A 246,211-nucleotide genomic window follows, 5' to 3' on the forward strand; every position below is an offset into this window, starting at 1 on the left:
AAGAGATGTGCCCGGAGCCGGAGGTTCTTCGTCCTCTTAGCTATTTCTTCGACGTTCTTGAAGGCGTTCCAAGCCGCTCTCTTCCTCCTGCGCAGCTCGGGTGCCAGGTCATTTGTCATGTTGACCTCTCGACCTAGGTACACATAGCTGTTGCATTCGGAGATGGTCGTTCCATTGAGAGCGAATGGGGCGTCAGGAACAAGGCTGTTTCTCATAAACATTGTCTTCGTAAGATTCAGCTGTAGTCCTACCTTTCCACACTCACGGTCAAAGTCGGCCAGCATTTGTGCCGCTTGGCTGATGTTTGGTGTTATTAAAACAATGTCATCAGCAAAGCGGAGGTGGTGTAGTTGCCGACCATCTATCTTCACTCCCATTCCTTCCCATTCCAGTCGTCGCATGATGTTCTCGAGGGTGGCACTGAAGAGTTTTGGTGAAATGGTATCACCCTGCCGCACCCCTCTCTTGACATCAACGATCACTTCTTTGTAGAATGGTGAGATCCTGGTAGTGAATCCGCAATACAGCTCACGGAGGATCCTGATGTATTGGGCTTGAATGCCCTGATTGGCTAGGGCTTCAATGACCGCTTCCGTCTCAACAGAATCAAAGGCCTTCTTTAAATCAATGAACGTTAAGCAGAGCGGCATCTTGAACTCCCGAGAAACCTCAATGAGTTTGGTTATCGTGTGGATATGGTCGATGGTGCTGAATCCTTTGCGGAACCCTGCTTGCTCACATGGTTGTCCTTCATCTAGTGTTCTGCCAATCCTATTCAGGATGACTCGAGTGAACAACTTGTAGATGACAGACAATAGGCAGATCGGGCGATAGTTGCCAATGTCATGGATGTCTCCCTTCTTGAACAGTAGTACGGTCCTGCTGGTTTTCCATTGAGATGGAACCTTGCATTCAGACAGGTAGCGAGTGAAGAGCCGAGCCAGTGTATTGATGAGTACTGACGGCAGGTTCTTCAGGTGTTCAGGTCTGACCTTGTCTGGGCCGGGTGCTGTTTGCTTCAAGCAAACATAATGCCCAAAACTAGAGAGAATTTGGGAAATTATCTGCCATAGAGGCAGGGTGAGGACTGGGATGTGGGGGGGGGGGGTGCAGGATACAGGGAACATCGGTTGTGGGAAATGTGCACTGGTGGAGGGATGGGTGTTCCATCATTATATGGCTAAAGATGAAAGCTTTGTAACTCTAACTCTCAATGATACGATAAAATAAAAAAGTAATGTGGAGTTCATGCCCAATTCAATCAGCGTAATCAATGGCTGAACAAATAGCAGTACTACACTATTAAAAAAAAATAGGATTCCAGTATCTCCTCACCTTCATCAATACTCACTGCTTCTCAGGTTTGGAGTCGGCACTACTGTCAGGTATATGCAATACCAATATATGCTGGCATCTCTGGTCTCTGATTGGTCAGGCCAAGATCCCAGGGCTAGTTCCCATTGGCCCAGCTCATAGCCCCGCCCTTCCCCGAACCAATCATGAAGGGCTTTGATTAGTAGACTGCCGGTGCTCTCAAGGCTGTTTCTCATTGGTCTAGTTTAGGTTCACCCTCCCCCCTCCTCCTTTAACCAATCACTGACGGATACCAAATGGAGGGCTTTGATTGGCCTGTGAGGGCTGGCTGGGCATCGAGAGGTCGGAATGGAAGCCAGCCTACTCCTATGCCCTGACCAGGATTCCAGGCCTCCATCCCCTGCCTCCATTGTTGAAACGCTGCATCCTAGGCTGCCCTTCTGCCTGGGGCGGGTTGGCAGTCCTGCCCCAGCTCAGGCTTCCTTGGAAGGCGGCCGCTGGGGGTGGCGAAGAGCCAGCAGAAGCCTTCCCGACTCCGCTGGCCTCCTGACCTCCCCTGGGTACCAGGCAACATCATAAGGAAACAGGCTCTGTTTGGAACAGCCGCCGCCTGGCCTCACTGTTATTTCCGAATGTCTGGCGGAGCAGCCCCTGGGAGGGTGTCTCCACACCCACTGGCCCCCAGCCCTACTTCCAAGTGTTGAAACGGGGAAAGACAGAAACACGGGGATTTATCCAGCCGCCCCAGAGCCTGGGAAGGGGAGGGAGCACAGAGGCGCCTGGAGACGGCAAGTTGTCTGCTGGGGCCGCAGTCAACAAAAGGCTGTGTGGACTCAGCGGCCACCTTGACCTTTTGAAAAAAAAATTATGTAGGGCCATTGCGATAGTCTAGCAGGTAGGGGGCTTGCCTTGAATGCAGCCCACCCACCCAGGTTCAATTCCCAGATGGTCCCCTGATTACTACCAGGAGTAATTCCTGAGTGCAGAGCCAAGAGTAACTCCTGAGAATCACTAGGTGTGCTCCCACCCAAACAATATGCTTGCGGGCGGGAAAGATAGGTAAGGAGACTGCCTCGCACGTAGGCAGCTGATTCTGATTTGATCCCTAGCGCTACACAGGGTCCCCTGAGCATTGCCAGAAGTGAGCCCTGAGCACCGAGGTGTGTGGCCCCAATGCTCCGGCCCCAGATTATGTGCGGGCTGGGGAGAGTGCTCTGCAGGTTGCAGTGCAAACTGCATTCAGGAACCTGGCTGTGCTGGAACCTTCGAGCACTATTCAGTGGCCCCCCAAACACTGGGCAAGAAATAGCCTCCGGGCACCCAGCCCGTGTGCCCCCCGCAAAGCCAAAAGTCAACAAATAAGTCAGTTTTCACCCTTAGTGCAGATTCTGCACGTAGAAGCCCGAGGTTTGACCCTGGTACTGTATGTCCCCTGACGGATGTGGCTCTGAGTTCAGCCTCTCAGAAGCACCACAGCAGCTCCACCTCCACGCCAGCATGGTGCACCTTCCCGAGCTGCGCAAACACCCGCACGTCCCACTCTAGAACTTTCCATCTGCCCAGAATGAAAAACTCTGCCCTCAGGGAACTCTCACCCTTCCCTTCGCCTAGAACCTGCCTTTCCTGCGCCATCATTTGGGTGGCTCCCAAGAAGTGCTCAGGGAGTTGGAGCCAGCCTCGAGGTTCTGTTCTCAGGCCTGGCGAAGGGGGGCTGCTCGGGCCCAGAACCACCAGCAGCTTGTCTCTGCCAAGCTTGGGGGCGCAGGCGGTGTCTGGCTCTCCAATACTGCCCAGTGCCCTGCTCCCATCACTGGCACAGTCACTGTTGGCATGCCTGCCCCAACCCAGAAGACTCGGGGACTTGGGGCTTCACAGCCACCACCAAATGACCCTCCTGACAAAGGGCTTGGCCCGGGAATCTTGGTGCACCCCAGGTAAGTCCATGTGCTTGGCGCTGGCCATGGGCACAGAGCACCCTGGCCACTGAACTCTGAGGCTCACTGTTAGCCTGGCTTCTCCCCATGTGGGTCCCCAGCCCAGTGGGGGCAGGGGACGCATAGTAGGTCCCCACCATGATCACCTTGATCTGCTCCCAAGGGATCCTCACCTTTGCAGAAGGGAAACGGGTTCACCAACCCTGGTGGCCAGCATGGTGCACAGAACAGCCTGTAGCCCTCACCCCCCTCCGGGGCTGGGTTTTGGGGGCCGGGGGAGGGCTGGGGCTCAGGGGGCTCAGGGGAGTTGGGCACTGGGGTTGGCGTGCTGTGGGGGCAAAGCCCGGGACCGTGAGACATTTTCAGGACAGTACCCGGCTTCCAGCAGTAACCAGCCCAGCATCCCACCCCCATCACTAGGCCCCAGAGGGGACACTCAGAAGCCTGACCAGCCACACCCCCAAGCAGGGCCTCCCAAACCCACAGTCCTAGGGTTGCTTCCAACCTCACAGCTGGACTTTTTAACTCAGTCCTGATTTCCAGCTGCGAGAACAGGACCTAGGAGCGTCCAGCGATGGACACGAACACCCGCCAGGCTCGTCAGCCTGCCCGCATGCCCGGGCACTTGGAATTCCAGGCTGAGGGTACAGCCAGGGAACCCGCTCAGGCGGAGCCCAGGCCCATTGGGACTGGCCCCACCAGGCCCGACCCTCAAGCACAGCGCCAGGACTCGCCTTGACCCCCCCCCTCCCCCCAGCACTGCTGGGTGTGGCCCGAGAACCAAGGAAAAAAGATAATTAAAATAACAGGAAATGGTGTCCTGGTTTGTTTTGCTCCAAGCACAGGCCAGACATTACCAGACCCCCCCAGACACCACCCCCTCTCCCCCACTTTGTCCCATCTGCCACGTGGTGGGGGGAGGGGAGCACGTTGTTTTTTTCTGGACAGCAACAAAATCTGACAATGTTGATGACCTAGAGGGATTGGAGAGAGACTGTCTGGAAGGCAGCAGGGATCAGCCTGCAAGACGTGTGTGCCCTCTGTAGGTTGGACATGGGGGAGCCCTGGAGCCCCCCAGACACAGCTGGGCAGTGGTTGCAGCCCCCCAGCACCTCTGGGTGTGGCCTCATAAGGGAAAAGGCAGGAAAGCAGCTCTGAGGCTTCAAAGGCCAGAGTGCGTTGGGGGTCGGGGGTGGGTGTGGGAAGGGAACTAGGGGGCATTCCGAGAAGCTGAGTGGGGCCCAACTGCAAGCAGGGAGGGGCCCCCTGAGGAACATCAGACCTGTGCCCGGCGGGGCACCCCCTACCAGGGCCCAGCCCAGGGCTCTGTGCTGTGGGGGAGGTGACAGCCAGGCTGTGCGGCCACCCGCACCCTGGGCGCTGGGCTGTCTGGCCTGCTGCGTGTGGCTGCTGACAGCCGCTTGGCCTCAGCTTGGCCCGAGTCCGAGCCACTGGCTCCCTCCTACGTCCCCTTCGTCCCTGGAATTCTGGAATTTTCCTCGTGGGGCCCTGCCCATTGGGGAGCGGGTCGACGGCTGTGCAGGGCGGGTGTCCTGGAAAGAGCTGCTCACTCAGCGGCAGCAGACGTCTCCCCACAGGGGGCCAAAGAGAGAGGGCAGCGCGGCCAGGCTGGACCTCAGAACCCCAGAGGGACCCCTGAGCACTGCCAGGGTGGCCTGGTGGAGAGACCACCTCTAGGGAGACAGCCACTGTGGGGTCCCCGCCACACCCTTCTCCCTGCCTGGGAAGCCACAGAGCTCCCCACCCCAATTGCACCCTGAATAGCCTGGCTGCCCCTCCCATCTCACCCCTTCAATAGGGCCTTGAGTCTTAAGGGAGTCCCAGCTTTAAAGCCAGCCCCCACCCACCTCCTCAGGCCTCTGCGTCCCCAAAAAAAGCAACCAGCAGTCAGATCAGAGTCCAGGTGGCCAACCCACCACCCCTCCCCACAGAGACCTTCAAAGCAGCCGGCGGGGTCCCTCACCGCAGCCCATGAGCCGGGACTCCTTTGAAGCAAGAGTGCTTGGGGGGGCCCAGAAGCCTACAAGCACCCAGTGTCCCCCGGACTCCCCCAGGTGAGTGGGAGCACACCCAGTGGGCGGGGGAAGGGGCTCCCTGGTTCCCGCGGGCCCCATGTGGTCGGAGAGAGGCGTCCACTGACCTGTACTCAGGCCTGGGACTGAGCTCAGAATCGGGGGCAGACTCAGGTGCCTTGCCTCTCTGGGTGACATCCCTAAGAGGGTGGGGCGCAGCAGGGCTGGGGGACAGAGACGGGGACCCTGTCCTCACCAGCGGCGTCAAAGGGTGGGAGAGCTGGGGGGGGCATCTGTGCTTGGGGTGTGGGGCCCTGGGTTCAGCCGTGGCACTGTTGGTGTGACCCCAGCCAGGGAAGACTCCATGCCCATTCACAAAGGCTCACTGTTACTCATGGGCTGCATTGGGGGAGGAATTTCCTTTTCAGGGATGATGGAATGTTCTGGAACTCGGTAGGGCAGTGGCTACATCGTGAATGTGTTCACTCCTTGTGAACGGAGCATTTGAGAATGAATAACTGTGAATTCGCCACCATGATTATAAAGCTGCAGGTGGGAGGGGGGCGGGACCGAGCGACAGGACAGAGGGGAGGCACCGGCCTTGCACACATGTCACCCGGGTTTAATCCCCAGGATCCCATATGGTGCCCCTGAGCACCACCAGGAGTAATTCCTGAGTGCAGAGTCAGAAGTAACCTCTGAGCAACACAGGGTGTGGCCCCAAAGCCAAAAAAAAAAAAAAAGATTTTAAAAGGAACAGTAATCCTTCCAAACAAAATTACATGAGGGACGGGAGCGGTAGTACAGCTGGTAGGGTGTTTGCCTGGTTCCATTCCTGGCACCCCACATAGTCCTCTGAGCACCACAGGGCATGATCCCAAAATCAAAACAAGCAAACAAAATTACAGCAGTTTGGCCTCGTGTGTGTGGGTCTGCGGCCTGGTTGCAATCAGGAACCAGAGGGACAAAGGGTTTGTGAACTCAAGCGTGGCGCGCAGGCCAGCAGCACCTCATAGCGCGGGGCCTGCTTCCCCCCCCCCACTTCGTGCCCTTGACCTGGAGCCCAGAGTCCACTGGGCTGACAGGAATCCACAGGCATGCAGACGATGTGGGTGGGGCGGCAGGATGCAGCCACCCACTGTGTAAGTCACCCTTGGGACTCTGTCCTCAGCAGCCAGGACTGGCAAGGACTGGAGGGGGGTTCTGTGCCCAGTACCTTGCTTCTACCTGGGAGGAAGGGAGGGGAAAGAGAAAGATACGAATCTTGGGGGTAACATAGGCTGGCAATCTGGAAGGCGGGTGGCACACGAGGAAGCTAGGGAGGTGGCCCGGGGGTACCAGGTGCCTTAAGTACAGAGGCCCCCCACCCCCCAGCTTGGAGCCTTGAAACTGCTGAGCCTTCCCTGATGCCAGAGCCTTGTTAGGCCAGGTCCACCCTGCTGACAGCCCCAAGTTCTCACTATCAGGTCCATTGATCTGAAGCGAGAGGGGAAGCCCCAGCCCTGCTCAAGGGGTACAGCTGGAGCCCCAGATCTGAGCCTTCTCCCTGGGCTTTGCGCAGGCCACAGGGGCGCTTTGGCAGCCCTCGAGCTTGTCTCGTCAGACAGTTCCAGAAGCAAGGAAGGAGTAGTAGCCCAGGCTAGGATAGGTCCACAGGTGACCTGGCTCCCAGCTCCCTCGACACACAGGCTGCAAGGGGGTCACTGGCTGAGGGTCCAAGCCAGCTCACACCACCCAGTGTCTGTTGAGGCCCACAACACAGGGCCCTGCCATCAGTAACCCTTGGGCTATCCGTAAGGGGGTCCTCTTTCTAGGAGGGAACTGGGATCAACCCTGCCCACAGGAATTCTCCCCTTAAGAGTAAGTTAATAGTAAGGCCCTGAGCAATAGGACAGCGTGGAGGGCTTTTGCCTTGCATGTGGCCAACCTGAGTTCTATCCCCAGCATCCCATACAGTCCCTGAGCACCGCCAGGAGCAGTTCTTTTTTTGGGTCACACCTGGTGATGCATAGGGGTTACTCCTGGCTTTGCACTCAGGAGTACTCCAGGCGGTGCTCAGGGGACCATATGGGATGCTGGGAATAGACCCTGGGTCAGCCGCATGCAAGGCAAACGCCCCACCCGCTGTGCTATCTCTCCAGCCCCAGGAGTAATTCTTTTTTTGGGTCACACCTGGCGATACACAGGGGTTACTCCTGGCTCATACACTCAGAAGTTACTCCTGGCGGTGCTCAGGGGACCATATGGGATGCTGAGAATTGACCCCGGGTCAGCCGCATGCAACGCCCTACCTGCTGTGCTATCACTCCAGCCCCAACCCAGGAGTAATTCTTGAATGCAGAGCCAGGAATAACTCCTGAGCATCCCCAAGTGTGACCAAAAAGCCAAAAAAAAAAAGTAAAGTTAATAACACAAGCAAGCAGTAGCTCAGCTATTTCTGGACCACACCTGGTAGCGCTCAGGAGTTTACTCTTGGCTCTGTGCTCAAGGAACCCTACCGGGTACCAGATATCAGACCCCAGGTCGGCCATGCGCCAGGCAAGTGCCCTCCCCATCCCGCTGAGCCCCTGGCCAGGCAGTGACTCATTCCTTCCTCCTCTCATCTTCATGGTTCTTCTTTCCCTGTCCCAGTCATTTGTGTTAGGGCAGGGCTCACGTCTGCGCGAGTCACCGAGAATGTTCCCGGAGAGCCCGGGGGTCCGCGGGGGGCCATGCGTCTCCCCAGCACCAGGGCTTCACTTTGTTTCTCCGGGCGTCGCGTCTTCAGACCCATAGCAGTTGGAGCGGCTTCTGGGTTCACGGCCCCCCGGGAAACCGTGGGGACGTGCCGGTCATTGCCAACACGTGCTCTACTGCTGGTTTCATCTCGGTGGTCTGGGGGTGCACCTGCAAAACGGGGGTCTCGAGCTGCCTCGGGGAGTCACCTTACAGGCCGGTCTGCTTGGAGCTACGGAAAAGGCCCAGGCAACCAGTCCAGCCCCAGAGCGCCGGGCACCCCGTTGCAGTGGCGGGGAAAACGAGGTGCGGGGCCTTCTCGAGGGCGCTTCAGGCGGTCCGAGCTGGGCACGGCTGCCCTCGCCCCGCCGCACGCACCCACCGGGCTCCCGGGCGCATCCCCGCGACGCGCGAATCCTTCGCCGCCCGCCCGGCAGCCCGGGACCCCGGCCCGCGCCCCGCCGCCCGCGAGCAGCGGTTGGGCGGACCCAGGTCCTCGCGCAGCCGCGCCGGCCGCGGCGGTTGGCAGCCCCGCCCCCACGCGCATGCGCGCCGCGCTCCCTGCCGGCCCGCGCAGCTCGGGGCCGCCGGGCACAGTGGGCGGTGTCGGCGGGGCGCGCGCGCGCCTGCGTCGCGGCGGCCCCGGCGCACGCGCGCCTGCGCCGGCGTCGCTCGCGCACGCGCACGGCGGCGGCGGTGGCGGCGGTTCCTGGCGGGGCCGCGAGCGGCGGGCTCGGGGCGTGCGGCGGCGGCGGCGGCGGCGGCGGCGCGGGGCCGGGTCGGAGCGCGGGGCCGGGGCGGGCGCGGGCCGGGCCGGGCGGGCGCGGGGGCCGGGCCGGGCGGGCGCGGGGCCGGCGCGCGCGGCGGGCGTTTCGGGCGGCGCGGGGCCGCGGCCTAGGCCTCGGCGGCGAGTGCGGGCCTGCGTGCCCGGCGGCGGCGGCGGCATGAGCGTGGAGGCGTACGGGCCCAGCTCGCAGACGCTCACCTTCCTGGACACGGAGGAGGCCGAGCTGCTGGGCGCCGACACGCAGGGCTCCGAGTTCGAGTTCACCGACTTCACCCTCCCCAGCCAGACGCAGACGCCCCCCGGCGGCCCCGGCGCGGGCGGAGCGGGCGCGGCGGGCGCGGCGGGCGCGGCCGGACAGCTGGACGCGCAGGTGAGCGCACATGGCGGCGCCGGACACCCCCGCGCGGGGACCCCCGCCGGCCCCGCGGTTCCGGCCGGCCGGGCCGGGCCTCGGCTGGCCGTTTCCCGGGCTCTGTTGGGTTCATGGGGGGAGGGGCCTCTGCTCCGCGCCCCACGTTGTGACTTTGGTTCGGGCCGATGCGCTCCGGTGCCTGGGTCGGACCGGCCGCGGGAGTCCCGGCCCGGCCCAGGCCGCTTCCGGGTGACCGGCCCGCCCCCCCACTTCCTCCTCCTCCTCCTCCTCCTCCCAGGTGTGTGCACGCTGGCCCGGCCCGCGGCTGCGCCCCGCCGTGGGGGCGGCCCCCGGGCCGCGCGGCCTGGGGGCCCGTGTGCCCCCTGGGACCCCCGGGCGGGAGCGGGGAGGCCCCGCGCGCGCCCGGCCTCGGCGCCCGGGTCTGTTTGCCTTTTCGGACTCGCCTGTTGCTGAAACCCGCCTGTTATGTAACCGCTGCCCCGCCTGGCCCAGCCGGGTTTAAAGTTGGTTCCTCCCGTGGGCGCCCGGCGTGGGAGGTGCCACGGCGCCCCTCCTGGGCCCCGCGGCGTGGACATCCAGCCTGGGTTACCCGGATGAGGCTGTGAGAGGTGTCGGGCCGCCCGGGTCGTCGGTTGGTCTGGGGTGTAGGGGACACCCGCGCCCTCGACCCTGTCGCTGTCACTCACTGCCCTTATCTCCGGGCACCTGCAGCTTTTACTCGGGGCGGTGCAGGTGTGCCCTGCGTGGGCACCCATGTCCCCTCTCTCTGGGGGGCGGGAGGGGGGAGAATCCTTGTTGGCGGCTTGAGTCATGCCCGTGGGCAGACCACCCACTCAGCCTCACTCTCAGCCCCAGGGAGCGGGAGTATTTGACTCATCTGATCCCTGCTCGTTGGAAATAGCAGCCGTGGGGCGGGGGCCAGGTGTGCCAGCTCTTTGGGTTGTGTTTACCTGAAGGGGGGGTTGGCCCGAGCCGAGATCCGTGATCGAGCACAGGGCCTTGCCTGCCCTCTCTCACAGCCGCTTCCGCTTCCCTGACCCCAGCCTCGGCGGCCTTTAAAGCTCCTAGTGCAAACGCCCTTTCTGTGTGGCTTTTTCTCGCGTCTTGCGGGTCCAGCTGTCTGTGGGGAGCCCAGGTTCTGAGCAGGAAGTGCACGTTGGCGGAGCCAGGCCCAGCCCTGCTCAGCAGCCCTGGGCAGGAAGGTGCTCGTGGCCAGCAGGGGGCGGGCTCCCGGCCAGGGGCCTGGTCAGTGCTTTCCTGGGGTGGGCTGCCCCGCACAGAGGAACCTTCTTGGTATCCTGTTGATGGAGAAGCCCCGTGTCCTCTGCTGACTGTGCTGCGAGCGGGCGGGTGCTGAGGGCAGGTCTCCTCCTGGGGATCCCCACATCCTCTGCTGCTCCCGAAACCTGCTTCTAGATTGTTCTCAGGGCTGACCCCTTTGGAAGCACAGACCCTCGCCGTCTGCGCTGGCCTGCCTCCTACCCAGGAGCGCGGGGTGGGGGCCCCGGGCTCGGCCCAGTGCCCCTGTCCCCGTGGCTGTGGGACTGTGGCCACCCCTTCCCCCCAGCCCCTGACATGCTCCCCTGACTCTCGAGTTGGGTCCACCCGGCTGGGCTCTGCGTTTGGCTAACTTCGCGGGATGGACCCTTGGACCGTGCAGGGGCCCAGGGACACTTGGTGATAGTCAGCCACTAGGCCTCTGCTGGCCTCTGTTTTCTGGGGGGGCACACCTGGTGGTGTTGGATGTATCCAGCCCTGTGCTCCCTCTCACCCTGCCTTACTGTCCTAGAAAGGTTTGGTGGGGGGGCCACCAGGCCACACCAGAGCTGGGAGTATGTCTGCAAAGCTTGGATAGGTGCGGGCCGAGTCCAGGCCCTGGGTGTGCCCACCTGTTTCCTCCCCCCGTCCGACTGTAGAACTTAGATTTGGGGGTTCCTAGTACCCAGAACCTCTCTTACTGGGAGTTCTGGTGGAGTTTCTCGGTTATAGAATGGAGACTCTCCTGTATTTGATCGCCCCCTCCCCATTTCAGGAAAGTCTGCTGTACTCTGGTGTCTCCATTCTTTGGGGGCGCCCACACCCAGTAGTGCTCAGAAGTGACTCCTGGCTCTGCCCTCAGGGATTGAACCCTATTGTCTGTGTCACAGCTTAGTGTCCCCCCTGCCGTCCTGTCTTGGCCCTGGACATCTGTGTTTTTTAAGTGAACAAAGTGCCCTGGTTGCCCCCCAGCTGCTGCCACCCCTGGGTCATTGTGGGGTGATGTTGCCTCACGGGCAGGAGGTCCTGAGTTGGTTGGACAGACGCAGCAGCTTGCCGGGCAGGGCCTTGGAAGCTACCACCTTGGACCTGTTTCTCGGATGTTCTTGGGCATCAACGAGAGGGTGGTTCACCTACAGATAGGCCCAGGGAGTGGCTTTGTGGGTCCCTAGAGCCTGGCTGATTCTCCAGCGTTGAGCCCGGCTCGAGGTCAGCCAGCATGTCCGGGCTGGGTACAGGGACAGTGTGGTTTGTCCGTAGCGCCCGCGTCCCTGTTTCTCTGCTCCAGGATGCGACTCCAAGAGGAGGGTCTAATTCAGTGGGGCAGGTTGAAGGTTCTGGAATAGGGTGGGGCTGGGCAGGAGTAGGGTCTCCAGAGCTGGGTCATGTGAGGTGCCCCTCCCTCCTCGCCTGCAAGTTGGGACCAACCCGGCCCAGGTGCTGTCTCTCAGAAGGGGTTTTTTGGGGGCCGTGTCTCCACTGGGATGCTGGGGTCAGCGGGCAGCTGGGGCTCCTGTGACGCCCCTTTCCACACAGGTGGGCGGGCCCGAGGGCATTCTGCAGAATGGGGCTGTGGACGAGAGTGTGGCCAAGACCAGCCAGCTGTTGGCCGAGCTCAACTTTGAGGAAGATGAGGAGGACACGTACTACACGAAGGACCTCCCTGTGCACGCCTGCAGGTGAGCTGTGGCGTTCCTGAGGGCAGGGCGCCCTCTGCTGGGACAGGAGCGCAGTGTGCTCTGGGACGCCCCCGCCCTGGTTCTCCCGCGCCCCCCCCCCCCCCCCCATCCCAGGCTCTGGCAGGAAGCCTCTGCTGGCCACTGATTGGATTCAGTTGTGGAGATGGTTGCGTTTGAGTATGTGTCTAATGAAAACTTAGAAATGTTGTAAATGGAAAGAATTTTACATGCTGCCAAATTAGAACCAGAGCGTGTGTTCCCCCCATCCAGGGCTCGTGCTCCCCCCATCCAGGGCTTGTGCTCCCTCTGATCACTGCTCTTGACTTCTGCAGCTACTGTGGCATCCATGACCCGGCGTGCGTGGTATACTGCAACACCAGCAAGAAATGGTTCTGCAATGGCCGCGGAAACACTTCCGGCAGGTAGGGAGGGATCCGGGGACACTCGGGCAGGTAGGGATCCCGGGGACACTCGGGCAGGTAGGGGCCTGGCTGCTCAGGTTCTTCCATCGGCTCTGGCTTGCTCGGCAGGCGGCCTGCCCTGCGCTAACAGGAACCAGATGTGGGGAGCTGCCTGGTGTTTATCTGAGCATCGTTCTCTGCGGTTCTCTTTGTTATGCATGTCGGGCTGGACGCGCGCGCTCCCTCTGGGTTTTATTTATGTATTTTTGCAAGTTGTTTGTCTTTATTAGGGGGTGTTTGGTGGGGGTTCCCAGGACTGGGGCGCGGGGGGTGGTGCTTCGTGAGGTCCTGGCTGGTCGTGCCCCCTCTCTGAGTAAGCGCAGCTGTGCTGGCACCTCGTCGTACCTTAGGGCACGGGGGCCGGGTGCGTGCAGGGGCTTCCTGCTGGCCTCGTTGCGGGCCGCTGTCTCGGCCCTCCCCGAGGCAGTTCACTCTCATATGTAGTGTTCTGGCAGCCCTGGAGGAGGCGAGGTGTCCATGGGCACAGGGCATGTGGGCCTGAGCCCTGGAGAAGAGTGTTTGGGGCCTCAGCATCTGGGTGGGCCTGCCTGGGCCTCAGCTGGGGGCTGCACCCGCGAAGGCAGAAACTGCAGCCAGGCAGGAAAGGGGGCGGCCTGGCCACCCCTGGGACACCAGATGCAGGAGGTGTGGGGCCGCCCTTAATGGGCCGTGACCGGGCTGGAGCCAGCACCGGAACTCGGCCCGGGTGTGACCCGTCTTCCCGGCCACAGCCACATCGTGAATCACCTGGTGCGAGCCAAGTGCAAGGAGGTGACACTGCACAAGGACGGGCCCCTGGGCGAGACGGTGCTTGAATGCTACAACTGCGGCTGCCGCAACGTCTTCCTGCTCGGCTTCATCCCCGCCAAGGCCGACTCGGTGGTGGTGCTGCTGTGCCGCCAGCCCTGTGCCAGCCAGAGCAGCCTCAAGGACATCAACTGGGACAGCTCGCAGTGGCAGCCCCTCATCCAGGACCGCTGTTTCTTGTCATGGCTGGTGAAGATCCCGTCGGAGCAGGAGCAGCTGCGGGCCCGGCAGATCACAGCCCAGCAGATCAACAAGCTGGAGGAGCTGTGGAAGGTGCGGGGGGCGTGGGGCACTGGGACTGAGGCCGGGGGGCGGCGGGGCCGGGGCTGAGCCGCTGCTCGTGCAGGAGAACCCGTGCGCCACGCTGGAGGACCTGGAGAAGCCGGGCGTGGACGAGGAGCCACAGCACGTGCTGCTGCGCTACGAGGACGCCTACCAGTACCAGAACATCTTCGGGCCGCTCGTCAAGCTGGAGGCCGACTACGACAAGAAGCTCAAGGAGTCCCAGGTGCGCGCACGGGGCCGCGGCCGGGCCGGCCAGGACGAGCCCGCGGCGGCCCGGATGCCGCCTCCCGGCCAGGTGCTCCCAGGGCCCCAGCTGACGGCTTTTGTTTCCCGTGTGCCCAGACTCAAGATAACATCACGGTCAGGTGGGACCTGGGCCTTAACAAGAAGAGAATCGCCTACTTCACTTTGCCCAAGACTGACTCTGGTAATGAGGATTTAGTCATAATTTGGTTAAGAGGTGATTTTAAGTTTTGAAATACTCGTGACCACAGTAGCGTAACTCCCTAGTCTCCCCGCAACGCGCCTTCGTGTGTCGGGCCGGGGGCGCCCCGCCTCCGCCCACGCCTGGCCCCGCTCTCTCCACAGACATGCGGCTCATGCAGGGGGATGAGATCTGCCTGCGCTACAAGGGGGACCTGGCGCCCCTGTGGAAGGGCATCGGCCACGTCATCAAGGTCCCGGACAGTATCCTTAGGGGCAGCCGCTGCGGTGGGGGTGGGTGGGCTGGGCCGCGGAGGAGGGCTTGGCATGGGGACAGTGCTCCCGGGGGCCCACCACGGGCTCCCGGCAGGAGGCGGTGGGGCCAGCTGACAGACCAGGACAGGACTTAACTCGCGTCGCAGATTATGGCGACGAGATTGCCATTGAGCTGCGCAGCGGGGTGGGCGCGCCCGTGGAGGTGACCCACAACTTCCAGGTGGACTTCGTGTGGAAGTCCACGTCCTTCGACAGGTCGGTGGCCGCGGGCGCAGGGCCGCGGGCTGGCCACGCTGCTCCCCCCCGCCGCCCACTCAGCCCGGCCACGCCCTCGCTGCCCACAGGATGCAGAGTGCCCTGAAGACGTTTGCGGTGGACGAGACATCGGTGTCCGGGTACATCTACCACAAGCTGCTGGGCCACGAGGTGGAGGACGTGATCGTGAAGTGCCAGCTGCCCAAGCGCTTCACGGCCCAGGGGCTCCCGGACCTCAACCACTCACAGGTGTACGCCGTGAAGACCGTGCTGCAGAGGCCGCTGAGTCTGATCCAGGGCCCGCCCGGCACGGGCAAGACCGTCACCTCGGCCACCATCGTCTACCACCTGGCGCGGCAGGGCAATGGGTAGGCGACCTCGGGTCCGGGGAGGGGGCAGGGGCAGGACTGGCGCACCACCGCCTCCCTGATGGCCCTCGTTCGCAGGCCCGTGCTCGTGTGCGCGCCCAGCAACATTGCGGTGGACCAACTGACCGAGAAGATCCACCAGACTGGGCTGAAGGTGGTTCGGCTCTGCGCCAAGAGCCGCGAGGCCATTGACTCACCTGTGTCCTTCCTGGCCCTGCACAATCAGATCCGGAACATGGACAGGTGGGTGCCGGCCAGGGTGAGCGAGGATGGGGGTTTTGGAGGGGTGCCTGCCTGCCCACTGACTGTGCCCGCTGCTCTCTCAGCATGCCGGAGTTGCAGAAGCTGCAGCAGCTCAAGGACGAGACGGGGGAGCTGTCGTCAGCAGATGAGAAGCGGTACCGCGCCCTGAAGCGCACAGCCGAGCGGGAGCTGCTCATGGTGAGGGCGAGGGCCAGGAGGGCCAGGGCGGGTGTGGCCAGGCCAGGCCGATGTTGACTCTGCGTTCCACAGAATGCCGATGTCATCTGCTGCACGTGTGTGGGGGCTGGCGACCCCCGGCTGGCCAAGATGCAGTTCCGCTCCATCCTCATCGACGAGAGCACGCAGGCGACTGAGCCCGAGTGCATGGTCCCTGTAGTCCTGGGGGCCAAGCAGGTGGGCACCAAGGGCCCTGCGGGGAGCTGGCGGGTCGGGGCAGACACGGGGGCTACAGCCTGAGCGCTCTACCCATCCTGTCCCCACAGCTCATCCTCGTGGGCGACCACTGCCAGCTGGGCCCCGTGGTGATGTGCAAGAAGGCGGCCAAGGCCGGGCTCTCTCAGTCACTGTTTGAGCGCCTGGTGGTGCTGGGCATCCGGCCCATCCGCCTGCAGGTGCAGTACCGCATGCATCCTGCGCTCAGCGCCTTCCCTTCCAACATTTTCTATGAGGGCTCCCTGCAGAACGGCGTCACCGCGGGTGAGTCGCCCTCATTGCCCCTGCTCAAGGCAGGCCATGGTCCCCAGCTGGCCTGGAGCCTGGCCCAGGGCACCGGGGAGAGCCGGCTGCCAAGGGCGTGGACCCCGTCTGGGAGGCCTGGATGATAACTGACCGGCGTGCTGCGGGGACGCGGGGCTGGGCTCCTCTGCCCAGCCCCACCCCCTTGACGCCCACCATCCTTCCCCGACAGCGGACCGAGTGAAGAAAGGCTTTGACTTCCAGTGGCCACAGCCTGACAAGCCGATGTTCTTCTACGTGACACAGGGCCAGGAGGAGATTGCCAGCTCGGGCACCTCCTACCTCAACCGGTGAGGTGCCCGCTGGGCTGCGCGGCCACTGGGCCCTGGAACCTGCTGGGCCTGACCCCATCTGTGTCATAGGACGGAGGCGGCCAACGTGGAGAAGATCACCACGAAGCTGCTCAAGGCGGGGGCCAAGCCCGACCAGATCGGCATCATCACGCCCTACGAGGGCCAGCGCTCCTACTTGGTGCAGTACATGCAGTTCAGCGGCTCCCTGCACACCAAGCTCTACCAGGTGGGCGCCAGCCGGGGGTGGGGGGGCCCTCAGGGTAGGGTCCAGGCACACAGCAGCCACACAGACCAGACAGTCAGGTCCTGCCCCACCTGCCAGCACTTGCCCCCTCAGGCTCTGGGCAGCCCAATTCCTGATAGTCCCATCAGGCCACTCTCCCTCCTTTGGGCCCTCGTCCAGAGTGGCCCCTGCCCTCCCCCACAGCGGCCAGCTTCCTACCAAGGTCCAGGATCATGCTCACCTCGGGTGGGGATCGGCCATCCCCTCCCTTGTCTGTCCCGCGTCCGTCCCCGTCTGACCCAGCCCAGGGCACTCGGGGCCTCTCTGAGGAGGCGTGTTTGCCCATTGCACAGGAGGTGGAGATCGCCAGCGTGGACGCCTTCCAGGGCCGTGAGAAGGACTTCATCATCCTGTCGTGCGTGCGTGCCAACGAGCACCAGGGCATCGGCTTCCTCAATGACCCTCGGCGGCTGAATGTGGCGCTGACGCGTGCGCGGTGAGACCCCAGTCCCCAGCTTGGGGCCCACCCTGGCGACTTCGCTGGGCACTGAGTGCAGCTCCCCTTGCCCCCAGGTACGGGGTGATCATCGTGGGCAACCCCAAGGCCCTGTCGAAGCAGCCGCTGTGGAACCACCTACTGAACTACTACAAGGAGCAGAAGGTGCTGGTCGAGGGGCCCCTCAACAACCTGCGCGAGAGCCTCATGCAGTTCAGCAAGCCCCGGAAGTTGGTCAACACCATCAACCCGGTGAGGGGCCGTTGGGGCGGCCGGGAGGGGCGGACCTGGGCCTGGGGCAGGGCGCCTCCCTCACTGCCCTCTTCCTGCAGGGCGCCCGCTTCATGACCACGGCCATGTATGACGCCCGCGAGGCCATCATCCCGGGCTCCGTGTACGACCGCAGCAGCCAGGGTGAGCTGCCCCGGGCCTGTGCTTGGCATTTGTCTGTCTGTTGAAGTCCTCGGTGTTCGCGGGTCACTGTCTGGGTCTGTGCTGGGCCAAGCATCCCTCCACCTTTCCTGGGAAACAGCCCACGGGCTACTCCTGGTGGTGCCCTCATAGAATCTCGGGTACCCCTGCCAGACGTGTGCCCGCTCAGCTCCGGCTGGGATCCCTTTTCCCTTTTTGGGGGTTTTTGAGCAACACTTGAGGACTGGCCCAAGGCGTGACCAGGTGGTGGGAGGGGCATTGTCAGCTCTGGTCTGGGCCCTGTTTATGGGGGGGGCTGGGAGAGGTGTTCCAGTTTGATTTGGGGACACACTTAACTGCTCAGGGTTGACCACTGGTGGGCCGGCTCGGGGGAGCCTGGGGAGGGCCGCCTGCGGTGCTGACCTCCCCCACCCCACAGGCCGGCCCTCCAGCATGTACTTCCAGACCCACGACCAGATCGGCATGATTGGTGCGGGCCCGAGCCACGTGGCCGCCATGAACATCCCCATCCCCTTCAACCTGGTCATGCCGCCCATGCCGCCGCCCGGCTACTTCGGACAGGCCAACGGGCCGGCTGCAGGTGTGTGCCCGCCGCGCCCCAGGGCTGCACCCGCGCCCGCGCTCGCTCCTTCACGGCTCCCCCGCTGTCTTTCAGGCCGGGGAACTCCCAAAGGCAAGACGGGGCGCGGGGGCCGCCAGAAGCACCGCTTCGGCCTGCCGGGACCGGGCCCCGCTGCCCTGCCCAGCAGCCAGGCCAGCCAGGATGCCGTGTCGCAGGCCTTCTCGCAGGGCGCGCTCACGCAGGCCTACATCTCCATGAGCCAGCCCTCGCAGATGAGCCAGCCCGGCCTCTCGCAGCCCGAGCTCTCCCAGGACAGCTACCTCGGCGACGAGTTCAAGTCCCAGATTGACGTGGCCCTGTCCCAGGACTCCACATACCAGGGCGAGCGGGCCTACCAGCACGGGGGCGTGACGGGGCTGTCCCAGTACTAGCAGGTGCGACCCCGCGGGGCCAGGGGGCTGCGGGCCACGGGCCAGGCCCCCTCCGGCCTCCTGACGCTCCCACCCCCACAGGTGGCGGCGGAAGAGCTAAGCTACGTGGCTTAGTCCAGCAGCATCTTATTCTGGGTAATAAAAAATAAAACTCAATGGATACCTGTTTTCCACTGCTAAAACCGAAGCCCCGCTGGGAGCCGCAGGAGGGAGGAGCCCGAGAGGAGAGGAGAGGAGAGAGGAGCAGCGCCATGGCCGCCGCGCAGCGCGGGCAGGAGACAGCGGGAGCAGGGCCGCGTGGAGCCGCGCAGGAGGCCCCGCCGCGGGCGCCCAGGCCTGCAGGGTGGCGGGAGGCGACCTGGCCGAGAGCAGCCCTTTCCTCCTTCTGTTTCTGTTTCTCTTGATGGAAGGGGGCTACGTTTTAGCAGGGAACGGCCACCCCTCCATGCTGGGCAGGCTCCTGCGGGCGGGCGGTGCCCCAGGAGGTGGGACTGTGGGGCCGGCGCCGCCCCGCTGCCTGTGTTCTAAGAGGGTTTCATTTAAAGAAAATAAGGTGTTTTGGGTTTTTGGTTTTTGTTTTGTTTTTGTTTTTTTTTTTAAGATACTTTCAAAGGAGTACTGAAATGCCTTCCTGAGTTTGTCTCTTAGTGGTGGACCTGGGAGATTTCGAGAAGCTTCCAGCAGCGAGTGTAAACAGGCCAGCAAGGCTCCACTTAGGACCACCTGGTGAGGCGTCAAGAATGCGATGGTCGCCACGCCGGCCCCACGCAGCCGGCCCCACGCAGCCTCGCAGGACTGGCGTGGGCGGTGCCTCCCAGCCCCTCCCAGGAGTTGGAAGCCTGTGCCGGGAGGGCCATGCTGCCGGACACCCGAGCGCCCCAGCCCTGCTCGCCCACCCCAGCGTTGGGAGCCTCTGCCAGCACCGTCTCCCCTAGGGAGGAGAGCGCGCCAGGAAGCAGCACCCTAGCTGGGCCGCCGCCTGCAGCTCCCTTCCTCGCACCTGACGCTGGTGCCGTCCCCACGCCTTGAGTCCAGCTACATGCAGCAGAGGGGACATGACCTGGGGGGCTCCGGGCCGGCGCTCCGAGTGTGGGGCTCCGTGCCGCACCCCCTCCGTTGCTCCAACGCTTTGCCTCGCCTGTGTGGTCAGCACCTGCCCATCTCTGCAGCGGGCCGCAGTTCCCGTCGGGTGGGGGGGCGTCTGGACCAGGCAATGGAACTTCCGATTCTGGTCACTTTGTTTTTAAGCTCCTTTGTCACCAATAAAATCTTAAACAGCTCTGGGATTCGCACTGGGCTGGCTGCGTGGGGGCAGGTGGGGGTGGCCCAGGGGTAGGGGTAGGTGGCTCTGGGACCCCTGCCTCCCGACCTGCCACAGCTGACCCCCTCTAAGGTAAACAGACTCGGGATTCCCAACAGTAGACCACGTCACGTTTATTGATGCCAGGACTGTGGGCAGCTCAGCGGCAGCTGCACTCATCCACCACCATGTCCTCATAGTGCCGGAGCACGACGTTGTCGCTGTTGTCGAAGAAGAGCACGGAGATGGGCGAGAGGCGCCCGGGCACGCAGCACGGCAGGTCATGGGAGCCCGGCGCGGCAGCGTGCAGGAGCGCGCGCAGCACAGCGTGGTTGAGCGCGGGCGGCCCAGCGGGCCCGGGCAGCGCCACCGGCAGTGCACACTGGCCCTGGCAGTAGTTGGCCAGGAACCCGCGGGGCGCGATGACCCAGCGGTGCCAGCCCACCTCGCGGAAGCTCACGTAGAGGCGCCGCGCCCGGCACGCGTCCCCGGGGCCACCGCCCACCGCGGGCTCGGTGTGGCGCCTGGGCCGCGCCAGAGGGTGGCACAGGCGCGGGTCGAGGGTCACCAGCAGCAGCGAGGCCTCGGCCAGGTGGGCACAGGCGCCGGGGAGCCGCGGGCGCAGCGCCACCGTCAGGCGGACACTGCGCGGGATCGAGGCGTTGCGGGCCCAGGCGGCGTCCAGCAGCTCGGCACGCACGGACGAGCCGGGCGCGGCCACGGCCTGGCGGAGCAGCAGCGGCCCAGCGCCCGCCGGCCCGGCCGCCCGCGCCACGCTCAGCTCCCAGCCGCCCGCCCCGGCCGCCTCGGCGAAGCGCAGCTCCAGGCGCGCCCGGGTCGCGCGCTCCGCGGCGTCCACGGCCGAGAGGTCGAATTCGACGGTCCACTCGGGGCACTGGCCCGCGGCCGCGGCGGGGGGCCGGGCGGCAGCGCCTGCGGGGAGGTGGGAGAGGGCTCGCTCGCGAGGGGTCGTGGAACCGAACGGTTACGCGCGGGGCCGGCCTGGGCGCGCCCTCCGTTCCAGACGTCCAGCCGTGCCAAGTGGGGGTGCTGCGGGGCGGCGCCTGGCAAGCCGAGCGGGGCGCTGAGCCCGGCGCCCTGGGAAAGAGGCACCCTTGACCCCAGCCAGCCCCCCCACACCCCGTGACCACAGGTGCCCACATTCCGAACCGAGCGGCCCTGCGACCCCCGCCCTCACCCCGCCCGCCCACCCAGCTCGCAGGCTCCGCTCCACTCACCGCGGTCCTGGACGTGGCGCACGATGTTTCCGGGGACCCCCAGCTCCTCCACGTGGCAAGGTCGCAGGGGGGCTCCTGGGTGTGTGCGCCGCGGGCTCGCCCTGGCCTCCGGGGGTTCCCGGCGGCGGAAGAGGCGCCACATGAGTGGGGGGACGGGTCGGGGTGTGGGCGCGCCCCGGAGCGCGTCGGGCAGCCCCAGAGCCTGCAGCAGGGCGGCGGTGGGGCCCGGGGGCGCGGGGGTGCGGCCCGAGGTGCGCGCGGGCAGCAGCGAGGCCCAGAGGACAACGAGGAGGAGGAGGGCGCGGAGGGGCGGGTGCATCCTCGCAGGCGGCGGTGGCCGGCGGAGTGTTCGGCCCGCGGGGACCCCCGACTTAGGGGCTGGGGGCGGGGCCGGGGCGGGCTCAGCGCCCGGGGCGCGGGGGAGGTGACCGAGGGGGACCCTGGCCAGCGAAGGGCGGAGCTGGCCGCGGCGAGGGTCCCGGGACCCGGGTCCCGGGGGGATGGGGGCTGCGTGCTTGAGTTTGGGGGGCCGTGGGGGGGTCGGGCTCGGGTTTAGAAGAGTTTGTCCTTCAACAGGCCGTTCCTCAGCGGAGTCCTGCAGACCAGGAGCGAGCCCAGGTGAGCCCCGCCCCCCGTCTCTCCTCCTCCCCCTCGCCCATCATCCCCAGCCGGGCACCAGCTCCCCACCCCATCTGCCCCTCCCCCCTCTGGCGCCCGCCTAGCGACCTTACTGTCACCGCGGGGGCCGATCGCCCCTGCCCCTCCCCCTCCTTGGCTCCTCCTGGCTACCGGCACAGTCAGATGGCAGAGGAGGGGGGTGCATCCGGCTGAGTCCCCGCCTTCACCCCTGACCCCCCTCCCCTGGCCACACTTTTTCCCTCCAGCCTATGTTTGAGGCCTTCCACCATACCATGATGGGGGGTGTTCATAAAGACCCTTCACAGGGACTCGCCCTGCTTCCCACACTCCACCTTTCTGGAAGAGCCCCATGGATGTCATCTGGGGGACTGGCTAGGTCCACCTTACCCGGCGCCCACAGTTTTCCAGCTCCTGCCACATCTACTTCCATGTCAGAGGTGCTGGCTGCAGCCAGAAAGCTGGGGGGTATCCCTGCACCCCAGGGGATCCCGGCCAGAGCACCCCCAGCTCCAGGCCAAACAGTCTGCCCACCGTCCAGCCACACTTTGGTGGGCAAGTTGGCGTGTGATCTGATCCTGCCTGACCCCCGAAACACACAAGGGGCCGTTTGGGCAAGGAGGAGTCTGGAGTTGCTCTGGTCCTGCCACCCCGCGGGTTCCAGCAGGGTGACCCCCCACAGATGGGCGTGGCAGCACCCTCCCCCCTCCCCCATGAGCCCACTTCCCACGGACCTGCCCCTCGACCCCCTTGCATGAGGCCCTGAGAACAGGGCCAGCCCACCACTTGCTCTCCGCCCCCCTCTGTCTCCTGAGCAGAGGCTCTTTCTAGTTATTTACTTTTTGGCAGTGCTACAAGCACTCACCCGCTGGGCCCCAGGGAATGTGTTGGTTTGTTTTGAGGGTCACACGAAGGCGATGCTGCAGGGACCGTAGAACCTGGGGATCCCCCACGCAAGACCTGTGCTCCAGCCCTTGGAACCACCTCCCTGGAACCTCTCAGAGGGACCTTCTGAATCTTTTGTTTATTTATTTATTTTTGCTTTTTGGGTCACACCCGGCGATGCACAGGGGTTACTCCTGGCTCTGCACTCAGGAATTACTCCTGGTGGTGCTCGGGGGGACCATATGGGATGCTGGGAATCGAACCCGGGTCAGCCGCGTGCAAGGCAAATGCCCTACCCACTATGCTATCGCTCCAGCCCCCTTTCTGAGTCTTTTGAACCCTTCATGGCAGCGTCATCCCTCACTGCTCTGCTCCACTCAGGCCTCACACTTCCCACAAAACAAAGACACCCCTCTCCCCCCGCCACAAGGTCAAATCAGAGGCACCCACCCACCCTGTCTCCAGTGCACAAACACCCTCAGCGTGGCCAAAACCACACTTTACCTGCCACCTGGCTGACGTCCTGGGACCAGAGGGACCCAGGAGGTCCATGAAGCTTCCATCCCCCCCAGGTACCCAAGCCCACAGACTCATATCCTGCATGGCTCAGGGTGGTGGGAGGTTCCTGCCTGGAGAGAAGAATGCTGTGGATCCCCAGCAGCACCACGGCACCTTCTCAGCCCTCATAGCTCTACCCAGCCCAGACCCCTGTCCTGAAAGTGGCCACAGCACCCGGGGACAGCAGAGTCAAGCAGGGCCCGCCCACTATCCACGCCCAGACGCACAGGCTGGGCGCGCCAGAAGGGGCAGGGACAGGCGCTGGGGGTGCGCTGCACTCACTCTGCTTTGCTGGGCTTAGGACCCGGAACATCAGCCGTGTCGTACTCCCGCACGTCCTTCAGTTCGCTCATCTGACCCGTCAGCACCTTGGTGGCAAAGGCCACGATGTACTGTGGGGGGGACGGGGGTGCACACAGGTGAGGCGGAGGCTGCAGCCACGCCCTGGCCTCCTGGGCCCAGGAGGCGGGCACCCACTCACCAGGAACCAGTAGAGATTCATGAGCGTGAGCAGCAGCAGCAGCGCATTGAAGAAGAAATAGAAGGGGATGTCGGGGACCGAGCGCAGGCTGCAGTGGCACGTGGCGTACAGGACCTTGAGTGGGAACCAGTAGAGGCGGAACCAAAACCTGCAAGAGCAAAGTAGGGGCGGGAGCTGGAGAGGACGCCATGTCCACGCTCCCGTCCTGTCCCATGAGGGCTCCTCCCTCATGCCCCCAAAATGCAGCCTCTTCCCAAAGGCGGTTCCCTGTAGTTCCCCGCCACGCCCACTTCCAAACCCCGCCTCCTTTATTAGCTCCTCCCACATTCAACTCTGACCACGCCCCTCCCCGCTTAGCTCCTCCCACGTGGCCCCACTCCTGCGCTTTGCCCATCCTACCTCACCAGGTCCCCCTTCCCTGCCTGGCTGGGCCCTCTTACACAAGCCCCACATCCTTCCATGCCTGGGTTCCGGTTCAGCTCCTCTCCACAAGCCCCACCTGCCGAGCCTTTCCTCTTTATCTGTGAACCAGTTTCATCCCCTCCGCCCCAGACCCGCCTCTCTCGGCCCCGCCCGCGCGCACCTAGCCCACCCTCCCCGCGCCCCGCACCAGCTGACGCTGAAGCTCACGCAGCCCAGGTCGGCCAAGAGCGCGTGAGCCCGCTGGGCAGCGCCGCCCCTGGACTTGAAGTAGACGTTGAGCTTGGTGAACTCCAGCTGCACGTCGCTGACGTCATGCAGGAAGAGCACGAGGATGCCCACGTTGTGGTACCTGGGGAGGGCACACAGGTCTTTCCTGCACCGCTGGGGCCGCCCTCACCCTGTCCCACTCCGGTTTCGCGGGTGCCCAGCCCCTTGGTCCCTCAAGGGCCACCGTCACGGGACCTGTCTGATGCCCCTTCCCTGTCCTTCCGCAGTCTGCCCCTAGCCCGCCCACCCCTGGGTTTCCTCTCCTGTGCCCTCCCCTTCCCCACCCCTCACACCTCCTCTTCACCCCCTAAAGCCTTACAATACCGCCCACAAACCTTCTAATCATTTCCTTGTCTGCTGATTTCTTTCCCTTGTTCTCACTTTTGAAATGCTATTTCTTGGCTTTCCTTGGTTTTATTTATTGGGGCGGGGCGCACGCAGGAAGACAATATTTGGTGCTGGGATTTGGTTCGGGTGGCCTGTTATTACCCCTATACCTGTATTTCTCGTTAGGGCTACAGCCGGCAGTTCTCAGGGAATGGTGCAGGGTGCCCAGAATTCAGTCTGGGTTAGCCTCGGGCAAGGCCTTACCCACTGCGCTATTTCTCCAGTCCCGTGTTTGTTTTGACCATCTGAGTCTACCCTGCAGAGGGATGGTGCTGTCCCATAGAGCTTTCTAGAATGATATAAGAATATTCCAGGGGGCTGAAGAGATAGCACAGTGGGTAGGGCGTTTGCCTTGCGCGCACCGACCTGGGTTCGATCCCCAGCATCTCATATGGTCCCCTGAGCAACGCCAGGTGTGAACCAAAAAAAAAAAAAATATTCCATGCCCACATCATTGTCCACTGTGGGGGGCCCCGGCCACACGTGGCCACTGGGCAGGCAGCATCACCTTGTGACAGAGGGCAGACTACACCGTTTCACGAAAGTGCTCCGTGACACCACCCCCCCACGCTCGCTCGGGCTCACCTTTGCCAGAGCAAAGAGATGACCCACGGGAGATTCCGTGACAGAGCCTCTCCCTGAGCAGCGTGAGGACCGGCACCCACAGGTACGAGGTCCACGTTTCGAGGCCTCTGCTCTGGATGTGTCTGCACCGGCACCCGGCCGGCACTGCACATGGGGGGCGGGGAGGGAGGGTAGGGGGGACAGGGCTGGAGAGACAGAGATGCATCTGCGCTTCCACGGCAGGGCCTCAGGAGAGCCTGAGCGGGAGGCCTTGCTGTACAGTGCCAAAGGGGCCACCCAGATGGAGGTAGAGGCTCTGCCACCATTTGCTCTGGGCGCTACCTGCAAGTGTGTTCGTGCATGTGTCGCTGCTCACCCTGGAACGCCCCGTGCATGCGCGGTGCTCACCGGAAGGCGTAGGAGGAGACGATGAGCAGCAGCGTGACCACGTGGTGCAGCAGCATGACCGCCGAGTCCCGGCGCCACGTGTCCATGTAGAGCGTGGCGTAGATGGAGTGGCCGTAGAAGCTGCCCTGCAGCAGGTAGGCGGCTGCAATGTCCCGGGGCACGGCCATGCCCGACGCCCAGTCTGGGGGAGAGAACCCCACACCCGTCAGGCACGCGGGCGGAGCACGCATCTCTGGGTCCCAGGCCTCTTCTTAACCCCGCTCCAGGGGGCCTAGTCAGAACTGCTTCAGATTGGGGGGGAAAGAGGCTCCGCTCCCCCTGCAGAATCCCCGAAGCTTCCCCTGGCCAGCTCTACACATGCCACTCCTCACGACCCCCATCTGCCCTCGCAGCCCCCCCTGCTGTGCTCCAGCCTCCCGCTGCCTCTGCCCCAACACCTCAGCCCAGAGTTCTCGGCTGAGGGCTTAGTTCTGGCCTTGCCTGTGAGGTCCTGGGTCCTACCCCACACCCCTGCAGCAGGGAAAAATACCAAAGTGGCTTCTGGGGGCTCCGGCACGCACCCCTGCAGCTCGTCCCAGCCTTCTCTGCGCTGTCCTCTCCTCTCGGAACCTGCTGAGCCCTCACCCAGCCCCAGCCCCGCCCACCACCCGCGGCAGTACCACCACACAGGCAGAAGATGAGCTTCAACGCGGTGAGTTCCAGGATGGTGAATTGGCCACCTGGTCTTACGTTTTTGGATTTTGGGGCCACATGACCTTGGTGTACCCACACTCCCCAAGGTTCTCACCTACTGGTGGGACAGGTCAGTGCCGAGATGTCATGCAGTGCCCCTAAACCTCAGCCCCCCCTCCCACCCCGGGAATTGTTCACTTCTAATCTGTTAATTTTAGGTTTTGGGGGAAGCCAAAGCCAGAAGTGCTCAGGGATCACTCCCGGCAGGCTTGGCAGGCCATAGGGGTAACCAGGATCCAACTTGACCAGCCGCGTGCAAGGCAAGCGCCCATCCTGCTATACCCCACAAAGATCAGGTCTCACCCACATGAGCTGGAGTGTCCCTAGAGCTTGACAGTAACCCCCACTCCTGTCCCAGCCACTTGGGGAGGTGAGAACTGCAGTTTTGGGGCTCAGTGCTCTCCCAGAACCAGCTCTGTGCTGTTCCCCAGACTGGAAGGGACACAGAGACCCCAACTTGTACCACTAGAATGGGGCAGGCACACCTCCCACCTCAGACCCAGATCTGGGGGTGCTGGGGAAGGGCCAGACTGCTCTTTCTCAGTGGGGCGCTCCCCCCACCCAGGCCCTCATTCCAGCAGCTTCACCTCTGGCCATCTGCTCCAGCCCGCCCCACAGCCCGGGTGACACTCAGCACTCGGAGGCTCCGCTCCCCCAAAGCACACAGCCTGTGTGAGGAGACAGCCGTTCAGGGTCTCGTGAGAACACAGCTTCCACTTTCTGCTGTCCTGGGGCCCCCAGGAGCCACTTTGCACAAACAGAGTGGGTATCTGCCCTCTGGTAACACACATCTCCACAGCACCCCCCTGGCACCGCCCCCCCAGCAGTCCCAGTGCAGGACAGCAAACTCGATCACGGGGAGCTCCACTGTTCCCGTTTCCCACAGAACCCTGCAGCCCAGCCCCATGCCCCCCTGAAGCAGGGAGCTGGGGAGCCCCAGGTTGGGCTACCGTAGAAGGCGGAGGGCGGATCGTGGAAGAAGGTGTAGTTGGTGCCGAAGAGCAGGTAGGCGCTGTAGCTCCAGGCGCCCAGGTAGAAGAGGAACTTCCACGCACTCTCGGGCAGCTTCGCGGCATCCTTGGGCGCCAGGCGGCAACGCAGTGCCAGGGGCTGCGGGCGACACAGACGCTGGCCATCAGTGCCAGGACCCCCCTGCAGGACCTGGGGGACGGGCCCCAGTCACCCCCATCTAACCAGCACGTCACTACGTGCTGGAGAGTAACCAGAGCTCAGGGTCGCTGCCAAGGCTAAACTTAGTGCCCAGCTGTCCTGTCCGGAGGCGCCCGGGAGTGGCGGGGGCCTGCGCCTGTCGCTGGGGCCTGGGGGGGGCATCCAAGGGGATCCAAGGCCCGCAACCATGGAGACCGCGGGTATCACCACCATTGGACAATAGGAGGATTCACAGAGGGCGCTGGGGAGAAAGAGATGAGGGGGGGACTCTTGAAAAGGGACTGGGGGGAGGGGCCTGGGACCCCAAGAGCTCTCCATGGTGGGGAGGTGCTAGGGAGGGAGAAGAAATCTGAGAAGCCCGGAGATGTGGAGGGGAGAAATGGGGTGCAGGACGAGGGGAGCAGGGAAAGGAGGTCATCAGGGAGGCCCGGGGAATTGGGGGGGCCGTGCCGGGGGCGGGGCTGTAGGGCTGCAGGCCCCGCCCCTGCCCGGGCCGAGGGGGCCGGCTCCTGGAGTTGCCTTGGAGACAGCCAGAGCCGGTAACCCCTGGCAACCGGGCGGCTGCCAAGGAGATGAGCAGGGGAGGCCTGCACCCCTCCGCCCAGTTCCGGGGAGCCCAGGCCGGGGCCGCCGGCTGACCCCCGCGGCCACGTGACCTCGTTGCACCCTGCATCCCCAAGCGCCCACATCCCCCTCTCGCTCGGGCCGGAAGCGCCCGGGTCCCGCGGCCCGCACTCCAGCGGGGGCCGCCAAGTTCCTCCCCCCTTGTGCGAGAGGTGGGGATGGGGGAGGGGACAGTGGTGGCCGGACAACACCTCAGCGCCGACAGACCAGGCCGGCCTCCCCCGCCGCCGCAGAAAGGCCCCTTTGTTGCCCGGGCGCTGTCCTTGTACCCCCCTGGCCACCTCCCCCGGGGCGGGGTGAGCTCCGCCGCACAGGAACGACGGGGGCGCGCGGCCAGCGGGGGAGGAGGGCCCGGGCGCCTTCTCAGCAGCGACCCCTCCCCAAGGCGGGCGGGAGGGCGGCCAGGCGTCAATGTCACCCCCGCAGCCAACCTCCACCCGGGGCAATGCTCCCACCCGCCTCCCCTCCCGGCGCGCCAAAGCCTCGGCTTGGCCTCGGGCCCCAGCGGGCAGCGCCCGGCGGCTCCGGAGCCCCAGATCGGTGCGTGGCCTCCGCGTTGGCCCCCAGGACAGCTCTGCGTCCGGATGGACCTCGGAGCAGCGGCCAGGCTCGGCCCTGCCCCAGCCGGGGAGCGGGGGTTCCCCGGACGACCGGCCCCGCCCCGGCCGCTCGTGCCCCGTTTCCCCCGCGTTCCCAGCCCCGCCCCGGGGCGCGGTGGCCAGGTGGGGGGCGCTGCCCCCGAGAGGGCCACACCTCCGCAGGTGCCTGCCGCCCCCCGCCCGGCTGGGCCCCGCGCACTGACCCGAAAGAGGCGCGCGGTGGCCGCGGAGCGCAGCGCCGTCCAGCCCAGCGCGCCCAGCGCCCCCAGGAGCAGCTCGGGGGGGGCCAGGTGCGCGTGCTCGGCCAGGCCGCGGCGCGCCAGCCCCCAGCCGCAGTCGCTGCAGCCCCGCGCCGCCGCCACGGCGCTGCCCCAGCCGCGCTGCACCAGCTGGGCATAGCTGGGCATGGGCTCGGGGCCCGCCGCCGCCGCCATGCCGCCCGCTCGCCCGCGTCACGCGCCGCAGCGGGGCCGGGGGCGCGCGGGCCGGAGCGCGGGGGCCGGGGGCGGGGCCGGCGCAGGCTCCGCCCCTGGGGTGCGGGGGGCCGCGGAAACGCCCGAGCGGGCCCGAGGCCACCCGGCGGCTCCGGCTCCGGCTCCGGCGCCCGGCGCTGTCCTGGGCGCGGGTTCTGCGGGATCCGCGGCGTGAGGCCGAGCCCCTCCTTCCCCTCCGCTGGCCGCTCGGAGGACCCGGGGTCCACCTGCCGGGCCCGACGGCGGCCGGGGACGCCGAGTTCACCAAGAGCACGGGCTTGTCGGGGTGCGGACACGGAGGCGCCAGTGCCTGGTCTGGCAGCACAGGGGGTGCGCTGCGCACCTCAGGTCCGCACACTGGGCCTCCTTGGGTGCCATCCTTGGCGTGCCCCCGCTCAGGGCCCGAGGTCGACTGCCACTCTGTGCGCTGGCCTCCCGGCGCCCGGGTGCACCCACGCTTGGCACTGTCAGCGGCACCCTAACTCAGTTCTTGAAAGCGGACAACGATTCCAGCCTCAGGGCTCGCTCCTGGCGAGGTGCGGGACGATATAGGGTGCTGGAGATAGAACCCGGGGATCTGCGCCCTCCCCTCTGTCTCCAGCCCCACCCCACTTCCTCCTCTACCCCCCTTTTTTTCACGTTTTGGGTCACATTGGGCGATGCTCAGGAGTTATTCTTGGCTGCACAGTCAGGAGTTACTCGTGGCGGTGTTGGCAGGGACGCTGGTGGTGGAACCCGGGTCGGTTGGGTGCTCGGCAAATGCTCTCCCCAAGGTCCTATCGCTCCGGCCTGACCTCACTTCTGAAAGCTCCCCCCACCCACCCACCGCACTGCCCAAGGGTATTTTACCCCTGGCTGGTCTCGCTCCTTGTTGCTTTTCTATGCTGGAGAAGCTCGTGTTCTCTCTTTAATGAATCCTTCCTTTCTTTCCTCCCATCTCTCTCTAAGAAAGTTCCATTGAATAAAAACGACTTTGTTTCAGTTTAAAAAATGAATAAAAATTGGGGCTGGAGAGATAGCACAGCGGGTAGGGCATTTGCCTTGTATGCGGCTGACCCGGGTTCGATTCCCAGCATCCCATATAGTCCCCTGAGCACCACCAGGAGTAACTTCTGAGTGCAGAGCCAGGAGTAACCCCTGTGCAACACCAGGTGTGACCCAAAAAAAGCAAAAAAAAAAAAAAGAATAAAAATGAATTCTGGTCGTGCCCTCCCTCCAGAACCTGCTCTCGGGCCCTCAGATCTCTGCAGAGGGAGCCCATCCTCGCCCACCGCCACAGCCCCCCCACGCTGACGTCCAGCAAGTGACTCTGGCTTCTGAATGTTTCAGGGGGACTGGGTCACCCCCAGTGGAGCGCGGGGTCTGCTCACGATTCTGGCGGGATTTAGGAGGCCCACTGCAATTGGTGCGGGGGGAGGGCACAGTAAGTTTCTAACCCACTGCACTATATCTATGAAGCAAACCCCTTTGTAAAGGTTTCCTGGCATGGTTGTCCCCACACCCATCACCCCACATTTCTGAGGGCACCGCTCTCCTCTCTGCTGAAGTTTTGGAGGTTCCCCTACATATGACTGTCCCAAAGCCTGTGACCCCTTGTTATCTGTTGAAGCGAAAGGGGGTAAGGCAAGACTCATCTCGGTACCCACACAGGTTGAGGTGAGGAACTGCTGTCCAAAGAAGCGGGGTGCTTGGGAGGGAATGTCTAGGACAGGGCAACTTTTCCTGCAAGCACACCACTTCCGCCAAGTCGCCACCAGATGGAGCTGTGATGCGTTTCTGTCATTCCCCAGGCCCGTTTCTCTAAGAAATGTCCACCCATGATCTTCTGTATTATGTGCAAGAGAGGGTGGAAATACCATTCAGCTCGGCACACCTCAAGTTTGGGGTGAAGGGACCTGATGTCAAAGGAAATGAAGCCGTGCCAGAGTGATAGGACAGTGGGTGGAGCGTTTCCTTGAACAGGGTGGACCTGGGTTCAGATTCAGCACCCCATAGGATCCCCTGAACTCCTGCAGCAGTGATTCCTGAGCATATAGAGCCAGGAGGAAGCCTTGACCACTGCCGGATATGGCCCCAAAACAAAACAAACCAAAAGAAATACACAAATACTCTTTTTTTTTTTTTTTAAAAAGGGCAGGGGCTGGAGCAATAGCACAGCGGGTAGGCGTTTGCCTCGCACGCGGCTGGCCCGGGTCCGATTCCCAGCATCCCATATGGTCCCCTGAGCACTGCCAAGGGTAATTCCTGAGTGCAGAGCCAGGAGTAACCCCTGTGCATCGTTGGGTGTGACCCCCCCCAAAAAAGGGCATAGGGGCTGGAGCAATAGCACAGGGGGTAGGGCGTTTGCCTTGCAAGCAGCCGACCCGGGTTCGATTCCCAGCATCCCATATGGTCCCCTGAGCACCGCCAGGAGTGATTCCTGAGTGCAAAAGCCAGGAGCAACCCCTTAGCATCGCCGGGTGTGTCCCAAGAAGCAAAAAAAAAAGGGCATAAAGGCTGCCTTTCTGTTTTTAGTTTTGGGGCCACAATCAGTGATGCTGGGGGAATTCGCTGTTCCTAGCTCTGCACTCAAAATCAGTGCTCAGGGGACCATATGGAGTTCCAGAGACTGAGCATGGGTCGGTCCAACGCTACGGGAGTGACCTAACCTCCCTGGATAGCCCCATCATTCTCCAAGGCTCCCGCTTCTCCCTTAATTAAAGTGTACATAATCAATGGCCTGGAAATCGTTCCCTAAACACGGGAAACGTCACTTCCACCATGTAGCCACAAGATGGCGCTGTGGGGCATTTCCCGCACGGCTCAGGGACTTTTTTTGTTTGTTTGTTTGCTTTTGCTTTTTGGGTCACACCTGGCGATGCACAGGGGTTACTCCTGGCTCACGCAGTCAGGAATTACTCCTGGCAGTGCTCCGGGGACTGTATGGGATGCTGGGAATCGAAACCGGATCAGCTGCGTGCAAGGCAAATGCCCTACCTACCCACTGTGAGATCGCTCCAGCCCCTCAGGGACTTTTTTTTTAAAGAAATGTGCAGCCTGACCTCCCTCCAGAACCTGCTACAGCTCCCCAGGACCCTCATTATTTCTCAGAGGGAGCCCTACTCTCTCCCTGATGTGGCAGCACGTGGCTCCAGCTTCTTTGTTTTGGCATGTCGAGTGTTGGCCGCCACAGCAGCTTCTGGGCATGCGGGAGACCCTCGTGCTGGAGTTAGGAGCCAGGCGGCAACGGCAAGGCTGGTGCTTCCCCACAGTTCCACCCCCTCCATCATGGCCATCCCCAAACTCTTCGCCTCAAGTTTCTAGGTGTACCCCTTTCCTCCTTCTGGCCAGGGCTTTGGGGAGTACTCAAGTCCTCTGTTCTCCAGAAGGGTGGTCAGAGCAAGATTCAGCTCTGGCGCCTCCACAAATTTGAGTTGAATGTATCTGTCATCAAAGGAACAGTGTTGCCTTGTGAAGAAAACACAGCAATCTTTGAACTGAACGATCACTGAACCTAGGACAGGGCAGTCTCCTTCCCTGGAAATACACCATACACCACTTCTGCTGCAGAATTTTAATTTTATTTAGATGTTCAGGGTAGGCTGGCAGGGTTCTGGGGACCATTAGGAATGCCTGGGATTGAGTCTCATCTGCCACAAGAAGGCAAGTTTTTTTTCTCTTTTGTATTTTTTATTTTGGGGGTTACTCCTGGCTTTGCACTGAGGATTACTCCTGGCAGTGCTCAGGAGACCATATGGGATGCTGGGAATCGAACCGGGTCGGCCGCATGCAAGGGAAACACTGTGCTATTGCTCCGACCTTGTGCTTGATCCTTAATGACCGTCAGGAGTGATTCTTGAGTGCAGAGCCAGGAGAACACCCAAACCATAAACAAACAAACAAAACAGCCTTAGTCCCTTGATGTTGAATCCTTTCACCCCAACTGGAGGGTTCTGAGTTCCACTTGCCCCCCTCCACCTTGTAGCACAGGATTGGGGCATCCTCAGAATGTGGGGTGATGGAGTGTAGGGTTGACCATAACAATAAACCTTTCCAAAGGGAGATAACAAAGTGGGTTCAGAACTTTCTTGCTCAAAGGGCAGAAAACACAACAACAACAAAATAACATTGTCTTGTTCATAGCAGACCAGGTTCAATCCTCAACCCCTCATGATCCCTAGAACTACACTGGGGTGACCACCCCAACCTCCAAGAGGAGAGTCAGCTATGTACCCCTCCAAGTTGGGATGGCAGGCATCGAACCTGTGCCCGCCTAGTGCAAGACAAGTGCCCTCCCGGCTCTGTATTGGATCCATGGCCTGAGGCTGCGAGCTTGATCCTTAATGACCCCACACCTAACACTGAAGCAAAGAAAAGGGCTGGAAATCTTAAGCGTCGCAAAGTCGGGCCGAGGCAGTTCCACCAAAACGCCACAAGATGGCGGTATGGGTGTTTCCATCCCTCCCCAGTCCCCGTTCTCTAAGAAATTTCCACCCTTGGGTTTGCTTCAGTGTTAGGTAGGGGGTAATTAAGGATCAAGCATGCTCCTATGCTCCTTCAGGCGGTGCTGCAGTAGTAGAGCCGGGAAGGCACTTGATTTGCTCTCAGCAGAACCAAGTTTGATTTCCGCCACCCCAACTCCATCCCAACTTTTGCGGGAATCTCCTTTGGGGTTTTGGTTAGGTCATCCGGTGTAGTTCTAGGGATCATGAGGGGTGCTGAGGATCGAACCTGATCTGGCACAAGCAAGGCAAGGTGCTTTGGTGTTTTTTGTTGTTGTTCTCTTTGTTTTGAACAAGAAAAGTTCTGAACCCACTTTGTTCTGAACCCACTCTCTGACTGATCCCTTTGGAAAGGTTTATTCTTATGGTCAACCCCACACCCAATCACCCCACATTCTGAGGGTGTCCCAACCCTGTTCTACAAGGAGGTGGGGGCATGGAAGCAAGATACAGCCCAGACCCCTTCCCCCCCAGTAGGGGTTAGGGGAGCCTCCATCAGGGGATTGAGACTGCTTTGTTCTTATTTCCTTGTGTGTTTGTTTATGGTTTGTGGGCCACACCCAGTGATGCTCAGGGTGACTCCTGGCTCCACTTTCAGGAATCACTCCTGGCATGACTTGGGGACAGTATGAGGAGCCTGTGAATAAACCAGCGTCCTCTAATATTGGTTTGTCCTTGCAGGGAGCTTGTTTATTTATTTACTTCCATCACAGTGGCCCTGAGGCACACCCAATGCCATCAGGCACTAATAATCCTATATTGCTTTTCTCTTTTATGTCCTTTGCATGATTTAGCAATATCCTTTCGTATAAACACAGGAAGACTGATGCTATGCTTTTGTAACATGGGAGTTGATTGACTCTGAATAACATTTACTCGTGGGCATCCATCATATTTACCTGCCTTAAGCCTCAGCTGCCCTTACTTTGTAACTCCCCCACAAGGAGGGTCCCACTGAGGGACAAGGATGGACCCAGGGCAAGTAAAAGGGACAAGCTAAGAATAATGTTAAGAGCATGGTCACAGAACAAATTGTAATGACCCAAAAAGAGGTAACTGAATAGGAACCGTGCTGGGGTTGGGAAAGACTAGCCTGGCCTGAGGACTGTGGTCTGGGATATCTAGTGAGATGTCCCCAGGAAGAGCCATATATCTCTTATGGCTCTTATAATATATCTCTCATATATTATATCTCATATATCTCTTACTGTGTTCATACAAAGTGACCAGAAATATTAGAAGTACATTCAGTATGATTGTTCAGTATGATTGTACTAAGAGCAGATCTCCTAGTAATCTACTGAACCCCCGGATGAGATTTTGTCTGAGTGTATCTCCTAGGAGAACTTCCCCTGAAGGAGGGGCTTTACGTGTTGGTTGTTAAGATAATGTTCAACCCCACCTATGCGTACCTCCATGACTTCTATATAGCTGTAAGGAGGGGGAGCGGGAAGAACCACACTGTGAGGGAGGTAAGAGAAAGAGGGGGAGAAAAGAGCTACGCTGTAGGAGAGGAGAACAAAGCTGGAAGGGGGAGGAGGAGAAACAAGCTGACCAACAACCAGCCTGTCTCCCCATCTGCCCCACTGACCGGTCCGGGGAGGCAACTTGGCCACTGACCGCTTGTGTCCCGTGCCCATGTTTTCTGAACTCAACGCTGCGTGCTCGATCCTTAATGAGCCCACAGCTAACACTGAAGCAAACCCAAGGACTGGAAATCTTAGCGTGGGAGTCGGCCGGCAGCTCCGCTGGAACGCCACGAGGTGGCGCTGTGGGGCGTTTCCTGCCCTCCCCAGGGATGTTCCTCTAAGAAACTTTCACCCTTGGGTTTGCCTCACTGTTAACCAGGGAGTAATTAAGGGTCAAGCCGGCAGCCTGAGGCGACGCAGTGTAGCGCAACAGGCGCTGGCCTTGCACGAGGGTGACCTGGGGTTGATCTCCAGCACCCCATACGGTCCCCACTCACCACCAGGAGTGATTCCTGAGCTCAGAGCCAGAAACAAACCCTGAGCATCACTGGGTGTGACCCCAAATAAAACCAACTAAAGAACAAGTGGCCACCTCAGTTCCTTTGATGGCAGATTTTCATCTCAAACGTGGGGGTCCTGAGCTCTTACTTCAATCCCCCCTCCTCGGAAACTGGGCAGGGGCACCCTCAGACATGTGGGGTGTGACAGGAAACCTTTCCAAGGCTGTTGGCCTTCAGAGAGGTAGCACGTTTGCCTTCACACTGGCACATCTGGCACATCTGTTTGTTATTTGCTTTGCGCAGAAAAAAGGGGGGAAAAAAAAAGAGAAAAGAAACTTGCCTTACTCGTGGCCGACTGAATTCAATCCTCAGCACCCCAGAGCCCTGCAGGGGTGAAAACCCCAAACCCCTAAGTAATCTCATGGGAAGTTGCAGAGTTTTTCCCCTGGGAAGGAAATTGCGCCGTACTATGCTCATTCTCCATGTGTTCATCCAAAACGCATCCAAAAACTTTATCCAAATAATATCCGTCCAAATGCAGGCTCACCGCAAACTTAGGAGTTTACGGAGCAAAACCTGCGTCTACACCTTTCTTCCACAGAGAGCAAAAATTAGCTGTGTGACCCCTGAAGTAGCGGCAGTGGGGATCGAATGTGGGCCTCTGCCCTGGGAGCTGAGTGCCCTAACTGCTATGCCGCGGGCTGGTCCTTAATACCCCGGTGGTTAAAGTCGGGCCACAGCAGTTTGCTGAAGCCTCAAGACATTTTGTGGGGCCTGGGGAGTCGGCTTGTGACGTGCAGAAGGAAGAGACACACAGGACACGACTTTGGCGGAGGTGTTTATTGGGGGACCCGGCAGGAAGGCGGCTGGGGTGCGGCTCAGGCGCTGGGCGTGTACTGCAGTGCCATCCGGTCAAAGTCGCTCTCCTACGGGGGAGGGAGGAGGTGGTGTGAGCTGGGGGGAGGGGGGAGGGGAGGGCACTCTCCCCTGGCGCCTGCCTTACCTTGGCATGGTACTCCTGGATGAACGGGTGGGTCCTGTGTGCATCCTTCAGCTGGGACAGGTACCGGCTCGTCACCTGTGGGGGGGCATGGGCTGTGCTGAGTGGGGCTGGGGTCCCCGACCACCCCCGAATCCGTGCGAGGCCTCAGGGAGGGGGCGCAACGTGGGCCCGGACTCAGGACACCCCAACTTGATGAGCACATCTGGGAGGGAGTAGGGGCACCCATCAGGACGGCTCCCCCGGGCCCCGAAACCCACCTCAGGGGGCTTGCCCAGGTGCTGCGAGAGGACGATGAGGTTGACAAGTGTCTCAGGGTGGCCGCTGTCCTGCAGGTACGAGGGGGCGTGGTCAGTGCCCATCCCTGTCCCATGCCCCTCTGGTGGTCCTTCTGCTCCTGAGCCAGCACCCCCACGTAGACTGAAGGAGGGGTGGGATCCAGGACAACCCCGAAGCCTCTGCTCAGAGTCCACTCGGTCCCAGGCAATGGCAAGAACACCGGGGTGAGCGTCCCTGCCAGTCCCCCGTCCCCTCCAGCTGGGGGTCACCGCAGCTGGGTCTTGGGGAGGCCAGCAAGAAGGCCTCGGGGTGAAACCTCTGCCATTGGGCCAGTGAGGAGACGCCCAAGTCCACGGCCAGCAGCTCCGAAGGCAGAACATGAGGGCGGTGCCAGGGTCCCCCTCTGCCCATGGACAGGGGCTGCGGTCACCTTGTCCAGTGCCTCCTGCAGTGCGCCCTCGGCAGCCTCCCAGCGGCCCTGAGCCATGTGGCAGGCGGCCTGGCCCGTGAGCAGCAGCAGGGTGGCCGAGCACTTGTCGGCTAGCTCCTGGAAGATGTAGTAGGCGTCCTGCAGCTTGTCACCACCCTGCGGGACAGCGCCTGTCAGGTCAGCACTACGAGGCACAGACCCCAGGAGGCGCCTTGGGACAGTCGCCCTGGGGCCAACTGGACCACAGGTCTGCTGAGCACCGGGCACACGCCGCCCCGCACTCACCATGGCCAGGTTCACCCAGGCAGTGGCCAACTGCGTGAGTGTCGCATCCTCGTCCTGGTCCTGCATCTTCTTCAACTCCTTCCTGGGTGGGGACAGGGGGACTCAGCGGGGCACCCCTGCTCAGGGACCCGCGTCCCCACACCCTGGGACCCACCGGATCCTCATAACAGCCAGGCGCCTGCCCCAGAGGGAAACTGAGGCCAGGACAGCGGTGCCGAGAGGGGTGTGGGCGGCGGGCAGGCTCACCGGGCCAGGTCCAGGCGGTCCAGCTTCAGCAGGATCTGCACCGTCATGGCCATGCTGGGGGACATGAGCCATTCAGAGCGGTCACTTCCAGCAGGGGGCTGGGGGCCCGTTTCCGGACAGTCCACGCCCCCAGGAGACCCAGCTCTGCCTTGCAAGGGACCCCGAGAACAGAAGGGCCGCCTGGGCTGAGCAGCATCACTGGCCCTGAGGTCTAGGGGACCCTCGGGGGAAGCGTGTGGGTTTCTTCTTTTGGCCAGAACCAAGGAGCAGGCGTGACCCCGTGCTGGGGGGCGGGGCTGGCAGCCACACCCTGCTGGGGTCCTGGACCGGGGCTCTGGGGCGCCAGAAGAGATGAAGGAGCGTGTGCAGGGAGCACTGCCGGAACCCCCGAGGCATCCGAGTTTCAGGGGGCACCCGCCCTGCCTCCCCCCCCCCAGTGCCTCACCCCTCCAGGCTGTCCCCCTGGTGCAGAGCGCGGAGGGCTGCGTCTGGGTTGTGCTCGTGGAAGTAGATGGAGGCAGCCATGAGCAGGAAGGTGCTATTGCTCACGTCCACGCTTTTACTCATCTCCCGGTCCAGCTCGGCCACGATGGCATCCCTGCAGGGCGACGGCGGCTCAGGGCCCCGATCAACAGGCAGACCGCCCCCCCCCTCGCACCCTGCGCCCGCCCCTCCCACGGCTAGGGCCTGGGGTTCCGCCCGCCCGCGGGGCGTTGCCCTCACCTCTGGCTCCCGTTGGCCAGGTACTGGGCGAACATGCGCACGGCCTGCAGCTCTGGGGCGGACGAGGGCTTGATATCGTCCAGGACGACGCCGAACTTCCTCTGGGGGAAAAGGCGTCAGCCCGCGGCCAGGCGCAGAGGCACTCTCCCCATGACTCGTGGGGGTGGCTAGTCCCTGGGGGCCTGGGACATGCTGGGACAATTCAGGCCCTCCAGCTGCTCCCTGGTCTCGCAGCCTGGTGCGTGTCTGCACGCGGACACACTCACGTGGGGCTTTCGGACTACCCCTGAAGGTCCGAGCAAGGTGGACTGTGGCCCGTCACAGCCGCTGTGAGGGGGCACTCCCAGCCGATGGCTGGAGCGCCCGGTCCAGCCCCCCACATCTCCCTCCAGGAGGCGGGCGGGACTCACCTGGGCCAGGTAGGCGCGGTACAGGAACACATCCCGCTCGATGTCTCTTTCCGGGCTGGACGGCTGCGGAGACGCGGCATGGGAGACTCACCCGGCTGGCGGCAGTCTCCCCACAAGGAGTCCAAACTCCACCGGGAAGCTGTCCTAGCAACAGCCCACCCCGCTGCGCCCCGCGCCCACCCCCAGCCCTCCCTGTGGTGTCTCTCGGGTGGGAAGGGCTCCCGCCTGGCCTCCGCCGGCCAGGACAGTCCGCTGCCCCGGCCACTCCCACCTCGCCGAGCGCTGTCAGGCGTCGGACGCCTCCCTCCAATCGCACGCCCCCGGTACGCGCAGGCGGTCATGCAATGAGGGGCTGTGGACACTGGGCACTGAGCCAATGCCACATATGGGGGCTCCAGAGGAACAAACGCCCGCCGAGGTGGGGCGTTCCGAACGCTTACGGCGTCCAGCAGGCGACGAGAAGGGGGCGTCTCCGAAACCGGAGCGCCCCGCCCCGCCCCCGGGCACCCGCACCTTCACCCGCTGCGCCTCATTGATGCACTGCTGGTAGCTGCCGATGTAGAAGGCGTTCTTCACGTCGAACAGCTCGTCCACATCCCCGGAGCCGCCGGCGGCCGGGCCTGGGGCCGGGGGCGCCATGTCGCAGCCGTCTGCTTCCTGCTTCCGGAGGGACACGTAGGACGGAAGCGGGTGCCACCGCGGGGCATGTCGGGAGATGTAGTTTACTTGGTCTCCGGTTGTAGCGGTGAGCCAATGAGAGGCCCTGACCGGTGACGCACGTGAGTCTCGCAGGCCGTCTCGGGAGTTGTAGTTGGACGATGCAGTGAGCCAATGAGATTCAGGGAAAAGCGGCGAGAGGTGGGCGGGACCTCTTAGGAAGCCCAATAAACGCGAGGCTTTCCGTGTCGTCATCGGCACGCGCCGGAAGCGTGGCTCCACGCCTCCTTTCCCTCAGCTGGCGGCGAGCATGGCCGGCTTCGAGGAGCTCGGGCTGTCATCGTGGCTGGTGAAACAGTGTCACCAGCTAGGTTTGAAGCAGCCCACGCCCGTGCAGCTCGGCTGCATCCCCGCCATTCTGGAGGGTGAGTGGACTCAGGACACGTCGCCTTCGCTACCCACCCCCAGCTTTCCTCCTCTCTTTCCTCGTCCCAGCCGACCCTGCGAGGCGGTAGGGGCAAGCCCAATTCTCAGTGGCGACATTCATGGTGAACGACTGACTCGCCGTGTGTCCCTGCAGAATGTCTGAATCTTGATCTGGGAGCACTGGGTGGGCTTGAGGAACGGTTAGATGTGGCAGGTCTCGCCGTGCTGATCGCAGGGATTGCGGACCGCGTCTGCGTCCTGTCGACGATGTTTTGCTTCGTGCCCAGGTCGGGACTGCCTGGGATGTGCCAAAACGGGCAGTGGCAAGACGGCAGCCTTTGTCCTGCCCATCTTGCAGAAGCTGTCGGAGGACCCCTATGGCATCTTCTGCCTCGTCCTGACGCCTACCAGGTGAGACAACCCCCTCCCACGCCGTCCGTTCTTGCTGTGTTCTCTTGGGCAAACATCTTCAGCTGTCAGAACCACAGGGACGGGTGTGTGAAATGGGGAGAGAAGCTGCTTTTTTTGTGAAAGTCACAGTCACATCTCGCTCCGAAGTTGCCCGGTGTGGAGGCTGGCGCAACAAAGGTAGTGGGGATAGGAGGGGCCGGTACCGGCTGCTTGGAGGGTGTGTGGGGGAAGGGCGTCTGATGAAGCGTCAGTGAAGGTCTGGCAAAGGCTTGAGCGGGAGTGGGGGAAAGCTGGGAGCAGGAGGGAAATTGACGGTGGGGGCTCAGGCTCTGAGGATGAGTGTGGTGGCATGAATGGAGAGGCCAGATTGGGGGCAGTGGCCCCCCTGCACACAATGACAGCTCTTGTCCATAAATGGGGGCTGGGAACAGGAGAGGGCAAGTTAGGAGAATTGGTGTAGAAGGGAGTAGGGCCATCTTAATCCCTGTCTGACCCAAGCCGGCCCCTCGCCTCCACAGGGAACTGGCTTATCAGATTGCTGAGCAGTTCCGCGTCCTGGGGAAGCCTCTGGGCCTGAAAGATTGCATCATCGTCGGCGGCATGGGTATGGGGGTGCCGGTGGCCCTGGGCTGGGGACCCTGCAGACTGGTCCCTCGCCACCCTGTCTCTCACTTGTCCTCCTTTTGCCTGCAGACATGGTGGCACAGGCCTTGGAGCTGTCCCGCAAGCCCCACGTGGTCATCGCCACGCCAGGGCGCCTGGCTGACCACCTCCGCAGCTCCAACACCTTCAGCATTAAGAAGATCCAGTTCCTGGTGTGTAGCCTGGACTGTAGGTCCATCTAGGCTGGCATGAGCCCAGAGACTACTCAAGAAGGCGTGAGGGGTGGGAGGCTAGCACAGAATTGGGGGCAGGGGAGGGGTGGGCTGGCCGCACTCACCCGCCTCCCCCCACTGCGCTGTTAGGTGATGGATGAGGCCGACCGGCTTCTGGAGCAAGGCTGTACCGACTTCACGGCAGACCTGGAGGTCATCCTGGCGGCGGTGCCGGCGCGCAGGCAGACGCTGCTGTTCAGCGCCACGCTCACCGACACACTCAGGGAACTGCAAGGTCTGGCCACCAACCAGCCCTTCTTCTGGGAGGCTCAGGCTCCGTGAGTGCGGGCTGGGGGCCAGGGCGGGGGGTGGGGATGGGAACGGGCCACGGAAGGGACAGTTGGCCATGCCATCCCCCAGGGTGTCCACAGTGGAGCAGCTGGACCAGCGCTACCTGCTGGTACCCGAGAGGGTCAAGGACGCGTACCTGGTGCACCTCATCCAGCGCTTCCAGGATGCGCATGAGGACTGGGCCATCATCATTTTCACCAGCACGTGCAAGTGAGTCTGGCTCCTCCCCCACGGGCCCAGCCGCCCCCTTTGGAGGGGCTGCTCACAGGGACTTAGGCTGAGACCTCTGCTTCCACCCCTGCCTCCTGCCCCCAGGACCTGCCAGATCCTGTGCATGATGCTCCGGAAGTTCGGCTTCCCCACAGTGGCCCTGCACTCCATGATGAAGCAGGTGGGGGCGGGGGGCCCTGCCCAGTGTCCCTCTGAGCTGCTACCCCTTTGCCATTTGTCTGGGTGACCCCCTAGCCTCTGCCAAAATGACCCCTCCTGGCCTGAGTGGGTGATGGGAGCCCTCGCCGCCGGGCTGACCAGCCGCCTTTCTGCTGCAGAAGGAGCGCTTTGCTGCCCTGGCCAAGTTCAAGTCCAGCATCTACCGGATTCTGATCGCCACTGATGTGGCCTCCCGGTGAGCAACCTGGGCAGATCCTACCTCAGTTTCCCTGCATAGTCTGTGGCACTGATCAACCTCTCCTCCAGGGGCCTGGACATCCCCACGGTGCAGGTGGTCATCAACCACAACACCCCCGGGCTCCCCAAGATATATATCCATCGCGTTGGCCGCACGGCCCGTGCAGGTCAGTGGCGGGTGGGCCTGTGGGCGGGAACCTCATTTGAAAAGCCAGGTGGGGTGTCCCCAGCTTCTCCACGGGAGTCGGGTGCCCGCTGCATGACATGGTGCCCCTGGAGTGTGGAGTCTGTGGATGCACCTGCCACCATAAGGTTTGGCAGGGGGATGGGGACTGAGGGCAACCCCTAGGGATTGTCCCCTCCTGGGTGGGGACAGACAGGTACGCTGAGATGGACTGGCCCTGCCTGTCTCTACTGCTCTGGGCCTGTGTAGTGGGACAGGGGTGCCCCAGAGCTGAGGAACCCTCAGCCTGAGTCACCTGGTGAGGCCGGAAGCTGAGGCTGCCTGCCGAGTGGGAGACCCTGTGGTGGGGCGGGGCACCCGGTCCCTGGACGCACAGCTGCTTAGGACCTGCCCTCATTGTGTGCTTCCCGCAGGTCGACAGGGCCAGGCCATCACGCTGGTGACCCAGTATGACATCCACTTGGTGCATGCCATCGAGGAGCAGATCAGTGAGTTGGGGGGAGGTGCTGAGGTCCCCTGGGCTCAGGATCAGCACAGGCAGCCCCTCGTGGGTGGGGAGGGGGTTTGACCCTGCAGCCAGACGCATCCCCAAACCTCCCCCGCCTGACCCCGTGACCTTGAGTGACCTGGCTTGACACCCCTCCACCCCTGCCCCAGAAAAGAAGCTGGAGGAGCTGGAGGTGGAGGAGGCCGAAGTGCTGCAGATCCTCACTCAGGTCAATGTGACGCGGCGCGAGTGTGAGATTGTGAGTGGGGGGCGCTGGACTGCACGCGGGTGCCCTCCATCCCGGGGCTCCCCTCACGGCCTCTGCCTTCCCTCTCTGCCAGAAACTGGAGGCGGCCAACTTTGACCAGAAGAAGGAGATCAACAAGCGGAAGCAGCTGATCCTGGAGGGGAAGGTGAGTGACCTGGGTGCCAGAGGGGGTCGGGGGACCGTCTCTGCACAGTGCCCTTGCGGCCGCTCTTCCCCACCAGGACCCCGACCTGGAGGCCAAGCGCAAAGCTGAGCTTGCCAAGATCAAGCAGAAGAATCGGCGCTTCAAGGAGAAGGTGGAGAAGACGCTGCAGAAGAAGGGGGGCCGCGGGCGCCCTCCCTCGGCCCCAGCCCCTGACCCCACCCAAGCTCCGCCCTGACCCCACAGCCCCCATCCCCCCCTGAGATCCCTGAGGCTGTGCGCAGGCACCACTGTGTCCTTCCTGCGTCCCCCACAACACCCCCAAGCCAGCCGGGCAGGTGACACAGCCCGGGTCCGTTTGGGGATAGCGGCACCCGGGAGGATCGCAATAAACCACAGGTGTTTGTACGTGGGTGGTCTCTGACTCTGGGAGAGCCCAGCCGCGCTTCAGACATGCTGCCAGGAGCCAGGACTCAGTTTCCATAAAGGTGGAGCTAGGGACCAGCGTGTTGTGCTTGGTCCCCACACCACCACCGCTGGAAGCCCTGCACTGGGATAAACGGCCGAGCGTGGGGGAGCCTGACCAGATGCCACTTGGTGCAGTTTCCTGAGCCTCAGCCCGCCGCAAACAGTCAAGATGAGGGGTGAGGGCAACCCCCAAACACAAACACACACACACACACAGCCGCTCTTAGAAATGTAATCTGGGTGCCCCTTGGGCCCCGGGGTTTAGACATTGCACGTTGGAAGCAAGCGCAGAACCAGCCCCCGCAGCCTCCTGGGTGCGGTGCAGGCGCGGGCAGCTTCCGCCCGTCACGGGGCGCCCTCGGCCAGGCGGGCCAGGCCCTCCCGCAGCTCGCTGAGCTCGAAGAGCCGCACGTCCAGCAGCTGCGCCGCCCGGCCCACCTCGGCGCGCGCGCGCTCCCGCTCGGCCCGCGTCTCCTCCAGCCGCCGCTCCATGGCCCGCAGCTGGTGCTCCAGCTCCAGGCTGCGCGCCTGCAGGTCCTGGAGGGAGAACAGGCGCGGTTGGGGCTTACACGTGCTGGGTGGACCCGCCGAACGCCACAGAAGGTGCTGACGGAAGGTTCTCGAAAGGCCAGTGTGAGCCAGGCCAGTGGAACGACTCGGGCAGGCTCCTACCCCCACACTGACGTGTAGGCCGTGACAAGGTACTGCTGGAAAACACCCGGAGGGCGGGAGACAGCCTCCACCACCCCCCACGACCCCATCCACAGGTGGGGAAACTGAGGCACACCTGCATTTTCTGCTGCATCTCCTCCCGCTCGGTGGCGTCTGGGGTCTCACGCGAGCCTCCGGTTTGGCTCTTCAACGTCTGGATCTCCTAGAGAAGAGTTTCCGGGTCTGTTCTGGGGAGTCCAGGCTCCTCCCTGTCAATGGGGGGTGGGGAGCGCTCACACGCCAGCGCTTACCTGGTCCTTGGTCTGCACCAGCACTTCCAGTTGCTCCAGCGACTGGCCTGGCCCTTCTTTCTCGCTCGCAGGCGGCTCCGCAGGCACCTGGGCCTCCAGCTCGGCCACCTGCGGAGGAGGAAGCCCAGCTGAGCGATACAGAAAGCCAGGGGCAGGGTCCCAAGGCAGGGGCTCCCCAGCCGCTCATCACTCGGGTTCGAGAGCTGGGGTGGGGGGTGGGGAAGGGCCCCTCACCCGCTGCCGCAGCCGCTCGGCCTCTGCGCGCTGGGCCTCCAGCTGCTGCCTCCACTGGGCAGCGGCCGCGTTGGCCTCTCGTAGGGCGCCCGCCAACTTGTTGTTGCTGTCCTGCAGCGCGAAGAATTCGGCCTCCCACTGCATCTCGCCCACCGAGCTGCGGGCCCCAAGCACCCACTGGGCATCAGTGACCACAAGGGGAAGAGGTGCCGGGCAGGGGCAGGGGAGAGGGTACCCAGAAGGACTTGGCTAACCAGGACTGGGCGGTGTTGGGCATGGTCGGTTGGGGGCGGGGCACTGACGGGTGGCTATATGTAGGGGGCGTGGTCTCTCAGTACATGGGCGGGGTCGGTCTAAGGGTGGACTGAGGTGCAATAAGGGGCGTGGCCTGATTAGGCGGGGAAACCGATGGGCGGTGACATGCTGAAAGAGGCGTGGCCTCCTATATACGGTTAGGACAGGCTAGTGGTGGGAGGGGCCATACGGAAGGGCGTGGTCAGACGGGTGGGGGCGTGGCGGGGCGGAGCCAGGATCCCTCAGCCTCCACTGGGGGGCGGTGTGTCCGGAGGCCAGGCTCAGCCCCGCGAGCACAGTGGGAATGCTGGGTGGTGGTCGGCCCCAGATGGGGGCAGTCCGGAGGAGTGAGGGGGGTCGCGGTCCACCACCCGCGCCTCCCCCGCAACCTGGCGCTGGCCCTCGCCGCGACCCTCACCCCTCAGACAGCATCTTCTTGAGGCGCTCGCGCTCCGCAGGGCCCGGGGCATCTGCGCTCTGGCTGCGGAACAGCTTCTCGTCGCCGGGGCCATTGGCACTGACTAAGGGACTCGGGGGCACCTAAGGGCGGGGGCAGAAGCGAGGTCACGCAGGGAGTGACTTGAGGGCTGATCAGGAGCCCCGGAGCCCGAACTTGAGGAGCAGCCCCTGAGCAACCCCGAGTGTGGTTCAGAACCAAAAGGAAAGAAACTGTGGAGTCAAAGCTGAGGGTCGGACGGAGGGCGCAGGGGCCTTTTCCCCTCACTTGGCTGCCCGGCGCGGCCCGCAGGAGGGAGCTCTGTGATGCTTTAACCCCACTGACCAATCCAGGGTCACTATAGCCTGGCCCTTCAGTGGGGCCCACTTCCTCCTCAGCCATTTCCGGTCAGCGGGGTCCACCCGGAAGACTGCATTTCTGCCCTCCTGGTCCCCTCCCTAGGAGCCCCGCCAGAGGCCTGAGTCCTCTGTGAGCGGAGGACCCTGACACCAGCCCCCCAGTTTCATCCACATGCCTGCAGGCACTCACCTGGTGGGCCGGGAGCCCCAGGGCGGGACTCGTGAGCTCCCCACCATCCTGAGACTTCTCGCGGGCTAGCTTGGCGGCCTCCTTCACCTCCTGGAATTTCTCAGCAAACTGAGGGCAAATACGCACTGAGCAGCAGGTCACCCCATGACCCCCTCTACCCCAGCACAGGCCCTGGAGTTCTGGAAGGCACCCTTGGAAGGACTATGGAAATGAGGAAGGAGGCGGGGTAGCAGGGGTGGGTATTCCCAGAGGGCCCAGCATCATGTCTCTGCAGAAACGTGTCCCCCATCCTGTCCTTGTTAAAGGGCATCCTTTAACAAGGAGCAGCGAGGTGTGCTCCCCCCCCCCCACAGTAACTGAAGCCTCTACAAGCCCCTCCCCACAGAGCACAGGGGCTGCCACCCCCCTCAGTTCCAGAGCCGTAGCACAGCAAGGAGGGCATTTGCCCTGCATGCAGCTGACCCAGATTGGATCCCCGACACCTCACATAGTCCCTAGAGCCTGCTTGAACTAAGCCCTGAGCACCCTTGGCGTGGCCCAAAATTAATAAAAAGAAAAATCTGCTTTTTCAGTGTCTGAGTAACTGGGGTGGACTTCGCTCTTCCAACACTTTGGAGGTTTGGAGTGGGGTGGGCCATTCTTGGTGGCACTCAGGAATGACTCCTGGCTCTGTGCTCAGGGGACCCTAGGAGGGGTTAGGGATTGAACACGGGTCGGCCATGTGCAAGGCAAGCGCTTTACCTGCCATCCTATCTCTCCAGCCCAGCTTTGCCTTTTCTTTTTCCTTTTTTTTTTTTTGCTTTTTGGGTCACACCCGGCAATGCACAGGGGTTACTCCTAGCTCATGCACTACTCAGGAATTACTCCTGGCGGTGCTTGGGAGATCATAATGGATGCTGGGATTCGAACCCGGGTCAGCTGCGTGCAAGACAAACGCCCTACCTACCCACTGTACTATCGCTCCAGCACCCCCCCTTTTTTTTTTGGCTTTTTGGGTCACACTCGGCGAGATGCACAGGGGTTACTCCTGGCTCTGCACTCAGGAATTACTCCTGGCGGTGCTGGGGAGACCATATGGGATGCTGGGGATCGAACCCGGGTTGGCCACATGTAAGGCAAGCGCCCTACCTACCATCCTATCTCTCCGGCCCAGCTTTGCTTTTTGTTCTTGCTTTTTTCTTCTGGGCCACACCTGTGGTGGTATTGGAGGGTTTCTCCCAGCTCTGTGCTCAGAAGCCATTCCTGATAGTTCCCAGCCTGCTGAGCTTTCCTTTGCAATGTAAAATAAATTTCTTGCACTGGGCCAAAGAGAAAGCACGTGGAAAGGGGGCTTGCCTTGCACACGACCAACCTAGAGTTGATTCCTAAGTGCAGCGCCAGAAGTAAGCCCTGAGCACTGCCAGGTGTGGCCCCAAAAGGAAATAAATAATTTTCTGTATTGAGAAATCACTGTTTTGATTTGGGGCCCCACCTGGCAATCCTTGGGAGCTTCAGGCTCTGTGCTTGGAGATTCCTCCCTGCAGTGCTCTGGAGACCATGCAGGTGCCAGGGAGTAAAGCCAGGTTGCCTGCATGCAAAGCCTGCACCAAAAACATTGAACTTTAGGGACTAGAGTGATAGCACAGCGGGTAGGGCGTTTGCCTTGCACGTGGCTGACCCGGGTTTGAGTCTCAGCATCCCATATGGTCCCCTGAGCACGGCCAGGAGTAATTCCTGAGTTCTGAACCAGGAGTAACCCCTGTGCATCGCTGGGTTTGACCCAAAAAGCAAAAACAAAACAAAACAAAAACATTGAACTTTCTCTACATCCCTGGATATATTTGGGGCCTGAAGTAGCGACCCTGGGTCTCATGCATGCACCGCTGAGCCTAATCCTAGCCTCTGGAATATAGTTTTTTGTTTTGCAGCCACACTTAGCAATAGTCAGATGCTATTTCTGGTTCTGTGCTCAGGGCAGGGGGGCTGGGGTGGTGGTGGTGGGCACCACTTCTGGTGGCACTCCGGGGCTGTGTATGAATGGGGATAGAGACTGTCAGCACAAGCAAGGCAAATGACATAACCTCCGTGCTATTTCTCTGGCTGTAGAAAAATTTTTGTTTGTTCACTCTTGGGCCATACCAAGTGATGTTTGGGGGTTATTCCTGGCTCTGCACTTAGGAATTACTCCTGGCAGTGCTCGGAGATCCATATGAGGTAAAACCTGGGTTGGCTACATGCAAGGCAAATGCCCTGTCTGACATACTATCACTCTGTCCCTCCTAGAAAATAATTTTTAAAAAAATATTTAGGGGCTAGAGCCCGGAGAGATAGTACCATGGGTAGGGCCTTGCCTTGCATGCATTTGAACAGAGTTTGATCCCTGGAACCCCATATGGTCCTCCAAGCCCTACCAGGAGCGATCTGTAAACTCAGAGTCAGGAGTCAGCCCTGAGCATAGCTAGGTGTGGCCTGTGAAATACTTAGGGGACAAAGAAACTTCAGGGGCTGGAGCAATAGCACAGCGGGCAGGGCGTTTGCCCTGCACGTGGCTAACCCAGGTTCAATTCCCAGCATCCCACATGGTCCCCTGAGCACCGCTAGGAGTAATTCCTGAGTGCATGAGTCAGGAGTAACCCCTGTGCTTGGCTGAGTGTGACCCAAAAAGCAAAATAAATAAATAAAAATGTACACTTTGTTTCTTTTGATTTGGGGGGTATCACCTCCAGGGTGCTCAGGGTTCACTGCTGGTGGTACCCAGGAGACCATATATGGTGCCAGGGACCAAACTGGAGTTAGCACATGCAAGCACCTTCATCCCTACGCTACCTCCTGGCCTTTTCCAACTGTGGACAGGACAGTATCGGCATGCAGACCGGGTCCTGGGGAAGGCTCCAGGGAGGGTTTCCTCTGGTCCCTCAGCCCCACGGCAGCTGGGAGGACGGAGGCCTGACACTGCCCCAGGAAACGCAGGTGCGATCCTGTGCTCCCTAGTCTCCCCCCAAGCCCACCTGTGTCAGATGCTGCTCGGAAGCGAAGCCGAGGCCATAGACTGTGTTGGCGCGGCTGTCCGCCCACTGCCCAAACTTCTGCGAGGTTTTGGTGAAGGTCATGTTGGGGGTGATGGTGCTGTTGATGATGGCCTGGGAAAGGGTAACAGAGAGGGCTGGTCAGTGAGCACAGAACCCTGCCCGTCCCCGGCACTCTCCATGTGAGCACCGCTGAGGTGCTGAGTCATTCCAGGAGGGTGCCTAGAGCAGAAAGGTCAGCACTGCCCCCCCCAGGCCTCCCCACGCCCCCCAGCAGTCCCCCCCGGCACCTTGGCGCCTCCGATGCTAATGATGCGGTAGACACTGCGCGCTGCATCGTAGAAGTAGGAGACGGTGACGGGGTGCTTGCATGCGGGGACCCAGTTCCGCTTGGTGGCCGGGTCGATCTGGAACACATGTGCCCGCGTGCTGAAGATGGGCTGTTCCCTGCGGGGAGGGGGGGAACAGGAGCTCAGCAGTGGGCAGAGCTCCCCACAGGGGACTCAGGCCCAGGCGGGTTACCGGGCACTCACCTGGCTGTGGACATTGGTCAGGCTGGGTCGGGCGGAGGGAAGGCCAGGCTGCCGCTACGTCCTGCAAGGAGCCGGGGCGTGAATGTCCAGCGCAGACACGTCGGACGTTACCAAGCACAGACTCGTGGGGGTGGCACCAGCTTGGCCATCCACACACCCCTATAAAAGGAGGGAGGGAGTCAGGGCACCCCAGGAAAAAGACTGCACACCCGCACACCTGCAAGAAAGCCCAAAATGACTCAGGAGGGGCGTCAGCTGACCCTGGCGTCCAAGCACAGACATTCCCCCAGGGGCATCTGAGCTCCCACACACCCTCCTCACTCCCCGAGCCACGACTCCCTCTGAAAGTAGGGTACTGGGTGGAAAGCTGGCTCAGAGCTGGGGTGCAGGCTTTGTATGTCAGAGCCCCGGGTTCAAGCCCTGGCCCTGTGGGATCCCCCAAGCACTGGGCCTGGAGTGGCCCCAAATCAAGAGAGGGAGAGAAAATAAAGTGGGGTACAAACAGGTGCCTGTCGGGCTCACAGCAGGTTCACAGGCTCCCTCCTGGGAGTCACAGAGAGACCCCAATGTCTACTTCAGGGCACAGGCCTTCGTGGGGTCAAGGCCAGGGAGCTGCCAGCGCCCTGCAAAGACCATACGGGGTTGGGCTGGGGTGACAGTGAGGCGGAAGGGGCTAGCTCGCACCCAGGACCCCCCAAAGAGTTCCCCAAGCCCTGCCAGGGGTGACCTCTGAGCACGCTGGGTGTGTCCCCCCCAACCAAAAAACAAACTAAAGGAGGCCAAAAGGGTAGTGGGGGCGCCCTCCTCACCCAGATCCTGCTGACACCCACCCCAGTCCGGGAGGCCAGGAGGCCCTTCGGTCTCTCTCTCCCACAGACCAAAGAACCCCAAACACACATCAGGGATCTAAGAAGACCAGGAAGAATGTGGGGCGAGAAGGCAGAGCGAGAAAGGAGCGGCCGCTGGCCAGGGGGTGCGGGGTGCCCACCCCTTCCTCCTGACGGGCAGCTCCGGCGCAGCCCCGGGGTCTGAGCCCGAGCCTGGGCGCGGGGTCCCCGGAACTCCGGCCCTCCAGCCCGAGGCGCCTGCCGGGACTTGCAGGAGCGCGGCCGGGAAAGTTACTCACCGGCTCGTCATGCGCTTCCGAGGCGCGGGGCTCCGGCTGGGGGGGCCGAGCCGCCGGGGCCGCTCCCGAGAGCCCCCACAACAGCCCCGGCTCCGGATGCAGAAGCTCGGGGACGCCCTCCTGCCGGCCGCCGGCCGCCCCAGACGCTGAACTTCGGGATTCTCCGCGCGGTCCCCAACTCCTGAACTTCGGGTTCCCCTGCCACCTTCCCGGCGCCGGGAAAGGAATTTCGGGGCCGCCCTGCTCCCGGACCCCAAATCCGGACCTCCGGGGACACCGTCGCCACCTCCTCCAAGGAAGGGTGCGGGACTTCGGGGACCCCTTGCCCCCGTGGCGCCCTCCGGGACTCCGGAACTTCTGGGCTCCCGCGCAGCCTCGGCCAATCCTGCAACTTCGGGGCTCGGCGCGCCGCACCCTCCCCGCCGCCTCCGCGCCCAGAACTTCGGGGCACCCCACTCCTTTCCCCCTCCGGCCCCTGGAACTTCGGGGTCCCCCGCGCACGCCCGGCTGCCGTCGGCGCGCTGGGCTCACCCTGAGGGCTCGGCGCCCCGCGAGTGTCCGCGCGCGCCCGGGGTGCGGCCCCCGGCGCCGGCTCCGCGCAGCCCCGCGCCCGCTGCTGGCTCCGGGGCCAGCGCCCTCCGCGCCGCCCGCGCCTTTGTCTGCGCCGCCGCCGCCGCCCGCGCCGCCTCCGGTCCCATCGCGGCCGCCGCCGCCCCTCCCCCGCGCCGGCCGCAGCGCCCCCTGCCGGCCGCGGCGCCCACCGCCCACCAGCCCCTCCGCCCCGTGGTGGGGGGCGCGGGGTGCGGCCGGGGCTGGCACGCAGCCGCGGCGCGCAAACGGTGGGCGCTGAGCGGAACCGACGGCCGGCGCGAGTCGCAGCCCTGCCCCAGGCTTAGGACTGGTCCGTAGGTGGAAAGTGGGGGACTGACTGCCATCCCACCGAGCGGGTGGAGCCCGGGGGTGCTGGGGGCCCTGGGCGAACGCCTTGCACGCCCCGCAGGGTTGGATCCCCGGAGCCCCGTATGATCGCCCAGTTCCCCAGGAACCAAGCGTGAGCTCTGAGCACTACTGGGTGTGGCCCCAAAACCCCCCTCAAAGAAACACAAAACTTTGGACTCCTGGGGCTCCCCGCTGCTCCTGCGGCTGGCCTTGAGCCGTAGAGGCCCGGGTTCCCTGGAGCTGGTGCACCGCAGCTCCCCTCCTCATTCCAGCCCTCCAGTCTCCCCTCTGATTTCCCACCCCCTCGTTCGTTTTCCCTCCCCTTTCCCTGCCTTTATTTCTGTTCCCATGGGGACAAGCCGGGGCCCTGCATGGAGGGTCTAGACCCAGGCAACCGGAACCCCACCTCTTTTTTTCAATGAAATCACTGGGAATCACAGAGTTTCAAAGATGTTCGTGACTGGTTTCAGGTGTCTTGGTCCAGGCACCAAGCCGTTCCTGGGGCCACTGCCCTCCACTGATGGTCCCCAAAGCCCTACCGGCCATACCTCTTGACCATCAGAACCCTCCTCTCCTTCCAGCTCCCTCTCCTTCCTCTTGGCCCCCATCTCTTACCTGTCCATTACTTGGGTGGTCTGGAGCCCTAGTCTGTCACCACACACCTCTCAGCATGACAGGGGAAACTGAGGCTACTAATTTCTCTAGACATCTGTCCCAGCCTAGGACTTGGCTGGGAGCTCAGGCCCGAAGCCACAGAACACCGAGCACTGCGGGAACAAAGCAAATACCGTCTGTTCTGTGTGAAGTGACTTTTCCTTTTTACCAAAAAAAAAAAAAAAAAAAAATCATTAAAAAAAAAAAGTAACTGGAAAGGTGCCAGCAAGGTCGAAGCTTCTGGAAGCCACGTGGAGAAAAGATCATAGGCTGACCACAGGGCTCTGAGGCCCTTCCAGGTGGGCAGGGACAGACCTGGTGGGCAGATCTCCCTGAGGCTACAGCAGGAGGGAGGCAGCATGGTCCGGGGCTGTTGCAGCCCCAACTACCCCCGAGGCAGAGGCTTTCAGCTGGACAGTGGTCAAAGGTGGAGGGAAGAGGTGAGGGGGACCACGGGACTACAGCAAGGCATCCTTGGGTGTAGACAGGGATGGGTCTCTATTCTCTTCCAAGGCACTGGGGATACAGGGATGTATACAGACCACCCTCACCGGGCCAGGGGCCCTGGGTTTGCCTGAGGGCTGAGCACTCCCATCACATGTGTGCTAAGGATCAATCCCCAGGTGCTCCCATGCAAGGTGCTTCTCCGCTGTCTCATGCTCCAACCCACTCAGTGGTAAGACTCTTAAGAGCAGAAATGGGGCCGGAGACATAGCACGGGGCTTATGACACCTGCCTTATATCCCAAAGACCCCAGTTTTTAGCATATGGTCCCCTGAGCCAGGAATAGCCTTTGAGTACAGCTGGGTGTGTCCCAACCCCCATGTTCTCTCAAAAGAAGGACAGAAATGGGTCTGACCTCCTATAAGTCTGTGCATCTTCAACGCTGGGTCCTTTGGCTGCTTCTTCAGCCTTTCAGCCATACTTGTTCCCATACACCCAGTCATATCAGTTGAGTCAGTCACCAGAATTTAACCTCATAGAGGCAAACTCTTATTCACCCTGCAAAGCCCCATCAGCAATGCCCTCTTCACTGAGAAGGCTACTAACTTCCCAAGACTGTCCCAGCCTAGGATCTGGGTAGGCGAGACACCCTCTTTCCTCTTCCTTCAGACCAGAGAGATGAATAACCCCATCTGGGTGGGTTCCTCATCTCTTGAAATTCACCCAATTTAGATGCTACACAACTTTCACCCAAAGCCAAGAGCTAGTTAACAAATGAATGAGCCCCTGGGCCACCTGGATGCGTCAGGCTTGAAGGGGCTGTGGCGAGGGCTGGACACATCTGCGGTGTCAGGACCTGGACAGGTTGGAAGGTAGGAAAGTGGGGTGGGGGGTGGGGACCCTAGAGGCATCCCCCCAATCTGGATGCTCAGTTTGCTGCACAGACCTAATTACCCTGGTGGGCCCCCACACTAATTATCCTCACCATGGGGGCTAGGTGGCTGGGCGGGGCTGCCCCACTTCGGAGCTAGGTCGCCCGATTATTTTTGGCTGCGGTGTCCTTGAAGGCTCTGTTACGTGGCGTGTGAAGGGCAGAAAATGGGGCGAGAAATTGCGGCCACAGCCAGAGGGACGCTGACCACTTGGGCTTGGTCTGGGTGTCCCCTGGAGCAGGGCCCCATGGGGCTGGGCAGCCTGGTCTGACCCAGGGTACATGGTGGCACAGATTGGGGTGTGGGAACGTGACTCCACCTACCAGCTGGGATGCTGAGGGATCCTGCTGCCAGGCGGGCGTGGAGGTGGGGGGGGCGGCTCAGTTCTGAGGGGACCACTCAGACGTATGCAGCAGGCCAGAGGGCTGCAGACCCTCCCCTCCTTGAGCCTCAGTTTCCCCCCTGGCACGGACAAGCCCCACGCCACTCCGGCCTGCTGCCAGCTCCAGATTTCTGGCCGAGCAGCCTGCACGGCCCCCTCGGCACCCGCCCCTCCTACTCTCCTTCTGCGGCCTCCAAGGAGCAGCTGCCAACCGGGAGCGGGAGCCAGGGGGAGGCGGCACTGGGGGGCTCCGGGGGCCGGTGCTTGTGGGCGGCCGGAGCAGGGACAAGGGTGACTCATGCGGGAGCTTATACCCTAGGTCATCTGGCAGGGGCCCCTCAGATGGCCCTTGCTGGGCCCTCCTTATACCTCCTCAAGGTTGTGCTGTTCACTTTCTACTCTGGCAGGCCCTGGGGCTCCCAGGAGGCTCCCCAGAGAATTGAGCTGCTGGTGGTTGCTGGAAGTGGGCAGCACCCAGCCCTGATTTTTGCGCCCGGCCCCCCAGAGCTCTGCACCCAGCCTTGAGCTCTGCACCCGCCCCCCTGAGCTCTGCATCTGGCCTTGAACTCTGCACCCAATCTTGAGCTCTGCATCTGGTGCCCCTGAGCTGTGTGTGCACCTGCGCATGAGCTCTGCACCTGGACCAGACCTCTCTCTGAGCTTTTTTTTTTTTTTGCCACATCAGCAGTGCTCAGGGCTTACTCCTGGCTCTGTGCTCAGGGATCATTTCTGAGGAGTTTAGAGGACCATAGGGAACGCCAGGAATCAACCCAAGGTTGGCCGTGTGCAAGGCAAGTGCCCTGACCTCTGTTTTATTTCTCCAGTATCTCTCTCTGAGGTTTGTACCTGACTCCACAGATGACTTGAAATTACATTCCCTCCTCCAGGAAGCCTTCCCAGAGTTCTTCAACACCTCCCCCTACACACACACACACACACATACACTTGATCTCAAGACAGCGTATGTCTGTCTGCCTCTGCTCCTACCCCAAACTGGGGCCCCATATTCACCCAGCTCGAAAGCACAGGGAGTGGGGGGACAGTGTGCTGGACCCCTCCTTGGCCTGATATCAGATCCTATTTGGTTTTGGGGCCACATCCAGCAGTGATCAGGGATCACTCCTGATGGTGCTTGGGGACCCTGTGTGGTGACATGGAGGAACCCCAAGCCAACTGCATGCAAGGCCAGTGCCTCCCTGCTGTCCTATGGCCCGCCCTGGGCACACGGCCCGGGTGCAGCACTGTCCTGATTCCTTGGCGCAGGGCCCTGAGAGGCCCATCTCCGCCCTCCGCTCTCCTCCTTCCTCCAGCCCCCAGCAGAACGGAAACAGTTACTTCCTGAGTCTGCATCCTGCGGCCCTATAGGAGACCTGGGAGGCGACTACGCTGCCACCGCGCGCACGGAGAGACTCGCATGCTGGCACCGACTGTGCTTGTGGGGGAGGAACATGTCCGGTGCCCAGGCTGTGGCAGTGTCTGCGGGTGCACGTGGCAGGGACCTATTGTCCGGCGCTGGATGCAGACTAGTGGGTGGACCACAGGAGGACACCCTCATCCGTCCGTCCATCCATCCGCACTCAAATGCTGGCATCGCCCACAATCCAGGCATCTGCCATCAGTTCTTCCACTTCTCAGCCTGGCATGCTTCTGTTCATTCCTGTCTCTCTCTTCCCTCCTCCAGGCAGCCCTCCATATAGGGTAGCAGCCTCAGGGCAGCCTCACAGAACTGAGACTGAACGAGATTGACTTGGTGTTCCGACTAAGGACTCATCGAGGGTCTGGGCAGGGGGTTCCGGGGGCCAGTGGGTACTGATGAATCAGACAGGTCCCCCCGGGCCATGTGGGTTGGGTGTAGTTCTCTCTCGTACAAACACTACAAATGCAGCAGCCCAAGAAGTGGAGCACAGGCCGGAGATACTGAGTTTGAACCCCAGGGGCTTTTTTTCCTTGGCTTTTGGGGTCACACCCAGTGATGTCACACCCAGGGGTTACTCCTGGAGGTGCTCAGGGGATCAACCCAGGTGACCTGCGTGTAAGGTAAACCCACTGTACTCCAGCCCCAGGTCCGAGATTCTGAGTTTGATCCCCAGCACCACACAGGGGTCCCCATCCCCTCCAGGAGTCATCCTGAGCACAAAACCAGGAAGGTGCCCTGACCACTGCCAGGTGTGGCCCCACACAATCCTTCAAATAAAATTGATTCTGTGGCCAGAGCGCTGGCCTTGCACCTGGCCAACCTGGGTTCAATCCCCAGTACCCCATATGGTCACCCCGGGCACCAACAGGAACAATTCCTGAGTTCAGAGCCAAGGAGTAAGCCCTGAGCATGGTTGGGTGTGGGACAAAAACAAAACAACAAAAAAAGATTCTGCAGTCCCAGGTCCAAGATCTGACCTGGCTGCCTGAGGGAACGATGGAAAACACTAAAAGCTGAGAGCAGCTGTGAGTCTGGGGAGCCTCCCTTGGATTTGGGGAGCACTGAGCAGGTCTGAGGGAGCCTCTCACTACAGCTCCCAGTGCACAAGAACTGCATGCAAGGGAGCTGCTGATCCTCCTGGGGGGAGCGTAGGGACCCCTGGAGGCAGGCAGAGGGCGGAAGCCTGGTGTCTACATCTCTGCAGGAAGGAAGTGAGCTGAGCTGGCCTTCCCTGGGCAAAGGCCGACAGGACGAGGGAATTGCTGACAGGGCAGAGCTGGCTGGGAGGAGATGCGCCCCGCCCTGTCCTGGTCCTGCCTGTGTGTGAGCTTAGACATGACCTGCTTTTAAGGGCTCCTTCTGGGAGGCCCACACAGCCAAGAGGGGCAGTGCGTGCTGACCCCTGCCTCACACCATCTACAGACTTTTCCTGACCCCCAGGACCTGACTCTACAGATCTTACAGGGGAGGGTCCCCTCCTCCTAGAACTGAGGCAACGGTCCTTGTGGGATCTATCGGACCCTTGGGGGAAGCCCCCACCCTGCCAACATTTGCAGGGGCTGCTCCCAGCAGGCCTGATTGCAGCTGGCACTAACAGCCACGGCTTGTCTCTGTCTGTCTGTCTCTCTATGAGGGGGGCCAGGGAGGGAACCTCAGAGGTGCTTGGGGCTCTAAGGGCCATTCCCAGAGATACTCAGTGTGGTTTGAGCCTGGTAATGTAGTTACCTGGGCCACCCAGTAGTGCCTGGGGGAATACAAGGAGCTGGGGTCAAACTCGGGGCCTCACATATATAAGGATGGAAGTGGGGACCAGGGCTGTTGCCTGGGACAATAACGGGAAGGCCAGGTGTCCTGGGAAACTGGTCTCAGGTCCCACTGCTCCCCATGGGCTAGGCTGTCTCTGGCCACACTTCTCAGGGCACAGAAGGACTGCGATGTTGCTCTGAATTTGAATCATGGCTGTGAATGGAGAAGCTAAAAATCAGAGCAGAGGAGGGCTTCCGGGAGGAGGCAGGAAGAACAGGGGAGGGGGAGGGCCAAGAGGGGGAGCAGGGAAAGGGAAGGGGGAGGAGGGAAGGATGAAAGGGGAAGGAGGGGAAGGTCAGAGGGGGAGGGAGGAAGGAAGGGAGAGGAGGGGGAAGGGGAAGGTTCTGGTAAGTTATGTGATAAGTCAATGGGTGGATGAATAGAATAGAGTAAAAAACAAATGGGTGAATTAATAAACAGATGATCTGGTGAAGAAGTGAATGAATAAGTAAACGAACAAGTCGGTGAATGGTGAAGCTATGGTCAGACAGGCGCCTCATCAGGGAGGCAGGGAGGCTGCTGGGGCTGCGGGTAGGGCATGTCCCGGGCTCCATCCCACGGTCCTCTGAACCCACAGCTGCCTGGAAACAAAGGCAGACAGGGCGCCAGCCAGGGCTTTGTCATTTTTTTCCTTCCTCAGCATGTTCTTCAATGGTTTTCCTTTCAAACTGTGTGGCAGGCAGCGTGGGGGTGGGAGTCGAGGGGGGGCAGGAAGAGCCCCCCCCATCCGTACCTAGCCCCCCTGTCAGCTGAGCACTCAGTATGTGAGAGTGGGTCTGAGGGAGCCGAGAGCATGCGGGGGGGGGGGGGGGGGGGGGCGCTGGCACACACTGGCCTGTAGGGGAAGCCAGGTCCACCAGTCTGCACTAGCTCTGCAACCCTGAAGGCGCGGCAGGGGGCTGGTCCTGTCACCTGCTCTCTGGCACGGATGAGCCTTCCTGGTGACAGAATCCCCATGTCCCCTGCCCAAGGCAGGGGCTGCCACCACGCCTGTCATGCACGATGGAGGCCCCGAGACTGGTTTCCTCTAGGTTTATTGCAACTGCGGCACGGTGAGCAACATTCACAACATCCACAATCCTTAGAGCCGGAAACAAACAGAAACACCTGAAACTCTCATTTCAGAACAGCACGAAGTGTCTTCTAGGTTTGCCCGAGGCCCCCGAACGCTTCAGTTCCCAGATGATGCCTGGGCTGGAAACAAGCCAGAAATGTGAGCACTCGAAGAGGCGAGCTGTGCTCCCGAAGCCGCTGTCCTTGCAGGAGAGTCTGGAGCTAGAAGAACAAGAGAGACAGTGACCGGGCCCAGGCCCCGAGCTGCCGTGCGCTCGCACAGGCCTCGCCGCACCGTCAGGCTCCCACAGGCAGCCTTCTGGGGGCTACCCGCCACGGGCAGAGCCACACCCAGGGGTTCCTAGAGCAGCTGAGAAGAGTGGAGAAAGGCAGGAGGAGCCCCAAGGCTCAGAGCTCGCAGTGTGCCGAGAGCACTGCCCAGGCTCTGGAGGGCAGCCGCTGGAAGGCTCAGCCAGAGCGGATGATCCCACATCTGGGTTCCTCATGGCCCCACAGGCCAGACCAGCCCCGGGCCGCGAAGACCTGCAGGTTGCCAAGATAACGAAGTGAAAGGAAGCACGCAGAGCCCTGGGCTGCCCTGAGCCACAGGACACAGACCAGACAGATGCTCCGGGCCGGAGCGCTGGCTCCGAGAACAGGACTCCTGAACAGCTGGTAAGATTGTCCGAGACAGCGACTCCCTCTGGGTCCCCAAGCAAGGATCGGCAGGATACACATTTCCTGGATTTTAGAACCAAGAAACTGAGGCCACTGCTGTCGGGGGAGCTGAGAGCGGCAGGCAGCAGCAGCTGCCGGCCACCCTGAGGTTGCTCCTAGGAAAACATCTCTGCAAGGAGGCGCCCCAGGCGCACACCCACCCTGCAGCACAATCTGTGGGAATGACTTCCCAGGGGATTTGTGACATGCACAGATTGGGGTGCTTTCAATCCTGCCACTGATGTGTGGCTGTCCTCTGGGCACAGTGAGATGTCTCTCTACATGACCCTGGGCGCCTTCATCAAGGACACCCTCAGGGAGCACCCCTGCATACACCCTGGTCAGAAGCCAGAGAGAGACACCGCCCCCTGCGGTGAGAGCTGCAAACCAAACCCTTGTGGCATCCTGAGCACTGAGCGCTCTGAGCCGCCGCCAGCAGGGAAGAGGGGAAAGGCAGAAGCAGATCGGAGATGGCGCACTTTGGTAAGAAAGAGAAAAGCCAGTGGCAGCTGCACAGAGGCTGCGGGCGTTTGGGTACACACCAAACCGTAAGTGGGCACTGGCTCCAGGGCGGCTGCAGGCGGAGGTGGCGTTTTAAAGTAATTGCTGCTTCGAGCCTGCTCTCTCTCACCAATGGCTCTGATCTAAGTGGGAGAGAAGGAGTCAGTTCAACGGGGGGGCTGGAGAGAAGCAGGAGGGTAAGCAGAAAGAGAGATGAGGCCGCAGAGTCTGAGGGCCTTCCCGAGGAAAAGGGGGGTGGTGCAGGGCCACTAAGCCGCAGCCTGGTGCCCTCGCTCCCCTGCAGGGCGCAGCACACGCACCTATTTGTTGGCTCGCTTGTGTCTGTACATCTGCATCATCCGCTGGCGGAACTCATCGAACGTGTCTTCCCGGTGCTCCTGCCCGGCGGTGCCCAAGCCTGTTCCTTCCGAGGCGGTTGCCCTGAGGAGCGAAACAGAGTCGGGGAGGAGCTCAGAGTCAGGCCCAGGCAGACAGTGCAAGGGACAGATGACATTGTGACAGTCAGGGAAAGAGAGAAAGGTCCCTGCAGGGGTGAGGCTCAGTAAGGAAAGGAGCAGCATCTGGGGCCGGCACTGGAATGACTAAGTGCTCACGAGGTCCAGAAATGGGAGTGAGGTTCTGGGTGTAGCCGCCACCCAACCCCAGTGGCACAATGGGGATGTAGCTGCCGCCAGCACTCCCAGACCCACTTGGCCCCTTTCTGGAATAAAGTTCTGCACTGCCGCTCTCGAGAACTCCCTTCTTAAGCAAATCACCAGAAAGACCCCAGCTAACCTCACGCAGGGCTCTGGCAGCCCCAATGAGCACATGGAAAAGACCTGGACCCCCAGAACCAGCCACAGCTGCTCCCCAGCCCCCTCATCCAGGGTGCAGAGCAGCATCGTGCCCCCGTGCCTGCGTACATGCTGACGGGGTCCCTGATGCCCTCGCTGCAGGAGCCCAGGCCGTGGCCCTCCTTCCAGCCCATCTTCTGCAGCATCTGGAAGCCCAAGTTCTTGCCTGTCAGCTTCTGCTGAGCAAACTCCAGGTCCTTGGGTTTCTAGGAGAGAAGGCAAACCGGCTGCAGAGAAGGGCTGGGGACTGTCCCCACCTCCCAGAGATCTGGGATATACCCAGGCCTGGGACTGTCCTGTCCTTCCAGAGATCTGGGATGTACACGGGCCTGGGACTGTCCCCTCCTCTCAGAGATCCGGGATGCACATGCACCCTCTCCAGCAGGTGTTAAGGGAAGGGGGAATTGATGACAGGGGTGGTAGCGGCTGACTGCAGGCACACATGGGCACACGGCAGGCAGCAGTGGGGCCAGCAGCTGCTAGCACAGGGCACACAGGGACTGAGGAAATGCACCTGAGCCCATTTTGCTCTCCTGCTCAACTCTGCACCAATGCCCCATTCATTTTTTTTTTGGTTTTTGGGCCACTTCAGGAGATGCTCAGAAATTACTCCTGGTGGTGTTGGGAGACCATATGGAGTGCCAGGGATTGAACCTAGGGTGGCTCTGTGTAAGGCGAGTGCCCTACCTGCTGTTCTATCTCTTTGGCCCCCATTCCCCCATGCCTATTGCTTTGGACCCTGCTCACAGCTGATGAGGCCCGGACACATGCTGCCAGCAGAGCTTGTGTGCTGGGACCACACCATGGCCATGACGTAGTCCTTGGCCAGGCCACCACCCTCGGGTGCTAGGTGCTGGGTTCAACACTCTGGATGCCATTTGGCTGACTTGGTTCAATGTCCTTTGGAGTAGATACTCAAGGACTTCAGAATCCAGTTGGCTCACCTCAGTGGACATGGGTTGTCCCTGTGGCCTGTCGTAAGCGATGCGAACCGGTTCATGGACTAGAAGATAAGAGTGACATACACATAAACACATGAACCAGATGAACCAGAGAATGTAGGCGGCCGTGTTTCCTGGGGGACATGTGGTGCCTCTGAGGCAGAGCATGTGGAACTTCCCCAGGCCTGCAGGAGCTGCGTCACTTGTGGATGGAACTACAAGAGCTCTAACAGCTGGAACTATTCCTCCACAACTAAAGCCCATGGAGAACTTTCTGCTTAGAACACATGCCTCACGTGAGAGCCTGGGTTCCATTCCGCTCCCCTCCTACCTCCCTGCCAAAGGAAATACTAAACCATGTTTTAGGCCTGGAGTCATTATGGGGCTTAGAATCCCTATGTCCATCTGAACAAGTACCCCTGTGTCCGAGCAAGCATCCCTGTGTCCTAACAGGCATCCTGGTGTCTGTCTCAGCAAGCATCCCTGCGTCCTGCATGGGCTGGGCAGGGTCCTGGAAACTCTGCTCTCTGGGGTGCCTGATGCTGCAAATGAGTTCCAGCCACCCCACTGCCACGTGTGTGTGTGTGTGTGTGTGTGTGTGTGTGTATGTGTGCTCCACAACAAAGGGGTGTGGTCTCCACAAGGCAAGCACTACTGAAGAGACAAGTACGCGCTGCACCCAGGAAGCACAGCCTCTGGGAAGCAAGGGTGAGGTGCAGGGCAGTGGGGAGCCCGGGCCAGCACCTCCACCCTGTACATGTCTGGCTGAGAGTGATCCTGCAGCTCCGGGGCAAACCTTGGCAGCAGCACAGTTGGTCTGGTGTGCCAATTCCTGACCAGGCAGGGGCTTGACCCAGTCACTGTAGCAACAGCAACATGGATAGAGCATGAACCAAAGAGGGCCAGAGGAGGGCTCCGAGGCTGAAACACAGGCTCTGTAGGCAGGGGGCCAGGGTTCAGTCCCTGGGACTGGCAGGAGTGACCCCCACGCGCTGAGATTAATATAGTCCCTGCACCACTGGGTGTGGCTCTCCCATCAAACAAACATCAATCTAAGAGGTAAGACAACCCAAACAGCCTCGCCCCCTACAACCCCATCCCCCAGGGGCACCGCTGCCACCCAGGATAAAGCCAAGAGGGTCCCAGATTGAAGCCATTTATGGCACAGGGACACTCCACCAAGGTGTGAGGATGCAGGACACAGGTTTTGGGAGACCAGCACCACCACAAGTCCCTTAGAGCCATCAGCCCCCTGAGAGCATGTCCCAGGCTGGCTGGAAGGTGACATCTGGGTGGGCGAGGGCAGAAGAAAGCAATAAAAGGCCAGGCAGCAGCCCCCCCGACAGTGTGGGGAAGCAGAGCTTCCTCCCAGGCAGGGGAGCCGGCAGTGGGGGCGGTGGGGGTTCTGCAACCAGCTGAGCACTCACCTTTGGGCTCTTGGACAAGACACAATCTCTTGGGGGCTGGAATCATGCCCACCTTCAGGGACTTGCTGCTGACCCTCTTCCGGGGAAAGCAGGCCCCTGGTGTAGCCTGGGACGGCATTGCTGAGCCCGCTGGGCCCTCGTCAGCTGCCTCGCTCAGGATGCAATCAGTAGGGGGGCTGCCCTCGGAGCCCTCCGACTTGGCAAGGACTCCTGCCGGCCTGGGGACGCCCCCCTCCTCCTCTCTCTCTTCCTCTTCTTCAGGCATAGGCTCTGGGATGTCCAGCTTGGCCTCCTGCTGTGCAGGCTCCTCCTCAGGCTTGGGATCCAGGGCATGCCCCTGCCCATCCTCCTGCTCGTCGGTGTGAGGGCTCCGGGGAGCCAAGGGGAAACAAATCGAGGGGCACAGCTCCAAGACTTTCTGACGGTAGAATTTGAAAGCTGAGCTGTTCTGGTCATGGAGAAACCTGGGAAAAGGAGGAATGAAACAAGTTAGCCCGGGGCCGCTGAGTCATCTCATCCGCTGGAATGTCAGGCAGGCTGGCCTGACTGCAGTGGGCGACAGTGACCGGGCCACTGACTCCTGCCAACTCATGGATGTCTGAGGCGGGTTACTCATGTCATGGGGAAGCCAGGACTGAAGAGGCTGAAGAGCTTTAGGGGAGGGGTGGAGAAACAAGCCCTCAGGCCCCTGGGGCCGGCTGTCTGTTGCGACATTAGAGATCCTTAGAGCATGACAGACAGTCTGACTCCCAGACAGGAACGCTTGGCCCACAGCACCAGCTCCTGAGCAGCACCAGGCTGTCCAGGGCTGCAATGCTCTCAGGGAACACCAGGGTAATTGCACACGCTCAAGGTAGGGCCAAGATAGCACAGGTGGGAACGCCTCCCTGGAAGGGGCAGCAAGGGAAGGGATGCAGGTGGCTTCGCTGAAGAGCCTGTTAAGGGACAGGGCTGGGAGCACTGGCCAGGGTAGAGACTGCGCCTCAGTCACTTAAGGCTCTCAGAATGCCTGCAGAGACCAGATACCGGTTGTGAACACCCACCGCGCGCGCGCACACACACACACACACACACACACACACACACACGGTCGAGAAGAAAGTGGATGTCTGTGACCGAGAGTGAGGGTCTCCCAAGTCCCAAGGGAGACGTGAGAATGTGCCGCGCAGAGTGAAATATGAGGGACGGAGAGAGGAAACAGATGACAGTGCTGACAGGTCGGGAGAAAGGGTTGGAGCACATGTCAGGTGTTTGAGCCCTGGTGCCCCAACACCACCGGGGAGACAAACCCAAACAAGCAACCAACCACACAGAAGGGCTTGTAGACACGGAGGAAACCAAAAAAGATCTAGTCCCAAAGGCCCGGCGGCACTGTAAAAGGGGAGGAGAAAGTGCTCTGGCCTCTGGGAGTCACATCCAATGGGAAGCAAGTCAGGACCAGGATGAGAAGCTCGGGATGGAGGCACAGCTCGGGGGTGGGGGGAAGGGGGTGGGCACAGGCTCCGGTCCTGAGCCTAGCACTCCTGCCCACTGGGAGGAGCCCCTGCACACCTCTGGATGCAACCTAAGAACAAAACCGAGTGTGTCTGGCTTCAGAGGGAAAACTCATATCTCACATGTGAGGCCTTATATCAAGAACAAAGACAGGCCCGGGAGATAGGATAGCTTTTGGGGGTGGGGGACAAGACATAGTGGGGGAACCTTTCCTGTGCATGCAGTCAACCCGGGTTCAATCTCGGACAACCCAAAGAGTCCCCAGAGACCCACCAGGAGTGATCCCTGAGTGAAGTGCTAAGAATAGGTAAGCCCTGAGCACCGCTGGGTGTGGCCCCCAAACAAAACTGCAGACAGGCTGGCAGGGAGCAGGAGGCAGGAAGGGGACGGGGACACTGGCTGGACCCTCAGCACACACAAACACCAACACTCTCTCTGCTTTTCTGTAGTTTATAGAGGTTCCTCTCCCCACCCCAGGACTTCTCTAGCAGGGCCCATGCGTAGCACATGTGCAGCTGTGCCTTAGGCCTGGGTGACCATGTCTGGGGATGACACACTTGAATCACTTGAGTCTCCAGAGGTGGCGCATACCTACCAGAGGTCAGGGTTGTCAGTGCTATTTTCTATGCTGAATTGTTCAATCTCTGGCCCCACCTGAGCGACAAACTTGGCCAGTTTCTCTGCGGTCTCCATTGTCTTCACGTCAACTGTAAGACAGAGGAAGAATCAGATATTGGGTCCCGCCCACCACTTCCCGAGATTGTGACACTACACCCTGGCTGAGGCCATGTGGCTCTGCAGCTCTGTTTCTACGTGGCTGGGGTACCAGATCCTCATAAGTCTACATGGGAACAAAATCCAGCAAGCTGCACAATGTCCTGTGACTGTCCTGTGAGTCTGGGGCCTGGGAACACCACGGAAACCACCTGTTGCAATGGGGTGGGCATGGAGGCCATGTGCACCCCCCCACTGTCCCCTCACTGCTGAGTGGGATACTGATGAGGCCAGCCTTATTCCCACAGGAGAAGAGAGGCCAAGAGAAAAGAGGGGACGGGGGTCTCTTACCCTGGCACAGAGACAGAGCCGGGTAGAGGTAGCCTGCAGGACCAGACAAGGCAAGAATGGGACATGGATTTAAGCATTCACGACCCCAAACATGGAACAGCACAGCCTTGAGGAATGAATAAATGCCTGGGCAGGGGCATGAGGCAGTGCCAACCCAGGATGAGGAAGAGTATGATAGAAATATAGGCCACCCATTGCCTCTCCCTAAATTGTCCCCCTGGAAACACGAGGGGAAAGGGCCTCTATGTGTGCGCCAAGAAGGCCAGCTCGCCTGCAGTGGTCGCTCCCATTAGGGCTGCACACAAAAGGAGAGAGGACGGACTCACCATCAGCAGACCTGGGAGAGGAGGGCTGAGGGGCATCGGAGATGGCTGGTCCTGCTGAGGCTCCTGGGCTGGGCTTCAGGGGAGGGGGCCTAGCTGGGTCAGGGCAGGCCTTGGCAGGACTGCTTCTGTCCAGGGGGAGCAGCTGCTTCCCTTGCAGGGTGCCCGGGCCCTGTCGGCCATGGTGCTTCAGTCTGGTGCCTGAGGAGAGGAGGGTCTGGGTGCCAGTGGTCACTCTCCGTGCCTTCCAGCCCCGCAGCCCCTGGGCACGCAGCAGCCCGCGCCGCCTCCCTGGGAGGAGCCTTTTCTTGAGGCCGCGGACAGCCCGTGCATACAGCATGGCTCGGACCGCACACTCTGCGGCCAGGGGGTTCCCATCTGCTTCTGCCGAGGTCTGGCTCTTCCGCTGCACTTCAGCCAGCTTCAGCTTATAGTACTTATACTCCAGGCTGCGGTCATCAGACAGAAACCTAGACGACACAAAGGGCAGCAGGACGTGACTGAAATACCACCGGTTCCCTGCATCAGTTTTTGTAAACCCTGGCTGTGTAGCAACCTCTCTGCTGCACCAGTGGCTGTGCCTGACAACCCTGAACCCCAGGGCCTCAGAGGCGGGGGTAAGGGGTGGCTCCACATTTCTGCCGAGCAGGCCTGCATGACAGGATGTTGACAGCACAAAGCAGGTATCACTCCTGGATGCTGCTGGGGTAAACGTACCCGACAAGTAGTCAGGAGGCTGGGCTCCACGGATCCCCATGTCCTCCATGAAACCAGGTGCCAACGTCTCCATGAGGACAGAGAAGAGGAGACCTGGGTGGCACAGCAGGGCAGGGTTGCATGGAAAGCAGCTCTGTGCCTATCCCACTGTGCCGCAAGGCATCTCGGGCCCTCCGGAATCAGGGAGCCCTGTTTGGCTAGGCCTGGCCACTGGTTGGGCTGAGAGCAGACAGCAGAGGGTGCTACGTGCTTCCCTCCTGATGTGCCACCATGCTTGCCAGAGCAGAAGGGAGCCAATACCGAGGCGAGGATCTCAGGGCTGCCCTGGCTCTGAGAATGAGGATGCCAGTCACGTGTCCTTCTGTCCCTTTTCGCCAGTTCCCAGAAGCCTGCCAGCAGGAGCAGTGACCATGGCTGAAGGAGCAGGTAAGGCACTTACTCTGCACGTGGCCAACCCAGGTTCAACCCCCAGCATCCCATATGGTCTCCTGAGCACTGCCAGGAGTGATTCCTAAGTGCAGAGCCAGGAGTAACCCCTGAGCATTGCTGAATGTGGCCCCCAAACCAAACCAAACCAAAAACAACCAAACAAACAGAACAATCCAAACCAAACGGAGGGATGAGGATCTGACTCAGCAGTACAGCACTTGCCTCGTATATGTGAAACCTGGGTTCACCCCCAACACTAGCTAGAAAACCCTGAAATGTGTTCCACCTCCAGTAAGGAAAGAACGGCTGAATAACCTGAGCCCCTGCTCCAGCCAGTGGTCAGGTCCACTCATGATGATGGCAGACAGAAGCACAATTGCCTTCCGGCCTCGCCTCAGAGTAACAGGCCACATCATCAGACTGCCACACGACAGGACAAAAGCAAACTCACAGGGGATGCAGTGAGCAGGAGCAGAAGCCGATCCCTTTCAGTGGACGGTGGGGGCGTGTCCCAGGCTGCTCTCCCCAACTGTTCTTCACTTTCCCTTTTTTTTTTTGAAGAAAGTCTTTGGGCCATACCTGCAGTGCTCAGGGCTCCTAGCTCTGCACTGAGGGGTCACTCCTGGTGGTGCTTGGGGACCAAAGGAGGATAGGGATCAGTCCCAGGTCAGTCATGTGCCAGGCAAGTGCCTTACCTGCTGCACTCTCTCTTCAGACCCTGTTCTTCACTTCCCCTGATAATAAGCGAGTACTGGCTAGATTCATGAGAAAAATGTTTTCTGAAGTTGCTCGATTCATGTAAAAAGGCTCCAATGCAAAAGGGGACAGAACAGTTGCATAAAAGGCAGCAGCAGATCATGAACAGATGTCAGCAGATCAAGGTTCTTTGCACATGCCTCTCACATCCCTGTGACAAGTAAGGGCTCTGCTGTACACAGTGTGCAAGCTCTGGAGAGCTGCGGTCAGGTGAGTGTGACCGCTGGCCAGCATGTGTGCAACACTGGGGCTGGAGAGACAGTAGAGTGGGGTAGGGTGCCTGATCCCACCATCCCACATAGTCCCCCCAAAGCACCGCCAGGAGTGATCCCTGAGCGTGATCTATGCTCAGGATTAAACTCTGAGCATCACTGGGTGTGGCCCCAAAACAAAACTAAAAATGTACAATGCCCAGCAAGTCCAGCAATGCCAGCAAGCACAGCATGAGTGACCTCCTGCATCCTCCGCAGTCGAGTACAGATATGTAACCCCATCATTGTGACAACAAAAGGGAAGGGGGAGACAAGCAGTGAACGCTTCTGGACAATGGAAAGCTAAAGGAAGGCAGCGCTACCGAGGCCACACCAGGTCTGCAGCTGGGCAGGGCTGGCAACCAGGAGCACTGATGCTCCCTCGAGTTCCCTGCACAGGCTCACCCTCTGCCAAATGCTCTCCCAAAGCCCCTGAAAAGTTGCATGGACTCAGGGGTAACATGTGCAGACCTACCAATAAGCAGGGTCCTCCCTGAGGAGGGCTCTCTCTCTGGGGGACAGGCTGCCTCCGATGATGCGCGAGACTAGCTGGTCAATGGCGTCCACCACCTTGTGATCTGCTCGCTGGGGTACCACTGTAACAAAGAGGGCTTTTCTGAGAAAAGTTCAGGGCCACACAGGGTCTTGGAAAGACCAGCAGAGTCAGGGTTTAGGATGAGTCAGGGGTCAGCACTCACCAGGGACCAGCAGTGAAGAAGAGAGGAGAGCCCCCTACTGACCAACATGCAAATGTCTTTCCAAACTCTAAGCACAGCCATGAGGGGACAGTCACAGCTGAGTGGCCATACAGACCTATAAATGCAACTTTGCTATGAAGCTCCAAGTCATGTGAGAAACCAGCACCACATATGGTGGTAATCCCTGGGTACAGAGTCAGAAGTAGGCCCTGAGCCCACTGGGTGTGCCCCCCAACCAAAATTAAAGCCAAAAAGTAGCCCCCAGGTTTGTCCCAGCAAAAACCTCTACTAGAAGCCAAAAAGTGGCCCCCAGATTTGGTCTAGCAATTCTCCTGAGAACAGCTCCTTTACAAAGAGATTTTAAAATAAATACACCATTGGGACTAGAGAGATAGTTCAGCAGGGAGGGCACTGGCCTTGTACACTGTCAACCCGGGATTGGTCCTGGCATCCTATATGGTCCCCGGAGCCCTACCAATAATGATCTCTGAGCACAGAACCAGGAGTAAACCCTGAGCACCGCTGGTGTGGCCCCAAAACCTAAAATGAAGAAAAATATGCAACCACTAATAAATACAACCATAGACACCATCCAAGGGTTTTGTTTTGTTTTACAGTGCCAGGGATCAGAGCCAAGGACTAACACAAGCAAAGCAAATGCTCTATACAGCTCAGCCCCAGCCCCAGCCCCAGCCCCAGCCCCAGCCCCAGCCCCAGCCCAGCCAGCATTTCTCACAGAAGTCAGTGGCAGGAGGCAGGACACGAGATGCTGGCGCCATCTACTGGCCACCCAGACACAAACCCAAGCTTTGCAGCTGCTAATACTCAGGGTGTAGCGCTGAGGCTTAGAGGCCTCCAAGACAGCAGCACAAAAGTCCCCAGATTGTGGTGGAGGTGACCTCAGGATCACCAGCCATAAAGCACAGAAAAGAGCCTGGGACAAGGGCCAGAGTGATAGCACAGTGGGAAGGGCATTTTCCTTGCATGCAACTGACCCAGGTTTGATCCCCAGCATCCCCTAGGGTGCGCCCATCCCTACCAAGAGTGATCCCTGAGTGCAGAGGTATGACCCAAAACCAAACAAACAAAATGGAATCACAATGACTAGAAAGGTCTGCTGATTTCCTTACCATCACTCAGACCACATGGAGCATTGGCCTGAGTTTCCTCACTCGTTGGAGGAATGGTTTTCTCTTCCTCTTGATGCGGCTCAGGTTCAGTCTTCTTGATCTGCAGTGGAAACCCACTGCTGACCAGCCAGGCCTTCAGGTGGTCGATGTACTCCCTCCCGAACAGAGTGGAGTCCTCAAAGTTTGGGAATGCGGCTGGAGAGGGAGCAATGTCCTGGAGGCCAACAGCCTCTAAGATCTTCTCTTGTCGAAAAGACGAGGCCAAGGAGAAGGTCTGCCCCAAAAGGGCCAGAGATTTCCGGCAGAGAGAATTGGTGGTCTCCAGGGCCACAGCCAAGTCCAGGGGGTTGCTGAGGGTCTTCATCTTGACGCTCAGTTCATAGGCATTGCAGGCCATGAGCAAGGGCGTGACACTCTTCAGCAGCCGGTCCTGAAGCCTCATGATGTACTTGTCAAAAGGCTTGATAATTTCGAAAAAGCAATTTTTGGTCTTCACAGCACCTTTATCTAAAAGCATGTTTAAAAACTCGTTATCAACTCTAGGTGTTTTCAAAGCAGCGTGCTTTAAAAATTTGATAGTAAAAAAGCAAAAATCTCGGTGCTCAGGTTTTAAAGAGCATTTGAACGAGGCGAGCATTTTGGCACAGGTTTCGGTTTCAAGTTCAAAGAGAGTCTGGAAAAGCTGAGAAAATTTAACATCATCTTTTATGGTGTGGAATCCTGCCCACTTGATTATTTCTATTCCAAATCTTGAAAAAACATCAGACTTATCTATGAGGTCGAAGCTCATCTTCCTTCTGGGAAGTCGAATATCCTTCAGGTGGAGGCCCAAAGGGATCTTCGGAGTGGGAAACTGGATGTCTTCTGTCCCTGGGTTTGTCCCCAGGGTCACATCAGAACCTGGTGTAGGTTTCTGGATTTGGTTCGTGCCCTGAGTTTTAGGGGTCACTCGATTTACAGCAGGTATTTTTTTGGGGCTCACATTCCTCAGCGTGACAAGTTTCCCAGCCCCCACTTTAGGGGTGAGCAGGCCCTGAGTCTCCCCCTTTCCTAGGTGGGTGCCCTCCTGGTCAATAATCTTGAGACTCCGGCCAGCAGCCCTGAGCACAGAATCAGCCTCCCCCTGACGGTCCACATCATAATCTCGACCCTCCTTCTCCAGACACTCTTTCTCAACTAGCCTGGAAGAGCCGAAGTCCCCCAGTAGGGCCGAAGAAGCAAGACCACACTCCTGTGCCCAAGAGGATTCTTGAGAAACGGTGTGGCCAAAGCCCTGTTTCCAGGAGCCACGGAGTGCAAATTTCCAATCCGGAGAGCGGAAATGTCCTGATTTCCGGTGGCCAAAGATCTGATCTCGGGAGTCAGGGTGGGAGAATTCCAGATCCCGGCCACCTTCTTTGCGGAAGTAATTGTTGTCACTTACAGAAGGGTTGCTTGATCTGAAGGAAGGTCCTGGAAATACACCACCTCTCCCAGAGCCTCGTGAGTGAGCTCCAGAGCCACTGCGAGAATATCTGCTGTCACCGGGAACATCCTCATACACATCTGCTCTGGCTCTCGGGGCTGTCCTTAGAAGGTCTGAAATAAATGATCCAAAAGAAACACAAAGGGGGCCGGAGCAATAGTACAGTGGGTAGGGCATTTGCCTTGCAGAACTGGGTTCAATCCCCGGCATCCCATATGGTCCCCTGAGCACTACCAAGTGTAATTCCTGTGTGCTGAGCCAGGAGTAACCCCTGAGTATCTCCAGGTGTGACCCAAAAAGCAAAAAAACAAAAAACAAAAACAAAAAAATCCAAAACCCGCAGAAGTAATACTTTAGATCAGAAGCTGTAAACAGTCTTTGGACCCCAGCAGGAGTTTAATCTGCTTGAATGCGTTTCACAAATTCATCTGTGTTACCAACATGTGAAATTCATGTGGTTTTACTTAAATATTGTAAAAGCCACAGGCCTACATGCTTTGGCCAGCATCAGCCAGATAGGCGCAGTGAGAGCAGGCGCAGCCCACTCCCACGTGGCTCTGAGTCGCCTACACACAGCACACCAAGCAACTGCCCCTTGGAAAGGCTTCTGGGCCAAGCAATGTTCAAGAAAACAGATGGAGAGGAAGGGGCCAGAGCACATGGTCTGCATAGTGGAGACCTGGGTTCGACATGCTCTCGGCCAGCATGTTCCCCCAGCACTGTTGGGTCTTTCTGAGCACCAAATGAGGAGCCGCCCTTACACCACTGGGGGTGGCCCAAAAGCCAAACCAATAAAACAAGTGAGTTGGAGGCAGAGAAGAGGGAAAGGAGCAGATAAACTAAGCACAGGGATGGGCCCTGAGGAGAGAAAGGGTGAATGTCTGTACTTTTCGGTGGGAAGGAGTCAACAGGTCCCTGAACTGGTGTCTCCCTGGGGAGACCCATCAGCGGCCAGCAACATGAGCGCAGCACAGGCACAAGTGGACAGTGGGCCTCAGGGAGACTTCAAAGGAGGTCTCCAAATCTATCACCTCCTCACAAACGGTAAGAAAATAAGAAAAAGTGAGGTTCACAGGGAGGTATCTGCCCAGAGGACACAGGAATCTAGAGTTGTTGCCAATCTAGCTCCAATCAATCACTGTATGTGAGCATAGGGAAAGGAGGCAGCAAAGTGCCTGAACTTCCTGGCCCTGAGCAGCACCACATTCTCAGGTTCTTGCATTGCATTGGGCCACCAGTTAGGTTGGCAGCTCACTGCTCACAATGAGCTCAATCTCCTGAGTAAAAGAAGTGCCAACACCAAGCAGGAAGTGGGGAAAGCTGTCCAGGCCAGGTGGCTCTGAATGGCAGAGGCCTGCAGTGAGTGGGGAGCCCTCAAATGGGATCAGCAAGGGACTGATGTGGGAGTGAAAGCAAGGGGACAAAGTAAGAGGAAGGTGGCTTCTAAGTTCTACTAACACTGAAGTCCCCCCAGATCCCAGCAAACTTAATGAACTAGAAAATGTGGCCTGGACAGCAGATTTCCAAGAGGTGATCAAGTGTGGGGCCAGGTCAGGCAGGTCGTACAGGGTTGCAGGAGTATGCCTTGCATGCAGCTGACCCTGGTTCAATCCCTGACACTATGTGGTCACCCAAACACTGTGTGGATGTTCAGGGGCCCTACAGGCCTCAGAGCATTGCTGGGAGAGCCTGGTAATTGCCAGCCCTGCAGGGCCTGTGCAGCACTACATTCCCTGGCTCTTGCATTGGGGCACCAGATAGGTTGTCAGAGAACTACCCGAGGGAACCCCAGACCTCCTGCGCACTTCCTGGAAAGCTCACCATCCCCTAAAAAGTAAAATACCCATCCCCCAATAAAGTTTCCATATGAATCTAAAAAGTTAGTGAGCCACACTGATAGAAGACATGGGACAGAAACAGACGAAGTCAGAGGGTAACCTGCAGGACACAGGCCTCAGGAGTGGAGGTGGCTCTAGGGCTCATCCATGTGCTGGGGAAAATTAGTGTACAGCATTGGGGGCTGGAATCTACAATCTACGCCTCAGAATTTCCCAATGATTCCCAAGGCACTGCAAGCCCAGAAGTGCGCAGGGAAACAGAGAAAGCAAGGCCAGCCAGCGGTGCAGGCGGCTATGTGGCAGAAGCCGGAGCTCCTGGGTGGTCTCAGAACCACCATGATTTCCTGCTTCCTTTACCCTCCACACCCACAATCTCTCGGCAGGTACTAAAACATGTATTGACACCTGTCTCCAGTTAAAAGACACAGCTCTCTGTCTCTCAGATTAGAGGGAAAAGAAGCAGGAGCTGACTGCTCAGGAGGAGAGTGTGGCAAGAACTGACTGACACTCAAACCAGGGCAGTGTCCAGAAGTGCAGCAGGGAGGAGGAACTCTGGATGACACAGTCTCCTTTTTCACGGGTAAAGGTAAAGGCCCTCCCGTTGTTCATCGATTTGCTCGAGCGGGCCTAGTAACGTCTCCATTGGAGATTTTGTTGTTAGTGTGTTTGGCATATCGAATACATCACGGGGAGCTTGCCAGGCTCTGCCGTGCGGGCGAGATACTCTCGGTAGCTTGCTGGGCTCTCCGAGAGGGGCGGAGGAATCAAACTCGGGTTGGCCATGTTGGCTGCGTGCAAGGCAAACGCCCTACCGCTGTGCTATCGCTCCTGGATGACACAGTCTCCTTTTTCACGGGTAAAGGTAAAAGGTAAAGGTAAAGGCAATAGCACAGCGGTAGGGCATTTTCACGGGTAGCCCCTGAAAAACTTTATCTCCCCTTAAGAAATAGAAGTGCAGAAGGGGTGGGCAGTTTGCCCAAAACATAGAAATCCTCCTGTGCTAGCTCTAAATATAGCCCTGTGCCACACTCATCTTCCAGCCCCCAAAGCCAAGCCCCTTTATTTACCTTGAGTTTTAAATGGGAGAGTGTCACCCCCAGCCTCGCCAGTGGAATCCATGTGGTACCGGTCAGATTTCTCCTGAAGCACAGCATCCAAGGTCTCCTGTGCAATTCGTCTTGTCATGTTTCTCCAACCTGTGGTGAGAGAAAAAGGCCACTGAGAGGACAGTGGTTGCCCCCAGAGCCTACAGTGTCACCGGATACTCCAAGCAGTAAGGCAGTGACCCAGAGTCCAGCCTGAAACTGCACAGGCAGCCAGACTGCTTTAAAGGGGCCTCTCCCCACAAGAAGTTCCCAGGTGGGGTGGGAGCGAGAGTATAGAAGGTAGAGCACTTCCCTAGCACGCAGCTGACCCAAATCCAATTCCTGGCACCTCACATGGTTCCTCAAGTCCTGCTGGGGTGATCCCTGAATGCACAGCAAGGTGTAAGCCCTGAGCACTGCTGGGTGTGGCCCCCAAGCCAAAACAGAACAGTTACCAGGCAGGGGCTGGAGAATTTGCATAACTGGCTGGAAGACAAGTTTTGCATGCAGGAGACAGGGGATCAGTGCCCAGAACTGCATGGTCCCCACATTCCTGGGACAATCAGAACACCACTAGTGTGCCTTTCATCAAAAAGTTCACTAATTAAAAAAAAGCTCACTAATTCCCAGCATGGTCAGTTATAGCTATGGCAGCCAATGAGCACTGCTAGGCTTATGCAATGAGTTGCATGGCTGGACCCCCTTAAAAACTGCTTAAGAGAACTCACCCAAAAGAAGTTCACAGGGGCTGGAGCAATAGCACAGCAGGTAGGGCATTTGCCTTTCACGCGTCCGACCCAGGTTCGATTCCCAGCATCCCATATGGTCCCCTGAGCACTGCTAGGAGTAATTCCTGAGTGCACGAGCCAGGAGTAACCCCTGTGCACTGCTGGGTGTGACCCAGAAAGAAAAAAAAAAGTTCACAGGTAGGCTGTACACCTGAGTTTTGGGGGTGTTGGGGCCACATCTGGCAGTGCTTAGGGCTGACTCCAACTCTGTGCTCCTGGCAGTGCTCAGGGGCCATAAAGGATGTGGGAGATGGAGCCTGGGTCAGTCCTGTGCAAGGCAAGGTTGCCCTACCCACTGCACTTTCTCTCTAGCCCCAACCCCTGAAATTATGTAAACTTTCTGTTTGATTTTGTTTGGTTTACATCCTGTTATGCTCAGGGATTACTCCTGGTGGTGAACTGGGATCAGCCACATGCAAGGAAAGAACCTTCTGGCTCTTTCCTCTCTCCAACCCAATCTCTGTGAACTGAAGTAAAGGCAAGAAGCTCAGAGGTCTGTGCTGGCTGGGAAGGAGCAATAGGACCTTGAACAATTAACTTTGTTTCTCTGTGCCCATTTGATTGCAATCCCTTAAAACAGATTCCTCAATTTAACCTACCACCCTTCTTTTCAGGAAAAGAAAATGCAACTCAGTACCCTGAAATCTTCCTTTATGCTACCAGATGGCAGGGTAGCCACACAATTGCACTGGAGGTTACTACTGCATCCCAGAGAGGAATATAGCCCACTTTTTTTTAAGGGGAGGGGCCCTGAAGAGCAGTGCTCAGCACCTACTCCTGGCTCTACACTCAGGGATCACTCCTAGTGGGCTTGGGGTATCATATGAGGTGCTGGGGATTGAACCCAGGTCAACTGCATACAGTGCAAATACCCTCCCTGCTATACTCAGGCCGGTATCAACCACTTTGGGAAACAATGGTTCAAAGCCTGTGCCCCAGACCCAGAGAGATAGCTCAGGGGTCTACCCTGGGCCCAGGAGAGGCTGGGCCCTACTGCAGGGTCCAGAGAACACACTACCGTTTCCAGCCCAGGTACCCCAAGAAAAACCAACACCACTCCAGAAACGCATTAGTATGGGTGTAGCTGTGTAGCAGCACCCCTAACTGGACTTGACAGCACAGTGCCAGGGTGCCAACAACCTCTGCTATGAAGCAGAGGGGGACACGTGACCATTCCTCCTCCGTGGCTTGGTGGGAGGGAGCACTAGCTTTAGAGGGGGCAGGAGAGGGACCCCGCGGCACCGGTGACATCGGTGACGGCAGGGGTGGGGGAGCGTGCAGGGTTCCCCATGTTCCCCATGTCACCGTCAGCTGCGACTCGCGACCCACCAGCTAGTCAAGTCCCCAACCACACAACATTAAAGAGTAAAAAGGTTGACTCGGCTCCGTGGTGACTCCTCCAAGGTCAGACCCTCACTCAATCTGGCAGGCGGGACTGCAGGGCGGGGAGCCACGCCCAGAACCTGAGGAGCAGCCGCAGAGCAGAGCCCGGGGAGGCTACTCAGGGGTGGGGGTCCCTCCCACCTCGGAACGCGAACCCCACCTTCCACCATCATCGCTCCCAACCATCACGCTCGGGGAGGGGAGTGGCTGTGCCTTGGGTTCCCCGGAGGAAAAGCGGGGTTCTGGGTTTCCCCTTCCCCCATCCCTGCAATGGGCAACTCCGATGGGGGCGTGGGGGGTGAAACCAGCTGACACCGTTAGGGGGATCTCGCCAGGGGGACCCTGAGTGACCGAGCGCTCCCCCCACCTCCAGAGCCGCACCTCCTCCCCGCCCCCACCCACTCTGGCACCCGGGCACCGGAAAGGGGGCGTCAGGCCCTGGAGGACACACCGCCCCACGGCCCTCCAAGGCCAAGCCCCCCCTCACGCCGTCCCCACTCGGCTCCCCTCCTCCCTTCCATCCCCCTTCCCCGACCCCCTCAGCCCGTTGCCGGGCCCGAACCCCACCCTGCTGTGGCCCCAGGCCCCCCGCCCCCCGCGCGGCTCCCCTCAGCCCAACCCCCCACCACAGCCCGGGCCCCTCGGCCCTCAGCCCGGCCTCTCACCCTGAGCCCAGGCCGGCCCCTCACCCCGGACCCCGCCCCTCCGCCGCGCCCCGCCCGGCCCCTCACCCCGAGCCCACCGCGCGCGGAGCCGCCCCCGCCGCCGCCTCAGGCTCCTCAAGCTCGGCCGCCGCCGCGCGGGGCGGGGACATGCAAATGAGCCAACCGTCTCCGCAGCGCCCCGCCGCGCAGGCGCAAGCCGCCTCCGGGTCAGGGAGCGCAGGCGCAGGTCGCCGCCGCCGCCGCGCCCGAGTGCGCAGGCGCACTGCCCCACCCCCGCCGCTTCTGGGCGGGCGCCCCTGAGGCGATCAGTTCCCCCGTTTTGGGTGGCGGTGGCGGCGGCGGCGGGGAAGACACCGCGGCGCCGCGCCCCTACAGGCCCGTGGACTCGAGTGCGCTCGCGGGAAGCCCGGGTTCCTCCCGAACCCGGACCTGGGAGCGGTTCGCAGAGCCGAGGCAGCTGTGGAGGCGGCGCCACTGCGCCTGCGCAGCCCGCGCCCCACGTGGCCGGCGGGACCCGGGGCCTAGGTGGGCGTGGGGGGCGACCCTCCCGGCAGCGCCGCCCCCTCAAGCGCCGGGTGGCTGCGCCGTTTTCATTCATTCTTTGGTTGGTTCCTCCCGGTTCCGCGGCGGGGCGCGCCGGCAGGGTCCAGGTAGTGGGGCGTGCGGATAGGCAACGCGGGAGATGCCGCACCCCGGCGGGCTGGACACTGTTGGAACCCGGTTGGGAGATCCAGGCCGGGCGAGGGTGTGAGCTGCGGGGCTGCGGGGGCCTGGAGACCCTTCCTGGGGCCGGGGCGGCTGTGTTCTGTCTCTCCTGGGCCCCGGCTGTCTCCCAAGGGGTGTCCCCATCCCCAGACACATGTGAGCTGCCAGCCCTGGCCAGGCGGAGAGACCCCGAAGAACGCATTCCTGGTGGTCCCAGAGACAGACATTAGCCCCCTTCTTGCGGAAGGCTCAAGACCTCTGACTGAGGGTCGTCCCTCTGGAAAACCCATGGTCCGCCTGGCCTTTCCCAGGAAACTGAAAACAACCATACCGTTAAGCGGCCCCCGGTCGGAATCTGTCCTTCTGGGGGAGAAATGGGACCCTGTGAAACAGGGAGGCCGTGGCGCAGGCAGCTGGCCTCTGGGTGCAGGTTCTGGGTCCTGCTGCCTCTTGGTTTTGTTGGGATTGTGTCTGGGCGGGCCACAGTCTGCAGTGCTCTCCTGGGCGACTATGGTGCCAGTGAGGAAACCCAGCTTGGTCATTTATCTCTTCTCGGGCCCTCTAGTCTCTGGGGGGGTTGAGGGGCGTGCCCCTCCGTTGTGCTCGCCAGTGCTTGGCTGCTGGAAAGCGTGGGTGGAGCTGGGCGTGGGGGGTCAGACTGCTGAGCTACCAGGATAGTGCCTGGCGTGTGAGGCTGTACTACCCCGTGCCAGTGCCCCTCCAACCCCTGGCCGGTGTCTTGTTCCTGGGCGTGTCCCGGGGCATCCAGGCTGTGCCCATCTTGCCTCCTTTCCCTCCCAGCTCAACATGGCTTCCCGGCGCATCACCCAGGAAACCTTTGATGCGGCCGTGCAGGAGAACCTGAAGGAGTTCGACATGGGGCCCGAAGAGGCGCTACAGGAGGCTGTGGAGCAGTTTGAGTCTCAGGGTAGGCATGGGTGTAGACGTGGGGATTTACTTGACACATTCACATGATGTTTTGTGCTCAGGACCGAGCCATAGCAGAGCTGGAACCCTTGCACAGAGACTATGTGCCCCATGGGCTCTCCCCGCTGGTCTGGTGCTCTTCCCTCAGGACTTGTCCCTCCCCTGCTCCCCAACTCACTTGTGTCCCTCCTGTGCCTAGGTTGCCCTCTGGCTCTCATTTATTGTTTTTTTTTTTTTTTGCTTTTTGGGTCACACCCGGCAATGCACAGGGGTTCCTCCTGGCTCTGCGCTCAGGAATTACCCCTGCTGGTGCTCAGGGGACCATATGGGATGCTGGGAATCGAACCCGCGTCTGTCGCGTGCAAGGCAAACGCCCTACCTGCTGTGCTATTGCTCCAGCCCCTGGCTCTCATTTATTGTTACGAATTTATTTTATTTTTTTCTGGCGCCACACCCGTCAGTGCTCAGGGCTGACTCCTGGCTCTGTGCTCAGGGATCACTCCTAGTGGGGCTCCGGGGACCATATGGGGCACCACCAATCAAACCCTGGTTGGCCATGTGCATGCATGGCCAGCACACTCCTCACTGTGCTTTGGCTCCAGCCCAAGTGGGTGTCATTCTGTCACTTCCTTGAGACTCTTGGGGACAGCTCCCCGGCCACAGGGCCTCTTGCCTCCCTTCACTCTCTGCACCCCAGCATGAGCCCAGATAGGCGGGCAGAGGTGTGGACAGCTTGCTGGGGAGGAAGGTACCTGGAGGCCCCTCCCAGGAGCTCAACCTGGGTAGGCTCACCCGGTAGACAGTGCAGGGAACCCCCCTGCCTCTCTGCTCACCCATCATGTCCAGCTCCCCATAGTACAGCTCCGTGAGAGCCAGAGGAAAGAGGGGCTGGCTTCCTTACGGATTGTGGGGTATAAATATGTAGGGGTGCCCGCAAGTGGCTACATGGGGGAGGCTGCTCTGCTCTCATTGGCTGCACAGGAGGGAAGGCCCACGATCCTAGCCCCCATGCAGACGGGGTGGGTGGGCCTGGCCTGGGGATGAGGGGTGCTGGCTGGATCTGGGGAAGACCCCTCTCCCAGAGACCGTGGGCGATGGGAGAAAGGAGGCGTGAAGGGTTGCCTGGGCACCCACTAGGTCTACAGACCTTCCTATTCTCTCCTCTGCACAGGCGTGGACCTGAGCAACATTGTCAAGAAGGCACCCACGGTGTCGGGGACTGGGCCCCAGGAGCCACAGCACGAGATCCTGCAGGTATGGAGATCCTGCAGGTACCGAGCAGCCCCGGCGCTGGGCGGCTCCGCAGGGGGCTGCTCCTCCCTCCTCCCTCCTTCCTGGCCTCAGAACGCTGAGCTGAGACCTAACAGTTTGGGGGATGGAGGCTGCCAGTTGGGGCGCCCAGCATGTGGCAACTTCTGCGTTTCTCAGGGTATGCCAGGGTGGCCGGTCTTGCTGTGAGGTCTCCCTGGGTGCCCAAGCTGTGGGCAAGTCTGTGCTCTGACGGGGCTTCAGGTGGCACTCTGGCCTCCAGCACGGAGGAGCCTCGGAGTCCCCGCCTGGCACTGACCAAGGCCTTGCTGCCCCTCCAGATACTGACTGCCCTGCAGGAGTCGGTGGCACACGCACGGCCTGAGGAGGTGGCGGTGCAGCTCTCAGCCTTCGGGGAGCAGTGCCAGCGGGACCGGGCCTGCCGCTTCCTGGCTGCACAGAAGGGCGCCTACCCGGCCCTGCTGGCTGCCTGGAAGCTGGCCACCAGCACCCCAGACCTCCTGCTGCCGGCCCTACACGCCCTGTCAGTCCTGATCGACGGGCAGCCTGACCTACTGGACGCACAGGGCCTGCAGCTGCTGGTGTGCACTCTGGCACGCCTGGCTGAGGCTGACACTGAGGCTCCCAAGGTGACCAGCGCTGCTCTGCGCTGCGTGCGCTTTGCCTGCGTGAAGCACGAGCATAACCGGCGTGACCTGGTGCAGGCGGGCGTGCTGCCACTGCTCACAGGCGCCATGGCCCGCCACAGTGGCGGTGCGGGTGCTTGCGTGGTCCGTGAGGCCTGCGGGGCCCTGCACAGCATCACCTGTGACGACGATGTGCGCACGCTCTATGGCCTGGCTGGGGACCACACCAGGAAGATCGTGGAGGAGCACGCGGGCCTGAAGGTGCTGGTCCACGCCCTGCAAGGTGGGCAAGGAAGGGGGGTGCAGGGGCCATCAACGCTGGGTGGTCCCACAGCTGCTGTACAGGCCCAGAGCCCAGAGTCCCTGACCCACCTGCAGGGTGCATAGAAGGTACTAGAACTGAGGTTTCCAAACTTGTTTGACCTACTGTCCCCCTTTCACGGGGAAAAATGAAAGCAACTGCCCGCCACCAAGTGACCCCTGAGTGCAGGGCCAGGAGTAAGCCCCAAGCACCTCCGGATTTGCCCCAAACCAAGTGTATATATGAAATGAAGGGGCCCCACCATTGCTGTGAGGTTACAGATCCTGCTGGCATCCAGCACTCTTGCAAGGGGAGTGGATAGCTCTGGCCACTTCAGGAAACAGGGTGCCAGAAGAATGAGTCCCTCCCTGGCACTGGTGCCACCAGGGGGCACTGCAGCCCCAGAGGAGGGATGGGTCCTGCGGGTTTGGAGACAGGCTCCTTCCCCCAGCGCCTCCTTCTCCCTCCAGCCTTCCCCAACAACCTGGACCTCCTGAGCAAGCTCTGTGGCACCCTGGCGCACCTGACCGTTCGCAACAATTACTGCCAGGAGGTGGTAGATCTGGGGGGTCTCAATCTGCTGGAGACCCTGCTGGCTACCTGTGGTGATCACCAGGTAAGTGTCCAGGCAGAGCCCCACGCCTCCTTTTCGGGTACTCCAGTTAGGAAAAGTATCAGATGCCAGCCGGGGGTTTCAGCTGGAAACACCCCCCCCCCACCCCACCATGTTCTTGATGGCTAGCCTCGGCCACTATCCTGTGTCTGGAATGAACTCATTTGCCCGGCCTGGGTTCCGATGGCTGAAGCCTGGCACCCTCTTGGTGGTGGTGCTCAGCCAGCTGTCCCCCAGACCTCCAGGCCATGCTTCGTGGTCTTGCAGTACCCGGGAACTGGCCTTTGGTGGCTCCAGCCCTCACCTGCCCCCCTTCAGTGCAGCCCAACTTGGTTTTCCAGAGTGGAACCCGCAGTGGTTATCCAGCCCCACAACAGCTCTCTTTGTGAACAGACATGCCCACATCTGGCCCCAACAAGGGCTACCTGGTAACCCCCATCTGCGCAGGACCTGGTGCGGCAGGTGTTGAATGTGCTGCGTGCCATGGCATGCAACGATGCCGTGAAGGACACCATCGTGCGCGCTGGGGGGATTGAGTCCATCGTGGCCGCCATGACACGCCACCTCGCCTCCCCCCAGGTACCCATAGGAACACACCCCTGCTGGGGGAGGGGAAGGTGGGGTTGGCGTGGCCCAGTCTCAGTCCCCGGTGCTCCCCAGGTATGTGAGCGGAGCTGTGCTGCTCTGAGCGTGCTGGCCCTGCGCAGGCCAGAGCACTGCCAGGTCATCATGGAGTGTGGCGGCATCCAGGCGGCCGTGCAGGCCATGAAGGCCCATCCACAGGACGCTGGTGTACAGGTGAGGCCTCTGCCTCATCAAAGCCTCACCCACCGCACCCCAGGAGGAAGGGGGTGGGCGGGAGGAGGTTCTCTACTCCTCCCACGAGGAGAGGTGGAGCTGGAGGAGTTTCCCGACCCCGCCCACGGGGAGGGGAGGGGTGGGGCTGGAGGAGGTTCCGAACCCCGCCCACTAGCCCTTGCGGGGGGGGGGGGGGGGGGGGGGGGGGAAGCGCCCCTCCACAGCCCTGGGCCTGTCTCCGCAGAAACAGGCCTGCGTGCTGATCCGCAACGTGATGTCCCGCAGCCCAACCCTGGCGAAGCCGATCCTGGAGCTGGGCGTGGAGGAGCTCATCACGCAGGCCAGCGCCGCGCACCCGGACTGCGAGGATGCGGCCAAGGCCGCCCTGCGGGACCTGGGCTGCCACGTAGAGCTGCTTGAGCTGTGGACTGGGGAGAAGGGTCAGTTGGAGCTGTGACTCCTGCCCACGTGGTTCCAGGGGGCGCTCTGTGACTCCTGGTGGGCTGGCAGGAGTGTGAGGGGTGCAGCCCCTGGGCCCCACTGCCTCTGCACTGCACCCAGAGGCTCGGGGTGGCCTGGTGGGGGTGGAAATAAAAGCTAAAAGCAAATGAATGCTGGAGGGGTGTCTTCCCTGTACTTGGGGGGGGGGGTCAGCTGGGATGCCAGTGGGCTGTGCCCTGGGGGTCTGGGCAATTCCTGCTTCCCAGAGCCTGTGGCTACCTGGCACTCCCTCTACCCCATAGGCCCTTGCTCCTAGTGTCTCTGGGGTTCCAGTTTCACTCTGTAGGTTAGGGTTGGTTCAGGCACAGCCACGGTGGCCTATGAGGTCAGCACACTGATCCTCCTCCCCAGGGAGATGGTGTTGCCATCCAACCAGCCTCTGACCCAGTCACCCAACCTTAATTCCCACTCCTAGCACCCAACCTGGACAACGGGCTCCATGTCTGTGACCTTGGAGGGCTTCTCACTTCAGCTCCTCCATTCTACCATCAGACCCAGTCTGGCTGCCAGAGAGTTGCCATCCCATCACTATGGGGTGTGTGTGTGGGGGGGTGACTGCCCCAACATGGGCCCCCCCCCAAAAGGCTTTGTGCTTGTCTGGGGGCCAAGATGGTGGTGCCTGGGAGAGCATGTGGTGCCGAAGAGCAAACGGGGGGCCCTCCTGCTTGCAGATCCTGCACTGGGCATGCCCCAGGGGGCTCGGAACACCCCCAGAAACAAAGCAGTTGGGGTACAGGGTGGCTCTGGAATGGAGTCCTGGCCCGCTGCCAGCCTTCCTGCAGCTGCACCTCAGGGCTGACGCTCCAGCTTATCAGCACTCCCCACCTGAGCCTGAGCAAGTGGCCTCCTCGGTGACTGGGGCCCTCTGAAGACCCTTTCCCCAAGGCTGCCAGTGCCCCCACCTTTCCTGTTACAGACAGGGGGAGGGGGCTCTGCTGAGGTGGGCCCACTGACCAAGGAGCAGTCTCTGAGCCTCCAGCATCCTGTTTGGGTGGCGGTGTGCCCTCCAGCCAGGAAGGGCCGGCATCCAGGCTGCCCATGAGTCCCACTGTTCAGGTGTGAGCCAGTCCTCTAGGCACCGAGAGCCCACCATGAGGGTTAGGACCCGGCTTGTCCACTTCAAGGCCCCTCTGCCGCCACCAGTACTAGCACGACCTCGGGCAGGAGAGGGTGTGCCAACGGTTTGTGGACACAGTGCCCGGGTTGGCTGCTGGCCATCGGATGGGATCCCCAAGAGGCTGAGGAAATGGAGGGTCAGACAGGCAGTGTCCTAGTACAGACAGGTGGCTCAGGAAAGCCGGGGAACGGGGTCCCATGGTGCTGCAGAGTTGGGGTATCTCCGCTGACACCAAGGAGCACCTCCTGCCTCTGCCAGCGCCTCTAGCCCCGCCAAGGCCTGCAGAGCTGGGCGATTGCCTGACCCTTGCCTCAGTTGGCAGTGACGCTTGTGGTACCCTGGGACCTTCCGGGAGCACGCAGCCCCCTCCGGAGCCTGGCAGGTGGTGCTGTGGGTGGGGACTCTGGCAGGATAAATATCTCCCTCTCGGGTGGCCTGGCCACACCCACAGCTGGTCTGGAGCCACATTCCATGAAGCCCTGTTTGCAGAGGGGACCAGAGGCCTGCAGTGGTTGAGCCGGAGGGTGCCTGCTGCGGACCAACACGGCTGTAAGTGTGTCACCTGCGCTCATTCCCCGAGTGCGTCCACCACCCCGGCAGAGAGCACAGGGACACACCTGAACCCCAACACTCGCGCCGGCAGGAGACCCGGCAGGCTTGGCAGCAGCCCAACAGAATCCCACAGACTGAGCAGAGGGATGTGTGGGGCCCGAAATCTGAGCCTCCTCGGCCTGGTTCTGAACTTGAGAGCTGGTTGGTTCTAGAATCAGGTGCCCCGGTCAGTCCTCACCCAGCTGGAGCCTGAGGCAGTGAGTCAGATGGGAGTGGGAGAAAGTCGGCACTGTCCCAGGCCGGGAGAAGACTCCACCTTCTCCGACAGGTGTGGACAGGGCTGGGATGTGGACCCCGGAGAAGAAGGTGACGGAACCCTGGAACCCTGACCTGAGCGGGGGTGGGGTGGGGGAGGGCAGGAATACCAGCTCCTTGCCCTAAGTGGTGTGTAGGGACAATGGGGCACGGGACATGCACTGGGACTCCGGTTACTCTGGTCCCCCGTGGCTGTTCTCTGATACCGCTTTACTCGTCTACCAAAGAACAGCTCCTTTAAGTCACGCCCCCACTGGACTTCGGAGGTGCTGTGTGATATTAGGCAAGGAGCCTGGCCTCTCTATGCTCTAGATTCTGTTGAACGGACCGCCATGACCTGGTAGAACTGTGGTTGGGATGCAGTTCACTTGCGAAAGTCTCCGCGGGGAGGGGCAACGTCACTGGGTCCCTAGGAGCAGAGGGCAAACTTGGAGGAGTATGGGTCAAACTTGTAGAAGCAGGGGGCAGTCCGGGTGACCGCCAGCCAGTCTGCCCGCCCACACACCCTCCTCGCTTCGTCCGAAATGGGTGGCCGGAGGGACGGACGCTTGGCATCAGGTTCGCAGCGCAGTGGGGACGCAGCGCGGGGCATCCCAGGCCACCTCCGGCAGTAGCCAGACAGCACCTTGCACTCTCCGCTCACACCGCCCCCGACCCTGCAAGTGGCCGCAGCGCCTGCTCGTCTTCAGCTTCGTGACCAATCTCCGCCGGCCTCCGGGCTACGCCCTCCGCTCCCCCTCCACGCGCCTGTCGCGCCAGTTCCTTGGAGCCCCACCCCCGCTCCTCAGCGATTGGTCGGTGGGGCTGCCCCTCTACCTTCAAGGCTCCAATCTCCGCCTCCCTCCCGGTTGTCCCCTCCCAGCGCCTCACACCCAGCGAGTTCGACTCCTGCACCGAGGGCTTCTCCCGAGCCCCGCCCATGCCCTCGGCGATTGGCTGTAAGAGATGCCCGTCAGCTCCCAGCAGGCGAATCCCTAGCGGCTCCCGCAATGAATGGCTGGCGCGCAGCGAATCGCAGCGCGGCGAGGCCCCTCCCGTGGAGCGAGCTGGGGGTGCGCGAGGCGGGGCTTGGTGGTGGCGGCGGCGGCGGCGGCGGTAGCGGCAGCGGCGGCGCGTCCTGGCCGGTGAGAGGTCGGGGGTCACGGGGCGCTAGGGAGCCGTGGTCACAGGGCGCCGGAGTTGCGGGCCGGTCAAGATCCCCGGAGGGAGGTGGGAGAGACGGGCATGACAGCGGCCTCGCAGGGGCCGAGAGAGGGCAAAGCCCCACCTCACGCGTCAGGGGACCCCCCCAGGCCGGATCCGAGGTCCTCGCCTCGCTCCTCACGCCCGGACCTGCCCCGCGAGCTGATGGCCCCCGCCCGTCGCCGCAGCACTTCCAGAGATGCCCCCACCCCCCGACGTCACCCGGACCACTTCCATGCACACCCCCGTATGAGCAGAGCCGTCGCCTGCCCGTACACACCCGCACAGTACAGACACCGGTCCCCCTCCCCCGTGCACATCACGCCTGACACCCAACACAGCCCTGACACGGCCCCTATCCACGCACACTCACTCCTGGGCCCCCGTCGTCATTCTAGACACCCCCGTATCACCCCCGACCCCTGCTCCTGCCCTCTCACTGGTCCCTGCCCTTGGACGACGGGGTCACAGCCCACCCCACCTTCTTCCTATGTACCTGCATTTATTCCCGCCCTGCCAGCGCCCCCATCTCAGGATCGCTGCACGCTAAGCGCCCCCTTTAGTTTCTGACCCCAAAAGGCTCAGCCCTATAGGGGGAGTTCAGACCCTCGCCCGTCTTGGTCTGTGCTGGGGTCAGGGGAAGGGGGTGGGGGCCCTGCGGAATCAAGAGTGGCTCCCAGGAGGCAAGGCTGGAAGGGACGATCGATGGTCCCGAGGCTCTGGCAGACCCGCGCGCCCCTGCTGACCCCGGGCTCCGGCTGGTGCGTGGCTTCTGGGCGCTTCTCAAGTTCCCTGGCGTGTGCTCCGAGGCCGTCGGGGTCGCTGCGAGCAGCTCCGCGGGCGCCTTTCTGCAGCGGCGCGTCCGTCCCGCCGCCCAGCCCGGACGGGAACGGTCCAGAGGCTCCTGTCGCCTCCAGCTCCGTCCGGGTAGCCGGTGCTCGGTGCTCGGTGCTCAGTGCGGTCGGCGCTGCGTGCACGCGCACGGCAGGAGCCACGTGCGTGCGGCAGACACCAAACGGCAGACACCAAACGCTGCAAACCCGCACGGTCCCTCCAGCCCCCGCTCCTGTGACTGGACCTATTCCTCCTTGGCGGTGGTCTCCCCGCCTTGAACCCCTGGCGCCACGCCCTCCCCAGGAGGTGACATTGAACTGGGCCCTGTCGTGTCACTCCCAGGAAGGCAGAGCTGTGTGCAGAATGGGGCACACTGTCCCCTCCCGGAGGGAGCAGGCGGCCACTCCCGGCTCCCTCCCCTGTGGCTGTGTCGTGACTAACCCTTAGACTTTGCTTCTTGCCCGTGTGTCAGCCTGAGCAAGTTCAGTCCAGGAAACACTCCGGCTCTGAGCCAGACCTGGGGGGCAGGGGCGGGGGTGGGGGTGCTGGATTTGTGAGAGTAGGCGGTACCCACACCCCAAAACCCGCGCCCTGCTCCAGAGATTGGTGGTGCGCCGCCCCCTCCCAAGAGCCATTTGTTTTGTTTTTCATTTGGATCCAGCAAAAGATGGGATGGTAGGTGGGTGCAGAGGGTCCACCGGGATGCAGCTGCAGCTGTGCAGTTGGGGTATCCTCTGTAGATCAGACCTTGGGGAGACTGACATGACCAAAACTGTGTATTTTTTATTTGGGGGGGTTCTGGATTTAGGGCTACAACTGGCAGTGCTCAAGGATCACTCCTGGCAGAACTCAATAGATCCTTTGGGGTGCTGAGAATGGAATCCAGATGGGCCGTGTGCAAGGGAAATGCCTTAACGCCCGTACTGGGGCCAAAGCAATAATAGCACAGTGGGTAGGGCGCTTGCCTTGCACCCAGCTGGCCCAGGTTCCAGCCTCAGCATCCCATTTGGCCTCTCGACCACCACCAAGAGTAATTCTTAAGTGCAGAGCCAAGAGTAACCTCTTAGCACTGCCAAGTGTGAAAGATAAACAAAACAAAACACACAAACAACTGTACTGTCTCTCTGGTCTCGTGACAGGTATTATTGGGGGAGGGGGCGGGAATTGGAGCCCTGCAGCGCTCCTGTCAGGGCTCTGGGGTCTATGCAGGGCCTTCCCCTGTGCTGTCTTTCCGGCCACTGCTCTTTTAAAATGTGCCCCTCAGGTTCCTTCCCCGGGAGCACACACCCCTGCGTGACCCCCATGCCTAACTTACTGTTGCTGGACAGGCCAGTGGGGAGAGGGCTGGGGGCTGGTGCCTGAAACTTGTCCCCCAATGGGATGGTGTCAGGATGGCCCCATGAATGAAGGAGACCCCATCTTGAGGACAGGGGGCCAGGGTCCATCCGTGGACAGGCTGTGGGCGCTATCTGCTGACCCTCTGACCTTGGACTCCCCTCTAGAAGCTCTGGGCATGTGTCCCAGTCGCCCTGCACTCAGCCTGGGTCCCCGAGTTTCTCTTCTCAGGACAGCTGTTCCTACACCAGGGCACAAGTGCCTGCCAGGCCATAGGGGAGGGCACAGGACTTTGGGGGATGTGTGCACCCCCTCTCCGGCACCTCTGCGGCGATGGGGCGCTGGCAGACAAGAGGCGGATCTGGCCCTACAGACTGCTGCCCAAGGCCGGGCCCACATGGCCCCGCGCCCAGATCACCCGGTGGGTTAACGGACTGGCTGCCCCTGGGGGGGGGCAGAGTGAATTCCCATGAGCGGGGAAACAGCCAATACCAGTGGGCAGACGGGCCAGCCCGCTTCCGCTTCCCTACTGATCGCGGGAACCTCCATCCATCCACGCCCCCCTCCTGCCAACGCAAGCACTGAATGGGGACAGTGCTGCCCACCTTTGCCCAGAGGGTTGCCCCCTCAGTGCTGGGCCCTGGTTCTCCACCCATCGGAGATGCTGCCCCCTGGCCAAGTCCTGGGTGAAGGGGGCCCTCTGCCACCCATGGTGGGGGCTGAGTACAGGACAGAGGGTCTAGGAAGGCAAACAGGGCTGACCCTGAGGCCTGGGTATAGAACCGCCCCCCCCACAACAGTCTCAGAGGCTCCCGTCTAGTGGGGCCACGAACGGTCAGTAAGATGGGGCTGGAAGTGGGAAGGGGGTGCGGGCCCCCGTCCCCGTGGCCGAAGTTTCCCAGGGCATCCTGACCGCCCTCTCTGGGGACCACCTGTGAAGTTATTCCCGCAATTGTGGCTTCCCCCTCCCCTTTTCAGTGGCTTAGAGGTCCCTCTCAGTGATGTTGGGGGGTTAGGAAGCTCTTCTTAGTCCTGCTGAGGGACAAGGTGACCCTACAGTGCCAGGGGTGAAACCTCAAAGCCAGAGCTTAAGCCCTCTGGGTTCGTCCCAAAGCTTGGGGACGGCGGGGTGACACCTCATCACCCAGCCCTGGTTATTTCTCTTCCTGCTCCCCATCACCACTACAGTGTGCTGGGCTGGAGGGAGACTGTGGCTTCTCAGGGGATGACCCGCGGCAAGGGATTCCTTTTCTAGAAGCTTCTTCCTGGGAAGAGGCTGGGGCAGACATATGGCCTGTGAGCAGTGAGCACCCACCTTCTGCTGTGTGATCTCCCGGGGCTGCTTCCCCTCTCTGAACCGCTCTGCCTCCAGACCGGGATGCAGGGAGGAGCAGCGGCGCTGGGGCTTGGAGGCTGCTGGTCAATGATTAACCCACTGTCGCTCACTAGCGTCCAGGCCCCGTGTGGGGGCCCCCGCGGCTGAGTCACAGGCCCGCTGACAGTGGCGCTGGCCAGGGGCCCTTCTGCTCACTGCCCTCTCCCCTAGGACGGAGCCCCGCACCATCCCGCGCCTGGGATGGGTAGTGGAGCAGAGGATGTGGGCGCAGCTGCACAGGCAAGTACGGGGGTGGGGGGGGGCTCGGCCGGGGCCCCTCACTCACGGGGGAAGGGAGATCGGGGGAGCCATGGGGAAGATCCAACTCCCCACCCACACCTCCCCACCCCACCACGCCCACTGCAGCCTAAATCCTACACCTGACCCCCCCCCAGCAGGCTGTCAAGGATTTCTGAGCCCAGCGGTGTGGGGCGCTGGGGGCGCTCTGGTCCCTACCTCCGCCCCATCCATCGCCATCAACCCCAGCAGCTCCTGGGGCCCACACTGAGCCACTTCTTGGGACCACTCAGGCACCCCCAGATGGTTCACCAGTCCGGGGTCAAAGGGCGCGGCCTGCTCATCCTCCATGCCACCCCGACCTTTCCCTGAATTCCACGCCGGGTGGCAGCCAGGCTGGATGACTGGTCCCGGCGAGCTGCCAGAGCTGGGGCCATTGTCCCCAGGATCTCTGAGGTTGCAGCCTCCTGCCCCCCATTTCCTTCCAGAGGGACCATCGGCAGGTCCTCAGCTCCCTGCTGTCTGGCGCACTGGCCGGGGCTCTGGCCAAGACCGCAGTAGCCCCCCTGGACCGAACCAAAATCATCTTCCAAGGTACCTCCCCTCGCCCACCTGCCAACCTCATGCCCACTGTGCCCGGAGCCACTGCCAAGAGGCTTTGAGCGCAGACACTCAGACCAGGTGACTCCAGGCTGGGTTCCTTCTGGGGCCCCCTGCCCACCGGCAGTCTCCCAAGCTTGAGAGGATGCTCCTGGCTGGCTGTGGGCCCCCCGTCTGCACCCACGGTATGGGAACCATCTGCTCCCGCCTTTCTCTGTACCCTTACCCCAGCTGTCTGGGGCCCGAGACTGCAAAGTAAGCAGGCTTCCCGTCACCCCAACAGGCCCCTCACACCTCTCTGCCTCAGTTTCCCTGGAAAGCCATCCTCACTGATGCAGGCCTCACAGCATCCTGGGAAATCAACAGAGGGGTGACTTCAAGGGACTCTGGGACCCCTGACCTGGGCTCAGAGGGTGCACCTGGGAACAAGTCAGGGCCACGGGAGGGGTGCAGACATGCCTGGTCTGCGGGAGTGCAGCCCCCTTGCTGAATCCCCGGTGAACTGGAATGAGCCGGGGTCCTGCCTGGAGGGAGTGCTGAGTGGTTCCCTGAGTCCCAGGTATTCTGAGCCCCACACTCAGAGATGCCCTCACTGGGAGTGTGGTGCCTGCCCTGACTCGGGCTGTGTTTGTTTTGCAGTGTCTTCAAAAAGATTTTCTGCCAGGGTAAGAACCCCTCTGCAGGGGGCGCGGGGAGGGCCTTTCCAGATGGTCTTACAGGCCGGGTTCCCCTCCGCAGAGCACCCCGGCTCTGCCAGGGCACGCCCCGCCCCCAGTGGACCTGAGCCTCAGTTCCTGGGACAAGCACTAGCTGTCCTTTACCTATTTACCTTGTTGGAGACGGGGCGGAGCTCGCTCCACCACTGGAATGCGGAGGCGGGCCAGGGTGGGCGCCCGCAGGGGAGGCCGTGTGGGCCCGTAGCACCCCTCCAGGCAGCCTTGCCCTTGCCCTCACAGGAAGCTCTCCGGCTCCTGTACCTCACCTACCTCAACGAGGGCTTCCTTAGTCTGTGGCGCGGGAACTCCGCCACCATGGTGCGCGTGGTGCCCTATGCCGCCATCCAGTTCAGCGCGCACGAGGAGTACAAGCGCATCCTGGGCCACTACTACGGCTTCCGCGGAGAGTGAGCCCCGCCCCCGGTCCTCCCTGGGAACGCCCCGCCCCCTCCGCCTCCAAGCCCTGCCCCGACCCAACCCTGGGAACGCCCAGTCCTGCCCCTCCCCCCTGCCCGCAAAGCCCCGCCCCTGGGAACGCCCTGCCTCGCGGAAAGCCCCGCCCCAGACCTAGGAATACCTGTCCTGGGCCCTCCCTGGGAACGTCCCGCCCCAGACTCTGGGAACACCCCTGCTGGTTGCAAAGCCCTGGCTCTCGGACTCCGGACCCTGGGGACAACCCGCCCGCTGCAGCAAAGCCCCGCCCACGGGTCCTCCTGGGTCTGGACCCTGGGAAGCCCCATCCCAGACCCACTTAGCACCACTCCTCCATCCAGCTCAGCTCCCCTCCCAGGACAGCTCTGCCTTCAGACCCCGCCCCCAGGCCCTCCTCTCCACCCACTCACTGCCCACCCCTAACCTGCCTCCCAGACTGTGCCGGAGTCCACTGGGCAGGCGCACGTCTCTCAAGAATTCGCACCAGGCGGGGGATCCCGAAACTCATCAGCGTGGAAAGTCCCTTCCTAGCTGCCCCGGCCCACAGTCTCTGCTGAGGGATGCCCCGCACCCCGCCAGTCTCCCTCCTCCCTCCTTGGAGCAGGGATCTCACCTCTCCCTCTTCCCAGAGCCCTGCCCCCGTGGCCGCGTCTCCTGGCGGGCGCCCTGGCTGGGACCACAGCCACCTCACTCACCTACCCGCTGGACCTGGTCAGAGCGCGGATGGCCGTCACCCCCAAGGAGATGTGAGTCTTGCAGGGGGCTGGGGCGCCAGGGCGGCAGGCCCACTTGGGCCTCGAGGGTCTGCTGGCAAGAGGGAGGGCAGCGGCAGCCCCTCCAGGGAGCCCCCCTATCTGCCACAGGTACAGCAACATCTTCCACGTGTTCATCCGCATCTCGCGAGAAGAGGGGCTGCGGACGCTCTACCATGGCTTCACGCCCACCGTGCTGGGCGTCATCCCCTACGCCGGCCTGAGCTTCTTCACCTATGAAACCCTCAAGAGTCTGCACCGAGGTGAGAGCGCCTTGTGGGATTCGTGGATCCTGGCGCCAAGACCACCGCCACCGTGGGTGTGTGTCATGTCCCCACAAGTTGGAGCCATGAGGAAAGTAGAATTATGCCGGGGTGCAATCTGTCCTTCCTGCCGCAGGGTATGCGGGGATGCGGGCTGGGTGCCTGGGTCCTATGGGTAAGGTGCACTTGGGGTATGTTTTGGGAGCGGGGTGGACTGTGTAGCGTGGGGGCACGTTTTGGGGCTGGAATGTGGTTGGCGGGGTGCAGGGTGCACTGCTGGACCCCTCATGGCCGGTCCCCGCCACCCTACAGAGTACAGTGGTCACCGGCAGCCCTACCCGTTTGAGCGCATGATCTTCGGCGCATGCGCGGGAATCATCGGCCAGTCGGCCTCGTACCCACTGGACGTGGTGCGGCGGCGCATGCAGACAGCTGGTGTGACGGGACACCCACGCATGTCCATCGTGGGAACGCTGCTCAGCATCGTGCGGGAGGAAGGATTGGTGCGTGGCCTGTACAAGGGCCTCAGCATGAACTGGCTCAAGGGCCCCATCGCCGTGGGCATCAGCTTCACCACCTTCGACCTCATGCAGATTTTGCTGCGGCATCTGCAGAGCTAGGGTACTGCCCCCCAGTTTTTGCAGAGTCACCTCTGGGCTAGGCGCTCCTGCTTCTGCCCCTAGCAGTCTCACAGCAGGGGAACCTAGACTAGCCCCCCCAAGTCTCCAGGGGATAGCCAGACCCCAAAGTGCAATGTTGAAACTGGGGGCTCAGGTCCCGCAGGCACTCTGCTCATCCTCCCAGAGGAAGTGATGGTCTAAAAGTCCCGAGGGGTGCCATGGTGGTGCAGGGACCTGGTTTTTGGGGCCTGGCCGTGAGAGTGGTCTCTAGCCCCACTTGGCAGAGAAGATGGGCCCCTGCCTACACATCTGTGGCCCCGCAAGCAACTTCTCACCCAGTGCCCTGTCCTACTTGTCCTGACCCCAGGTCAGCCCCTGCCTCCACACCTGGACCTGCACGTCCCCACAGTGCTGTCCAGGATGAGTGCCCCCACACACACACACACACAGAGCCCTCCTGCTGTCGATGCCCCGTTGCTTTCTGCCCCCCTGCACGCAGCTGGGCCTCTGTGGTGGGGGGAATTGATCTGGGAGACCCTGAATGTGCCCCCCAGGGTCCTTCAGACCTGCAGGCTGGTTTGATTTCCGTGGACGGGGCCTCATCCGGCAGAGGTTCAGACCCTCCCACACTGGGGGTCCCTAAAACAGGGTCTGTGGCAAGGCAGGGAGCCTGGAAGTCACGGTATTCTAGAGTGTCCCCCGGGAGCCAGCCACATAAACAACTTAGAAGTTGCCCTCCCCTCCCGTTACCCCATGTCGGCCAGTCAGTGGTACCCAAATCACCTTTCTGCCAGCCTGTGTTCCTAGGTCCGGCCAGCCCTGTCCCAGCACTCCCCAACTTCTGCCCGTCCTTTCCCACTGGCCAGCCCCTCTCAGGCCCAGAAGTCCTAGGCAGCAGGTGGGGTCTAATCTGTGGGGATCCCATTCCTGTCCCTCCCCAGCCTTGCCCAGTACCAAGCCCACCAGAAGACATGGGATGGGCACACAAGTGCCGTGGCAAGAGATGACAGAGGGGTCCTGGTGCCCCCCCAAGCGGTCAGACCAAATGGACACTGGGCTGAAGGGTCCCATCCTGCTGTCCCCATGTGCCTCCCAGCAGCTGCCAGCTGGGGGCCCTGGGTAGCCCCCTCCATGCTTTGCAGGCCCTGACCTGCCCCCTCTTTCCCACCTGCTGCTCTCCTGGTCTGGAGTTACATTTTGATGCCATGAAGACACTTTGTTTATATATAATGTTTATATATTTTAAAGATTTGTGCCAAGAGAATATATTTAATAAAAAGTAAAATGACTTCTCATGTTCATGTCCCTTCAGGGCTGACCCCAGTCCCACCTGCCTCACTGTGACTTCCAAACCAGGTTAAAGTTTCTTGACAGGTTTCTGGATACATTTGTGAAGTTAGATGGGCACTGTTGCAGGAACCAGTCCCAGGGACAAGCTTGGTAGAGCAGAGGTAAGGCCAAAGGCAGGAGTCTTGGTAACACTGGCTGGGCTTGCTGGATCAAGCTTTACCTGAAGCCCAACATAAATCACTTAATGGTCTCTGAGACAGACTTGAGTTTCCTGCCCTTTCTAAAACAATTTTGTTTGTGCCTCGCTGGGTCATGTGCCACTAAGCTTGTGGTATGATTTCCAGAATGGAAATTGCTGGTAAAGGTTAAGGGATATATTGGGAGGTGTAGCTGACGCTGCAGGTGGGGGGAGGGCGGGAGGCAGTATCCATACAGGAATCCCACCAGCATGGGGGTGGCAGTGTCCATATAGGAATCCCACTGGCATCCTGGGATGCCCTCCAGCCCAGGGAGAGAACATGGCTCAACTCTGGAAATGGCTCAGTCCCCTCTGTAAAAAGCACCAGCCGTGCCTTTATTGATCAGAAGAGCAACCTCACCTCTACTGGCACAGCAGCCCTGAGAGCATGCCCTGGAGGCCCTGAACCCAGAGGAGCTTGTCCAGACCTTTCTGGGGCCCCTGACTGTGGCTCAGGCACTGCTGGGTAGAGCACTCCATCCCTCCTGCCCTGGGGACACCAAGGCACATGCGACCTCTCTGAGAGGTCCCTGACAGAGTCTGCTAGCAGCTAGCCAGGTGCTGCTGCAGGTACAGGCCGGAGAGGCTGCAGAGCAACTGGCAGGCAGCGGTCCACCAGACCACAAAAGCCAGCACACTGCGCAGCAAGAGCGGCGTGAAGAGCCCGCCCAGGGCCCCGGCGATGCGGTCCGCTGTCTGCTGGATCTCGTCCCCCACGGGGTCCAGCTGTTCATTGCCCAATGAGGACAAGACTGGGGATGCCGAGGAGGCGGGCCCCAGGCCCCAGGAGTAGCCACCTATGAGGAGAGGGAGGAGGGAGAACTCGGTTCACACCAGGACCCAGAGTCCAACCCTGAGGGATACATCCACTTGGTCTCTGGCATCCCCACCTTTTCCCCAATTTCCTACCTCTCATTTTGGTCTAGGAGGCCTCACCACCTGGCCCCTGCATCCACCCAATGTCCCTGCTTCATAGCCTATCACCTCTCGGCACTCTATCAGGCCCCGCCCGCCCGCCCAAGCCCCACCCCCACCCCTCTCAGCACCCTATCAGGACCCGTCTGTGAAACTAGCCCCGCCCACCTAGCCAACCCCACCCCATATCAGGCCCCGCCTTCCGGTGGCGCCTTGTGCTCACCCAGTGTCTTCAGCAGCAGTGTGCAGTTGAGAGTGAGGATGAGCGGCGTCAGGTACTGCAGACTTACCACCGTCACGTAGCAGTAGACACGCACCACCTGGTGGGCATGTAGCGGTAGCTAAAGCGGAGACCCTCAGGCGGGCACCCCGCCCCGCCCCGCCCCGGTGGCCCCCTCGTGTCGTGCCCATACCCGCCGCTGCACCTCCCGCGCCTCAATGCGGCCAGCCTCCCGCCGCAGCTGCTCCACGCGGGCCTTAGCCAGGCAGAGGTAGGCCTGCAGGTGCGGCCGGGTCACCATCAGCCGCAGCAGGCACAGCGTCACCAGCACCCAGAGGCGCAGCGAGTCGAAGGCCGAGTCTGACAGTCTGTGCCCAGGGGACAGGAGGACTAGCGACGCGTCTCCCTGAGAGCTTCCCCCCATCCCCGCCCCAGGCTCCTCCCTGCACCACCCAAGACCTGGGGCCCACCGCCCATCCCAGACGCACAGGGAGATGGTGGCTCCGCCTAGAGGCGCCTGGTACAGGAGGTCCCGCGCGATGGGCTTGGTCCAGAGCCACAGGATGAACAGGGGGGACAGAAAGCTCAGATGCAAGAACAGCCTGGGGGGGGGACCGAAGGAGAACTGTGAGGGGTCACCCACGCCAGCGCCCCCACGCCCCATACTCTCCCGCACGACCCGCACGCCCACGTAACTGCAGCAGCGGCCGGTCCTCTGCCCTAGCCAGCGCATCCCGGTGGGTCTGGGCCAGCCGCAGCCCGGGGAAGGTGAGGAAAGCGCCCAGCATGGAACCCAACACGGCCAGCCCCACGTGGATGGCCAGCTTGGCCACCGGCAACCTGGGGAGGAGAGGGAGGTCAGAGTTGCCTGGCGCTGCTGGGCAATCTGCAGGATGAACCCCGCCCCCTACCCCCAAGGCGCCCTGGACTCACGCCCAGTCCCAGCCCTGGGGTTTCAGGAGCGGCTCCAAGTTCCTGGTCATGCTGGCCATGCCTGAGGAGGACCAGGAGGGGGTGGTGTGGAGCACCCCTGGCCAGTGGGCATCCCCCCCACCCGCAACCTGGGGCTATTCGGCTCAGCCCGGAATTCCTGGCCACCCTCCACTGGACCAAGGCTAAGGGAGAGTTTGCTGAGCCTGGGCTTCCCATTTATACCAGAAATCTGGAGGGAGAGCAGCGAACCAGCCCTACAGACCCCAAGCAAAGACCTGCGGGGGGAGGGTGGGGGAGAGGGGAGAGCAGATAGTGTGGGGGCGGGCGGACTCAGGTTCCATCCTGGTACCCCATATGGTCCCCGGGGCATGTAGGGGCAGCTCCCCGGCCTACCTGGCTCCAGGCCCAGCTCCAGGGTGGTGTTGGGCACCACCTGGACCAGCATGGCCAGCAGCAGGAAGACAAAGGCAAAGGTGAGGCACACAGAGCGCTCGCCACCCTCCTCGGCGCTGAAGTACAGCCGGGTCACGGTCAGGAACACCCTGCTGGGCCAGGCTAAGGCCAAGGCCGGCACATGCAGCCACCCCCCCAGCACAGAACAGCCACCGGGTGTGCATAGTGTGTGACAGGGTGGCCGTCCTGGCATTGAGCCCACCATGCAGCTCTGCGGAAGGATGGGGGCCCTAGGGCCCTACATCCCACCCTCAGCCTCCACCCCCAGTCCTGAACGCCAAGGATACAGGGAGAAGGCGACGCTGAGCAGACACCAGAGCACCGCGATGTTGGGCTCACTGGTCGGGCCCCCGCACGCAGTAGTAGGCCTCGGTGAACAGGTACACACCAGCCGAGTACACGGCGAAGTCCACGAACCACTGGTACTCCAGGAAGAAGCGCAGCACTGTGGTCCCACGCACAAACTCTCAGCCCCTGGAGCCTTAGTCCCGGGCACACCCGGGAGCCGCCCACCCGCCAGGAAGAGGGCTCCCTGGGTTACCGAGTGCGTCCACCGCCGTGAGCGGGCAGGTTTCCAGCTGGAAAGGAGTATCTCGGGGCACCGATAGGGGCTTCTCCTCACTGACGCCATTGGCCCACCTGGCGGGGGCGGGGGTGCAAGGGGGATAGCAGTGTTCCCGCCAACCGCAGCCAGCCGGCAGTCATTTCCCACCCTGAAAGCACAAGCGGGCGGGGGCATCTGCACCCCGTACGGAGCAAACCTCCAACAAACACTGGCTGGACAGACAGCGACAGAGTGAGGCGGCCACTGCTCCGTCTGGGATAACCCCCCCCCCTCCTCAGCGACCGTCCACCTGAGGCTGGGATCACTCACCGCTCCCGCCGGCCCCTGGGTCTCTGCTTCCCGGCCAACGCCCGCAGCTCTTCCTCGGACGGGTGCTTATATCTGAAGAGGCTGGGAGGCCGAGTAGGTGGTCAGAGCACCCGGCGGGAAAGGATGCCGGGGTAGATTGGGGCTGCCCTGGGGTCCCGCACAGCCTCCTAGAGAGAATTCTCAGACTCTCAGAAAGGGCTCAGGCCGCGCAGGGAGAGGCAGAGTTGGGGAAGTTGGGCTGGAAGTAGTGGGGGGGTGGCGTGTAAGCCGGGGACGGCCTCACGGGAGCGCGCATCTGTGCATCAGGTCCTGCAAAACGCCAAGGATGGCTTCAGGGATGCGCGGGAAGGGGCGTGGCGCGGCGTACGGAGACCCTCCCACGGGGCGGGGCGCGGATAAGCTCCTCTCACCGCGGAGGGCGCGGCCCACCTGCCGTTGCAGAGCAGCCAGCGCGCGAAGGAGCAGTGCGGGGCCAGCCGGTGCATGAGGGTGGCAGTGAGCAGGGTCACCACCAGCTGCACGCCGAGTACGGCCTACGAGAGGGAACACGTCGGGCAGTGCCTGCCAGCGGACCGCGAGCTCCCTCCCTCGCCCCCGGCTATTTATATGCTCTCAGAGACAGGTGCATGCCAGGGAAACGTCCTGGGTGTGCACAAACCCGACCGGCCCCCAGAGACCCGCGCCCGCTTCCAGCCTCTGCCCAAATAGGGGCGTCCTATTTTGGTAGCCCCACTCTGCGCCAACCGTGTTTTCCCATTTCCAAGTTCACCCTGGCTCCCGCTCTGGATCTTTCCGGTTTAAATTACCTGGTAGTGACTCACTCCCTGCCCCCTCCCAGAGTAAACACCTCCTCCCCCTTCCCCCCCTATTTCTGTCCACTCCTGTTCCAGGGAGATTCTGGGCTCCAGGAGCCTCCTTGCCAACACATTCTAACCCTTCAAAGCCAAACTCATAGCTCATGTCTTCGTGTTGTTTTGGGGCCACACTCAGGGTGCTCAGGGCTTATTTCTGGCTCTGAGCTCAGGGATCACTCCTGGGGGTACTCGAGGAACCATATGAAATACTGGGGTTCAAACTCGGTCAGATGTGTGAGAGGCAAGCATGCTCCCCGCTGTCCTATCACCCTGGCCCCTATTTTACATGTAAGTGTCTGGGAAGAACTATCTTTGAGCAGCTGAAGCCTGGGGGGATGGGGGGTCCCCGCCTGGACTCAGTTCTGGGGTTTGGCTCCCAGGGATCATATCATTGGGGACAATCAGATGCTAGGGGTGGGGGCTGTGTGCCCGCTTCAACAGACAAGTGCTATGGAAGCAGCCTGGCATTCCTGCTGAAGCCGGGGGAGCCCAGGAATCCCGGCTGGTCCTGTCACTCAGAATTAGGAGTGACATCTGGGCTGGGCGCTCACACACGAAGCACCCCACGGGGACAGCTGGGCCAGTTGGGCACTTGCAAATGGAGACCAGAAAGATTCTTTGCAGTAATGAGCTTGGGGTGCCCATCCCCAGAGCATCCCCCGCCCCCAGTACAGCCAGGAGTGCCCTGCCCTTCTCTGCCCTTGTGGACTCTCCTGGATCCCAGCCTGCCACCCTCTAATCAGGGGCACAGCTGCCCCCAGCACGGCAACACCTCCAGCCTGGGCTCCCCATCCTGCCTGCAGATTCTTTTCTCCCTCTTTTTTTTTTTTCCTCTTTTGGTCACACCCAGCGATGCTCAGGGCTTCCTCCTGGCTCTGCACCCAGGAATTACCCCTGGCAGTGCTTGGGGGACCATATGCGATGCCGGGGATTGAACCCGGGTCGGCTGCGTGCAAGGTAAACGCCCTACCTGCTGTACTATCACTCTGGCCCCTACCTGCAGATTCTTCCCCAAAGTCCCCAAATGCCAGCCTGGCCGCCATCTTCACAGAAACTGCTGCAGCCCCTTTGGTATCAGGCAGCTTGGCCGTCCCTCTCCCCCATTGCAACCAGCCACGTGGGTCTCAGGCACCCCCACAAACAACTGCGCTTTACCCCATCACCCCAGCCTCCTCCCGGGGGCTGGGCTGACCATGGGGTCCCAGCAGTTAGAATCGGGGAGAGGGAGCATTCACATTCTCCCACCAAGCCTCGGTCTGTGAGCTGTATCTCGGGCTGCGCGCTACAAAACTCCCAATCTTGGGGTTGCCGCCCTGCAGACCTTTCCAGGGTCTTCCAGCACCCGGAGCCTTGGGGGGAGACTCCTGCTAACTAGCATCAGTAAATCTGACCCCACCCCGCCCCGCCCCATTCCCCACCCCACCCCACCCCCCATGATCCGCGGGCCCTGCTGGGTACACACACTTTTTTGGGAGGTGGAGGTGAATTTTGGGTCACACCTGGTGGTGCTCTGGGATTACTTCTTGGCTCTGCACGCGGGGCTCATTTCTGGCCAAGCTCGGGGGACCATGGGGGTGCCCGGGATGGAACCCTAGTAGCACTGCCCACAAGGCAAGAGCCCTCCCCTCTGTGCTATCTCTCCCGCTCCTGCACCAATGCAGTTCCTGCAGACCCAATCCCAACCCCCTTCCTAAGGGTCCCCGAGGCTAGGCCTCTTCCCACAAGACACACCGGAGACTGGGAGTCTTGCTAGCGCCTGGCACCAGCCCGACCCCGGCTAAGTTCGGAGAATAAACTCCGTAGCTGGGCTCCATGATGGGATGGTGAGTACAGAGGAGGCCACGTGCGGGGATCAGTTTTGTGAATCGGATCCCTCCGTACATCCGGATTCAGCGAGGACCCCCGAAGGACCCCGGTGGCATGACCCGCGAGCTTCCGAAGAATCCCATCCCCAGAGCGGTGTCTGCAGGGACCCCGGTCTCCCATGCGGGGACTCCAGCCCCCTCCACGGAACCACGACCCCTGACCCCTCCTGAGTCCCGCCGGGAGACTGTGACCCCAGAGACGAGTACGCGACCAGCGGCACAACCCCACGAGCTCAGCGCGCCCGGCGCCCACAAAGGAGCCTTACTGCACTGGACCTCCACCCCGGGCGGGACTCTAGTCCCGCCGGACCCTCCAAAATGCAGGGGTCCCGCGCTCACCATGTCGCCAGGACGCGGACCCGCGGGCCTGAGGCGCGGGGCAATTTGTCGGGCTCTTGACCAATCAGAGCCAGACTCTAGTCTGACGAGCAGCAGAGATGACCAATCATCAGCCTGGGAAAATCACGAGGGAAGGCGCTCTATTGCATTGTATGCTGGATGTTGTAGTTCGGAGTCGCGGGACGTGCCCAAGCTTGGTCACTAACTGTGCCAGGGACCTTGTGTGGCCGCCACTCAGGGGCTCAGCAGTCTCACATGCACCTGCCTTCCACGCCTGTGGCGATTGTCTTTGTCCATGCTCTACATCCTGCTGGAGAGTACTGAGCATGCAACTCCCTTTCAAAAACATTCTACTCAAGACCAGACTCCCAGTGTCGGATGGCACTCAGACCTCATTGTGTCAGCCTGGACTTTAATTGCGGGCCACAAAACATACGACTTTTGTAGTCATGTCTGACATGTTATGGAGGTATGTCAACTTCAGGCATGGTTGGATCAAGAACCAACCGTCACACTCAGGAATTTGACGTTTCTGTTTCCAAGCTTCGAGGGAAAGCCTCTGTGCTTGCCCTTTAAGTCATCTGCGTTTTGATGGGCAAGTGTGTCCATGTAGTGTGACAGTGTTTGAGGCTCTTCAGGGAGGGGGTACCTTGTGTGGGTTGCCTCCTCTGTCTGTGTGAGCACATATGGAGGGGATTGCAGAAGGGTCCCTTTGAAAGGTATGAGTACACAGAGGTGAGGGTCCCTGGGGCTTCCTGCAGCTCACCCAGGGGCCCAGAGATGCCTCTGGGACTAGGGGAGTCAGATATAAGGAAGTTCGGGCAGGAGGGCTAAGGAAAAGGGAACCCAGAAAAAGCAGGGGCCTGACTCAGAGGGCCCCAGAGCAACAGCTGGGCCAGGGGTCACTCCTCTATGCCCCTCACCAGACCCGGCTGATTGGACATGAGTCTGGAGTTCTTGGATGGAGTCACTGAAGCCAGAGACACTCGAGTCCCTCCCCTCCTCCCCTTCTTCCCTCTCACCCTCCTCCTTCCCCCTCCCCAGCTTCTTCCAGGAGCGTGGGGGCTTACAGCAGTTCATTTCTTGGTTGTGGGTCAAACCTGGCAGTGCTCAAGGTTGACACCTGCCTCTGTGCTCGAGACCACTTCTGGTGTGTCCCGGAGTAGCGGCATGCAGACCAAGTGTCCTGCCCACTGTCTATTGCACCGGGGTTCTCCCCTAATATAGGGTTTTATTTTGGTTTATTGGTTACACCCAGTGGTGCTCACTGTTGACTCCTGGCTCTGTGTTCAAGGATCATGCCTGGTGGGATCAGGAGACCATAGGGAGTACCAGGGATCAAATCAGGGTCTGCAGCACACAAGGCCAGCACTTTCTGGGTTGTGCTACCCTTCCAGGGTGCCCCATCCCCTACAAGGAGGTTTATAATCCAGGCTTCACAGTGCCCCCATGCAGTGAGTACCGGACACGTCCCCCCATTGGCCACCTGTGTTGCGGCCTTTGCTCCGTCCCATCCCGTTTGCAGTTTCTCAGTCTATGGGCCCCACCTTTTTCTGTATGTGACCCCCATGGTCACCCCTTGGATGAACATGGGCGATGACCAGCAGTCCAGTCCTCCAGCGATTGCCACCCCATCGGGGAGGAGTTGCAGGATGGCAGACCCCCAAAGTGGAGCTGGTCCAAGTGCTCACCTAGATTGAGGACCCCCCAGACCCTATGGACCCCCATCCTCCACCTCCTCCAAGAGTCCCAGAGATGATGCAGGGGCCACCCCAAGACAGGCAGCTGGGGAGGTGGGGGTCAGGCTGGGGAGGGACCTGGAGGGGGGCAATGAGCTGCGTCCCGGGTGCCACGCGAGTTTTATTGGGGGCGACACACACGGGGGGGGGGGAGGGACATGGGCACCCACGTTCTGCCTGGCCACTACCGCGGCCAGCTGTCTGCCGTGGGCATCCGGCGCATGGGGGGCCCGGGCCGGAGGGGCTCTGCGGGAGGTCGGGCCAGGAGCAGCGGATAGGGGAATGTCTTGGGGAAGTCTCTGAGGCCCCCGGGGGTGGGCGACAGGCGCTCCGACTTGATGCTGATCCGCGGACTGAGGGGTGACGCGCCGCGGGCAGGGGGTCCCTCCTCGGCCAGGCCGCGGCCTCCGCTGCGGGGTGGGACAGAAGTAGGAGAATGGGGCGTGAGTTCAGCGAGGAAGCAGTAGAGAGGACAGCCTAGGGAAAGCGGGGGCGGCTTTCCTCCTGCTGTCCCCAAATAGAGCCTCCGGCGACCAGAAAGGAACCGGCACGGCGGCGGGGTGCAGTTTCCAGTATGGACGGCAGGGGGCAGCAGAGATCTGGGCCTGGGTCGGCCTCAACTGCCCACCTTGTACCCCATCCCAAAGGGCCGGGATTGGGGCACAAACTGGGCAGTGCCCCCACTACACTGGCCTGAGCTCAGGGACGGTGCGTTAAACCAGCGCCGGCACTCACCTGGGCAGGGTGGGGACAGCAGGGTGCCCATCTCCTCGGGAGGGTTGCCAGGAGGTCAGGGTGTGGGGCTGCAGCAAACCAGGGGGTGGAGGCGGGTCATCCAGGCCATATTCTGGGGGGCAGGAGGAGGCAGCTGAGGGCTCACCCTCAGGGATCCCTGAACCCAGGGAGGTGTCCAGGTGGGAGTGGGGGTGCATACCTGGGGGGCCTGCAGGCAGGAAGGGGAAGGTGGCGAGGGTGGGTCCAGGGACTGCTGCTGGGCCTGGACTCTGCAGACCCCCGTAGAGGCCTCTCTGCAGAGAGAGAGGGCAGAGGGGAAACTGAGGCCAGCCCCAGGCCACCCGGTGGCCCCCATCAACACTGTTTGGCTGTCCCTCACTCACCGGGGTGCCCAGTGCTCCCCTGGCCCCAGTCAGGCCTCCAGGCAGGTCCTGTCTCCGCCCGTCAGCCGCGAGGTACAGAGGTGGGGGTGTCTTGCTGGCGAGGTGGCCCGGGGAGAAGAGAGGATGGGGGATGACGCCTGAGAGAGGGGGAGATGCCCTTTGTCGACTGCAGCTTAGTCCAAGGGGTCCCCTCCGTGTCCCACCATGGCCTGTGTTCTCGCTTACCTGCAGGCCCTGCTTTGGGGATGGTGGGCCGGAAGGGGGACGGGCGGCCATGGGCTGGCAGGGCTTCACCAAGCCCACAGGGGTCACAGCTGGGGGGTGGCAGGGCCCCATAAGCCATATCTGGGCTGGGCATAGTGGGAGCTGCTGGCTGTAGGTCAGGAACAAAGAGGGGCACCAGGTCCAAGAGAAAATCCATTGAGTTTAGGTATGGGGATCCATCTTCCAGAAGGTTCCACACACCTCCCAGGGACCTGATTCTGCCCTGCCGGGACACCTGTCTGGGCCTTGTCCTGCAGAGTACTGCTGCTCAACACTGCTGTATGTTTGAGAAATCAAAAGAAATGGCGAGGGGACAAGCAGCTGTTGAACTCTTATGCATCCCTCAAAGCCCTGGCCACAGGGCACCTGGACACTCTTCATCTTGGTGGAAACCAATCCCCATGCTCCAGGCCCTGTGACCTCAGCTTCCTCTCTTAGATCCTGTGCCGAGGGCAGAAGTGGGGAGGGGGTGACACTCATGGTCGGGGGGGACACTCACATAGAGCCGGGGCCGGGGCAAGGCTGGGTCCCCGCCGTCCACTGCTAACCTCCGCAGCTTCTCACCAGGGCCCTCAGGACCCTCGTCAGGCTCCAGGTCCGGCCCCTCAAGGCCAACACCCCTCCGCTTCAGGGTCTGCAGGGTGAGACAGGGACCATGTTCTGGGGGAGATGGAAGCCATGCCTGCTCAGGGCTTGGTGCTTGGGGCTCACTTCTGGTGGGTTCAGAGTTTGCACAGAGATTGACCGTGCACGAGGCCAGCGCCCAACTTCTCTGTGCACTGTTGTTTCAGGGAGCCCAAACCAGCAGTGCTCAGGACTGACTCCCGGCTCTGTGCTCAGGGCTGACTCCTGGTTCTGTGCTCAGGGCTCATTCCCAGTTCTGTGCTCAGGGCTGATTCCCAGCTCTGTGCACAGGGCTGATTTCCGGCTCTGTACTCAGGGCTGATTCCCGGCTCTGTGCTCAGGGCTGATTCCTGGCTCTGTGCTCAGGGCTGATTCCCAGCTCTGGGCTCAGGGCTAATTCCTGACCCACCCACCTGCAGGATGTCGCTGTTGGTGCGGCTCTCGTGGGGCTCGCTGTACTCCGTGTACTTGAGCAGCACGCGGTCCATGTCGGTGCTGGCATACTGGAACAGGCGGTTGGCGCTGTTGAAGATGATGAGCGCAATCTCACAGTCGCACAGCACACTCAGCTCGTATGCCTTCTTCATCAGCCCAAACTTGCGCTTGGTGAAGGTCACCTGGGAGGGACCAGTGCCCAAAGGGTGGGCTGAAGAAGGCAGCAAGGGGTCGGGGGCGGGGGACCGTGGGAGGGGGCCTCTACCGGAGCCCCCTGGAGATGCTCGACTTTCTGCCCTGGCCATTCTTTAGTGCCTCCTCCGGAGGAAACTCCTAAGGATGCTTCAAAGCCCAGACCCAGTGTCCTCTCCTTGAGGTGGGGGGAGGTAGGAAAGGGCATGCCCAGCGGGCTCTTGCCCACTCCTGGTTGCGCTTGGGCATTGCCCAGTGGTGCTTGGTGGATCCAGGAGGGGCTGGATAGAACCCAGACCCGCCCACCCCGCGCTTGCAAAGCCTGCATTGTCTGTGCTCAGCCCCAACTTCAGGGAGTGTCCGCGCTTCCTGCCTGAGCCTCCCCGCTGGGTCTAGCCTCCGAAGGCCCCTCAAAGTCGGGTGGAGTGGCGGAGGGGGGGCTCTATTCCCCAAGGAGTGAGAATGAACAAGCACGTCACGGAAAAGGCACAGGTTCCTGCTCGCCCTAGCGCCCCGGCTGCTCGCCCCTCCGGCCCCGCCCCGCTGCCCGCCCCTCCAGGCCCCGCCCCATGCCGACGAGCGTTCCAAGGCCCCGCCCCTTATGCCACGCCCCTATGGCCACGCCCCTCCACCTGCCCCTCCAGATCCGCTCCTCTAGGCCCCGCCCGGTGCCCGCTCCCTCCAGCCCCAGCTGCCCAGGACAGAGGCCACTTCCAGACCTCATCATCGTCCCATCCCCCACCCCCACGAACACTCCTCCCCCTCCCCGCCCCCACCCGCCACACTCACCTGCCGGTTCCGCTGGTCCAGGATGCGCGAGATCTGGATTTTTTTCCTCCCCATCGTCCCAGGTTGGGCGGTGAGCAGGGTCTAGCGGAGGACGAGAGGACAGGATGGGTACAGTGCCCTGCCAAGACTGAGGGGGAGAGGGGGCACATGGAGGGCAGATAACGCACATGGGGCCCCTGGGAGCCCCGCATGTGCGTGATGGTTGATGGCATCGGGCACTGAGCAAGCACAGCAGCCAGAGCCCAGGGACAGGGCCCTAATGCCCAAGGCCAGCAGGGTCCACACAGGCCCCAGCGTCCCCAGCCGCGCCGAGGTCTGTGCTGTCCACTGGCCGGAGCCTTCCCCTGCCACACAGTCGGGACTCAAGTCATGTAAGGAAAGTGGATGCTCCTCTGCTGTGCCACAAGGCTTGGGCCTAGACACCATCTCCCTCTGGTTCCAGAACATTTCATTTCCCTGGGCAGACTTCCTCTCCCTCCACTTCCTGTTTGGGGAGGGACTGTTCTGGACGTTTCTGTGGCACCCACACTGGGGCAGATGAGGTCTTTGGATGATCTGTTTTCTATCCCCTCACTTTAGTGATTCCACATTATTTCCACTTAAACCACAGGGATGGAAACTGGGATGGGCACCCGCAAGGCCTCACCCTTTCTTATCTCCTACCCCTTGACAGGCTCTTGCCCCAACTTTTTTTTTTGATACGCCAAACACAGTAACAAGTCTCACAATGGAGATGTTACTGGGCCTGCTCGAGCAACTCGATGAACAACAGGAGAACAGTGCTACAGTGCTTTTTTTTTGGCTTTTTTGGTCATACCTGGTGATGCACAGGGGTACTCCTGTCTCTGCACTCAGGAATTACCCCTGGTGGTGCTCAGGGGACCATATGGGATGCTGGGAATCAAACCCAGGTCGGCCACGTGCCTGACAAATGCCCTACCCGCTATGCTATTGCTCCAGTCCCTCTTGCCCCAGTTCAAAAGAAAAGTTTCGTGTCTTAGGAGGGGTCACACCTGGCAGTGCTCAGGGCTGACTCCTGGCTCTGAGCTCAGGGATCACTCTTTACTGAGGGTCAGCCACGTGTATGTCCAGTGCCCTGCTAGCCCGATGATCACTCCAGATCCAAAACACTCCTCTCTCTCTCTCTCTCTCTCTCTCTCTCTCTCTCTCTTATGAATTATTTTGGTGGGAGGGGGCCACAGGAGGTCATGAACAGGTGCTATATTCCTGGCTGCACTCAGGAATCACTCTTGGCAGGGCTTGGGGGACCCTATGGAATGCTGGGAATCGACCCATGTTGGCCGTGTGCAGGTTGAACCCCTCCCACTGTGCCAGCCCCACAACTCTTTACTTTAAAGGAGAGTCGGCCCTGGTGTATCCTGAACAGTCTCAGGCTAGGAGCTGGGGTGACGGGGAGCAAGTCCCACACCTCCTTGTGGGACCTCCACTCTCCGGGGTTCCCACCCACAGCACCCACCCCGTCCCACCCATGGTGTCTTCCAGCTATTGACCCAGAGGCTGAGGAGCTGGCCAGCCCTTCTGACCACAAGGACCTTCAGCCACCCCAGGCACAGGAGACCATGCTCAGGACCCCTGCCCGGGGCTCTGGACAAATGGCTGGTCTCCTGGGTGGGCCTCTGGGTGCTGGTCTGAGGACGTGGTCAGGGGGCCCCCTAAGATGACAAGAAAGCAGCTCTAAGGGCTAGAGACGGGACCGGCAGGGCGCTATCCTTGCACATGGCCAACTTGGATTTGATCCCTGGCACCCCGCAGGATCCCCCAACCTCCACTAGGAGTGATCCCTGAGCATCACCAAATATGGCCCCAACCCTCCCCAGTCCCCAGAAAGGCAGCCCTGCCCTGGGAGGGACCCTTCCTGCACCCTATCTCCTCTGTTGTTGGGTGACCCACACGCTGCTGCCCTCCCTGGGCCCCCGCACCCACTGGGCAGCAGAAACCTCCTCTCTGCCCCCCAGGAACTGCCAACCTGCTAAATTTAACCTCAGGGCTAATTTTAACCCCCGACACTGGGATGGGAGCGTTCCCACGTCTGGGATGTTCGTGCCTGCCTGCACACCATCCGGGACATGGATGGGGCACTCCCTCCAGATGCCCAGATGAGTCTGGAAATGCCTCCAACACCCCCATCCCTCCAGGAACCTGGGCTCAGTCTGAGTCTGGGCTGGGGGTCCCCGCTGCTTCTCACCAGTCCCTGTTCTAGACGGGATGGTCGGGCTTCCTTGGGGCTGTCCGCAGGGAGGCTAGGAGCAGGGACAGACAGTGAGTTCAGGTGACGGGGGACAGAGCAGGAGGAGTGGGGGTGCGGGGGGAAGAAGAGCACGAGAAGAAGGAGAAGATGAAGGAGCAGGAGAAAGAATGAGCAGGAGAGAAGGAAGAGCGGGAGGAGGAAGAGCAGGAGAAGAAGGAGCAGGAGGAGCGAGAGGAGGAGGAAGAGGGAGAAAAGCAGGATCGGGAGGGGCAGGATAGGAGGAGGAGCGGGAGGAGGGGGGAACAGGAGGAGGGGGAGCAGGAGGAGGAGTGGGGGTGGGAAGGGGCTGTGCAGGGGCACAGGGTGGCGGTGCCGGGTGGTTTCTCCCCTCCTGCCACGGGGTCAGTCTGCTGGGGACCACAGAGGCCAGGGCGAGTCTGCTCTGGTCCACCCTGGGAGTCGCCTGCCCCGGCGGCCTCAGATGACCCAGGAACCCCCAGTCTCCTCCCTCTGCCCACACACTCCAAGGCTCCCGCTGCCCCTGGAGGGTCCCTGCCCCCCACCTGGCCCACCTGACCCGCCTCTGCACTTTCACACACGCCGGAAGTGTTTCTACCCCGGCTGCACTGGGCCAGCTCTTGTTCCCGCTGCAAAGCCCAGATCAAATAAGAACATTTCTTTTCGGTTTTTGGGCCACACCTGGTGGTGTTCAGGGGTGACTCCTGGCTCTGGCTTGGGGATCACTCCTGGTGGGCTCAGGGCACCATACGGGGTGCCAAGGGATCACACCTGGTGGGTCTTATGCAGGGCCAGCCCCTTCCCACTGTTCTGTGGCTCCAGCCCCTCCAAAGCCCTGTTTCTCCATGTGTTCCCACAGCTCCCCTGGCCTTTCTGCCCTACTTGCCCCGTTCAGCTCTGCTCCCCCAGGTTGGACTCCAGGGGTGACCAGGAGGAGCAGGTGCGTGAGTGGAACAGGATGAGGGGGATGCGGCAGCGGCGCCTCCAGTGTCCCTCAACAACTTCCTCTTGGACCCGGCCTGCTGCTTGCGGCTCAGAAATACATGCATGCAAATGCAGCCCGCACTGCGCCCTCGGGGCCAGGTGTGAGCAGCTGGAGTGAGCACGGGAGGCGAGCGCCCACCCGGCCGCGCAGAAAAGTGTCCCACATGCAAATGCCCAGGCTGGGCCGCAGACAGCCTGGCCCAGTCCAGGTGTCCACACACTGGGAACCAGGCACCCGGCGGAAGTGGTGGCACGAGCCGTGTCTGGGCACGAGGCGGGGGCGGAGAGCTGGGGGCTGGGGAAAGTCTCGGGGAGGCACTCATCCCTGTCTCCCCTCCCCCCAACACACACACAAGCACCCAGCCAGGGAGCAATGGCTGTGGCGGCACCTGCCAGGCACCAAGACCCCAGGCCCCAGGCCCACAGCAGAGCTGAGGAGAAGTCTAGGAGGGCTTCTGGGAAGAAGAAGTCCCTCAGTGGATCTTGCCGGAGCCACTAGATAGGGAGGCCTGCCTGTGTTGGGGGCGGCCACCCCTCATCGTCAGTGTTTCCAAAGCACCGATCATAGGCAAGAACTGCCCCCAAAGAACACAAAGCTTATCCAGACATGCCCCCCACCCCCAATGAGCTTCACCTGCCCGTGCACCTTCCTGGGGTTCCCAACTGGCTTTCAGTGGGCAGCCAGGAAAGGCCACCCTGGATGGAGTTTGCGGCCACAGCAAGTGTGAGACCCCAGCGGGCTCAAGGCTGAGTGATGGAGCTCCTCGGCCAGTGGCTACTGATCACCCCAGCCTGACCCCCTCGGCCAGGCAGCCCCCGACTGCCCTGACCCTGTACCACTGTGGCCACAAGAGAAGACGCTGCATTGTGGGGGTGGGGAAGCGGCAGCTGTGGGGTGCGGGGGACCTGCATGGCCCCTTCTCCCAGAGCTGCACACCCAGACAGGCCAAGATGGGGATCTCACGAGCCCCGGGACAGGGACCCCCACATGAGCCTGCAGGACTCCACCCCAGAAGGTTCTAGAACAGGTGAGATGGCCCTCAGAAGGGGGGACACAATGACAAGTCAGCAAGCGCAAGCAGGGGGTTGGGGCGCGGCCCCGATGGGGTTTGAGTGCTCCAGCCGGACCCCCTCCATGGGGTGTGGTGACCAGGAGGCTGCGGGGGCAGGGGAGGGGCAGCACTGGTGACTGAGAGGGACAGGCTGCTGGGGGGTGCAGGGGAAGATTTCAGGGGCCCCTGGTGGGAAGTGGGGTGCTCAGATCAGACAGGCTCCTTGGGGCCCCAAAGGGGAACCCCAGCTGGCCGCTGTGAATGGGGGCCCCCTGTCCCCCACAGCAGAGCACATGGAGCCCAAGCCCAGGAGCCCAGAGAAGACAGATGAGAGGCAGCAGCATCCCAGCCGCCAGCGGGGGTCCAGGCGCCCCAAAAGGTCAGGGGGTCTGGGGGAGCAATGTCAGCCCCTGGAGGCACGGGGGGTATTGGGGGGGTGGGAAGGGGAAGTGAGAGGGGGGCGCGGGGAGGGGGTATGCAGGGGATGGGCGGCCCCGCCTCCCTTATGCAACCCAGGCTGCGGTTTCATCACCTGCTCCCTGAGTACCTCATTAGGGAGACAGGAAGTGCCCCTTGCAGCGACGGACCCCCCCCCTCCAGGGCTCCTGGGGCCTGACCCCAGCTGTTGGGACCCTTCCCGTTGGGGACCCAGCCCCCGAGCCCTGGGAGAGCCGTGGGCTTGTGCCTCAGTTTCCTCCTGGCAGGGCAGGGGGAGTGGGGAGCGTCTGCATTGGGAGTGCTTTCCAGGGCACTGCACCCCACCCTCGATGGCGCTCGCTGGGGGGACACTGGCGGCTACAGGAGGTTCATTCCTCCAAAGGCCATCTGGGGTGAGGAGACCCCAAAGCACAGACAAAGCCCCCAGACCCACAGATGTCTGAAACTCACCCCCAAACACAGGGGCCTGGAACACACATGTGTCCAAATGCACGCTGTCCACAAGGCACGTAGCCCCCACATTTGCTCCATACACTCAGATCCCCACACACACACAGGACCCCAGAGGCTCCAAATATGCTGATGCCAGAATCACTGACCCCCCCCAAACACAGACACCCCTACAACATGCAGGAGCCCTCGAGCCTCAAACATGCGCAAACTCCTCGGTCACGCAGGTGCCCTTCCTGACTCTGGAGGCAGGGAGGCCGGCACCCCCAAGGAGAGGCAGGGAGTCCCACCCAGACGGGGGCGGGCTGTGGCCAGTGTTGGGGTCAGCCGCACAGAGGTGCACAGGGCCACGTGCTATGCCAATGCAGTGACAGGGCGGCTCTGAATGTGGGAAACCCCAGTGGACCTCTGGGTGGAGGAGGCCCCCAGGCCATAGAACCCTTTGACAACCACGGGGAAACTGAGGCACAGCAGGCCCCTCCCTGATTCCATAGGCCAGTGCCTGGGAGTACCCACCATGTCCCCACATCAAGAGACCAGAATTCAAACCTCCACCAGCACTTCCTGCCAGACATACTCCAAGCCTCGGTTTACCCGTCTGCATAATGGTCCCCCTCTCAGAAAGGCTATGTTGACCCACAGGTGCCCATTGCCATCAGCACCCCACACACCGGCGGCCTCTCTCCCAGGTCTGTGCCCATGGGGTCCCACTTTCTGGAGATGCCAGCCCCCAGGATAGGGACTGCTGGGTCCTGGGTTCTGATCAAACTGAGTCTGTCAGCCACAGGACCACCAGCTGGAGACCCCCTTATGCAGCATGAGTGCTCACGGGTCCCCAGCCAAGGACAGACCCTCTCAAGAATCACCCGGGAAATAGCCAGAGCTCTGGACACATGGGCCTGGCCTCAGCCCCCCACTGCCCTGGGCTGCCCCCACAAACCACCCATCCCTGCAGTGGAAAGAGACCGTTTCCTGATTCCACCCGCTGTCCAGGGCAGGCTGAGCAGGGGGGCCAAGCCCTGGGGGCCCCAGAGCCCAAGAAGCAGCCGAGGCCTGTCAAGATTTCCCTCTCTTTGTTCCAGAGAAAGAGCTCCCAGGGGCCCCCAGAAATTCATCCCTGGGGACTCCAGCCTCCCTGCTTGGGAAATTAACACATCTGTCAGCGCTGGGCGGAAGGGACTTGAGGGGCAGCCAGTAGGGACAGGATGGCCCTAGGGAGGGGTCCTGGTCCTCACTCAGGTCCCCCAGAAATGCCTGGGAGCTCACCAGGTACCAGGGGACACAGGGCATGAACATCCCCAGCATGGTGTTGACCCAAGGTGCGTCACTGACAGTGATAGGGGGACAGACAGGGGGATGGTCAGGGGGACGGACAGCAGCAGTGGCTGGACCAGAGACAGCTCTGGGCGCTGGAGCCTAGCCTGGCGGGCACTGCAGCTGTGAGTTTGGTGATCCCCAGTACTGCTCTCCAACCCCCAAAGGGCCGAGAGGATGCGAATACGGAGGGGCTGGTGCGAAGGTCCTGGGGGGGAAGAGGGAGGTGAGTAGGCGATCTGGGCACCACAGAGGGAGCCCCCCCAAGTCAGTCCACTGTCACCCCCATCCTGGCTGTGGGAGCCCAGAGCCCCACAGGGTCAGTCTGGGCAGCCCCTCGGTGAGGAGGAAGCTCAGGGAACACAGAGAGATGACTTCCTGTTCCCACCCGGAAAGGGTCCCATTTCTGAGGCGGGGGTTACTGGGCTGGGGCTGAGGGAAGCCCACTCACACCAGGTCCTGGTAGAAGATAAACCCTCTGGGGAAAACGTCACATCCCAGGGCTCAGAAATCCCCACATTGTCTGCACAGTTGGGGTACAGGGTGGGACCCACACACTTCCTGTCTAGGACAGGACCACCATTATATGAAGAATTGGGGCTTGGGGTGGGACCCCGCACTGCTTTCGAGTTGGGGTCTAGAGCCAGACCCCTACACTTCCTGCAGTGTTGGGGCCTAGGGCGGGACTCCCACTATATGTAGACTTGGGGCAGAGGGAAACCCCAACTGCATGCAGAGCTGGAGGGCAGGGCGGGATCCTCACTGCCTGCAAACCTACTGCACAGGATGGGACACCACTCCCTGCAGAATTGGGGTGCACCCCACTACATAGAGTTTGGGATACAGGGTGGGACATCACTCCCTGTGAAATTGGGGTGACAGGGGAGTTGAGGTGACAAAGGATTTCAATTCCTTTCCTCCTCCTCATTGTCACCCCCGGACGTCCTCCTAGAGCCCGGGTGGGGTTTGGGGAACCACATTCCATGAAGAAAGGAAAGAAGACAGCGCAAATGCGTGGCTCATGGCATCAGGGGCAACAGGATGTCAGGGTGTTGGAACTCCTTATCCTGGCTCTCTGTGGGCCCGAGGGTTTTTGGCCTTGCACCCTCATGTCTCTGATGGACCTGGGTCGCACTGACCTCCCTCCTGCCAAGTGGGGTCTTCAGGCTGGAGAAGCAAGTCCGGCCCTCCATGTCCAGGGAATCAGCTGCTAACTTTTCCCAAAACCCCTTCCACCCTCGAGCTTAACCCTCGCAGCTTCCCGCAGCAAATGCTTCTGTGTTTGCACAAACCAATGAGCTTCATCCCTAGAGTCTAAACATCCCACCAAGGGGTGACACCGAGACCGTCACCGTCTGCCCACAGTGTCCAGACGCCCAAGATCCTCAGCCCTGGGCGCTGACAGGAGTGGCTCTCATGCTAATACACAGCAGCACTGGCTTGTCATGTGCTGACAGCCCAAGGGGAAACTGAGTCACGGGTAAGCAGGTGGCCCAGGGCAGCTCCGAGGCTCCATTCTGCCTTGCCTGCCTCCGCAAAGGTACACGTGGGCAATCAGGGAGACCTGGGCCTGGTGGCCGTGAAGAAGTGTCCTGGAAGGGGTAGTGCTGGACAGCCCACCCCAGGCAACCTCAGGGTCATACGCAACTTCTGAAACACACCAGCGCGCAGGCCCACACCCCTGGACACGCACCCACACACCTTGGCACACCTCCAGCCCCGAGCCCCCACGCCCCGCGGCGCCCCGCGGCCACGCACCTGCAGCTGCTGGTCTGGCCTCCCGGACCCCGACGTGCTGCACAACCCGCGGCCCGGAGTCACAGGTGCCCGCGGCGGCCCCGCCCGCGGCGCGGATTGGACGGAACGCGGCTCATTTGCATGGAGGGCGGGGCCCGCCCGGAGCCCGGCGTGGGCCGATGCGGGCTGCTGGGAGCACCTGACCCCCCGCGACCCTGACCACGCCAGCTCCAAGCCTGGATCAAATGCACCTGACTGTGAAGCGCAGCCCCAGCCCCGAAGGTCAGGGCGCCGGCCCTGAGAGCTAACCCAGAGCCCCGCTCTCACCCAGATGGGGGGCTCTGGTATGTGTCCAGCTGTCCGTCTGGCTGCGCTGGCTGGGTGCCCTTCTGGTCGCTCAGCAGTGGGCGAGGGCGCTGACCTCAGCACAGACCTCCGCAGTCTGCTTTCCCTGAATGAGCAGACACCACCCAGCCCCCACCACAAGCAGGCCGAGAGAAAACAGGGTGCGGGGTGGGGGGACTGAATGCGGCTCTAGACAGTGACGTGGGCTCAGGTGATCCTGGAGGTGCCTCTGGGTTTCAGAGTGAGCGGCCGCAGGTGAGGGCCCTGACATGTGAGCAGGAGTTTGCCCCTTTGAGAGGCCACACCACCAGCACAAGTGTAGAGGGAAGGGTATGGAGGGTTTGATGTTAGGGATAGAAAGGGAATGGGGCGAGGTCACTGTGGGTAAGCACCCTGAGGGACGTGCACAGATGGGGGTGTGTGTAACACTGGGGCAAAATGAATGGGTTCCCCAAATGGCCTGGTGCTCACTTCCTGGGAGACCAAAGAGGAAATGCCGAACCCCTTGAACTCAGGGCAGAAGAGGGGGTGGCAGGAGATCAGGGAACAGTGCAGGGGCCCAGTTACCTGACACCCTGGGCCGTGTGGCTCAGCAGTCTGGCCAGCTTTCTCTCTGGGACTGCATGTTGGAGTTCATCTAGTGCCATAATGTGGGAGTAAGCCTCCACCCCCCACCTCCAGTGCCCACCCCACAGGGCCCTATGCCAGGCCAGGCCGAGGGGTGACGGGGTCAGACTGGGGGCTTCTGCCTTGGCTCTGAGCCATAGGAGGCTTGGGGAGCCCTGAGGTGGCTGGGGAGCCCCGGGCCCCCCGAGGGCGCTCTGTTTACCGTGGCCGCCTCTGATGCAACAGGCAGGCTCTGGTTACGTGAGGGATGCAGCTGGGGCGGCTCTGGGAGCAGAGTGGCGGGAGAGGGGGCACAGACAACGCCTTGTCCCCGGCTGTTACTCAGGGGCACCGGGAACCCCCATGAGGGTGGCTGGAAGGAGAGTGGGGGGCGGAGCCTGAAGAATCGGGCGGGTGGGCCGGCAGCAGGCCTGGAAGATTGAGGGGGCGGGGCGTCCCTCCCACTCCCTCTGAGTCTACAGAACCTTCCAGTCCAGGAGGGCAATGCAGGGGACTGGCCCCGGGTCACTCCAATGGCTGTTGGACCCAGCCCATGCCCCTGCAGCTGGTTCACTGGTGATGGATGAGCCGGGACGGTACATGTGACCCCCTTCTCCAAGGACTCTGCCCCCAAAAAGCTCCCCTCTCCTGGCCCTCCCGGTAACCAGTGCTGAGGTTGGGAGCCCGGATCTGGCTGGGGCTGGTCCTTGGGGCTGGGCTGCAGTGTGGCACTGCACTCCGAGGGTCCCTTCCTCAGAAGATGCTGCAGGGCAGGGAGGGGCCCAGTGGGAGGGGTGTGGCACCCCACAGGGTCCCCCAGCACCACCAGGATCCAGGGCACCAATGCGTGTTGCCAAATGCAGCAAGAGTTTCTCAGACAGAACATGGTTCAAAGGAGCTAAGTGACAGCAATGGGGGGCCAGGGGGACTGGGGTGACGCAGTGAGCAGGAGCTGAGGCTGCAGACCCATCTCAGTCACGACCGTACATCTTGCTGGGATCAGCACAGGCCATGTGGGGTCACTCTAGGGCCTCATGTCTTCAAAGCGAGTGAGACATGCCTGGGGGTTTCTCTGGGGGTTTCCTGAAGAACCGGGGCGCCCTGGAGGGCTATAGTGGAGCATGGGGGCACCCCCACTCTGAGGCCGTGTTGAGGGTGCAGAAAAGTGTGGGGGGGACACTCTGGCCAGAGATGAAAGCTGGGCTGGGCCCAGGGCTAAAGACATGTAGTAGATCCAGAATCCGCTTCTGATTCCGGCAACTGAGGGTCAGTTGGATGTGCATCAGTATCGCAGGGGCGTCCTCCGAAGCCCACTCACAGACCTGAAAGCCCTGGAGGCCCACACCTCACCAATGACCGGATCCTCCAGTTTCACCCTCTTACAGGGTCACCTGTGTCCGAGGAACAAGCTGTTCATAAGGCCCGGGGAACGAGGAAGCGCCTCACACCCCCTGGTGGCCAGTCAGGGAGAAGCAGCCTCAGGGAGGAGACACGCAAATATCTTATGCAGATGAGCCACCCCAGGGGGTGCTGGGAGATGGGGCCCGCAGCCTCCTGTTTAGAACCAGACTTGCTGCACTCAAGGGCTGGGGGGGCTGAGTGCCCCGGACCCACCAACTGACACTGCTCCAGCAGCTAAGGCAACCTACTAGGTGCCTGTGTGGGGTCACAGGGCAACTTCCCAGCACACGCTAACCACACAGGCGTGTGGCCAGTCAGATAAAAGGCGGGTGTCTCTGAGAGTAGACGAGGTGTGATCACCCAGACCTATACTCAGCAAACCCCTGAATGCCCTGTTCTATGAAGTTGCAAAGTTACCACCAAGGGCCCAGGGGCTGCTGGGAGGAAAGGCTGGGTGACTGGGAGCCAGGCTAGGGGTGAAGGAGAGGAGGTGAGAGCCACAGGTGTGTGCAACTCTGTTTCACATTGGAGCTGCCGCTACAAGTATCCCCACAGCATCCCACCCCAATGTTGGAGAGCTGAGCCACGGTCATGTCGCCCATCGTGGAGCCAGGATCCGGTTGGGAGGGCGACTGAGGACTCAGAGCAGGCGGGGTCCCTCTGTCCTGTTGATCCTGGGGAGCAGGGACTGAGGTCAGAGGCAGGACGCTGACGGGGAGTCAGCAGTGGAGCGACAGGGGCACCAAGCAGGCGTTAGATGGGGCAGGTTAGTCCAGAGCTCAGCGCAGGAAGCCCCGTCCCTGAGCACTGACCTGGCCCCAAGGGAACACCTCCAAGTCCTTCCTAGATCAGGCCGAGGAGGGCGGGGGCGGATCCTCCGGGCTGGAAGGAAATGAGCAGCGGAGGTGAGACACAGGTCAGTGTGGGCTGGGGTGAAACCAGGGCCCTCCGAGTGTCCTGCAGACGCAGGGCAGGCCTCCCATCTCCCTGCAGGCTGTTCTCCGACAGTGGCACAAGAGTGGCCATGGTAAGGCCTGTCTGTGGTCACTAGTGCTGGGGATCCAACCCAAGTCTTTTTTTTTTTTTGGCCCTTTTTGGGTCACACCTGGCAATGCACAAGGGTTACTCCTGGCTCTACACTCAGGAATTACCCCTGGCAGTGCCCAGGGGACCACATGGGATGCTGGGAATCAAACCTGGGTCGGCCAGGTGCAAGGCAAATGCCCAACCCGCTGTGCTATCACTCCAGCCCCCTAACCCAAGTCTTGCGCAGGTCCAGCAGGAAGCTGCCCGAAAGCAGCAAGGCAAAGCTGGGGCTTCCAGAGGTCCCTCTCCTGTGCCCCAAGCATCAGGGACACAGTCACATGGGGAGCTGCTTCTTCTGAAGCCCCTCCCCCTCTCAACTCCCCCCTCCCCCGTAGCCAGATACACCCAGGTGGAGCCACAGGCCTGCACGGCTTCGTGTTTATTAGTCATGAGGTGGGAACACAGCCCCCGGCTCTTGGGCACACAGGCAGTCAGCTGCACGCTCCCTTCAAGCTCCCACCAGAGCAAGCTCCTAGCAGGCCGCCAGGAACACCCCTCACTTTCGGCTGCAATGCTTCTGTGCTCGGGTACCTGGTGCTGGCACAGGCACAGGCCACGCGCTGGGGCCGAGATGGGGCCACTGGACCCGTGAGCAGTGGCGGCGCGGGCGGCTACCTGTGGCCGTGGGTGCCGGCGTTCATGTGCTCACGGATGCTGATGGCCTGCTTCAGGAGCCCCTCCACGCTGCGGAAGTGCACGCTGCTGTCCACCAGGTTCTTCACGGCGCTGCGGGAGGAGACTGGGTCGGCCCTGCGTGGGCGCACACACACGCATGCGCACGCATGCACACACACACACATGCACACGTGCAGACACACAGAGGAAGGCGCCCTGGGGCTCTCTACCGCCCACCTGCACGCGTACTCCACGGTGTACACAGCGCCCTGGCTCTGCTCCTCCCAGCGCTGCATGTCAGCCTGCGGGGCGGGGTGGGGCAGGGCAAGGCGCTGTCAGCTGGAAAGGGCCGGGTGGGAGGTGGGGGGCTTGCCGCCAGCACCCGGGACCTCCTGCCCACCTTGTGCTGCGCCAGCTCTGGCAGCGAGCGGCGGACATGCTCCTGCAGCCGGTACAGAGCCACCGACGGCTCGTTGGCCAATACGTAGACGCTCTCGGTGAACTTGTCCGTGACTGGGGGGGGGACAGAAGGACACGGCCTCAGACTCTTGCTCCAGCCCCGTCCGGTGCCCCGCGCACCTGTGCTGGGCCACAGGCCGGGAAGGGTCACGGCGGGACACCCTGGTTGGGGGGGGGGGGCACACAAGACTTTCTACCCCATAGTCCAAACACGACACAGCCACCAGCCAGGGCAGCCAAAGCGCCAGGGATTCTGCTTCCTGGATGGCCGCAGCCAAGACGAAGCTAGGGAGCCGGGACGTGCGTGTCCTCTAGAACACCCCAGGGTCATGGGGAACCCCCGCCCGCATCCATCGCCTGTCCCTTAGGTTGCCCTGGGAGGCCGATTATACCCAACTCTGCAGCACAAACTTGGTCACTTCGGAGCCCGGGGACAACTGTCCCCGCCTTCGGCGAAAAGGGACAGGTGCGTGGGGCTGGGTGGCTGACCCCGCCACTTGTTTGTTCGGGGGTCACACCCGGCAGGGCTCGAGGCTCACTCATGGCTCTGCACTCAGGGATCACTTGTGGGGGTGTTCGGGGGACCCTACGGGGTGCCGGAGATCGAACCCGGGCCAGCCACGTGCAAGGCCAGCGCCCTCGCCGCTGTCACTTCTCCCGACCCCGGTTAAGAGGACACACACACAGCGCGAGCCGCGGACAGTGTCCTCGCCTCGCCACGCCGGTCAGGCTGCGAGTCCTCCCGGCGCGCGGGGACCACGCCGACAGAGCTGGCCCGACGCGCCCCACGTCCGAAGGCCAAGCCCAGGTGGGGGCTTGCCCGCGGCGGGACGAGCGCCCCTGGAGCCTGCCCCCGCGCGCCCCCACCGCCCCGCGCCACCTTTCTTCCCCTTGAGCTGCATCTCGGGCTCGTCCATGGCACCCGCGGCCCGGCGCGCCCGGCGGCCGGAAGCGGAAGTGCGCGCGGGGACAGCCGCCAGAGTCTTCCCCCGCGGAGCCGGGCGCCGCGCCGCGCCGGTTCCGAGGCCCGGCAGCGGAGGCGGTGAGGAGTCAGCAGCCGAGAGAGGCGCTCCGGGGGCGGCCATCCCGAAGCTGCCGAGGGCAGGCCACGCGGGGGCGGGGCAGGGGCGCTCTCCGTCCTCCAAGACCCCTTTCCGGGGGCCGGCGAAGTGGGGGCACGCTCCGTCTACTACCCACTTCAAGAGGAATCCTCTCCCTCCTCAGGCCACCATGTTCCGGAGCCTGTCCGTGAGGCCCGGGGCCGCAGAGGGCACATCACTAGAGACCAGGCTCTCTAGCCGGTCCCCGCGAGCGCTCAACTGGGGCTCCACCCACCCTCCTGACGCCGGAGCCCTATTGGTTCCCGGGACGGAGCGGGCGGAGCTAGTCAGGAGTGACCCGCGGTCACGTCACCAGGGCCCGCCCCCGGGCTTCGAGGGAGGCCGACGCGCAGGCGTCGTTTGGGCCCCCGCGGAAGCCACGCCCCTCCCCTAGCCTTAAAGAGCCAGAAGCTGCTCCGGCCGCTTCCCGACCTTCCGCACTTTTGGGGGGGCGGGGGTGCGCAGGCGCAGTGGGGGAGCTCTGGGGTGGGGGTAGCGGCCGCGTATCAAGTTGCTTGCTGTCCCAGCCAGAGCAGCCAGGGCGTTCAGGAGTCCGGGCTAAACCTGCGCCTTAATCCATACATCAATTGGAGGAGAAAAGTTTGTGAATTGGGCCTCCAAGTTTTGGGGGGCTCGGGCTTGCGACACGGGGTGACCGAGGAGGCTCGTGGGAGGTGAGTGGATCGGTGTGCGCGGGCGGGGTGGAGCTGGACCATTCACACCTTTCTTGACGCGTCTACTCCTGCGCGATCCTCCTCCCCCAAATAAATACCGCGATCGTTTGTTCGAGGGTCCCTGCTGCCATTCAGACATGGTGTCTTTTGGACCCATCGTCCTATTTTTATTAGCGAGGAAGCTGGGACATAGGAGGCATGCCGATTCTCCAGCCTGGAAGCGGTTGAGGCCCAGAACAGGGCAGTCTGGAAGCCCGGAGCGTAGGCTGCGCGTCGGTGGGGGAGGAGCGGACCGAAGGGGCTCCCGACCCCCGAGAGCCCCCCCCCGAGAGCCGCGCGTGCAGCCCGCGCCTCGTCAGAGCCTGGACACCAACGGCCCCCTCTTTTCTCGTCCCAGGATTCCCTCATGGAGCCCCACGAGCCTGCAGAGAACCTCAGCCTGACCCCACAACCCTGCTTGCTAGAACTTGGGGACACGGAAGAGCCTGGGGATGAGGCCCCCGATGGTTCAGACACTGTGGTCCTCAGCCTCTACCCCTGCACCCCGGAGCCTGGGATCGCTGATCCGGATACGGGGGCCTCCTTGCCTCAGGGTAGGACGCCAGCCTCCCCCCAGCCCTGCGATTTCCGTTTGCGGCCGGGATGCAGCTCAGTGGCACAGCGCGTGCCTTGCACGCACACCCACGCCCTTCCTCAGCACACATACCAAATAAAACAGAAATTCATGTAGCACAAGCCATTCCATCTGAAACATTTTTGAGCCTTCAAGGGCACGGAGCAGGGTCACCATGGCATGCAGACACCCCCCTGCCTAGTTCCATAACTAATACATCTAGCAGAGCCTTGTCCCCATGAGCAGACACCCCGCCCCTCCCCCCTTGCTTCCTGTTCTGGACTGTTCCTCCCTATGGGTCCCAGTCCAAAGGGCCTGTGAATGTCTGAATCTCACACCAAGGGGAGGGTTCAGGGGCCCCCTGCGGGGCCTGGGGGCTGCCCCCAATGGATATCTTGCTGGGGGGGGGGTTCCTTTGGAGGCTGTCTCAGCCCCTTGGGGCAGATATAGGGGAGCAGCTGAGCTCAACTTGGCATCACCCCTGGGAGCCATTCTCTGGGGGTCTCTGTGGGGTCCTGGCTCCCACTCAGGGGAGACTGAGGCCCTCCGGTATCCCGGCAGGCAGCTCCCTGAAACACTCCACGACCCTCACCAACCGGCAGCGGGGGAATGAAGTCTCGGCACTGCCGGCCACCCTGGACTGTGAGTGCGTCTTTCCCTTGATGGGTGATGGAAACTGAGGCGAGGCGGGCGGGGCCAGGAGAAAACTCCACATGTCTCTGGTCTACAGCCCTGTCCATCCACCAGCTGGCCGCCCAGGGGGAGCTGAGCCAACTGAAGGAGCATCTGCGGAAAGGTGACTGTCCCCCGTGCTGTCCCCACTGTCCCCCTCTGCCCTCTCACTTCTGACACCATCCCACTTCTGCCAGGTGACAACCTCATCAACAAGCCGGATGAGCGTGGCTTCACCCCCCTCATCTGGGCATCGGCCTTCGGGGAGATTGAGACTGTCCGCTTCCTGCTCGAGTGGGTGCGTCCCGGGGCCCCCCGAGTCTGCTAGTGTCTGCCAGGGACGCCCCCTCCCAGCCATCGCGGCTTCCTCTGTCCCCCCCAAGGGTGCCGACCCCCACATCCTAGCCAAGGAGCGGGAGAGTGCCCTGTCCCTGGCCAGCACGGGCGGCTACACCGACATCGTGGGGCTCCTGCTGGAGCGAGACGTGGACATCAACATCTACGACTGGGTGAGGGTGCCGGGCCGTAGATGCTTCTCCAGGCTGCAGCGAGGTTGTGGGGAGTGCTGTGGCGGCAGGCACCGGAGCCCAAAGGGCACATGTTGGGGTGGGGGGGTGAATTCCAGGAGGGTTTCCTGGAAGAAGGGTCGCTGAGCTATGAACTGGACTCGCAGGAGGTGGAAGAAATTGGAGGCGGGTGTTATGGGTATCGGGCAGAATATACAACGGTTGCCCTGCCCCTCCCCTCCCACCCCAGAATGGAGGGACGCCGCTGCTCTACGCGGTGCGCGGGAACCACGTGAAGTGTGTGGAGGCCTTGCTGGGTGAGTGGGGGTCCCGGGACCTGTCTCGCTCTCTGGGAGGAGGGGACTTGCCAGCTGGCCCCTGGCCTCCTTGGGAGGGGTGCAGTGGACACTGGCAGCTCACAGGCCAGCCTTGCAGCCCTCCTAGAGCCCCAGGTGGCCACCCCCAGGCTGGCTGCTGTCCCCCAGGCCCAGCCCCAAGTGTCCACTCTGTTTGCAGCCCGAGGCGCCGATCTCACCACCGAGGCGGACTCTGGCTACACCCCGATGGACCTGGCTGTGGCCCTGGGATACCGCAAAGGTTGGGCTGAGCCCCGCCAGGTGCAAGAACCCCACGCCCCAGGAGGCTAGTGCTGGCAGCAGCCGCTGGATGACTGCGTGCCCAGTGCCTAGCCTGGGCCCTGAGCATCCCGGTGCCCCTAGTGCATATGGATGCTGAGAGGGGTGCCACCAGGGTTCCCAGGGCAGGAAGACAGGGCTGTGGCGAGGGCTCAAAGGGCCAGAATGCAGCTCTGCATGCAGGAACCCGAGTTCAAAAAAGCCAGCAGCAGAAGCCATAGGGAAGCAGGAACTCCGCTCCCCGCATCCCTAGCGGTTCCTGAGTTCCACCAGGAATGAGCCCTGAGCACAGCGCCAGGAGTCATCTCAGAGCACCCGTGGGTGTAGCCTCTAAAATAAACACCAGCAGTACACAATCGTCCGGCACTGCAGGGTGGTGCCACAAGCACAAAAATAAAATTCAGGGGCTGGAGCGATAGCACAGCGAGTAGGGCGTTTCCCCTGCACGTGGCCCACCCAGGTTCGATCCCCAGCATCCCATATGGTCCCAGCACTGCCAGGAGTAACTCCTGAGTGAAGAGTAACCAGGGTGAAGAGTATTCCAGGAGTAACCGATGAGCATCGCTGGGTGTGACCCAAAAAGCAAAAAAAAAAGTCAAGGGGCTGGAGAGATAGGACAGTGGGGAGGGCGTTTGCCTTGCATGTGGCTGACCCAGGTTTGATCCCTGGTATTCCATAAGGACCCCCAAGCACTGCCTGGGGTAATTCCTGAGTACAGAGCCAGGAATAACCTGTAAATTGCCAAGTGTGACAAAAAAAAAAAAAAGTTCAAGGCTGGAGTCATAACACAGCGCGGGACACTGGGACAGCAGGGAGGGCACTGGGCTTGCACACAGCTCACCTGGGTCCCTTCTCAATCCCTAGCATCCCATAGGGTCCCCTGAGCACTGCTAGGAGTGCAGAGCCAGCCCTCCTGGGGCTGTGGACCAGGCTGCATGAGCTGGGGGGGGTTCCTCTGGGTGACAGGGGTTGAGTGCTTGACTAGTACACCCCTCGGAGCAGAAGCATCTTCCCCAACCAATCTGAGAAGTTCATGGTTTGCTGGGGCAATGCCTTTATAATCCCAGGCACCCTCGGGAGGGCACCTTGGCACAGAGATCAGGGAAGCTGAGGCCTGGTGTGGAGGGAGCCTGTTTGGTCCTCTCAGGGGCAGCAGTAGTGGTGGGTGTGACCCCACATCCCCCACCCACTCACACTGTGTCTCCTGTCCCATCTGGGTCCAGTGCAACGGGCCATCGAGAGCCACATCCTCCGGCTCTTCCAGAGTGACCTGACTCCTGCCAAGGGCGAGTGAGGACAACCAGCCAGGAACTCCGGACACTCAGGGAGCAGAGCAAAAGGCCGACACAGGGCCAGGGACGCCCAGCACCTGCTTCCAAGGCAGCTAGGCTCCTGGCTGGACCACAGGCAGCTGGGAGAGGGGTCCTTTCCCCAGCTGGGAACCAATAAACCTTTTTGTGCAGAACCCAGGGAATTGCTGTGCTTCCTGGAGGTTTTTTTGGAGGAGGTGGCAACTCAGCTGTCCTCACACCTTCTCCCCCAGCACCAACAGGTGGTAGATGACCAGGCGGCCAAAAAAGTCAGTGGGGTCCTCCAGGGTCACCTTCAGCCGGTCCACTTCAGCAGTCGGTACGGGGAAGGTGTGAACATGTGCAGTCAAGGCCAACAGCATCTAGTGTGAATCGCCACCCTTCCCTCCCCTCCCCTGCCCTCCAGACCCACCACTCCTGAGGCTACAGCCCTGCTGGAGCCCACCTGAGTCCTGCTCATGTCTGGCACCCAAGACTCACAGAATAGGATATCTGCAGGGCATTGCTGTCCTCAGGGTAGAAGTCCAGAATCTTGTCAAGATCCCCGGTGCCCTGCGCTCCTGACAGAAGGCCATGGTGAGGCCTGGGTGCCCGACTGGCACCCCGCCGTGCAAGCCCCGCCCGCCCAAGCCCATCAATACCTTCCAGGCGGCCACGGCGACAGGAGAAGCCCCCTTGGAACTGGATCCGCAGCTGGGACACCCTCACGCACTGCGGGAACTCCAGCGTCACCCACTGGGCGGGGCCCTGCGTGCCGGCGCGGAAACCGAGTCGGGAGGTTGCAGGCGCGTGTCCTGACACCTCCCAAGTCTCGCTACCACGGTCCGGGGCGGGGGTGGGTGATGGGGGCCCCCACCCCGATCCTGAAGCCTCACCTGGTCCGAGCTCCAACACGTCTCCTCCACTTGGTCGAACAGGTGCTTCTTGCCGAACTCTCGGGTATTGCGATTCAGCACGGAACTCACCCTGGGGACGCGCGCACCGGGGCGGGAAAGTGCTGAGCCCACCTGGGGGACCCTCGGCGGCCGCACCCGCCCCTTCCCAGCTCTCACCTGCTCACGGTGTCGGGGCACACCAGCGAGTGGCTCATCCCTGAGACTGTCAGACTGCACCTGTGCGGGGAAGGACCCGCAGTGCCCACGCGCTGCAGCCGATCACCCCTTCCGCGGAAACGGGGAGCCCGGGGACGTTCCCGCGGCTGGAGCCTCGCACTTCCGGCCGCTGGGAGCCCAGGAAACAGACTTCCAGGCCTGCCTCAGTTTCTCCGCTCCCAGCGCGCGGGAACCCGGAAGTGCGGCCCAGGCTTTGGGCTCTGCGCAGGCGCAGCGCGACTAGGGCTTGTGTCTCCCCCCCCCCCCACCACCACCACCACCAGAGTAAATTTGCGGCCCGCCCCTTAAAGGGCCCGCGCCTGAGCTCTCGCTTACCTAGGCATGCAAGGTTGGGCACCTGCCAGGCTCAAGTGTCCCCTGGGTTCATCACCTCCAGCAAAGTGGCTCAGAGCCGTAGGACAGCGAGGAGGGCGTTTGCCTTGCACGCGACTGACCCGGGTTTGATCCCCAGCGTCCCATATGGTCCCCCAAACCCTGAAAGGAGTGGTTCCTGAACACAGAGCCAGGAGTAACGCCTGAGCATTGTTGGATGTGGCCCAAAAGCAAATGAACAGGCAAAAAAGATGGCTCAGGCAGAAATGAGTGGGAGGAGGAGGGCGTGAGTTGGCTTTTGAAGGACACATAAGGGATAGTTTCCAAGCTAAAGATTAAACAAAATACACCATCTTCACCACCACCCATCATTTCTGGGTGATGCTGGGAACAATGACAAGTCTCCAATCTGGGGAAAACAGATCCCTGTCCCAGGGGGTCAGAGCTGAAGCAGAAAGAGAAGGGGTGGGAGTGATGGGAGGGGGTGCAGACAGGGCAGGCAGGAAATCAGCAGGATGAGAAAATGTGGAGGGATAAGGCTGGGCTGGCTGGAAGGTCATGAATCTGCAAGCAGGATGTGGAGCAGATCCCTCTGGGCACCGAGCTGCCATGGAGGTGCCGAAGAAGGGCGGCACCCCATCTGCGCTGCATGAATGGAGGTTCCCAGGCAGCCCGCTCTGGCAGGCAGTGCTCCTGGCTTCTGCTGAATGCTCTGGGATCCAGTCCCTTTGAAGGGCTGGGAGGGGGGCACCCCTGACATCCTCTGAGCGACGGTCCAAGCCCACTGCAGGAAGGAGGGGGCTGGCTGGGAAACTGGGCCGCCCAAGGGTCTGCCAGCACTTCCTGTTGGGCTTGTCATTCAGATGCCACTCTGGGCTCAGGGCTGGGCTGGGGGCACAGGAGACACTCTCCTACCAGCAGAGAAACTGGAGAGTGTTGGAATCTTCACGTCCTGGCTGGGTAATGGGCAGCAGGCAGGCTGTGTGACCTCCAATGAACCCCATAATACCTCAAAGCTTTGTTTCCTCCCTTGATAGGGATTTGTTAGTTTTGTGTGTGTGTGTGTGTGTGTGTGAGTGTGTGTTTGCGAGGGGAGAGGGGCAGGGGAGGTACTCAGGGATCACTCAGGTTGGTGCTTAGGGGACTCTGCAGTGCCAGGGATTGAATGGGCATCGACCACGTGTGCACATGGGAGGCTGGTGTCCTAGCTGCTGTGCCATCTCTGAGACAGGGCAGCTTCAGCTCTGGGACCACAGAAGCATCCTTGGCTGGGGACTGATACACACCTACACAGTCCATGTGTAGGCTGTGGCACCCGACTCCACAGCTAAGGATGCAGCAGCTCAGCCCAGGCTCCCATGAGGCTCAGCGTCTCCCTCCCCCCCCACACACACCCAGGGACAGGAAACCGCCTGGCAACCGGGAGGGGGCCAGCTTGCACCCCTTCCTGCCTCCTCACCCCACCGGCGCCTGGCATGAATGAGAGGCCTGTTTCTCCAGGGAATTAGCAGCCCTGGCTCCCAGCAGGAGCAGCCAAAAGTGGCCCATTCATTTGCCTGAGAGAGAACCCACGGGCCCTGCACCCCCCCACCCCACCCCCCACACACGCTCAGACTGGGCAGGGGCTCTGGGAGACACAGGCGCCTCTGGTTCGCAGAGGGAAACCGAGGCAAAGTCATTTTCTCTGGAGAGATTTCAGCCCCAATCTAATCTGGGTCCGGAATTCGCCTCCTTTGCCCTCCACCCCTGCCCCCCGCCCGGAGCCTGGGAGCTCGGGAGGGCCAGCGATTAGCTGAAGACCTGCCAGTGAGGAGAGTCCAGTAGGCCCGGGTGTGTCTCCTTGGGATCCCGGGCGGACCCTCCCAGGTGCTGGATTTTTTTTTTTCTTTTTGGGTCACACCCAGCGATGCTCAGAAGTTACTCCTGGCTCTGCACTCAGGAATTACTCCTGGCGGTGCTCGGGGGACCATATGGGATGCTGGGAATCGAACCCAGGTCGGCTGCGTGCAAGGCACATGCCCTACCCGCTGTGCTATGGCTCCAGCCCCCCAGGTGCTGGACTCTGACAGCAGAGGAACCCAGAGGACTGGAGGGGACTCTGCCCACGATAGGGTGCTATGCGCTGACCCGTGCCAGACGCCCCGTCCTGCGAAGATGCCCTCGCGTGAATGGCGTGCGCAAGGTGGACAGACGCCTGGGCAGCGGGGCCCAGAGTATAGGCGGAGAAAGCGTTCAGCCTTGTGGACAGGTGAGGGCGTGACCCCGCTGTGGGCGTGGCCTCGGGGCGTGGTCACGTAAGAAGTAAGGCGGTGTGGCCAGGTGTGTGGGCAGAGGCCGCGGGGTCAGGTGAGGGTGTCTGACCAGAGGACAGTGGGTCCTGCCTATCTAAGGGGTGTCAGTGGTGCGGTGACATGTGCGATGAATGAACTGAGTCTGGATGAGAGTTACCTGGGCCCCGCTGTGTGCAGAAACCCGCCTTCTGCTCCCGGATTTGCCCCCTCCGCCAACCCCCACTGACTGCAGCCCTGGCAGGGTCCCAGCCTGGGGGACCAAGAGGCACCAAGGTCCCCGTGCCAGCTCCGGCCTGTAAATGGCTCTTTGAGGCCTCTGATTCCCAGGCCAGGGAGCCTCTCAGAAGCCCCGGGCAACGGCCCGCCCCCGGGCTGCAGGCCAGCCCCTCTTAGCTCAGCCCTGCATAGCACAGGGGCTGGGGTCCGGCAAGAAAGGGGGTCTGAAGTCAGGGACCTGGGCCCCCTTGCCTGGCCCCGCCCTATTGCACAACCTCAGGCAGGAAGTCCTCTCCGTGCCTCGCTTTCCCGCTGAAAGGTGGGCAACCGAGCCCAGAGTCCAGGCGGTGAGGCTTCAGTACGATCCCGTTTCCCACACCTGGTCCCCTGAGCACCGCCAGGGGTCGGTCCTGAGCAGCGCAGGCCTGGCGGGTGGGTCCTGGCAAAGCACCTGCCAGCTGCCTGCACCCCCACAGAGAACCAAACCGGTTTCTTTCCTTTTGTTTTGAGGCCACACTCGGAGGTGCTCAGGGGCTACACCAGGTTCTGCGCTCCGGGCCGGGGAGGAGCCCAGGGCTCCATCCACCACTGTGTCCAGCCAGTGGTGCCCTCTAGGGCTGCCACCCAGAACCTTGGAGAGTCCAGCAAGACCCCCACGCTGCCCTTCCGCTCTCGCTCTGCGTGACTGTGGGAGCGATTTCTCCTCCTGGGACTCAGTTTCCCCATCTGTAAGATGGAGCCAATCCAACTACCGGGCATCAGGAGACCCGCACCGGGGCCCCTGGAGCGAAGGGAGGAGCGTGGGACGGAGTATGCCCGGAAGGGCAGTGGGCGAATGGGCGGCGGCGCGGGGGTCCTGGAGAGGCGCCCCTTCCTTCCCGCAGCGGCCTCCGGGCGGGGGCGCATGCGCAGCGCGGCCGGCGGCCCCTTTATAAGCGCGCGGCGGCGCGGGCGAGCTGAGCGCAGGGCGCGGGGCTGGACCCGGTGCCGCGCGGGCCGAGCCGCGTCCTTTGTGCCGGTGGCCGAGCGCCCCGCGATGCGTCCGAGCTAGGAACCAGGTGGGGGTCCGTCGTAGGGAGGGTGTCGCGCGGCGGGGAGCAGTCCTCGGGATCTGAAAACGGAGTCCTGCATTAGGGATCAAAGACGCCCCCCTAACCCAGAATGGGCAGGGGGCGGAGGGGGGGAACCCCCGGGGTGACGGGAGGGGTCTGCGGAAAGTCAGCGGGACACCACCGGTGATGGGAGAGGAGGTTGTCGGAGGAACGAGGAGCCAGCACCCCGAGGTTGGAACGGGTCCTGGCCGGGGTGGGTCTGTCAAAATTGGGGAGGGGGCGCTGGGAGCCAGACCCAGAGGAGGGGCGCCCGGTGCTGAGGAGAAGATGGGGACACCCACATGTTGTATGCAGGACTCCAGAACAGAGTACCCGGGCGTCTGAGCTGAGACACCCCAGGGTTTTAAGTGGGGATTCCCAATTTGCAGATGAATGGAGGACTGGATTCCGGCTGGGCTGCAGCGGGGAGGGGGCACCCCAGATCAGCCTGGCAGCTGGTGTGTGTGGAGGGGTCTGCACACCTCGGGGGAGGGGCGCCTGTCCTGCTCTTTCGGCCTGGGTAGTCACTGCCGTGGTCTGAGTAAGGGAAGAAGCTCTGGGAGGCTCCATCCTTGGGGTGTCCCCAGCTTGCCCAGGACCTGGATTTGGGGTGCTACCCGCTCCAGGGAGCACATTGGGCTTCCAGGGCGAATGCTGGGTGCAAACCCCCTGCGACATCCACTACAGAGCTTCTGGACCAGTGGGGGCACCCAGCCCCCCCCCAAGAGGCAGCCTGGGGCACCTCCACTTTTAACCACGTCCTCCCTCCCTGAGGACACCTCACCCTCTCTTCTTCAGTCTCATATTTCCCTAAGGACCTGTGTGAAGGTTCTGGCTTGGTTTGGAGACACAGGCGCTGGGAAGTGGGGGGCTGGGACCCCCAGCCAGGCACACCGGCTTTGTTCCTCAACAGCGTGAATGGGAGACAGCCAGGCAGAGGAGGGGGCTGGCGCTGGGCCCTGGGAAGGGGGGAGGGGAAGTCTGTGTGTGGGACCCCAGGACCCAGCTGACATCTCCCTGAGAAAGGGGCGCCTCCTACAGAGGGGGGGGGGGCTTTGTGCCCAGGGGCTGCTGAGGGTCGGGGTTCTCCGGGGAGTCTGATGTGGAGGGGTGTCTTTGTCAGGAACTTGTGTCTGGTCCACGGCGGGCGGCCAGAGGAGGGGCGCCAGCCAGTCCCCAGGGCCACGTTCCCAGCTGGTGTGTGCCTGGTGCGGGGAGCGGGGAGCGCGGCGCCATGCCCGGATTGTCTCTTTGTTAGTGTCACCACGCGTGGAAGCCGCCGGGGGGTCTCGGGGCTGTCTGGGATGTGCGCCCGCCCTGGGAACCCAGAGCATCTTCTCTGCGTGACTGGCCTTGGGCAGAGTTGGGAACTGACAGAGTGGGGACAGGGCAGGGGTGCAGGTCCCCTGGGGGTCAGTCTGGCTTCCTTCCTCCACATGCCCGGAACCCAGACAGGCGTACTGGCTCCCGCCCCCAAGACACACATCCCTGCTCTTGCCTGGGGCAGCCACTCCGGGTCCCCGGGTCCCCAGCTCCACCCAGAGCACAGACAGACACCCCACAGGGCACCCCCTCACCAGTGTCCCTGGACACAGTACCCTGAAGTGTCAGACCTTCGCACATAGAAATGCTCTTGGCACTCACCTACCCCCACACATGATGCTGAAGAGTGGGGAGGAGGGTCTGGGGAAGGGTCTCTCTCTCTCTCTCTCTCTTTCTCTCTCTCTCTCTCACACACACACATCACACACATACACATTCCCTCCCTTCTGTGCAGCCCAGCCCCCACCTTGCCCCTCTTCCTCCAGGCAGCCCCCTGATTGCATATGCATGAGCTCCTGCATTATTCACGAGGGGCCCAGGCCCCCGGCAGCTGTGTCAATGCTCACCTCTCGCTTCCTTCCAGTAGAGGTGTTTTAAGAGAAGGGGGTGCAGGTGTTTGAGGGCACCAGTGAAGGGGATGAGTGTGCCTGATGGATGGGGTGGGGGGGCTGCACCAGAACCTGGAACTGCCAGAACTGCCAGCAGGCCGTGGGGATTCTAGGATTCCTGGGACCGGACAAGCCTGAGCTCTTTCCTTCCTCACAAGAACCTCTGAGGACCCGAGCGACAGGACAGTGGGGAAGGCGCTTGCCTTGCACATGGCTGACCTGGGTTCAATCCTGGTTTCCCTGAGCACTGCCAGGAGTGATTCCTGAGTGCAGTCAGGAGTAAGCCCTGAGCACTGCTGGGTGTGGCCAAAACCCAACAAACAGAAAGAGACAAAAAAAAAAAAAAGAAAGAACCTTCTGAGGTATGGATTCCTGTTTTACAGGTGGGGAAACTGAGGCACAGAGAGCTTTAAGCAGAGTCTCTGGGGTCATGCTGAGTACAGGGAGCAGAGGATGGGCCCAGTGCCAGGTCTGAAGCATACCTGTGTGTCGGGGAGAGAGACAAGAGTGAGACAGAGACAGAGAGAGAGAGGGGAGAGGGAAAGCGAGAGGGTCCTCTGACCTCACCCCATGAGGCCACCCTGGGACCTGACGATGCTCGGCTGGAACAGCCCTCTAGGATCCCACAGTTGTTCAGGCCCTGAGCAGGAATCTATAGATGCCCAGAAGGGAAGCGGAGACACAGACATTGACAAGGCAGTGGCAGGGGGCACCATCTCAGGACAAGACTCCGTCCTGCTGTGCAGCCTCAGGCATATCACATGCCCTCTCTGATTCCTGGGGTTGAGTGCCTCAGTAAGAGGTGGAGCCAGTGCTCCTGGTTGCCGGCTGCAGGCTTCAGCACCATGGACAGAGTCCGCGGGGGGCAGTGCTGACCCCATCCTCGCTACCCTTCTTAGGGGGTGCAAGCCTTAGAGGGGGCACAGGAGCTGGTGTCTGGGTGAAGCTCTGATTCCCATGGACCCCCACGGCGCCGGCTGGAGACTGGATTTCTGGTCTCTGCAGGGACGTGGGGTCTGGGCAGGCACAGCCATGGCCCCGCATCCATCACAGGGCTTGCTTGATACCGCGTGGGCGTCGGGGACGGTACCTGCTGCCCGTGGCCCACAAGTCCCCCAAGGCAGCTCCACAAGGTTGGGGGGGGCAGGGAGAGTGGGGTGGGCTGGGGCGAGGCCCCTGCCTACAGCTGGGATTTGGCATCGCCTCAAAAAAAAAATCCCAGGAGCCAAGAATAGAATCTTGGCGACAGCCACGTCCTGGAACTGAAGCTGAGAATCGTGCCAGCCAGCAAGGCCCGGATTCAAGGCTGGTTAGCGGGCCTGGTGGGCACTGGGGTGGAGGAGGCGTGGGGGCGGGGCGGGAGAGGACTCGGGGCCAGAGCATGTGGCTGCTGCCCTAGTCCGATCCCTGCACCACATGCCCTGGTCCTTGCACACTGAGCCAGGAACAGCCCTGAACATAGCTGGGAGTGGGACCCTCCAAAAAGTGTCTCCCTTTTTCTGGCCACGTCCCTCAGTGCCCAGGGGCTACTCCCTGAGCTCTGTGCCTGGGGGTCACTTCTGGAAGCTTAGTGGGACCATTCCGCACAGGGACGTGCACTCAGCCTGCCCACTTCTCTATGGCTGCTCAGTCTTTTAAAACACTTTTGCAGGGGTGAGGGGGCTCCCCAGGGGCCTGGAGGTCAATCCCAGGACTGGTCAGTGCTCAGGACCAGCAAATGGGTGCTGAGTGAAACTATCAGATGGGTCTGGAGAAATTGGATGGCGGGAGGACATCTGCCTTGAAGGCGTCTGGCTTGGGTTTGATCCTCAGCATCCCATGGGGTTCCCTGAGCCCCTAGCTGTGATCCCTGAGCACAGAGCCAAGAATCAGTCCTGAGAAATGCCTGGTGCAGCCCCGAAACAAAAAAATAAAACAAAATGAAGCCAATGGTGCTGAGAGCCATGGACCATCCCGTCCAGGAGGTGCTGGGGACCCTGCAGGCCCTGAAGCCTTGGAGCCACCGCGACAGCACAGGGCTCAGGGCATTTGCCTTGCAGTGGCCAGCGCCTGTTTTCTCCTTAGCATTGAATAGGGGACCCAATCCCTGCCAGAAATCAGCCCTGAGCACTGCCAGCTGGGGTCAGAATATATAAAAATAAACTTGGGTCCTTGTGCAAGTCACATACCCCACCCTGGAGCTCTCTGGCTGTTTCCAGAATAGGGGGGTTTGATCTTGCCCGTGTTCATGTCAGACCGAATGCAGCAGTGACAACAGCTGAAATGCAGCCCTTTTTGCGGGTCACCTGAGCATTTTCGTGCGATGGCCGAGCTGGTCTCATCAACTCACGCCTATTTCTTCACTCTAGTCTGTGAGGAACTGAGGCCCTGCCAGGGTCACACAGCCACAGAACGGGCAGCGAGAGCCCCGGGTCTGCTTTCCCCACAGTGTGTGCTGGGCATCGGGGTCCAAATTCCAGCTTGGTCCTTGGTGGTCGCAGGCTGTGTGACCCCAAAGGAGTCACTGGCCTTTCTGGTTTTCTGATCTGCAAGGGAGGCATGTGGGGAGGCAAGGCTAGGCCTAGTCAAACACAGGGATTTCGTGACCGTTCATCCATCCCTCTGCTTCTTCCTCCAGGTCCAGGATGGGGACCCTGTGGGTCTGGGCCGCAGGCCTGCTGATGCTACAGGCCCTGCTCTTGGAGGCTGCGGAACCAGGTAATTGGTTTGTGTGTGTGCATGTGTGTGTGTGTGTGCATGCGTGTGTGTGTGCATGTATGTGTAAGAAACAGAGGCTGGGATTTGGGGGCTGACAGGCTCTGTCCCTAACTGGCATGTTTCCCCCACTGCTTCCCTGGGTTGTTCTGGAGAAGAAAACAGGAATAGATGAAAAAGGTCTTTGAACAGTCAAAAGTGAACAAGGCACCTGAAAGTTATTTTTAGTACTTGCCAGCCCGGGCTGGAGGTTCCTGCCTCGCAGGTTTTGGCTGAGGTGAGCTGAACAGAGGAAGCAAGAGAGAAATGAGGCTCCCGGCATAGCCCACTGGGGCTGCCTGCCAGGATGGGCAGTTGGCGGCTCGGGGCCTTCCGCATGCCCAGGGCCCTCCGCGTGCCTGGCCCTGTGTTTCCAGTCCCTCTGCTTTGCTCTGGGTTATCAGATCAGTTGTATGTCTCTGAACCTCAATTTCCTCAACCAGCGCTCTCCCCCCAACCAAAGATATTAAGTTGGCTACTGCTACAAAAGTTCTGAAAATCAAACGGGCTGATTTGGTCACGGAGGTGGGTTTGAGCAGCTGCCCTGTGTGGCCTTCTCTGTCCGGTGAGAGACAGTGTGCTGGACTACGTCCCTGAGCCGGGCCCCCTCACCCCCGCCCCCAGGCACCCAGAGTAGCAGCGCAGACAAAGGACTCTACCTGCAGAAGTTGGGCCCTGGGCCTGTGCGTGCCGCGCTGGCCGAGCTGGTGGCTCTGCCCTGCCTGTTCGTCGTGCGGCCGCGGCCCGACGCCAGTCGAGAGGCGCCCCGCATCAAATGGACCAAGGTGCGCACGGCATCTGGCCAGCGGCAAGACACGCCCATCCTTGTGGCCAAGGACAACGTTGTGCGTGTGGCCAAGGGCTGGCAGGGCCGTGTGTCGCTGCCCGCCTACCCCCGGCATCGAGCCAATGCCACGCTCCTACTGGGGCCGCTGCGCGCCAGCGACTCGGGCCTCTACAGCTGCCAGGTGGTGCGGGGCATCGATGATGAGCAAGACCTCGTGCCCCTCGAGGTGACCGGTAAGAGGCAAGAGGGAGGGACAGCGGGAAGCGGAGCCGGAGGGGTCGGTACCAGAAGGGGCGGGCCTAGGAGGGGGCAGGGTCGGGTGGGCGGGATGGGGGCATGGCCCGTTGTGGGCGGAGTCGGAAAGTCGGTCACCGCCACGTCTCTGGCTCCAGTGTGGTTGTCTTTGGATCTGATGATGCCCTCATTGTCCCTCTCTTCTTTTTTTTTTCTTTTTGGGTCACACCTGACAATGCACAGGGGTTACTTCTGGCTCTGCACTCAGGAATTACTCCTGGCAGTGCTCAGGGGATCATATGGGATGCTGGGAATCGAACCCGTGTTGGCCGGTTGCAAGGCAAACGCCCTACCCGCTGTGCTATCACTCCAGCCCCTGTCCCTTTGTTCTGACCTGCTTCACTGCACTGTTTCATGGGCTTCCGTGACCCGGTTTTCTTCCCCCAGTGCCAGGCATTGAACCTGGTCTCATGGGTGTACGACACGAGCTTCACACTGAGCCACCGCCCAGCCCTTTTCTTAAGTCTGTGACCACTTTGACAAAAGCAAAAGGAAGTTTCTGTGTCACAAAGGAACCCGGGACTGGGAGGTTGTATAGAGGTTAAGGTGCATGGGTGAATTCTGGATTCTATTCCTGAGTACAGATGTCCCCCTCCCCAGCGCCAGCAGGACTGACCAGGACAAAGACCTAAACACCACTGGCTATTGCTTCAAAACAATTATATTTTGGGGGAGGAGGGAACCCACTTGTGGTCATGCTCAAGGGATAATCCTGGCTCTGCACTCAAGGATCATTTCTGATCACAAGGGACCCTGTGGGGTGCTGGGGATCGAACCTGGGTCGGCTTCATGCAAGGACAGTGCCCTCCGCGCTGTCTTACTGCTCTGGACCCTCTTCTCTAAATGAACTGATGCATCACCCGCCCCCCCATCTGTCCCATTGTCTCCCCTATTAGGCGTCGTGTTTCACTACCGGGCAGCCCGGGACCGCTATGCGCTGACCTTTGCTGAGGCCCGGGAGGCATGCCGCATGGGCTCGGCCACCATCGCTGCCCCACGCCACCTGCAGGCCGCCTTTGAGGATGGCCTGGACAACTGTGATGCTGGCTGGCTCTCCGACCGCACCGTCCGGTGAGGGGGCGACAGAGGGCCCTGGGGTGGGGGTGGGTGCAGGCCAGGACTACTCATGCCAAATCCCTCCTTGCCTTGCCAGGTATCCCATCACTCAGTCGAGGCCTGGTTGCTATGGCGACCGAAGCAGCCTTCCGGGGGTTCGGAGCTACGGCAGGCGTGACCCTCATGAACTCTATGATGTGTATTGCTTTGCCCGGGAGCTGGGGGGTAAGTCCAGGGCTGCCAGAACCCACATCCTAGCCCATTATCCTGCCCACCACCCACCTCTCCCTAAGTCCCTGCCTGGCTCTGTTTTCTCTGAGCCTGCCATCTCTGAGCTCTGGTGATTAGCCGAGGGGTAATGCACGGAAGCCTGGAGAGCTTGGACAGAAAGGAGGGGGCTTGCCTTGCACATAGCACACCCAGGTTCAATCCTTGGCATAGGGTCCCCCGAGCACTGTCAAGAGTAATGTCTTGAGTGTAGAGCCAGGAGTAATTCCTGCGCAATGCTGAATGTGACCCAAAAACAAAAGAGTGGGGGGAGTTCAAGCACAGGCCATGTACATCCAGGCTCCGGGTGGCTCCCCAAGGCAGCATGACCAACCCCCACTCCCAGGCACCACCAACCCCACCTGCTTCAGAGAGGCCCTCCGGTGCCCTCCGCCTTTCTCTGAAGCTTCATTAAAACAAGTCAGGGACGCAAAGGGTTGGAGTGCATGCTTTGCGTACAGGAACACTTGTGACTCATTCCTTCAAACCCCTCTCCAGCACCTCTGGGAGTGACCCCCAAACCCCCGCAATCCAAACCAACACCTCCCCCAAACAAAACCAACACCAAAAACACAACGATGGACTCGTTGCAATGAGAATCGTTTTCGTGGCTCTGGAGGCGGTCATCAGCCGCCCCTCACCCCACCGCACCCCCCTCCCCCGCCCCCAACAGGTGAGGTCTTCTACGTGGGCCCCGCCGGCCGCCTGACACTGGATGGCGCGCGTGCGCAGTGCCGTCGCCAGGGCGCCACGCTGGCCTCGGTGGGGCAGCTGCACCTGGCATGGCACGAGGGCCTGGACCAGTGTGACCCGGGCTGGCTAGCCGATGGCAGCGTGCGCTACCCGATCCAGACCCCGCGGCGGCGCTGTGGGGGTCCAGCTCCGGGCGTGCGCACCGTTTACCGCTTCGCCAACCGCACTGGCTTCCCGGCACCTTCAGCCCGCTTCGATGCCTACTGCTTCCGAGGTGCGTGGGGTGCATGGGGTGAGAGCATGTCCAGAGGGTGGCCATACGCAGAGCGAGGGTCCTATGCTGACCACCTCCCCAAGAGTACCCCTGGGAGGGGGCGTTACAAAGGCACTTGCCTTGCAGTCCCCAGTACCTCCAGGGTGAGCTTTGAGCACTGAGCGAGGAATGACCCTTGGGTGGTGGCCCTCTGCGGGATAGAGGATACGACTGCCATGGAGGGGTCCCTGCAGGTCACACCAAGAACACGCCCACGATGGGCGTCTCCAACCCGGCAAAGAGGTTACACAGAGGCTGGGTCCCCAAGAACTTGCGCCTGGGCGGAGGCCACGCCCCTGCGCTCTGCGTTCTGATTGGCTGCTGGACTTGCCCTGAGCAAAGCCACGCCCCAAAGAGCCTGGAGGATGAGGCCACGCCCACAAAGGCCGTGCCCACAAACCTACCCACGGAAGGAGCGGGTGGGAGCCACGCCCTTAGGTGACCCTTGCTGGGGGTGATGCTCTTTTGGCTGCCATCCAGGAAGGGGCGGGCAGATGGACGCTGCAACTCCAGGACCCGAGAACCTCCATCTTCTATTCTCCCTTGTTCCAAGGCCACGTCTGTCCCTGCCTTTTCTTCCATCAGGCTCACCTATGCCTTGCCCATGAGTTGTGCGCTGGGGGTGGCAACTTTGGCACCTCTCTCGGGTGGCGGGCGCGGGGTCCCAGAATTCACCTCCAGCACTAGAGCTGCCCAGGCAGGACATGCCGCTGCGGCTAGACCGCAGACAGGACTTCTCAGCAGGTCAGAACTTGACACGGCTTCCCCCCTCCCCCCTGCCCCCGCAGCTCATCACCTGACACCTCCACAAGGAGACCCAGAGCCCCGCTCTTCTGGGGATGAGGGGGAGATACTTTCTGCAGAAGGGCCCCCAGCCCGAGAACTGGAGCCCAGCCTGGCTGCAGAGGAGGAGGAGGAAGAAGAGGAGGAAGAGGAGAAGGAGGAGAAAGGGCTCCAGGAGGCGGAGGTGGTCACCACGGACTTCCAGGAGCTGATGGTGTCCAGTGGGGAGGAAGAACCCATGACGGTGCCTGCGAAGCAGGAGATCCCAGGCACCCCCCACCCCACCCCGGGGGTCCCCACGTCGCCCTCCATGCTTTCCCAGGAGGCCGGGCGCGTGTGGCCAAGCAGTGTGGCCCCTAGTGCCCACAGCGTGCAGGCAGCAGGCCCAGACACAGAGGAGACCCCAGTCAGCCCCCCGCCCAGGAAAAGGGGCCGTTTCAAGGGGTTGAACGGTCGTCACTTTCAGCATCAGGAGCCCCAGCGGGGGCCAGAGGGGGCGCTGGACGCTCCTGCCCCAGAGGCCGCGGGGAACCATGTGGAGCCCCCACGGGCCACGGGAGCTGCGTCGGAGAGTGGCTGGAGCGAAGACCCCTGGGCCGTGCTGACCAACGAGGTGGAGGGTCCCAGACCTGGTGAGTTAGGCCCTGGAAGCTTCCGCGCATGCGCTCAGAGCCCAGCTGACTCCACCTCCCCGCTCCCGCCCAATGCCCGCCCTGCGGGGCCGCGGCTGATGCCTGGGCTTGATTTTTGCAGGCTCTGCTGGTGACAGGAGCCCCCCTGAGCCCTGGCTGTGGCCCCCCACTGGAGCCCCACTCGGCCCCCCGGACTCCAGCAGGGCCCCCGGACTGCATCAAGAGGCCACCCCAGGCCCTGGTCTGACGGCGGCCAGCCCCGCCCCTACCTGGGCCTTCACCCCCTCTGAATCATCCAGCCCTGCTCCCGGGGCGGTTACTTCCCCGGACCTCCCCATCGTGGCCATGCTCCGGGCTCCCAAATTGTGGCTCCTGCCACCCCCACCGGTCCCTGCCACCACTGAGACCCACGGGGTGGAGAGACCCAGTGAGGACACAGCCACTGTCCCAGAACCTGGGGCTGGCACCCAGGACCCTGGAGGTGCAGATGGTCATCCCCTGTCGCCGTCCTCACGCCCAGCCAGCCCCAGTGGGACCACGACCGTGTTGGCCCACAGCCTGGGGGTGGGAGGCTCCCCAGCACCCTTATGGGCAGACCCGGAACCTCCAGCTGAGGCCAGTCCAAGTCCCCCAAGGGCCGACTCTGCAGGCGAGGAGGGAACCAGACCCCCAGCTTCTCTGGCTGGGCAGGTGACGGATGTCATCACCAGCCTGGCTGCCACCGATCCTGGGGTCCCCTCATCTCCAGCCCCTCTGGATGAGCTCTCACTTCCCACCCAAGACCAGGTGGACCTGCACCCCAACTCCACCCCCTCTGGGGGGCCTGGGGCATCCTTGATGCCTAGGGCCACCTTGAATTTGGGGCCTTGGACCACAGTTGCAGGGCCACCTGCTGGTGACAGTGAGGTACCAGGGTCCTCGATGCTGGCCAGCAGCCCAGGCCCCACACTGCTTGCTTCTGAGGCTACAGACACAGCCATGGGCACGTCCCTCACGTCCCTGGACCCGAGGGATGCAGTTGGGGTCCCAGCAGCTGCTTCCTCAAATTCCCCACCCCTACTGGAGCTGGAGAGCCCTGAACCCCGCCCCCCGGGGACACAGGGTGTGCTGGGGACTGCAGGTCCTCTGCCCCAGGGCAGCCCCCTGGGGAAGCCAGCCCTCATTCCTCCGGAGACCACACCCACAGCCAGCTTGGAGGAACCCACCTCTGCTTTCTCAGGGGACTCCCCTGGCACCCTGCTACCTGCCTCCCTGAGCCCGGGCGCCACGGAGCTGGATGTGCTGGCAGGAAACCCTGATGTAGAGGGCTTCTGGGAGGAGGCAGCCAGCGGTGAGGAGCTGGTTCCACTGGGGACCCCCACGAGCGGCAGTGCGCCAGAGGGTGAGTTGCTTGTCTGAGGTGGAGCCCAGAGCAAGGCAGCTGGAGAGGTCTGGATGGTCCCCAGAACCTTTGGAGAGGGTGGAGGTGGCGCTGGCCCAAGCATGGATTTGGGGATGATCTCAGCTCCCCGAGTCTCTCTGTCAGCTCTGAGCTGGGCTGCTCAGTGCGACCTTCAGTGTTCAGGAAATAATAAGAATCTGGGGGCATCCTTCTTGGTCCTTCTTTGTCCATCAAGTTCTACCCTTTTGGGGCCAGAGCGATAGCACAGCAGGTAGGGCGTTTGCCTTGCACCGGCCCACCCAGGTTCATCTCCGGCATCCCATATGGTCCCCCAGCACCACCAGGAGGAATTCCTGAGTGTAGGGTTAGGAGTGACCCCTGAGCATCGCTGGGTGTGACCCAAAAAAGCAAAAAAAAAAGTTCTACCCTTTTTTTGGGGGGTGCACACCTGGCAGTGTTCAGGGATCACTCCTAGAGGTACTTGAGGGACCCTGGGCAGTGCCGGGAATCGAACCCGGGGTAGCCATGCACAAGGCAAGCGTCTGCCCCGCTGCAGACCGAGAGACTCACAGGGAGGGGCCAGGACAGAGACCCTAAGTGGGGCTGCCCAGGAGAAAGGGCTTTGTGATCAGCAAAGTGGGGGTGCGCTGGGGGGAGGGACACCGCTGAGAACAGAGGCTCTGGGGGGATGCAGGGTCCAGGAGGCAGCTCCTGGATGCGTTCTGGGTCTCTCCTTGCAGCCCTCACCCCTGCCGCTGCCCCCTCCCTCCTTCAGGCAGCAGAAATGCTAATTAGGCCAAAAATAGCCTGAGCTCTAGCGAGAGACTGAGTCACTCCAGTCCGTGGGCAGGCATCGCCACCTCGGGCCACCTGGCGGGGCTCACACCTCCCAGGCATGTGCTTACACGTGCAGGGGCTCATGGGCTGGGGTCCTGCTGTCCCCCTCGCCTGGAGGGAGCCCAGAACTTTAAGCAAAGGCCCTGAGCATCTGTCCCACCACATTGTCAGCTGCCCGCGACCTCTATGCCCCCAGAAGTGGGCTGGGGGGAATCAAGAGAGCATGCCTTTCTCTTCTACTTTATTTGGGGTCCCACGTGGGGTCATAGGAGTTACTCCTGACTTTGTGCTCAAGGGTCACTTCTGGCGGTGCTCAGAGGACCCCCATGCAATATTGAGCGACCAGCGCCTTCACCCTGTTCTGTGGCTCTGGACAGCTTTAGTTTCTTATGAGGCCCCCACCAAGGAGAAGCAGAAACAAATTCAGGGCCGGAGAGATGGCTCACTGGTTTGGGTGCTGCCCTTGCTCACTGTCCATCTCTGCTCTGATCCCCGGCACACTTAGGGCTTCCCGAGCACTGCCAGGGGTGATTCCTGAGAACAACCATGATTAGTCCCTGAGCCACCTGAGCCCAACACCACCAGCTTAAGAGAAACGTGGGTCACAGGGGCTGTGGCCATTCTGTGTGACTCTGAGGATGGCGATGTCTTTCTCTGTGCCAGGGTCCCCCCACAGCAGCAGGGGGTGCTGCTCTGGCCAGGAACAGGGGTCAGTTGAAGGAGGGGGTATAAGTTCTCATCTTTGGCTCCAGGGTGGACCCCACAAAGCATCCAGGCCACCAGGGGTAGGGACAGGCGAGCGGAAGTGGGGGAGGCTGGGGCTCTGAGACCTCTGACCAAACTGCGTGTCCTTCCGGCAGCGCCCCTGGACCCCTGTGAGAACAGCCCCTGTCTCCATGGAGGCACGTGCAGTGCCAACGGCACCGTGTACGGCTGCAGCTGTGCAGTGGGCTTCGCCGGCGAGAACTGTGAGATTGGTCAGTGTCTACATGTCCCCCCTTACCTGGACGGGGGTCCTGATCCAGGCGCAGGCTCCTCTGGCCCCGCCCCTTGCCCTCTCTGGCAGCTGACATGGGGTTTGCAACAGGCTGTGAAATGACAATGAGGGACCGGAGCGACAGGAGAGCAGGGAGGGCAACCTCGGTTCGATCCCTGGCACCCCATATGGTCCCCCGAGAACCCCCAGGAGTGATCCCTGAGCACCAAGGCAGAAGCAAAATCTGAACACCCTGGCTCCTGGCAAATTCTCAGGTCCCGTGTCCCCCACCCTCTGATAAGTCCATCCCTCTCCCTCCTCGCTCCGGATGCTGCAGCTCGGGGACCGACCACCTTGTGTTCTGGAGCAGGGGGTCTGTACCCTGGTTTCAGCTGCCCAGCGGGCACTGATGAATTGATATTAATGTAGGATGGGGGGCTGGAGCGATAGTGTATTGGATAGGGCGTTTGCCTAGCACACGGCCAACCTGGGTTCGATTCCCAGCATCCCATATGGTCCCCCAAGCACTGCCAGAAGTAACCTGAGCATCGCTGAGTGACACCCAAAAGGAAAAACAAAATTGTCGGATGGGCTGAGTCCCGGCTTCCAGCCCCACTGGAGGACTGCCCAGGTCCCTGCATGAGTTCTAGCATTGTACAGGGCTGCGGGACGCTGACTGGTCTGGGCAGGTTTGCGGGTTCCCTGGAGCCGGGGCTCTGACCTGTGCCCCGCTGACCCCGCAGACGTGGATGATTGCTTGTCCAGCCCCTGTGAGAACGGTGGCACGTGCATCGATGAGGTCAATGGCTTCGTCTGCCTCTGCCTCCCCAGCTATGGCGGCAGCTCATGTGAAAAAGGTGTGGTCCCTGGGGATGGGGAGGGGCTGGCCCCAACCCAATCAATGGGGCGGGCATAAAGGACCCGTTCCCCAGTCAGGACCTTGGCCTCCCCTTTCTCGGGAGGCCAGTCATTGCTGCAATGGCTCCCACTCCTCCCCTCAGACACTGAGGGCTGTGACCGTGGTTGGCACAAGTTCCAAGGACATTGCTACCGCTACTTCGCCCACCGGCGGGCGTGGGAGGATGCCGAGAGGGACTGTCGCCGCCGAGCTGGCCACCTGGCCAGCGTGCACTCGGAGGAAGAACACAACTTCATTAACAGTAGGAACCCGGGAGGGGAGAGGCGGGGTGGGACCCTACCTGATGGTGGTGGGAGCAGAAGGGAAATGAGGTCCCGCACCTCACAGCAGAAGCCCTGCTTCAGAGGTTGCAGGCTTAGGAATCGAGCAAAGGCACCCCGCTGTTGGCAGCCCCTGGGCGTGGCTTCGCCCACCTGAAGCCACACAGGGGCGTGGCGGCGCCAGAAGCCCCGCCCCAGGGTGTGGCTCCGCCTAATGATCTGCCTCCCAGGCTGTGGCCCACCCACAGCGCCCTGCTCATTATTTCACCTCGCCCTGCAGGCTTTGGGCGTGAGAACACGTGGATAGGCCTGAATGACCGGATAGTGGAGCGGGACTTCCAGTGGACGGACAACACGGCACTGGTGAGTGGGGCATCAGAGCCTCTTCCCTGCCGGCCACCTGCAGGCTAAAGTTTCCCCCTTCTTGGGTAGCTGGATTGCTCCAGATAAGGCAACTTTCTGGATTCTGTCCAAGGGGATTCTGCAAAGGAGCGCCCCCGGAATCCGAAGCCCACCAGCCTCGTCTCCCAGCCTGCAGATTTCAACAGCCTCTTCGGAGGCTGCAGGCCTAGGAAAGGAGCAGAGTCGCGCACCCCACCCATACACATGGACACCCAGATGCTCTGTGTTACCTCCCGGCATCTGACCCCAGAAACCCTCAGAAAACACCAATCACTTTCTCTACCACTGTCGCATTCCAGCTAGATCGCAGAGGCCTCATAAATTGAGGATAAGGGGCCAGAGCAACAGTCCAGCGGGGAGGCATCTTGCCTTGCAACCCCCGTGCCCCATGTGTTTCCCAGAACCCAGCCAGGAGTGAGCCCTGAGCGCAGACTGAGGTGTAAGCCCTGAGCGTTTGCTGACTGTGGACCCTAAAATATTGAGGATGAAATTCATAAGACACACAATGAGTCTTTTTTTTAAATTTTTTTACTTTTTTGGGTCAGTCAAATGCTCTGCCCTGGAGTGATAGCACAGCGGTAGGGCTTTTGCCTTACACGCAGCCAACACGGCCGACCCGAGTTCGATTCCTCCGCCCCTCTCGGAGAGCCCGGCAAGCTACCGAGAGTATCTCGCCCGCACGGCAGAGCCTGGCAAGCTCCCCGTGATGTATTCGATATGCTAAACACAGTAACAAGTCTCATGATGGAGACGTTACTGGGCCCGCTCGAGCAAATGATGAACTTTTTTGGGTTACACTCAGCAATGCACAGGGGTTACTCCTGGCTCATGCACCCAGGAATTACTCCTGGCGGTGCTTGGGGGACCATATGGGATGCCGGGGATTGAACCCTGGTCAGTCGCGTGCAAGGTAAACGCCCTATCCGCTGTACTATTGCTCCGGTCCTGTTGTTATTTTTATTATTATTTTTTTTTTGCTTTTTGGGTCACACCTGGCGATGCACAGGGGTTACTCCTGGCTCTGCAGTCAGGAGTTACTCCTGGCGGTGCTCAGGGGACCATATGGGATGCTGGGACTTGAACCCGGGTCATCCATGTGCAAGGCAAACGTCCTACCCGCTGTGCTATCACTCCAGCCCCGCTGTTGTTATTTTTAAAAAGATCTTTTCCACAGGAGTGCTTGCCTCGCACACGACCAGTGTCCGATTTGATCTCTGGCACCTTATGTGTCAGAGTAAGTCCTGAGCACCATCCTCCCAAAAAACTTTTCTTCCTGTGGGGGCCGTGTCAGAGGCCCTCTGGCAGTGGGAACGGAACCCGGGCCACCTGCCCACAGGCAGGCCATGCTCTGTGCCACTGAGTCACAATCCCAGCCCATGGGGAGTCATTTTCAAGCAGCACTGGGCACCATGGTATTGAGGAGCTGCCACCGCCTCCATTTGATCCCAGAACATTCCACCGCCCCCACAAGGAGGCCCTTTACCCAGGGACCTTTTTGTTTTTATTATTTTGCTTGAGATTGCGCTCAGGGGCCCATGGTGTGTGGGGGATCAAGCCCCGGGCATCTGCGTGCACCTGTGCTCTGGCCTTAGCACAATGGGGAGGGCATTGGCCATGTACACGGCCAACCTAGGTTCGATTCCCCAGCACCCCAAAGGTGCACCACCTGAGGGTCTGAGCACCGCCAGGAGTGATTCCTGAGTACAGAGCCAGGGGTGAGCCCTGAGCATCTCTGGGTGGGACAAATAATAAATATAAAATGGAGGCTGGAGAGGGGATGGTGGGTAGGTGCTGGCCCCACACGTGGCCAACCAGGCTACACCCTCAGCACTGAGGCGGGCTCTATGTGCCTTCCTACAGCAATACGAGAACTGGAGGGAGAAGCAGCCTGACAACTTCTTTGCGGGCGGGGAGGACTGTGTAGTGATGGTGGCGCACGAGAGCGGGCGCTGGAACGACGTGCCCTGCAACTACAAGCTGCCCTACGTGTGTGAGAAAGGCACAGGTATGCCCCGAACGACACGCAGGGACGGACACACGAACACGGGGCAGACACACAGGGACTGACATGGGATGGACACACAGGGACGGACACACATGGGGGCAGACACACAGGGACTGACACACTGGGTGGACAGAGGGATGGACACATGGGATGAACACACCGGGATGGACACATGGGATGGACACACGGGTTGGACACACGGGGCAGGTACACAGGATGGATACACAGGAACACACGGGGACAGACACACACAGGGTCCATCCCTCCCTCCCCATCTCCTACATGTGCACCAAGGCACAGCTATCCCCATGTGTATGAGGACACAGGTGCGCCCACCTGCACTCACTGACCATCAGGCTGTGTCCCCTACCCTCCAGCACAGATGCAGGGGTGCTCTAGGAGCCCGAGGGTCTGGGTGGAGGAGACAAGGCTGTGGAGCCCTGAGGGGTCACAGGGTAAGGACCGTGGGGAGGGCCACGTGCCCCCATCAGGACAGTCCCCCTGTCTCTGTGGGCAGTGCTGTGCGGGGCCCCTCCGGCCGTGGAGAATGCCTCCCCCGTGGGCGCCCGCAAGGCCAAGTACAACGTGCACGCCACGGTCCGCTACCAGTGCCATCCGGGCTTCGCCCAGCACCACGTGGCCGTGATCCGGTGTCGCAGCAACGGCCACTGGGAGCGGCCTCAGATCGTCTGCACGAGGCGTAAGTCGCACTGGAGGCAGGGAGGGCACCGCTCCCCACCGCCCTCTACCCCTGCGCCTTGACCTCTCGTCCCCCCAACGTCCCGCCCCTGCAGCCAGACGGTCCCATCGCATGCGGCGGCACCACGGCCACCACCCGCACCGCCACCCGCACCGTCACCGCCAGCCCGGTCAGGAGCGCAGGAAACGCCACGGGCGGCCCGAGGACTGGGAGCCCGAGGGAGGGAACTTCTGCTGACGCGCCCGCCCGGCCGAGCAAGCACAAGCCCCCGCACGCGGGCTCTGGAACCTTCTTTCCCAAGGCACACAGAACCCAGAGAGCAACCAGAGGGCCCGAGTCCCGATCCCTGCCCCCGACCCCACTTTCTATCCTTTGTACAAACCCCCCACCCCATCCCGCCCCGTCCCCCTCGTTCGCAGGTGCTCACGCGGAGGCCGTGCTACCCGAAGTCGGCGCGAGGGGGAGCCCTGGAGTGCGGGCCCGCCGAGAGCCGCTTCTGCCACCCTCCGTGGGCTCGCAGGGCGGGGGCAGAGCTGGCTGGGAGGACGGCCCCCTGCCCTCGGCAGTGGGGGACTTCGGGGAGTCCCTCCAGTGACCAGGGCTGCCTCAGGGCTGCACCACGTGCTCACTCCGGTGGCTGACCGCCTTGTCGCAGGACCCACCTCCAGGTGCCCTTGGTTAGGGCCGTTGTGCGCTGTGGACTCAGTGTCCCCTAACCTCCCCCGCAACGCCCCCGCAAAAGGGCCGGTCCAGGGCTGGGGTTTGGTGGCTCGTTGGTGGGGGCGCCAGGAGGCGGTTTCGGTCTGGGCCAGCCCACAGTTCTTCCCCCTCCATCACTCAGGGAGACAACGAACCTCCATCCCGCACCCCCAGGGTGCCCCGTTTTCTAGCTCAGCGCCCATCTCCCACCCCGCCAGCAGTGCCCCTGTCCGTGTCCCCACCCCACCCCACCCCACCCCACCCCAGACTGGAGGAAAGGCACACACACTTCCTTAGCCGTCACCTTGCCTCCCGGCCCACTGCGCAGCCTGGACCGGCGCCCCCAGGAGGAGAAGGAAGAGAACTGCAGGCCGGAAAGTCCATCCTCTCCAGCAGGGTCTGGGCGGGGCAGGGCTCGGTCCATCCGCACGGTGCCCCAGCCCCGCGGCCAGCAGCCAGCCTGGAGCACCTGGGGATGTACTCCCAACCCCTCGCAGTGGAGGAAGGGGCAGAAAGGGGGTCGAAGGAGCATACCCCGCCTGCCAAGTCACATCCTGGGGGCGGCCAGCTTGGAGCAGAAGGCTGGAGTGGGGCCTGTCAACGCCCGCCCCTGGCGGCGACAAGGTCCGTCCTTAAGTCATTGAACGAAGTCTCCTGTCTGACTCCGAGCACTGCTCCAGGGGGTGAGGTGGGCGACCCCCAAGTGTGCCCTCCCCACCCAGGTGGACCCCTGACATGATCCTCCGTCCTTCCCCGCGGTGACCACCCCCTTTTTTCCTCGCATCTTGCCCACGAAGCCCAGGGATTTGCTTTGCGCATACCTTTTTTTTGGGGGGGTGGGGTAATGAAACTGTAACAATAATAATGCATCTTTCTTCATCCACCTCACACACAGACTTTTCTTCGATGGGGGGTCCTGATTCCTGCCCCTCTGGCCCCAGGCCAGTTCCACATGGGAGGGCGACCCCAGATTTTTTAAGTGGGTGGTTTGTCTTTTGTTCTCTCCTTGGGGTGTGAGTGCGTGTGCCTGCATGGCGTGTGGGAGCGTGTGCTCGGCGCACGCAAGCCTCCCTCCGCGCTCGTTTGCCACGAGCCACAGTGCTCCGTGAGTCTGTGGCAGCTGTCACTGTGGACATGAATGTACTTCTTGGACGTTTTAATAAAATTTTTTAACAGTTGGACCTAACTGTCCCCTCCTGACCCTTTTCTTTATTCACTCAGCACGTGCCCATGGAACAGATATTCTGAGCTGGGTGCTTGTGTTGGGTGCTTGAGGAGACAGCAGTGAACAGGAGAGATGGCACCTTGGGAGCAGTCACCAGGGTTGGCTTCTTGGAGGAGGCAGATGGCATCTAAGGTGAAGGGGAGCATTTCAGGCTTCAGGAAGAGAGAAGGGGTGTTTGCAGGAGGGATCTGGGTTCATTTGCTCAGCGGCCACCCACAGTCTGTGCAATGGAGAGAACTGAGGCTGGCGAGATGGTGGGCTGAGAAGCTATTGAGCCCAGTGGCTGCGTGAGGCCAGTGACAGGATGAGCTTCTGACTCATCCTGTGTGAGGCGCTTTCTGGGGGCTGCAGATATTGTTTAGGGGTCAAGGACTCATGGACCCCATTTCATCCCTGCCATCCCTGAGTACAGAGCTAGGAGTGACCCCAAAACAGAGAGTCAGAAGGGAGCCCTGAGCACGAGCCAGGAATGACCCAGGAGCACCACACGTTGTGGTCCCCAAAACTGAAAAATACAAAGAGTCCCTCCATATCAATCGGAGGAAACCAATCACCCAAAGCCAAAGGGGTACATGATGGAACAAGCTGACAGAAGAGATGTTGGCAGCTGAGCAGAGACACAGAGAGATAGGAAAGAGGGCATAAACCACGAAGAGGCGCGGGGCAGAGTGAGACGACAGCGGGTAGGACACCAGCCTTGCACGTTGCTGGCCCCATTGGCCCAGGTGTGATCCTCACCTCCATATATGGTCACCTGAGCCCCACCAGGAGTGATACCCAAGCAGAGACCCAGGAGTAAGTCCTGAGCACCTCCAGGTGTGTCCCCCCAAAAATGGTAACTGGAGTGATAGAACAGCGGGGAGGAAACTTGTCTTGCACGTGAGTGACCAAGGTTCTATCCTCAGCATTCCATGGGGTCCCCTGAACCTGGCAGGATGAACCCTAGTGCAGAGCCATTGGTCGGACCAAAGCATCACTGGGCGTGGCCCCTCCTGGGTAGGTGGGGAACAGATTTTATAAAAGGGTGGCCTTGGGGTCAGAGCAATAGTACAGCATGCAGCTGACCAGGGTTCAATCCCCAGCACCCCATATGGTGCCCCAAGCACCATCAGAAGCAATTCCTGAGTGCAGAGCCAGGAGTAACCCCTGAGCATCGCTGGGTGAGACCCAAAAAGAAAAAAATATAAAGGGTGGCCTTGGGGAGCTCAGAGGATGGCAGTGGATATGGACTGAGGACTGGCTGTTCGGACAACCACCACAGGGAAGTCCAGAGAGGACAGTGGTCAGCTGCACATAGATAGTAAGGCAAGGGTCTGTGTCCCAGGAGGAAGCACTTCCTCACCTCTCGCGCTGCTCATAGAGAACGCTGTGTGCTGCAGTAGCTCCCAGAGGAAGGACCTTCGAGCGAAGGACCAATTGGTACTGGCAACCAAACCTGGGCTCCTGCATGGCCAGTATTCGACTCAGGCTGCTGGGCTACTGCTCAGGCCCCTGGAGGGGGTGTGTGAACTGAACCTCGTGCATGAGCATACCCATGTTGGGAGGGGTTGCTCCTTTCTCTATGAGGAAATGATAGGTATTAAGTGATGAGTTTGGACTCCTTGATCAAACCAGTCCTGAACTTCATCTCCAATCACACTAGTTCATATGTGCAAGAACATGATATATATATAAAGGGTAGCAAAAGATGGGGAGTCATCCAAATGGGTTCTCTAGGGTGGTACTTATTAAAAAGGATGGGCCAGCCAAACAACTATTCTGTCTACCTTCTAAGAAAGGGTGAGGGACGGGAGCGATAGTACAGTGAGGAGGGCATTTGCCTTATACACAACTGACCCAGGTTAGAGCCCCGGCATCCCATATGGTTCCCCAAGCATTGCCAGGAGTAATTCCTGAGTGCAGAGCCAGGCGTAACCCCAGAGCATCGCTGGGTGTGACCCCAAAATCGAAAAAAAAAGAAAGAAAGGGTGATCTTTATGATGGAAATAATCTCAACTATATTTTTTGTGTTTTTTGTTGTTTTTGTCTTTGGCCACACCCAGTGGCACTCAGGAATTACTCCTGGTGGGGCTCGGGGCACGCTAAGAGATACTGAGGATTGAACCTGGGTCAGGCATGTGCAAGCAAGTGCCCTCCCCATTGTACTATCGCTCCAGCCCTCACATATGTTAAGGAAAATAGTTACTTTAAAATAAATGATGGTGCAGGAATGTGAGTAGCAGCTCTGTTCTCAAATGCCTCTAAGGGGAGGGACAACCCAGATAAGCACCCGCAGATGGACAGGTAAACAATGGGGCCCACTCTTGGAATGGAATATTCTTCAGCTGCAGAACAGAACGAATCCGTGACATGGAGATGAACCTCGGGAGCTTTATGCAGAGCGAGACACGCCAGACACAAAGGACACATTTTATAAGATTCCATTTATAGCAACTATCAAGACAGGGGATCCACAGCAGAGAAAGTGGATCAGAAGTTGCTGGGGCGGGAGGCAGGCGGGGGAGGAGATGCCGACGGGGAGGAGGTCTGGGGGAGAGAAACCTTGGAACGGGTCAGAGGCACCGGTTAGGCTACCCAGCGCTGTGAACATACAAAATGCCACTCAGCCTTCAGCCACTGCAAAGCGACTAGAGCAGGGGCAGGAAGACAGTGGGGAGGGTGCCGGCCTTACTTGAAGCCCAGCCTGGTTTAATCCCCAGCACCCCATATGGTCTCCCAAACCCTGCCAGGAGTGGTCCCTGAGCTCAGAGGCAGGAGTATACCCTGAGCATTGCTGGGTGTGGCCCCGCCAAGCCTAAATGATTCCTAAGGAGGCGGAGAGCCAGCCCACAGGGAAGGCTGGCGCTGCACGGCTACGAGCCCCCAGCCCCTCCTCGGAAAGCGCAGTGGTTGGCAATCCCCAGACCCTGGCGTATTGTGTTCTGGGTGAAATTTTCCGTGTGGCCGTGCCAACAAAGACCTCAGCCTGCAGACTGAAGGCAGGCCTTCTTGCTGAGTTCCACACACAGCCTTGGGGATTTGCCCCCACTAGAAGGAAGCATGTGTTCCCTGCTGCCATGTGTGCCAACTGGGCCAAGAGCTCCATGCGTCTGCTTGAAGGAACTCAGAAAGTCTCCAGGAGCACGTGTGAGGAAACTTGGTGCTTCCGGGAACTGAACTATGTGAGGCCCTGGGTTCAAATGCGCTGTCCTCTCTCCTCCTGACCCCTCCTCCAAAAAGAGGGGGGCCAACAGGGGAGGTTGAAAGTTGCCTTAATGAGTTGAAACATACTTTGCTCACTGGAGGCCTGGATTCCAGCCCGGCACCACGTGATTCCCTGAGCACCCACCTGGCCCAAACAAACTAAAGCAAACAGCGATCCAAAAAAATCTGTTTAAAAAGAAATAAATACAGGCTTCGGGAAGGGTTACTAGCCCTCAGCTCAAGAACCGGGTCCTCTGACTGCCCCATAAGCCCAAGTGACAGCCTGGCAGAGGGATGGCCCCCTCCATTCATAGGCCCATCCAACCCTGGGTCCCATTGGTCAGTCTGGATCTCACCCTGAACCAATCAGGGCTGTTCAGGAAGAGGCGCTGCAGCTCTCATTGGCTCAGCTAGAAGGATCAACTTCAGTGCCGGTTCCCAGGATGCTGTGCCCAGGGATAGGAGGAAGGATGCAGCCACCACAGGGCAAGGGGCAGACCGTGACGACCGCCGCCCCCCCCCCCCCCGCCCCACCTACCCACACTCATCTCTACACAAGGGGCCAAAAAAGCAAGATTCAGCTGAACCCTACCATTTAACCGAAGGCCAGACAGCCACAGCAGGAAGTGCCTTCTGGACAGGTCACATTCAATGGGTTCAGCCCAGCACCCACCTCACTCATCAAGGCAGCCTGTGCACGTTGCCCCCACGGTTGCTTCAGAAATGGGAACATCCCAGTCACCCCAAGAAGCTCATGCAACATCCCAACCCCCCAGAGGATGGCCATGGGCCGAGAAGGGCGAGACAGGTGGCACAGTTCATGCCGGAGAATGGGGGCAGATGGGGGACAGGAGGGGAAGGAGAGTGCCGAGTGGGGTGTGGCCCCCCATCACCATGCTCCCCCAGCTGGAGGACATTCTGTTCACTGAAGCACATTTGTGCCAGCCACCCGCTGTCTCACTGTCTCATTCAAGAAACAAACTGACGTGGGAGTTTCTCTGAGGTCCAGCCATAAGCTCTGTCCTTCCTGAGTCTCAGGACTGGTCCAATGCAAAGATGGTCCAGACTTGGCTATGGACACTTGACCACAGAAGCAGCATCCAAAGTGGAGCCCTGTGGGCCCCAAACTCAGAGGTGCGTCCCCAAGAGCTGGAGTGACAAGGGGGCTCCGGGTGAGCTCAGCACACACACACACACACACACACACACACACACACACACACAAGCGCACGTGTCCATGCAGGAATCACCCCTTTGAACCTGGGCTGGGTAGACTTGAGGTTTGAAGACATTCCAATGTCCCCTGAATCTCTAAGGAGGTAAATGGGGAGAGGATCTTGGAAGAAGAGGGGTGGTCTGCGAGGAGGGGACCCAGGAAGTGGGTGTTCTGTGCAGAGAAACCTGGAACCCGGCTTTGTGCATCTGTGGTCAGGCAGAGCCAACACGTGGTTTGGGGCAGATTATGCTGAGCTTCTGTCCAGGGCAGCAGGCGGGTCCAGTGGTGTCTGAGGATGCTGCCACCGGCTGTGCCCATTTGAAAGGGCGACGTCAAGCATTGGGGTTCATAAGGAGTTCCTGAGAGCGGGGAGGTCCGTTGCCATGGGGATGGCGTGGGCAGTCTCTATGGAGACTGTCTCTATAGAGACAGCTTGGAGGGGCGGGGTTTGGAGGGGGTAAGCAGAGGGGCACAGGTGTTCTGGTACCTCAGACATCAGTCTCTTCTCCATGGTAACGATCTTAGAGATCCCAGCTGCACGTTGAGGGATGCAGTGAGGGGAGGGGGGGCGCAGCCTGCTTCCATGGTGAGAGCGAGAGATAAGAAGGTGGGGGACAGGAACATCTGGGGCGATGGTCGGGAACAGACAGCAGAGGCAGAGTTGGAGGCGTCTGCGAAGGCGTGGGGACCACAGGCACAGCTGAGGCGGGCACCATCTCCGTGGCGGGCAGATGAGGTGACTGGGAGGCCGGGCGGGTCGCCGTGGGGACGGCGCAAGTGAGGCACGTGGCTCCTAGGGGCCCCTGGGAGCGGGATCTTTGGTGACAAGCAGGGGAGGGGCTTCTGGGGGCGTGGCCAGGCTCCTCCAGAAGGATACCTGAGGGGTGGGGCCCGGCCCGCAAAGCTTCAGCCCACTGGACCCTCACCCTGGGTGGCCCCCGGGAACTCTGGGGGACTCACGGAGGCGGGGGGGGGGGGAAGATAACGGGACGCCCCCATCTGCGGCCCCACAGGAGCCCTCATTCTGCCTGTCACCGGCGAGGTGTGGCCAGAGGCAGATCTTGGTGGGGAGGTGACTTCGGAGTCCCCCAAAGAACAGTAAAGTACCAGTCCTCCCAGTCCAAGGAGAAGCGGAGGGTGTGTGGCAGTCTTCATAAAATCCGGGGGTGCCAGCCTCCTTTCCAGGGGTCCTCCGGTCTGCGCCGGCGCCTAGAGAAGGTTGAGGGGAAGGGGTCGCCATCGTCCAGGAAATGGGGGGCTTGGTCGGTGTCCAGGTGACGCCAAGGGATTTCGGGGGCGCCGTCAGTGTTCCAGGACGGCAGGCGGCCGGGTCATCTCGCAGCGCCCCAGCCGCGAGAGCCGCGGACGCCTAGACGTGCAGCGGGGTCCAGGCGGCGGGGTCCCGCGCGCCGCCCGCCCAGCCGCCGCCGCCCGCCCAGCCCCAGCCCCAGCCGCCGGGCGCGGGGTCGGGTGCGCCGGGCGCGCGGTAGCAATAGACGCCGAAAAGGCGGCGCGCGGCGTCGGGGAAGCCGAGGCTGCGGACGCCGGGCCGGGGCCCGCCGCAGCGTGCGCGCGGGTTCACGATGGGGTAGCGCGCGCTGCCGTCGGCCAACCAGCCGGCCGTGCAGCGGTCCAGCAGCTGCAGTTTCCACGCGGCGAACAGCTGCCCCACCTTGGCCACCGCCGCGCCGCGCGCCGCACACGCGCGCTCGGCTCCAGCGAAGGGCACGGGTCGCAGGGGCTTCAGGAAGAACACGTGGCCTGCGGGGGAGTGAGGGCACTTAGGGCCGCTCCGGGTACCGACCTCCCTGGGCTCCCGGGGCCCCAAGGCATGTGGGCGGTTCCAGGTCCCAGGGCCGGGGACCGGGAGGCACCGCGTGCTCCGGGAGGGCCGGGGACGGAGGCTGGGAGCGGGGACCTGGGAGGGGCGCGGCGCACGCACCGGCCAGGTTGGACGTGAAGCAGAAGGCGTCGTAGCGTTCGCGGGCGTCGTGCCGGTAGCCGTAGTTGCGCACGCCTCCGACGGCGCCCCCCGGGCCGGCCCGACCGCCGCAGGGCTCCCGGGGTTGGCTCACCGGGTACTGCACCGAGCCATCACGCAGCCAGCCCGCGTTGCACCAGTCTAGCCCGTCGCGCCAGGCCGCGTGCAGCTGCTCGGCCGATGCCAGGATGCCGTCCTGCTCCGCACACGCGCGCTGCGCCTCGCGGAAAGTCAGCTGGTAGCGCCCCCCGCGCGGGTGGTAAGGGAAAACCACGCCTGGGGGACACACAGGGGTCAGCTGGGAAAGGGCTGCCCCTGACTGACCTAGATCTTCCAATGCCTGCCAGGTTCTGGCCTCATATCTGATCTGGTCCACACACCCCTCAGAACTCGCTTCTCAAACTTGGAATTCTGTTGACCTGGTCCCTTTATTTATTTATTTATTTATTTATTGCTTTTTGGGTCACACCCGGCGTTGCACAGGGATTACTCCTGGCTCTGCACTCAGAAATCACTCCTGGCGGTGCTCAGGGGACCATATGGGATGCTGGGAATCGAACCTGTGTCGGCCGCGTGCAAGGCAAACGCCCTATCCGCTGTACTATCTCTCCAGTCCCAGGTCCCTTTATTAATTTTGGTCTTGGAGCTACACCTGGCGGTGCTCAGGGCTGACTCCTGGTTCCATGCTCACAGGTCACTCCTGGTGGTCTGGGAGGATCCGCCAGAGATTGAACCCCGTGCAGTGTGTCAAGGCACATCCCCATCCACTGTACTATCTCTCTATAGGGCTGGTCTTCTTCTACCTCTCAGCCCCACAGTCCATCAATCACAGCATCCTAACTGCCAGCCACACCAACTGGCTCCTGGTTGAGTTAATGAGAGACCACTCTAGGATTGCGGCTGGCAGGCTGTTGAGGTCGGAAGTTGGAGGCCTGGTGCTAGGTTTTTGGTTTCATCAAATTCGAGACATGCCTGAGAAAACCCAGCCTGGGAAGCAGAGTTGGCCAGAGAATTCAGCTGCAGTGTGAGAGCCCAGATCACACTGTGCCTGAATCCCACCTGGACTTTCCGAGAATGGTATGCAGTTTGAACTGGCTCATTCTTGTTTGGTGCCAATTTTGCAGCATCTTTCCCTAGATACCACTGGCACCCTGAAATACCTCTCAACACCACCAGTGTTCCTAAACCTCATAACCACTCGAAAACTCTGACCTTATCCCCTGCAGCCTCTGATCCTTCGGAGCCCCTTGATGGATTACAGTAGCCCTCATCCCGCCCGGTCACCTTCCAGGTCCAGCTTGACCATGCCCGTGTCGTCTTCCAGCTCGTTGGTGACCTCGCACTCATAGCGGCCGTAGTCCTGCAGCGTGACGTTTCGCAGCACCAGGGAGGCGTCGCCGGGCCCGTCGCCCTGCAGCTCGGCCCGCCCGCGGTAGCTGCCGAACGCCCGCTGCTGGGGGCCCAGCGCCACGAACACGTCAGTGAAGGCGAGCGGGTCCACCACTTTGGTCCACTTGAGACGGACGCCGTCGTCGTCATGGGAGGTCGCCTCATAATGGTAACGGCAGGGCAAGACAATGGTGCCACCGCGGTGACTGACCACCTGCCCGGGTGCCGTCTGTACCACCACCGACCCCGACTCACCCTCTGTGGGCAACCAAGCAGGGTTCAGAAGGGGAATGGAGGAGGGGGGAGGGGAGGGGCGGGGCCTCCGGTGAGCGGGTCGCCAGGGGGCGGAGCCTCATGGGGAGGGGGGGGGTCTCCAGTGGGCGGAGTCTCCTGCGGAGGGACACCCTTAGAGGGCAGTCTCCGGTGAGGGGCGTAGCTTGTGGTGGGCGTGTTCTGGGTGGGCGTGGTCTGGAGTTGGCTCCGCGGGGCCCCGCCCCCTTCCGGCCCCACCGCAGCTCCCGAAGCGCCTGCCTGGCTTGGCTGCCCGCACTCACCCAGGACATGCACCACCTTCTTCCTGCCGCGCTGCGCTCCCGTGGGGACCGTGAGCAGCAGGACACTGCAGGCTGCCGCGGCCCAGAGCGCGCGGGGACCGAGGGCCGCCCGAGCGCACACCTGGAGGAGGCACCTTGTGTCAGTTCCCCCCACCCTCCCGAGGGCTGCAGGGGAGCTCGGCCCGCTCGCCCCGCGACGTGCGCGTCTTTGAATCCGGGCCGCCCCGGTCCCGGCCGAGGAGAAGGCGCGCAACATCTCAGCCCCCTCATTCTTTTACTGCAGCTCCTAGGAGCAGCCCGCGCTCCCGGACTCATCCTCCCGGGGTCCCACGCGCAGATCCCGCCGGGTCTCCCTGACCCCAAAGCCCGAGGCGCGGAGCCCCGCCCCCGTCCCTGGCCCGGGTCCGGGACGGGGGAGGAGCGGCGGCCGCAGCAGCAAGGTTATCCGTGCGCCGCCAAGAGACTGCAGCAAACCAGCCGGGGGGAAGGGGGTGCAGCTGGGGCCCCGGCAGACCTCGGCGGGACACTGAGCCCAGCCCGGACAGACGGGGACAAAGAGGAGAGACGAGAGGAAGCAAGGACAAATGGCGAGGGAGGGACAGACAGGAGGGACGCGGCGCAGCCGAAGAAAGGAGGGAGCAGGGCATGGGGGAGAGAGAAACTCGAGAGCGAGCAGAGGAACCAGCGGGGAAGAAGAGGGAGAAAAGTGAAGCCAGGGGCAGGTGCGCGCGGGCGCCGGAAAGGGTGGCCCAGACGGAGAGGGACCCCGAGCCGACACTCGGAGGGGTGTGCTTGGGACAGAGGGACACAACCGCAGACCCCACTTACCATGCTGCCCATGCGGCCCCGCCGAGCGGCCCGCGCGCCGAGACTGCGCACCCCAAGCTGACTGGGCAGGAGGCGCAATCCCGCAATCCCGGAGTCTGCCTGCAAGGGAAGGGGGGGGGTACTGGGGGGGCATTAAAGGGGACGCGCCACCGCGAGTAACTTCGGGGTCCCTGCCCATACCCAAGGCCTGGGTGTGCAGCGGGACTTCTCTGTTCTGTTTGACCAGCTTTAAAGTGGAGAGTGACCTGAAGGGGGGTTCCCTTTCTTTCCTGTCAAGTGGATACTCATGGAGGGGTCCTGGGTTCACACTTGGAGAATAAGGTCCCACAATCATCAAATGCCCAGGAGACCAGGGGCATCGCGAGTCTTCCCCAACACCTGGCGATGCTCAGGGGTCACTCCTGGCAGTGCTCAGGAGGCCCTGTGGGATGCCAGGGATTGAACCCGTGTCAGGCTACATGCATGGCCTTAACCACTTACTGTCTCCGGGCCCTTGGGGGAACATCTCATAACTGGCCACACTGTAGGTTGCACAGGGTCCAGGGAGCGCGGCTGTTAGGTAAGTCAACCCAGAACCTGACCCTTCACAGGAATCCCAAACTGGCACCCGTGAGAGACAGCACACAGATTCACCAGGCCACTTGCTCTGTGTGGGGCCAACCCCAGTTGGGTCCCCAGCACTGCATGATCCCCAACCACCTCTGGGATTTCCCTGAGCACCAAGCTGGGAGCAGCCCTCAAGCACCTTGGGATATGGCTCAAGCCCACACCCTTAACTCCTTTAACCGCCACCCCAGCCTCAATGCCCCCAACAGGAGGCACCAGATGGAGAAGCAGAGGCGGAGGGCCCTGCTGTCAGTTCAGAGACATGGTCCAGGCCTGTCATCGTTTCATCTGGGACATGGGGTATGAGCCAGCATGGCACGGAATGGGGTGGCAGTGGGTACAGGGCACGCGGTGACTTGTCTGTACTGCAGCCCTCAGAGACTCAGTATCACTGTCTGCAGCAGTCCTACCTGGCGAGTCCCCCAGACCCCCATCCTCACAGTCAGGCACAGAAGTCGAGGTTTGGAAAGCATCTTTACTGAAAGGACTCATGGGAAGGGGTTGTGGGGGGAGGGGATGTGACCATGGGGTCACCAAGACAGCCACACTCCCTGATCTGAAGCCACTGCAGTCAGGGCCGAGGGACCTGGGGGAGTGACCACCTCTGCCCTCCTGCTCCCACCCTCCCCGGGCTCTGAGTCCTGGGGGAGCCCCTCAGTGATGCTTCTTGTGGGGGGCTGGAGGGCCAGGCAGTGGGTTCAGGAAGAAGGCGGGCCAACGCAGGCAGCGGAAGACCAGCAGGTGGGGGCCCAGTGTGTACAGCACGTTGCACAGGATGAAGCTCAGCCATGTGTCTTCGGGCACCCGGTAGGTGAAGGGGGTGCGCAGATGCATGGAGGCGGCCATGTGTGAGAACTGGGCCTGGGACCACATGGCAGCGGGTTCAGGTCATGGAGTACAGGATGCACTCCCAGGGAGGGTCCTGAGTGGGGGTCTTATTTATTTTTTATTTTTTGGACTTTTTGGGTGACACCTGACGATGCACAGGGGTTACTCCTGGTTTTGCATTCAGGAATCACTCCTGGCGGTGCTCAGGAGACCATATGGGATGCTGGGAATCGAGCCCGGGTCGGCCGCATGCAAGGCAAACGCCCTACCCTCTGTGCTATAGCTCCAGCCCCCTGAGTGGTCATCTTGTCCCCACGGCGGGCTCTGCTGACCATGTCATCCCTGCCCCTCTATCCTCCACTGCTTCTCCCGAACCATCTTGCCTTGTCTGCACCCCCTCTCTGACCCGTGGGGGATGTCCAGCTCAGGCTCGGTTTTACTATACCCCATCAGGGACCCAGAAATGGCTTCTAATGGCCCCACAGGGTCCTGCCTTTGACTCCTTCCTCCTGGTCACTGGGCCCATTCGAGAGAGCACTGTTTCCTCTTGGAACACCCTTCCAGGCTCCGAAATCTGGTGCCTTTTGTTGGAACCTCACCCCTCAGTGCAGCCTTCTAAGATTCCTCTTGGCTTCTGTACCTCCCTCTTTCTCCAGTTCCTTTGGGGGGTGGGGGACACATCCAGGGTTCTTGGGAGCTACACCCAGCTCCGTGCTCAGGAGATCGTGGTGTGCCAGGAACCCAAACCCATGTCCTTTCTGCCAAGCCCTAGCTCAGCCCACTGAGCTCTCTCCTGTCCCCTTTTCCCAGCTCTGACCCCAGGGGACTGACTGGCTTGGGGCCACACCTGGCGGTGCTCAGGGCTTTCTCCTGGCTCCGTGCACAGGGGACCATATGGGGTATGGGAGATGGAACCTGGGTCAGCCACATGCAACGCAAGTGCCCTACCCCCTCTACTCTGGCTTCAGTTCCTGCATATAACTCTTTCTTTCTCCTCCAGACTGGGGACTCAGTTGTGGGGGCTTTGACCCCACCCCAGAGTGAGCACAGAAGCAAGTGGGGGTGGGGACTGTTTTCGCCATGACCCTGCCCCCACCTCACCTGGCTGATGGCTCCAGAAAACACCAGGGCCCAGTCAGGCAGCCAAGAGCAGCCAGGAAAGATGAGTGCGTAGATGGCCAGGCCGTAGAAAGGCAGTGCGTAGAACAGGAGCACCAGCATCTGGGGACCCAGAACATGAGCAGGGTAGGGGGGGGGGCACCAGACTCCCTGAGCCTACCCCGCAACCCACAAGAGGCCGGGAGATTGTCCAGCAATCACCGGGTCCAGTTGCAGGAGGGCACAGGCCATGCACGGACCGCAACCCACTGACCGAGACATGTTCATGCTCTGGAGAACAGGGCTTATGGTCCCCTGGACGGACCAAGGGGGACATGGAGCCAATGCCACATCAGCAGGGCCTAGAGGGGCGGGGAGGTGGCTGAAAGGGCAGGAGCAGGGACCTTGATGCATGAGGCCTCGACTTCTGTCTCAGGCACCTCACGCCCTCCTGCCCACCCCTAGCATTGCTAGACCCCAGCACTGCAGAGTCTGCGTAGTATCCACTGCTAGCCATGGTTATTTGGTTGACTGAGTATTGCTGGAATGACTTATAAGGCTTCTGAGCACTGCTTGGGGGATTCAAAAGAGAGTGAGAGAACAGAGGCCAGACATTAAGATAACCTTGGGCTCCTGGATTCAGTCATACCCAAAGGCCACCTGCATGCTCTTTGGGTGGGCCATTATTATTCCATCTGTGTGCTGCCAGGTTGAAGGGTGGTCCTGGCACCTGCTTCAAAGGAACCCAGCGGACCATCTCACCTCCCACCTACCCTCTTACCTGCACCTTGGGATAGGCCACAGGGTCCCGCAGATACGGCTCATACTGATAGAGGTAGATGAAGCAGGTGTCCGTGGGGCAGTCGAGCACCACCTAGGGGAACACACCATCTCAGAAGCCTCCACTGTGTGTCCCTGGCCTGGCCGCTGGCTCAGAGCTTTGGGGCCAGAAGCCATGAGCTACCCTGTAGCCAGCCTTTCTGCATGGGTTGGAGAGAAGGATGGGAAGGGGAGCAGCACGTGGGGTGAGGGGTCACCAGCAGGGGGGACTCACCAGGCCCCGGAAGAGTGTGAAGAGACCCGCAATGCCCAGGTAAGCGATGAGGGCCAGGTCAAGCGGACGCCACAGCAGGCTTCTGCGCTCCCGCTCCATCTGCCGGGCAGGGCAGCTTTAGCATCCCAAGACATCCCCCACCCTCCACCCAGGCTGTGATGGCCAGGACTCACATCCTTGGTCATGGTCTTTCCTAGGGAAATATATATAATATATATTATATATGTCATATAAAAAGACAACAAAACCCAGCTCCCGGAAGCACATGGCCACATCCGCGGCCGCGCGACACCTTATAATCTAGTTCTTACTCTGAAGAACCTGGCAGGCTACCAAAAGTATCCTGCCCACACGGCAGAGTCTGGCAAACTCCCGTGGCATATTCAATATGCCAAAAACCAGTAACAATGATGGGTTTCATTCTCCTGACCCTGAAAGAGCCTTGAATGTGGCACTTTCTAAAATCTCAGGGCTAGGACGAAGGAGACATTACTGGTGCCTGCTCGTGATACAGTGATATTATATATATATATATATATATATATATATATATAGTCTTTTGGGCCACACCTGGTGATGCTCAGGGGTTTCTCCTGGCTCTATGCTTAGGAATCACTCCCTGCCAGGGCTTGGGGGACCATATGGAATGCCCAGCCCAGGGAAGCAGCCTAGGCAAGTGAGTGGGCGTGGTCATACGGGCGTGGCCACATTAAAGGTCTCTTGTGGGCATGGCCACGTGGTGTGATTACACGTGCTTGACCTCTCTTGTGGGCTTGGTTGTGTTGGCATGATCACCACTTGGCTGAAAGGGCAGGTGCTTACCACAGTGGTGTTGAGGGGGTAGTGAGGGACTTCTGGGAGCTGCTTGAAGATCCTCAGGCCGGCCCAGCAGGGAAGCAGCAGACAAGGAATGGTGAGGAAGTAGGCAGGTTTGATCTCAGAGCTGTACTTGCCTGTGGGGAACCCTCCACTCAGCAGGAAGCAGCAAGTCAGGCCCCCCAAGGCCATGCTCCCCTGCCCCCGGGCTCTGCCTCCACCTCCCTTGGGATCCTGGGTGACACAGGGGCTTTGCATGAGCCACTTCACGTGCTGCCTCCTTGGAACTCTTCCCTGGTCCCTGGGACTCACCCAAACACTCCCTTGGGCTCAGGGGCTTTTCACTGGTGCTGAAATGGGGTGTCGGGCGTGGGGGGGAGGCAGCCCACTCCTTACCCAAGAGGTTTCCAGGGATGAACACCAGGGTGCTCATGACAAATGACCCGAGCCAGTAAAGTCCGAGGTTCCGATACGTCCTCCTGTGCCAGTGACCACAGCATGATCAGGAGACATGCAGCCCCAGTGCCCACCAAGACAGGTGGGGCGCATTCTTAGCTCCCCTACTCCATCCCAGGACTCTCCAGGGTAGAGGGATAGAAGGGAGTTGGCTGAGAGAGGGGCGGTCAGCGGGCGGCCTGGGCCCAGTCAGAGGGAGCGGAACCCTCAACCCAGTGGTCAGCCCCCCACGCCCTCTTTGGGCTGTGGAGAGTATCCCCCTCGATGGATATCCTCTGCCGGAATCCTGGGAGCCAGGGGGGGTCCGGGGCAAAGCTGTGTGCGCACCTCTTGCGGATGGAGCCGGTCATAGCCAGGTAGAGGAGGAGGTGAACAATGCCGTTCCAGTAGCAGATGGAGATGCCGTGCGAGGTGCGCAGGTATGGATCGCCCTGCGGAGGCGGGGGTCAGGCTCAGACGGGTGCTGGGCTGGGGTTCGCCCAGGCCACTCTCCACCTACCTCCTTGGTGTAGAAATCCATAAAGCTCCCCATATAGCCGTCTTCCCGGAGCGCAATGAGGAGATCCACCATGGACGTGAAGGCCAAGACTGCAAACACTGAAGGGGAGGGCGGGGCCGTGTGGGCGGGGCCCACCGGGTGGGCGTGGCCACACATGTGGATGTGGGCGTGACCTGTGGTGTGGGTGTGGCCACATGGGTGTGGTCTCTAATGTGGGCGTGGCTCTGTGGGCGTGGTTAGGCTATGTCGCCAGGACAGTGCTCTGGAGGGGAGCGTGGGGTTGGTGGTGAACAGGCCTCTCGTGGGGGGCTTGGGGAGGTGTGAACTGGATGGAGGAGGTGGGGGTAGGGTGGTGTCCCTAGTCTGGCTCAAGTAGGCAAGGAGATAAAGTTGTGGGTGAGGCTGGTCTGATCTGATTTGGGTATAGATGGGGTTGAGGCACAGTTTCAGGCCACAAGCAAACTCCTCCTGCTCCCTTCCCCAGCCCACAGCTTACTCGGGCGGAGACACAATCTCTACCCGTTGGGGTTCCCAGGCTGATAGGGGAGGCACTGTTCCCACCCTGATGTCCTGCAGTGATGTGGGCACATTCCTTGCAAGGGGGGGGGCTTCTCTCAGTCTGATGTGGAAAGATTTGGTCTCTGTTCCCAGGAACCCCAAATCTTCTGAGGAAGAGTTCTTCAGTGGACCCCAGTCTGATGGAGGAGGCCCTGGCCAAGCAGGACTACCCAATCTCTCTGAGGGTCTTACCAGCATAGAGTGGGTCATAGAAGTAGATGTCACCCCGAGATAGACTGTAGATGGCCACGAAGAACAGACCAAGGATCAGGAAGCTCATCAGCACCACCCCCAGGGTACTGCGGGGCAGGGAGAGACCTAGTGAGCAGGGTGTGCTGGGTGCCGAGTTCCACGCCACCCAGTGAGGGCAAAGGAGAAGTTCCAGTGACGTTGTCTGTGTCTGTGTGTTTCATCACCAACTTCTCCTGGCTGTTTCCCCTGCCTGGAACACCCAGAACCTCTTTCCCACTTGGCAAACACCTACTCATCCTTCATGATCCAGTACATTCTGCCCCCCTCCAGAAAGCCCTCCATCCTTCTGCAGAGAGGATCTCTGGGCCAAGGACAGAGGGGACTGCTGCATCTTTTGACGCCACAATCTGCTCTTGCTGGTGTGTGCTGTGCTGTTAGTCGACCATGGGGATTCATTCTAGACAGACCCTGCTGTCAGGCTGCACAGAGGAGCGCGCACCCCACAGCTCCCGGAACGCCCAGCTCCTCCCAGTTAAAGTCCAAAGACTTCCCTGAAGCCATGCTCCCTGCCCTGATGGTCTCCATCTGGCTGATAAGGCAGGTCAACCCGAGCAGAGATAAAAGGAGTAGAGACTCCATCACCCCAAATTTGGCCAATAAAAGGTTGGAGAGGAGACACGAGACCCCCAAGGAGACACTGTCACCCGCCCCTGTGACCAATCCACAAGGCCCCGAACTCAAAGACCTCCACCTCCTGCCACCCTCCCACCCAGGACCAGAATCAGCCAGTGGGCACAGCTGTCACCCATGACAACTAGAAAGTTTAGGGTGACCTTTACACAGGGGGCGGGAGGGACCTAGACAGCTTCCCCTCAGGGAAGGAGATGGAGCCGTGTCTGTCACCCAGTGTGGGGTGCAGCTGGACTGGGGACCTGTGGCCGGCCACGGGAACCCCTCCCCAGGGTCTTCTGAGTCAAGGAGCTACAGGAGGCGTGAGGGACACTGAGAGTAGGGTGAGGGTCTCTCAGAGGGATCTGGGGCAGGGGAGGGGACCCTGGGCACACCCTTGGAAAAGCCAGACTCTTCCCCTCCCAGCCAGACGCGGGGCTCTGCTACTCCAGTGCCAAATGTGCCCGCAGCAGCGCTCCAGGCCGCCCCTCCGGCCCCGCCCCCCTCCCCACCCCCGCGGATTCCGAGCTGGGCTTTCGGGGGGAAGGAGGGTTATGCGGGGTAAGTCCCTAGTCCCGGCCCTCCCAACCCTCCCCACCCGCACGCACTGTGAGAGCTCAGCCACCAGGCTAAGCGCGAAGGACAGGGGCAGCGCGCAGAGAGACAGGGCGGCGATCTTGCCGGCCAGCGGCGGGATGTCCATCGCAGTGGCGCCTGGACCCGGCTCCCCTGGGGCCATGATCCTCCACCGCTGCCGGGCTTGCGTTGGGGTGCCCCGCTGGCCCGCCCCGCGCAAAGGTCGGCCCCCGCGGTGTCCGGTCCGCCCTGCCCCGCGCGCTCCCGGGGAGCTCCGGAGGCCCCGCCCCTCCCTGGTCCAACCTCAGTTTCCCCCCCAGTCCGCAGCAGCACCTGGCCTCCGGATGCCACGGCTCCAGAGACCACAAACGCTGTCCAGGGGCGCGGCCTAACATCCTGCTGGGGGCCTCTGCCCACAGCGCAGACACCTCGCCCAGGGTGGGGCCAGGAGTCCAAGGTGGGGCGAGGGGTCTACTGGGCAAGGGTTGGGGGGCATCCTGGCGCGAGGGGGACGCCCTTCAAACTCCAGGATTGCTTGTTCTTGTTCTAGCAGGTTGGGTGTGGGTGTGTCACGGGCTGGGGTGCTGGGGGAGGCAGCGGGTAGGCTGTCTTCGAGACCCCTTCAACCACTTTTTTTCTGGGCGGTTTAGTTTCAGGGGCGGGAGGGGCGGGCCACACACCTGTGGTGCAGGAATGGGCCTGAGCTGGCATGTGCAAGGCAAAGCCTTAACCCCTTCTCCTGCCCTCCACTCCCTGGTCTTAGGGGGCTGCCAGGGCCACGTGGAGAGAACGAGCGTCTCCTGTCCTGGATGGGGGAGCCACTGTGCCCCCAGCCAGAACCATTCTAGTTTGGTCTCCCCTGAGGTCCTTGCTGGGCACTGACTCCACAGGCTTCCCCTGGAGGTCTGACCTAGGTGGGGCAAAGCTCTGGCTCCGCTGGGCTGACCAAAGCTCCAACCTCCTGTCTCCATAGGCTGTGTCTAAGTCTAGTGGTACCCAAGCCTTCCCCACAGGCATTCCCCTGATGTGGGACACCACCACCAGGCAGTCTTCCTGGGACTCTCCTCTGCAGATGGGAGACAGTTGTACCTACAGTGAGCAGCATTTAGAGGTGGTCACTCTGTTGGGGGTAAAGAGTCCTCAGGATCTTGTTGCCACCTCCTGATCAGGACAATAAGGATTCTAGGTGACCTTGACCCAAAACACCTGGACGCCTGGGACCACCTCTGGGGTCCAGAATGAAATCCTGGTGCTTGGAGCTGGCCTGCCAGACCCCCAGCACTACGCATGGGAGAGGCGGGGCGCTGGGCACTGGCCTGGGCTCTGCCTGCAGTGCCTCTGGTGTGGCCGGTACAATGTGGGTAAGGGGTGTCTTGAGCACACAGTGCCCATGGGAGGCAGGGGTCTGAACAGGGAACCCAGGACAGGGGCCCTGGCCAAAGACTTCTACGCATGCCCCGAAGGTGCCAGGCGCTTCCCTAAGTTCACTCCTCCCCTCCAGGACCCTGGCGCAAAGGGGCGCCCTGCACGTGAGGGGTCTTCGCTGCTGTGCCAGGTCCCCCAAGAACAGGAGAGCTCTGTGGCCGCACAGGCGCCGGGACTTTAATACACGGTAGGACACTCGCAAACAGCGGGCGGCAAAGGGGTGGCTGACACACTGTAATCCATGGGTGCAGTCTCGGTCTCGGAAAAAACGGCTGTCCATCTGTCCGTCTGTCCTTCCTGCTGGATCGCTCAGTAGTAAGGCCGCCTGGGGTTGTTCTGCGGGAGACCAAGTCACAAACACTTGTTAAAGCCACACAGAGCTCACGGGTGGGGGGTGAGGGTGGTGATGTGTGGGGGTGGGGAGCTAACATGTGGTGGGGGGGTGGTGCGGGGGGCTCACAGGTGGGATTGAGGGGGGGTGATGTGTGTGGGTGGGGGGCCCACTGGTGGGGGTGAGGTGGCAGTGTGGGGCGGTCAGTGGGTGTGTGGGTGTGAGCAGGGCTTGGGGCTGGGCTGGAAGCGGTGGGGGAGGGGAGGGGACCGGGAAGCAGCAGGGCAAGCGCACCAGGGGGTTGGGCCGGAAGCGGTAGGCCAGCATCATCCGCTTCCGGAAGGCTTCGTACTCATCATCCTCCTTGGACAGCTCCGCGGGCCGGTCGATGCCAAAGCCGGCGCCGTCCACAGTGGTGGTACCCCTGCGGGGGGGCAGAGCGCCGGGGTGAGGGGCACGGGGCGGCCACCCTCCATACCCGTGGGCCAGGGTGCCGAGGCCGTACTCACTTGCTGACAGGGTTCCGGATGCCCTGGCCCTCGGAGCCCAGCCCCTCGCCCTCCTTCCAGCCCATCTTCATGAGCATCTGGTAGCCGATGTTCTCCACCGTCAGCTTGAACTCCTTGTACTCTGAGTAGTCGGGCTCACGGCCTTCCTGCAGGTGGACACGTAAGCCGGCGTGTGTACCAGGGCCAGATGCTCCCCCGGCCGGCCTCAACCCCCGCCACCCCTCCGGAAGCAGCAGCAGGCAGGCTGCAGGCACCGACCCCGACCCCCACCTTCAGGGCCTTGAAGGTTTCCATGAACTTCTCCAGCTCATCGGGCGGCAGGAAGTCCCCAATGAAGTGCTTTCCTCGACCCATCTTGGTCAGCTGCTCTGCCCACTCCCGAGTCTTGTCCATCTCCATGCGCCGCAGCTGGTGCTCCCAGGTGCCCAGTTCGCTGTCCACCTCCTCGTCGCTGTCATAGCCGTGCTGGTGCTGCCGCAGCGCCTTCTCCCAAAGGAGCTGCATGTCCTGCACGGCGCGCTTATGCTGCATGATCATGTCATACATCTGCTGCATCTGGGGGGGGGGGGGGCGGTGAGCGAGGTGTGCGGGGTGCTGGGGCAGCTCCAAGCCGGCCCCGCCCACCTCCCCGCCTCACCTCTTGCTGCTCCTTCAGCTGCTTCTTCTGGGCGTCCGACAGCTCCGTGACGCCCACCAGCCCCACCGGCTTTCCCTTCTCGTAACCCAGCCCCTTGAGATCCTGAACTGGAGAAGAGCCGGGCTTCAGCGGACTTCTGCGCGGCCCTCTGACGAGGTGGCTCTGGGTGGGTCCTGGCCCTGTCCCCAGAGCTGACCATGCCGCTGCTCACACATCTGGGCACTCAGATGCTGACCCAAGTTTGACGCTACAGGACCTGGCAGACTGGCAGAGCCAGGGAAGGTGTGGGAGTGCACACAGGAGGGTGCATGTGTATGTGTGTGGGGTTAGGGCCAGGTGAGTGTGTGTGTGTGTGCGTGCGCGCGCAGAGTGAGGGCTGGGTGTGTATGTGTGTGGGGTGAGGACCGTGTGTGTTTGTGTGAGCACGCAGAGGGCTGGGTGTGTATATGTGCGGGGTGAGGGCTACACGTGTGTGGTGTGTGTGTGTGTGTGTGTGGAGTGAGGGCCGTGTGTGTGTGCATGTGTGCACGCAGAGGGTTGGGTGTGTATGTGTGTGGGGTAAGGGCTACATATGTGTGTGTGCATGTGTGCACATACAGAGTGAGGGCCAGGTGTGTATGTCTGCGGTGAGGGCCACATGTGTATGTGTATGTGGGGTGAGGCCCTTGTGTGTGCTTGTGTGTCTGTGTGTGCACACAGGGTGAGGGCCGTGTGTGTGTGTGTGTGTGTGTGTGTGTGTGTGTGTGTGCGTGCATGCACATACAGGGTAAGGGCTGTGTTTGGCGGTGGGGGTCATGTGTGCGTATGCGGGTGAGCGGAATGCGGGGTGAGCACTGTACTTGTGCGTGTGCATGTCGGTCCCAGGGCTCATCCCGGCCACCAGCTCCTGATTCAGCTTGGGCACACAGCCCCGCACTGCCCCGTGGGCTGGACCCGGCTCAGCCCCGGCTGTGGGTGCAGCAGCTCCTCGGGGAGGGTGTCTTGCATGAAGCAACTGATATTTCACTTGGCTCAGCACTGGAGGGGGCTGCAGGCCCAGCCATTGGATGGGCCAGGGGGGCATGGGACCCCAACACACACCTGCAGGACTGCCTGGGAAACGCCCACAGAGCTGGTCTCCCACCCCTGCTCTCCAGAAGCCAACAGCTGCTTCCAGATGTCACTACTGCGCCCCGACCTCCCCGTCTGTGGGTGTGGGAGAGCGTGGGGGCCAGGCAGCACCCCGCCCCCTGCCCAGGTGCTCCCTGCTAGCTCTCAGGACTCGAACCCAGGCTGAGGCTTCGTACCGCCCCCCCCATGGGCAGACACGCAGGCAGCTGCCCTCCTTCACAGCTGCCGAGGCCCCACACAGTCGCCCCAAGCCTGGCTGCGCCCCGAGCTGACAGCGGTCCCCGGGCCGTCTCTGCCACACGAGGTGTGCCCACCTGACAGCGGCGAGGGCGAGGCGTCCACGTCCCTCTGCACCAGCTCGGCGGGCGGCAGCTCCACCTTGTCCTCCTCTGGCCCCCAGCGGCTCTTCCGTTTCCTCTTGGCTGTGGCTGTGGCCGTGGGCTGCGAGGGGGCGGTGGGGGCAGGCGTGGGGGTGGCCGGAGCAGGTGAGGCAGGGCAGGTGGCCGCGGGGGGCGCGGACCCGGATGGGGTCTCTGCAGGAGGCGTGCACTTGAGGTCGGGGGCCCAGGGGCTGCCCGCGGGGCCAGCCTTGGCCTTCCGGAACTCTTCCAGCTTCTGGCGGTAATACTTGTAGGTGGGGCTGCTGGGTTTGTACAGAAAACTGCAGGAAGAGGAGGGCCAGTGTCAGCGGCCGAGCCCCCCGCAGCCCCTGCCAGAGCCCTGCCCGATCCCTCACCTGAAGGCCTGATTCTCGCGGTTGCTGCGGAGGGCGACGGTTTCTACCTCGGGACCCCCGTCTGCTATGAACCTGGCCAACTTTTCTGCAAGGTTCTTGGCCTCCTCGTCCTCTGGGGGTGAAACTTTAAGCAGGCGGTCAGTACCGAGCTCAACTCACTCACCCACCAGCCTAAGACTGCTAAGAACCCCACAGGCAGGAGGGAGACGATGCGGAGAGAGACAGGCAAACGGGTGTCAGATGGTTGTAAGGACCCAACGTCACGCCCCCCGCCCGGGCCCCCATCTACTGCTCCCAGGGGCCGCCTCTCCTACGGACCTTGGGTCCCACTCAGCTGTGCCAGGACTCAGTCCTAAGCGCCCCGCGCCACCTGTACCCCCACTCAGGGACCCTCTGCCTGAGCACAGGCGCCCTCAGTGCAGTGGCACTTACAATGAGGACGAAGCAGTGAGTGTGGCCCATGTCTCCACCCACCCCCACCCCTGCCCGACCTGATTCTGCAGAGCTCTGCAGGACCACATCTAGGGATGGCACACGCCTGGTGCTGGGCACCCCCCCACCTTTCTGGGAGGCCCCCGCCTGCAGCTTCTGCGCCCCCTTCCTCAGCTCGGCGACTTTCTTCCTGTAGTAGAGGAATTCCCGGCTGTTCTCATTCTGTAAGAACCTGCGGGGGGTTCCGGACAAAGGCCTGTCAGCAGCCGCCCGGGACAGGGCTCCACGGGGTCCCCCTGGGACGCGGGACGCAGGGTACTCACGATAGAGCTGGGTCCGCCTTGTGCTTCTCCAGAGCCGGTGCGGACTCGGGGCCTCCTTCCGCCACAAAGCGGGCCAGATTCTCTATTATTTTCCGAGTCTCGGCTTCCTCTGGGGGTGAAACTTTAAGGGGGCCGTCAGTACGGGGGCTCACCGCACACACCCCCCGTCACCAGGCCCCTCTGCCCGGGCGCGCGCGGGGGCGTCGGGCGAGGCTGGGCGCGGTCCTTGGAGGCGCACTGGGTGGAGGGGGAGGGCCCCCTCCTGTCCTTTCGTGGTCAGTGAGCCCTCAGGCCCTCGGAGGCTCCAAGTCAACTGATTCTGGGCGGGGCTTAAACACACGGTGGCCACCTTCAGTCCACTGCACTGAGGCCAAGGCGGAGGCACGATCGTCCCCTCCGTGGCGGCTGGCGCTGCTTCAGGCCGCGGCCGAGGCCTGTGGGCAGGACCCCCAGGGTCTCAGGCCTCCTTGCCCAGCCGCTCCAAGGTCCTCTCACACACTTCCTGCCCCGCCCCAGTGCAGCTGCGTCTCGGAGAAGTGCTGGTTCCAGGGCTGACTCAGTTTCCAGACCACCGCGGGGTGCTAGGGTGGCGCATGCCACCGGGCTTAAGCAGCCCTCGGGCCTGTGCCGTGAGGAGCTACAAAGACACACGTCGGCCGCGGGTCAGCCGCCGCTTGGGCATGTCGTGGCTGCTCTGGGCCTGCTGGCTCCGGGCGGGCATGGCCCTCTCGTGGGGATGCCCAGGGGACACTGTGACCCATGTCCAGAACACTCATTCCCTGGGCAGCCACACGCCGAGCCTCGGGGTGTCAGGTGACGAAGTGGGACCCGGAAGGCCCTAGATGGGGTGTCTGGAGTCGTGCCCAGTCCTGGCCTCTTCATCGTAGACACAGGCTGGAACAGGCCTTGAGGGCCATGCGCACCGCCTTCCTGGCTGACCTGACGGGGCTCTGGGCCGCTAAGCCGCACTGACAAAAGGACCTGGGGCTCCCTGGGATGGCCGAGTGGTCCCTTGGTTGGCCCCAGCTGTTGGGGTGCTAGGATGGTGGGGGCTGCTCAGGTAGCCGGGGGCCGGGGTCCAGGGCCCCTCCACACAGGGACCAGCCACCCGACCACTGTTCTTCCAGTGCCACAGGGCGTGGGCCCCAGGTGCATGGCACGTCCAGGCCTCCGAGCCGGGCTGAGAACCCCCCCAAACATCTCTCATATGGAGGAAGAGCCACACAGCCCCCTAGTGCCCGGCTCTCCTTGGGGGAGGGCAGAGAGGGAGCCGCGGCCCCCGACTCTTTTACCTTTGATCTCCAGCCACTGCTCCTCATCCTCCTCCTCCTCCTCGTCCGGGGACAGGAAGACACTGGGCCGCTGGGCCACGGGCAGCTGCTTGGCATGCACGTAGCTCCGCGCCTGGCCAGGTGGGCTGCTGAGCAGAGGCGGCCTCTTCCCGGCACGCGGGAGTAGGCGAGGGGGCGCACTGGGTGCGCTGGGGGGGGCATCTTGGGAAGATGAAGGGACCAGGCTCAATGCCAGCACTAGGGCCACCTCACCCTAGGGTGGCGGGCAAGGCCAGCCCACCGGAGCTGTAGCCCTTGGGCGCCAGCTGCCCACCTGTTGCTCAGTGGCGCCAGTCTCGCACATCCACTGACTATTTTGTTTTGGTGCCCTATGGGCAGTGCTCAGGGACGGGATGGGATGCCGGGGACTGAGCCCCGGTGCCTGCGTGCAAGGCAAGCGCCTTCCCTGCTGTGCTATGGTTCTGGCCTAGAACCACCTATTTTTGTTTCTTTGCTTCTCTTTCTTGGAATTTGGAACCGCACCAGGTGGTACTCAGGGATCACTCGTGGCAGAGCTTGGGGGATCTTATGTGGTATCAAGGATCAACCACTGAAGGTCCCCTGGAAGCTGGAGCAAGACCAAAGGGTCCAAGGACTCCATCACTGTCCCTCTGCTAGCCCTTGGTGAGCCTCGGCCAGGGACGGGGCACGCCCTGCTGGCCCCAGCCTGGGCCCACCCCTGCCCTCTGCTCTGTACCCATGGGCCACTTACCAGTGTTGGTCTTTGCTTCCTGTAATTTCAGGAACTGTTGTAGGAAGCTGCCATCATTGGCAAACTTGTTGGAAATGCAGGAGTTGTCTGCGTTCACCATCCTGATGGCAAGAACAAACGGAGGCCTGTTTGGGGGTTCCCACGTGGGCCCCCACACCAGGGGGGCTGAGTGCGGGTGTCTGGAGGGAGGCATGCGGAGGTCCCCCGGGCACAGATGGTGGCATGAATTACACCAGAGGCCCACCAGGCGAGTCTCCTCCTGTACAGCACACTGGACCTGCCCAATTGGTCCCATGCACAGCACACTTTCTTTTTTTTGGCTTTCTGGGTTACACCCAGCAATGCTCAGAAGTTATTCATGGCTCTGCACTCAGGAATTACTCCTGGAAGTGCTTGGGGGACACATGGGATGCCGGGAATCAAACCCAGGTCGGCCATGTGCAAGGCAAATGCCCTCCCCACTGTACTATCACTCCGTCTCCAACAGCCATCCGATCTTGTGTGGCACCTGTACTTTGGCGAAGGAATCTCTGTCTACTACGCTTCTCCTCCCTGCAAACAATGTCCTGCTAAAGCTCAGGACTTAAGTTCTATTTAAAGCCATTTCTAGGGGCCCAAGAGCTTGCACAGGAGTTCAGGCAACTGCCTCACAAGCAGGTGACTCTGGTTTGATCCCTGGCACCATTATGTGGTTCCTCAAATCACATGAGGGTTCACTCCTGAGCACAGAGTCAGTAATAGTTCTTGAGCATTGCCAGGTGTGGCCCCGAAATCCAAATAAATCAAGTAATAAGCTCCAAGAAGCCCTCCTCTCCAACCAAGCTGGACCTTCTCAGTGGCCTCTTCCAAGGTTGAAGGGAAGTCCCCTGAGAGCTATGGCTTCACAGGACTGCAAGGTGGCAAGAGCCTGGGCAAGGAACAGCCGATACTCCTGAGCTATGAGCCCGAGGGCAGGGCACGAACAAGACCTGCCCAACAACAACGGCGTCCTGCTCTGGACGCAAAACCTGCCCCAACAGCAATGGAGTTCTACTGTGGACATATAACCTGCCCCAACAGCAATGGCATCTTGCTCAGTAGTCTGATATCCTGGTAGTCAGACATGCCTAAACTAGACTTTCTTTTGGTACAGGGGTCAAATCTGGGACCCCCCTCCCCAACAAGGCACGTGGTGACCCATGTCCCCAAGTCCTGGCCCCTTGGCCCCACTTGGTACTGAGCCAATGTTCTGGTTCCCACTCCTGGGATTTTTTTCCACACCGTGCACCCCCTGGAAGCCCCCTAAGACCCGCAGATGTCATTTCTCTCCCACCATGCTGCACCCCATAGAGAAGCACCAGCACCCTCTGCCACCCAGCTGGGGCCGGGATCCTTACTCGCCAGGCTGCAGGCTGGCTCCCTGGCTCTGCTTGGCCTTCTGCTCCAGCCGGGCTTCAATCTCCCGCTTTTTCTGGGCAATAAGCTCTTCCTGGTGAAGGATGTTCAAGTTCATCTTTCCGGACTTGGGAGGGGCCACCCCAAACCACCGGTTTGCCTTTCCTGGGGAGACAGAAGCCATACTGTCAGTATTTTTTTTTTTTTTTGTATTTTGGGTCACACCTGGTGATGCACAGGTGTAGGATAACATTGCCACAGGGAGCTCAGGTTTATCGGGTTACACCCATCACAGTGGTCCCGAATCACTCCCATTCCTCTGATTATCTGTAAACTCTTCTCTGTGCTCTCCTCCCCAGCCAGTTAATCACCTTTTCTCCCTAATCAGATTCTGTTAGCTTGTAAAATCAGATCCTTCTAAGGACACTGAACTTGTAAGTTATGTCCTTTCTGTATGGACACAGAAAGACAGTTAATATTATGCTTTATAACTTGGGAGTTGATTGACTCCGAATATTTACTCCTGGGCATCTGCTTTCTTGACTCAGTTGCCCTTAGTTCCTAGCACCCCAAAAGCAGGGTCCCAACGAGAGACTGAATGGACCCAGGACAAGCTGTGAGCTACCCTGGCATCGAAATGGGCCAGGCCAAAGCGCCACGATACTCAACTATAAGTTGAGGGCAAGATCATGGACAAATGCTGTCATGATCCAAAAGTAAGTAACGACGAGACTAGGACCCTGCTGGGGCTAGGAAGACTAACCTGGCCTGAGGACTGTAATACATACATATATATATACATATATATATAATAGCGGAATATATAGTGAGATGTTCTCAGGAAGAACCAAACTAAGTTTATCTCTTACTGTGCTCATATAGAATGACATTGCTAGAAATATTAGAAGTAGACTTACTACAACTACTTAAGTAGATTACTAGCTGAGTAAAGAATACACCCTTGTTGGGATCCCACCCTTGAGCAGATCTCCTAGTAATCTGGAACAAATCTCTTTAGATGAGATTTAATCCTTGAGTTAGTCTCCTCGAGGAGTGGTTTTACCTCTCTTTGCTGATTTGTTAACGTTCACCCACCTTTGTGTCACCACCCTACGTGACTGCTAAGACTGTAAACTCGAAGGGGGCTTGGGCTCAAGAGAGCAGAAGCTGAGGCTGAGGCTCGGGCTCGGGAGCTTGGGTTCCAGAGGGCAGAATCAGAGGTGAGAGTGAAGATTGGAATAAACTACAATTGATACCAACCAGTCTGGCCCTCGTTCACTGCTTTGCCTGCCCATCGCCATTGACCTCCCTGGGGTGGGGGAAACGGCTCGAGACTACCGAACGCGGGCGGTGGGAGAGATGGAGCGCCGCCGGACCTTCTGAAAACACACAGCAGGGGTTACTCCTGGCAGTGCTCATATCACATGGTATGCTGGGAATTGAACCCAGGTCGGCCGCATGCAAGGCAAATGCTATCACTCCAGGCCAGTACCACTTTTGTGCCCAGGGGCTGCTTCAGTTCTGCATGTGTGACCTGCATTCCTGCCAGCTCCCGAATGCTGGGTGAGATGCTGAGAGGGGCATGGAAGACCTCTCAGAACACTGGCCTCAGGCTGGGGGACAACAGACTTGCTGCAAAAATGCAGCTACAGGGGCTGGAGACACAGCACAGCTGGCAGGGCACTTGCCTTGCGTGTGGCTGACCCAGGTTCAGTTCCAAGCGTCCCATATGATCCTCTGAGCATCTCCGGGTGTGGTTCCCAAACCGAAAAACAAAAATAAATGCAGCTACAGAGCCACAAGCCTCCTTGTTGGAAACCAAGACAGTGAAGGTGAGAAATGAGCCTACTCCAGGTGGGGGTAGCCCGAAAGTCACCTCCCAGAGAGGATGGGGAGCACAGAAAGAATCGGGCTGGCCTCAAGGGGCTCTGCAGGTGAGAAGTGGGCCAGACACAATCGCCCGGGCACGGAGAAAGGAAGCTCGGCTGGGGGAGACGACAGTGGCGGCTAGGACTGGAACAGGACCGGGTTTGGGATCTCCTGTGGGTGTGCTGAAAGCATCAGGGAAGAGTAAGACTACAGGACCCCATCAGGACACTGGGGGAATGAGGGTCACAGATGGGGTGCTCAGGATCCTGGCAGGGCTTCTGGGATCACACCCAGGGTCGGCTGTGTGCATGGCAAGTGCCTTATCCATCCCCTGCTACTGTCTGTCCAGACACCTATCAGGCTTTATTTATTTGCTTTTTGGGTCACACCCGGCGATGCACAGGGGTTACTCCTGGCAGTGCTCAGGGGACCATATGAGATGCTGGGAATCGAACCCGGATAGGCCCCGTGCAAGGCAAACGCCCCACCCACTGTCCTATCTCTCCAGCCCCCAGGCTTTATTTTTAAAGGTTTGGGACCACACCTGGCAATACTCAGCACTTACTCCTGGTTCTGCAATCACGGGTCATTCATGGCGGGGCTCAGGGGACCTTACAGGGTGCGGGATCAAAGCTGGGTGGGCCACATGCAAGGCAAACGCCTTACCCTCTGTACTATTGCTCCGGTTCCCCCATTAGAATTTCTGATGCTCATCTTGTCTGAACACAGGGCACAGGCAGTAAGCAAGGAGGAAAACCGGGACGAAGCCTACTGGCTTCCAAGCAAAAGACAAGGTGTGTCTTTAAGATTGGGATGCCACCTGGGGGTTCCCCCCCACCAGACTGGAATAACACCGACATTCCAGGACTGCCCATGCAAGGGCCCTGTGCTGCACCACAGCCAAGAGTAACAGACAAAATCCCCAATTCTGCAAGCAGCTTTTCCAGACGTAGCCAGGGGAGGTTCCCATCTGCTGCCCCACCCTCGGAACGGTCTCGGTCCTCGACACAGCCCATGCCTGGGTCCCCCATCCCCTCACAGGCACCTCCTCGGCCCCAAAATATTCTCCGCCACGAGAACTAGTCTGGGTATTTGCCCTCCGCTGCACAGCCCAATCTCGAAGACAGCAAAGCCCGCGTGCGGGCAGTTCCACACCCCGGCGCGCTTCGGCTGCACTGGTGCTTGGTGCGGGAAAGGCTAGGCTGACCACAACGCTGGCCAGCGGCTGCCAAGACCCAGGATGGCGCGTTCTGGGGCTCCGGGGTGCAGTCTGGAAAAGCGAACGGCTGCCCCGGAGAGAGGGGCCGTAGTGCAGGGGTGACGGCAATTCGGGGCGCGGGGCGGTTATTCGGAGAAAGCTGCGGGGCCAAGCGCCCAGTGGCCTCCCCCAAAAGTGGGCTGCCCGCAGCGCGGCGGGGAGGAAGGGCTCCCGACATTAGACCAGGGGCCGGACAACGGGGCAAGGGGGCCGAGGCCGCTGCGGCGGCTGCAGAGCTTAGGGCCCGCGGGGGCGGGAGGCGGGGGCGACCCTCGCGCCTCGGGCGTTCGTGGTGGGGAGCAGGGTCGGTACCTGCAGCATCCCGAGTGTCCATCTTGAGCCTCCTCCACTCCCACAATGCTCCGGCGCCGCCCGCGAAGAGCCTGTTATAGCGCGCGTGGCCTGCCGGGAGATACAGTCCGCGGCGCTCGACTGCGCCCCGCGGGCAACCACGGCCGGGGAGGGCGGGAACTACGAGTCCCGGCATGCCTTGCGCGCCGGGCCGCGAGCCTCGCGAGGCCCGCCGCTTCCGCCTCCCCGCGACGGCTTGTTGTTGTGGAGGCCAAGATGGCGGCCCAGGCGGCGGCGGCGGCCCAGGCGGCGGCGGCTCAGGCTGCTCAGGCCGAGGCGGCCGAATCGTGGTACCTGGCGCTGCTGGGCTTCGCCGAGCACTTCCGCACGTCCAGCCCGCCCAAGATCCGCCTGTGCGTGCACTGCCTGCAGGCCGTGTTCCCGTTCAAGCCGCCGCAGCGCATCGAGGCCCGCACGCACCTGCAGCTGGGCTCGGTGCTCTACCACCACACCAAGAACAGCGAGCAGGCGCGCAGCCACCTGGAGAAGGCGGTGGGTGCGGCGGGCGGGCGGCCGGTCGCGGCCCCGCGGCTCTCGGGGACCTCGCGCCGCGCCCAACGGCTCGCGGGGCGCCGGCGACCGGTGTCGGCTGCGGCGGGCGCGGGGGGGCCGGGGGGGATCGTCGCCGAGGGGCCTGAGGCGGCCCCAGCAGCCTCGCAGCTCGAGGCTCGGCCGGTCCTGAGGGGACTCGGTCGGCGGACGGCTCGGGGACGGGGATGGTCGCTCCGCCCCCCGCGGCTCCCCGGCCCCGGTGTTTTGCCCAGGGGGTTCTCTTGCCGTCCCCCTCTGGGGGTACCCCTAGAATTAGGTTGGGTCCCTCGTCTTACGGCCGGTGTGGCGGCGCTTGAGCCGAAGCCCCCGACCCCCGAGTGGCTAGAGACCAGGGCGCGGATTGGGGTCCGGGTTGCCGCCAAGACAGCCCGTCCGTGTTTTCCTGAAGTTTTCTCTTGGGGTGCAGCCGCGGGGCAACCTGTCCACCAGGGCCGGCCTGGGGGCCGCCCCGCGCCTTACAGTTGCCCCGCCCCCACCCCTCCCGCGGGCGTCTGTCGTCCCCTGCCCATCTGTGGGGTGGGCACAGACTCTGTTGCCAGCCCTATTCCGCGGAGGCCGAGCGTGGGGCGTCCCTGTGCGTGAGGCCCCTTACTGGGAGGCCATGAGCTGCTTGAGGCAGAAGTCGTGGGGGGCTCCTGTTGGGGGTGACAGCGGAGGCGCTCTCAGGCTGACAGATGGGTCCCAAGCACGCCCCAGATGTCCCGGCCGGTGAGGCAGAGATCTAAGGTGGCCCCAGCTTCCTGGGTGGGGGCTGGAGACTCTCTGGGGCACCCTCTCCTTACTGCCAGGTTGGGGCCCTTCCCTTGGCCGTTTCACCTCACACTCCTCCCTTTTACCCCTTGTTTTGGGAGCTAATGTTTATTTTTGTCTGGGGGGCCACACCCAGCTGTGCTCAGGGGTCACTGCTGGCCGAGGCTCCCGGTCAGCGTGTTATCCTCAGATCTCTGCATCTCCCCGTCTTTAAATGTTACTTCCATTAAGGGGTGGAAGACCCCAGCAGTGGCCATCGCTTCCTCCTGCCCCTCCCCCACCCGAGGCAGCCCCCCTCCCCCAGCGATTCCCACCCCCTTGTGTGTTGGAGGAAAGCCCCCTCCCCAGTCAGTCCCCTTCCAGTAGGGCTGGCTGGGCACCATCGGGTTGGGGCAGCCCACGGGCTGTGCCAAGGCAGGACTAATGCTTCTCTTTGTCTCTTTCAGTGGCTGATATCCCAGCAAGTATCCTTGTCTCCTGAGGAGGCCCTGCTGCTGGCAGGAGCCTCTCTCCCGGGTAGCCCCAAGAATGGCCTCTCCCAGACACCCCCTCAGACCCGCCTCTCTCAGACACCCCCTCAGAAGCCCCCCTAGCACTTCTAGATGCCGTCCCCCTCAGACCCACAGTCTCACAGGGTCCCCCGACCCCTCTCTGAGTCCCCTTAGCCAGAAGAGAGCAGGGTGCTAGTGCAGACGGAGTTGGAGTCAGAGCCGGCCAGTTTCTGGCGTCTGTGCCCCTTAACTGCCCCCGCCAGATCCCACAGTTTGAAGATGTGAAGTTCGAGGCAGCAAGTCTCCTGTCGGAGCTGTACTGTCAGGAGGTGAGCGCGCACGCAGAGGCCCAAGCCCCTGGGGTCTCCCATGGCCCCCCTCAAGCCATCTTGGCCCCCTTTTCCTCCTCACCCCTGGTGGGCCCCCCTGTCCTGGGGGAGCTGACGGGCTCCGCTCCTGCCTGCAGAACTCGGTGGATGCCGCCAAGCCGCTGCTGCGTAAGGCCATCCAGATCTCCCAGCAGACGCCCTACTGGCATTGCCGCCTGCTCTTCCAGCTCGCCGTGAGTGCCGGGCCTTCAGGGAGGGGTGGGGGGTGAGGAGGCAGCCCTGGAGCCCTCGGGACCAGATCTCCTCTCGCCCCCCAGCAACTGCATACGCTGGAGAAGGACCTGGTGTCGGCCTGCGACCTCCTGGGCGTGGGGGCCGAGTATGCCCGCGTGGTGGGATCCGAGTACACCCGGTGAGCACGACCTCTGACCCCGGACAGCCGCGGGGAGGGGGGGCTCTAGGTCCTCTCATCTCCTGGACACCGTGCCAGATGGGGGACTCCTTGGGAGATGTGAACATGGGTCCAGGGGATGCCTTCCACATGCAGCTTTCCCAGCATGCGCCATGGCCCCCCAGTCCATCTCCCTAGAAGAAGCCCCCAGGCACCTGGCAGCAAGTTCTGGAAGGTTCCCCTGGGGTCGAGTGCCCCTCTCCCCAGGCCTGTTCCTCTTCTGAGCATGGATGCGCCAGCCAGCGGACGCTTCCTGTTGGTCCCTACCTGCTCCCTGCCAACTGCAGTGGGCCCGGGGGTGCTCAGGCTTTGGAAGGCACCAGGGTGACAGGCACGGTGTTCCCGGACGCAGACAGGCGGGCTTTGTGGGTGTGCACCCCATTCTAAAGCCAGAGGATGGCACAGTGGCCACAGCATATGAGAGGCGGGAACTGGGGGACCCTCGGGGACCCACCCTCCCTGCTCCAGCTCTGCTCCCCCCCTGCCCGGGTCTGCCATGTCAGGAGGGGACACGGACACTCACTCTGTGCAGAGCCTCCACCCGCCCCAGTTGAGTGAGTGTGTCAACCCCACAGAGAAGCAAAAGCCCTCCGGAACGAGGACAGTCGGACGGCCGCACAGTGGCTGCGTCCTGGGGACCATTGGGCTGTCCCCTCGGCTGTCCCCGCAGTGGCGTGCTGGGTCCCCAAGCACGGGGACTGCCCTGTCTTCCCAGGGGGCGCTGGGCCTCGCCGACTGACCCCCCCCTCTCTCCCAGGGCGCTGTTTCTGCTCAGCAAAGGGATGGTAAGTGGGGGTGAGTGGCCGGCCCTGTGGGGCTCAGCGGGGGGCATGTGTGGAGCAGGGCTCACGCCTGGCACCCCCACCAGCTGCTGCTGATGGAGCGCAAGCTGCAGGAGGTGCACCCGCTGCTGACGCTGTGCGGGCAGATTGTGGAGAGCTGGCAGGGGCACCCCATCCAGAAGGAGGCCCTGCGCGTCTTTTTCCTGGTGCTCCAGGTCACCCACTACCTGGACGCTGGGCAGGTGAGGAAGGGTGTCTGCTGGGGCCAACACTGGTCTCAGCAACCTTGTGTGGTCATGGATATCATGCTGATGGGCTGGGCATCTTGGCCGCAGAAGGGCTTGTCCTGATCACCTTGCCACTTCGCCCATCAGTACTGGAGCTTCTAGAATGTGCCTTCCCATCAGGCACTGGACAAGAGCCTTCTTGGTGCCCACTGTTCATGACACTCATCGGGGCTCTGCTCACTGCTGCAAAGGAGAGACACCCCCTCCCAGGGGTGCTATCAGCCTTGGGGGTGTCTGGGAGCCCTGGCCTGGGGGGCACTGCTCCGATGGCATCTGTGTCGGCTCCTGACTGAGGCCTGGCCTGGCTCAGCACCCAGCTGCCTGCACCTGGTCCTGGCACCCTCATGGTCTGGGGGTTGTAGAGACTTTGGGGTGCTATGGGGAGCCCTGGGCCGTGGGGTGGTTCTGGGGGTCACGGGCTGGTTGTGCCTGGTTCGCGCGCCTGAGCGGGCCTGCTGGCAGGTGAAGAGCGTGAAGCCATGCCTAAAGCAGCTGCAGCAGTGCATCCAGACCATCTCCACGCTGCACGACGACGAGATCCTGCCCAGCAACCCTGCTGACCTCTTCCACTGGCTGCCCAAGGAGCACATGTGCGTGCTGGTCTACCTGGTGAGTTCCAGGGCGGGCCAGCGGCAGTGGGGCACAGCCACCCGGGGCTCCAGTGACAGTGCGTGCTGTGTGCAGGTCACGGTGATGCACTCCATGCAGGCCGGCTACCTGGAAAAGGCGCAGAAGTACACGGACAAGGCGCTCATGCAGCTGGAGAAGCTCAAGAGTGAGTGCAGGGGTGGGGACACGCACACTCCCTCTGGGCCCCATCACCCTGACACCCCAGTCCCAGCAACCTGACCCCGCCTCCTCGCCCTGGCCCCGCCCCTTCGCCCCTTTTCTGACCACACCCCTTTGCCCTGACCCCACCCCATTATTCACCCCTCCCAATCCCTTCACCCTGGCTTCACCCCTTCACTGCCACTTTGTGCCCTAACTCCATCCCATCCCCTGTCCCCACAGTGCTGGACTGCAGCCCTATCTTGTCTTCCTTCCAAGTCATCCTGCTGGAGCACATCATCATGTGCAGGCTCGTCACAGGCCACAAGGCCACAGCACTGCAGGAGGTGTGGGGGTGGGGTTCATGGGACCCTGGGGGGCCTGGGGCCATGACACAGGGTCTGTGGGTGTAGGCTGTGGGTGGGGGGTGCGTCTCGTTCAGGGACATCAGCAAGTCTGCTTGAGTCTGGGGACCCGTCCTGGTGGCATAGCAAGTGGGTGACAGCCCTGCCTGTGCCCACAGATCTCACAGGTCTGCCAGCTGTGCCAGCAGTCCCCCCGGCTCTTCTCCAACCACGCGGCTCAGCTGCACACGCTGTTGGTGAGTGGGGCAGCCCGGCTTACCCCCTGAATGGGAAGGGGCTAGTGAGGGGTCATCCCAGCTGTCCCCCATTCCAAGGGGTGCTTGCGGGTGGTGGGCAGGGGCAGGCGGGGGCCCATGGGCCCTGGTGGCTCCTGCCCTCAACTTCGTCTGACTGTCCAAGTCCCCCGCTGGTCGCGAGTGCCCCGCTGACCCCCAGTCCTCGGCACCCTCTCCCCATAGGGTCTATACTGCGTTTCCGTCAACTGCATGGACAATGCCGAGGCGCAGTTCACCACGGCGCTGAGGGTGAGGATTGTGGTTCCTTCTCCCTGGGAGGGGGTGGTTGGGGGAAGCTTAGCAGCCCCCTGGAGCCTGCCACCTACCACTCAGCCCCAGAGCGGGGCGGCCCTCACAGTGCTTGTGTCCATCCGTGCCAGCTCACCAACCACCAGGAGTTGTGGGCCTTTATCGTCACCAACCTGGCCAGCGTGTACATCCGGGAAGGAAATAGACACCAAGAGGTAGTAGGTGACATGCTTCATGGTCTCTGTCCTTTCGGCTGGTGCTGGGGGGCTGCAGGGGAGCCCCTGCCGGAGATGAGCCACACAACAGGTGTTCCCTGCAGGGTGCCCAGGCTGGAACTGCCCTGGGGTGGGAGCACCCTCCCCTGGGTTTCCCTGGGAGAACCCCCACAGCCTTCATCTCTGACCTGCCCCGGGGGCAGGGGAGTGGGGCAGGGCCAGGGCTCCGCGGGTCCCCCGCACCCCTCAGCACGGCTGCCTGCGGGGCCGTGAGCCCAGGGGCTGTGTGCGGGTCGCTGACTGGCCTTTCCCTGCAGCTCTACAGCCTGCTGGAGAGGATCAATCCCGATCACAGCTTCCCTGTCAGGTAGGCCCCACCCTGTGCCCCCCAACTCGGGCCCCGGGCTCCCCGCCCAGCCTGACCTCCGCCCTCCGCCCTCTGCCCCCACAGCTCCCACTGCCTGCGGGCCGCGGCCTTCTATGTGCGTGGTCTCTTCTCCTTCTTCCAGGGACGCTACAATGAGGCCAAGTGAGTGTGGGCAGGGCAGGGGGAAGGGGCCCTGTTGCCATCCATCTGTCCATCTTCCTGGCCTCACTGAGTTGCCCCACAGGCGCTTCCTGCGTGAAACTCTGAAGATGTCGAACGCAGAGGACCTGAACCGCCTCACGGCCTGTTCCCTCGTCCTCCTGGGCCACATCTTCTATGTGCTGGGCAACCACAGGGTAAGACCTGGAGGGCCCGGGGTTGGGCACCGGGCTGAGCCCCTCCCACATCACCTGCCCCCCTTCCCCCCACCTGCAGGAGAGCAACAACATGGTGGTGCCCGCCATGCAGCTGGCCAGCAAGATCCCGGACATGTCCGTGCAGCTCTGGTCATCCGCTCTGCTGAGAGGTGAGCGTGGCCCCAGGCTTAGCCGCTGGGACTTCAGCCCTCCAGCCCTGTCCCGGCAGTGGCCCAAGGGCCAGGGGTTCGTCCTGGCCTCCCTCCGGTGCCCCGGGGAGTCCTTGGGCAGCCTTGGCCCCACAGGCTCAGGGCTTCCCCGCTTTTGTGACCCGGGAGGCGTGGGATGGCTCTAGTGGGCGTGGTCTAGGTCCCCCCACACAGGACTTCTGTCTCTCCAGACCTGAACAAAGCCTGCGGGAATGCCATGGACGCACACGAGGCCGCCCAGATGCATCAGAACTTCTCCCAGCAGCTGCTGCAGGACCACATCGAGGCTTGCAGCCTCCCCGAGCACAACCTCATCACGGTAGGGCGGGCGCGGGCGGGCCTGGTGGTTGGGGTGGGCGCGGGGCAGGCGGGCTGGCCAGGGGCACCCAGGACTGAGGGACCTCACTGCATTCTTCCCACAGTGGACAGACGGGCCGCCCCCCGTGCAGTTCCAAGCCCAAAACGGCCCCAGCACCAGCCTTGCCAGCCTTCTGTGAGCCCCGGGGCCCACCCAGCGTCTTGGGGCTCCAGGGTGGGGTCCTGTGCACCCCAACATCCACCCGGACAGCTCTGTTCTCTTTGGCTCAGTGCAACCGCACTTCCCCAGCTTCCTGCCCCCCTCATGTGGCCGCTTGGCCTCCGGGGAGGGCTGGCCCACCGAGGCAGATGTTCTGGGCCACAGTTGTTTGTTCCAGGGGTTGCTGCCAGCACTGGTGCCCGCGTGGGGTCCCCGGGGACACGCACCTGCTCCTGTGCTCTTCGGATGCCTGACCCACCCGCGGCACCCCATCTGCTGCCCCTGGGCAGGACATTAATAGGGCAGTGGACAGCTCCTCCAGACCAGCCCACCCAGCAGGAGGCAGGGGACAGTGCTGGCCTGTACCTCCAGATTTCTCCGGCACTGTGCAGTGTCTCACCTGAGGTCGGCCCGGGTGTGCCTTAGCCGCGGCGGCCCCCTGCCTCGCGTCCCCCAATCACGCTCGGCCCCGTGTTCGTGTTCGCCTATTTATTTAAGCCTTTCTTTGCTTCTCGGCTGTGTGGCGCCACGGAAGCCAGAGTCCCTCCTGATGTTCAAGCGCTTTTAGCGCCACTGGCTCCGTTGTCTCTGTCAGGCTGAAGTTCAGCCGCGGCCCTTTGCCCCCCACGCATCACAGCCGCACCCGTCATCCTGGTGCCTCTTCCCTTCAGGGCCTGCCCGCATCTCCAGTGTCCTAGGTCAGCACCCAGGCCACTGCGTCACACAGCTCGGGGCTCAGCCTTGAACACCAGAGACACTCAGTCCGGAGCCCAGGGCCAGGCGGCAGCTCCGAGCGGCCTGGCCTGGCCCAGCCCGGCAAACAGCTCTGCCTCCTTTTATTAAGGTTTTTACCAAGTTTCTGATGTTGTTTTTTATGGGTTTATAATATGGTTTAGCAGCCTGTGACTTTCCGGGTGCTGTTAGGAAGATGAGTGTAAGTAGAGCGTTGGGAGAGCGGGACGCTCCTTCCTGTTGGGAACTGGGTTCCCCGGTTCACAATAAAACAGTTGCAGGTGACATGGTGTGCTGTGTCTTCATGGGGCGTCAACTGTTCCCCTTCTCCCCAGTCATCCAGCAGTCCCTGGCCATTGTGTTTGGGTTTCCTTTCATGAAGCAAAAACACATCACCTGCAAATGACCATCGACATGTTATGGTTGAGACTGGGGTCAGTATGGGGCCCTGGCCAGAAACAGTGGATGCAGGGTGGGGGGGGGACAACAGTGAGAAGTCACAGTGGCCAGTTCTGGGTTGCTAGCACCACCTTGGCTGTCCTTCCTGTCTGTTCTGCACCCCCTCCTCTCCCTTCCACACATACTGGGACACCTTGGGGGGGGCGGGAATCGGGCATTGTGGACTGAACCTGCTTGGTGACTGCCTAACAGTTGCTCCTCTGGTAGTACTCAGACAGCCTGTCAGGAACCCCACCCTGGAAACCCCCCACTTGTGGTGGGAACAGGATCAGCGGCCACATGACTATTCTGGGGCTCCCCATTGTCCTGTTCCTTTAGGGGGTGGTTGGCTCCCCCTTGTGGACAGTGTGAGTAGTGCTGCTGGCTTCAGGACCTTCTTTTCAAAGTCCTCCAGTTGTGCCATCCCTGCTGGACAGTGGGCATCTCTGGACCCTGGTCCTGGGGCCAAACCTCCAGCTCCATGGGCCCCCCCAATCCCTCCCCATAATGTTCTCCCACCTAAACTACCAGCTCAGCCTCAAGTGCTGTGTCAGTAGACTGAAAAGTTCCTGCCCCCAGGTCTCCTGGGGTCCATAACCAGAGGGCAGCACGCACCCCACCCCACAATCTGGGAGGAAGAGTTGTGGCAGGCTAGTCTGGTCAGGCTGCATGATTCTGGGGGTGCTTGGAACTTTTGTGCCTCAGGCTATAGAGAGGGATCCCCACTCCACCACCATCAACCCCCCCCCCCCACACACACACACACACTCCCCTGCAGTCCTGATGGAAATGTACTGTGTCATTCTAGCCCAGTTTCCCCACCAAAGAACTCAGGCTCCATCTTCCAAAGCGAGTGTTCCCATAAAGGGTTAAATCCAACATGTTCAATAGCCTAGTGACCCGGAAGTGTATCTCCAACTGTCTTCATCTGCCTGCGTCACCCATTGCAGCCCAGGCCCTTGGCTGCCTGTGCCCTTGACCACCAGGGGGAGCGGGTGGGCCACACGATGTCCCCATGAGGAGGGCGCAGGGAACTGGTTGGTTAGGTTGTTTCCCCCAGCCACTAGCTCAGGAGTCTTTCTTCTGTAATATGGACAGGGGGGTGTCAGTGTTCCGAGTCCCTGGTTTTTCTGGTGCCCAGGTCATACTCTGCCCTCCAGTGGTCACTGAGCACCTAGTTGGCACCTGCTTGGTCCTGGGGACAAAGTCTGGATCCTCAAGGCGTCCATGTCCCACCAGGAACTGACCAGGTCTGCTGGAAGGGACTCTGGGCCCGGTGGGGGTGCAGGACGGGGCTGTTAAGAGGACCCCGTTTGGTTATTTGACTGGAGACTGAGTGACGCCCCTTGGTTTGGGGCATTTCCTTGACCTGTGCTTGGGGCACTCAACTGACCTGGAGCTCCTGGGGGGTTATTTTGGTATGCTGAGCCCCCACCCCTGCCTCTGCATGTGGGGTGTCCCCAGGGCTTTGTGGACAGGGCCAGCGCATGGGTGGGAGCCCCAGGTGGGCATGGCTCAGTGCTGTCAGTGCTGCCACCAATCTGTGGGATCCCCCAGATTCTGCATTCATGTGTGATCAGGCCATGAAGGGCGTGAGGGGGGCTGTTCTGATCTGTTGAGCGCCTCGCCACCCCTTCGCAGCAGGAAGAGCCCCTGAGTCTTACTGCTCTGAGCGGGGGGCCTGTGGCACCCCCCCACCCCTGCATTATAAAATGGAAGAAGGCAGATGAAATCTGGGAGCCAGAAGGTGCCAAGCAATGTGGGGTTCCACTCAGAGGGAGACAGCAGACCCACAGGCCAGCCTGAGCCCCAGGGTGGTATCACCCCCAACTGGCAGCTGCTCCCCCAGAATACTCACCACTGGTATCCTTGCTAAGACTCAGTGCTGACTTCCGGCTCCCCATCCCTGGAGATTTTGCCACTGTCGACAATTAAAAATCATCTCCCAGATGATTGTTCTTTTTACTTTCTTTTGTTTGGGGGCCACACCCAGCAGTACTCGGCGCTTACTCCTGGTCTGTGCTCAGGGATCATTCCTACAGGGCTGGAGGACCCTATGAGATGTCAGGAATCAAACCTGAGTGAGCACGTACAAGGACAAGGCCCTCCCCTCTGCACCACTGCTCAGACCTCTTCCAGGTGACTTTCTACTGTTGCACGGCAAGGTGGAGCCCAAGGTATTAAATCCTAAGGAACATTCTAGAAGCCAGAGCCCCTCCCCTCCCAAAGCACTGACCTGAGAGGCTGAAAGAGATTGCAACGGTCACTCGAACAGCCTGGGAGATAAACACTTGCTTCCTGTTGGAGAGATGCCGCAGCGACCTCCCTCTTGCACAGCCTGTGAGCAGCCCCAGGAGCATCTGTCCAGTCTCCAGACTCCTCTACATCCTCTGGGAACTGATGTTGCCCACTAGAGGATTGTCTGTCCCCCTGGAGAGGGATGGGAGAAAGCCTGGCCCCAACGGGAGGTGACCCGGGGCGTCTGTTATCAAAATGCAGCACTGTGTCCATGTGTGCATGTTGGCCATGCTACAGCGGTTCTGGAACAAGTATCTAATGATTTATTGCTTTTTTTCATGGTGCCAGGAATTAAGCCCAGGGCCTCACAGCTGCAGAGCAAGTGCTCTATTGTAGCTGACCCTCTACTGAGATTTAGAAAGGAGTCAGGGAGAGAGCAAAGAAGGAAGGAGATGATTGTAACCTTTTCTTCTTTGCTTGTTTTTGAACCACACCAGAAGGTGCTCAAGCATTGAACTCTCTCTCCTAGGTTTCTTTTTGTTCTTGTTGTTGTTGTTTTTTTCTGGTGCGGCAAGAAAAGTCCTTCACAAAACTGCACTGAGTTCTTAGCCATCCCATGTGAGCGGAACTGATTGATTGATTTCGGTTGGGGTCACGTCCAGTGGTGCTCAAGAGGTCATTTCTGGCAGGGTTCAAGGGGTTAAATGTGGTGCTAGCGATTGAACTGGGATCAGCTGCATGCCAGGCAAGAGCCTTAACCCCTGGAATATCTTGATGAGGGATCCACAGGGTCCCTGATTTAAAATAAATTAATCTGATGGTTGATTTGTAACTAATTTTCCAGGCAATATAAATCAAAAACAGCGGGTTGGGCGTTTGCCTTACACGTGACCAACCAGGGTTCGATCTCTGGCATCACATATGGTCCCCTGAGCACCGCCAGGAGTAATTCCTGAGTGTAGAGCCAGGAGTCAAAGTAACCTGGGAGACAGAGTTCAATGCTTAAGCACCTTCTGGTGTGTTTCAAAAACAAAACAACGTCGATGTGACCCAAAAAGAAAAATAAAATATGAGAAAGGGACTAGAGAGAGTACAGTAAGGCATTTGCTTTGCACATGGCTGGCCTGGGTTCAATCCCCACATGACCTAGGGTTCCCAGAGCACTACCAGGAGTGCTCCCTGATCTCCAAGCCAACTATGAGCGCCGAGCACTGAGAACAAAACCAAAAAATCCTGGGATGGATCCAGACATTCAGCAGCTTGAAGTTCACAGTGAGGCCTAAGAAGCAGCATGGTGGCAGCTGAGGGCTTGCTTAGCATCCTGGCATCCTGAGCACTGCCCAGAGAGTCTCCCCTGATCGCAGAGTCTGAAGTTTTGCCGGTGTGACCCAAAACAACAACAAAATAGAAGAGTGGTACAAAAGACCAGCATAGATTTCAGAGTTCAGAGGCTAGATTAGGTGAGAGTGGCTGAGGGGCAAAGGGCAGCTGAGGAAAGAAGGGGGCTGGGTTGCAGGCAGACTTCGAATCTGGCCTCACAGTTGCGTGGCATTTCCAGAGAAGGAGGTGCCGGTCCAGGAGCTGGGAGGGCTGGACAGAGACCTGGAAAGCAGCCTGGAGGTTGGAGATGGCACAGGGGCTCAATCCCTGACCACCCCCTAGGATCCCCTGAGCTCGCCAGGAGTGATCTCTGAGTGTGGAGCCAAGAGTAAACGCTAAGTACCACGGGGGTGGCCCCAAAAGTTAACAGCAAAAGATTAAAAGAAAAAAGAGATGAACAGCTTGGCTGGCTCCTCGGAGGCTGAGGTTGGATGGGGAGCGGCGGGCAGGAGAGAGCCCCAGAAAAGGACGTTTCGAGTCCTGGCACGGCCTCCTGAGTTAGGGCCGGAGGTGAAACTTCTAGGAAGGCAATCAGAATTCTCAGCGACTGGAGAGATTCTTGGGCAGGATGAGAGGCCAATGGGCTGGGCTCCTCGTGGACATGCACACAAGTCAGAGAGGCAGAGAGTCCCTTGGAGCAGGACACAAGTGGGGACTCAGGCCCAGAAAGGAAAAAGTCCACCCCTATTTTCTGAGTGTCTGGGCTGCACATCTGGAACGGCAAAGCTCTTAGAACCCCAGAACTCAAGGTGAAGTCTGGGTGGGCGACAGGAGGTATCTGTCCTGGGACAGCAGGCAATCAGATATATACATACACAGCGACCGCCTGATGAACTCAGTGCTGCTCAAAATGATGCCTCCTCTCTGCTGGTGAAGTGATCACTAGCAGCTTTGGGTCAGGCTGGGTCAAGCTAGGAGTGTGGGCTTTGCGTGCTGGAGGCTGGGGTTCACCTGAGCACCTGCAAAAGTGGGGTCCCCAAACCAAAGCGCCTTTTAGGTTGGGGCTGGAGCGATAATACAGGGTTTGCACTTACCTTGCACGCAGCCAACCCTGGTTCAATCTTGGGCACCAAATATACTAATCTGAGCATCACCTAGAGTGACCCCTGAGCACTGCTAGGCGCCCCTCCCCCGCAAAAAAGTCTCTTAGGTTATAGGTAACTGGGTCTCCACAGCACTGTCTGTCTCTAAAAACGGTTATCACTAATCCCTCCCGTTTAATGAGTTCTGGAAGAACCAGGTAAGACTTGCTGACAGGGTTCAAGCTTTTGCCCTGTGGGTTTCTAGCTGATAGAGATCCGAGTCTCCATCTGGATTTGATTCCAGATTTTCTAACCTATAAGTGATTAAAGTCTGATCCCACCCCCCACCCAGTTTTGGTGCTACAGGCTTTCTTCTGGGGGAGGCAGGTGGAGCCTTAGGTGACCCCAAGCTGTACCAAGGGAGTCACCTAATGGTGCCCGTTTCTCGAGCTTAGCCATCTGCTTGAGTGAACTCACATCCCAGTGCGGCTGGTGGACAGCAGCTTGATGGACCACAGTCGTGGGTGCCCATTACTGGCCTGATGGTGGCCCTGGACATTTGTGACCTGTGCTCTGTGTAGTTCAGTGTTAACACCTATCCTGCAGCACGGCCCGTGGGTCATGCACTCTCTCCTGTCCTTTCCCATGCTCGGCAACCACTGGGGTTTGGTTTTCTGACTTCTGCCGAGGCCCTGCTTTCCCCGGAGCCCGGAGACTCACCGGGCTCGGTTCCCATGGCTCTGTTTGGATGTGAATGTCACTGAGCCAGTTTGGCCACATGATTTCCCAGACCCAGGAAGGGACACACCTTGACACAGAGATGCAATCGAGGCTATCACTGTGGCGAGGGAAGTCTAGCTATGTGGAGGCCGTCCCCTTCTCGTGTCAGAAACTGTGTCCACGGCACCCCTCTCGGTGGGGTATCTTTCTTCTCTCTGATGGGAAATTCCTTTGTTCTTTTTTGAGCTAGGTTTGGGGCCATGCCCAGTGATGCTCTGGGAGCTCCTGGGGGCTCTGTGCTTGGTGGGAGTCACTCCCGCTGTGCTCAGGGGACCAACCAGGTGGCACAGGGAACCAAACCCAAGCCTCCTGCATTGAGGGGTGTGTGTGTGTGTGTGCACTGCGTGAACCATCTCATCTCTCTGAATCTGCCTTTCCTAGTGGGGGCTCCAGACTTCAGGGCACAGTCCACCAGCTCTACCTCCAGGGGAATGAGAGAAATGCCTGTGTAATCCAAAAATAAGGGTGAGACACGATCGTGGGGCCTGACGTTCCCAGGGAAACGTTCTCTGGGAACTGACATTCTCTGGCGTGACATTCTCTGGGAAAGACGCTGGGTGACCCTGGAACAACATGGCTTCATCTGCAGTGTGCCTTTGACAGAGTTAGTCCCGGGGGCCTTGGGGACTCTATTAGACCTGTACCCAGAAACTTTCCATGGTTTGCTTGAGAGAAGAGAGGGGGCCGCTGGGGATAGGGACAATGGTAGAACAGATGCCTGACCCCCAGCATCACCCCCCAGACATAGAGAATTCTAGGTTCCTAGCATTTGTCATTGCTCCACGGGAGGACAAGGGACCAGGTAGGCTTTCTTGTGCCCCTCCCCACACTAAGCCCAAAGAGAAAGGAAAACAATCCCAGCTGATGAAGCTGCTATAAAGTAGCAGTGGGGCGGGGAACATTGGAGTTGCCCTCTGGGCCTCTCAGTTTCACACATACAAAATGATGGGGTTGGACACAGCGCTGCTCTTTCATCTTCCTTCAGTTCAGTCACTCTATAAGCACAGAGGGATTACTTCAATGACTACGACTGGGTTCCTGCTCGCTCCAAAAGCATCGTTTAGTTAGTGACAGGAGGAAACAAAAGACTGTGAGTCCCACTGGGTACCAGGTGCGCACATAGCCCTTGACACAGCTTCCTGGGGCACAGCCTTCTCAGTGCCAGGGAGGCTGAGGCGGCGAGGAACTGCCTGGCTCGGGGCAGCAGGTGTGGGCTCGACCCCAGCACTGGCCACCACTGAAGTCCAGGTGTATGCAGTCCCCACAGACTGCTGCAGGTACTGGTTAGATGTGGAAAATGCTAGAACTGAGGTGAGAACAAGGTACACTGGGTACCTTCCAGAGGCTCCTATCCCTAGCCAAGGACGCTGTTAGCCTTGTCATTTGGGTCCTGTCTTGGCTCACTCCAGAGCCAGGCCCCAGAGGGCACCCTGCCAGCCTCTTGAATTTATTCTTTACTTTCTTCCAGGAATGTCAGCTCACTTGTAACAATAACAATAATCCCTTCCACGTGGGCACACTGCTCAGTGGTTTACAAAGCACTTTCACATCCATTATCTCATTTAATCACTTCCTCCTCCACATTCCTACCTACTTCTCAGGGCTTCTCTGCCTCACCAAACTGACCTATCTCCCTCTGTTCTGTCCGCGTTGGCTTGTAAGTTCTGGCCTGGAATTCAGGCACTTTGGTACCATGCACATTTGTGCTCAAAAAGTTGAAGTAAGGAGCTGGAGCGACAGCACAGCGGGTAGGGCGTTGCCTTGCACGCAGCCGAGCTGGGTTCGATTCCCAGCATCCCATATGGCCCCCGAGCACTGCCAGGAGTAATTCCTGCAGAGTCAGGAGTAACCCCTGTGCATCGCCGGGTGTGTCCCAAAAAAGAAAAAAAAGAGTTGAAGTGAGAAGCTTGTCACAGGAATACTCATGGCATGGAGGGTCTTTTTCATTGCAGCCTTCATACTTCTCACTGTGGTGCACATTTGGTCTCCTGCAAAGCTGGTTCTTTGAGGGGCAATCAGGTGAGGGGTTCAGACTACCCTGGCGCAGACAGTGGAGGCCCGTGATGCCTGGTAAGACACTGCTTAGGTCACTGCTTAGGTCATTGCAAAAACTGAATGACAGGGGCTGGAGCAATAGCACAGCGGGTAGGGCGTTTGCCTTGCACGCGGCCGACCCAGGTTCGATTCCCAGCATCCCACATGGTCCCCTGAGCACCACCAGGAGTAACTCTTGAGTGCAGAGCCAGGGGTAACCCCTGTCTGTGCATCGCCAGGTGTGACCCAAAAAGAAAAAAAAAAAACTGAATGACAGATTCATGCAAAACTGTTTCTCTGACAGGGCTTGAGCGATAGTACAATGGGTAGGGTGTTTGCCTTGCTCACGGCCGACCAGGGTTCGATCCCTGGCATCCCATACAGTCCCCCAAGCACTGCCAGGAGTAATTCCTGAGTGCAGAGCCAGAAGTAACCCCTGAACATTGCCGGATGTGACCCAAAAAGAAAAAAAACAAAACTGTTTCTCTGAGGCAAGAAGGAAATGATAGGGAGTCAGAGAGATAGTACAGTGCTATGGTATCTGACTTGCATGAGGCTGGCCCTGCATCCATCCGCCTAAACACTGCCAGGCGTGATCTCTGAGCACAGAGCCTTAAATAACACCTGAGCACTGCCAGGTGTATCCCTGAAAGATTAAAATGAAGAAAATCTGTGCCAAAAAGTCTAATGGGGGGTGGGTGGGAGATAGTATGGTGGTTTAGGAAGATGCGTGCACCCCACCTGAGTTTTATCCAGGCACCACAATCATTGGAATGCAACCATGGAGTCCTTTTCTGCGATCCCTGGCACCACAGGGACCTTGCACTGAACCCCCCAGGCCTCCTGAGCACCACTTGGTAGTCGTCCCCCTCTGAAAAAAAAATAAGAGAAAGCCTGATGAGACCAAAATCTGAAAGAGATTAAGAATCAAAACATTGCAGCTGACCTGGGTTCGATCCCTGGCATCCCATATGATTCCCTGAGCAACACCAGGAAAAAGTGCAGAGTCTGAGCCAGAGCCAAGAGTAACTTCTGAGTATCACCGGTGTGACCCAAAAGGAAAAAAAGAAAAAAGAATGAAAGAAAGCATTTGGGCTGGGCGGGAGGGTGAATGGACTCTTCCCTAGAGGAAGTACAGACCGACTGGCAATTCTTAGGGAGGGGGAGCTCTCCTTCCAACTTCTGGCATCTCTTCCTTGGTTTTTTTTTTGTTTGTTTGTTTGTTTTGGGGCCACAACCAGCGGGCTTACTCCTGGCTCTGAACTGTGGAATCACTCCTGGCAGTCCTGAGGTGTGGGGTGGGGACTCTATAGGATTCCAGTTGGCTGTGTGCAAGGCAAGTGCCCTACCCACTGTAGCCCCTCTTCCTTGCTTTTAAATTTTTGCTTTGGGTTCATCCCTGATGGTGCTCCCGGGGTTCCCCGCAGATATGTTTGGGGGTCACTCCGGTTCCCAGGAAGTGCCGGGGCCCCAGTCCGGGCAAATGCTTCTTGCAGCGGCTCGTCCCAAATTTCTCCTCTATAGGAGGGGAATTTCCCGATCTGACTTCCCCCACCTCAGCTTCAGAAGTGAAGGCAAGGGTAGGCATCCCCACCCCCACGGCCCCTCAGACAGTGGCCCCCGGAACATCTTTGGAATGGCATTATACCCCGAATCCCTCATATCTTCTTAGTAAATAGGGCAGGGATCCGAACCCCAAGTTTTCTTAGGAAAGACAACTGGGGTCCCGGATCGAGAAAATCATCCAAGTTCTGGCCAATTCTCCGAGAATCTCCAGGATTCTCTTCAGAAAAGGGGATCAAGAGTAAGATTCCCGAAGATTTTCCGCAGAACGGGGGCCACGGGCTAGATTCCAGAAGCTTCTCCTCAGAAGTGGGTCTAAACCACAACTCTCGGGGAGCAGAGGGCGGGACACCCAATCCCCGAAGGGCTGTGGGTCGCCTCAGAGGACGCCGCGCGCGGCCCCGCCCACTCCCCCGGGTCCAGGCGTGTCCGGTGCATTGTGGGTGGGGCGCCCCTGCTGAGCACTGCGGGGAACCCCCTGCCCAGCCAGTTGTCGGCCGACCGGCGGCCCAGCCGAACTGCCCTCTGGGGTCCAAGCGAGCCGGCCACGGATTGACGCGTCCCTCAGGCTCCGCCTCTACACACTTCCCCGCCCAGAAATATTAATCCCCGCCCTCTCAATATTATGATTGGTCGCTTGTCCCGCTCCACTCTCTCGTTGGCAAGCCGCTTGTCATTCATTGCGTCCCGCCTCTTCGGGCCCGCCCCTGCCGCCGGTGCGACCCCGAGGGCCAGCCGGCCCGCGCGGTCATTGGGCAGCGGGCGCTGTCCGTCTTGCCGATGGCCACGCCCTCCGAGGGGTGCGGAGCCTGGAAGCCCGGGCGGGACCTCATTGGCCTGCGGCGCCGCCACTCGGCGACACGCGCCTCAACCCGGAAGTGCGAGAGGCGAAATCTGCCTAGCAACCGGGGAAGCCGGGCTGTGAAGCGGGCAATTTCAGTGTGAGACGGAGCGGGAGACCGAGCGGCGGCCCGAGCGCGGCGCGGCGGCTCCTCCCGCCCGGGTCAGCGCCCCGGCGCGCGCACGCGCACCCGCCACCCAGCGCGCTCCGCCGTCCGCGCAGCCGGCAGTCGGTCCGTCTGTCCGCCCGGCGTCCTGTTGCCGCCGCCGCCGCCGCCACCCGAGGAGCCGCCGCCGCAGCTGCGGACGCCCGAGCTCGGGACTGAGCGACGCGCGCCCGAGGCCCGGCCCGGAGCCGCCCTCTTGGCGCCCGCAACTTCGGTAAGTGCAAGCGGAGCGGCTTCCGGTGCCCCGGCGGCTCGGGGCTTCCGCTCCCCCGGGGCCGCGGGCCTGGCCCCGAGTCCCCAGGCTGCCGCTGCCAAGCCGCGGGGACCCCCCCGCCGCTCAGAGAAAGCCCCCCGCCTCCGGCTCCCCTGAGGGAAGGGACCCCAACTTCACACCCCCTCTGAGGGAGCGCGGCTTCTCGGAGGGCAGTTCCTTTTCTCTCAGGGGCGCCTCGTGTGCGGGACCCCGCGGCCAGGGGCCCCGTTTCTCTGGAGGACCCCCGTCCCCGAGGGGCCACTGGGCGCAGGAGACCCCGGGGCTCCCGCGCCCTTTTTGTCTGAGAGGCTCCTTTTCCCCGAGGGGACCCCAAACCTCTGAGGGACCTCTTTCTGGGGGCCCCCGCTTACCCTCAGGGCTATTAGCACTCTGAGCGCGCCCCCCATTGCAAATGCTCCCTGTGAGGAGGGGCTTGCTCGTGTCTGAGACGTCGTGAGGACCTCCCCCCCTCCGTCCCCAGGGACCATCTACTTCCCCGAGGGACCGATATTTCTCTCAGGAGACACTCCACATCCCCAAGGGGAGCCCGCCCCCTCCCTGGCCTTCATTCAGCCTCTTCCTGGGCGCCCCGGTCTTTTCGGGGGACAACTCTGCGGCTCTGGAGCTTTTCTGAAGTTTCCCTTTGGACTTTGCTTTTCTCCGAGGTCTCTCCCCTCCCGTTGGTCCCCTGGCCCTCTGCCTCTCTGAGACACGCTCCCCGACCTTCTGCCCCCACTTCTTTGGGTCTCTAGGTCTCCTCCCCTCAGTCCTGGGGGCATTTCCTCCGGGGCTTCCTAATGCTTGTTTGGCGTGCAGCAAGTTTTGGAGGCGCCCCCTCTTCTCTAGGTAACCCCCCCGTATAAGTTGACCCTTTGAAGTGCACCCCCCACTTTCCCAGAACCCGCCTCCTGATTGAGGGGAGACCCTGGACGCTTCTCCCTTGCCTGAGGTCCTCTTCCTGGGGGAGAAATGCTTCCCTTCTTTTGGCTCGGAGCCCCCTACTCCCCAGTTCCTTATTTCTGTTCCCTCCTTTCTAGAGGGAGAGGCCGGAAGCATCCTCCTCACCTCCAGTTTTCTGACTTGCCAGAATAGGGCACTTCTTGGAACTTTGACAATTTGGGGCCACAGGAAAGAAAATTGGGAGACATTGTGGCTCTGTGTTTCCTTTTCTTTCCTAAGACTGCTGCTATTGGGGTCACCACCTTGCTTACCTGCTTTTGAGGCTGCAGCTCCCAGGCGCCCCGCATTATAACACTGTCAGGCCGTGGGGCTGACCCACTTCCTGTCACTTCCCTCTGTCCTCACTCTCTGTGCAGTGTAGCTCACCTCCCCCACGTCCCCCAGAAAAGGTGAAGAGACACCTTCGGGTCTGCCTGCTGGTTTTTCTCTTCTGAGGTTTCTGATTCACCCCCTGCATCTCCCGAGGACCCTCGGCTTTGCCAAGGCGGTGCCAGAGCAGGAAATGCTTCACCTCAGCTCCAGGAAGGGTGGAAAGGAAGCCAGGGATGGGGGATTGGACTCCGTTTCTCAGTTTTAGGGGACTTAAGCCTGGCCCAAAGGAAGTTTTTACGTGGCTTTTACAAATCCTGTGTGTGTGTCTTTTTTTTTTTTTTCTTAATGGCCCACCCTGGATTCCAAGTTCAGCCCAGTAGCTAATTTTATCTGCTTTGCCAAATGCAGGGCTCTCCCGAGCCCCAGCAGATGAATGCTGGCATTGAGAGATGGTCCAAAGGACAGGAATGAACTCAGTTTGAAACCTGAGTAACTTGTAACTACTTCGTGTCCATGCGCAGGTCTCAAGTGAGAGACTTGGGGAGACGGTTCCTTCCGTGGAGTTGGAAACAGAGGCCGAACTTCTGTTGGGTTTAGTATTTCAACAAGTTCTGCCCTCCGACTTGGCTCCAACTGCAGCTTACTTTACAGTTCAATTTAAGGCTGGCTCTCCCCTGTTCCCTTCCATCTGGGTCTTGCTTAATTTGAGTCCTTTGTGAAGACTCCTGCCGAGGCTATAATTTGAGTTCTAAATCTGTCGATGGACCATGTGGACACAAGTTTCAACTCGAGCTATTTTCTTCTGTGGAGAAGCGCTTGGAGAGTTTCCTGGGCCCTCTGCTCCTGGGTAGTCAAGTCCGGGCAGGAAGCGGCTGCCGCTCTGGCTGCTCTTTTATTGCCTTTTCCTGGTCAGCTATAGGCACTTTCCTGAGGGGATGGGGAAAGATGGGGAGTGGGGGGAGGTTGGGGTGGCCTCCGACCGGGCAGAGAAGTGGCAGCACATCTTTGGTGTTTCACATGAAGCCCAGCGGTCCAGCAGCATGGGGTGTTAGGAAGGAAAGGGGAGCTTTGAAGGAGCTTCTTCAGATTCTGGAGCTCTTCTTGCCTTAGTCGTGTGGCTTTGGACAAGTTATAGCACAAAGCAGGTACAATACTTCAGAATTTGAGGGATCACACATCTCCGTGATCTCTGGATGTGTGTGAAGGCGCCTACAGATGGCGGTGCTTCCTAGACTTCTGAGTGAGTGACTGAAGAAAGCGAGAGAAGGCCAGCACAGCCTCAGGCACGTGGTCGGGTACTGGTGGTTGAGTTCAGGAGATTAGGATTCTGGCCTGAACTCTAGACCCGGAAGCACTTGATACTCTGCCAAGGCTAACTATGCCTGAAGGAAAAGAGACATGGTGTCACATACAAAGCCCACTGCTTTCCTGGGTCTCGCTGTATATTTTCTCTGTTTAGATGTCAGATGTGAGGTGGATTTCCTATGTGGTGGGGATTTGTGTTTACCTTGGCCTTTTCTTCTCCTGCTGCAAAACGGGGGTAATTTGTGAGTTAAGTGCAAGTAGGGAAATGTATTGCTATCATTAGACTGAAAGAAAAATAGAAAATTAGAAAGAACTTGGAAGAATTGTGGGAAGAAAAAAATGTCAGAGAACTAGGCTCATATCCATATTTTGGGGTGGCTTGGGAGTGAGGGATTCATTGCAGTTACCTCTGAGGGATCTCATATCAGAACCTTGAAATAAGAATCGTTTCCTTAAGGTAATGGGTCAGATTTGGGGACAGAACACTGTGAACGTGATGTGTAAAGGCATTTGATGGTGCACAGTAATAGTACTTTTTTTTGGCTTTTTGGGTCACACCTGGCGATGCACAGGAGTTACTCCTGGTTCAATTACTCAGGAATTACTCCTGGTGGTGCTCGGGGGACTATGGGATGCTGGGAATCAAACCTAGGTTGACTGTGTGCAAGGCAAATGCCCTACCCGCTGTGCTATTGCTCCAGCCCCAGAAATAGTACTCTGAGACAGTTCGTGTGGGGCTTAGTTCCCATGGGAGATTAGATTCAACTTGAGCTCCCATGATCCAGAGAACAGTGGAGAAGCTAACTCAGTACTGGAAGCTGAGATAGGCAGGTTGTGGGCATTTAAAAAAAATATTTTTTGGTTACACCTGGTGATGCTCAGGGATTTCTCCTGGCTTTGCACTCAGAAATCACCCCTGGTGGTGCTTCAGGGATCATGTGAGCTGCTGGGGATTGAACCTGGGTTGGGTATGTGTAAGGCAAGCACCTGACTGGCTGTATTATCGCTTCAGCCTGATGCTTTTCCCCTCCCCTCCCCTCCCCTCCCCATCCTTTCCCTCCCCTCCCCTCTTCTTCCCTCCTCTCTCTTCTTTCTTGAGGATTCCTGGACTGGAGAGCTAGTATAGTGGGTCTGACTCTGGACTTGCATGTAGCTGACCTGGGTTCCTTCCCCAGCATCGGATATGTTTTCCTGAGCACCACCAGGAGTAATTCCTGAGTGTAGAGTCAGGAGTAATCTCTGAGCATCTCTGGTTGTGGCCTCCCCAAAGAAAAAGACCCCTCCCCCCCTTAAGTGTTTGGGCCACACCTAGTGGTCCTCAGGGGCTGCTTCTAGCACGTGCCTAGGATGGAGCCTGCTGCTTAAAAAGCATGTGCCTAGCCTGCTGAGCTGTTTTGCTGTCTCTAGAGAACTCTTTTTGGAGAAGCGTGAGTTTGGGCTATAGCCCACTCTACTGGGTTACTCCCAGTGGTGCTTGGGGACCATGTGGTGCCAGGGATTGAACCAGGTCAACTCCATGCAAGGGAAGCACTGAAACCCCCATACTATTTCTTTAGTCTCTTACAGGATAAAGGATTCTTAGCAATTAGTGAAAGCCTTAAAATCATGGCTGGTGACTTCAGCCTGGCCTTCTTCACTTACTAGAGTTGCGACAGATGGTGCTTGCCCCGACAGCCAAAACCCAGGGGGAAAGATTGGGTGACAATCTGGCTAGGCCCTCACTGGGATGCTCTTAAGATTGAAGAAGACCTTGCCCCCTTTCTAAATATTCTTCTTCCCTTTCTCACCCCCACCCCGGCGCCCCCACCTTCTGTCTCTCTCTTGCACACATTCACACGAAGTGTCTTTACTTGCTCAGCAAGAAAGACACAGCAACCTTTAATTTCTTGTGATTTTGACTTTTGGGCCACACCTACCTACCTGAGCTGGTGTGGGGGGCTCCTAGTAACACCTGGGGAAGGGATCATTTGCTCAGAGTGGGCAGAGTGCTGGGCGTCGCTCTCTGTGGTACTTGTAGGAGCAACCTTCAGGGATAGAACCTGGGCCTGTTGCGCGTAGACCGTGTCTCAGCCTGTTGAGTTCTCCCTAGCTGCTCAGTTTCTCTTCTTTTTTTTTAATTTAATTTAACTTTTATAGATCTGTTCACAATAATTGATTACTTTTAATATTCGAACACCAATCTTACCACCATTACACCTTCCCACCACATTTCAGTTGTTTCCATCCTGAACCCCAAACCCTGCCCCGAAAGCAGAACCGCAGTAATTTATTTTGTATTGCTTGTTATCTTCATTCTTTTAAGGACAGTTATTCCATTATTTGAGAATGGAACAGAGTTTTGTTGTTCTTTCTTTTTGGTTTGTTTTTGTTTGGGGGCCACACCCAGCAGCATTCAGGGCTTACTCCTGATCTGTGCTCAGGGATTACCTCTGGTGGGCTCAGGTGACCACTGTGGTGCTGGGGATCGAATCCAACTGACCACTTGCAAGACAAGCAGCCTACCTGCTATATTGTTCACTCCAGTGCCTGTTATTTTAAAAATACACAAAATAAGCTAAACAACTTTAAAGGGATAACTCTCCCCTTTGAAAATATTCTTATGTCACTACTGTGTGCCACAGGCTTCATTCTGGTGGATGCTGGCGCCAGCACCAGTCTCTTTTATCTAACAGGAAGTTTTCTAAAGTTTTTTTTTTTAATTGAAAGATCCTTACAGCAGTAAAAACCCTTGAATAATTAGAAATGCTATTGATCTAGGTACATTTATTCAATGTAATGTAGCATGGTTATCCGTTGGTGGGTAACTCTAAAAGGTATGTGGGTCCATACACTGCCCAGCTTCTAACTGTGGATGATAAACTGTTGATTTATATAACCGAAATAGCCAGGGAAGTCAGGGTTTCCTTCCTGTTGAAGACAGCGCTGGGGGCATTCAATCCCAGTGGGATCTTGATGATGAAAAGCAGGCCAACCTCTTTTGGAATTGGGAAATAACTACTGTATGGAATGGTGCCATCCAAATGAATGGACGATGTTATTTTTAATTTCTTATATTACTTTTGTCTTTATCCTTTAGGTTTCTTTTTTAATACTAGTGCATAATTTGCGTATGACTTTTTCCTTCTAAGGGACTTTTGGGTATTGAGGAAGGGCTTAGTTTAGGATTTTCTGTGTGGTTGTAAGGTAAGATTTAATACCCCCGGGGCTGGAGCGATAGCACAGCGGGTAGGGCGTTTGCCTTGCACGAGGCCTGGGTTCGATTCCCAGCATCCTATATGGTCCCCCAAGCACCGCCAGGGGTAATTGCTGAGTGCATGAGCCAGGAGCAATCCCTGGGAATGCCGGGTGTGACCCCGGCCCCCCCCCCCCAAAAAAAAAAAAGATTTAACACCCCCCCTTCCTTGGTTATTTTGTTTGTACTTTTTGAGTGCCAGGATTGAACCCAGGGCCTCATACACGTGAGTCACATGTTCCACTGTTGAGTCACATCCCTGCTTCCTTTTTTGGAGGGTGAGGTAGGATGGGGTTTGGGACTACACCAGGTGGTGCTTGGGACTGCTCTTTGCTCAGGGGATATCCCCAGTGGTGTTCAGGAGTTAAATTTGACCTTCCTACATGCCAAGCTTTCATACTATCCCTTTGAGCTATCTCTGTAGTCCCTCCTTTTTTTTTTTTTTGGTGGTGGGGGTGGGGGGTGGGAGCACACTCCACAGTGCTCAGGGTTTATTCCTGGCTCTGCTCTCAGGGATCACTCTGGTGGGGCTTAGGGGACCTTATAGGGTAATGGGGATTGAACCTGGACTGGATGCTTGCAAGGCAAACATCTCTCTGGCTCCTCCTTTTATTTTTATTTTTATTTTTTTTTGCTTTTTGGGTCACACCCAGTGATGCACAGGGGTTACTCCTGGCTTTGCACTTAGGAATTACTCCTGGCAGTGCTCAGGGGACCATATAGGATGCTGGGAATCGAACTTGGGTCGGCCACTTGCAAGGCAAACACCCTACCTGCTGTACTATTGCTCCAGCCCTCCCCCCCTTATTTTTAAAATGTAAACTTAGACATTTAAGTTAGAGACCTGAAATTTATTAAATATTTGGGACTGACCTGGGTTTGATCCCCAGCACCGTATATGATCCCTTGAGCACCGCCCGCCGCCCGGAGAGATTCCTGAGGCAGAGAGTAGTAACCTTTGAGCTTTACTGGCCCCAAAAAAAAAAAAAAAAATTATAAAGTATTAAATTATGTAGCTACCTAGTCAGCCAGTAATTCAGTAATCAATGTTTATGTGCTATGATGTGCTAGGGTCACCATATTAGGGGTGTGTGTGTTTTGGTGGTGGTGGTGGGGGTGGGAGCACACTCGACAGTGCTCAGGGTTTATTCAGTCAGCTCTCCTGAATCTTACAACCCAGGACCTGACATGAAAAAAGTCAAGGAAAGGGCATTGCTGGGCTTCTTTGGTGATGGCCCAGGAAGCAAGGTTAGACTGGGGTTTGTTGGAGGTGTAGCAGTGAAACCTTACCACTTCCTTATTTCCTCGCTCTGCTCCTTGCTACTGTCTTCTCCATCTAAATGGAGGCATTTCCCTGGTGAGTTGTTGGTTGTTGGCAGTGTTTTTTTTTTTTTTTTTCTAGCTCACTTCTGGCTCTGTGCTTAGGAATCACTCCTGGCAGGGCTCAGGGGACCATGTGCAGTGTTGGGGATTTGAACCCGAGTCAGCTGTATGCAAGTTCCTTAGCCTCTCTACTTTCTCTTCAGCTCATGTTGACAATAGTTGTACCAGGACAACTATGGCTGGTACCTTGGAGAAAGCAGAGTCTGGTGTGATTACTGCCCGGAGCAATTGCCACTTAGCTTTTCTCAAAGTTGGTGGTGATGTGCTTTTGGAATGTGATGGCATTTCTTCATTGCCAAGAGAGGATCACCCCTAAAAGGCCATTCTACATTGTTTGAAATTGAAAAAGAAAAGAGGGTACTTGATTGTTGTGACCTGTGTATTAGTAGGTTATTGCTACTGGGGGATTCCCTCAGCTTTAGGGTGTACTTTTACATTGGGGAGGGAAAGGCCTCTTTGGTGTTTCTTGTTGAGAGCCAGGCTGGATGTCTTAGATTTGAAGATAAGGTCTCTATAAGGTGGGTCAGAAGGCAGGAGTGGATAATCATCAGGGCACAGCTTGGAGCGGAGTGGGAGGGTTGGAAAGGGAGTTTCTGGCAGTCAGTCCTCTCTCTTTCCTCCACTTAAGTACACTGACGCTGGAGGTGAAGAGGCTGGCCCAGGCCGGAAGTGGGCGTGGATGGCTAATGAAACATGGCACGTGATTAGGCTCCCACCTCTGAGCTCTGCTGCCCTTGGAAGTGGATGCTACTCCCTCCTCACTTCCTGTTTCCCAGCCCTCCAGGCTGAATCCTTGGGCCCCAAAGTGAGCACAGAAAATACATCTCAAGTGCTCAGTTTTCCTTCGGAAAGCTGTTGTGGTAGTTTAAGGCTGCCAGGAGATCTACACTTGACAGTTCCAGTGGACCTGCACTGGGCTGGGGAAGGGGGTGGTGTGTGTGTGGGAGTGTTTGGTTCTCCCTGTTTTTCCCACCAGAGTAGCCTTGGAGAAGGATGAAACTTCCAGAAGCCTGGGGCAGGTCCTTCAGCAAGTGTTCTGGAAGAATGGCTCTCTGATGTTTGTCTTTGTTGCTTTCTAACAGTTCTGCCGGCCAATGTGCTGTAAAAGAAATTTGAGAGATGAAAAAGCTTTGGGTTTCAATCTGTTTTGTTTTTGTTTGTTGGGGGCACACCTGGGGGTATATAGGTTGGGTTTACTTCTGGCTCTTTGCTCTTAGAATCTATCTTGGCAGAGTTCGTGGGGTCATATAAGAACCAGACTTGCCACAAGCTGGACAAGCTCTTTACCTGCTATACTGTATCTCTGGCCCTTGGGTTGAATCTGGATTCCATCATTTGCTTACACTGTGATCTGAGGAAAGGGGCTTACTCCCCTGAGCCTTAAGGTTTCCTTTTGTGCAGAAATAAGCACAGTGTCCAAATTGTAGTAAAAGCCTGCTGAATGCATCTGTCAGTGTCCTCAGGTTGGCATCCAAGCCTGGGCAGCTATCTGGCATTTCATTTTTCTGAGAGGAAATCAAGGTCAGTGATGAGGTGCTTGGAGCAGCTGATAGTTCCCAGTGCGATCCTGCAGGTCATGGTGGTCTTGAGGGTGATAGTGTGATGGGAATATTCATTTTGCTTTTTTTTTTTTTTTTTGCTTTTTGGGTCACACCTGGCGATGCACAGGGGTTACTCCTGGCTCTGCACTCAGGAATTACCCCTGGCGGTGCTCAGGGGACCGTATGGGATGCTGGGAATCGAACCCAGGTCGGCTGCGTGCAAGGCAAATGCCCTACCCGCTATGCTATGGCTCCAGCCCCCTCATTTTGCTTCTTTTTTAATGGGGGTGCTAAGCGGTGCTTAGGACTTAACTCCTGATGCTGAGCTCAGGCATCACTCCTGGCGGAGCTCTGGGGACCAAATGGGGTGCTGGAGGTTGAACCTAGGTCAGCCCCTTGTGTGTGGCTGGAGACTTAGCTGTTATACTCTCTCTGGTCCCCGGCAGAACAGTTCTTAAATTTGCATTGTATTCAGGCCTTAGGCTTTCCTCCTCCTCATTCTATCTTTATTGAAGGTTAGAATTGGTTAATTGTAGACTAGGTCATCAGGCAAGAGGCTTGGTCATTTCTAACCAAATTATGAAGGAGAAAAGGAGAAAGACTTGCTGCTTTTATTGTCTGTAGAGAAATGCTGGGCTCTTACTGGAGGAGGGAGTACTCATCCTTTCTGGGGAAAAGAGTTTTTCCTCTTTAGAACATGGCAAGTTAAAGATTTGTTGTTTGCAAACTGGAGACTATGATGTGTCCCGGATGCTAAAGTTCCCCCTCCTTCCCCCTGGGTGATGGGGTGGGGCACACCAGGCTCTGTACTCTGGGATTACTCCTGGTGGGGGTTGAGGGACCATATGGAGTACCGGGATCGAATCCAGGTCAGCCATGTGCAAGGTAATCGCCCTACCTGTCGTACTATTGCCCTGGCCCCCTGGATTCCAAGTTTTTATAAAGTTTTTGTAGAAACTACCCCAAGTGGGCCTTGGATGCCCAGGGATACACTTAGGAACTCAAACAGTGGGGGGGGATCTGACCCAGGAGTTTGCATGTGTTTAGCCACTTGAACTGTCTCCCGGAATCTAGATTTGCTTTTATGTCCAAACCAAAGGTGTTTATTAGCAGACTGAGATGTGACTAATAGCCTTTACTAAGTATTTTGAATAGGTTGAGATTATCAGGTAGCTTCCCCTCCCCCCCCACATTAGTTTTCTGATATTTTCCCTTTTTATATATTACTTCTGGCTCTGTGCTCAGGCTCACACTCTTGGTGTGCTTTGGGACCATATGTGGTGTCAGAGATCAAACCCGGGTCAACTGCATGCAAGTGAATCTCCCTACCTGCTGTAATCCATACTCTCTCCAATCCTCCAAAATTAATTTTTTCTTTTCCTTTTCCAACCAGTTGCCTTGTAATCAGGGGCCATGTGGTGTAGGGATTGAACCCAGGCATACGGATGCTAAAACATGAACTCAGCCCATTGGACTCCTCCCTGGCTCCCCGTGTTCTGAGAGAGAGAGGCATCTAGAAAGTTTGAAAGATAATGAATTCATCTCTTCTCAACTCTTTCTGCCCAAACCCATACCCCTCTCCTGGTCTCAGCTGTTCTGTGCATTACCAATGCCTGTCTCTGGTTGCCTCAGATGCCCCCATGAGAGGTGGCTCAGATGTCACATCAGCAGACTTCCCCGCCCCCTTCCCAGTCTAGGTAGCTGCCCTTTTCTCTGGGATTCCTGTCTTTGCTGTGATGTATTTTTCTGAACTGAAATATGTGTATTTCTGCCTACCAGCCTGTGAATTTCTGGAACAGATGCCGCGGGTGGCTCTTTATCCTGCAAAATCCTTCACTCAATTGAGTGTGGCCCCTTCTTGAGTTTCTGTCGAGCTCTAATGATAGGTGCTTGCTTGCCTTGCATGCAGCCAGCCCAGGTTTGATTCCCAGCATCCCATATGGTCCCCCAAGCACCACTAGAAGTCAGTAACCCCTGAGCATCTCTTGGTGTGACCCAAAAATCAAACAGCAAAAAGAAAGAAAAATTTTTCATTATTACCAAGTAAGTTATCTTTAGTTTTGTCAAAGAGACACACTTGGAAGAAGTTTTCTTAATAAAAATCTGGAAGTAGGGCCTGGAGAGAGACTAAAGCTAATCTTGCTGATCATGGGTCAGTCCTTGGCACCAAATATGTCCTCCCCCTCTAAAATGCCAGGAGTAACTCCTGAGCACAGAGTCTGGAGTAAGTCCTGAGCACCACTAGGTAACAAACCAGAAACACAAAACAAAAATCCCCAGAAAGTACAGTGCCTGAAACATTCAGTAGGTCATGCTGCTCCTGTATAGTTAGTTTTATAGGACTTGGAACTTTTGAGTTTCTCTTGTGAAAGTTGAAAGTTGACACAAACTTGTTTTTGGCCCAGGTTTGTTTTGTTTTTTTCCTTCATTCCCTTTAGATGTGCAGAGACATGCTCAGGTGGTTGTCAGAAGTTTATCTAATAGCACATTTGAAAGATAATTAGAATATTTCTGCATTGGTTTGGGTGAAAGAGTTGACTACTAATATTAATTAGCAGGGACTTGGTCTCTGGAGGATGTGGAGTTTTATTTTTATATGTTTTATTTTTGTTTTTTGAGGGGCATACCTGGCATTGCTTGGGGTTGCTCCTGGTGGCGCCAGGGATGAAGCTGGGCCTCCGGAAGCAAAATGTTGCACTTCTCCAGCTGAGCTCTCTTTCTGGCCCAGAGATAGGAGGTTTTAAGTGGATTCAGAGGAAAATCTTGTTAACTAAAGCAGTTAAATTTTTTTGGGGGGGAGCAATTTCTGGGCCATACCTGATGGTGCTCAGGGGGCAGTTCCTGGCCCAGTGCGTGAATGTTACTTCTTGTGTTACTGGGGACTTTTTGTGGTGCTAGGATCAAACCTGGGCACCCTGCATGCTGGGGAAGCCGCTCTCTGGCCCCCAGGAGTGTTTATCAGCTGATTCAGCTGGTGTCTGTTAACTCCGGCTGGCTGCTCTTAGGGCAGAGGGAAGAGGGTTTTCACTCTGCTGCAGAGCTGGGGATTGAAGCCTCGGGCCTCAAAGCACATACTAGGCTTGTGTCTCACTGTTGAAGCACATCCCAACCCCCTAGTTATCTCTTGATTAGAACATCCTTAGCACTTGAATGGCATCTGTAGGTGATTACAAAACACTGTATGATCATTTTCTAAAGTATTTGATGTTGAGCCCAGTTCGTGGTACTGAGGTGAAATAGTTTTAAATCCAGGCAGCCTCAGCATTGGCCGCCCTGACCTCAGGGGACCCAGCACTGCCTCTGCTGTCACATACCCTGACCTTCTCTACCTGCACGGCAGGAACCCTGAAACAGCTGCCCCCTCCTGCTCCCCTGCCACCTACTGACATTGGCACTGCCTTCTGGAGCAGCCCACCTGTAGCCAGTGCATAGGATGTGTAAGTCACAGCTGATGCCTTCTCTTTAAAACAGGTTGTCACCTTGGTGACTCAACAGCACTTGCTGGCTTGACACTGGAATCCCCACTCTCTCAAGCCCTCAGTCTCCCACCTGACCACACTCTGCTGTTTGTAGTTAAGCTGGCATTAATCATGACCCAGGTGAGGAGCCGTGAGGTAGTATCTTGCTTGTATGGCTTTAATGTACATCATCTGACTAGTGGTCCGAGCTTCCAGCAGATGCACTGCTCTGCTGATGGCCCAGTGAGTGTCCTTGGAGGGCTTGGCTTAGCTCGGCCCTCCCCTTGAGTCCACTATCTGGCTCCTCCACCACTCACCTTCACCTCCTGTAAGAACCAGGGTTTTTGTTTGTCTTTGAACATTTGAATTTCTTAGTTGCAAAGTAGGTGTGGTCAGCTCTGTATTTTGTTTCTTCTAGACTGGAGGAAGGTTTCTCTTGTGATTAGGAGGTTGTGCCTGATGTTACATTAAGCCCTTGGAAAATGTTAGGGGATTCCGGCGTGGAATCAAGGACAAAGACAAAAGTCTGCCCGTTATGGGTGCAACTCAGCACACAAAGAAAATAGATGTTTTGGAACTCATTGGAGAAACTTATTTGCAGGACTTACTTGTTACACACTGCATTTTAATTGTTGTAGCCTTTTTGGGTCATAGCTTGCAGTGCTCAGGGGTTACTCCTGGTGGTGCTTGTGCTTGGGGGACCATATGGGATGCTGAGGATTGTTCCAGGTTGGCAGTGTGCAAGGCAGATGCCCTATCTGCTGTAGTGTCTGTTGCTCCAGCCCCTGTATTTTTAAATTTGGACTGAAAACCAAACCTGGCTGCCTCCCCCATTAGATCTAGGATCTAGGATCTAGATCTAGGATCTTGGGAACATGAAACACTGTACCAAACATCCTAGTGCATGGACTGTGCTGGAATTTTAATTTTTTTAAATTGTCTTTGGACCACACCTGGGGGTGCTCAAGAGGAATCACTCCTGGCAGACTGGGAGGAGGGGAGTGCCCTATCTGTGGGGCATGGAGGATTGACCAGGAAAGCCCCCAATCTCTGTACTGTCTCTCTGACTCTGGCTTGTGGTACTTGAAACTTTTGTTTTGGTTATGGGACTAAGTATTCGGGCGTATTAGGAAAATAGGAAAGCTACTTTTTGTGTGTCCAGGCACATATGCGTGAGCCACACGTCCCGTGGTGCTTAGGGATGACTCTTGGTGGGGTTCCAGGGACCTCATGCGGTGCTGGAGATGGATAGACCCCTGGCAAGAACCCCTTGCTGTCTCCCTGGCCCCTGGAAATCACTCTTGGGGCTAGGCGTCTCATCACGAATTACTTGTTTGAATGCGGACCAGAGCCTGTGCAAAGGGCCTTTTCTAGTTACTCTTGATCCTGAGTGTCCTCGTGCCTCCGACTTTCCCCACTGCTCCACCTCGGAACAACCCTTCAGTGTCGCCGGTTTTGGCTGTCCAGTGACTAGTTTCCGCGCACCTCCGCGGGCCGGGGAGAGGCGGATCTGCGATCGCGGAGTCCCCGAGGGAGGGGGGCTCTGCAGGGGGCGAGGGGGCCGGACCTACGTCTGGTATAGCTCTGCTCACGGCGCTGAAGGACTGCGGGGGGGGCCTCGTAGCCTGGTGCGCCGGCACGACCCCAACCCGCCCAGGGCGCCCGCCCGGCGCGTGGGAATCCCGGGAGAGCCGGGCGGTGGGGGGCGGTGCTTCCGGGGCTGCCGGACCCCGCCTGCCCCGGCCCCGCCCCCACCGCTTGGCCGCGCCTTCCCGTCCGAGACCACGCCCCCGCCCCGCCGGCCCCGCCCGCACGGGCGGGCGGCGTCGCCTTTAAGAGCTCCCCGGTGTTTTGGGGGCCGCGGGCCGGGCGCGCTGACCTGGTGCGCATGTCCCGGGCGGTGACGCCGGCGCCGGGCTCCATGTGTGCGGCCGAGGGGCGCATTATCTGGCCGGCGGCGCGGGCGGGCGGACCGGCGGAGCGAGCGGCGCGGGCCCGGGCGGCCCCAGCGGCGGAGCGAGCGCGCGCGGCCCCGCGCCCCTCGACCCCTGGCCGCCCAGTTCCTTTACGACCCCGCACGACCCCGGCCCAGCGCTCTAGGGCCGGGCCAGCGCGGCCCGGTAAGTCCGGACCAACTTGGCGGGGCGGGGCGGGGCGGAGGGGGGTGGTGACGGGACCCCGCGCGGGGAAGTGGGAGCAGCGACTTTACCCGCGCGTGTCCCGAGCGCCTCCCGCACGCGCGGCGGGGAAAGTTGGGCTCCGCGCCCGGCACGTGGGGGCGGCGGCGGGGGTCCCGGGAAGCGGCAGATCGGCCTCTGTGCCAGTGGGGGAGGCGGACTGGGTGGAGTCGGGGTCCTGGGCGGGTGGGGGCGCACGTGGACGGGTGGGGCTTTCGAGCTGGGCTGGGGCGCACGTGAACGGGGCGGGGGTTCCAGGCGAGCAGGGCGGGGGTCGCACGTGGGTCGCGGGGACCCGGGCGTGGTAAAAGGGGTCTCGGGTGGGTGGGGTTGTAGGTGAGCGCGTGGGGGCGCACTTGGGCACGAGGGGGTCCTGGCGGGGGGCGGTCCCGGCGGGCGGGGGTCCCGGGTGGCGGCGCTGAACCCCGCGGCGGCGGCGGCGGCGGCTCCGTGTCAGAATAAGAGTCCCTGGCGCCCACGCCTGCGGCGGCCTCCAGGCCCGCGCCCTTCCCGCCTGACCCTCGGGACCGGACGCTGCCCCCAGGGCTCCGGCCCCTTTCAGGGCCCCGCGGTTTAAATCAGCCTCAGTATCTAGGCGGCGCCGCACTGGTTTATTTTTTCCCACCTGGAATGGGTCGGCATCAGTGACTAGACAGCCGCAGCTGGCCTTTTAAAGGGATTATTGCCAAGAATCGGAATTGATCACTTCAACAAGGAAAGGCTTATGGGCAGGGCCCCAGCCCCGAGGAGACTGACAGCGCTAGGAGCGGGCTATGAATGGGACCCTCCCAGGAACCGAGTGCTCCTCCCGTCGGCTGGGACTGCAGGAACTGCTCTGCCTTGCATTCACACAACTTAGGTGTGGAGTTCATCCTTATCTTAGCTTCAGATTCTCAGCTCAAAGTCCGGGTGAGTCACTGGCGTGTTAGTATTCCTTTTCTTCACCCTCTTTCGCTTTTCTTGGAGCACCCAGTGCTGTTCTGGTTCTGTGTAGCTGTGGTTCTGTCAGCCCAGGGACAGATAGCCACTGTGCCCTGTCTTCAGTTCTGGACTCTCTGTCCTGTGTGGTGGTCTCTTCTGTGGTAACAAGTTTTCTTTCAAGTTAGATTACCTAAGTAACATTTGCTGGTGCTGCTGGCATGTGTAGCTGGTTGACCTCAAGTTGTGCCAAGGACCAAAAGGTGGTGCTGGCCCCCAGATGTTAGTGCCTGCTGTCTGCCAGGTGCAGTACACAGACCAAGGAGAGGAAGAAACAGCCCCCACTTTATAGGTGAGACTCCTGGGGACCAGGCTGCTGCCCCAAGGCCCTGAGAGGCAGAGTTCACCTGCCCTGGGTCCACCCTGCCGGGAATGCGCCTGTGCAAATCCACTGTAAGTCCACAGCAGGGCATTTCTTGGGTGGTCACAGAACAAGGCCTTCTGCTAATGCAGGTGCACCCGTCTGGAGCTGGGAATGACCTGGCCCCTTGTCGAACACCATTCCAGCCCACTCTGTCCTCCAGGGAGCCACCCCTGTATTCACTTACTTGGCTTCTAGTCCAGAAAAAGGATTTCTTAGAAGAACATTGGCCACTTTGAGGGGAAGGAGCTAGAAGGACAATTTTGAGAGTGATTTGGAGTGCAAGTCCTCACATCCCAATGTTCCTCCTCTAAAGTTCTTATTTTCTTGGTTTTTGGGCCACATCTGACAATGCTTAGGGGTTACTACTGACTGTGGGACTGGAGAGATGGTACAGTGGGTAGGGTGCTTGCCTTGCTCACAACTGACCTGGGAGTAAACCAGATCTGGGGCCCCCTCTCCCCATAAAGACCCCAACAAACTCCTGGCTCTGCACTCAGGAATCACTCCTGATGATGCTCCGGAACCATATGAGTGTTGGGGATTGAACCCCGGTCGACCCGTGCAAGTAAAGTCCCTTAGCCACTGCATTGTCTCTCCTGCCCTTCTCCCCTAAGATTCTGATATTATGCAGCATGGTCTCATCTTCAGATAGGCTGGCCCCTGTATTCCTGATTTGGTTCTGTAGTTTCCAGTCAGATGGCATCGTCTTCTATAAACATCGTTATCTGTTGGGGAAGCCTTATTGGTAAGTTATGCAGTTGGTGGTGCCTGGGAGCAGACTCAGGCTCTTGGGCATGCTAGGCATGTGCCACGCCATTGTGAGATTCCCAGAGCCTATAGGCCTGTAGTTTGACCCTCTTTCTGGTGTATCTGTTTTTGGGCTACAGCCCAAGATACTCGGGTTACTCCTGGCTTCCCACTGAAGTGGGACTCGTGGCAGGCGCATGGGATGCCGGGGATCAAACCCGGGTCAGCTGTGTGCAAGGCAAGAACCTTTCCTTCTCTACTGTGGCTCCTGCCCTGAGAAATGGTACTCTCATAAAAACAAGACTAAAAAGAGGGGTGGAGAGATGGGGCAGCAGGTAGGGCATTTACCTTGCATACGACTGACCTGGGGTTTGATCCCTGCATCCTCTATGGTCCCCTGAGCATTGCCAGATGTGGCCCAAAAACAAAACAGAGCAAACCAAAAAAAAAAAGTAGTGCTATTCTTGGTAGAGAGAAAAAAACTTGAAGTCATGGAAGGGTTTGTACCAAAGTTAATAACAAAACCTGTGGATTAGGGTTAGCATAGACTGTCCCCCAATTGAACCTGGGCTTCAGACATACACTCTACCATATTACCAACTCCAGTTTTTGTTGTTGTCATTGGTTTTTAATCCAGCTACTTTTGGCATCATGTATTTCGTGGTTTTTTAAACTCAGGAAAATACTGAGAGTTGTGAAACATTTTAAAGGTTCCAGTTCTCTGTTCTTGCTCCCCTCTCGTTTTCTGTCATTTATTTTGTGAGTTTTTAGCATTGCTAGTGGGGCTTGTGGATCGATTGTCTCCCCCAAGTATGGGGGGGTTTGTGCTGGATCCCCCCCACACTGGATAAGGAGTCCCTGCTCGGTGTACCCCACGGCTACTGGGAGAAGACCTGAGTCATCTCAAACGTGGGGAAACCTGAGCGGAGATCCTGGGAGCAGCTCAGAAGCCAGTGTGTTCTTGACCTGAGTGAGGGGGCAAGACTTTGGGGAGGTGGGTGGGTCCCTAGTCAGTGGTGGTACCTCCAACTTGCAATGAACACCTTGGGACTGCTAGGGCCGGGCCCAGAAGATGCTCCTCCTGAGGAACTTGACTGTTCTGGTGTTTCCGGGGCTGCTCGTGGAAAAATGAAGAGGAGATGCAGGGTCTTGACGCAGTCATTCAGCAAGAAATGTCAGGGCTGCACCTCTGAGTTGTTAGGGATCGTTGGCAGCTTGCTTGGGAACTTGGGCACCCCCACGCCAGTGTGTGGGCACGGAGGTTTGTGGCCCTTTGGAATGGCTGCTGTTCTTTCCCTCCTCACTGCTCCCCCTGGTAATTGACTTAATTTATGCTCCTTGTAGAAAATGAGGAAGGTTGTGAAACAGGTGAGTAGGTGAGGTCTCGTGGGCAGCCCTCCTCGGGCAATGGCTCCTCGCGGGGTTTCCTGTAACCGTTGTGGGGTGGGGAGTGTGGCAGAACCAGAAGAACGAGTCACCGAGTCCGTCCGCATGGAGCGCGCTGTGGCCTGTGAGCGCGGATGCTCTTGGCTGCCTATGGGGCCTTCGGAGGCAAGTGGGGCTGCTGGCGGCCGCTTGTGCGGTCAGGTGAGGACACCTGCCTGCGCTGTCAGGAAGCCCCTGGGCCCGGAGCTGTGCACTAGAGCTCTTGCCTTGTGTGTGTGTGAGATTACAGGTTTGGTTCCTGGCACCACCAAAAGAGAGATGAGTGAAAGGGGACCTGAAATAAATATGAGGTCAGGGACCTTGGTGTGTGCATGCTCGGATTGCAGACCCTGCCCTCTTGCCTGAAGAACAGGATCTGGGGCTATTCCACCAAGCAGTGTCAGACCAGGGGCTTCTTGCCCCGCCCCTTACATTTTTTAGGCTGCATTTGTGACCTCTTTTCTGTCTGGAAATGTAGGTTAGTCTTTGAGAAGACAAAGGGATGTGAGCTAATTGGACAGCTGCAGGTAGCCCTGGGAAGGGCCCCTTTCCTCTCTGCTGCGCCCCCTCCTCCTCTGGCTCCCCTTGTTTCACAGGGGCGTCTGGCAAGGGCTTTCTTTGCTGTTCTTAATTTCGTGCTTGGACTCGAGCAGAGGGAACCCCCCCCCCTCAGCCCATATGAGAGATGTGTGGCAGGGACAGGACACCTGAGAGGGGTTTCCCAGGAGTTGGGGGCAATTTTGAGGCGACAGGACTCAGGTCTTCTGGTTCCTGGGTAGCTCGGTGCGGCCTCTGGAGGGGTAGCAGGGAAAGTCTTCCCTTGGAGGGGAGCCCCAGCTCTACCCTGCACCCTCTGAACTGTGTGCCTACATTTTTTTGTTTTGTTTTTGTGCCACACCTCGCTGTGCTCAAGGCTTAGCTTACTCCTGGCTCTGTGCTCAGGGATCACATCTGGTGGGCTCAGGGACTATACAAAGTGCCAGGGAATCAAACCCCCATTGACCTGATGCCCGGCTAGTGCCCTGCCCACTGTATTCTCCAGCCTCGAGTCTTTCAGTCTCGCTCGTGAGGCAGTACCTTCGAGCGGGCTTTCCCTCCACTGCCTTGCCATGTGCTGTCTGGTTCCGCCAACTGTGTTCTTGCCGTCAGTCCCGGGTCAGTGAGGCCACAGCTGGGGGGCATCCAGGCCTGGTGTCTTATCACTCACTGGGGTGTGCCCAGGCTGGTGTGACTAGCACTCACCACTGCCCCAACACATCTGGCCCGACCCTCTCTCCTGCTTGCTGTGTGCAGAGGGACCTTGACAGGGCCACCAGGTCTTGCCCCAGAGACTGGACCTTGCCCTTTTAGTTCAGATTTGGCCTGTTGGCCCACTAGCCTGGGTGCCACCTTGAGTTCTGCTGGAATGGGGGAGGGACAGTCCCTCCCCCACAGATGGGTGCTATCTGCCAGGGCGCCCTGCATTTTACACTGGCTGCCTCTGTGTGTGGTTCTCATGAGGGGCCTGAGCTGGGATGCTTTTGGATCTTGGATGCTTTTTGATCTGGCTTCTTCCTTCCCAGCCTGGGCGGGGTGCATCTGGTTGTATTGTGGCACCTGAGGGTGGAAGGAGGTGCCCCTGGCCCTTAGCTGCAGGAGGGTCCCCTGGGTGTACATCTCAATTACAGTTTGACTGGGGAGCTTGGCTCATTGTGACAAGGCCGTTCATCTGTCCGTTCCAAGGCCGGGGAAGTGTCACAGTTCTTGTTGTGGGGTGTGCTCTCCTGAAAAGGTGGGTTGGGACATCTGGGAGGTGGAGAAGAATCTGCTTCTCTGTCCAGTAACCTGCAGCGACCATCCGTGAGGTGTCGACCCCATCCCATCCAGCCCTGTGTTCCTGCAGTGCATCCATTCACTGCATTTCTGTATGGGGCAACTGACTGATGGGGCAGCGTCTCCTGCTAGTCAGGACCCTTTGGGGGGGGGGGGTGGTGTACAAGTGAGACAGCTGGATTCTTGTCTTGAAAACGATGGACCTGTCCTTCTTCCTGTCCGTCCCATGCCACGGATGTTCCCGTGCTTGCCTCTGCATGCACGTGATCTGAAATTCCCTCACGCTGCTGGCGCTGTAGGAGAGGTCAGGCCTTGTTCTTCTTGGCCTTGACTAACAGCCTGTCTGTGTGGTGCGTCTTCAGGCTGCTGGCTCCCCTCCCCAGATCTTTTGTTTGTGTTTTGGGGCCACACCTGGCTCTGTGCTTGGGGTTGCTCCTGGCAGTGTTTGGGTGACCAAGGGATTCCACCTGAATCTGGGGCCTCCTGCATATGATATGGAGTGTGTGCTTAGTTGTGGAGGCTTTGGGCCCTTTTGTCTCTTTGTAACCCTTCAGGAGCCATACAGGGCACTTCCGGCCGGCAGGAGGAGCAGCCTGGTGAGTTTCCTTGTGCTGTGAGGTGAACATGCTGTGCCGACAGCTGAGGGTTACCTAGCGGAGCTGGAGAGATGGAACCCAGCTGGTGACAGATGGGTGTAGGATCCACCTGGGGCTCCTCCCAGGCGGCCCTGCTGGTGGCAGGACATGGGTACTCGCTCCCTCAACAGCACCCCTGCCAGGCTCCACTGCCTTTGTTGCTCGCTTGCTTCTGGACTGTGTTCCCTCCCGTGTCTGGGCTCGTTGGGTCCTTGTCCTTGCTGTACCTCGAAGTCATGGTGGTGGTGTCTGCAGTGGCTGACTGGGACAGGATGTTGGGAGGGAAGACATGGGGCTGCTGCTTCTGGAGTCTCCCAGCTTCCTGTTCTGGAGAGGCGGCTCCTCTCCCTCTGGAAAACAATAAAAGCAGTGCAGTTAATCACGGGCATCCTCCAGGCAAGAGTCTGGATCCCAAACGATTTGCAGAGCCAGGGAGGGAGACTGGGCAAGCCCCACCCGTCCCGGGCAGGGGCCTCGTAGCTCGAGAACTGTGGGGACTGCTTGCTAGAAAGTGCCAGATATTTGTCCCGGGGAGGCATCTGTTCTGAAGGCCAACGGTTCATAGTGCAGATTGGAGAAGAGGAGTCAAGGGGTTGGGGCTCCCCTGCTGCTGTCACCTCCTCAAAAGGAGAGGGGATTTGGACATAGAATCGCTAGGCAGTTGTCCCTGCCCCTGGCCACCTGAACTGGCTCCTAAGTGTTGGGAGTCCAGGGAACAGTAGAAGGCAAGGCCAAAGGGGGTGGGGTTCGCTTAGGGTTTGTTAGCCCTAACACAGGAACATGAACGTGACTGCATTTGAGGGACGCCACCTGAAGAGTTGCTGCCCCCTGGAGTGTCCCCCTTCTGAGTTAGTGACACGTGTGTTTAGGGCTGTCCTGGGTGACAGGGAGGCACAGGTGTCCTATCTCCCCTCCCCCCTTCAGGTTGTGCCTGGTTCTTGGGGGATTTTGTTATGTGTCTGATGTGATAAAGGTGGGCATCTGGTCTCTGCTGAGGAGAGATGGTTTGGGGATGGTTTTTTTGGGTAGTTTGGTTTTGGGGCAACATCCAGTGGTGCTCTCAGGGATCACTCCTCCTGGGGTTCTGGGACCATTGAGCTGGTGGGGGTGGGGGTTGAACTGGAGTAGGCCCTCCTCCCCTGTGGCCCTTCTGTGTTGTTTTAGTGTAAGTGTCCATGCCAGCCAACGGCACCCACCTCCCGACACCCCGCCTGTGTGCTGGATCCTCCCTGAGGATAAGGCAAATGCCATCTGTAGCCTGGCCTCCTGCTGCAGGCTGGTGGCTGGATGGCCCAGTGTCCCTCTTACTTGGGTGCTCAGGAGCTGTGGATTGGATACATTGGCTTTCTTGTCCTGGAAAGGACCAGCTTATGGCGGCCCCTTTCTTACCTGAGGCACAATGGGTCAGCTCTGGCTGTGGGCTGGTAAACCCCACCCCTTCCCTGACCCTTTCCTGAGCCTCTGGTCCAACTCGAAACTCCCAGGTGGGTTCTTTTGGGCTTTTTCTCCTCTGGGCCAGGTCTTTGTTTGCGTGCTACAGGCCGACTGGGAAGGCTACTCTGTGGGGGCACCTTGGAGAAGCTCCCCCCTCTCCCAGAGTACAGGAGTTGAGTCAGAATGTGGATTTGCTCTTTTTATTTATTTATTTATTTATTTATTTGGTTTTTGAGTCACACCTGGCGATGCACAGGGTTATTCCTGGCTCTGCACTCAGGAATTACTCCTGGTGGTGCTCAGGGGACCATATGGGATGCTGGGAATTGAACCCGGGTCGGCCGCGTGCAAGGCAAACGCCCTACCCGCTGTGGTATCACTCCAGCCCCCAGAGTGTGGATTTGAAGCCAGCGTTGGGAACTTTGCCTTGAGCATTGGAGGCTGGACTGGATGTGGCAGCCAGTGCAGGCCAGCGGCAGGTTTGGGCGTTGGACGGTGTGTATCCTCATTCCCATATGCACCTGTTGGTGGGTTGGCTTGTGGAGTGCCAGCTGTCCTGGTGCCCGTGTCCTCATTTTAGGAGGTCTCTGCCCCTGCACCACGGTTCCCACAGGTATACCCTCATCTGTCCGATGGTGGAAGGGGGCCGCCGCAGATAGTCCCTCATCCGGGAGACATAGTAGAGCTGCTGACAAGGTGGTGCGGGAGCCTGTGGTTGCTGGCTCTATGCTTTTGGGGTCAGCTGGGTGTGAGGGGCCCTGTGGGAGGTTCCTGTGGAAGTGGGTCTGGCCTGGCTCCTCCTGGGTGAGTAGGGGTGGCGTGTCCTGGGGAAGATGGGTCAGGGGACTCCAGACCATCCCAGACTGGCATTGGGCCAGTCCAATCTCTGCTAATCCTTCTGCTTCTGCAGGGCCCTTTTCTGCGGTTCATTTGGTCAGCACAGCAGTCCCAACACACCTGGGCCAGTGTGTCTAGCCTGTGCTCCCCAGGAACTCCCCTGCCCCCACTATACTTGGCTGTTATGATGTACATCAAAGGGTTCAAGTTTTTGGTGTTCCTGGACCTTGAGCACGTTGTTGCTGAGTGGTAGATCAGAGGGGCTCTACCAGTGTGACCTGGCTCAGGGGCAGGGGACTGTCCCTAGAGTCGTCTCATTTATTTTGGCTTTTGGGCCACACCTTGCAGTGATGAGTTACCCCTGACTCTGCACCTGGGAATCACTCCTGTCAGATGCTCAAGGGACCCTTGATTGAACCTGGGTCAGCCATATGCCTGGCAAGCACCTTACCCACTGTACCATCCTCTGGCCTAAGAGTTGTCCTCTTTTGAGAGACAAGAAGGACACAGGGTGGGAAGAGGGGGTCAGCAGTTCCCAGCTGGGGCAGAGGAAAATTGGGGAGATGGTGCTCAGTGCCAGTGAGGTGTGAGCATTTCTCTGGTGAGAATCCCACTGCCCTGTGGCCTTGAGGGGGAGGAATAGGTGCCCCCTCATTCAGCACCCCCAGATGCTGGAGGCCTTGGAAAGGGGGTATGGTTCTAGAAGGCTCATTGTAGCATCATCTTGGGAGCATTGGGGTCTGGGAGTTCCGAGTGTGGCTTTTATCCCCAGTGAGCTGGAACCTGGAAGAGGGTGACACAAGACTCTTGGGACTTTGGGGTCCAAAGAAAGTGTCCGGGGCACTGTGGGGTCTGGCACAGCAGCAGGCAGAGGTGCTTTCCTGGGCTGGGCAGTCTGAGACCCTACTAAGAATGTGGGGGTGTTCCTGGAGAGAGAAACACTGCTGGGTACCTGAGGTTCAGAGCGTTTTTTTGCCCAGACCAAACCCTACGCTCCCTCCTCTGCTCTTGTCGACACAGGGACCTAAGGGTCTGGACAGTGGTGGGATGGGCAGCTGGGAGCACAGGTGGGAACTGTGATGTGCAGTCACATGGGATTCATATTCCCAGCACGAGTACTTGAGGGGCTTGCTGGTCATTGCAGGGCTGCCCTGTATCCCTGACCTGGACTGACTGGACTTGACGAGGGGAAGTCGGAAATGAAGTGGCCCTCCTTGACTCCGACAAGGGCCCATGTGTCTGGGAGGTTTGGTGGAGTCCGGCCCCGGGATGGGGGGTCCACAGGACTGGGTCTCTGATCTCAAAGGAGAGGCCTTGTCACCACCGAGCCCCTTTCTCCGGACTGCAGTGCGGCGGGATGGAGGCGCCCCAGGGGGACACTCTGGGGTGGAGGTGGAGTGGGGGGCTGGGGCCTCACCTCTTCTCTCGCTGCACTGCAGCTTCCTGGCCTTGACTTGCTGTTCTAATTAAGGATCAGTTTGCGTTTATATTGTCAGGTTTTTGCTTTAAGTCTGTGGTGCAAACACAGTGCTTGGGTATTTATAATCCATGGAAGCCATTTCCTCCTCTTCCCCCTGGCCTGGATAAGGCCCAAGCAGGAGCCCTTTCTGCTCCATGCCCAGCTAGCTGGATACTGTGGTCCTGGCTGGCCAAAGGGGACTCAGCTACGGGAGGGGAAGGACTGCTCGTTCCTGGCCTGCTGGGGCTGTGTTTGCCTGTCTGCTGCCCCCACGTGCCTTCTCAGTCTCCTGGGCTGCAGCAGGAAGGGCTTGAAGACTTTTGGGGCAAGATGTGTGGGTTGGGGAGAAGTGCACAGAGGGGCCACTCCATCCTCTGGGATGTCTTGGTGGCTGTGGTTGGGGTACTGCAGGCTGACCCGGGCCTGGAGGGTGCTCTTGGGCTCTGGTTGCCAAGGACGGGCTTGTGTGGCCAGCCTTGCCACTGGCTCCTTGGCCCTTGTGGGGCCGGTGCCTCGCTTTCCTCGCCTGCCGAGTCACACTCTCCCTCCATGGGGACCCAGGGTTAATGATGTGTTGGGCTCAGGGGAGAGTAGGGCCTTGTCCCCTGGGCTGCCAGTGACTCCACATTTGCCTGTAGCGCTCGGGTTCCCTGCTTTAGGGAGCTGAGGGGCTTGGGGTCTGTCACCTCCCTGTTGGCACAGCAGCTACACTCGGTGTCATCCCTGCGTGCGCACATGCCCCAGGGTGTGGGGTTGGTGTGGACAGTAGTTTATTTGGGCCTCCAATCATGCCCTCAGGATGAGGTTGGGCCCTGCGTGTGGGGGTCAGTGTTGGGGCTCAGGTGTTGACGCTCCATGGAACCAGGGCTCCCCCACAGTGGAGTGTCTGGGTGTCTGACTTCTCTCTTCAAGTTAAGGGCACCCCCCCCCCCCCCCACCAAAGCTTGAGAATGAAGTAATGAAGGACAGTGTTGCCCAAGTGTGGAGACTAGATTTCATGATGTTAGGGTTGCCTTCTCCTTCACCTGGCAAAAGGGGTGTGGGTAAGTGGGGTACCCAGGTGCAGGGTCAAAGCCACATTGTAATGATTTATCAGGGGAGCAGGGGAGTCTGCGACGGTAATTGTGTGCTCACAGGTTACTCGATACTGCCTCACCTGGGGCTGGGAATAGGCCCCGTCCGGGGGGGCGGTGACAAGAGCAGTGGGCTTCTCAGCCATGCTCCCCTCCCAGCATTACTCAGGACTTGCTCCTGGTTTTGTGCTCAGGTATTACTTCTGACGGGGCTCAGGGAAGCATATGGGGGTAATCGGGGACCAAACCTAGGTCGGCCACGTACAAGGAGTTGCCTTCCCCATGGTCCTGGAGCTCCGGCCTCGTATCTGGGACTGAACCCAGAACTCGAGTGTAAGACATGTCCCTGCCACCGAGCTGCATCCCTGCCCCTGGATGGTTTCTAAAACCTGCTTTGTCCCCCAGTGTTTCCCGTGTGCTCTTATGGATGAGCTTGTCCTAAAGGGATGTTGACCCTGATCCTGGAGCAAGCAGGCACAGGGACGAGCCCAGGCCCGGCCACTCTTGGCCTCCTCCGGGAGCCCCGGACCCTGGAAGCACCTGATCTGTGGTTTGCAGCCCTGAGGGGTCACAGGGAGGCCAGAAAGGTCCTTCCTGGGAACTGGGTGTGGGGGTGCTACGCAGCAGGAGGGTTGTGCCCTGTGCTCCCTGGTGCCAGAGTCTTTCCAGAGAGTTCTCTCTTCACTTATTTTGCAAGTTCCATGTGGGGGTGTTTCTCTCACCTTCCATGAGCTGTGAATTGCAGTGAGCCCAGTTTAAAAATAAAGGTTGGGTATCAGAGCAGCTCCTGGCAGTCATGTGGGGCAAGAATGACAACAGAGGTGCTACTGACTGCATTTGGTAAGCCTCAGGGCAAACCTCCGGGGGCTCAGTGTGGCTGGGGTGACAGTTTCTCCCTTGGTACCAAGATGGAAGTCAGTCTCAGGGGAGGGAAATTGGGCTACACACTCTCTGAACCCCTTGAGGGGTCCCAGTATTTGGGCCTCAGTTTCTCTGGATGTAAGTCTGAAGCTCCCTCTGTCCCTGTAAGTGGCACCCTCAACTTCTCTGTCCTGGCGCTCGAGTGATCCGGGGTGCTTATGAATGCCACTGATCCTGTCCCTACCCCTCAGATGGTCTGAGACTCAGTGATCACACGGTCCCTAGGATTCAGGTCCCAGTGACAGTCTTGAAATTCTTTTTGTGTGTGTGGTGACCTGTCTGTTACCGTGTACATCACGAAGATTGGGTTTGGTTCATTTATTAGATGTAGGTTGAAGTTGCTGTTATCCCAGTGAAAGGCAGCAGAGGCAAAGCTCTGGATAAAACCTCAGACGTTGGGGGTTGGAGACTGTAAAGTTGCCGGGCGTTTGCGTCTTTCCCAGGGCACTCAGGGCTTCTCTCTGTCCTTCCCTCCAGGTTGGCCAGCACGTGGCCACAAGTTGCCTTTTGACATAGCTGCAGCCATGGCCGGCTGGTAGGACCAGCGCCCCATGCCCAGAAGCCAGGTGAGTGCTTGGGTGGGGTGTGGAGTATGACTCTGATGTATCGACCAATGCCTGGGACCCTTTTCAGTGTGGGGGCCCTTCAGGATTGCATGCTGTGCTGGCTCCATGGGGCTTTCAGGCTTGTCTTCTACTGACTGTCCTTGCTCTCCAATCACTCGTGCTGGCTGATGGGAGGAGTGGTCCAAGTGGCCTGCTCCCTGCCTTTGTCCAGCGGCTGTTAGGGGGTTTGCTTCGTACAGACCAAGTGGGTGCATTTCTCTTCCATCTCTTCCTGTGGCAGAAAGATGCTGTAGGTATGACCAAGTGGATGAGCTGTCAGGAGGTCCACATCTGTGAAACAGTTTCTGCCATGGTGTCACAGAAACTTGTGCGGTTTTTTTTTTTAAAGGCTTTTGATTGAAATAGAATTTGTTGACTTTACCATCTAATAAATTAATATCTGCCTCCCAGGTGGTCCCCTCTACACCTGGGGGTCACTCTGGGCAATTTGACCAGTTGGGCTGGTGTGCATTGCTCAGGTCTGAGGATGCTGCATGGTCCTGGGGTGATGGGGATTCTCGGGCTACCCCGGCAGTGCTTGGTGCTTAGGGTTCTCCACAGCTACTCCTGGTGATGTCTGGGTAACCATGTGATGCCAAGGGTTGAAACTGGGTCAGCTTTGTGCAAGGCTTGTGCCATAACCCTATGTACTGTCTATCTGGCTTCATATTAATTTTTGGTGCTAGGGATTGAATGCACACCTGCGTTGCTGGCTGTCGTGGGGCGTACCCCCGGGGTCTGGCAGCCTGTTGAGCTGCAGGGTCTGGTTCCCTGAAACTCACCGGGCAAGGTACACAATGCTCACAGGGCCTCTGCCAAATGCTGAGGGTCCGTATGGGGCATAAGGCTGGGGGGGTTGAGTCGTTTCTTCATTCCATGCTGTGGGGTGGAATTTTCCACATATTCTTGGGGTCAGAACCCCTTCGGGAATTTGCTCATTACTTGCTCCAGTAACAACAGGTCTCAAGATGATGCCACAGTCTGTCAAAAATGGTTGTATGTAAACCAAGGTGTGGTCCCTGATTGAGCCTCAAGCCCTGCCAGGTGTGCCCCATTCCCCAGCCCCTCCCCTCCTCCCCCATCTAAGCCCTCAGACTAGGCATTTGGATTTCAGAAATGCCTCTGGAGCCTCCTGATTGTGTGGCTAGTGTGGTGGGCCTAGGAACCGTGTCCCAGGTTGGAGCCCAGGTGTGAATCTCCCTCCCACCGACTCTTGTTTGCTCAGAGGAAGCAGGAGCTCTGGCCCTCATTGGAAGGCGCGGTGGGTCCACCTTGCTCTGAAAGCTGGTGACGAGAGGGACAGAGGCATGTGCTTCCCCAGCTCTACAGGGGCTGGGCTGCCTTCCTCACAGCCCCCCGAATGTTGATTCGGACACCTCTGGCACACAGGTGTGCATTCCTGCTCCCCAGGGGAGGGGTCATGTTCTTAGGGAGGGACATGCCTTGAAATCTAGTTTATGGTAAAATGGGGGTGTATCATCACAAGGAGGGGATAGCAGCGTCAGGCTCTTCTGTGGAAAACAGGACAAATGACCTGATTTTGTTTTTCATCTTAGAGCACAAGGAGGAGTGGGGTTTCACCCAAGTGTGCTGCAGGCTGAGGAAGGTGGGCACACTGGAGTCGGTGTTGGGGGGATAGGGGTGTCCTTCAGCCTGGCAGAGAGAAATGTGGGAGACCGAGGCTGGGTGGGTCACTGCCGGCTCGCTGGCCTTTCCTGGCCTTTCTTGGCATCTGGCCAAAGCCGCCTTCTCCATTTCCAGTCGGTCTGGGGGACAGTGCTCACGCCCTCCTCTAAGGGAGCCGGTCCTGGAAGGGTTAATTAAGGCCTCACTTTTCGCCAGATGGTATGGAGCTGGCCAGTTACAGTAACCCTTTGTGGGCTGTGTAGAGTGCTGTGCTGTCCCCCACCAGTGCTCGGGTGGACATTGGCAGTGACCCAGATCCCCTCCGGAAGTCGAAGCTGCTCCTGGCTCCCTGCATGGCCAGTTGCTAGGCCTGAAGTAGAGATGCCATAGGCCTCAACACGTCTGCAGTCTCCTCTGTCTAGGTGACAGCTTAGGGACCCTTTACTGTGACCTCCTCTGTGTCACTGGGAAGGGCAGTGGGGTCCCTTGGGGCGGGAGCTTGCCTGCATCTGGGGGAACAAAGAGCGTAGTTCTGTGTCACCTCCCTAACACTTTCTTCTGTCTCCTTTAACTCAGGACCTGCGTGTCCCCAGGCCGAGCCCAGGCTGAGCCTGCCTGCTGTTTCCGGGCAGGGACACCCTCCCTTCTTTCGGGATGTATGTGGGTTCATATTTAGGAATCTTGGGGGCTGTTCAGGTTTTATTTTTCAAGTATTGATGAGTCTGTTAAAAGAAGTTTGTCACTTTGCTCCTCCGGTTAATTTTGCTACATACAGGAGCCCTAATAGGACTTCTGAGGCATCTCTTGGGGGTTCTCCCCCAGGAAAAAATGAGCAGCTGTCCCCTCTGTTCCATGACATGTTTTGGAAAGGCAGATTTATTCCGACCCCATCAAAAGAGACGTGCCGCAGCCGGAGCAGATCATTTTGTTGCCTTTGCTTTTGTCACCCCTGGGGGGTTGTTTCAGCGTACTCAGCGTGGAGTAGGACTGTCACCTGCAGTTGGTGCTGCTGTCAAGATGGCACCTCCCAGTATGGCAGCAGTTGCCTCCCTGGCGGAGCTTCTGGGCGCCTCTGAGGGGCTCTGCCCAGGTGCAGAGTAGAATTGCCCTGAATGAGATGGTGGTTGATGAATGATGCCACTTTATGTTCCACCCAAAGACCCTCGTTGCCTTCTGTTCGGGGCACTATCCCGGGACTGTTCTGTGGCATATTTGTGTTTAGAGAGAGATTTTAGGAGTCAAGACCACCTAAGTTTCAGCCTTGTCCTCTCCACGGCTCTGGCAGCTGTGAGGTCTGAAGACCCAGCTCCTAAACAGCAGTTGTTGGCTGGCAGCAATCTTTGCCCTCACGCACCAGGCCTTGCCTTCTGGGAGTCTGAGCAGGTCATCTGGCCTGGCCCTTCAGTCTGCTCTGCTCTCCTCTCTGCACTGCAGCAGTGCTGCTCACCCCTCCCGGCCCCAGCACGTGGATTGGCTGGGAGTGGAGGAGGTCGTCCATTCCCCCCCACGCCCCCCCAGCCAGGCCTGAGTCTTCTTGCAGCCCAGCCTGCCCTCCTGTTCCTCCAGCTGTGCTTGTACTTCACGATGGGGGAGGGGCCCCCCAGAGCTGCTGGCCGAGCAGGGTTGATAGTGTGCTCAGGCTGGCCCCGGTTGCAGGCTGGAATGGGTACAGCTCCAGTTGGGGTTCAGAGAGTTGCCCTATGCCACACACAGCAGGAGGCAGGAGCTGTGGGCAGCTCTGCTCAGCCCCTCTGACCATGTGCCCCCACCAGCCTCGCTTAATGAGCCCCAAGGTGCCCGTGACTTCATGATTGGGTCATGGCCTGTGGGTGGTGAGGAGGAAGGTCTTAGGAAGCCTGGGTTTGGATGAGCCCTGGAGTAGGGAAGTAGAGCTCAGCGTGCAGCATGGTGGGAGGAGGGGTCTTCCCATTCCCTGAAGCTCCTTCCCTGCGGGGGAATTGCCTTTAGGGCCCTAACTCCCCCCAAGTGCTGGACTTGATACTCTCAGATCTGAGTCCTGGGGGACTGCCAAAATTTCTGAGTCTTGGGATCGGAGCAGTAGTACAGTAGCAGCTTATGCGGCTGACCCGGCTTCAATCCTTGGCCTCCCATAAAGTCCCTCAAACACCACAGGAGTAATTCTTGAGTGCAGAGCCAGGGGTAACCCCTGAGCATCACCCGATTTATAGACATATGGGGCCAGAGTGATAGTACAACAGGTAGGGCATTTGATCTCCGGCATCCCTTATGGTCTCTTGAGCATGCCAGAAGTACTTCCTGAACGCAGAGCCAGGAGTTACCCTAGAGCACAGCTGTGGCCCAAAAACTTAAAAAACAAAAACAAACAAAAAAAAAAAACCTTGCAAATGTTCCTTCCCCAAGGCAGAAAAGTAGCCCCTCCTCCCCCAGGGAGTTGCCCAGGAGAAAGGGCGGGGAGCCTGCAGATATGGGAGTGGTATCAGGTACCTGAGCTGGGCCCACTGTCCTCCCTGCAGCCAGTGCTTAGACCCTTTGAGGGGGCTGCAGAGAGGCTGTTCACTGGAGGCACCTGGCTGCTGTGCTGCTCACACCCCCAGAATATGGGTCTCTGGTGAAGAAACTGAAGTGGGCTGCCCCAAGTGAGGCAGTGCACATCAGGGCAGCCCTCCCAGGCTCCCATGCCAGTGGCTGGGGCTCTGTTGGCCTTGGGACAAGCATGGCACTTGAGGGCTGCTCCCCCAACCCAGCTTTCGGTTCTTCTCTGTCCCTGGGGTCAGCCCCTGTGCATCAGACCCTCTTGTTTCACATCCCGCTGCTGGGTCGTCGAGGTCCCTTTAAGAGCGGCCCTGTCCCAGCCTCTGCTGTGGAATGCCAGCGCCTGCCTCCCGCAGACAGACATCCCTGCTGTCCCTCCTGTCTCAGTGAGGGTTAACAACACTTCAGCTTGTTGTCTGGAACCGGTTCAGACTGGTTTTCTGGAAAGTGCTTTGTCTCTGCGACTGAATCCTGGGAAGGGTCATGTGGAGCCCAGTGATGTCATGGGATCAAAAACTGACTCAGCTGTTTTTTCCTTCTTTCTTCTTTAAATCGAGATATGTGTGTGCTGCAGGTAGCTGGTGTGGGTGCTGTGCTGGGCCAGGCCTCAGCCCACTGCTTACATGGCTGCAGCCTGTGGGCTCCATGGCACCCCATACCCCAATCCCCTGAGGTGAGCCAGCCCCTCGCTGTGGGGAGTCGAGGGGCTCTGCCTGAGGCTGTACGAGGCAGAGCTAAGCCCACCTCACTCTACTCCTGGGCATAGGGTCCCCCAGGCCGGGACAGCTCCAGGAGCTTCCCTGCTTGACTTGGGGTCTCCAGCTCAGAGCCCCTAGCCCTTGTCCCACCCAAGGCCCATGGGCCTCCATTTCCCACACACCTTGCTTTTGCCAGGCCTTCCAGGACAGGGAACAAATGTCCTGGACGTGGCTCTTTTCTCCTGCCACCACCACACGGCAAGGGGACAGGGCACTGGTGGCAGAGAGGCCAAGTTTAATAGTTGCGTTTTGTTCCCCCAAGTTCAGAATGACCGAAGAGGCATGCTGCACCCGGAGTCAGAAACGGCCTATGGACTGGGGCCCAGCGGAGGACGACGCGGAGAGCAAGAGAGTGAAAATGGAGAGAAGCTTGCCGCCTGCCGTGGACGGAAGTGCCGAGGGCAGTGTGCGGGGGACACCTGAGCCCGGGGCAGGCCCGACCCCTGCGCTGCCCACAGTAGAGAGGCAAGGTGAAGGGCAGGCAGATGAGCCCGTGGATATGCGCACTTCCAGCAGGTGAGTGGGGTGCAGCGCCGGGGGGGGGGAGGGCCATGGGACCAGGAAGGAGCTTTTACTAGGAGGTGTGGACCAGTCAGTCTCACTGCACTGGTCAGTGGTTGCTGTGCCTAGGGTCTGGGAGCTGGAGTTACATAAGCTTGTTAACAGCCAAGCCCAGCTCCTGCATCCCTTGCTACATCTCTCTGCCTCCTTGGAGCAGTAGCTTGGAATTCCCACAGCCACTCCTGAGCTTGGGAGTGAGGAGTGGCGACTTGTCACTAGCCTGGTAACACTGAAGTGCCACCTCTCAGGTGATTTTTGCTGCGAGAGTCTGTGTTCCTTAATTAGGGTGGTGCATCCTTTGTTCAGAGAGAGTTTCACACAGAAGTTATGCCCACATGGACTCTGCCAGCCACCTGTCCGGAGGATGTCCACCAGGCAGCTATCCTCTTGGGCACCTGAATGGAGTGAAACTGGGCGGCTTGTCCTGTGCGCTGCTTCTGTCTGCTCTCCCCATTGTGCTAATTGCAGCAGTATTTGCCTCATTTCCACTACCATGTGGGGTGCTGTTTCTGGAATTTCTTTAGCTCTGTTGAAACTCTACTTGTCATCTCTTTTTTTGGAGCCCAGTTTGGGCGTGTTGGAGACGGACGGGCAGTGTTCCTGGTGTTTGTAAGAGAGGGCTCCCTGCCACCCCCTGGGACCATGTGGTGCTGGGGATACATAACCCAGGCCTCTGGGTATGGAAGCATGAGCTTAGTCTACTGCTCTCTTGGACATCATCTTTGTTTTTTCCTCAAGTGTCTGCTGACCTGAGACGGCTCAGCGCACACTGTCCTGCCCGCGTGGGGCTTCAGAGGCTGAGGCGGCAGGTGAGCTGTAGGTTTCCTTGCAGGCCCCCATCACCCTAGGTCGGCGGTTTTCGGCGGTTTCTCTGATTTGGTCTCCTAGTGTGTGCCTGTTTTATTTTCAGAATAAACCAGCCAAAAGGCAGCTTCAGGTAGAGTCTGAGTGAGGGGGTGGTTCTGGTCGTTGTTCCCAAATAACTAGAGCGAGACAGGACCATTCCCCAAATCACGGCACTCTGGAAGAGATGTGAAATCAGTTGAGAACGTTTTGTGCTTAGAAACTGCGGGACTTGGGGATGGGAACAGCAAGAGCACAGCTGTGGTTTGGCCTGTGGGCCCGCCCACCTCAGGAGTGACATCTGACCTAGCCCGTGTGGCTGTGAGCACCACCAGCTTCTCTGGAGGGCCATCAGTGGCTTGCCCAGCCAAGGTGACAAGTGGCTGCCTCAAAGGCAGGCTCCCGGAATGCCAATAGCTCTGTCGCACAGCCTGAGGACACCTGTGGAAATGGCCACGGAGCCTGTTCAGGAGAAGTTCAGGGTAAGCGGGTGCAGGGAAGGGAGCAGAGCACTGTGTGTGGGCTCATCCTTGACGGTATTGTGGCCCACTGGTGGCTCACTCGAACTTGGTCTAATTAACACAGATTGCAGCACCAGTGTTGGTGTGTTAAAGGTTCTCTTACTGAGACGCAATCTGTTACCTGGGCAGAGCTAACCAAAGCTACATTGGCACTTCCCTGGGCCGTGTCTGATGTCACCGTGTGAGTGAGGAGGGAAGCCGCTTGCTGGACTCCGGAGTCCAGTTAATATCACCCAAGTTAAGGTGCTTATGTAATCCCAAGAGCAACTGTTAGGGCATTAGCTTTGAAAGGATGGTAGAGTGCTGCCTTCCAGGCACAAGGCCCCGGGTTTGATCCCTAACACTACCACTGTGCTCCTCGGCACCATAATGTTATTCTAAAATAATTAGATTACAGAAGATAGAAAAAACGAGCAGAAAACCGTGCAGCATCATGGTGAGAGGACAGATGTGAGCCCAACCGTGTCACTCACTGCATGAGTGTCCAAATCTGCACGACCCCTCTGGATGACAGGAAGGGAATAGGCACAGCATGAGAACACTGGTGGGGGGGCGGGGGGAATCGAGAATTCCAGAGTTAGGGAGGGGGCTTTCTTTGAGGCCACACCGGTGGGGCTCAGTTCACTATATGGAGTGGCGAGGATTGAACCTGAATTGGCCATGTGCGAAGAAAGCAAGACCTCTCCCTGCTGTACTGTCACTTGAGTTCAAGGGAGGGTTTCTAATGCTCCATCAGGAAGACACACTGGCCAGAAGTTTGTGCACCAACAGCCAAGCCACCAAACCTCCTGCCGCATCCGCTCACAGGGCTGGAAGAACCATGCAGTTCATCCTCTTTCATGTGAGCGTTTAGCCCAGTTACCGATAGGAAACAGACTGATCTGTCAACTCAGGGGCCTCAGGCCAGTCAGGTCCTAATACGGTTTCTTAGAACGTACCGCAAACAGCTTATGGGCACACGGACAGCCCCTGGCTATCATGTGTGCCATACTGTAAGGCAAGTGTCCAGGGCGACTGGAATGAAAAAGACAGACAGTGGCAAGTGTGGGCGAGGTGCAGGCTAACTGGATTTCTCTGGGCATATGGAATGGTGTGGTCGGTTTGCTCATTGCTTCGCATGTGACCGAGCCTAGGAATGTGGCTGACAGAAACATGCTGGGCCCGGGTGGGTGTCTGCAGTGCAGAGCAGAGCCGTAGGAGCCCCAGGAGGGCAAACCCCAAAAGCAGGTGTCTTCGAAGGAGCCGGGTGGAGAGCAGTGATCACTGGTTCTGGGATAATTGTTGGGGCGATGCCAGGATTTTCCGATGGCCAGTGCAGCTGCACCCCATAGTTGGCAAACACCATTGAACCATACGCCCAAGTTACCCCTCACTGTGGGAGCTGAGAAGCGAGTGCACCAGCCGGGGTTTCAGTGTGCCCTCGGGAAAACGAGGCTCCACTTGGAGCCCGCCCCCACTGGGAGAGACACGCCGTCCCCCCACCCCACCCCCTACCTCCAGCTGGCAGTGCTGAAAGCATGATGGACGTGCTGTCCCTGGCAGGGGCGGCATTCCATGACGGGCCCCTCATTGCCCCTGGGGCAGAGCTGACACAACAGGATCTGACACTTCAGCTGCTTTCTGGGTTGCCTGGTCACAAATGTTCGAGGGATCGGGGGAAAGGTCATGGTGAAAGGTGTGGGTCCTGCGGGAGGGATCCCCGGCTGCACTGTTCCTGAGGTCCATGGCTTTGGGGCGTTTGTGCATACCCCTTCTCTGTTGCCCCTCCTGTGATCTTTGCTGTGGGAAGGGGCTATGCTTCACAGACCTTTGTGCCTGTGCCTGCCTGGCACTTGGGATTCAGAAGGCCCCAGTATACCTGACTTGCCGGATGCCCACCATGTGACAGGCACACACTGTGCTGGCTTTTCGCTTGGCAGGCTTCACTCATGTGGCCCATTGTGCTGAGTGGCGGCGAGGCACTGTGTGGCATCAGCTTGCTTTGGTGTGGACGCTGCGGGGCTCCAATCTGTTGTGACTTTGGTCATTCCTTCCAATTTCTGTGTGACAGTGGTCCTTGTGTCTCCTGTGAAATCCTGGAAATGACTTGGTCACATTTGTTAGAGGGGACAGTCCCCTGCAGTGCTCGGGCCTTGGAGGACATGTGCTCTTCCACTTGAGCTAGGACCTCAGCCCCTGGGACAATTTTAGAGTCGATCCCAGGCTGTCATGGGCTGTGGGGGTCTGGCACTGCACCTTTACTCATTTTTCTTTTTGTTTTTGGCCTCCCAAGCAATGCTAGGCCATCCCCTGCTGGGGTCAACAATACTTTCAGGTACCAAGGCTGGGCCTTGCCTGGTGGTTTCAGGTACCAAACTCGAGCCCCTGTGTGTGCAAAGTGTTTTGAAACTCTTTGAAACTCTCTGACCCCCTCGTTTAGTTTTGGTTTTGGACCATACCCAGCATTGCTCAGGGCTGACTCCTGGCTTTGCACTTGCAAATCATTCCTGACCGGCCTCAGGGGGCCCTATGGGATAGTGGGTATTAAACCTGGGTTGCACAGCAAGTGCTCTGCCCACTGTACTGTCTCTCTGGTCCCTCAGTTTGGTTTTTTTGTTTTTTTTTTTTGTTTGTTTGTTTTTAAATCTTGAGCCACTGGTACTCCAGAGAGGTTGGCGGTGCTGTCCTGCTGTGTGATTGTCATCCTCTTCCCTGGGGGACAAAAAGTGATGGTTTCCTGCCCAGGGTGGAGGGACCCGGGCCCCATGCAGCTGCCTCCTTGCCCGCCAGCTGTCTGCTGGAATGTTGTCCTGGAGCGAGTTGGGGTGTGAGGGCTGTGTGTGGTGATAGGGTGTTGGTGCTCCCAGGGCAGCAGCAGGGGGCCCTCCTGTGCCACTAGCCCTCTTCCTTCAGTATGTCCCTGTGGGGTGGAGTCATGTGAGGTTCTTCTGCTTGCTTCAAGGTCAGTTTTCAGGGGAGTGTGGAGTCATTTTTCCCTTGGACTGGTAGGCCAAATGCCACTGGAAGCCTTTAGGAGGGACACTGTGGTGTATCTGCTGCGGCTTCTTCTACTTGTCAGTGGGTTTCGCTTCTCAAAATGACGTTGGCATCTCTAGATGGCCTTAGGAGGACTGTGCTCAGCAGCCAAGGCTCAGACCCACCTCAGTGCCACCCCCTTCTGCCTGGGCCCACTGGTGATGTGCTTGGGGAGCAGTGTCTGCACGTCCCGTTGCAGCTCTGGGAGGCTCAGTGGCGGGGGCTGGAGCTGGCAGCTCGTCGCTCATTCTCCCATACCGGCGTCCTTACTCCACTGAAGATCTTTGCACATCTCCTGCATCCTTGTTTCTTCGGGGGCAAGGAAGAGGCCACACTCTGATGGTTCCAGGGATGCATTCAAGGCCACTGTCCTCCCTGTTGTCTTCACTCTGTCCCTTAATACTTGGTGAATGAGGCCTGCTCCCACAGATTCTGTTTGGTTTTGTGTTGTTGTTTTGGTTTGTTCTGGGGCCACACCCAGGAATGCTCAGGGCAGGGGTTACTCCTTCCTCTGCATTCAGGAATCAGTCATACTGGGTGGGGGATTATAGGATGTTGGAGCTCGAACCTGTATTGGCCACATGAAAGGCAAATGCCCTCTCGGTTGTATCATTGCTCCAGCCCCTCCTAGAGCATTCTATGTCTAGATTCCTGATCCAGTGCTGGAGTCCAGTTTATGTCACGAGGGTCTTCGTGTGTGCGAGCGCGCGCGTGCGCACTTGCCCCACTTGATGCCACTCTAGCCCCTGTTCACAGTATCTCCCAGCCTCATCTGGGCTTGGGAAAAGTGAAATTCCTTGATCATTTTGGCTCTTTGGCCAGAACTTTCTTCCACTGGAAATTGTTGGTGGGGTGTGTTTTTGCACAAGAGTTGCAAAGGTTGCTCCCCTGATACGCCTTTCTGTGAACAGGCCCCTGAGGGCCCAGTGCCCAACAGTCCTCAGAACCAGTGTCTGTGACCTGTTCCTGGCTCCACAAAGTCCCTTGGACCGAGCGGTGCTCCCAGCCCTCCTCATACACCAGGACCCTTTGGAGCCAAGACGCCTGGTTGGGTCTTATGGTCACTTCCTGGCGTTTGCCTGGTGCTTTCTTGGGACTAGGCTCTGGGGTGGTTGTGGAGGATTTCAGAGCTATGAGTCTCTTTATTTATTTTTTTTGGGGGGGGGATCACACCTGGCGATGCACAGGGGTTGGTTACTCCTGGCTCTTCACTCAGGAATTACTCCTGGCTGTGCTCAGGGAACCATATGGGATGCTGGGAAACGAACCCGGGTCGGCCATGTATGGGACAAACGCCCTCCCCGCTGTGCTATCACTCCAGCCCTAAGAGCTGTGAGTCTTTGCTTAATGTATGTCTAGACACATCAGCATGATTGTTCCTGCTGGCCTTTTTTGTCTCTGTGTCCCTCACGTAGTGACGCCCCACCCCTGCCCCCACTCCCACCCTGGTGGTCCTGCACAAAGGCCTTTATGGACAGTCCAGTGTGCTGGGTATGCCCAAGCTTCCAGTTGTTGCCCTGAAGCCATTCGTCTTGTTTTGAGCTGGTGTGAAGGTGGCCAGAACTGAGTTGCAGGGTTGAAACCAGCAGCTGGTCCTGTGCTTCTGGTCTCTGACATGGGTCACAGGCCAGACATCTCTCCTCAGTGTCACTGCATTCCCTCAAAGATGGCTGTCCTGCACCTTTGCACTGTGAGCAGAAACTCTTCCTCTGCCGCCTGCTCTGCAGAGCTGCCCAACTCCTAAGTGAGACTGTCAGTGCTGGTGGCGGGGAGTGCCGGGCTGCCCCTGAGCCAGGGGTTCCTGCTCTTTCTGCTGGGTTTCCACATGGGACTATCCGCCTTCCAGACATGCTGCTGGCTCCTCCCAGGCTCCCCCGTGTGCCTGAGCCTGGCCTTCCTGTGGCAGGCCTTCCGGTGCTGCCCTCCTGCTTCTTGGTTCTCAGTGTGGCTGAGTGTAGCCTGTGGCCCAGAACTTCTCCTGCACTCTGGGGTCCTCTGGGCTCCTGGGTATCAGCAAAGACCCCCAGCAGAACAGGCCCCACCCACAGATGCCGCTGAGGCCTCACCCACCCCCTGTAACTACTCTACTCGGAGGCCGCAGGTGGGAGGGGCTGAGGGGGCTGGAGCCAAGCCATCTGCTCCTGCCTCTCCTGCCGTCCAGCTGTGGCAGAGGGCGCCCGTTCGGGCTGAAGAGTTAGCCCCTGAGAGAGCCCCACTGGGCTCAGGCACCTATCCCCATTGCTCCCTCCAGTCCCCTCGGTGGGCCCAAGCAAGCTCCAGCCTGTCTCCAGGCCCTGCTGAGCATCAGGATGAGAGGGCTGTGTGGCACGTTTGTCACATGCTCAGAGGGAGCAAGGATGGAGGGGTGTACAAGGCAGGGCAGAAAGGAGGGCCTGAGGCTGGGACAAGGACAGACACCCCCTGGCAGGTGGTGTGGGACTTTGGGGCAAGCTGGTGCCTGTAGGTCGGTCACCTCTCCGAGGGAGCTCTGCCTGGAGGGACGAAGAGGGTGTCTTAGATCCTGGCAAAGCCCTCCTCTCTCCACTTTCTCCGTCAGGCCTATGAAAACCATTTCCAGTTTTGACTGGGGCTCCCTGGGAGGTTATCAGGGTGATAAGTGGGGAATGGGGTCTTGCCCACCTTCTGCGTAATGTGTATGTGGTGGGGGGTGGCAACTTGTGTTGGGCACCATTTGAAGGAAGAAGTGTTGGGGTGAGTGGCTTTGGCCTTCCACTACAGGACACAGGCGTGCTGCTTTGCAATGTCAGCATCTGTTGGGCCTGCAGGTGGCCAGGCTTCCTGCTACTTCAGACTCACTCCTGCCCCAGGGTCCACCCCAGCGTGATTGCCTCCTGGGTTGGTCTCACTGCAGATCCACGTCCCCCAGGGTGAGTGCTGCCAGGTCCTGGCCTTGAAGACTGGCCTTTGCATCCCTACAGCTTTTGGGCTGTTCTTAGAGGCCCTTGTGCTTGCTGGCTCTGACATCCTCAGGTGCTCTCCCAGGCCACCCTCCACCTGGCTTCTGTGTCCTCGGGGCGAGTGGGAGGGGGTGAACAGGGCGAATGCGCTTCCCTCCTCAGGCTGGCCGAAGGTCAGGGTTCCTGAGTCCCCTCCAGACTCTCCCTTCCCTGGGCCCAGCCGCTCAATACAGACCTCGCGCCAGCAGCTGGTGGCGAGCAGCCCAGGCAGCCTTGACCTGTGCGGGGCTTGTGGCCCTGGCCGCCTGCCCTCCCTCCCTCCAAATGACCACGGGAATTTGTTGGGTCCAAGGGCAGACTGCCCACCTCCTAACTCTCTGAGGCTCTGCCTAATTGGGGGTTCCTGGCTGAGCAGGACAGGCTCACTGGTTTTGGGGCTTCCAGATACACCTGGGTGTGGCCCGATATGCCAGCCCCCCACTCGTGACAGTCACAGGGTGCTCCTCCCTAGGAGCCTTGGGGTGCTCTCACCTCCCAGACTGCAGAGGACTGGTGGCCCTGTGTTGCAAGCGGCCACCTGTCCCTGCAGGCTGGTGCACAGGAAGTGCCTGCTGTGGGCGCCTCCATTTCCTGACAGACAGCACCTGAGCACCTCACTCCTCAAAATGAAGGCTGCATGTCACAGGCCGGTCAGAACCGGCTGTTGCCATGGTTTTCACTGTGGAAGGCACAGTGAAGGGTCACGTGATCGGGGAGGGAAATGCCTTTGTCACGTGACTTTTGGGTGGCCTTATTAGCATACAGGAAGTTCACTCCCTGCTGGCTGCTGAGTGATTCTTGATGGGAGGTGACGTCACTTCTTGGATGACTGTCACCCTGCTCGGGCACAGATGGGGCCTGGTGTGCTGGGGTCAGTGGGGAATGCAGGTCCTGGCTGAGAAGGGACGAGGCCTCGAGACGGTCGTCGCCTCAGTGTAGCCAGTACCTCCAGACCTGCATTTTCTAAAGTCGTCTTATCTTCTGCACCTGGGGGGGCTGTGGTGGGGCTGTTCTCCTCTATGATGCTACATTTCCAGCGGGGATGCTGAGGATATTTTTCCTTTACTGAAAGGGTGTTGGGTGATAGGCAGAGAAATCTGGGAACCATTGGGCCACTATCTAGCAGCCACTTGAGCTGCGGCTGGTGTCCATGGCATCGGCCTGGGAAGTGTGGGGAGTGCAGTGGGGACAGCGCAAAGGGTAGCATGGGCCCCGTATGGTTCTGCTCTCGGGCTTGGTGGCTGACCCCATGGCCAGCCCTGATCTGGACTCAGCACGAGGCCCAAAATGGCCTGGGCACATCTTGAACCAGCACTTTCTGGTGTCCTGCTCTGCAATGACCATACAGGTCACCTCAGGCCACTGTGGGCAGAGGTGTGGCCCCTGCCATTGAGGTAGAGGAACAAGACCTTGGCCAGCCCTAGGCCCCCGGTGCTGTTTCCTGTAGGCGCGTGACTTCAGGGGAAGGGGGAGGACTCCAGTCCTTTCCAGGTCTGTCCGATGTCCATCTGTCCCCCTGTCTATCCCCCTGCCCAGAGTTCCAAGGGAGTAATTGTGCCTCCTCTCCCCACGGGAGGTCCCAACTGTTTGCTGTGCCATAGCGCCACCTAGTGGGCACCATCCTGGGGTGCTTATACCATGCTGGAGTCAGCTCTCAGGCAGTCTGGGGCCCTTGCTCCTCTGAGTAAGGGGGGTCATCAGGCACAGTGTGACGCAGGTGCTAAGATCAGAGCACTCTGACCCTTGTGGGGCGTATCTGGGCAGGCAAATGGCAAAGGAAGTCACCATTGTTCCATTCATGCAGAGGATCAGGCAGACCATGCTCCCAAAGCCCGGGATTCCAGCTGACCAGGGCTCAGTGATCCCTGAGCTTGTTGGGAGGGTAGGTTTGGTGGAGAGCTGTAGGCCCAGGTTTGTGGTCTGCCGCAGTATCGGGCATAGGGCTGAGCACTATGGGAACTATCCGTTTCCCACTCAGCCCCTCCTGCCCCTCTATATCATGGTACCCACAGAGGAACAGGTCAGACCCCCTAGATTTTGAGGTGTGTGTCCCTTGGCTGGCAGGCTAGAGCCTCGATGAGTCACCCACCCTCCAGCCTTGTTCTCCAGGCACACAAGTGACTGCAGTCCTGGGGGCACGGAGTGAGACGTCAGCAACAGCGCCTGCTGTGCAGGGGCTGCGGTGGGCAGGGCCTGCTGGGTCCATGCGTGACCCTGATTGCACTGCACGGGGTGACGGGCTGTGCCACCGTTGTCTTTGCCCCACAGTGATGGGCGGCCCGAGAGGAGGGCCCCCTCGCCCGATGTGATCGTGCTTTCAGACAGTGAGCAGCCCACCAGCCCGCGGGTGAATGGGCTGCCCAAGGAGACTGTGGACACCAGCACCGAGGCACTGATGGTGAGTGGGCGGGCCATGGGGGGTGGGCTGTGTACCTCTGGCCTCCCTCACCCCACCCTCACCCCTTACCGTGCAGAAGAGCAGCCCTGAGGAGAGAGAGCAGATGATCAAGCAGCTAAAGGAGGAGCTGAGAATAGAAGAAGCCAAACTCGTCTTGCTGAAAAAGTTGCGGCAGAGTCAGATACAGAAGGAGACGCCCACGCAGAAGGTGCGTGGGGTCCCTGCAGGGAGGGACAGGGAGGGCGTGGCAGTTGGCAGCTGTGGCTGCAGGCCTGAATGTTGAGTGTGCAGTTCCGGCCGCCAGGTGCATTTCCCTTCAGGCCTGAGTGAGGGAGGGGCAGCTGAATTTGGGACACGTTTGTTTCTGCACCAGAGCTTTGCTGCCGCAAGCCTATGTCACGGGGTCCTGCTTCCTGCCCCCTGCATGGGCTGCAGCTTCGAGGAAGCTCACCACTGAGTCAACAGGCCGGATTGTCGCTCTCCCCCTCCACGAGGCGCCTGTCACGGTGTCATTATTTCAGTCAGTGCTTGGAGACCCAGGCGACCTGCAGTGGCACTATCCCTTCTCTAGTCAACATGGTCTCTCCACTCCCGGGGCCCCTGCCTAACTCTGGGACCTTGCCTTGGCTTTGCCTGCTGGACACAGTGAGGCCGAGTCCCCAGTGGGTTCCCGGCACCAGCACCCTCCCCTGCCCACATCCAGGCTGGCATGGGGATAGGGTCTGACAACCTCGTGCCCTGTCTTTTCTCACAGCCCACAGGCTCCTCAGGGAGCACCGTGACTACCCCTCCCCCGCTTGTACGGGGCACCCAGAACATTCCTGCCAGCAAGCCATCGCTTCAGGTCAGTGTCCTGTCTACATCAGGCCTGTTCCTTGTGAGTGACCGGTGAAGGGCACCCTGTAAGCACCCTTAGGACAGTGGCCAGGTGTGAGTAGGGGAGACCTGCTGGCCCCCAGCTCAGCCCATAGGCAGGAGTGCTTGGAGAGATGACCGTTCCCCAGGTTGGAGAGTCAGCTCCAAGGCGTAGAGCATCTGCCTCGCACACCCCATGGTCGTTTCCTCTCACCACATGGTCCCTAGAGCACTGCTGGCCCTGGCTCCAGACATGGACATTAAGAGAAGCAGATTTGTCTGGACCCTTGTGATGTGGGCCTCGTGGGGGGGCTCCATTGCAGCCCCTGCTCTGAGCTGCCTCCCCTCGGCCCCTTCTTGCACTTGGACATCCTGCGAGCTCATTGACTTGAGCCTCTTAACACGCCACTGTCCTTTGCAGACCTCCACCGCCCGTCTGCCCGGCAGTGTCATCCCACCGCCCCTGGTCCGTGGCGGGCAGCAGGTGGCCTCAAAGCTGGGGGCGCAGGCCAGCTCCCAGGTGGTCATGCCGCCACTCGTCAGGGGGGCCCAGGTGAGAAGGGCGCGGTGCCTGGGGTCAGCTTGAGCCTCGGATCCTCTGGGCCCCTCTCATTGTCACATCTCCCACTCCCACAGCAGATCCACAACATCCGCCAGCATTCAGGTACGGGGCCACCTCCGCTGCTGCTGGCGCCCCGAGCGGCTGTGCCCAGCGTGCAGATTCAGGGACAGAGAATCATCCAGCAGGGCCTCATCCGGGTTGCCAGTGTCCCCAGCACCAGTCTGCTGGTCAACATCCCCCAGGTGAGGCAGTGCTGAGAGCCTTGTTCAGGTCGAATACGGGGTCTCTGAAGAGGGAGGGTCTGTGCCCAGAGGGAAGAAGTGGACTGAGCCCTGTGCTGTATTACGTGACTCCAGTCATCAGCACTGAAGGGTCCTCTCGGAGGTGGAGTGGTGACAGGGATCAGGGCCATTTCCCAGAAGGCAGGATGCCGGCTCTCTCGGTGTCCAGGTGTGGGGAAGCAGAGGTCCGCCATGTAGTTCACCGGACATTAGCAACCTCCCCAGCCTGTTCTCTGCTGTCCCCTGAGGGTCCCTGTGCAGCCCCCGGGCGCCGTCCCAGCACTGGCTGACTGGGTGTCTCCCTCCCGAAAGTCCTCCCCAGCGTCGCTCAAAGGGACAACGTCCTCCTCTGCCCAGGCCAACTCCACCCCCAGCAGCGTGAGCTCGTCCACTGAGTCTCCTGCCAGCCGTCAGGCAGCTGCCAAGCTGGCGCTACGCAAACAGCTGGAGAAGACGCTGCTGGAAATCCCCCCACCCAAGCCCCCCGCCCCAGAGATGAACTTCCTGCCCAGCGCCGCCAACAACGAGTTCATCTATCTGGTGGGCCTGGAGGAGGTGGTGCAGAACCTGCTGGAGACACAAGGTGAGGGCCGCGCGACCCTCCACCATCTGGGCACCACGTGCTATCCCACAGATGGGAGAGGTTGAAACCACCATCCTATGGCATCTGTCATAGGCTCGGCTGGCTGTGAGGGAGGTTAGGTGGCACCATTGTGTTAGGGGGCCCCTGAGGGCCAGGCTTGTGTGGCTTGTGACCTGAGGGGGGGGGCGGGGGAGCTCTGGAGATGGGGCACCAGTGCCAGCTGCCAGCAGGGAGGCTCTTGTCCCCCCAGGCGGGACAGTCTGGCAGTCTCTGACCAGCTCCCGTCCCCTGCAGCGGGCAGGGTGCCGGCTGCCGTGGTGCTGTCCCGGGAACCCTACATGTGTGCCCAGTGCAAGACGGACTTCACGTGCCGCTGGCGTGAGGAGAAAGGCGGCGCCATCATGTGTGAGAGCTGCATGGCGTCCAACCAGAAGAAGGCGCTCAAGGTGGAGCACACCAGCCGCCTGAAGGCCGCCTTCGTGAAGGCACTGCAGCAGGAGCAGGAGATTGAGCAGCGCCTCCTGCAGCAGGGCGCCCCCGTGCAGCCCAAGGCCGAGCCCACTGCCCCGCACCCCTCGCTGAAGCAGGTGAGCTGCGCCGGGGCCCTGGGACAGACCTGGCTCTGGCCGGGAGCCTGAGGGGGCGGGCGGGCCGACCCCCCTGTCCACACGGCCACCAGCGCCCGCCCGGTGGCTACCAGCACGTCCAAATTGCCCTTAATGGGGGCCTTCAGCAAGGAAAACACTAATTTGCAGTTTCTTTAGCTCTCATTCCGCAGTGCGCTGGCTGGCAAGTACTTCTTGTCTCAACGGACCTTTCCCAAAAGCCACAATGAGACACAAAAGGGGCGTTGGGAAGAAATGTTCTCGTTAAATTCAGGACGGAAGCCAGTTGGAGATCACATTGTGTTTTTTTCGGTTGTTTTTTTTTTTTTTTTTAATTCTTTGCTTTCGTCGGCACTTTGGGTGTCCTCGGATGGCACTTTTGACTGGCTGAACACATCTCCGCACTGAGCCCAGTCCCCGCCCGCTCACTCCGGGTCACCCAGGTCAGCCCAGGGATGCTGCTGACCTCCCTTTCCACCCTCCCACCCCCCCCATCTGTGTAGGTCATAAAACCCCGGCGGAAGTTGGCGTTCCGCTCAGGAGAGGCCCGCGACTGGAGTAACGGGGCTGTGCTACAGGTCAGAACCGCGGCACCGTACACCCGCCGGCCCGGCCAGCCCAGGGCCCCACTTACCGGCTCAGTCGCCAGCTGTCATGCTACCTACATCTGTCTGTCTCTCTTACTCTCCTTCCCCACTTGGTGCGACTTCCTGGTCTCCTGATTTTGGACTCTAGGGACCCCTGTGTGGGTGGGGAGAGGTCTGCCGGAGCGAGGAGAGGCTGCGCTGAGCGTCTGGCCTTCTCGCCCACCCTTTCCCCCTGGTGAGCTGGGCCCTTGTTTCACTGTAGGCCTCCAGCCAGCTGTCCCGGGGCTCAGCTGCAGCTCCCCGAGCCGTCCTGCACACCTTCAGCCAGTCCCCCAAACTCCAGAGCGCCGCCTCGGCCACCGCCCTGGTCAGCAGGACCGGCAGACATTCCGACAGGGCCGTGAGCACTGGCAAGGGCGGCGCTGCCGCCTGGAAGAAGGCGCCACTGAGCACAGGTGGGGGCCGCGTGCGGGTTACGGGACGCTAGCCTGTCCCCTGGCTGCTCCCTGAGCACAGGTGGGGACCGTGTGCGAGTTACGGGGCACCGGCCTGCTCCCTGACCGCCCCTGGAGCCTCCTCGTGACCCCGCTGGGCCTGTGCTTGTTGTGTTGCAGGCGGGGCCCTGGCCTTCGTGAGCCCCAGTTTGGCGGTGCACAAGAGCACCTCAGCCGTGGACCGCCAGCGGGAGTACCTCCTGGACATGATCCCGCCCCGCTCCATCCCCCAGTCGGCCACGTGGAAGTAGCGTGAGCCGGCACTGACCACTGGCTCCCTCCACCGCCGCCTAGTCCTGTCACCTCGCTCGGAAGACCCTGCGCTCCGGGACAGGGGAGCGAGCGCTCCTTCGGCTTCTGGCCAGGTCGCTTCCTGGGGGCACGTGGACCGTCCCTGGGGACTCCCCATGGGCTTTCTTCCTTTCTTTGCCTTTAGTTTGCCCAACACCAGCAGAAACGCGGACCTCGGGGGCTGCTTCTGCTCCAGCCTCCCCCCACCCACCCCCGGACACTGTGACCCGCTCAGGCGAGGCTGGCGCCCTGGGCCCTCCCGTCGAGCAGAATTTTTGTTTTGTTTTGCTTCCTTGTCTCAGCCCCCGCCCTGGACTGTCGTCTTTATGACAGTCTCTCGGGGGAAAGATTTTTTTTTAATCACCTCATGATGATGGAGTTGAAAGTAAATCTTGCGGAACCAGGGGTCCCTGCCGCGCCCGGCGCCCCTCCTCAGCAGAAGAGCCAGCAGAGAACCCGGAGTGCTGGAAGCAGCCCGCCAGTGCCGCGAGAGGAGGCGCGAGCCGCGACTGGTGTGTCCGTGGGCCTGAGCAGGAAGTTGGAGCGGGGAGGGCTGTTGTTTTCATTGTTGTGGTCTATTTCATTAAATTTTTTTCTTTTCTTTTCCTACTTGGATGGGCAGCATCCTTGGCCTCCCTGACCTTGTGACTCATGGTGTGTCCAGGTTGGGCGGTAGCTGAACTTCAAGGGTTCAGTTGGGGTCTAGTTTAGAACCTTTCCGTAGAGCTGAGCCGGGCTTCGCCTTCAGCCTGTTCCTTTCTTCCTTTTTTTAAACCCTCTGTAGAGTCTGCAGAAACGTTTCACCAAGGATCAGGTCTCCGCGCGTGGTTTTTGCTTTCTCCCACTCCCTAAAAATCGCCTCCGTGAGGAAAGGCAGAAGCTGCGAGCGTGTGGGTGCGTGGGGTCGGCAAGATGGCCGGTACACGCCGGCTCCTGGCCCCCCGCTTGCACCCCAGCCCTGGTTTTCCTGCTCGTGCAGTTAGGGGCTAATTTAAAATCCTCGTTTGGCAGAGCAGCCGTCCCCTACCCCCTCCACAGCTTCCACATTCTAATAAAGGCTCATTTAACCCCTCACGGTGTGTGCATATCGCTGTGTAGAGAACATTTTTGATACGAAACAGATCTAGTTTTGCAGGCCGTTCTAATTTTTTTGTTGTGTGGAACTTGAGTTTCTCATTGATCTTTGTTTCCAACCTGAACGTGATGGGCTGAAGGCAGCGGGGCAGGGAACAGGGCAAGCGGCGCTTTCATTCCAGACCCAGGGATGGGGGTGGGCGGAAGGAGACCGACCTTCAGTGGGGAGTGGAAAAGGGTGTGTTTTTAAACACACACACAAAAAGAGTATGCAAACATTTCTATTCCTCGCATTTTTCTGTGTGCCTGGAAAATAAAACACCTGTCTTGTACTACTCCGAGCTGTTCGCCCTCTCTGTTCGCCGGCCTGGTGAGGACCGGCCCACACACCGCCGCCCTGCTGTGCCTCGGCTCGGGTGGACAGGCCCGGAGCCTGCTCGCCTGCTCAGGAACCACCTCTCACCTCTGCCCGCCCCTCCAGCCCCTTGGGGCACTCCCACCAGGGACCACTTACGCCGCGCGGACCTCGCTGTTCTGAAAAGGCAGGAGCGTGAGATGCCTTAATCTTCAGTTCCTTTCTCGAAACTTCCCTCCTGTCCTCCCCTTTCTGTGCGACTCCGGTGATGAACCTCAGCGGGCAGCTGTGACAGGATGTGCTGTTCCAGGAGAGGACACTAGGAAGCAGCTATGGGCAAGGGGCACCCTACAAGCTGGTCGAGTCCTGGGTCCCCTGGAGCACAGGCAGTAAGAATGTGGGACCTCCCCACCCCAAACAGCAATTGTAACCTCGCTGTTCCCATGGCAACCAGAAACCAAACCGCCATCTGCCTGAGGGTGGCCACGTGTATACTTGGGCAGTTAGACCCACGGGGTCCCAGGTCTCCTGTGACGGGGGACTCACCATGGCAAGTGAAAGTGCAGCTCCAGGGGCCTGTCACCACAGAAAGACAAGCCTGAAGCCGGATGGAACTGGCCCAGCGCCCTGGAGCAGCCAGGCTGTGACAGGACAGACAGATTCTTGGCCATTCTTTGGGGCCTTTTCCTGGACACCGATTTATGCTGCACACGACTTGGACTCGGCTCTTTTCTAAGGACTCAAGTTTTATAACGCTTAACAAAAGTGTAATAGGCATTTACACTAGTGCAGGGTATCTGGGAGGGTTGGTTTCTTTTTTTTTTTTTTTTTTTGCAGGGGTGGGGGTGCAGGAGGGAGGGTTGTCACTTGTATTTATTGTGACTCTAAATCTTTGATAATAAATGTAAACAAATGTTTGCCACCAAACCGGAATAGAAGTTCAATAAACAGGCTGGATTCTGGCTCGTGCCTGTGTCGTGGGGGAGCTGTGGTATCTGGAGTGGCAAGAATGGTGAGACCTGACTTCTAGTCCCCAGCTAGGTGGTGACTAAGGTTTTATTTACCAAGGGACACTTGTGTGATCACTTGGGTACATTCTAATTTGATCATGTTGGGCTGGTGGGCCTTGTTTGTTTCTTGTTTGTAGCCCAAAAAATCATAGGTATGAGGCTGGAGTGATATAGCACAGCCGGTAGGGCGTTTGCCTTGCGCGAGGCTGACCCGGGTTCGATTCCCAGCATCCCATATGGCCCTCCTGAGCACCACCCTGAGTAATTCATGAGTGCAGAGCCAAGAGTAACCCCTGTGCATCACCGGATGTGACCCAAAAAGCAAAGGGGGGGGAAAAAAGTAGGAAGTCACACCAGACCATGCCCAAGGAAACATGCAGCACCAGAGACTGAAGCTGGTCTTACAGCCTGTGAAAATGTGCTCATGGAGCCAGAGCAATAGTATATTGGGTGGGGCTGGAGAAATAGCACAGCGGGCAAGGTGTTTGCCTTGCATGAGGCTGACCCACCACCAGGAGTGATTCCTGAGTGCAGAGCCAGGAGGAACCCGAGCATCTGCTGGGTGTGACCCAAAAAAAGCAAAAAAAAAAAAAAAGTACATTGGGTAATGTGCTTCCCCTGTAGGGCGATCAAATTGGGTTTGATCCCCAGTACTGAGCAGTCAGGAGTAAGCACTCAGCACTGCAGGGTCTAACCATTCCCCTCGGTACCCCCCCAAAAAAATGTTGGAGCAATCCAGTCCTGATTCTCATTACTGCAGTCTGATGGAGCTCACCTGAGCAAGGCACAGCTGGTATCACGTGACCGCATTGCATTGTCACCACCTTTGACACCCTGCCTGGTACCCCATGTCCCAACATTGCCTTGTCACATCTGAACTGAGTGCTGACCCTAAGGCGAGATAGTTCTCAGATCTCTCTGTGGGCAAGAAGTGCACCTCACCAGCGACCGAAGGGAGGGAAAGAGCAGGTGTGGGGGGAAGTGGGGACAACCTGCACAAAGGCTCAGAGCTCAGCTCAGGTCGCAGAGGAAAGACCTAGATGAAAGGCTTGGTATGGGCATCTAAGTGAGCCCTCAGCAGCCCTGCAGATGGCTTCCTGCCCCCACTTTCCAGCAGGTGGGGAACCAGAGGTATGGCCAGACCAACAGAGGCCTTTCTAGAGTAAACAGGACGACAGCAGGTATGTCTCAGCTATGCAGAGACAAGAATATGCTGCTTACCCTTGGGGCTTGAGTGGTAGAGTGTTTGCACGTGCACCTTACGGGCTCAATCCCTGGCATCCCACACGGTCCCCCAAGCTCACCAGAAGTATATTCCTTAGTGCAAAGCCAGGACTGAGACCTGAGCACTGACCAGGTGTGCCCCCCACCATGAAATAAAAAAGATGTTTCTCCTCCTGGGCTGTTGCCCTGCAAAATGGGGGGTGCAGAGGGGAGGCTGGCACTTAATCCCCATCACCCCTGAAAGCCAAGGAGTGTATTGAGCTTGGGCTGTCCACACCCCTAACGACCAGCCAGTAACCCATCCAAAGGCAAAATAACCCAAGTTCTCTAGTGGAGCTTCCTCTCCAGATATATTCACAAAGTCCCACACTTTGCTCCCTCCTACTCCGTGGCTGCCAGGTGGTCCTCTGACATACCAGCTCCATCTGGTACCTCTGCTATTCCCACGAGCTGATTCCTTCAGGGTTCAGCTCAAACGCTACCACACAGCCAGCGCCAAAGGTCGCATCTAGCGCCACCTACAAAGCCTTCGTCCTTGGCCATTCTTTCAGTGCCCCTCTCGCTTGCCAACTGGCAAAAAGCAGAGGGGCATTCATTCCTGCCTCTGCAGGGGCCTGATCTGGCAAAGGAAACCGCAGAGCTCCGACCCAGGAGCTCCCACAGCGCCAACCGGATTC

At 59.9% G+C, this 246,211-nt stretch overlaps 20 protein-coding genes across 41 annotated transcripts; 8 read left to right on the forward strand and 12 right to left on the reverse strand.

Moving 5' to 3' along the window:
• Window positions 1–8,836: 8,836 nt before the first annotated feature.
• UPF1 (UPF1 RNA helicase and ATPase) lies at window positions 8,837–19,682 on the forward strand. 4 transcript variants are annotated; one of them, XM_056119209.1, is made up of 21 exons: window positions 8,837–9,153; window positions 11,950–12,092; window positions 12,425–12,514; window positions 13,285–13,633; window positions 13,707–13,868; window positions 13,988–14,105; window positions 14,234–14,332; window positions 14,467–14,599; window positions 14,689–14,967; window positions 15,046–15,210; window positions 15,294–15,408; window positions 15,481–15,624; window positions 15,714–15,927; window positions 16,139–16,256; window positions 16,329–16,485; window positions 16,836–16,978; window positions 17,056–17,230; window positions 17,311–17,392; window positions 17,829–17,990; window positions 18,066–18,406; window positions 18,485–19,682. In XM_056119209.1, the coding sequence occupies exons 1-20, from the start codon at window positions 8,941–8,943 to the stop codon at window positions 18,401–18,403; spliced, it is 3,399 nt and encodes a 1,132-aa protein (XP_055975184.1). In that variant the 5' UTR covers window positions 8,837–8,940; the 3' UTR covers window positions 18,404–18,406; window positions 18,485–19,682. The 4 variants fall into 4 exon arrangements, with proteins under 4 accessions (XP_055975184.1, XP_055975185.1, XP_055975186.1 ...); XM_056119210.1 differs by having other exon boundaries at window positions 14,491–14,599; XM_056119211.1 differs by having other exon boundaries at window positions 13,988–14,072.
• CERS1 (ceramide synthase 1) lies at window positions 14,609–29,159 on the reverse strand. Of its 3 annotated transcripts, none has more exons than XM_056119215.1 (7): window positions 28,879–29,157; window positions 27,233–27,392; window positions 25,551–25,731; window positions 24,112–24,273; window positions 23,502–23,649; window positions 23,277–23,412; window positions 14,609–14,628 (listed from the first exon to the last, which is right to left on the reverse strand). In XM_056119215.1, exons 1-6 carry the CDS (start codon window positions 29,107–29,109, stop codon window positions 23,299–23,301), a joined length of 996 nt encoding a protein of 331 aa, XP_055975190.1. In that variant the 5' UTR covers window positions 29,110–29,157; the 3' UTR covers window positions 14,609–14,628; window positions 23,277–23,298. The 3 variants fall into 3 exon arrangements, with proteins under 3 accessions (XP_055975190.1, XP_055975191.1, XP_055975189.1); XM_056119216.1 differs by lacking the exon at window positions 14,609–14,628 and adding an exon at window positions 21,451–21,536 and having other exon boundaries at window positions 23,303–23,412; window positions 24,132–24,273; window positions 28,879–29,159; XM_056119214.1 differs by lacking the exon at window positions 14,609–14,628 and adding an exon at window positions 21,451–21,536 and having other exon boundaries at window positions 23,303–23,412.
• Window positions 19,818–21,452, reverse strand: GDF1 (growth differentiation factor 1). The gene is made up of 2 exons (XM_056119213.1): window positions 20,942–21,452; window positions 19,818–20,636 (listed from the first exon to the last, which is right to left on the reverse strand). The coding sequence occupies exons 1-2, from the start codon at window positions 21,258–21,260 to the stop codon at window positions 19,864–19,866; spliced, it is 1,092 nt and encodes a 363-aa protein (XP_055975188.1). The 5' UTR covers window positions 21,261–21,452; the 3' UTR covers window positions 19,818–19,863.
• Window positions 29,160–36,425: 7,266 nt separating the features above from the next.
• On the reverse strand, window positions 36,426–39,654 carry COPE (COPI coat complex subunit epsilon). Its single transcript, XM_056119464.1, has 10 exons — window positions 39,485–39,654; window positions 38,972–39,034; window positions 38,562–38,662; window positions 38,284–38,436; window positions 37,839–37,892; window positions 37,593–37,674; window positions 37,308–37,463; window positions 36,859–36,927; window positions 36,602–36,676; window positions 36,426–36,524 (listed from the first exon to the last, which is right to left on the reverse strand). The coding sequence occupies exons 1-10, from the start codon at window positions 39,608–39,610 to the stop codon at window positions 36,477–36,479; spliced, it is 927 nt and encodes a 308-aa protein (XP_055975439.1). The 5' UTR covers window positions 39,611–39,654; the 3' UTR covers window positions 36,426–36,476.
• A 243-nt stretch (window positions 39,655–39,897) lies between these two features.
• On the forward strand, window positions 39,898–43,660 carry DDX49 (DEAD-box helicase 49). Its single transcript, XM_056119468.1, has 13 exons — window positions 39,898–40,053; window positions 40,342–40,465; window positions 40,984–41,069; window positions 41,159–41,280; window positions 41,431–41,618; window positions 41,701–41,841; window positions 41,947–42,022; window positions 42,180–42,256; window positions 42,328–42,425; window positions 42,856–42,930; window positions 43,100–43,188; window positions 43,271–43,342; window positions 43,419–43,660. Exons 1-13 carry the CDS (start codon window positions 39,939–39,941, stop codon window positions 43,575–43,577), a joined length of 1,422 nt encoding a protein of 473 aa, XP_055975443.1. The 5' UTR covers window positions 39,898–39,938; the 3' UTR covers window positions 43,578–43,660.
• Window positions 43,661–44,029: 369 nt separating this feature from the next.
• HOMER3 (homer scaffold protein 3) lies at window positions 44,030–52,581 on the reverse strand. Of its 3 annotated transcripts, none has more exons than XM_056119442.1 (10): window positions 52,501–52,581; window positions 49,821–49,881; window positions 49,578–49,734; window positions 49,270–49,401; window positions 46,283–46,390; window positions 45,716–45,837; window positions 45,004–45,160; window positions 44,770–44,877; window positions 44,595–44,681; window positions 44,030–44,344 (listed from the first exon to the last, which is right to left on the reverse strand). In XM_056119442.1, the coding sequence occupies exons 2-10, from the start codon at window positions 49,832–49,834 to the stop codon at window positions 44,153–44,155; spliced, it is 1,077 nt and encodes a 358-aa protein (XP_055975417.1). In that variant the 5' UTR covers window positions 49,835–49,881; window positions 52,501–52,581; the 3' UTR covers window positions 44,030–44,152. The 3 variants fall into 3 exon arrangements, with proteins under 3 accessions (XP_055975417.1, XP_055975415.1, XP_055975416.1); XM_056119440.1 differs by lacking the exon at window positions 52,501–52,581 and adding an exon at window positions 51,478–51,630; XM_056119441.1 differs by lacking the exon at window positions 52,501–52,581 and adding an exon at window positions 50,947–51,445.
• Window positions 52,582–58,538: 5,957 nt separating this feature from the next.
• On the reverse strand, window positions 58,539–77,395 carry SUGP2 (SURP and G-patch domain containing 2). 2 transcript variants are annotated; one of them, XM_056119482.1, is made up of 11 exons: window positions 77,167–77,395; window positions 74,247–74,375; window positions 69,877–71,454; window positions 68,524–68,644; window positions 65,899–66,365; window positions 65,103–65,214; window positions 63,014–63,477; window positions 61,590–61,648; window positions 60,715–60,851; window positions 60,112–60,232; window positions 58,539–58,795 (listed from the first exon to the last, which is right to left on the reverse strand). In XM_056119482.1, the coding sequence occupies exons 2-10, from the start codon at window positions 74,362–74,364 to the stop codon at window positions 60,112–60,114; spliced, it is 3,177 nt and encodes a 1,058-aa protein (XP_055975457.1). In that variant the 5' UTR covers window positions 74,365–74,375; window positions 77,167–77,395; the 3' UTR covers window positions 58,539–58,795. The 2 variants fall into 2 exon arrangements, with proteins under 2 accessions (XP_055975457.1, XP_055975456.1); XM_056119481.1 differs by lacking the exons at window positions 58,539–58,795; window positions 60,112–60,232; window positions 60,715–60,851 and having other exon boundaries at window positions 61,374–61,648; window positions 77,178–77,303.
• A 52-nt stretch (window positions 77,396–77,447) lies between these two features.
• On the forward strand, window positions 77,448–82,918 carry ARMC6 (armadillo repeat containing 6). 2 transcript variants are annotated; one of them, XM_056119475.1, is made up of 9 exons: window positions 77,448–77,625; window positions 78,607–78,733; window positions 79,904–79,986; window positions 80,322–80,910; window positions 81,399–81,544; window positions 81,989–82,120; window positions 82,202–82,339; window positions 82,584–82,790; window positions 82,826–82,918. In XM_056119475.1, the coding sequence occupies exons 2-9, from the start codon at window positions 78,613–78,615 to the stop codon at window positions 82,829–82,831; spliced, it is 1,422 nt and encodes a 473-aa protein (XP_055975450.1). In that variant the 5' UTR covers window positions 77,448–77,625; window positions 78,607–78,612; the 3' UTR covers window positions 82,832–82,918. The 2 variants fall into 2 exon arrangements, with proteins under 2 accessions (XP_055975450.1, XP_055975451.1); XM_056119476.1 differs by having other exon boundaries at window positions 82,625–82,790.
• Window positions 82,919–84,490: 1,572 nt separating this feature from the next.
• SLC25A42 (solute carrier family 25 member 42) lies at window positions 84,491–94,459 on the forward strand. 2 transcript variants are annotated; one of them, XM_056119596.1, is made up of 8 exons: window positions 84,491–84,506; window positions 89,722–89,790; window positions 90,276–90,381; window positions 91,027–91,052; window positions 91,344–91,510; window positions 92,165–92,281; window positions 92,399–92,550; window positions 92,863–94,459. In XM_056119596.1, the coding sequence occupies exons 2-8, from the start codon at window positions 89,752–89,754 to the stop codon at window positions 93,168–93,170; spliced, it is 915 nt and encodes a 304-aa protein (XP_055975571.1). In that variant the 5' UTR covers window positions 84,491–84,506; window positions 89,722–89,751; the 3' UTR covers window positions 93,171–94,459. The 2 variants fall into 2 exon arrangements, with proteins under 2 accessions (XP_055975571.1, XP_055975572.1); XM_056119597.1 differs by lacking the exon at window positions 84,491–84,506 and adding an exon at window positions 85,911–85,948.
• Window positions 94,460–95,011: 552 nt separating this feature from the next.
• Window positions 95,012–101,197, reverse strand: TMEM161A (transmembrane protein 161A). The gene is given in 13 exon segments (XM_056119594.1): window positions 95,012–95,495; window positions 95,837–95,933; window positions 96,027–96,201; window positions 96,322–96,435; window positions 96,530–96,673; window positions 96,767–96,827; window positions 97,160–97,311; window positions 97,507–97,568; window positions 97,570–97,664; window positions 97,761–97,858; window positions 98,094–98,174; window positions 98,523–98,626; window positions 101,152–101,197. Coding segments are annotated over 13 exon segments (1,440 nt in total). The 5' UTR covers window positions 101,155–101,197; the 3' UTR covers window positions 95,012–95,241.
• Window positions 101,198–103,074: 1,877 nt separating this feature from the next.
• Window positions 103,075–106,446, reverse strand: MEF2B (myocyte enhancer factor 2B). Its single transcript, XM_056119595.1, has 8 exons — window positions 106,313–106,446; window positions 105,310–105,513; window positions 104,772–104,906; window positions 104,234–104,381; window positions 104,009–104,145; window positions 103,825–103,918; window positions 103,626–103,737; window positions 103,075–103,300 (listed from the first exon to the last, which is right to left on the reverse strand). The coding sequence occupies exons 1-8, from the start codon at window positions 106,364–106,366 to the stop codon at window positions 103,075–103,077; spliced, it is 1,110 nt and encodes a 369-aa protein (XP_055975570.1). The 5' UTR covers window positions 106,367–106,446.
• An 11,040-nt stretch (window positions 106,447–117,486) lies between these two features.
• On the reverse strand, window positions 117,487–120,344 carry BORCS8 (BLOC-1 related complex subunit 8). The gene is made up of 6 exons (XM_056119599.1): window positions 119,907–120,344; window positions 118,968–119,080; window positions 118,805–118,869; window positions 118,568–118,678; window positions 117,679–117,748; window positions 117,487–117,540 (listed from the first exon to the last, which is right to left on the reverse strand). Exons 1-5 carry the CDS (start codon window positions 120,109–120,111, stop codon window positions 117,715–117,717), a joined length of 528 nt encoding a protein of 175 aa, XP_055975574.1. The 5' UTR covers window positions 120,112–120,344; the 3' UTR covers window positions 117,487–117,540; window positions 117,679–117,714.
• Window positions 120,345–120,588: 244 nt separating this feature from the next.
• RFXANK (regulatory factor X associated ankyrin containing protein) lies at window positions 120,589–124,695 on the forward strand. Its single transcript, XM_056119598.1, has 9 exons — window positions 120,589–120,800; window positions 121,198–121,393; window positions 121,975–122,055; window positions 122,144–122,209; window positions 122,283–122,383; window positions 122,469–122,594; window positions 122,842–122,908; window positions 123,108–123,188; window positions 124,450–124,695. Exons 2-9 carry the CDS (start codon window positions 121,207–121,209, stop codon window positions 124,518–124,520), a joined length of 780 nt encoding a protein of 259 aa, XP_055975573.1. The 5' UTR covers window positions 120,589–120,800; window positions 121,198–121,206; the 3' UTR covers window positions 124,521–124,695.
• Window positions 124,688–125,834, reverse strand: NR2C2AP (nuclear receptor 2C2 associated protein). The gene is made up of 5 exons (XM_056119600.1): window positions 125,589–125,834; window positions 125,412–125,502; window positions 125,178–125,283; window positions 125,028–125,096; window positions 124,688–124,867 (listed from the first exon to the last, which is right to left on the reverse strand). The coding sequence occupies exons 1-5, from the start codon at window positions 125,624–125,626 to the stop codon at window positions 124,752–124,754; spliced, it is 420 nt and encodes a 139-aa protein (XP_055975575.1). The 5' UTR covers window positions 125,627–125,834; the 3' UTR covers window positions 124,688–124,751.
• A 3,554-nt stretch (window positions 125,835–129,388) lies between these two features.
• Window positions 129,389–146,946, forward strand: NCAN (neurocan). Its single transcript, XM_056119682.1, has 15 exons — window positions 129,389–129,525; window positions 134,107–134,186; window positions 134,847–135,242; window positions 136,200–136,374; window positions 136,457–136,584; window positions 137,300–137,593; window positions 138,421–139,047; window positions 139,169–140,428; window positions 142,126–142,242; window positions 142,985–143,098; window positions 143,243–143,401; window positions 143,701–143,783; window positions 145,683–145,827; window positions 146,345–146,527; window positions 146,622–146,946. The coding sequence occupies exons 2-15, from the start codon at window positions 134,114–134,116 to the stop codon at window positions 146,762–146,764; spliced, it is 3,897 nt and encodes a 1,298-aa protein (XP_055975657.1). The 5' UTR covers window positions 129,389–129,525; window positions 134,107–134,113; the 3' UTR covers window positions 146,765–146,946.
• A 6,250-nt stretch (window positions 146,947–153,196) lies between these two features.
• HAPLN4 (hyaluronan and proteoglycan link protein 4) lies at window positions 153,197–157,679 on the reverse strand. Its single transcript, XM_056119342.1, has 5 exons — window positions 157,603–157,679; window positions 156,775–156,895; window positions 156,116–156,478; window positions 154,793–155,107; window positions 153,197–154,611 (listed from the first exon to the last, which is right to left on the reverse strand). Exons 1-5 carry the CDS (start codon window positions 157,612–157,614, stop codon window positions 154,220–154,222), a joined length of 1,203 nt encoding a protein of 400 aa, XP_055975317.1. The 5' UTR covers window positions 157,615–157,679; the 3' UTR covers window positions 153,197–154,219.
• Window positions 157,680–158,862: 1,183 nt separating this feature from the next.
• TM6SF2 (transmembrane 6 superfamily member 2) lies at window positions 158,863–164,074 on the reverse strand. Its single transcript, XM_056119607.1, has 9 exons — window positions 163,710–164,074; window positions 162,960–163,057; window positions 162,788–162,891; window positions 162,401–162,483; window positions 161,984–162,141; window positions 161,189–161,287; window positions 160,916–161,008; window positions 160,138–160,257; window positions 158,863–159,069 (listed from the first exon to the last, which is right to left on the reverse strand). The coding sequence occupies exons 1-9, from the start codon at window positions 163,795–163,797 to the stop codon at window positions 158,863–158,865; spliced, it is 1,050 nt and encodes a 349-aa protein (XP_055975582.1). The 5' UTR covers window positions 163,798–164,074.
• Window positions 164,075–166,579: 2,505 nt separating this feature from the next.
• Window positions 166,580–177,490, reverse strand: SUGP1 (SURP and G-patch domain containing 1). Of its 2 annotated transcripts, none has more exons than XM_056119357.1 (13): window positions 177,314–177,490; window positions 173,877–174,039; window positions 172,501–172,601; window positions 171,750–171,950; window positions 170,458–170,566; window positions 170,263–170,366; window positions 169,703–169,826; window positions 169,281–169,627; window positions 167,857–167,963; window positions 167,490–167,774; window positions 167,220–167,365; window positions 167,005–167,134; window positions 166,580–166,715 (listed from the first exon to the last, which is right to left on the reverse strand). In XM_056119357.1, exons 1-13 carry the CDS (start codon window positions 177,486–177,488, stop codon window positions 166,689–166,691), a joined length of 2,019 nt encoding a protein of 672 aa, XP_055975332.1. In that variant the 5' UTR covers window positions 177,489–177,490; the 3' UTR covers window positions 166,580–166,688. The 2 variants fall into 2 exon arrangements, with proteins under 2 accessions (XP_055975332.1, XP_055975331.1); XM_056119356.1 differs by having other exon boundaries at window positions 166,581–166,715; window positions 170,458–170,578.
• Window positions 177,491–177,568: 78 nt separating this feature from the next.
• MAU2 (MAU2 sister chromatid cohesion factor) lies at window positions 177,569–184,474 on the forward strand. 4 transcript variants are annotated; one of them, XM_056119358.1, is made up of 19 exons: window positions 177,569–177,844; window positions 179,101–179,118; window positions 179,409–179,474; window positions 179,612–179,707; window positions 179,792–179,886; window positions 180,683–180,710; window positions 180,794–180,949; window positions 181,457–181,603; window positions 181,679–181,769; window positions 182,006–182,109; window positions 182,286–182,363; window positions 182,586–182,651; window positions 182,783–182,869; window positions 183,184–183,233; window positions 183,318–183,395; window positions 183,478–183,589; window positions 183,669–183,759; window positions 183,990–184,117; window positions 184,221–184,474. In XM_056119358.1, exons 1-19 carry the CDS (start codon window positions 177,569–177,571, stop codon window positions 184,293–184,295), a joined length of 1,842 nt encoding a protein of 613 aa, XP_055975333.1. In that variant the 3' UTR covers window positions 184,296–184,474. The 4 variants fall into 4 exon arrangements, with proteins under 4 accessions (XP_055975333.1, XP_055975334.1, XP_055975336.1 ...); XM_056119359.1 differs by having other exon boundaries at window positions 182,783–182,866; XM_056119361.1 differs by having other exon boundaries at window positions 181,703–181,769.
• Window positions 184,475–195,608: 11,134 nt separating this feature from the next.
• GATAD2A (GATA zinc finger domain containing 2A) lies at window positions 195,609–242,945 on the forward strand. 8 transcript variants are annotated; one of them, XM_056119365.1, is made up of 13 exons: window positions 195,609–195,723; window positions 222,293–222,381; window positions 227,581–227,834; window positions 237,484–237,613; window positions 237,690–237,821; window positions 238,368–238,457; window positions 238,890–239,021; window positions 239,105–239,272; window positions 239,624–239,894; window positions 240,189–240,481; window positions 241,003–241,077; window positions 241,349–241,541; window positions 241,701–242,945. In XM_056119365.1, exons 2-13 carry the CDS (start codon window positions 222,367–222,369, stop codon window positions 241,829–241,831), a joined length of 1,884 nt encoding a protein of 627 aa, XP_055975340.1. In that variant the 5' UTR covers window positions 195,609–195,723; window positions 222,293–222,366; the 3' UTR covers window positions 241,832–242,945. The 8 variants fall into 8 exon arrangements, with proteins under 8 accessions (XP_055975340.1, XP_055975344.1, XP_055975341.1 ...); XM_056119369.1 differs by lacking the exon at window positions 195,609–195,723 and adding an exon at window positions 209,812–210,073 and having other exon boundaries at window positions 239,669–239,894; XM_056119366.1 differs by lacking the exon at window positions 195,609–195,723 and adding an exon at window positions 209,812–210,073 and having other exon boundaries at window positions 239,108–239,272.
• The last annotated feature ends 3,266 nt before the right edge of the window (window positions 242,946–246,211 follow it).

The sequence above is a fragment of the Sorex fumeus genome, unplaced genomic scaffold (assembly GCF_029834395.1).
Source record: "Sorex fumeus unplaced genomic scaffold, SorFum_2.1 ptg000041l, whole genome shotgun sequence".
Lineage (NCBI taxonomy): Eukaryota > Metazoa > Chordata > Mammalia > Eulipotyphla > Soricidae > Sorex > Sorex fumeus.

Excerpts from the sequence above, each read along its gene's own strand:
- UPF1 (XM_056119209.1), top strand. The coding sequence starts at position 8,941 with ATGAGCGTGGAGGCGTACGGGCCCAGCTCGCAGACGCTCACCTTCCTG. Across the intron at positions 14,333-14,466 it reads CGTCATCAAGGTCCCGGACA|GACAGGACTTAACTCGCGTC; the intron begins GTATCCTTAGGG and ends CTGACAGACCAG. Across the intron at positions 15,409-15,480 it reads CCGAGCGGGAGCTGCTCATG|AATGCCGATGTCATCTGCTG; the intron begins GTGAGGGCGAGG and ends TGCGTTCCACAG.
- GDF1 (XM_056119213.1), bottom strand. The coding sequence starts at position 21,260 with ATGCACCCGCCCCTCCGCGCCCTCCTCCTCCTCGTTGTCCTCTGGGCC. Across the intron at positions 20,637-20,941 it reads GCGCCACGTCCAGGACCGCG|GCGCTGCCGCCCGGCCCCCC; the intron begins GTGAGTGGAGCG and ends ACCTCCCCGCAG.
- CERS1 (XM_056119214.1), bottom strand. The coding sequence starts at position 29,109 with ATGGCGGCGGCGGCGGGCCCCGAGCCCATGCCCAGCTATGCCCAGCTG. Across the intron at positions 27,393-28,878 it reads CCACCGCGCGCCTCTTTCGG|CCCCTGGCACTGCGTTGCCG; the intron begins GTCAGTGCGCGG and ends TGTCGCCCGCAG. Across the intron at positions 23,650-24,111 it reads GTGAGCTTCAGCGTCAGCTG|GTTTTGGTTCCGCCTCTACT; the intron begins GTGCGGGGCGCG and ends TTGCTCTTGCAG.
- COPE (XM_056119464.1), bottom strand. The coding sequence starts at position 39,610 with ATGGCGCCCCCGGCCCCAGGCCCGGCCGCCGGCGGCTCCGGGGATGTG. Across the intron at positions 36,928-37,307 it reads TGCAGGAGGCACTGGACAAG|GACAGCGGCCACCCTGAGAC; the intron begins GTGACCGCAGCC and ends TCGTACCTGCAG. Across the intron at positions 36,677-36,858 it reads ACCTGGGCAAGCCCCCTGAG|GTGACGAGCCGGTACCTGTC; the intron begins GTGGGTTTCGGG and ends GCCCCCCCACAG.
- DDX49 (XM_056119468.1), top strand. The coding sequence starts at position 39,939 with ATGGCCGGCTTCGAGGAGCTCGGGCTGTCATCGTGGCTGGTGAAACAG. Across the intron at positions 40,054-40,341 it reads CATCCCCGCCATTCTGGAGG|GTCGGGACTGCCTGGGATGT; the intron begins GTGAGTGGACTC and ends CTTCGTGCCCAG. Across the intron at positions 41,842-41,946 it reads ATTTTCACCAGCACGTGCAA|GACCTGCCAGATCCTGTGCA; the intron begins GTGAGTCTGGCT and ends TCCTGCCCCCAG.
- HOMER3 (XM_056119442.1), bottom strand. Across the intron at positions 46,391-49,269 it reads CCGAGCAGCATCTGACACAG|TTTGCTGAGAAATTCCAGGA; the intron begins GTGGGCTTGGGG and ends ATTTGCCCTCAG. Across the intron at positions 45,161-45,715 it reads AAGAAGATGCTGTCTGAGGG|CTCGGTGGGCGAGATGCAGT; the intron begins GTGAGGGTCGCG and ends TGGGGCCCGCAG.
- SUGP2 (XM_056119482.1), bottom strand. The coding sequence starts at position 74,364 with ATGACAAGACGAATTGCACAGGAGACCTTGGATGCTGTGCTTCAGGAG. Across the intron at positions 71,455-74,246 it reads TCTCCCATTTAAAACTCAAG|ACCTTCTAAGGACAGCCCCG; the intron begins GTAAATAAAGGG and ends CATTTATTTCAG. Across the intron at positions 66,366-68,523 it reads AGGGAGGACCCTGCTTATTG|GTTTCTGTCTGATGACCGCA; the intron begins GTAGGTCTGCAC and ends TGTGTCGTCTAG.
- ARMC6 (XM_056119475.1), top strand. The coding sequence starts at position 78,613 with ATGGCTTCCCGGCGCATCACCCAGGAAACCTTTGATGCGGCCGTGCAG. Across the intron at positions 80,911-81,398 it reads GCTGGTCCACGCCCTGCAAG|CCTTCCCCAACAACCTGGAC; the intron begins GTGGGCAAGGAA and ends TTCTCCCTCCAG. Across the intron at positions 82,121-82,201 it reads GCCACCTCGCCTCCCCCCAG|GTATGTGAGCGGAGCTGTGC; the intron begins GTACCCATAGGA and ends GGTGCTCCCCAG.
- SLC25A42 (XM_056119596.1), top strand. The coding sequence starts at position 89,752 with ATGGGTAGTGGAGCAGAGGATGTGGGCGCAGCTGCACAG. Across the intron at positions 90,382-91,026 it reads AACCAAAATCATCTTCCAAG|TGTCTTCAAAAAGATTTTCT; the intron begins GTACCTCCCCTC and ends TTTGTTTTGCAG. Across the intron at positions 91,511-92,164 it reads TACTACGGCTTCCGCGGAGA|AGCCCTGCCCCCGTGGCCGC; the intron begins GTGAGCCCCGCC and ends CCCTCTTCCCAG.
- MEF2B (XM_056119595.1), bottom strand. The coding sequence starts at position 106,366 with ATGGGGAGGAAAAAAATCCAGATCTCGCGCATCCTGGACCAGCGGAAC. Across the intron at positions 105,514-106,312 it reads TGGACCAGCGGAACCGGCAG|GTGACCTTCACCAAGCGCAA; the intron begins GTGAGTGTGGCG and ends GGTCCCTCCCAG. Across the intron at positions 104,146-104,233 it reads CCCCAAAGCAGGGCCTGCAG|GCGTCATCCCCCATCCTCTC; the intron begins GTAAGCGAGAAC and ends CCCCTCTCTCAG.
- BORCS8 (XM_056119599.1), bottom strand. The coding sequence starts at position 120,111 with ATGGCCGCCCCCGGAGCGCCTCTCTCGGCTGCTGACTCCTCACCGCCT. Across the intron at positions 119,081-119,906 it reads GCAGCTCAAGGGGAAGAAAG|TCACGGACAAGTTCACCGAG; the intron begins GTGGCGCGGGGC and ends TCCCCCCCCCAG. Across the intron at positions 117,749-118,567 it reads GCCGGCACCCACGGCCACAG|CCCGGAGGATCCGCCCCCGC; the intron begins GTAGCCGCCCGC and ends ATTTCCTTCCAG.
- RFXANK (XM_056119598.1), top strand. The coding sequence starts at position 121,207 with ATGGAGCCCCACGAGCCTGCAGAGAACCTCAGCCTGACCCCACAACCC. Across the intron at positions 121,394-121,974 it reads GGGGGCCTCCTTGCCTCAGG|GCAGCTCCCTGAAACACTCC; the intron begins GTAGGACGCCAG and ends GTATCCCGGCAG. Across the intron at positions 122,056-122,143 it reads ACTGCCGGCCACCCTGGACT|CCCTGTCCATCCACCAGCTG; the intron begins GTGAGTGCGTCT and ends TCTGGTCTACAG.
- NR2C2AP (XM_056119600.1), bottom strand. The coding sequence starts at position 125,626 with ATGAGCCACTCGCTGGTGTGCCCCGACACCGTGAGCAG. Across the intron at positions 125,284-125,411 it reads CGTGTTGGAGCTCGGACCAG|GGCCCCGCCCAGTGGGTGAC; the intron begins GTGAGGCTTCAG and ends GCCGGCACGCAG. Across the intron at positions 124,868-125,027 it reads GGACAGCAATGCCCTGCAGA|CCTTCCCCGTACCGACTGCT; the intron begins TATCCTATTCTG and ends CACATGTTCACA.
- NCAN (XM_056119682.1), top strand. The coding sequence starts at position 134,114 with ATGGGGACCCTGTGGGTCTGGGCCGCAGGCCTGCTGATGCTACAGGCC. Across the intron at positions 135,243-136,199 it reads CGTGCCCCTCGAGGTGACCG|GCGTCGTGTTTCACTACCGG; the intron begins GTAAGAGGCAAG and ends CTCCCCTATTAG. Across the intron at positions 136,585-137,299 it reads CTTTGCCCGGGAGCTGGGGG|GTGAGGTCTTCTACGTGGGC; the intron begins GTAAGTCCAGGG and ends CGCCCCCAACAG.
- HAPLN4 (XM_056119342.1), bottom strand. Across the intron at positions 156,479-156,774 it reads GAAGGTGGTGCATGTCCTGG|AGGGTGAGTCGGGGTCGGTG; the intron begins GTGAGTGCGGGC and ends GGTTGCCCACAG. Across the intron at positions 154,612-154,792 it reads CTTCACGTCCAACCTGGCCG|GCCACGTGTTCTTCCTGAAG; the intron begins GTGCGTGCGCCG and ends ACTCCCCCGCAG.
- TM6SF2 (XM_056119607.1), bottom strand. The coding sequence starts at position 163,797 with ATGAGCTTCCTGATCCTTGGTCTGTTCTTCGTGGCCATCTACAGTCTA. Across the intron at positions 163,058-163,709 it reads CTATGACCCACTCTATGCTG|TGTTTGCAGTCTTGGCCTTC; the intron begins GTAAGACCCTCA and ends CCTCCCCTTCAG. Across the intron at positions 159,070-160,137 it reads TTTCTGGAGCCATCAGCCAG|GCCCAGTTCTCACACATGGC; the intron begins GTGAGGTGGGGG and ends ATGTGGTCCCAG.
- SUGP1 (XM_056119356.1), bottom strand. The coding sequence starts at position 177,488 with ATGCCGGGACTCGTAGTTCCCGCCCTCCCCGGCCGTGGTTGCCCGCGG. Across the intron at positions 170,367-170,457 it reads AAGGCGGACCCAGCTCTATC|GTTCTTACAGAATGAGAACA; the intron begins GTGAGTACCCTG and ends AACCCCCCGCAG. Across the intron at positions 166,716-167,004 it reads GCTTCCGGCCCAACCCCCTG|AACAACCCCAGGCGGCCTTA; the intron begins GTGCGCTTGCCC and ends GGTCTCCCGCAG.
- MAU2 (XM_056119358.1), top strand. The coding sequence starts at position 177,569 with ATGGCGGCCCAGGCGGCGGCGGCGGCCCAGGCGGCGGCGGCTCAGGCT. Across the intron at positions 181,604-181,678 it reads TGTGCGTGCTGGTCTACCTG|GTCACGGTGATGCACTCCAT; the intron begins GTGAGTTCCAGG and ends TGCTGTGTGCAG. Across the intron at positions 182,110-182,285 it reads AGGCCACAGCACTGCAGGAG|ATCTCACAGGTCTGCCAGCT; the intron begins GTGTGGGGGTGG and ends CTGTGCCCACAG.
- GATAD2A (XM_056119365.1), top strand. Across the intron at positions 239,022-239,104 it reads CACTCGTCAGGGGGGCCCAG|CAGATCCACAACATCCGCCA; the intron begins GTGAGAAGGGCG and ends CCACTCCCACAG. Across the intron at positions 239,273-239,623 it reads TGCTGGTCAACATCCCCCAG|TCCTCCCCAGCGTCGCTCAA; the intron begins GTGAGGCAGTGC and ends CCCTCCCGAAAG.